Genomic DNA, 286092 nt, shown 5'->3' on the forward strand with positions numbered 1-286092 from the left:
ATATATAAAAGAAAGAACAAGTTACATGTAGATCCAGCAATGATATCTCACTGAATCCAAGGAAACCATTAGAGAATCAAAGACCAGCTATCTCAAGTAGTTTGTCTTTAACCATGAATGTGTGAAGTGTATGTATATATATATATATATATATATAAACTCATTTTTTAGAGAGTTAAGTGCAGAGAGCACGTGAAAACATGTAAGAAATCAGAAAGTTGGTTCTCACAGGCTATATGCATCTTAATCAATTGATTAAATTTGTACATTTCATTAAATATTATCACAGCACTAATTGTATTTTTCACCTTATTATTCAATTAATTAATTTAGTATTTGTTTTTTTTTTTTTTTAAAAAAAATTCATAGTGTCTAATGAATAATAAGACATAATTACCCACCCATTACAAATCAGAAACCAAACAGCTTTCTTGCCTCTTGGTTGGAAAGGAGAAAATCAACTCAAGAACATGTCTTCCATTAAAGTCTCAGAAGCAGCTTTAGCTCCAACCCAAACCACCAAACAAGACATAAAGCGTCCCTTGGGAAATTTCCAACCCAGCATTTGGAGAGACCATTTTCTCTCATATGATTCCACCTTACTTCTGTTAATCTCTAAACTATTATTTCCTCTCATATGAAAGATCTCTATAGTATATACTTGTATAGATGTAATACTTACTACTACACTAATATATATGCACCCACATAGCATGTAATACATAATTTTTAATTAATAGTTACATATTTACTCTTTTATGTATCTAGTTTTCCATATTCTACCATATACATTATGCATGCTTAGTTGTTTATCATATATAAGGGGCAGAGAAAGTGTGTAAAAAATTAAATATGTATATTAGTATTCAATTTATACTAAAAGGTTTACAAAATATACTACAATATATATATAAGGACATTTTTATTCTAATGTGCTAACTAATTATTCCTAGTTATAATTAATGTCTTGTTTTCACTATAATAAGGATGATGATAGAAGAAAGTATGACAATCTGAAGGAAGAAGTAAAGCAAATACTAATTCTCGTGGTTGACAAGCCTTTGCGAGAGAAACTTGTTTTGATTGATACCATTCAACAATTGGGTGTAGCTTACCATTTTGAGAGGGAGATCAATGAAATCTTGAAACAGATCTATGAGACTCAACTTGATCTTGATATTATTAACGATAGCGATGACCTTTATAACATTTCTCTCCTATTTCAATTGCTCAAACAACAAGGTTACAAAGTTTTATCAGGTATGTTCTCGTGATTTTATTTAATTTAGTGGTATAATATATAGATTATAGTCCTCCAACTACGTATATAGTTTATATTCATCTAATTTAATATAAATTATTTTGTAAGTAAAGAGTACAAATACAATATGTATTTATTGGAATATAAATGCTAAATTAGGTAATTTCATATTTGATTAAGTTTTTAAATAATTGATCACAATGGACAAGAATATTCAATAAGTTCAAGAATAAAGATGGAAACTTCAAAGAATCTTTATGTAGCAATGTCATAGATATATTAGAACTTTATGAAGCTTCATATTTGCAAGTACATGGAGAAGCTATACTAGAGGAAGCGTGCACCTTTACAACCACTCACCTTAAGTCCTTCACAACTTCAGACAATCTTCTTGCAACACAAGTAGCCAAGGCATTAAACTGACCGATTCGTAGGGCTTTACCAAGGCTAGAAGCTAAAAGATATATTTCCATATACTAAAAAGATACTTCACATAATAAAACACTCCTAAACTTTGCTAAATCGGATTTCAACTACTTGCAATCTCTATACAAGAAAGAGCTCAATGAGATCTCCAAGTAAGTTAATTATATAACTCATGAATTTTTCATTCACATTCTTTGGAATGAATTCTATTTTTCAGATATTTTTTCTTTTTACATCGATATGCAAGTTTTGGAAGAATATGGATATTACAAATAGACTACCATTTGTGCGAGACTGATTGGTGAAAAGTTATTTTTGGGCATTAGGAGGATTTTCAGAACTTTGATTATCTTCTCTAAGAATCATAATAACTAAATTAATTTATACAACAATAATAATTGATGACATGTACGATGTATATGACACATTTAAAGAGCTTCAACTTTTTATAGATACAATTAAAAGGTTTGTGACAATACTTACTATATGATCTAAAAGTAGATTTTACAATGATTATGAGGCAAAGTGGCATGTCATATTACTTATAATTGTATATTATTTATCTATTAGGTGAGATGTGAAAGCCATAGACAATCTCCCAGACTATATAAAATTATGCTATACAGTAGTTTTCGAATTCTATGAGGAAATTGAAAAGAAATGATCAAAGGAGGAACCACATATCGAATTCAATATGTAAAGCAAAAGGTACGTGATACCACTTTTTATAGTGTATATATGTACATATACTTGGATGTTTATAGCTTATGTACATAAAAATACGTAAGTGAAAATTATCATATATATGTGCTTGGTGGTTAAATATAGATTCAAAAACAAATTGAAGCCTACTTTGCTGAAGCCAAGTGGTTCAACGAGAATTACATATCAACAATCGAAGAGTGTATTCCGGTTACAATTGATTCAACTACCTATCACATGCTTTTGACCATTGCTTTTGTGGTTATGGAAGATAATGTAACAAAAAACATGCTTGACTGGGTGGCAAACAATTCAAAAATTGTGAGAGCATCATCACTTATTTGCATATTCATGGGCAATATTGTTTCTCACAATGTGCCTCTCAAACTTTAACTAACTATCTATTACATTAATTATGTTTGTCAATACTAATTACCATATATATGAAAATGATAGATTAATTATTTGGCCTATGGAGTTAAGCTTTTGGGAAATTTTGTTTAGTCAATTTTTTAACATTATATTGGAAGTAGAGTCATGTACTTAAGTCTTGAAAATCTCATCTTCTCTTCTATTTTAAAATCCGTTATTAAGTTTTAATTGGTACAACGTCCATAAATCTTTATTTAATCTGCATTACTTTTGTGCCTTCTTATTCGCTCAACTTTTAAAAATATTTGTTACATGTGATGGACATATTCGTATATAAACAACAAATTAACTTGATCATTTTCGATTAGCTCAAGAAAAAAAATTATTTCACCTTGATTATTTAATATTTGTGTATTTATTATATAGGTTGAATAAGAGAGAGGACATGTTGCCTCAAACGTCGAGTGCTACATGAACCAATATGGTATGACCGTTGAAGAGGTTTACATTGCACTAAAGAAGCAAATTGAGGACAAATGAAAAGATAGAAATGAAGAGCTCCTCATGCCAACGATCGTACCAATGTCTCTCCTCACATTTGCACTTGATCTTGCGAGAGTGATGGATGAGCTTTATAAAGAAGAAGATGCATTTACAATAAATGGAAAGGCTACAGAAGATGTTGTCATTGAATTATTTGTCAATCCATTGGCCATATAAAGTTTGGATATGATTATGTATGTAATAATAATTAATCGTGATGTATAGAGTCATGACATTTACTTTTGCTAGCTAATTTTTTTCCTTCATGTTGTTATGCTCTTCTCTATGTTAACATAATATGTAACAAATTCCCATCTAGAGGGCTAATTAAATTGGTAGTGTGAAACTCAAAATTAATTCAAATGAGTTTATTAATTCGAGAAAATGTTTGTATTATTTGATGTAATAAAGAATGCTACCATATATGTTCTTTTTTAAAAAATAGATAATTTATTATTTTAAAAAAATAGATATAGTACATCGTCATCCATTTCTCTTCTGCCACGTCATCACAAACTTTTATAATATTCTGTAAATACCCTTGTATTAATTATGTATTAGAATTATAAAAAAAAAAACCTCTTATTAAAATTAAAATGGTGTAACATGTAACAAGGAAATTATCATATAATATTTCTTTATTTTTTTGAAATATACCTCAACACTCTTTTTCTAGTTTCTTAGTATAGTTCACTTAGAGATTTCATGAATCTTGAGAGTAATTTTGCTGCAAACATAACATCAGATTTGGTGGTTGTTAAATGGAGCAAGTAGCCTACCAAGTTTCTATATGCACCAAAATTCTTCCCATGGAAACTTTAAACTCTTCATAGAAACAGACATGAAAGTCCTCTCCCATCTAATTAAACTAAAGTTATCAAGGCGTCTCTTATCATCTTCTTGAAGCGGGAGCTCATTGAAGAATGATAAACAGAGGAAGACAAGACTGTCGTGTCTCCATCAGATTCTCTAAGAAATGTATTCAGGCACTTGATCTGAGGGATTTTTATTTCTATTGAAACCGCCGACTGAATCAGAAGCTTGAAATTGTAATTTTTGAAATTTTTGACTTTAACGAGACTGATTATTCTATATGATGAAAAACGCAAGTGGATCTTCGTGGAAGAAGAAGACGAACCAGACGAACATGGGAGGAGAGGAACGATAGGAGAAAGCGCGATGGTCGGTGCCATTGCAAAAGAATCGCTAAGCTCTCTGTTGAATCTGTACGGGGTTCTGATGAGAGTTTGGATTATGTTGTTATATATGTTGATAATGTGTCGACCCATATTTAGAGAATGTGCCAATGACTAATGTTTTTAACTAAATTGGAAAGTCTGATACTCTAGATTACATTAGAACATCTTCTTTTCTGCTGTTCAAACTTCAACCACTTCGCCTACTATTTTGTAAATACCAAGGGAGGTGGAGGAATTCTCAGGCAGTAAACCATGCGCGAGCTTCGTCAACTCTTGACTACCATAAACTGTAACGACCCCGGAAAATATTAAAATGAAACGAGTGTTTAAATATATCAAATGCGGAAGCGAGATCAAAATTTCAGTTAACATCCCTTACACGAAAAACCAAACAAACGTACTTAAAATATAAAAGGTTAAACTAACTAAGAAAGAAAACTCGAAAATAAACTATGCGTATGACTACAGAGTCTCTAGGCATCCCCTTCGTCGTCCTCCTGCGGAACGGGCTCGGGAACCATGTCTTCCTGATCTGAAATGGTTAATTAAGGAGTGAGCTACACTAGCCCAGTAAGAACATCACGATATCTCACCGTCACGGAGATAAAGGCGGGTAGAAAACCACAAAAAGACCAATTGAGCATAATTTTACAATAAACTCGTTTATTAACAACAAAACCTTTTATCAATAATAAAACTTTTACCATCCCCTTACCTTGGTGGAATTTATGAAAACAATATGAGAAAAACAATAACATTATCATAATCATTGAATAATCTAAGCTGTAAAACATAACACTTATCACGCCTCTTGTAATTCAATCATTGTACAACATATCTTTTTTTCTCATTTACCAGCCTACTAGTATCCGTGGGGGTCCATAGGGGTTCCGCTACCCGTTAACCTTTAACATTCATAATCAGTTTCCAGGGCCGTCCCCATACCCCGTCCGGTATGGGCGCCAAAACCATGAACCTCAATACCCCGTCCGGTATGAGGGTGAAACGGGCCGTCCCCATACCCCGTCCGGTATGGGCGCCAAAACCATAAGATCTCCATACCCCGTCCGGCATGTGAGACCACAATCCCGGTAGGGTTCCCTACGGACCCGGTCCGTCCACCATCTCCCAGGATATCTAGTCAGGCTGACCCCCATAATACAATTATCAGTCTACACAATCTTTCATTTTTCCTTTTCCTCAATCAGCATCATCAATTCACATTTAAACAAGCAAATCGTAATTCATACCAAACAGACAACATACAGTATCAGTTTTTCAATCATTCAACCCATAATTAATAAAAACGTAGTACATGCACACAAATCTGTAAAATGAACACATCAAACCTCATACTGCATTTAAAGCTGTAAACAGGCCAAATAACAGTAAATCATCAATCACACTAGACTCGGGCTCCATTAGCAACCTTAAGCAATTTCACACATGCGTTAATTCAAGAAATACTGTTTTATCATTTTGAACTTTAATACCGTGATAGGAAATAGGGTGAGGGGTCCTTACTTGTTTTCGGGATCCGAATACGATTCACAGTGCGCCTGCAGGCTGTCTCTAATTTTCCCCTGAATTTTTCCCGGGGAACTGAAACACGCTAACAGTACCTGCACGGGTTCCAAAAAAAATCCAAATTAGGCCCAGGGCCTCTTTCGGCCCAAATCGCAACTCGAGCCGCCGTGCTCCGGCGACGGCGCCGCCGCTGGCAGCGGCGAGTCGCCTCGGGTTGACTGTTTTCGGCCGTTTTTGGCCGAATTCGGCCACACTCGCATTGGTCCTTGTCAGAAAACAACCCTAGGGCCCTCGGGGGGCCAAAAAATCACGGAAAAACAGAGCTTACCGGCGGCGGCGCTCTCGGGTACGGCGACTCTCCGGCGAAGTTCGTGTTTTGGTGATTTGGCTTCGGTCAACCTGTAGAGAAAAGAATGGTGATCACGGTGATATAAAAATTGCATCGAACGGAGGCCGGGAAGGGCCTCGTCGGAGGCAAAAACCGAGAGGGGGCGCGGCGGCGCCGCTGGGCTTCGGCCGCGTATTCCGGCCGTTTGGCCGGGATTTCGGCTTCGATTTGGCCATAGGAGGAATCAGTGGGGAAAAACGAGTCGGGGGTATGAAATTTACCTCGATCGGCGGTCGGAAATTTCCCCGGTGCGGCGGCGAGTGGCGGCGGGTGGCGGCGGTCGGCCTCTGGTTCGTCTTCTCCGGCGAGCGGCTGGCGGCTAGGGTTTTTGGTCTGGTGTGGGGGTTCTATTTATAACCCCTTGCCTTTTGATCACAGCCGTTCGTTTCGTTTTAATCTGGGCCGTTCGTTTTTGATTGAATCTGGGCCGTCCGTGCGTTTGAATCTGGGCCGTCCGATCGCGTGATTGATCTGGGCCGTCGGATCGCACCCACGCGGATCGCCAACGTGGCTCCTTTCGGAGTGACGCGATCTTGCCACGTGGCAGGCCCCGGTTGGCCGGGACTGCTGACCGGGCCTGCTGACGTGGCTGCTGACGTGGCCCCCTCTTTTTTTTTTTTTTTTTTTTTTTTTTTTTTTTTTTTTTTTTCCTCCTCCTTTCCGGGTGCTACATAAACAAAAAATAAAAGGTTATCCTAGAATCCACTTAATCCCAAACTTAATAGTGTAAGATCGGAGAGACTTGAGGAAATTGGAAGGTAATACTGAAACTTGGAAGGATTTTCCATTCAAATTGATTGTGATAATTATGCGAAATGAAGAAGCTGATTACTATTATGATGTGAAAAAAATTGAATATCTTTTTCATAAATGATATGGAAGATGTTATTAAATTGAGTCATTCTACTATGATATTTTATTTTAATAAAGACAATTAATTTTAAAGTTAATATTAACTCTTCTTATAAATAAAAATATTTTTTTTAACTAACGGGTAATATTTTGTATGTTATTATTATAAAAATTAAATTATTTAATTAATTTTTAAAATTTGATATATGTTACAATTTGATTCGTAATATTTTTTATTATAATTTAATTTATGATATTTTTATTTATTTTAAATGTTAAGTTCTCATTTATTTAATAATGAAAAAAATTTAAATAATTTGACTACATTAAAAAATATTTCAAAAAATGACTAAATAATTAATTAAATTAATAAATTAATAATAATAATAATAAGATATCTAATATTATCATTAATTTGTTAATTTAATTAATACTTCAAAAATATTTTTTTTAAGTTAATTTTTGGAATATTTCAACAATGACTTAATGATTTTTATTTTTCTTTATTTAAAAAATAAAAAAATTAAATGTTTAAAATAAATACACAAATTATTAACTAAATTATAAAAAAAAATAAAGATTAAGTTATAATAAATATTAAATTTTAGAAATTAATTTAATAATTTATTTTTATTATAATTATTATTTATTTTTTTCTCTTTTTTAAATAAATTAGAATAACCAGGCACCCTTTAAGCTCAACCAAAATATTTTTATTTTATTTTTTCTTCAACAAATTTCCAAAGTCCATTCTGCATCAATTCATTGTTGAATATTATGAAGTCTTTTATATCTATTTTGAATTACTTAAATGTTAAAAAAAAAATTAAATATTTTATAGATCCAAAAATAAAATATCTTATTAATAATTTAATAATAAAATATAATAAATAATAATTAATAATATTAGATTAATTACTTTTTAAATCTTCTTATCATAATTAATAAATAATAATTAAATCATTTTTATTTTAAAAATTGCCATCACCACAAAATGTCTCTTGTCTTTTTCCCTTCATATGTATTTTTTCCTTTATATATATTTAAGAATTAAATGTTTAAATATCTTAAGATATATTTTTTATATAGAGGCCCGGAACTTAAATGAAGTAAATTTATAAATTAGATGCGGAAGCGAATAATAATATTAGAGTTTTCATTCTTTATACAGTAAATTACCATTTTACTCAATTTCACTTGAAACTGTGTAGGAAACTATGTAACGACCCAGGAATTTCAAAGAAAATAAATCATAAATAAAGTGCGGAAGCGAAATAATTAGTTAGAACTCATATTAGAAATTACAACATTTCCAAATGTTTGCTTCTTTTTTTTTGCTAACTACGCAACCAATGAAGCTTCTAACTCTATGAGTTTTTCGGTTCCTCTCTCGAGCTCTTCTTTTCTCGCTTGCCTTTAACTCTACAAGGATGCTAACATTGTCTTGTATATACCAAGCAGGGTTTATGTTAGGCCTGGTCTTGTGTCTATATAGAAAAAGAACTGTGTTTCTATTGAAGATAAATGTAGAAAGTATAATATATTTTATTTATTGGTTTGAATTCAAATAAGATTTATCTTTAATTAGATTTAGAACATGTTTATTTTTAAAAAATTATGATATTAGTAGAAGTTTATCTTTTAGGAGATTTAATTTATATTTATCTCTTAAATAGTGGTAGATTATTTTTAGAAAATTTGTATTGATGTAAACCTATTTAAAGACACTTTAAGTTGTTAATTTTAGAGAAAAAAGTAAGATCAATGAAAATTAACTTTTTTTCATTCTACAAAAAATCCCAACAAGTGGTATCAGAGCCTTAATTGGTTATGAGTATGTAAAAAAATAATATAGAGATAAGACTAATGAGGAAAAGAAGAAAAAAAAAATCATTGAGAGAGTCTTCAATGTCAAGATGTCAAACAAGTATTCATCAACATCAAAAAGAAAACATTTTCACCATGCGGAGTATGCAGAAAAAACAATCATGATGAAAAAGATTGTTAGCACAAAGATAAATTACAATGTTTTTATTGTAAAAAATTTAGGTGTATATATATAAAGAAAAAAAATTACAGTTTGAAGAATAAGCAAGCAAATTTTGCTCAATAAGAAGAATCTTTTTTAAAAAAAATTGGAGAGAAGTACTTCAAGAGATTTTGATGATAAGTGCATCAAATAATTAAAAATTGATAAAAAGTACATCAATAACCGGAGGTTGTTAAGAAGTGCATTAACAATTGAAAAGAAGTGTTTCAAAATATTATAATCAAATAAGAAATATTGGAGAGAAGTGCTCCAACAAAATAAATTTGGTGATTATAATTTCTATTTAAAGGAGAGTATTGAATATAAATGTAAAAATTATAATATATTTTATTTATTGGTTTGAATTCAAATAGTATTTATCTTTAATTAGATTTAAAACATGTATTTTTAAAAAATTACGTTATTAGTATAAGTTTACTTTTTGAGATTTGATTTATATTTATCTTTTAAGTAATGGTAGATTATTTTTTAAAAAAATTTGAATTTGATGCAAACCTTTTTAAAAGCACTTTAAGTTATTAATTTTCGGAGAAAAAAGTAAAGTCAATAAAAATTTAGCTTTCTTTCATCCTAGAAAAAATTCCAATAGTTTGGACCTGATTAAAATTAAAATTTTCCGGCCTTAACTTTAAACTGTTTATGATAGTAAAGAGTTGATGAAGCTGGTGCATTAAATATTGCCTGAGAATTCCTCCAGCTCCTCTGGTATTTAGAAAAATAGTAGGTGGAGTACTTGTAGTTTCAACAACAGAGAAAAAGATATTCTAATCTAATCTACACTACCCAACTTTTCATTGGCAGATCCTCTCAACGTGGGCTGACACCTTATCAACATATGCAATAACATAATCCAAATTCTCATCACAACCCAGTACAGATTCAACAGAAAGGTCACTAATTCTTCTTAATGAATTATATCTATTTTTTCTTAATAAGAAATTTTCTATTTCTTAGAAAAAAGAAAACATATGCTAGCATTCTTTATTACATTAAACTGATATAAAGACGTTCCAAATTAACAAACTTATTCAAATCAACTCTAAGTTTCACACTACTATTTTCAATAGCCCTCTATATGAGAATTTATTACAGATTATGTTAACATAGAGAGGAGCATAATAACATAGAAAAGTTCAGCTAGCAGAAGTAAATGTCACGACTATATATCCAAACTTCATATGGCCAATGGATTGATAAACAATTCAGTGATAGCATTTTCTGTAGCTTTTCCATTTATTGTAAATGCATCTTCTATATCGAATGCGGAAGCGAGATCAAAATTTCAGTTAACATCTCTTACACGAAAAACCAAAAAAACGTACTTAAAATATAAAAGGTTAAACTAACTAAGAAAGAAAACTCGAAAATAAACTATGCGTATGACTACAGAGTCTCTAGGCATCCCCTTCGTCGTCCTCCTGTGGAACGGGCTCGGGAACCATGTCTTCCTGATCTGAAATGGTTAATTAAGGAGTGAGCTACACTAGCCCAGTAAGAACATCACGATATCTCACCGTCACGGAGATAAAGGTGGGTAGAAAACCACAAAAAGACCAATGGAGCATAATTTACAATAAACTCGTTTATTAACATGAAAACCTTTACCATCCACTTACCTCGGTGGAATTTATGAAAACAATATAAGAAAAATAATAACATTATCACAATCATGGAATAATATAAGCTGTAAAACATAGCACTTATCACGCCTTTTGTAATTCAATCATTATACAACATATCCTTTTCTCATTTACCAGCCTACTAGTATCCATGGGGGTCCCTAGGGGTCCCGCTACCCGTTAACCTTTAACATTCATAATCAGTTTCCAGGGCCGTCCCCATACCCCGTCCGGTATGGGCGCCAAAACCATAAACCTCAATACCCCGTCCGGTATGAGGGTGAAACGGGCCGTCCCCATACCCCGTCCGGTATGGGCGCCAAAACCATAAACCTCAATACCCCGTCCGGTATGAGGGTGAAACGGGCCGTCCCCATACCCCGTCCGGTATGGGCGCCAAAACCATAAGATCTCCATGCCCCGTCCGGCATGTGAGACCACAATCCCGGTAGGGTTCCCTACGGACCCGGTCCGTCCACCATCTCCCAGGATATCTAGTCAGGCTGACCCCGTCATACAATTATCAGTCTATACAATGTTTCATTTCCCTTTTTCCTCAATAAGCATCATCAATTCACATACAAACAAGCAAACAGTAGTTCATGCCAAACAGACAACATACAGTATTGGTTTTTCAGTCATTCAACCCCTGATTAATAAAACAGTAATATATGCACTCGAAACTATAAAATGAACACATCAAACCTCATAATGCATTTAAAGCTGTAAAACAAGCCAAATAACAGTAAATCATAAATCACACTAGACTTGGGCTCCATTAGCAACCTTAAGCAATTTCACACATGCGTTAATTCAAGAAATACCGTTTTATCATTTTGAACTTTAATACCGTGATAGGAAATAAGGTGAGGGGTCCTTACTTGTTTTCGGGATCCGAATACGATTCACAGTGCGCCTGCAGGCTGTCCCTAATTTTCCCTGAATTTTTCCCGGGGAACTGAAACACACTAACAGTACCTGCACGTGTTCCAAAAAAAAATCCAAATTAGGCTCAGGGCCTCTTTCGGCCCAAATCGCAACTCCGGCACGGCGGCTCCGCCGTGCTCCGGCGACGGCGCCGCCGCTGGCGGCGGCGAGTCGCCTCGGGTTGACTGTTTTCGGCCGTTTTTGGCCGAATTCGGCCACACTCGCATTGGTCCTTGTCAGAAAACAACCCTAGGGCCCTCGGGGGGCCAAAAAATCACAGAAAAGCGGAGCTTACCGGCGGCGGCGCTCTCGGGTACGGCGACTCTCCGGCGAGGTTCGTGTTTTGGTGATTTGGCTTCGGTCAACCTGTAGAGAAAAGAATGGTGATCACGGTGATATAAAAATTGCATCGAACAGAGGCCGGGAAGGGCCTCGTCGGAGGCAAAAACCGAGAGGGGGCGCGGCGGCACCGCTGGGCTTCGGCCGCGTATTCCGGCCGTTTGGCCGGGATTTCAGCTTCGATTTGGCCATAGGAGGAATCAGTGGGGAAAAACGAGTCGGGGGTATGAAATTTACCTCGATCGGCGGTCGGAAATTTCCCCGGTGCGGCGGCGAGTGGCGGCGGGTGGCGGCGGTCGGCCTCTGGTTCGTCTTCTCCGGCGAGCGGCTGGCGGCTAGGGTTTGTGGTCTGGTGTGGGGGTTCTATTTATAACCCCTTGCCTTTTGATCACAGCCGTTCATTTCGTTTGAATCTGGGCCGTCCGATCGCGCGATTGATCTGGGCCGTTGGATCGCACCCACGCGGATCGCCAACGTGGCTCCTTTTGGAGTGACGCGATCTTGCCACGTGGCAGGCCCCGGTTGGCCGGAACTGCTGACCGGGCCTGCTGACGTGGCTGCTGACGTGGCCCCCCCCTCTTTTTTTTCTTTTTTTTTTTTTTTTTTTTTTTTTCCTCCTCCTTTCCGGGCGCTACAATATATCCAAACTTTATATGGCCAATGGATTGATAAACAATTCAGTGATAGCATTTTCTGTAGCTTTTCCATTTATTGTAAATGCATCTTCTACTTTGTAAAGCTCATCCACCACTCTCGCACAATCAAGTACAAATGTGAGGAGAGACATTGGTACGGCTGTTGGCATGAGGAGCTCTTCATTCATATCTTTCCATTTGTCCTCAATTTGCTTCTTTAATGCAACGTAAGCCTCTTCGACAGTCACACCATATTGGTTCATGTAGCACTCAACATTTGAAGCAACATGTCCCCTCTCTTGTTCAGCCTATATAATAAAAACACAAATGTAAGATAATGAAGGTGAATTATTTTTTTTCTTGAGTTAATAGAAAATGATCGAGTTAATTTGTTGTTTATATACGAACATCTCCATCACATATAACAAATATTTTTAAAAGTTGAGCAAATAAGAAGGCACAAAAGTAACATGGACTAAATAGATGTTGATGGGTGTTGTACGAATTAAAACCTAATAATAGATTTAAAAATTTTTAAGCAAGTAATAGAAGAGAAGATGAGATTTCCAAGACTTAAATACATGATCTCTAACTTGAATATAATGTTAAAAAATTGACTAAACCAATTTTCACAAAAGCTTAACACCATAGGCCAAATAATTCATCTATCATTTTCATATATATAGTAATTAATATTGACAAGCATCCTTAATTAATGTAATAGGTAGTCAATTAAAGATTGAGAGTCACCTTATGAGAAACAATATCTCCCATGAATCGGCAAATAAGTGTTGATGCTATCACAATTTTCGGTTTGCTTGCCACCCAGTCAAGCATGTTTTTTGTTACAGTGTCTTCCATAACCACAAAACCAATTGTCAAAAACATGTGATAGGCAGTTGAATCGATTGTAACTGACATGTACTCTTCAATTGGTGGTATGTAATTGTCGTTGAACCATTTGACTTCAGCAAAGTAGGCTTCAATTTGTTTCTGAATCTATATTTAACCACCAAAAACACACACACACACACACACACACACACACACATATATCAACCTTTATATATGTCTATGTAAATAAGCTAAAAACATCCAATTATATATATACTATAAAAAGTGGTGTCACATACCTTTTCTTTTACATATTGAATTCGATAAATGGTTCCTCTTTCGATCATCTCTTTTTTAATTTCCTCATAAAATTCAAAAATTATTGTATAGCATAGTTTCATATAGTCTGGGAGATTATTTATGGTTTTCATGTCCCACCTAGTAGATAAATAATATACAATTGTAAGTAATCTGACATTGCCAATGATCATTGTAAAATCTACTTTTAGATAATATAATAAGTGCTTTTACAAACCTTTCAATTGCATCCGTAAAAAGTTGAAGCTCTTCAAATGTGCCATATGCATCGTACATATCATCAATTATTACTGTGATAAAAAGTAATTTAGTTATTATTATTCTTAGAGAAGATAATCGAGGTTCCGAAAATCCTCCTAATACCCAAAGGTAACTTTCCACCACTCGATCTCGCACAAATGGTAGTTTACTTGTAATATCCATGTTCTTCCAATACCTGTATATAGATATAGAAAGAAAGAACATTTAAAAAATGGTATTCATTCCTAAGAATTTGGATGAGAAATTCATGAGGTATAATTAGCTTACTTGGAGATCTCACTGAGCTCTTTCTTGTAGAGAGATTGCAAGTAGTTGAAATCCAATTTAGCAAACTCTAGGAGCGTTTTGTTATGTGAAGTATCTTTTTGGTAAATAAAAATGTATCTTTTAGCTTCTAGCCTTGGTAAGGCCCTGCGAATCGGTCGGTCTAAGGCCTTGGCTACTTGTGTTGCAAGAAGACTGTCTGAAGTTGTAAAGGACTTAAGATACGTGGTTGCAAAGGTGCACGCTTCCTCTAGTACATCTTCTCCATGTACTCGCAAATACGAAGCTTCATAAAGCTCTAATATATCTTTAACGTTGTTACTTAAAGATTCTTTGAAGTTTCCGTTGCTATTCTTAAACTTATTGAATATTCCTGTTCATTATGATCAATTATTTAAAAACTTAATCAAATAAAAAATTATCTAATTTAGTATTTATAATCTAATAATTATGTATTGTATTCATACTCTTTATTTACAAAATAAACTTATATTAAATTAGATGAATATAAACTATATATGCAAAAAGAGAATTATGATCTAGATATTATATGATTAAATTAAATAAAATCACGAGAACATACCTGAAGAAACTTTGTAACCTTGTTGCCTGAGTAATCGAAATCGGAGAGAAACAATATAAAGGTCATCACTATCGTTAATGGCATCAAGATCAAGGTGAGTCTCATAGATCTCTTTCAAGATTTCATTAATCTCGCTTTCAAAATGGCAAGCCACGCCCAACTGTTGAATGGTATCAATCAAAACGAGTTTCTCTCGCACAGGCTTGTCAACCACAAGAATTAGCATTTGCTTTACTTCTTCCTTCAGGTTGTCATATCTTCTTCTATCATCATCCTTATTATAGCGAAAACAAGATGTATGATAAACAGTTAAGCATGCATGATTTATATGATAGGATATGAAAAATTAGATACACAAAATAGTAAATACATAATTATTAAATCAAAAACTATCTATTACACGCTATGCGTGCATGTATAATAAGTGTATTAACTATCATATATATAAATATATACTGTAGAGATCTTTCATGTGAGAAAAGATGATACTTTACTGATTACCAGAAGTAAGATGGAATCACATGAGAGAAACCTATCTCCCCAAACACTGGGTTTGAAATTTCCCAAGTGGCGATCTATGTCGTGTTTGGTGGTTTGGGTTGGGGCTAAATCTGCTTCTGAAACTTTAATGGAAGACATTTTATTGAGTTGATTTTCTTTTTTCCAATAAAGCAAGAGAGCTTGTTGATTTCTAAATTGTAATGGATGGGTACTTATAGAGAGTTTAATCATTCTTTGTGATTAAAAAAATTAACTATATAAAATTGTGCAATTTTTTAAGTTAATTGTTCAAGCATGTAAGTTAACATGTGTGTTTAAGGTGAAGACTTTAGGTTGGTGTAATAATATTTAATAAAATGAAATGGACAGACTCAATGTATTGATTAAGATTAATATGACCTAGGAGAATCAACTTTCTGATTCGTTTTGACCCCACCATTGTTGTATTATGCACGTGTTTATGTTCTCTATACACTTACTTTCTTATGAAATAAAATATTATATATATACATTCATGGTTAAAGACAAACTAATTATTGTTGTTGGTAAATGATTCTCTAATGGGTTTCTAGGATTCGGTGAGAAGTCATTGTCGGATTTATAGTACCTTGGTCTTTCTTTATACATTACATGAAAATTATATTTCAATATTTATCTTTGTGGGTTAGAAACAAATAAATTATATTTGTTTTAAAATTGAAGAGACTTGTTAGAAATAATATATTTTGAAAATGACAAAAATTAGTTTCCTACACATTTTCAAATGAAATTGAGTAAAATGGTAGTTTTAATATTTCAAAAAGAATTTTCATAGTTTCATAATAAATTTTTAAATAAAATTTATAAAAATTTAGTTTTACGTGATGTATCTTAAATAAAATTGTAACATATAAAGTTAATATTAAATAATATAGTTAAACCGCATATATAAATATATATCCCACAAAATTATATATATGACAAAGATTTATTATACCTTGTTCTTTCTTTATATATTACATGAAAAATTATATTTTAGTATTTAACTTTGTGGGTTGGAAACAAACAAATTGAATATTTTAACTTGTTTTAAAATTGAAGAGACTTGTAGGAGAGAATTCATCTTTTGTTAAAATGACAAAAATTAGTTTTGGCTCTAACCTTTGAAAACTATTTTTAATTATGCTCAAAATGTATATTTATTCAAAATTGTTAATAAAAATATCTAAATTCATTTCTAATATAATTTTGATTATCCCGAGCCTAATTTTTGGGTTCGGGTGTTACACAAATAAATTGTATTTGTTTAATTTGTTTTAAAATTGAAGAGACTTGTAAGAGAGAATATATCTTGAAAATAACAAAAATTAGTTTGTAATACCCAAATTAATTTTAATGTAATTTTTAAATTTTTTAATTTTAATTTAGTGTAAAAATGAAGGAAATTTGATGGAGGATGAAATTAAAAATAATTTTAGAAAAAATTAGTGAATATTTGAGTTATTGAAATATTTTTGAAAGAAAAATCGAAACTTGAGGGTCAAAATATAATTTATAAAAGTTGTACAACGTAAAATGCTCGGTCAGCAATTCCGAAAAATCAGAACAAGCCACGTGGCAACGGATGCTGATATGGTGCCACGCGGGAGGACTCGTGGGCGATTTGCGTTCCGGGATCGAACGACACTCAATGGATTGATTAAGACTAATATGACCTATGAGAATCAACTTTTTGATTCGTTTTGGCTCCACCATTGTTGACTTATGCACTTGTTTATGTTCTCTATACACTTACTTTCTTAGAAAATAAAATATTATTTATATACACACCTCGTATATTCATGGTTAAAAACAAACTAATTATTGTTGTTGGTAAATGATTCTCTAATGGGTTCTTAGGATTCGGTGAGATGTCATTGTCGGATTTAAAGTACCTTGGTCTTTCTCTGTACATTATATGAAAATTATATTTCAATATTTACCTTTGTGGGTTAGAAACAAATAAATTGTATTTGTTTTAAAATTGAAGAGACTTGTAAGAAAGAATATATTTTGAAAATGACAAAAATTAGTTTACTACACATTTTCAAATGAAATTGAGTAAAATGGTAGTTTTAGTATTTCAAAAAGAATTTTCATAGTTTCATAATAAATTTTTAAATAAAATTTATAAAAATTTAATTTTACGTGATGTATCTTAAATAAAATTGTAACATACAAAGTCAATATTAAATAATATAGTTAAACCGCATATATAAATATATATCCCACAAAATTATATATATGACAAGGATTTATTATACCTTGTTCTTTCTTTATATATTACATGAAAAATTATATTTTAGTATTTAACTTTGTGGGTTAGAAACTGTAACGGCCCCGAAAATTTAAAGAAAATGTATATAAAATTTCTAAATACGGAAGCGAAATAAAATAGATTATGGTTAACATCCCTTACACAATAACCAAAACGTATTAAACGTATGAAAGAATAAACTAACTAAAGTAAATACTATAAAATCTTTAGGCATCTACTCGTCGTCTTCCTGCGGAACGGGCTCGGGAATTAAGTCATCCTGATCTAAAATGATTAAGTAAGGAATGAGCTACACTAGCCCAGTAAAGATGTCACACTATCTCACTGTCATAGAATTAAAGGTTAGTAGAAAACAAAAACGACCAATGGAGCATAATTTATAACAAATTCATTTATCAATAATAAAACCATTTACTGTCCATTTACCTCGGTGAGATTCATGAAAACAACTTATGAAATTAATAACATTATAATATCAGGAAATCATATGCACTCTGTAACATAACACATGTCATACTTTTAATATTTCAATCATCATACAACAAATTTCCTCTTTTACCAGCCTACCAGTATCCATGGGATCCATAGGGATCCCCGCTACACGTGAACCATTCACCTTAATAACTTAATTCCAGGATCGTCCCCATACCCCGTCCGGTATAGGCACCAAAACCATAAATCTCAATACCCCGTCCGGTATGAGCGCCAAAATATTTAAAGTCTCCATACTCCATCCGGTATGAGAGACAACGTTCCCGGTAGGGTTTCTTATGGATTCGGTCTGTTCACAATCTCCCAGTGTAGCACCCGGAAAGGAGGAAAAAAAAAAAGGCCACGTCAGCAGCCACGTCAGCAGGCCCGGTCAGCGTCCCGGCCAACCGGGGCCTGCCACGTGGCAAGATCGCGTCACTCCGAAAGGAGCCACGTCGGCGATCCGCGTGGGTGCGATCCGACGGCCCAGATCAATCGCGCAATCGGACGGCCCAGATTCAATCGCACGGACGGCCCAGATTCAATCAAAAACGAACGGTCCAGATTAAAACGAAATGGACGGCTGAGATCAAAAGGCAAGGGGTTATAAATAGAACCCCCACACCAGACCACAAACCCTAGCCGCCCGCCGCTCGCCGGAGAAGACGAACCAGAGGCCGACCGCCGCCACCCGCCGCCGCACCGGGGAAATTTCCGACCGCCGATCGAGGTAAATTTCATACCCCCGACTCATTTTTCCGCGCTGATTCCTCCTATGGCCAAATCGAGGCCGAAATTCCGGCCAAACGGCCGGAATACGCGGCCGAAGCCCAGCGGCGCCGCCACGCCCCCTCTCGGTTTTTGCCTCCGACGAGGCCCTTCCCGGCCTCCGTTCGATGCAATTTTTATATCACCGTTATCACCATTCTTTTCTCTACAGGTTGACCGGAGCCGAATCACCAAAACACGAACCTCGCCGGAGAGCCGCCGCACCCGAGAGCGCCGCCGCCGGTAAGCTCCGTTTTTCCGTGATTTTTTGGCCCCCCAAGGGCCCTAGGGTTGTCTTCTCACAAGGACCGATGCGAGTGTGGCCGAATTCGGCCGAAAACGGCCGAAAACAGCCAACCTGAGGCGACTCGCCGCCGCCAGCGGCGGCGCCATCGCCGGAGCACGGCGGAGTCGCCGTGCCGGAGTTGCGATTTGGGCCGAAAGAGGCCCTGGGCCTAATTTGGGTTTTTTTTGGAACACGTGCAGGTACTGTTAGTGTGTTTCAGTTCCCCGGGAAAAATTCAGGGAAAATTAGGGACGGCCTGCAGGCGCACTGTGAATCGTATTCGGATCCCGAAAATAAGTAAGGACCCCTCACCCTATTTCCTATCACGGTATTAAAGTTCAAAATGATAAAACAGTATTTCTTGAATTAACGAATGTGTGAAATTGCTTAAGGTGGCTAATGGAGCCCGAGTCTAGTGTGATTGGTGATTTACTGTTATTTGGCCTGTTTACAGCTTTAAATGCAAAATGAGGTTTGATGTGTTCATTTTACAGATTTGTGTGCATATATTACGTTTTTATTAATCATGGGTTGAATGACTGAAAAAACTGATACTGTATGTTGTCTGTTTGGCATGAATTACTGTTTTGCTTGTTTGTATGTGAATTGATGATGCTGACTGAGGAAAAGGAAAATGAAAGATTGTGTAGACTGATAATTGTATTATGGGGGTCAGCCTGACTAGATATCCTGGGAGATGGTGGACGGACCGGGTCCGTAGGGAACCCTACCGGGATTGTGGTCTCACATGCCGGACGGGGTATGGAGATCTTATGGTTTTGGTGCCCATACCGGACGGGGTATGGGGACGGCCCGTTTCACCCTCATACCGGACGGGGTATTGAGGTTTATGGTTTTGGCGCCCATACCGGACGGGGTATGGGGACGGCCCGTTTCACCCTCATACCGGACGGGGTATTGAGGTTCATGGTTTTGGCGCCCATACCGGACGGGGTATGGGGACGGCCCTAGAAACTGATTATGAATGTTAAAGGTTAACGGGTAGCGGAACCCCTATGGACCCCCACGGATACTAGTAGGCTGGTAAATGAGAAAAAGATATGTTGTACAATGATTGAATTACAAGAGGCGTGATAAGTGTTATGTTTTACAGCTTATATTATTCAATGATTATGATAATGTTATTGTTTTTCTTATATTGTTTTCATAAATTCCACCGAGGTAAGTGGATGGTAAAGGTTTTATCATAAATAAAAGGATTTGTTGTAAATTATGCTCCATTGGTCTTTTGTGTTTTTCTACCCACCTTTACCTCCGTGACGGTGAGATATCGTGATGTTCTTACTGGGCTAGTGTAGCTCACTCCTTATTTAACCATTTCAGATCAGGAAGACATGGTTCCCGAGCCCGTTCCGCAGGAGGACGACGAAGGGGATGCCTAGAGACTCTGTAGTCATACTCATAGTTTTATTTTCGAGTTTCTCTCTTAGTTTAATCTTTTATATTTTAAGTACGTTTTTGGTTTTTCGTGTAAGGGATGTTAACTGAAATTTTGATCTCGCTTCCGCATTTGATATATTTAAATACTCATTTCATTTTAATATTTCTGGGGCCGTTACACCCAGGATATCTAGTGAGGCTGTTGACTTATCCATTTATTAACTCACATGCCTTTTCTATTTTTCCTTAGTTTTCTGTTTCTCACATAATCATGAATATTTAAACCAGTAACGAGTATCCAACAAGGCAGATATATCATCGAATTCACAAAATCAAGCCATAATGAAGTAAACAGTGATTCATGCATTCAAAACTATAAAATAAATAGATCAGATACCATAATACATTTAAAACTGTCAAATAAATAAAACAGCAACTGATTGAAAATATATCAGATTCGGGCTCTATTAGCAATCTTAATTAATTATACATATCTATTAATTCATAAAATACCGTTTTATCATTTATTAAGCTTTAATGCCGTAATAGGAAATAGGGTGAGAGATTCTTACTTGATTCGGAGTCTAAGACCGATTTTTTTCATTGCGCCTATAGGTTGTTCTTAGATTCCTTGAATTTTTTTTCGGAAACTGAAACACACTTTCAGTACCTACACGTGTCCCCAAATAACTCAAAATAAGACCCAGGGCCTATTTGGCCAATTTTGAAATTCTGGCATGGCGGCTTCGCCATGCTCTGGCAATGGTGCCGCTGTTTGCGGCGGCGATCGGCCTCGAGTTGGCCATTTTCGGCCAAATTCAGTCAAACTTGCATTGGTTCCTGTGATGAAACACACGTAGGGCCCTCGGTGGGCAAAAAAAAATACAAAAAATCGAGATTTACCGACGGTGGAGCTCTCGGGTGCGACAACTCTTCCGGCTCGAGTCGCGATTTGGTGTTTTGCTCTGGTCAACCTGTAGAGGAAAGGACGGTGGTCACAGTGGTGGAAAAATTACATCGAATAGGAATCAGGAAGGGCCTCATCGAAGGCAAAAATTGAGAAAATCTGCGGCGGTACTGTTGGGCCTTGGCAGCGTTTTCCGGTGGTTTGGCTTTGATTTGGCCACAGGTGGGTTTAGAATCGAAATTCGAGCCAAAGGAAATTTTTTTACCTCGTTTGGCAGCCGGAAAGTGCTCCGGTGCGGCGGCGGTCGGTTCCTCTGATGGCTGGGCTGTCTTCTCTGGCGAGGGCTCGGTGGCTAGGGTTTGGGTTTGGGCGTGGATGAGATTATTTATAACCTTCCGCTTTTAATCTGAGCCATCCATCATGATTTAATCTGAACCATCCGATCGCGATTAAATTAGAAATGAATCTGGACTGTCCATCGCGATGCGATATAGGCCGTCCGTGTGTGATTCAATTTGGGCCGTCCGTACACATGCAATCTGGGCCGTCTGCACGCACTTTTGATCTGGGATGTCCGTGTGCGCGGGAATGGAACTCAGCCGTCCGATCGCGCGCACGCAGATCGCCCACATGGCCCCGTTCCGCGTGGCCTCCCGCGTTAGCGTTTCTGCCATGCGGCGTGTCCTGGTTGGCCAGGGCTGCTGACCGGACTGCTGACGGGGCTGCTGACATGGTGTAATTTTTTTAAATTATATTTTGAACCCCAGTTTTCGATTTTTTTTTCAAAAATACCCACAGAATCCGAATTTTCATCCCTCTTTCCAAAAATTATTTTCAATTAAACCCCAAAAATAATTTTACCCCTTTTTATCATTTTTATTATTTTTATTTAAATTTAATTAAATTAAACTAAATTAAAACTATATATTATTAAATAAATAATCATTTAATTCATATAAATTTACAAAAAAATTAAAACAAAACAAATTAATATTCATAAAAATAATAATAAATTTTTGGGGTGTTACAGAAACAAACAAATTGAATATTTTAACTTGTTTTAAAATTGAAGACTTGTAAGAGAGAATTTCTTTTGAAAATGACAAAAATTAGTTTTGGCTCTAACCTTTGAAAACTATTTTTAATTATGCTCAAAATGTATATTTATTCAAAATTGTTAACAAAAATATCTAAATTCATTTCTAATATAATTTCGATTATCCCGAGCCTAATTTCTGGGCTCGGGTGTTACACAAATAAATTGTATTTGTTTAATTTGTTTTAAAATTGAAGAGACTTGTAAGAGAGAATATCTTTTGAAAATAACAAAAATTAGTTTGTAATACCCAAATTAATTTTAATGTAATTTTTTAATTTTAGTTTAGTGTAAAAATTAAAGAAATTTGATGGAGGATGAAATTAAAAATAATTTTAGAAAAAATGAGTGAAAATTTGGGTTCTTGGAATATTTTTGAAAGAAAAATAAAAAACTGAGAGTCAAATTATAATTTATAAAAGTTGTGTCATATAAAATGCCCGGTCAGCAACCCCGACGAACCAGAACAAGCCACGTGGCAACGGATGCTGATACCGTGCCATGCGGGAGGCCATGTGGGCGATCTGCGTACCCGGGATCGAATGGCCCCGATTCGCTCCCGCATACGAACAGTCCGGATGCGTTCCCTCCCCAAACGCGATTGGACAATCAGATTTAAACGCGATCAATGATCCAAATCCACTTCTTATTTAAACGTGATCGGATAGCCCAGATTAGATCGCGATGAATGGCCCAGATTCACTCCCTATTTAATCGCGATCGGACGGTTCAAATCAAACGTGATGGACGACCCAGATTAAATAGGGATGGATATAAATAACCATCTTCACACCAAACCCTAACCCTAGCTGCCATACCGCCCCCTGCCAGAGAAGAAGACCCAGTCACCAGAAAACCAGCCGAATTCGGCCAAAAATAACCAACTCGAGGTGGACTATCGCTGCGGGCGTCGGTGGCGACATCGTCATGCGAGAATTTCAAAATTGACCAAAAAGGGGTCTTGACACTGTTTTTGGATTTTTTGGGATATTTTTAGGTACTTGTAGCACGTTTTAATCTCTGAAGAAAAATTCAAAGAGCCTGGGGATCGATAGTATGTGCAGTCAATAGGTTTAGCTTTCCGGACATCGAATTGAGTAAGAATCCTTCACCCTATTCTTTGTTATAGAATTGAAGTCAAATTAACAATAATATGGTATTTTGTACAATTTAAAAAATATCCATAATTAATTACGGGTTAGTAATGGAGCCAAAATCGGAAATTATTTACTGTTATTTTTATTGATTATTTTTACGATTTGAATGCATAATAGTATCTGATTGATCAATTTTATAGCCTTGAATGCATGTATTGTTTGTTTTATGTTTTTATGATTGAAATAGAAAAAATGGAGATTAAAGAAAAATAAAAAATTGCGTGATTAAGTGGATAGATGAAACGTAGCCTTACTGAATATCTTAGGAGATGGTGGACAGACTGGGTATATAGAAAATTCTACCGTGAATGTTGCCCCATACCGGACAGGGTATTGAGATTTGGTAATTTGGCGCTCATACCAAACGGGGTATGAGGACGGCCCGTTAATTAGAAATGTTAAAGGAAAAGATTCACGCGTTGTTGGGATATCCCTATGACCCCCCATGGATACTAGTAGGCTGATAAAGGATAAAATTATTGTTCAAATTAATTACATATGGAATCATGATCTGTGTTATATTATTGTCTCTTTGAGTTGTTTTGTAAATCTCATTACGGTAAGTAGATAGTAAAAGATTTTGTTTATGATAAATGAATTTGTTTAATTAAGAGCTCCATTAGTTGTTTTGATTTTTCTACCAACCTTCATTTCTATGTCGGTGAGTAATGTGATATTCTTACTGGGCTAGTGTAGTTCATTCCTTATTTAACTATTTTAGATCAAGAGGACCACGATCTAGAAGAGGGTTGCGAGTAGAATGCCAGTTTTATTTATTTTTCGTTTATTTCCTTAATTTTTTGTATTTCCTTCAAAAGGGTAATTCCCATTTGGCCATGTAAGACAGCCCAATCAGCAGTCTCGACGAATTAGAACACGCCACATGGTAAGGCACGCTGACTCGGTGCCACGTGAGAGGCCATGTTGGCTATCCACATGCCTAGTGATTGGACGATCCAGGAGTAATCTCACGTGCGTGGACGGTCCGGATCCCTTTCTCCCTTAGGCGTGATTGAACGGTCGAAACCAAACGCGATGAATGACCTAGATTTATTTTCTCCTTAGGGGCAATCAGACGAACGAGATCAATTGCGATGGATGGCCTAGATTAACGTATGATCCTTGGTTTATTGGGTCATTTGAGATCTTATATAGAATTGGTACTACTGCCTACAGACTGGCACTACCTTCAGAACTATCCAGGGTCCATAATGTGCTTCATGTATCAGTGCTATACAAGTACAACTAGAACCCCTCTCACATCTTGGCCCACGGGCTTTTTTTTACTCCCGGAAGATCTATCTTTTAAAGGAGGTACTGGTAGGCATTGTAGACCAGAAGAGTAGAGTACTTTGCAATTGATAAATTTCATTCATCAATGTCTTATGGTAAAACCATATGCAGGAAGAGACCACTTGGGAACTGGAATTTAGGGCCCAATACCCCCAACTGTTCGACTTAGTGAGAGAGTGACAAATTTGAGAGACCAAATTTCTTTTAATGTGAGGAGAGTTGTAATACCTGAGCTCGAAAAATTAGTTCAGGATAAATTTTGTTAATTTAGAGAAAAAAAATAAATTTTATAAATTGATTTAATGCAATTTTTGTTATATTTGGGAAAAAAATAAACTAGGGATGACATTGAAAATAATTTTGGTAAAAAAAGGTGGAAATTTGGGTTTTGGGGTGTTTTTGAAAGAAAAATTAGAACAGGAGGGTCAAAGTGCAAATAAAAAAAATCTGGCCACATAGAATTGCCCAGTCAGCTGGCTCGATGAATCAGAGCACACCACGTGGCAAGGCACGCTGACTCGGTGCTATGCGGGAGGCCACGCTAGCAATCTGTATGCCCTGCGATCAGATGACCCAGGAGTGATCCTGCGTGCATTGACGGTCTGGATCCGTTTCTCCCTTAGGCGCAATCAGACGGTTGAGATCAAATACGATGAATAGCCTATATTCGTTTTCTCCATAGGCGCGATCGGACGAACGAGATCAATCGCGATGGACGACTCAGATTAACGCGTGATGTTATAAATATTTTGCATCACATTGAACCCGAACCCTAGCTGCCAGCCTCTTGTCGAGAGGGGAGTCGACCGCCGAGTGCTGCCGCCCCAGAGCCATCTCTGATCGCAAAAAGAGTAAAAAATTCTCTTACTCACTCAGAATTCAATTTTCAGCACCTTTGTGGCCATATTAGAGCAAAACGAACGACAAGTGAGCTGAAAATCATGGGCGAAGCGTGGCGGAGCTGTGGCGAGCAAAACCCACAACCTCCTCCGATGAGCCCCTTTCCATTTCTCGTTTCGTGTGATTTTTTTGCCGTGGTATTCACCGTTCTATTTTTTTATAGTTTAACTGAAGAAGGAATCTTAACCACGTAGGTGGGCCAGCGGAGCCTCCGCACCCAGAAACTCCACCACCGGTAGGTTTCCATTTTCTAATTTTTTCGGCCAACCGAGGCCTCCTAACGTATTGTTTCGCAGGGATACATATAAAGTCAGCTGAAACTGACCAAAATCGACTGAAATTGGCTAGGCTGAGGCAAACTGCCATTGTGGGTGGTGGTGCTGTCATCGGAGCACGACGGCACCGTTGTGCCGGAATTTCAAAATTAGCCAAAAAGAATTTTTAACACTGATTTTGGATTTTTGGGATATTTTTAGGTACGTGAAGCATATGTAATCTCTGTAAGAAAATTCAAGAAACCCGGGGACCACTAGTAGGTACAATAGAAAGTTCGATATTTCAAACACCGAATCGGGTAAGAATCCCTCACCCTATTCTCTGTTACGAAATTAAAACTTAATAATCAATAATATGATATTCTGTGAAATTTAAAAAACTTTAAGAATAATCACAGGTCACTAATGGAATCGGCACCGGTTAGTTATTTATTTTTTCTGTTTAACTGATTATTTAATTTTACAGCTTTATATACATGATAATATATTAGAATCGTTAAATGATTCAATTGTGCTTCCTTGATGCATATATCGCTTGTCTTGCGTGATTTACGGTTGATTTATAAAATATGAAATTAATATGCAAATGGAAAATTACTTGATTATGTGAATTAATAAATAATTGTTTTACCGGATATCATGGGAAATGATGGACAGACCAAGTATATAGGGAACCCTATCATAAACGTTACATCATGCCAAATTGGGTATCGAGGGAGGGTATTTTTGGTGCTTATACCGGACGAGATATTAAGGGATTGTATTTTTTGTACTTATACCAGACGGAATATGGGGACAGTCAGTTAGTTGACAAACTTAGATATTGAGTTTACGCGTAGTGGGACATCCCTATGGACCCCAAGAGATACCATTAAGAAGATAAAAAGGAAAGTTGTTGTTCTTGCTCACTTTAATATGAGATCATAATGTTATTTGAGTTATTGTCTCTATAAGTCGATTTTGAAAATGTCGTAACAGTAAGTATGCAATAAATAGTTTTTCTTATGATAAATAAACTTACTTAAATTAAGAACTCCAGTAGTCGTTTTATATTTTATTATTTTTACCAACCTTCAGTTTTTGTATCGGTGAGTAGTGTGATATTCTTATTGGATTAGTGTAGCTCACCCCCTCCCCTATTAACCATTTCAGATCAAGAGGATCAAGATCCTGATCCCAATCAATAAGAGGGTTGTGAATAGTTTACCACACAGACTTCCTTCAAAAGCTAGCGAAAGTTGTCCTAAGATGCTTAATTATTTGTTTTTCGTTTATTTCTTTAATTTTTGTTTGTTCTTTTAGAAGAGACATTCTCATAGTCCTATTGGATATTCTAAATTATTGTGTAAGAAATGTAAACCCTAAATTTATTATTTCGCTTCAGCATTTAATTTATGACTTTATTTTCATTTAAGTTATGAGTCTTTATAGTAAATAAACAACACCGCTAGAACAATTATACACTGATCGATTCTAGCTCCACTAGTAACCTGTAATTAATTTAGAAATTTTTAATTTTATAAAACACACCAGTATTAGTTATTAAACTTTAATTTACCATAATGAGATAAAAAGGGTGAAGGATTCTTACACCGGGTCGGTATTCGAAACACTGTCTTTTTAATTGCGCCTTCTAGCAGTTCTCGGGTTTTCTGGATTTTTTCTACAAAAATGAAAAACACACGTTACATTTTTTAAAATACCCCAAAAAAAGCCAAAATGAGCATTTTTAAATTTGTTTGGCTAGTTTAAGTTTCGGGCACTGCCCTGCCGCTGTGCTCCAACATCGACTCCGTTGCCCACGGTGGTACTTCGTCTCGACTTGGCTGTTTTCGATTGGTTTTGGCAGATTTTGTATGAAAACCTGAAAAAAATAGGGTTAGGGAGCCTCTGTCGGCAGGAAAAGGGAAAAATCGAGACCCAATTGAAAAATAAGTTTTTTGGTGCAGCGGTTCCGTTATTCCTCTCTCGCGTTCGGGGCTTCTCTTCGGGTAACCTGCGTTATAAGGAACACAAAGGTCAAAGAATCAAAGGAAAGGGAAAAGAGCTCATCGAAGGGATTTTGGGTCGCAGCCGCGACAGCTCGGCTGAGCTCTGCTCACAGTTTCTGGCTTACACCCTGGCCTTTTGGCTCCTATATGGGTGTGGGTAGGTTTAGAATTGAATTCTGAATGAGAAGAGAGAAAAAATACCTTTTCAGCATCGGCAGTAGCTCTGATGCGGTGATGACAGCATCCAGTCTTCTTCTTCGGCGACTGATTCGCTTTCGGCCACCCTTCTTCTTCTTCTCTGATCTCTTCTCTAGCAGCTAGGGTTGGGGTTTCCTATGGAATAAGTGTTTAAATACTCATCTTCATTAAATATGGGTAATCCATTTGAGGACACGTGACCCACTCTCCACTATTGGATTGCTCTTATTTGGAGAATTAATCTCACCCACACGATCTGATCAAATTTAGCAATTCGATCGCATCTAAAAAGGAAACGGATCTGGGCCATCTGTGCGTGGGGGAGGAGATCTAGGCCGTTGGATCGACTGGCATGCAGATCACCTGTGTGGACGCATGCCCACATGTCTACCACGCGACGTACGACGACCGACCGTGCTGCTGATGTGGCAGTCCACGTGGCCCAAGTTTCATTAATTTCATTTTTATCCCAGTCTTCTCGATTTCTTTTCAAATAGATCCTCTTTTATTTCTACTTTGGCCCTGATTTTTAAAAATATTTTCAAACGCATCCAAAATAAATTTTTCTTCCAAAAATTCATAAAAATTTAAAATTAAATTATTTTAATTTATTATTATTAAATTATTCCGAGCCAAATTTTCGAGTTCGGGTGTTACAACTCTTCCCTCCTTAAAAAATATTTAGTCCCTCAAATTTGTCACTCTCTCACTAATCAAACAGCTAAGGGTACTAAACCTTGAATTCTGATTCTAACTCCAAAATGGCCTCGTTTTTCGAGTGATTCTACCATAAGACCTTGACGAATGAAATTTCTCTGTTTTGAAATACTCTGCTCTTCCGGTCGAAAATACCTACCAGCACCTCCTTGTAGGATAGGTCATCTGAGAATGGAAGTAGCTCATAAGACAAGACATGTGAGTAGTTTGGGTTGTACTTGCGTAACATAAACACATGGAATACATTATGAACTCTTGATAGCTCTAGGGGTAGTGCCAGTCTATAGGCGAATGCACAAACCCTATTCAAGATCTCAAACGGTCTGATGAACCAAAGATTTAACTTTTCCCACTTTCCGAACTTGCTGATACTCTTAAAGAAGGTGACCTTAAATAACACTCGATTGCCCTTCTCAAATTCCAAATCTCTCTTTCAGGTGTCTGCATAACTCTTCTGCCTACTCTGGGCTAACTGAATATTCTTTCTGATTTTAACTATCTTCACTGTGGTCTCATCTACAAGATCTGAGGTAATCAATTTCCTATTTTCCACTTCTTCCCAACAGATCAGAGATCTACAAGGTCGACCATACAATGCCTCGTATGGAGCCATACAAATACTTGTTTGATAATTGTTACTGTAGATGAACTCTATTAGGGGTAGGTGATCGTCCTAATGTCTTTCGAAGTCTAGAACACAAGCCCTGAGTATATCCTCTAGTGTACGAATGATTTGTTCTGATTATCCATCTGTTTGAGGGTGAAATGTTGTGCTAAGAGACAATTTCGTTTCCATTACTTGCTGAAAACTTGACCAAAACTGAGAGATGAACCTGGGATCCTTGTCTAGTACCACTGTCACCGAAATTCCATGTAACTTGATTGTCTCTCAGATATAGATTATTGCTATCTTATCGAAGGGGTCGGTGATTCTGATGGCCAAGAAGTGAGAGAACTTGGTGAGTCGGTTAATAATTACCCAGATTGCATCATGCCCCGAGTGTGCCTTAGACAACCCTACTACAAAATCTATAGTGATATATTCTCATTTCCACTCTAGAATTGGTAATGGCTGAAGTAGCCCACCTAGGTGTTGATGTTCTACCTTAACCTATTGACATACAAAGCACTTGGAGACGAAATTGACAATTTTTCTTTTCATCCCGCTCCACCAAAATTGGGGTTGCATGCCTTGATATATCTTATTACTTCTGGAATGCATGGTGAACTTTGAATAGTGAGCCTTTATCATGATATCCCTTTTTAATTCACTATTATCTGGAACACACACCATGTCTTGGAACCTGAACAACCCATCGACAAAGACTTGGAATTCTGGATTTACACCCAGTTCTGTATCCATTAAGAGAGCTGCTAGAGTGGAATCAATCAGTTGGGCTTTCTTTATTCTCTAAATTAGTTCGCGTTGAACAACTAGATATGTCAGACATGTGGCCCTTTTTAAATCTTGAAGCTATATCTATTATGCAGCTTTTATTACCCTACATTCAGAAACTATTATGTGAGCAAACATAACTACACTTTTCTTACTAAACGCATCGACTATCACATTGTTTTTGCTTGGGATCAACAAGATCTTACAATCGTAGTCCTTGAGGAGCTATATCCAACGCATATGACATATGTTGAGATCCTTCTGGGTGAATATATGCTTTAAGCTATTGTGGTCTATATAAATCTCAAAAGTCTCCCCATACAAGTAGTGGCGTTAAGTATTTAAGACGTGGATAATAGCGGCAAGTTCCAAGTCATAGGTGGGGCAATTCTTTTAATGACTTTTCAACTGTCTAGACCCATAGGCTATAACATTTCTGTGCTGCATTAGAACATAACCAACCCTAAGTAGGAAATGTCACTGTACATTGTGTATTCACCTGTCCCACTCAGCAGAGCTAAAACTGGTGTTGTAATCAATCGCTTCTTGAGTTCTATAAAGTTCATTTCACAGTCATGATCCCACTCAAACTTGACCCTTTCATAAACTTGCGGTAATAACCTATCATCCCCAAAAAGCTACGAATTTTCTTAACCGAAGTCAATTTCTCCCAACCTAATACTGCATCAACCTTCTCGAGATTCACTGACACCCCATCCTTTGATATTATGTGCCTTAGAAAGTTAGTCTACTCAAGCCAAAATCTATACTTGCTCAACTTTGCATATAACTTTTTTTCCTTGAGAATCTGTAAACCTGAGTCAGGTGCTGAGCATTTTCCCTCATATTCTTTGAATAGAATAGGATATCATCAATAAATACTATGACAAACTGATCCAAGAACTACTTGAAGATACTGTTCATCAAGTCCATAAAAATGACAGGTGCATTGATTAACCCAAATGGCATGACTAGGAACGCATAGTGTCGTACCGGGTTCTGAAGGGTGTCTTAGGGAGGTCCTCTATCCTAATCTTTACCTAATAGTAATGCAAACGTAAGTCGATCTTGGAGAAAACCTAAAAACTCTATAACTAATCAAAAAGATCATCGATCTTGGGGACGGGGTACTTGTTCTTGATTGTGACCCTGTTCAATCCCCTATAGTCAATACACAACCTCAGGGACCCATCCTCTTTTTTTATAAATGTGACTCTGGTACCCTAAAGAGATATACTATATCAGATGAACCCATTATCCTACAATTCTTTGATCTATTTCTTTAGTTCTTTCGTCTCAACATGACTCATATAGTAAAGGGCAACTGAAATGGGTTGGGTGTCAGACTAAAGATCTATGGTGAATTCAACCTCCCTATCCACCAGCAGTCTTGCTAGTTCATTAGGAAATACATCCGAAAATTTTTGGACCACAAAAATCTCTTGAATGCAAATTTCTTTCTTAGGCTTGCCTAATATAGAAAATAAAACCTTAGTTAAAGCATCATATAAACAATGCAGTTACCATGAGGGAATAATATATAAAACTTTTATTAATCTGTGATGGACTCTTCGTTAAAAAGATTGAATATAAGCTTCTTATGAAAATAATCTATGGTGGTGTGATACGCTGCTAATAGATTCATCTCAAGAATTACATCAAAGTCCCTCGTGTCTAGTGCTATCAGGTATACACTCAGTTTTCTACCTGCTATTTATACAATACAAACTTTGTATATGATATTTTCTAATAGTGTCTCATTCCCAGGTGTAGACACAAACAGTACAGAATCAAGATTTTCAGGTAACACGTTCAAATATTTTACAAAAGCATGTGAAACAAAAGAATGTGAAGCACTAGTATCAATTAAAACATATGCAAGGTGATTACAGATAGTGTACGTACCCTATATCACGTCCGAGTTTGCTTCAGTATCTTGTTGGGTGAAGGTGTAGGCTATGCTCTAGATTAGAGGTCTGACCTAATTCTAATTCCGCAGGCACTCTCTCCCATAGTGTTGGACACTTCTATATATGCGGCAGCTATTGTTGAGACGATATTAGGGTCGGTCCCCATGATTCTTACCACAATGCTGGCAAGTCCTATTGCGTCCTGTTGCTGAAGCCTGAGGAGGAGCTTGAGTCGCAAGCCCAGATCTCTTGTTCTGCAAAATCGGTGCAGTGGGTGCTGGCCTGCGATGTGGAACTGGGGCCCTGGAATTTCCATTGCTAGAGGAAAGATGCGGAGGTTCCTCTCTATCAACTGTGCCTTGCCCAAAATTTCTTAGTAGATGCTGAGCTCGAATATATATAGTTGTTGTCTGATTTCAAGACGGAGATCCCATTCAAACTTACTTACCTTTCTGCCTACATTCATCATGCTATCAGGAGAGTATTGACCCAACTCCAGAAATTTTTGGACATACTCTTAGTGTACGTAACAGATTATCAATTGATTGAATTCATTTTAAAGTGATCAATTATGATTAAAAGGTCATATGTCTTAATATATCAGATTTAAGTATGAGTTTGTAATATGTGCAAATACCATATTTGTAATTTCTCATTTTATAATAGGCAAAATTAGAAATAATAAAAATCGACAATATAAAAAGCGGTAATGGTCCCCAAATCATAGGTGTGCATTTTGTTTATTTCCTATTTTTCTATCAGCAGTGAAATTAGAGTTTTTTACAGTCACGTATTAATTTAGAAAATCTACCATATGACGTAAAGATATCTTTCGTTATAGATTTAGATACGTTTTCGTAATCATACTCTTTGATTCAGTACGAATTTACTAATTGTTTTTCAGATCTAGTTTAATTTAATTTCTAACAATTAAATCTCATTACTTATATTTTTCACCTCATTATTCAATTTATTAATTTAATTTTTTTTTAATAAAAAAAAATTCATAGTGTCTAATGCTGGAACAACAGATGGGACAAGTAACTTACATCTGCTTAAACACACACGTTAACTTACCTGCTGGAACAATTAATTTAAAAGATTTCACATTTTATAAATGTTCAAGAGGTGCAAGAGACAGATGTAATATATATATATATATATATATATATATAATACTAATACTTACTTACCAAGATCTACCAGCGGTATTTGATTGAAAGAGTATGGTACGAATGACTTTCTTTAATTAACCCTATCTTAATAAGAAAAGAAATTACATAGTCACTTTTCACTTTAATCAATCAACTTCCTTGAATGCAATCCTTCCCCCATTTTTAAAACGAACGAAAGAAAGAAAAAGGGGAAGCGCCATGGGTTTAATGCGAGCGGGAAGATCCATCTCAGACAGAGCAGACGGGGAAAGAGATTTTATTAATTTAAAAGAAACCTGTTTAATTAAAAAAAAAAAAACCCACAAAAAAATGATTAAACCCTATAAATACCCATTCATTACAAATGAGAAATCAAGCAGCTCTCTTGTCTTTGGTTGGGAAAAAGAAAATCGACTCAATAAAATGTCTTCCATTAAAGTCTCAGAAGCAGCTTTAGCTCCAACTCAAAGCACCAAACAATGTATAAAGCGTCCCATAGAAAATTTCCAACCCAGCATTTGGGGAGACCATTTTCTCTCATATGATTCCACCTTACTTCTGGTAATCACTAAACTATTATTCATCATAATTATGTAGATACATATATTGTTTATGTTCATCTAATATATAAGTTTATTTTGTAAATAAAGAGTAGCAATACAATATGTATTTATTAGGATATAAATACTAAATTTGGTAAGAAATGATTAAGTTTTTAAATAATTAATCGCAATAGACAAGAATATTCAATAAGTTCAAGAATAACATTTCAAAGAATGTTTAAGTAACAATGTTATAGATATATTAGAGCTTTATGAAGCTTCATATTTACGAGTACATGGAAAAGATACATAAATAAAAGTTTTAATATATATGTTTTTTTAGTGGTTAAATATAGATTAAGAAATAAATTGAAGCCTATTTTGCTGAAGCTAAGTGGTTCAACGAAAATCATATACCACCAATCGAAGAGTACATGCCGGTTACAATGCATTCAACTGCATATTACTTGTTCTTGATCGTTGCTTTTGTAGTTATGGAAGATACTGTAACAAAAGACATGCTTGACTGGGTTGCTAGCAATCCAAAGATTATGATAGCAACAACACTTATTTCCATATTCATGGGCGATATTGTTTCTCATAAGGTGCCTTTAAAATTTTTAACTGACTATTTATTACGTTAATTAAGAAAATGATGGATTAATTTTTTTTTTAATTATGGAGTTAAGCTTTTGGGAAAATTGGTTTAGTCAATTTTTTTAACATTATATTGGAGGTAGAGTCATGTATTTCATAAATCTCTATTTAATATACATTACTTTTGTGCCTACTTATTTGCCCAACTTTTAGAAATATTTATTGCATGTGATGGACATGTTTGTATATAAACAATTCATTAACCTGATCATTTTCTATTAGCTCAAGAAAAAAATTATGTCACCTTGATTATTTAACATTTGTGTATTTATTCTATAGACTGAACAAGAGAGAGGACATGTTGCCTCAAACGATGAGTGACTACATGAACCAATATAGTACGACCGTCGAAGAGGTTTACGTTGCACTAAAGAAGCAAATTGAAGACAAATGGAAAGATATTAATGAAGAGCTCCTTATGCCAACGATTGTACCAATGTCTCTCCTCACATTTGTACTTAAATCTTTCGAGAGTGATGAAAGAGCTTTATAAAGAAGAAAATGCATTTACAACAAATGAAAAGGCTACAGAAGATGCTGTTACTGAATTATTTATAAATCCATTGGTCATATGAATTATTTATGCATGAGATAATAGTTAATCATGACTTACATAGTCATGACATTTACTTTTGCTAGCCAAATTTTTTTAGCATATATATATATATATATATATTTTGTTAAAGAAATAGATAATTTATTAACAAGAAAAAATCAATCTTTGTTACCTCAATGATCACCGTTGGTGCACCAACATCAATCTTGGTTACCTCATCAACATTTCTTAGCTTTTCATTTTGAGCCAGTGAGTTCCAAATGGTATTTGCAATTTTCCGTACCAAATTTCTTTAAGATTTCTTTGGCATACTACTCTTGATTGATGAACATACCATCTTCACCATTGGTGCACCTCCATTCCACTCTCCTAAGTCTGTCATCTCAAAAACCTTCTTCATTTCAGTCTTGAATCTGTGTACCAATTCCTTGTTGCTTCAACTTACCAAAAAGTCATTCACATAGAGTGAGATAACAAAGACATCGTTGCCTATTTGCTGCACATACAAGGTGGCTTCACTTATACTTTTGTTGAACCTCAAGTTAGACAAATGATCTTCAATCCTGCTGTACCATGCTCATGGGGCTTGGTTCAAGCCATACAATGCCTTTTTCAATAATAAAAAAAAAGTTCTTCATCTCCTCTAACCTCAAACCCTGGTGATTGTTCAACAAAAACTTCTTCCTTAAAGTGACAAATAAAAAATGTTGACATAATATCAAGTTGGTAGATCTTTCAACCTTTTTGAACTGCTAAAACGATGATGAGTCTAATAGTACCATACCTTGCCAAAGGAGCAAATTTATCAATATAATCAATTCCAAATTGCTGAGAATATCCTTTTACTACTAACCTCACTTTTAACTCATTGATGGAGCCATCAGGATTTTGCTTGGTTCTGAACACCATCTTAACCAAGTCCCATTCTTGTCAATAGGCCTTACTATTCTTCTCTATCATCTTCAACTCCTCCATAATTGTTTTCTGATCAGGGGATCTCAAGGCTTCCTTAATACTTCTTGGTTCTAATAAGGCAAGACTGCACAACTCAAAATGTCTTGCAAAGTTCTTGTTCCTCTCAAATGACTATTTTCACAATCTTTCTGATAGGTCTCGAGAGAAAAAAAAAAGTCAAAAGAATAAACCGCAAATCTCCCATAACTTCTGTCTCTAATACTTAAGTGTTGTGGTGCCAATTTGTGGATCTTATTATGGAACAAGTAACCCAAAAATCAATAGGTATGAAAGGTTATTTTTGTGGTTTTCTTCCTATACTATTTTGATAGAAATGTATGGACTTGTTTAGAGAGAACTCAATGATCTCCTAGAGTTGAAGTACTCAAGAAAATTTTGATAAATTTTCTGCATAAAAGTTGGACATTTGCAGGACAACAGCAGATCTTTAAATATGCAAAGAGAGTAGTTATGTGGAAATTAATCTCTATCTACTACACATAATTTTGATCAAGATCAAAATTTTCCTCTAGTCGAGACATTATTTGTCTTTGTGTATATCGTAAACCTAACTCCTCTTATTTGGAGGAATCACATGGATTAAGGTCGCTCCGAGAATTTTCTTCCCTAGTTTTTTAGGATAAATGTTGTTTATCTACCTTGATGTAAATATTTTTTTTTCACTAAAATAAATTAGAACACCCTTTATCTCAATTGCCATAAAAGAAATAAAATAGAATGAAATATATGAATTTTTTTTACAAACACTAGATAATCTCCTTATTGCAGAGAGTGAAAGAACCTCTGCCACTTCGATTTTGAAAACTTGGCGAATTAGGAAAAAACAAATATTCAGACTACACTAACTAAGATTATATATATATATATATATATATATATAAACTCAAATGTTTTTGAAAACATACATACAAGAGGGAAACAATAAATTCCAACATTATTAGTATAAGTAGGACCTGCAGAATCTTTCTTAGAAGCAAATATTGCAAAAACTTTGATAATTTATTGTGGCCAATCTTGGAAGAGCAGGGATGCTTGACCTTTATGTTTGATCTCCGTCTTAGTCTCCTGCTCCCTTTACTTCGTTTGTAGCAGAAAATACAAGACTTACATACATCGGGTGCCGAATATATTGTTAAAATCAAGACTTGTTAGGAGCGACACATTTCCAGTGGACTATAAAACTACATTCAGACTGTGACACACATTCAAGTGCCAAATCTGAGCAGGGTTGGCCGCAAGAGTTACAGGAAGGATACTTCTCTGTCTTATTCACGAAAAGGAGGGAGTGTGGGTGAGAATCAATTGTGTAAGTATCTCCAACCTTAATATAAGGATACTTGCCAAATACACACTCAGGATGAATGGTGACACCGCAATCATCACAGTAGTAGAACCAATGTTTTGGATCTCTCTTATCTTCGCATACATCGCAATAAAGCTGATCTGAATCTGAATCATCCTTGAAGGTGAGTTTCAGAGGATGGTCGTCATAGCTATGCATAGCTGTGGGTGGTAGTGCAGCACATTTGAAATCAAGAACATAGACACATTGATGGCAGTACAGTCCGTTCTTCCCGGGCGTACCACAGCCTTGGCAATATAACACATCATCATTCAGGAAGAAGGCAAAGAGGCTATGTTCATGAGCTTGATGGATAAGGGTGTCTGAAATCGAAGAACAGCGAAGATCGAGATCAAAACTGCATCTCTTGCAGTTGTAAGAGAAGCCGTTGGAGTAGGTTGAACAGACATTACATGCGAAGACTCTGTTAGAATGAGGTGATTTTGGTCGAAGAGTAAGTGTATGCGGGTGAAATGGGGAAGGTTTTTTTATGGGTAATTCAACACAAGTTTTATGGAGGAAGAAATCACACCCTTCACAGCTATAAAATGGAGACGAGACGGGTATTCCGCATCCATCACAACCTTTATCATCCTTACCCTCGTTACTGAAAATCAAGGTATGGTCATGGCTGAAATGCTCAATTTCAGCTGCAATCTTGTCTTCACCCAGCTTGATTTCCTTAACAACCCTGATTATAGAATCTAGTCTGGTCTCACTGCTCTCCGTATCATCTTCTTCATCACTTGTTGTGTCATTCCATATATTAGACTCTATTGCACAGTGGACATGGGCGGCATAATCGCATGCTGGACAATGATAACATCCACGATCTGCCCTCAGATCCTGGAGACAAATCGAACAGCGGACCCATTCAGACTCACTTTCACGAAGAAAATAGGTATGTCTGAGAAAATGTTCATGGCGTTTTGTCATGATGGTTCTTGGTAGTGAAATACAGTGGTCGTGAACTATGAGGTTGCAGGAGATACAAACGTAGGGAGACTGAGAACCATCTCGGCCACAAGCATCACAAGAGAATGAGATTTTCCTGCAGAGAAGGTTAAAAGGGTGTTCATGGATTTGTGATAGAGTAACCGCCGGAGGTGAAATTTCAGCACATTTAATGTGAAGGGAGTAGTGACAGAGAGAGCAGTGATAAATCATGCTCTGCCTACCGCTGAAGCACAAAGCACAACGAAGTCCCTGCTGGTGGGGTTGAAGACGAAGACGGTGTTCTGGGTGGAAAGGATGGAAAATTTCACGGGGTAGCTCCGCACATTTTTTGTGGAGAAAATAGTGACATTGAGTGCAACCATAGCTAGATTCCTCGAGTATTGGACCCAGGCAGCCAGAGCACTTGGTATTTTCGGCATCACTGTGTGTGTTTTGCCCATCAAAGAAAGTCAATGGATGTTTGTGACTGAAATGAGGAAGTTCCATTTCTCTCGATCATTGGGTCTCTGTGAGACTGAAACCAGCAGTTACAAGGCGTATTGAATATGCAATTATTGATTCCAGTAAGCAATAAAAAATACAACACGTTTTGAACACTAAACCAAGAAAGACTTGAAGGCGGCATGGACTTGGTTTTCAGATTGCCCCTACAAGCTGCAAAATATACGGGAAAAGAAAAGCTGTATATATTTGTTTTCAGATTATAACTGATTCTGTTTTTAACAATATATGTATATAAAAATCTGATACAAAGTAGTTGACTTTTTTTTTTTCTTAATTTTGACCGCAGAATGCATTAATGTTATTTTGGGAACAAATGTAGTCTAAGAAAGAAGAAAAATAGTAACAAATTCATTAGAAAAATCAAATTTTAATTCACATTCTAAACATAAAAAACCAAAACAACAAATATTATTAGTGACCGAATGATTTTCAGTTTACATTCTAAATATAAAAACGTTCGTCCAACACAAAGTGTACGAGTTCTTAAGAAAATGATTACAATGATCAATGAATTATAATCACTTCCTCTTGAAAAATGTATAAGACAATAATCAGGTCACTAATCAATTTTCATATACATTCATCATTATTAGCCATAGTCTTATAAAGATAATGTTGAATAAAAATAAATTCACATTTAAATAGTATAATTATAAATAATAAAAAGTAACTATAAAATAAAAAAGATAAGATCATTCGTGCTTACGAATCTCTAGCTCTCATTGCATTTTCATATCAAAAACAAAAAAAAAAATGTTATAAATGAATAAAGAGGAAAAAAATTGTTATGTAATAATCTTTCTGGTACGTACTCCTTTTCTATCCTCATAGTTCTCCAAGAAAATTTACATAATAAGATTTCTATTAATGTTTACAGATTTTTCCTATTTTGCCAATTTTTTTTTATTTTTATTAATAAATATAATTATTTATTAATTTATTTTAATTTAATAAAAAAATTGAGTAAAATTTATGAAAGATTAAATTAAAAATAATTTTTTAAAAAAAGATGAAAAATTAGGTTTTATGGGTACTTTTGAAAAAAAAATAAAAAAACAGAGGTTAAAATGCAATTTAAAAAAAATTTGTCACGTCAGACGCCCAGTCAGCAGTCTCGACCAATCAGAACGCGCCAAGTGACAAAGACGCTAACGTGGGAAGCCACGCGGGAGGAGCCACGTGGGCGATCTACGTATGCGTGATCGAACAACTGAGGTCCATTTCCGCGCACATAGACGACCAGAGTGAATCACGATGGACGGTCCAGATTGGATTGCAATGAACGACCCAGATTCACTACTTATTTAATCGCGATCGGAAGGTTCAGATCAAATGCGATGGACGATCCAGATCAAAAGCGGATGAGTATAAATAACCCTCATCCGTACCAAACTCTAACCCTAGCCACTAGAACCCCTCGCCGGAGAAGACAACCTAGTCGCTAGGGAGCCGACTACCGCCACCCGTTGCTACACTGGAACTCTTTTTTACCGCCAAAAAAGGTTAAAAAAATTTATTTTGCACGAAATTCAATTTTAAGCCCACCCATTGCCAAATCGAAGTGAAAGAATTAGTTAATTGAACGGAAAACACTGACGAAGTCGGGCGGCGCTGCCACGAAAAATTTCAAAAATCGCCTCCGATGATACCCTTTTCGATTCCCATTTCTCGTAATTTTTTCACCGTTGTGATCACTATTTTCTTCTCTACAGGTTGACCGAAGCGAAACACCTAACCGCAACGTGAGCCAGAGGAACTGTCGCACTAGAGAGCCTTGCCGCCGGTGAGTTTCAGTTTTTCATACTTTTTCAGTCCACCGAGGCCTTTTAACGTGTGTGTTCATAAGAATCGATGTAAAATCAGCCGAATTTGGGCAAAAACGACCGACCCAAGGTGGACCGCCACTGCGGGTAGCGTCGTTGTCGTCGGAACATGGTGGAGCTGCTGTGTCGAATTTCTGAAATTGACTAAGTGGGCTTTGGGACAGATTTTGGATTTATTTGGAACATTTATAGGTACTATAAGCGCATTTCAGTTTCCGGAGAAAAATTCAGGGAATTTAGGAACCGTCCGCAGGTGCAATAAACTGTTTAATTTTTCGGTGTCAAATCGAGTAAGAATCCATCACTCTATTCTCTATCATATAATTAAAGTTTAAATAAATAATAATACGGTATTTTGTACAAATTATATAGATGTGCATAATTAATTACGGATTGCTAATGGAACCTGAACTGGACATTGTTCTCTATTGATTTATTTTACAGTGTAAAAGTATGATAGTATCTGATTTATCTATTTTATATTTTAAATGCATGTATTACTGCATCACCTAACTTATGTTTGAGTTGGAATTTGGGACATGATTACATTACCAGGTACATATTTATTTGTTCATGTTATTATGCTTGATTTGGTAATGGAGACTAAAGGAAAACAAGAAAGGGGTGTGATTAAATGAACAGATGGAGTGACGGCGTTATTAGATATCCTAAGAGATAGTAGACAGACTAGGTACATAAGAAAGCCCGCCGTGAATATTGTCTCATAGCAGAGGGGGTATGGAGACTTGGTAATTTGGTGCTTATACCGGACATGGTATGAGAATGGCCCGCTTCACCCTAATACCGGACGGGATATTTAAGTTTAATGTCTTGGCGCTCATACTGGATGGGTTATGGGGACAGTTCCGTAATTGAGATTATTAAGGGAAATGATTCACGTATAGCAAAGACACTCTTATGAAACCCCACAGATATTAGCAGGTTGGTGAAATGAGAAACGATTATGATTTAGTTTATTGTTAATGGATATGAATTTATGATATGTTCTATGTTGCTGATTGTTTATGAAGTTATGATCTGTATGGTATTATTATCTCTGTAGGTTATTTTCATAAATTCCACTGTGATAAGTGAATGGTAAATAATTTTATGATTAATAAATGAATTTGCTAAATTGGGTGTTCCATTAGTTATTTTTATTTTATACCAACTTTTACTTCTATACCGGTAATATAGTGTGATATCCTTACTGGAGTAGTGTAGGTCATCTTTTATTTAACAATTTAAGAATTTAAGATCAAGAAAACCTGGTTTCAGAGCCCGATCCGTAAGAAAATTACGAGTAGATGTTATATACTTTTTATTTTTCATTACTTTTCTTGTTTCTCGTGTTTCTTCTAGAATATTCATTTCGTATTATTGTTTAGCACTTTAAGTTATTGTAAAAGAACGTAAACTTTAACCTTTTATTTCGCTTCTATACTTAAATTATTATATATTTTTTTTTGGATTTCCGGGTTTGTTACAATAACAACAAATCGATTGTTGCTTGTTAAAGATATAAGTTATTTTACTTGAAACTTTGATATTATATTTATTATTAAATAATATGACTCTCTATATACAAGTTCTCCACAATAAGAAAGGAAACTACAAATTAATTGCAAAGCATATATTACTATAATGCTCTAACCTAAATCCCATATATTAACTACTTATAAAATACATTTTTCAACATAAACTTTTTCTTTTCTCTATCCTTTCTCTTGCTACCTTCTTGTTTTCCTTCCTCTGTCCCTTGATTTACAACTAAAAAGAATCGTACAACCTAATAATAATATAATTAATATATAACTAAAAACAATCCTAAGACCTACTTATTATATAATTAATTTTATAACTACATGTATGTATATTAATATACTTATAATTAATTATTCTTTTATCATTTAGCTCTTTTCTAAGAAATTTTACTTGGTTTATAACCTTCATCACTCTCTCCTGTGAACTCATTTACAGAATACGCATTATTTATCTTAAGGACTTCAAACTCTCTCCCTAAGTTGAGTATTTGTATTGGTTTTTTCTTCTCACTTCCTTAAAACACCTCATTGATTTTGTAGCCCATTTCACATGACATAATCTCATAAATATTGTTTCGGGTACAGCCGAGTAAATGAAGGAAAGAGCCTTGTACTTCTTTGCCACTTCTTAAGCCTGATGTTTCATTTGATTCATGATTGGGTTTTCTTTTAAATGACGGAGATCTTCTCCAACTTCAATAGCTTTCTGCAGATCCATCTCCTTCAAAAATGTCTTCATTGCCCAAAGTTGATAGCTTTCTTCATCAAAAATTGGTGCAGAAATGCTTCCCAAACAACCCGAGGCCATGTACAGAAACTTTTTTATTTTTGGTGGTTAACTTTTGTGATTTTGCAGTTGAAAATTTTTATGATTTCAGGTACTTCAAGGAATATAAAAGCTCTGATATCACTTAGCTTCATGTCCTTTTTGGTGCTTGCCCTGTGTGCGTTTAGAGAAACATGAAGTGAAAAATTTGGAGAGAAATCCAACAATGAAGATGGATAAGTTGCAAGATTTTTAATATGTTATTTCTAATAAATGGAACCCATAATAACGCATAAATACTCCAACAGAAGAAAATGTACCATTAGAATCTTCAGCAATGAACTAATTGAAAATTTATTTATGAGAAAGGCTAGCAAATTCATCTGGCCCCTCTTGGTTCTCTCTCTTTACTTAACATTTTACAACTTCTCAAAAAGCCAAATCTGTTATATGAGAAGCTAATCAATATCTATTTCTGATGCAAAGATGAAATATACAGTTCAATGCGATTTGAGCATAGTTTTTCTTAATGATGTTAAGTGTAGTACTGTTTCTATGATTACTGTAATCTCTATCAGGAGTATCAACAATCTGATTTGCTCGAAGGGAAGTATTCAACCGTTGCAACTCAGAGTATGTATTGATCAACAAGCAGAACAACTGTTTGTCTCCTTTTGTATATCTTAAACCCAACTTCTCTTATCCCGGAGGAACAACATGGAGTAAGGTCACTCGGAGAATTTTTTATTCTATCTCTCAGTTTTTTAAGGTACATTTTGTTTATGGGACTTCATATAAATGTTCTTCTTTTTCACTGAAATAAATTAGAACACGCTCTATCTCAATTGTCATAAAACAAATAAAGTAGAATAAAATTTTTTATAAACATCATATAAGTTGCAAACATTCTCTAATCTTCTCCTTATTGCAGAAAGTGAAAGAACCTCTTGCCAGTTTGATTTTGAAAAAATGACGAATTAGGAAAAAGCAGTATTTAGACTACACTTACTAAGATCATAAAAGAAAACTCAAATGAATTCGAAAAGAGTCGTACATACAAGAGCGAAACAATAAATTCCAACATTATTATTATAAGTAGGACCTGTGGAATCCCTCTTGGATGCAAATATGGCAAAAGCTTTGATAATTTTCTTGTGGTCCATCTTGGTAAAGCAGTGATGGAGGTAGGCTCTTTGTTTGATCTCCATCTTAGTCTCCTGTTCCCTTTACTGTGTTTGTGGCAGAACTACAAGACATATATATTGGCTGCCGAAAGTATTCTTAGAATCAAGACTTGTTACGAGCAACACATTCCCAGTGGACTATAAAACTACATTCAGACTCTGCACACTCAAGTGCCAAATCTGTGCAGGGTTGGCCGCAAGAGTTGCAGGAAGGATACTTCTCTGTCTTCTTCACGAAATGGAGTGTGTGTGGGTGAGAATCAATTGTGCAAGTATCTCCAAGCTTAATACAAGGATACTTGCCAAATACACATTCGGGATGAATGGTGACACCACAATCATCACAGGAGTAGAACCAGTGATCTGGGTTTCTCTTATCTTCGCATACATCGCAATAAAGCTTATCTGAATCTGAATCATCATGGAAGGTGAGTCTCAGAGGATGGTCGTCATAGCTGTGCATAGCTGTGAGTGGTAGTGTAGCGCATTTGAAATCAAGAAAATACCAACATTCACTGCATCGCAGTCCGTTCTTTTCCAATGCACCACAGCCATTGCAGCGCCGCTTCATAATTTTCTCGAAGATGGCAAAGAGGCTATGTTTATGAGCTTGATGGATAAGGGTGTCTGAAATTGAAGAGCATCGAAGATCGACATCAAAACTGCACATCTCGCAGGTGTAAGAGAAGCCGTTGGAGTAGATTGAACAGACATTACATGCGAAGATATTGTTAGAATGAGGCGATTTTGGTAGAAGAGTAAGTGTATGCGGGTGAAATGGGTAATGCTTATTTCTGGGTAATTCAGCACAAGTTTTATGGAGGAAGAAATCACACCCTTCACAGCAATAAAATGGAGACGAAATGGGTATTACGCACCCATCACAAAATTTATCATCCTTACCCTCATTACTGAAAGTCAAAGTATGTTCATGGCTGAAATGCTCAATCTCAGCTGCAATCATGTCTTCATCCAGCTTGATTTCCTTAAAAATCCTGATTATAGAATCTAGCCTGGCCTCACTGCCCTCCGTACCATCTTCTTCATCTCTTGTTGTGCCATCCCATATGTTAGAGTCTTTTGCGCAGTGGACATGGGCGGCATAATCGCATGCTGCACAATGATAACACCCACTAGATGTCCTCAGATCCTGGTGACAAATCGAACAGCGGCTCCATTCAGACTCACTTTCATGAAGAAAATAAACGTGTCTGAGAAGATGTTCATGGCGAATTATTCTGATGGTTCTTGGTAATGAAGTACAGTGGTAGTGAACTGTGAGGTTGCAGGAGGCGCAAACGTAGGGAGAGTGAGAGCCATCTTCGCCACAAGCATCGCAAGAGAATGAGATTTTCTTGCAGAGGAGGTTAAAAGGGTGTTGATGGATTTGGGATTGAATAACCGAAGGTAAAATTTCAGCACATCTGATGTCAATGGAAAAGTCACACAGAGAGCAGCTATAAACCATGATCCCTTCATAGCGGGTGCACAAAACACATTCAAATCCCGGCTCGTAGAATCGAAGAAGAAGAATGCGTCTTGGGTGGATAGGATGGGAAATTTTACTGGGTAGCTCTGCACATTTTTTGTGGAGAAAATAGTTACATTGAGTGCAACCATAGCTAGATTCCTTGAGTATTGGATCCAGGCAGCCGGAGCAATCGGTATTTTCAGCATCATTGTCTCTGTTTTGGCCTTCAAAGAAAGTCATTGGATGTGTGTGAGTGAAATGATGAAGTTCCATTTTTCTCAATCTCCGGCTCTCTGTGAGACCGAGACTACCAGTTATTTATCACAGGGATTATTGAATATGCAATTATTGATTCTCGTGTAACATTAAAAAATACATCACGCTGTGCACACTGAACTTTAAAGACAGACCTGAAGCCGACTTAAGACTTCGTTGGTTCACTAAATTATTTGCATTTAAAAAAGAGTTATTTGCGTATGACGGAGACGAATACATTTACAGTTGCCCAGACAAGAAGCAAAGTATATGGAAAACGAAAAGCTGTTATATATATATATATATATATATATATATATATATTTGTTTTCACATAAAATTTAATTTCTTTTTAATGGGTTTTTAATTTGAGTGTTAGTATTTATTAAGAACTGTTAAAATTATGATGTTTATATTATTAAGAAACAGGTATACAAAGGCGATCTCTAATATTATAAATAATAGTATATTTAATTCCCTTCTCCTCCCTACACAACAGAGTTTCCTCAGCAGCCACCAATCCCATTGGAATTTACCTTCGTAAAGCACCATTAACTCTTGTTTACCTACACTAAAAGAAATGTAAGTTTAATAAAGTCTATCTACATCAACAAATAGCAAAACCCTTTTTTTGGGAGCAAATGTAAAGTCCTAGAGAGAAAACAAAAAAAAAGAGCGATGAATTCATTAGAAAATTCAAACTTAATTCACATTCTAAACATGAAAAGTAGAAGAGCAAATATTTTTAGTGATCTAATGATTTTCATTGACGTTCTAAATATAGAAACATTAAATAGTAAATTTTTTCGGTGAAATTCAATTGTCCAACACAAAGTGTACAACTACTCAGAGAAAATAACTATAATAATCAACGAATTAGAATCACCTCCTCTTGAAAAATATACAAGACAATAGGCAGATCAACTAATCAATTTTCTCACCGTAGTCTTGGAAAGACAATGTTGGATCAAAATGAACTTACATTTAAATGATGCAACTATAAATAATAAAAAAGTAACCGTAGATATAAAACGATAAGAATCTTCATTGCATTTTCATATGAGAATCAATCACAAAGAAAAATTCATGAATGAACATAGAGGGAAAAGATTGGTGCGTAATAAAACTTTCTAGTACGTGCACCTTTTCTATCCTCACAGTTTTATGATAAAGTTTACATAACAAGATTTCTATTAATGTTTACAGGTTTTACTACAAATTTTACTAGAATTTTGAAACTTTTGACTTTTTGTTTTTGTTTAAAGATAGAGAATAATGTTAGTTTCTTACTTCAATGTACATGATATATATAAATGCAATAGTATTTAATAAACTGCACTCTATGACATCCCGCATGTTTAAAATAAGAAATTAATTAATTTTTCTCATAAATTAAAATGGGAAAAGGGAAGGGAGAAATGCGTGTGCCTTCCTGTCGGGCTGATAGTGCCTAAAACGACATGATTATTATCCACTTTTAGGTTGTTAAACTTGATGGAATATAATCTAATTCGAACTATTTTATATGTTTTGTTGCAGGACATGATGAAAATGGGAAGAATTTGTGAAAAAATGTCATCATCCCAAAAACAAGCCTTTGGTAAGGCTTGTGTTCACCGGATAAATAACTTAGTCTTGGGCAAGGCTAAAAGTCGTACACAACAACAGATTTAAATTAAAACGTGCGTTTTTCAAATCTAAAAAAAAAAATATCATTCCAGCTAAGATCTGAGACCAAAAATCAAGGAAAAAATATTCTGAAAAGTGTGGGATAAAACAAAAATCAAAGAAACAAACAAAAAAATAATTTGTTATTAATGCAATGTTATAACCTAGTAATTATGTAATTAATTTATAGCTATATATATACACACACTATTAAGATATTTATAATTAATTATTTTACAAAATTAAGATATTTATTATCTCATAAAATGCAGTCACTAATTCAGCTAAAGTGATCTTTGGAAAAGTTGAGATTTTGGCCTTATACCTCTGTGGAAGACGTACAAGCACTTTCTCCACCATCCTTTTATCCTGTGGCTCTTTTCTAAGGAACTTCACTTAGTTTACAACCTTCATCACCCTCTCCATGAACTCATTTACAGAATATGAATTATCTATCTTAAGGACTTCAAACTCTCTCCCTAAGTTGAGTATTTGTATCTGTGAACCCATTTCACATGACATAATCTCATAAATATTGTTTCGGATACAGCCGAGTAAATGAAGGAAATGGCCTTGTACTTCTTTGTCACTTCTTATGTGTGATGTTTCTTTTGATTTACAATTGGGTTTGCTCTTAAAGGACAGAGATCTTCCCAACGTCAATAGCTTCCTATAGATCCATCTCCTTCAAGAAGTTCTTCACTCTAACGGCCCAAAGTTGATAGTTTTCTTCATTAAAAACTGGTGGAGAAATGCTTCCCAAACAACTCAAGGCTATGTACAGAGCTTTTTTTTTGTTTTTGGTGGTTAACTTTTGTGATTTTACAATCGAAAAATTCTCCGATTTCAAGTCCTTCAAGGAATATAAAAGCTCTAATATCACTTAACTTCATGTACATTTTGGTGCTTGCTCTGTGTGTGTTTAAAGAAGCATGAAGTAAAAAATCTGGATAGAAAATCCAATAATGAAGATGGATAAGTTGCAAGATTTTTAATAAGTTATTTCTAATAAATGAAACCCATAATAATGCATAAATACTCCTACAGAAGAAAAAATACCATTAAAATCTTCAGCAATGAACTAATTAAAATTTTATTTATGAGAAAGACTAGCAAATTCATCTGGCCCTGTTGGTTTTCTCTCAAAAAGCCATATCTATTATATGAGAAGCTAATCAATATCTATTTCTGATGCAAAGATGAAATATACAGTTTAATGTGATTTGATGGTAGTTTTTTAAAAAAATATTTAAGTGTAGTATTGTTTCTATGATTACTGTAATTTTTATCAGGAATATCAAGAATCTGATTTGCTCGAAACAAAGAAAAATAGTTTACCAAAATGAAGGGAAGTATTCAACCGGTGCAACTCAAAAGATGTATTGATCAACAAGCAACACAACTGTTTGTCTCTTTGTGTATATTATAAGCCTAACTTCTTGTATCCTGAAGGAATCACTTGAAGTAAGTGTAACATCTCGAACTCCAATGTCGGTGGGTACAGACGTTAGCACAATATTTCCAACTAGTAGAACAAATAAATATTAAATATGTAGCAGAACTACACTTTAATACACATCACTTGTGATTGGATAATTATTTGTTTACAAATAATTGAAAAATATAAATTAATTTACAATATTAAAATAAAAACTAATAATTTTTTTTTCGTCATCTTCCATTGATCTTTGACTTCCTCTTACCTGGATGAGGGTGAATTGGGGTGAGTTTTACGAGCTCGGTAAAAAAAAAAAATTTATAATGGAGACTTACATACATACATTCACGAAATATATAAAATATAATAATATTTATAATCAGAAAATGTCAAAGAAAGCATCTTAATTAAATACACAACAAAACAAATCATCACACGAAACATATTATAATCCTCATTCTTTTAACCTAATTTTTGTTCTCATTTCAAATCAAACTTACACTCAAAATATCACAATCTAAGATTTCATCGCGCGATACCATTTATATCATCATCGATGAGAGGCGAAATGGATCCCCTCATCGCATGGATAGCACACACACAAAATCTCACATTGGCCACAGCAGTTACGTTTGCTAAGTGATCCACACTCGCAAATACTTATCAACGTCTTGAATAGGTTTCAAACTCTATCCATGTACAGGTTCACTATACCTACTGAACTTTAGCCACACACACACACTCCCCTCCTCGATTTAGACTAAACGAGTAAGTATCTATGGTCCTTACATTCTATACTCTTTTCAAATCTCCCTTATTTTCAATTCACTTATTTCATATCTCACATCTTAATTTTTATGCGTAATTAAACACAAACACACATATAAAATACACGATATCATCACGCACATCAGAGCTATATATTTTAAACTACTTTCTGAATCATCCTATACCAAATCACACAGCAAGCACAAGATACTCAGATTTCTCGTGCAACTGTACTAGATGACACAGTAAGTACAGCGCGTCGTACATCTGCACCAGATCACACAAGTGTAGTGTACCCAATTTTCACATGTACACATACTGGTTATACATTTCACATGCATAACATATGTACACACATATTAATACGCACATATATTACAATACAGACATATACCATCACTATATATCTCACACCGAATATATATTTATATTTACACACACAATCTCTATCATTACATACACACATTCATACTTAAACACGTACACATAATCACACACAACATACTATATATATATTTATTCATACATTTATTTTTATCAGCTCTGTTCTTATTAATTCATATATCATTTATCGTATATTTATATATATATATACACACACATGCATAACAATGTAGATATATATATATATATATGTACTATCTAAATACACACAAATGCAAATTAGACATACAAATTATATTCTTAATATATTTTACATACATTTAAATATTTACACATAATGCACTATACATATACACATTTACATAAATATATAATTTATGTCTCCATATGGAATACACATAATTCTTACATACTGTGTGATCACGAAAGTTTTGAGAATCCTTTTTAACTCGATCTACGGTTCTCTCGAAAATCCGAATACAGTTTGGATAATTTTCTTCATTTATAATAAAAAAAACATGGATTAAATTATGAATAACTTTAGAAACTATATTACGCGAAATTAGAAAGAAATTTTACCTTCGATACGCAGTCCCAATCGCCAGCGTCACCACACACCATCACACGCATATTACCGAAAATGCCAGGCGCTGATGATTGCGATCAGCGCGCGTTGTCGCATGTGGTGCACCAACATCATATTGGTCGCCACACTTCTATTTTTTTCTTTCTTTTCTTTTTCTTTCTCTTCTTTTTTTTCTTTTTTCTTCTTTTCTTTTTTTCTTCTTCTTCTTCCTCCTTTCCCACAGCTCCTCTTTCTCTTTTTTTTTTCTTCTTCTTCCTCCTTTATTGCATCTCCTCTTCTTCTTTTTTTTTCTTTCTTCCTTCTTTTTCCTATCTTCTTCTTCTTTCTTTTTCTTTTCTTCCTCTTTCTTCTTTTTTCTCTCTTTTTCTCTCTACCCACCGCGTCTCTTCTCTTTCTCCTCTTTTTCTCTCTCTAACCAATGGTGATTCCTCTTCTCTTTCTTTCTCCTTCAATTGAGCATCGTGCAACACCGTGGGACCCTTCTCTCTCTCCCGTTGATGTCGCTCGACCCTCTCTCTTCTCTATCTATTTTTTTCTTCTTTTTTTTTCTTTTTTCTGTTACTTAATTATATATATATACATATATATATATTATATATGGCCACATGTTTTCCTATTCTGCTCCCATAGTACACTCTGAATTCTTCTTTTGTTTCTTTCTTTAATTTTCTTTTTTTTCTTTTGTTTAATTATATATATACATATACATATATATATATTCTATAGATTTTTTTTTGTTTTTTTTTGTACCTAGCTGGGTACCAGCTGGGTATTACAAATCCCCCCTTTAAAATAATTTTGTCATCTAAATTACATGTCAATTAATTGGAATCACTCATCTCCCTCCTTGGGGGAATTTTTATCTCAGGTGGGAATTTCCTCTCCTCCTAAGAAACTTTGGCCCTCTAAATTTTCATTTGCAAGAACCCTAAAACAAACATCTATGTATTCTATTGATAATATTGTCAACTCATTGGAGTGGTTATGATATATTCTTTAACGGAATCATTTTAGCTTTTGATATTTTTTTTTCAATTTCTTACTAGTGAAGGTCTGTAGGTTTAAAGGTGTTTTTTGTATCCAATTATCTTTATTTTCTTCCTTAGTGCAAGGGAGTTTGTTTTCTAAAATTTATCGTTATAATGATTTTGTTATCAGAACACTTCTTTTAGGATTTTGTTTCCTCTCTCTTCGAAATTTAATTTCATAAACACGGTCATTTAGGAACTTAGGTTCCAATCAAGTGGTCAAGTAACAATATTTCTATTGGGTGAAAATATCTTTGGTGAAATTGTACTCATATTTTTCTCAATTTCATTTCATTGGATTAGTTTCTAAAGCGTGTTTCTCTATTTGCGAGTTTAAACGAAATGATATTTTATTTAGATTTTCTTAAAAACAACTAGTATAGTTAGAGAAGTATTATTTTATCTAAAGCCATATCAATCCTTAAGTTTCAGGTGCCTAATTTAATTCATTAGTTTTCTAGCTTTTAACAATTAAAGTGTGACTAGTTGAATTGGGCATATAAAGTTACAGAATTGATGATTATTTTTTAACGTGATTAGAAATTCTTTTAATAGCATATTTAATCATTATTTTTACTAAGAACAGCTACGTTTAGTTCTAATTCTCACAAGTACACTCCAAGTTTCTAAGAATTCCAAGAGACTGCTCTTAACTATGAGCTTAAGATATGAGTCACTAGTTTATCACACCATCAATTTACTCTTTTTGGTTTGAAGAGAAAAATCATCTAGTGTGGTGACGGTAGTTCATCACACTTTCGTTACACTACTTTGGTAGGAAACACATTGAAAATTTGCTAAATAGCTGGATGTGAGCACAACTCCTACAACTATATCCTTCACCTACGGAATTTTCCTAAGAGTATTAGAACTTTAAGAAATGAGAATTCTAGTTAGGCATTGTTTGATTTTAGTTCCTAGGATGACAGTTTAATTTCTAAGAATATGGTTATTTGTTTCCCTAAGATTCGGAACCACTATTTAAGTCTCTAAACATAGTTGGAAAAGAATTTTAAAATAGTGAGGGCATTTGTTTCCCTAGAGGGATGCAACGAGAATTCTTAAAAAAAATTAAATAGCCATTTGGTTCCTATCAGGCCTAGAATTTGTTAGATGGTTCTCTCATTTTGAGAATTTCTTCAGATTGAGAAATTTTCTCACTTGATAGATTTTCTTTCCACCTACTGAATTTCTCTTATTTGAGGAATATTGCTCTAGTTCAGGAAACCCCCCCTTCTAGGATTTTTTTCTTTTTTTTTTTTAACTAAGGAATCTTCCTGCTATGTGAGAAAATTCATCACATTAAGGAATTTTCTTCCTCTAAAGGATTCTGGCCATTCAAGCAAGTCCTATTTAAGAGACTTTTAGTGCCACTTTGGGGACTTTCACCTAGATGAGAAGTTTTCTCCTAGTTGAAGCATTGGTTCCAAATGGGAAAGTGTTTCTCGCTCCTAGAAAATTTTCTCTCAGTTGGGAGATTCTCGCTCCCCTAGGAACTACTTTCTTATCTTAATGGAAATTAAATACTTTTTCCTAAGAACTTTATCGCAGTCACTTGGCTTTACAGGTTCAATAGGTCAATAAAAGGTTAAGATTTTGATGATTTTCCTCATGATTTTCCTCAAGACTTGTGAAGTTCGACGATGGTGGTTGGTTATTATTGTCGTCCGTTAATTTCAGGTTGAACCCCTTATTTGTGGAGTCTTAAGTTTGCCAAAAAATAACTTATGTGGTTCCTATTGCTAGATTTGTTGAATGTTGTTCTCTTATTTTCCATGTTGATAAATATTTTAGAGAATGTCGAAAGCATCTTTTAGGAGTCACTCTCCTAAATTCTCTTGGTCCTACACCTCCTAAAGTTCCTATACCTCATGTCACAAAGGCTAGTTCTGAGGAACGTGTGCTCTGATACCACCTGTAATACCCCAAATTCCAATGTCGGTGGGTACAGACAGTAGTACAATATTTCCAACTTATAGAACAGATAAATATTAAACATACAGCTGAACTATACTTTAATATACATCCTTTGTGACTGGATAATTATTTATTTAAAAATAATTAAAAAATCTAAATTAATTTACAATATTAAAATAAAAACTAATAAAGTTTTCTTCGTCATCTTCTTTTGATCTTTGACTTCCTCTTACCTGGATGGGGGTGAATTGGGGTGAGCTTCACGAGTTCAATAAAAAAAAAGATTCTATAATAGAGATTTATTATGTATATACATTTCATGCAATATGTAAAATATAATAATATTTATAATAAAAAAAATGTCAAACAAAGCATCTCAATCAAATACACAACAAAACAAATCATCACACGAAATATATTCTAATCCTTACTCTTTTAAACTAATTTTTTTTTTCATTTCAAATTACACTTACACTCGAAATATCACAATCTAAGGTTTCATCGTGCGATACTATTTATATCGTCATTGAGGAGATGCGAAATGGATCCCCACAGCGCATGGATAACATACACATAAAATCTCATATTGGCCACAACAATTACGTTTGCTAGGTGACTCACACTCGCAAACAACTATCTACGTCTGGATTAGATTTCAAACTATATCCATGTGCAGACTCACCATATCCGATGAACTTCAGCCACACACACACACTCCCTTCTTCGATTCAGACTAAACGAGTAGGTATTAAGAGTTCTTACACTGTATACTCTTTTTAAATCTCTATCATTTTCAATTTATTTATTTCATATCTAATATCTTAATTTTTATGCATAATTAAACACAAACACACATAAAATACACGATATCATCACACACATCAAAGCTGTACATTTCAAACTACTTTCTAAATTATCTTGTACGAGATCACACAGCAAGCACAGGATACTCAAATTTCTCGCGCAACTGTACTAGATCACACAGCAAGTACAGGACGTCGTATATCTGCACCAAATCACACAGCAGGTGCAGTGTATCCAATTTTTCTATGTAAAATTCTTTTCTAACTCGATCTACGATTCTTTCGAAAATTCGAATACCGTTTGAATAATTTTTCTCATTTATAATAAAAAAATATATATATTAAGTTATAAATAATTTTAAAAACTATATTATACGAAATTATGAAGAGGTTTTACTTTCGGATACGCGATCTAAGTCGCCAGCGTCACCACATGTCATCACACCCGTGTTACTGAAAATGTCCGGCGCTGATGATCGAATCAGCGCGCATTGTCGAATGCGGCTCACCAATATCATATTGGTCGCCACACTTCCAATTTTTTCTTCCTTTATTTTTTTTTCTTTTTTTCTTTTTTTCTCCTTTTTTTCCTTTCTTTTCTTTCATTTTTTTTCATTTTTTTCTTTTTTTTTTACTTTTCTTTTCTTTCATTTTTTTTTCTTTCTTTTCTTTTTTTTTTCTTTTCTTTTCTTTTTCTTTTTTTTTCTTTCTTTTTTTTTCCTCTTTCTCCTTTCCCGCAACTCTTCTTTTTTTTTTATTTCTTCTTTCTTCTCTCTTTCTCGCTCTACCCACCACGTCTCTTCTCTCTCCTATTTTTCTCTTTCTAACGGATGGCGATTCCTTTCCTCTTTCTTTCTCCTTCGATTGCACAACACCGTGCGACCCTTCTCCGGTCAATGCCGCTTGGCCCTCTCTCTTCTCTATCTATTTTTTTTTTTTTCTAGTACTTAATTATGTATATCCATATATATATATATATATATTATATGGCCACGTGTTTTTTTCTTCTGTGGATTTTTCTTTTCTTTTTTTTTTATAGGGTTTTTTCTTTTGTTTAATTATATATATATATATACATATACATATATATATATTCCACAGGTTTTGTTTTTGTTTTTTTTTTTTCTTTTTTTTTTTTGAGCTGGGTATTACAGTAAGGCCACTCAGAGAATTTTCTCTTTTATTCCCTAGTTTATGTGCTTGATGTGAATGTTCTTTTTTCAATGAAATAAAATAGAATACCCTTTATCTCAATTGTCATAAAACAAATAAAATAGAATAAAATATATTAATTTTTTACGAACACTAAATAAATTGCAAACATTCTCCAATTTTCTCCTTATTGCAGAAAGTGAAAGAACCTCTTTTCGGTTTGATTTTGGAAAATGGACAATTAGGCAAAAAGCCAAGTTCAGACTAAACTTGCTAAGATCATTAAAAAAAAAAACCTCAAATGAATTTGAAAACAGAGATGCATACAAGAGGGCAACAATAAATTCCAACATTATTATTACAAGTAGGACCTGCAGAATCTTTCTTAGAAGCAAATATGGCAAAAGCTTTGATAATTTCTTGCGGTCAATCTTGGAAAAGCAGTGATGGGGGCGACCTTTAGTTTGATCTCCATCTTAGTCTCCTGTTCCGTTTACTGCGTTTGTAGCAGAAACTACAAGACTTAAATAGATTTGGCTGCCAAATATATTCTAAAAATCAAGACTTGTTAAGAGCAACACATTCCCAGTGAACTATAAAACTACATTCAGACTCTGCACATTCAAGTGCCAAATCTGTGCAGGGTTGGCCGCAAGAGTTGCAGGAAGGATACTTCTCTGTCTTCTTCACGAAACGGAGGGAATGTGGGTGAGAATCAATTGTGTAAGTATCTCCAACCTTAATATAAGGATACTTGCCAAAAACACATTCGGGATGAATGGTGACACCGCAATCATCACAGGAGTAGAACCAATGATTTGGGTTTCTCTTATCTTCGCATACATCGCATTCAAGCTGATCCGAATCATCCTGGAAGGTGAGTTTCAGAGGATGGTCGTCATAGCTATGCATAGCTGTGAGTGGTAGTGTAGCACATTTGAAATCAAGAACATAGCCACATTCGTGGCATCCCAGTCCGTTCTTTTCCAATGCACCACAGCCTTTGCATTCCCGCAATGCAGCTCTGTTGAAGAAGGCAAAGAGACTATGTTCGTGAGCTTGATGGGTAAGAGTGTCCGAAATTGAAGAGCAGCGAAGATCGAGATTAAAACTGCATCTCTCGCAGTTGTAAGAGAAACCATTGGAGTAGATTGAACAGACATTACATGCTAAGACTCTGTTAGAATGAGGTGATTTTGGTTGAAGAGTGAGTGTATGCTGGTGAAATGGGTAAAGCTTATTTCTGAGTAATTCAGCACAAGTTTTATGGAGGAAGAAATCACACCCTTCACAGCTATAAAATGGAGACGAGATGGGTATTCCGCATCCATCACAACCTTTATCATCCTTAACCTCGTTACTGAAAATCAAGGTATGTTCATGGCTGAAATGCTCAATCTCAGCTGCAATCATGTCTTCACCCAGCTTGATTTCCTTAACAACCCTGATTATAGAATCTAGCCTTGCCTCACTGCTCTCCGTATCATCTTGTTCATCTCTTGTTGTGCCATCCCATATATTAGAGCGTGTTGCGCAGTGAACATGGGCAGCATAATCGCATGCTGGACAGTGATAACACCCACGATCTGCCCTCAGACCCTCGTGACAAATCGAACAGCGGCGCCAATCAGACTCACTTTCATGAAGAAAAAAAGTATGTTTGAGAAGATGTTCATGGCGAATTATTCTGATGGTTCTCGGTAATGAAATACAGTGGTTGTGAACTGTGAGGTTGCAGGAGGTGCAAACGTAGGGAGAGTGAGAGCCATCTCGGCCACAAGCATCACAAGAGAATGAGATTTTCTTGCAGAGGAGGGTAAAAGGGTGTTCATGGGTTTTAGATTGAATAACCGGAGGTAAAATTTCAGCACATTTAATGTCAAGGGAAAAGTAACAGAGAGAGCAGTAATAAACCAGGCTCTGCCCACTGCGGCGGCACAAAACACAATCAAGTCCCTGCTGGTAGGGTTGAAGAAGAAGAGGGTGTCTTCGGTGGACAGGATGGGAAATTTCACGGGGTAGCTCTGCACATCTTCTGTGGAGAAAATAGTCACATTGGCTGCAACCATAGCTAGATTCCTTGACTATTGACTCTAGGCAGCCGGAGCAATAGGTATTTTCAGGCCCTTCATAGAAAGTCAACGGATGTGTGTGACTGAAATGATGAAGTTCCATTTCTCTCTCTCGCTCTCTCTCTCTCTCTGGCTCTCTGTGAGATTCAGATTACCAGTTCTTAGAAGGGTCATTGAATATACAATTATTGATTCTAATAAATAAATTAAAAAAAATACATCACGACGACTTAGACTTCGTTGGATCACTAAATTATTTGGATATAGAAAAAGAGCTATTTGCATTAAATTAAAACCTGTTGATTAACCAACATCAGGATAAGTAAAGCATAAAGATTCTCTTCTCCTCAGGTAAAAAGTTTACTGAAACTGATATCCCTGTCATTATTTTTCTACTCTCCTTATATAAAAATAAATTAAGTTATTATTTTAGTATTTAAATGGCATTTTATATTAGCACTAAAGTTATAATTTTTTATTATAGTTAATTTATAAATTTATAAAATCATTTTCATTTATAATTTTTATAACATTATAAAAATTTTACAAAAAAAAAAAATAGTTTTGATAGCAATAAAATTAATTATCTTACTATTATGACTATTTACAGACTAGAAGAATGGTAAAAGAAAACTAGCAATAACAACAAAATTTCGTTTTGACAACAAATTCAAAGATTAAATTATAACCCAAAAAAAAAACTCAATTATGATATAATTCATAATTTAAGAACTATATTAGTAATTTAGTCCAAAAAACATTACGAAGACATTCTTGGTAATCCAATAACTAAAATGATGACATTCAAAAAGGTTTGAAAGGGAGCAAAAAGGACTGAGCCAGACCTTAATTTTAAATGGGTAGGCAATAATACAAACACTGGAGCTACTTTATATATAACAAATCCAATCCCACGTTTTAGATATAATACCAAATTCACTCAAGCAGAGACCATTTACCCAACAGGACAATTAAACTACAGTTTATCATCATCAATCACTAACTTATTGTAACTGTCGTTAGTAAAACAAACACTTTTCAACTGTTTTATTTTTCTGATAGACCTTGTGCCTCTTTTCTTGCTGGGTAGTTGCTGACCAGTTGGCCTTCATGACAGTATTTCCTCGGCATATGACCAAAACTGAGACTAGAAGATTGCCCTAATAGGCACCAATCCCGTCGAAATTTATCTTCTTAAAGCACCATAACTCTTGGTTACCTACATTAGAAGAGATGTAAGTTTAATCAAGTCTATCTACCTCAACAAGCAGCAAAAAATGCATTAAGACTTAATCTTTGGAACAAATTAAGTCTCAAAAAGACAAAACAAAGTAAAGAATTCATTAATAAGTCCAAATTTAAATTCACATTCCAAACTTAAAAAGTAGAAGAGCAAATTTTTTTTGGTGACCGAACAATTTTCATTTTCATTTGCGTTCTAAATATAAAAAGGTCGAAAAGCAAAAAAAATTTGTGAAATTCATTTTTCTATTACAAAATTTACAATTTCTTAAGAAAATGATTTTTTTTTTGGGAAATAAAAATCTGAAAATCATAAGAACATAAAAAAATGATTATAATAATCCATGAATTAAAATCACTTCCTCTTGGCAAACGTACAAGATGATAGGCAGATCAACTAACCAATTTTTTCATACATTCATCATTATTAATCGTAGTTCTAGAAAGATTATATTAGATAAACATAAACTCACGTTTAAATGATGCAACTATAAAGAATAAAAAGTACCCATAGATATAAAAGGTAAGACTCTTCCTACTTAAGACTCATTGCATTTCTTCTTTTTTTTTTGAGTTAAAAAGTAAGGCTTATTGCAGTTTCATATCAGAATCAAACACAAAGAAAATTTACGTAACAAGATTTCCATCGATGTTTACAGGTTTTACTAAAAATTACTAGAATTCAAAAATTTGTAAGTTTTTCTTTCCATTTGAAGATAGGGAATTATACTGATATCTTACTTCAACGTGGTGAATATATGCACTATAACATTCATTCAGAGACCGTAGATGATTCCTTTTTCTAACATTAATTAACTCATACTGGGAAGAACGATTGATGGTATATTTCACTTAACATTACAGTAATATATATACAGGTTTCTAGAATTAAGAAAAAATAATTAATTAATTATATAAATGTATGTTACCCGTATACTCTTTAATCCAATTTACATTAAATACTTTTTTTTTTTTGATAAAAGTGTAAGGTATGTATTAACAACGTATCAAAAAAGAGGGTACCGCCCATGTACAACCTTATAATGTGGTTAGAATTTCAATGACATTTCCAAAATCCTTATCACTAATAATATCATGACCTAACATACTAGTTCCGAGATAATAATCTACATATCTCCTAATTTATACAAGTATAATGTTTTGCCTTCAAAGGCTCTAAAATTCTTCTCTTTTCAAATAACCCAAAAAATAGTCAAATGAATCAAATTAGCAACTTTTCCATTGACACATGTCCCTTTCCAAGCTCATAATTCCCCACAAATAGTCCCGGAGATCACCCAATTAACGTATGTCCATAGATCATATTCCAAAGCCCGTATGTCCCAGGACACCAAAGAAGTGATTACAAGACTCTTCCGCACTCAAAACAGAGATAACAACAATTAACAATGATCTTACCCTTTTTCCTAAGCTTATCAATAGTGAATATACTTTCTCTACAGGCTTCCCAAGCAAAAAAACAATTCTCGGAGTCACGCTTGCTCTCCAAATCTGTTTAGCCAGGAAATTATGTAAAGCCCTCTCATTTTCACCAGCTGGCTACCTGTAATACGACCCCACGGAAAAATTGCCGTTCTTTTCCAGCTTCCACACCACCTTGTCCTCACATGCTTTTATTTCTTGAGTCTCCAAAAGTGCTAAGAATTCAGCATACTCATTTACTTCCCAATCATTAAATACATTATTTTTAAATACTCCTCCTCAAGCTGGAAATTAGACATTATCCATCACCTTACCAATGATAATCTAGAATGTTGGACTGCTCAATCATTTATTCAATACATCTACTAGCTTTGAACTGGTAAGCATGCATGAAGTACATAATAAGTTATTATCAAGTTTCTTTTTGATAAAGCGTCTATCAACATCAATATGTTTTGTCTGGTTATCATATATTGAATTGCGTGCAACACTTATAACTTACTTATTACCACAGTATAGGTGCATAGAACTCTCCCATTTGATTCTCAGATCTTTCAAAATCTTTTTTCCATAGTAATCCACATACTATTAGGTCATTACTCGGAATTCTAATTCTGTCTTTTATCTACTTCAGGTACTTATTTTATCCCCAAGGAAAGTACAATAACTTTTGTCTACCACTAATCCTGCATAATTTTCATCCTTTATAGGTTGTTAGAAGTAAGTTATCATTTTTTCTTAATAAGATTCATTTTCCAAGTAATCCCTTTAGGTAATGCAGCAACTCTGTAGGCTACCTATGAGTGCACTTCTTTAAGGATGTGGATGAACCGACCCATAATATTTACTGCATAACTGATGTCTAGTTCTATGTGATACATGTATATCGGCCACAGAACTAATCTATAATTTATTGGTATGTCTTCTTTTGTCACTCTTAATTTATGATTGGGATCAATAAGAGTACGAATTGATTTACACACTAATTTGTCAATATCTTTTAACAGGTCATAAATATATTTTTTAAAAAAGATGAAGATCTCATATTTTGAATGGGCAACTTCAATTACAAGGAAATACTTTAATTTACTTAACTTTTTCATTTCGAATTCCTTTGTCTGAACCGACTTATAATACTTCTTTAAGGATGTGTGTGAACCAACTTATAATACTTATTACATAAGTGATCTCTAATCTTGTGTAATATATGTATATTAGTCTTCTAACTAATCTCTAATACATCTTATTTATTGGTGTATCTTCTTCTGTCACTCCTAATTTATGATTGGGATACATGTCAGTTTGTCGATATCTTTTAACAGGTCATAAATATATTTCTACTAAAAAATGAAGATCCTAAATTTTGAACGTGCGACTTCAAGTCTAAGAAAATATTTCAATTTACGTAGTTCATTGATTTCGAATTCTCTTGTCATGTATTTTTTTAAAATAAAAATATGTACATTACGTATATGACACCAAAGGAGTGTCACCCCTATACAAAATTATTTACAAATTATTTAGAATATTTAAAATCGTCCCAAAATCATCCCACTCATACACATCATGACCCAGAATTAAAGACCCAAAAGAGTGAAATCATTTATCTCTAATTCTTCCAATATCTCTCACACATCCATCGAATACTCTATTATTCCTCTCTAATTCTTGTCATGTATCATTTTAGCATCCATTGTTCTTTCTCATCATCTCCTATTATAATAATGTCATTAACATATGCTAAGAGATTTGTAACTCCCCTGTGTATCAAATCATACTCTTGGGGGTTGCTTAAGTCCCTAGAGTGTTTTCTTTAGTTTACACACGATATTTAGTCTTGTAGGATCTCTAGGTAGATTTTTTCCTCAAACTTTTCGTGCATAAAGGCATTTTTGACATCAAAATGTTACAATTTCCAACGAAAAAGAGTAGCTATGTGTGAATGTTTATCTTGACACTGAAGTGTTACAATATCCACATTGCGTTTATCTCGACTACTTGTGCGAACGTTTCCTAATAGTCTATCCGACAAGTCTGTGTATAACCATTTGCTACCGGTGTTACTTTATATCTCTCAATTGTCTCATCTGCCTTATATTTGATTGTAAACACCCACTTGCATCCCACAGACTTTTACCTTTTGGTAGGTCCACTACTTCCCTTATCTAGTCTTTTTTTAGTGTTTGCATTTCCATATTCATGATGTTTTTCATTTTTCACAAGATAAGTCCACCACCAATCTTACTTCATATCTTTCAGTTGTTCTATTTGCCTTATATTTAATTGTGAACACCCACTTGCACTCAATAGGATTTTTTTTCTAGGCAGTTCCACCACTTCTCATGTCTAGTCCTTCTCCAACGTCTGTATTTTCGTACTTATAATATTTTTTCATTTTTCACAGAATAAAGTCTTACATACAATGTTAGGAACATACTCAAATTTCAAATTTGTAAGGAAATTTTTATAAGAGTGTATACACTTAGTAAGTGACAAAAATTGTGATATAGGACAAAGAAAGCTTTACGAAGTGCAGTAGGAATATCATTATCAAAATGCATAGATTTTCGGAGCTTACCTCATTTTCAAAATCAAGGTTAGATAATTAAACCAGTTTAGGCTTAGAACTTAGATTCTTCTTCGTTGTATACATCTCAGTGAACCTAAGGTCATTTATGATCTCTTAAGTAGATGAATTTTCTAATAAGATCTCTTAAGTTGGAAATTTTTCTTGTGGGTTCTGGGGTTGGAGTATGTGGCAAAGGTGGTAAGGTAAAATCAATCAAGAAATCTATATCTTTATCTTTCAATATAAACTTCCTCAGAATATAAGGTTGGCAAAATATGACTCTTATTCAACAAATGTGAAATCTACGAATAAATAAAATTTTTGTTTGAGTGGATGGTAACACTTGTACTTCTTTTTAAACGTGAAGTACCTCACAAACGCATATTTCAGAACTCAAGGATCAAGTTTTTCTCTTTCATGAAAATGAATATACAAACGAACATGATACACCCAAACATCCGACAGACTAGATCGTTTGCGATACTTCTAAGTAAAACTTGAAGAATGCTTATAGAGGGCTTTTGAAATCTAGAACATTTAAGGATAAGCAATTAGTGATATAGGTGGTTGTAAGGACTACTTCACCCCAATACTATTTTAGAACGTAGTTTTGGAAGATGAAGGCTCTAGCAGTGGCTAAAAGGCGATTATTCTTGCGTTCTGCTATTCCGTTTTTTTGTGAAGCGTGAACGCAAGATAATTTATGGAGAATCCTTTCTTGATGGAAGAATGATAAAAATGTATTATTAAAAAAAAATTTTGGCGTTGTTAGTATGAAATCGTTTTATGAAGATTCCAAATAAAGCTTTTAACATGTTGCGAATTGGATATTGTATTACTAACATCGGATTTGGCTTTGAGCAAGAAAAGTTAAGTTACTCTAATGCAATTATCAATAAATGATACAAACTAACGAGTCTTAGAAATATTATGTATGTGAGTTGATTCCCAAATATAAGTACGAACTAACATTACATTAAACTTCTTTTATTGCTAATAGAAAATGTAATACGCTTATGTTTGACAAATTCACTTATATCGCAATGTAAATTTTCATAATTCAATTAAATAACAAGGGCAACATAACTTTTAAAATGGAAAAAGATATGTGGTCAAGTAATGGAAAAGGACGGGCAACCAAGTCTTATGTTGTAGAACTAAAGCTTGTGTATAAAGTCAGTAGTAACAACAAAAAAAGATCTCCCATGTGCATCCAAGTAGTAGAGCCCATTTTTGTCGTCGGCATGTCCAATCACATTCTCAGGTTTTGGTTAGGAAAGTCATAATGAGAAGGTCACTTACAGTTCAAATCATGTGATAACTTAGTGACTAACACAAAATTAGTACAAAGTTCACGAACATATATAACATTTTTTAGAACTATGTAAGAACTAAACTTAATATTGCCTTTACCCAGGATGGTATAAGAGAATCATTTATAGTGACAATTTTTTCATTACTTGTAGATGGATCAAATGTATTAAAATATTCAAAAGTATTAGTCATACGATCCGTGGCTCTTGAGCCTACAATCCATGAATTTCAAATGGTTTATCTAGAGCATTCAACTATTATGAAAAAAAAAATACACCAAACTATTTTATTACACTTGTACCTGTGGGTTTCTCACAATCCTCCAATCAACTTTATAGTCGTTCAATTTTAACTTGGAATGTAGTGAGATCAATAGATTTGTCTTCCTTGTGCTCGTTGACCATATGAATCTATTTGGGATTCTTCTATGGGATAGTTCTGTATCCTCATTCCTTACTAGAGGTATTTGTTTGCCATACAAATTCTAACTTTTTTCTTTGATGTGTCTGAGCTTCTTGCAAAAGGTATACCAAATATTGTCCTTATTATCCACTTCTAGCTCTGAATTCTCAAAGTGACCCAGTTCCTTGGTCCATTGGCTAGGTTTGCAGTCTCATAAGACCGGGACTAAGCTATCAATAGAGCGGGGTTCTAGCATGACTCATCTCCTGCTCTCTTCTGCAGTTATAATGGAAATTACCTTATTCAACAAAAACATTTCCTCTTTTTCAAAGATTTGAATCCTATCTTGATTGTATTTAGGATCTAGTCCTGCCAAAAACTAATAAATATGGTCTTTTTCCATAAATTTCTTAAGGCAGGTTGCATTTTCATTGCAATCCATAGTAAGATTGCAGTACTGGTCCAGTTCCTGATACCAGTTCTTTAACATATTAGAATTTTCATTTATTGGTCTGTTATCTTACTTGGGGGACCACACCTTGACAATCAAGCCATAAATCTGTGTTGCACTCTTGAATTTAGTGTAAGTCTCGCCAATTGCATCCTGCACTTTTTTTGTTGTAGGCAAAAACATCACAATCTTGCTGATTTCTATAGTCATGGAATTCCAAAGCCATGTCAATATTTTGGGAATGTTACCCCCAATATTCTTTAAGAGTTGTATGGCAATTAAGACCAAATATAAAAGTCACAAGAAAGCTGTTACCAACTGGACAGAAAGAAATCACGGTTTCCGCAGGCCGGCTAATGTGAAAGACAGAAGTGGCGCATTGACCATTTGGGCAGAGTCACGCAGTACGAGGGAGTGGCGGCAGGCTGTGTGCGTAACTGTCTGTGTGCATCAGAGGACTCGAGCAAAAGCATGCAAACAGTTAGGCAGAGGCGCCCAACGCAAGGGAGCCATGGCTGGCCATACGCGCAACTGTCTGTGCTTTTCAGAGGAGGCTGGGCACGCAGCTGAGCGGAACAAAGGCTGTGCAGGTACGATTCTAGCAGGTGGCAACTGAGCAGCGCCTTTTGGCTGCTTTTGATCGTGCAGGTGGGGGTTAGGGCCTATTACAAAGGCCGGCTTGTGCTAGAGATGGTCGGATTTGTGGTGGCCGAAAGCTGGAGTGGGGTGGCCGACAATGAAGGTTAGCCTCTTCTATAGTTTTCTTGATTCGGCAATGAAAGTCTAATAGACTTTGTAAAAATGTCCAGTTTTTTAATCTAAATGTCTAATACCATGTTAAGAACAGCTAATTATGTATTTAATTTAATATCAAAACCCTATATATACAAGGTTTCTAGAATATTAAAGAAAATAAACAATTAATTACATAAAATATTTTTTATCCTCATACCCTTTAACCTAATTTATATAATATGCACTCTCTTTAACACCATAGAACCATAACAGCAAGACTAGCGCTTTTGATCAAACATATGCTCACAAGAACAAGAACTCCTAAAGTCACTCTGCCTTAGAGCCAAAAGAAAATGTTATTTACTTTTGAAGAACACTGGAGAAGAATCCAGTAAAGTGACCTAGTACCCTATTGAAACTTTTTGGAAACAAAATGCTTCTTTTTAGAAAATAACATAAGGGAATGTCACTAACCCGAGGTTGAGATTTCTTCAGTTTCCTCGCTCTTTCTTCTTCTTCTTCTTCTTCTTCATCATCTTTATTCATCAGCTTTCTATGAATTGAAGAGTTATCTGATTTTCTTCCACGCTTAGAGGATGTAGAACCCCTCCCTCTACCCCTAGGAGCAGCTCTTTTGCGTCCTCTACTTTGCAGGTTTTCATCTCCTTCCTTCAAAGATGCACAAGCTCAACTTAGTACAAGTAAGCATCAGAAGATATCAGAAAAAGGTCTGTTAAAACAAATTTTGTGAGAATATTAGCAGAAAGCAAAACTATTTAGCTTGCAGAAAGAATTGCAGATATCCAGCCATCAGCTTAAATGTTTTAACATGATAATTGTATTCAGCACTGATGTTTCAAAAAGCTTTAACAAACCCATGGTCTAATCTACCAGAAAATTTCCGTCGGAGTTTGGCAGGACAAAAGCCAAAGAATGCACATGATTGTAGTTGCCAAAAATTGAATCTAATAATAATTTTTCTTGTCTGGAAAGGTAGCAGCATGAGCATCTTTTTTTTTTTTGCAAGCTGCACTGCTCCACTGCCTAAAATCTATATAGTTAACAGACTCAACAATGAGAAAGTCCATACCGAACTGTTTTCAACATCGTTGGTTCCATATTGCTCTGCTTCTTCACTTGAAGCAGATTCTACCATATCCTCCTCATCTGCAATACTTCGGACAGCAGTTGTTGCTGCAGCTGATGCAGATCTACAATACCAAATTACCAACTCATCAAATGACACAAAAGTCTAAGTTTTTCTATGCAACTTTGGTGAAGCTCAAGCCAGTATGGAGGTCGTGCAATTAGTGGGTGGAATTTCAGTTTAGTTTATCAATGATCAAAATAAAATCATAAAACTAGTTCTTTTTTGTTTGGAGGGGGAAGGGAAAAATTTACACCCTTTAACTATCGCAATGACCTGGAATAATAAGACACATTAGAAGTGCAAATGCATTTATAGTTCTAATAAATTATTATCCATCTTCACTTGCCCCACCTTACATTTATATTTAGAGTTGTGTTATTTCACATATGACGGCAACTTCGCAGATACTTAAATATGTTGCAAAGACTCAAAAAGCTGTTTACTTCTGATAGAACATTCAAAATATCAGTAATCAGGTCCAGGAATGACCTCTGGGATTGATGAAAACCTAGTGTTGCATGAAGAGTTGTCTGCTTCAAGTTCATAGATCCTCTCCCCCGACCCCTTCCTCTAGTAGAAGTCTTAGTTTTAACAACATTTGAGGCATCATGAGATGACTGAGAAGCTGCTGATCCTTTCCGACGTCTAGCAGGAAACTTCAAACCAGATATTTGTGTTGTGTCTTCATCATCACTGAAGGAAACTGTATTTCCAATTCCTGCCGCATCTCTCCTCCTGTCATTCTTCGTAAAAAGTTTTGACTGAAGCTTAGAGAGCAGGAATTCCCTCCCCAACTCACCTTAGGAAAAAGAAACAAAAAACAAGAACTAGAATGTCTACCAGCTACCCAAACAATAAACAAGGGAAACTAGAATTACCCCCAAAGACTGCCCAGGCGAGGTGAATTCTGTAGTGTCCTTAGGGTGCAAGGACCTTTCTTTGACACGTTCCTGGAACAAGCAAACATATTTGCATCACATTGTTAGGGATGCAAGTAAACTTTAAATGGCCATTTATTGAATAGAACCTTATTCAACCCCCATCCGAACTAAGGCAATAATTTTTCAGATATGAAAAGCATCTGAAATGCACACGTAGACAGCAGGGCTGGAGGAAGCTCCTCAAACCTACTGGAATTCCTTGAAGTATCTAACTATTACTTTTTTAGCTTACGATGAAAACTTAGTTCCTTGGAGACTGCAAGCTGACTGCCTAAGCTACATCTTATAAAGATTGACTTAAGTTTGTGTAATTAATACTAAACAACAATTGTATTGGATTTTAGCTTCTTGCCTCCAAGCACTCTCCAACTTTAAGTATAAAATCTTCCTCCTCTAATTTCAGAGGATCTGAATCCTTAGCGATTTTGTTCTGCACGAACAGGAGAAAAAGCAAGGCAATGATTAAGTATGCGCAAGAAGACAAACAACTAAAATTATGTTAACTATCCTTAAAACTAGATAACTCTACTTATTAGATAACTCATATAAATACATTGATACAGTTTATACAAGTCGAACCTATGGTTCTTAGAAATATCAATACTGAAATTCATTAAGAAAAAAAAAATACTCACTCGAGTTTCTTCAATGTTGTACTGCACACAAGAATAAAAAGCCAGTTTATCATCCTTGTTGACAAAATTGTGCAATGCGACATCCAAATCATTGACCGGAAGGATTTCCATTTTCTACAGAAAAGACATGAGAATCAGTTGCCAATATTAGAACCATAGAAGAACTTGCTCAATTAGTAGTTTTACCAAAGTAACTCAAAAGTCTATGTAGGCTTCTATAATTGTGGTAGTTCCACGTCACACATCCAATAGCTTTACAGGGCAAAGTTCAGACAGTTATGACCATTTAGAATGTAGCAACATACATTAGATTCAGCTCTGTATGGAACTTGAGTGCTACACAAAAAGTAAAAAAGAAAAGATCTGGAATGGTAGGGCCAAGTACCAGGTTATTTTCAGCAACCAAAGCTTCTATATTTTGTTGATTAAGTTCTTCCGGGCGCAGGCGTTCTGAATCATCTATTTTAGCTGCAATAGAACAGGAAGCCACAAGAACATAAAATGAGAAGACAAAAAATGAACTTCAAAAGTTAAGTAACAGAAAACAAATTTGTTGTAATAAGCAAATGCCCATAGTAGAAAAGAAGGATACAGATAATATTTATAATAACCCAGAGAAGGAACGATGTTTGATCACCATAATAAACAAAGAAAAAGTCCTTTACCATTTATAATGTTGAAGTAATGTTTATCTCATAACAGCTATAGCTAACTACACAATTATACAAGGCAAGATTGTGGCTAAAAGGTATATCCAGACTTATGGAATTGACTAACAAGAGACATTTGCACTCGTTGCAAAGATGAATATGGTAGGTGTCCTATTATCATTAGTTGCTAACTTCAATTGGTAATTGTAGCAATTCGATGTGAAGAATTTCCTTCTTTCATGGATAATTGGAAGAATAAATTTACATGTAGATTTCCCCATATTTACTAAGGGAATGAAGAGAGTGTGTAAACTGAAAAAAAAACATTATATGGGCTTAAACAATCCTCTCAGGTATTGTTTGGAAAATCTGCAAAGGTAATACTATCTATGAGGTACAAGTAGAGTCTCTATTTATTAAGCACTTGGAGTCAAGGAGAGTCAGAGCCTTCCTGGTATATATAGATGACATAATTGTTAGAAGGAAAAATAAACGTGAAAAAATAGGTCTCAAGCAATATGTAGCAAAAGCGTTCGAGATTAAGGAATTTGGGAAGTTAAAATATTTCCTTAGCATAGAAGTGGCTTACTCAAAATTAGGAATATTCATCTCCCGGCAATGTCATAGATCTTTTATAGAAAACTGGTAAAATAGCATACAAACCTACTAGCACACTAATTGATCTCAATCATAAACTGGACTAGCAAAAGAAGATTTAAATGTGGACATGGAAATGTAGTAGAAACTAGTGGAAAATTTTATATACGTATCACATACAACATCATATATTACATATGCAGTTAGTATGGTGAGTCAGTTTATGCACAAACTCCAAAAAATGCATCTACAAGCAGCCTACAGAATACTCCATTACTTGAGGAGTACTCTAGTGAAGGGAATTTTGTTTAAAAGAAATAATAGATTGATTCTTGAAGCATACGTTGATATGGACTATGCAGGATCACTAATTGATAAGAAATCCACTTCTGGTTGTACCCTTCTCGAAGAAAATCTAATAATTTGGAGAATAAAAAAAAAGAATGTAGTGGCTCAATCTAGTGTAGAATCAGAGTCTAGGTCTATGACCCAAAGGGTGCGTGAGCTCCTACTATTGAATATGATTTTAGGGTACCTAAAAACTCGATAGATGAACCTATGAGACTCTACTACAACAATAAGTCAATAATAGTACCTCACAATCCAATATAATATTTTATAACTAAGCACATTGAAGCAGGCAACACTTTATCAGTAGACAACACTTCACCAAGAAAAGTTACATAGTGGATTAATATGTATTTCGTACATGTCAGCCACCTCACAACTTGCTGATATTTTAACTAAAGGATTAGTAATCTTGTAGTTCGAATGATAATTGTCAAGCTAAGAATAGATAATATCTATTAACCAGTTAATGGGGAGTGTTAAGAAGCGTACATCATAGTTTAATTTGGGTAAAAAGTACATTGGTAATATGTCTCGCTCTTCATAATCTTCGTAACTAATATTGTTTTCTTTTTGTTGTTACTGCTCAATTATATAAAGTTCTAGTATTCAATAAAATACACAACAGTTTATTTTTCCACAACTTCTACAATGCTCCAAGACCATAAAACTACATGGAAAAGCAATTTTGATTTGACGGTGGTTAAATCCTACTGTCTTGGACAACGAATTAAAAGATCCAGGTCATTCACCATTCTCTTTCCCAATATTGTAAGTAAAGAAAACGGATGGAAAATGAGGTCTTTGTGTCGATTATGTCGAGTCTCAAACCAAAGAAAAACTAAGAATAAATTTTCTATTTCGTTGGATTAATGACTTACTTGAGGAACAATATGGAGCCATCTCCTCTAAATTAGACTTTCTTTCCAGCTATCATAAAATCCAAATGCATCCAAACAACATTGTAAGACAATCTTCCGCACACATCAATGGTCATTAAGAATTTTTGGCAATACTACTCGAACTTACTAATGCACCTTCGACCATCTAGGTATTGATGAATGCAGTATTTCAACCATATTTGTGTGTCATATCCTAGTATTTCTAGACTACATAGTAATCTATAGTAGGACGGACGTGCGTGGAACTCTCAAGGCACCTAAGGGCAATCTTTTAAGTTATTAGAATGGCACCCACTACTCCTCAAGTAAACTGAGGGTTTTTTGGGCCAGACACAATTCTCTTACCTCGAGCACACAATTTTAGTGGAAAAGATGGCGACCAACACTTCAAAAATTGGAACTATGTTAGTATGGCCAAATGATTATTAAAGACTTACAGGAATTCCAAGAGTTAACTGGCTATTACTGAAAATTTGCAAATTATGGGGTCCCTTAACTACCAGGCTTCACAAGAATGCATTGATATGGACCCTGAAAGCATCCACAACCTTTGAACAACTAAAAAAAGCCATGATCTCAACCTCAATGGTTGCCTTACCCAACTTCTCAAAATTTTTCATTGCAAAATGTGATACCTGAAATTATGGCATTGAAACAGTCTTGCAACAAGGGGGGAACCTATAGCCTTTTTCCAGCTAAGTACTAGCATTATGGCACCACAAGCTCCCAACAATCTTGCTCAGGCAGTGAGGCATTTGCGGCCGTATTCGTAGTGTTGGCGTTTTATGGCAAGAATGGAGCGTTAATTTTTTTTATTTTTGAAATAAAAAGTGTAAAGATATTAACAAAGCATTGAGAGGGTGCAACTCATGTACAAAAGTGCAAGAACGGAGCGTTATAACTTGAAATTCCTATTAGAACAAAGAATTGTCATCTCACAACAGCAACATTGATTAACTTGATGGACTTCAATTTCCCATAAGAATACCATGCAGGCAAAACAATCATTTAGCATATGCCCTTTATCAGTACTTGAAGAGAGGGGAATCCTTGCTGCAATAACTATGCCTCAACTACATTTCTGAGGCTATTAGAAACGATCCCTCCTTAGGAACTTTACAGCAGAAAAAGAGACAAAGCCTAATCAGGAGAAGCAGGGAGTTTGTGTTTAGTGTAAAATATGTTGATTTTTATTAGACGTTGGTTCTCCTCCTACCTACTTGACCAAAAATACCGATATCTGCATCTATATTTGTTTGTTGGTTTTTGAATGTCGTTTATATTTGTTTGGTTACTATACTTTGAGACGCTAAGGACAATTGCTTATTCTCCATTCTTGTATTTTTTTACCCTATATGCTCCATAAAGCTTCTTTTTCTATCAAACAAAAAAATTAGATCCACATTAAACTGAATGGTCAAATTTTAGTAGGTTCATGGCAGCAGGCAAAATTTACAAACCTTCATTCCTTCCCTTTCTAGAAGACTTCGAGAATATAAGAATATCCTGGGGATTTGCAACCTAGAAAACTAAAAGTGATCATCTCTTTACAAGAATGGGATCATTTGTATTCCAGAATGAGCAATTAACAGAAGGCACCTTTCCCACATATTTCTGCCCAAATCTTTGAGGATTTATTGTCATGAATCCAGAGTAGTCTACCTGCAAATTTTAACATAGAACAAAAAATGAGAAGTTATCAAGATAGTCCAGCAATCTGTGATGTAAAAAGAATAGTTGTATGGAAAAGTAATTTAGTTCAAGACATAAAATATATCAAGGAGCCAAACAGATGTAGCTTGGGCATTGAACAATAGACTTAAAATTTATATCAGAATGTAGCTCTACATAAAGCTGAGTGTATTAAAATAACAACACATGCATCTTACCAAAAGCAATAGAAATTAATTCTTAAACAATTTCATTAAATCTGGACAATCTAAAACAAGGTCTCCACATCTTCCAATAGCACGCCATGAAACACTGCAGGTTGAACTGGCTTCTAAAGTTAGATAGTCGATGCAGCTAAGCAGATACACAAAGAACATTCAATTTTATCCCTTTCCCATGTAGGATCACTTGTGACAGATGCAGAAATTATGTCCCGAAAAACAATAAAGGCCTGAAATTACCTTAATGCGCACTAATGGGAGCTTGAGCTCTGACCTGTTAGTATTCTTCTTGGTGGATCTCTCTATAAGATTTCTGACCTAAAGAAATAAATGGTTAGAACATTGTATAAAGAATTGCCCTACTGCCCCCAAGAATTCCATAGCAAAAGAACTGAAAGGACATTAAGAACTTCAACAGTCCAAAAATTCTTTGCACATGTTCAAAGGGATAATGCTTACCATTTTATCCAAATGTTCAAGAATTGAGTTTTGATCATGGGGATCAATGTCAGCTTCATCCTTTAAAATAACCTACATCACGGATGCTTAGTAATCATAGAAAATTCCTTGATGAATAAACAAATAAATGAGAGTAGTTTACCTCTGCATATTCAAAAGGCCTCACAGAAGTCAAAGGTATCTTTGTTGGACGATATTGATTTCCCTGAGCAATAATGCATTCATGTTAAACACCTGAAAATAAAATACTATCATACAAGATCACTTTTTTCCTAGAAACAACCTTAATCTCTAGAAGAAGCACATGCTTTGGCTTTGATTCTCCATCAATCAATGATGTTGCTACTGAAGAACCTGGCTGTGTAATGTGAAATCCCATTCCCGATACTTCCTTTTAAATCAAAATCATCTTCAATTCAATAAGGAACTAAGAATATGTGCAAGATGCATATGTCGAAACATGTATTCACATATATTTATCTTCCTATGTGTATACTCGTGTATTTGCTGTGTATGTATGTTTCTAAGCATGTTTTGTGCAAGTACTTATATCAGAAACTTTTGAAGAATATTAGGTTTATGCTGCACCTGAGGGTCAATAAGGCATTCATGTTCATGGCCCCATACTACAAAATCCAGGAACCGCGGCAAAAAGTGCTCATTTATTGCATTTTTTGGGTTTGTCTTCACCCTGCAGACCACATAATAAAATAAATTGTATGTTATAACTGAGATATAAATTGTATATACAAGGCAAAAGTAGAATGGTCCAGCAATTTTTAACACAACTCCAGGTTTCCCTTTTTTTTCGGTTAGGTCGTAAAGGCAAAGTAGCATATAGCTTATACGCTACTTCAAAGCAATTGCTGATTTTCAGGATCATGAAGCAAGCATTTTATACTACTTTATAACCCAACATCATTTTGATGTGGAATAAGGGACTTTAATGGCTTAGCTTCTTTGTTCTGTTATATCATAAAGGCAATGTGGTATACAACTCACACATCAGTAACTCAAAAGTAATTGCTGATTTTAAGGACCATGAAGCAAGCATATATACTAATTTGCAACTAAACATTTATAAAAATGCGGGGTAAGAAGACCTTAATGACTTAATAAAATCACTTATTTAAGCACATGAACTTTCACATGTGCACGCACTGAACCTGTTCTGGTGAAGTACCAGAATGTTGAACCAGTCTGAAACTTCACACCCATCTTGAGCTTCGGGCCGCATCCACTGTACTGCATGTGGTGTCTGAGACATCAGTCATAAATTGAACGTCATTCGAGCAACCAAAAAGCAACAGAAAGATGGAAAACATATGCTTCATATAGGCTGCAGCTAAGGGGGAAAAAGTACTTGAAACATTCTATTGAGTCGTTCATCCCTGATATTCCCTAGACCATAGAGCGCTACAGCTGTTGAACCCTGCAAATATTAAGTAATTCCAATCATACAACGGAGACATGGCCATTCCAAGATCTTTGGTTAGTAAAATCTACCAACAGACCTTCCTGATAAGAATAGGATAGAGAGTAATCTGTCCAACACCAGAACCACCAAGAACCATTTTCCCGAAGTAATTCACAAGATTGCACGCTGAGAGGATATCCACAGCAGAAAGGTTGTCCTGTCAAGTTACAAGATAAGAATGAAATTGTACAGTAGTTACAAGATCCTAGAAGTAATATGGAGATTAAGCTGTGTATCACTGCATCGAAAAAATAAGCCGAGGAAAATTGATGTAGAATGGGCTAGTACTAGATTTCCTAAAATAATTTTAAAATTGTAATTATTTTAAATGTATAACTACTATACTATTTAGGAGTATATTATTGAGTATCACTATAGCTTTAGTAACTTTGGATTCTATTTTTATTAATATATTTCTTATTTATATTAGGTTTAACATTTCTAATTCCACTAGTTTATTATTTCTTATTTTAATTCTATTTAGGAAAGAGTACTTAGAAATTGTTATAAATAACTTTATAATTTCACTTATTACATTATTCCATTATTTAATAATATCTTGAGAATTTCTCAATTTTTTGGTTGTGTGATGCAATCAAACCCTTAAGTGTAATACTTAAGATTTCCTAAATGTAATGTCTAAGAAACCTTAGATGTAATCTTTAGGTTTTTTATCCCCAAATCACTAATTGAAAAAATCAACCCTATTTGTTCTACAAAATTCTATTGCTTCAGTTCCATAGCTATTAATTTGCCAGCTTAACACCAAAACAAAGTGCAAAATTCTATAAAAATTCAATTGTATATCCAGTTCAAAACTGGAAAAGGAAGTATAATTTTCATCTAGGATAGTGTTTGCTAAGCCATTGAATTTCACTGTTAAAATGATGGAAAGGAACTTGTCAATATAAAAATGGAGGAAGAAAATTGTCTAAGTTGGAAAGAAAAGATAATTAGTACCCTTTAACAATTCATAATGCTTAAGAAAATTTTAAGAAAAATGTTGTTTCAAATAAGACAATAATAATAATCCTATATCTTTCTTTTTTATCAATAATATTTCATTTTAACGGACGTCTTATTCTGGGTGTGTAGGGGACATGGACAGAATTCAAGATAGGTGGATGCATACTTTTTGGTCTCTTATTCTGGGTCATGATTTATATGGATGGGATGATTTTGGGAAGGTTTTCAATGCTTTAACTATTTTGTAAGTATTTTGTACAGGGGTGACAACCTTGGTGTCTTATACTTAATACATTTTACACTTTTTATTTCAAAAAATTTTAACGGACATCTTGAATGTATGACATCCCACCACCTAATCCAAGCCTAAAAGTCTCCCTTTTCCTAGGAGTAAATTAGGGCTCTTAGAATGCTCAAAAAGGTCTATGTAGTGATTAAGACCACATGATGGTACCAACACCAGAGGTTTGAACAATAAGTAGGCTTTGTTTAGAGCTAAAGTTGAAGCAAAAACGTGGACAATAAATATCATTTATTCATAAGGAAGAAACAATCACTGAACAATCAAATTGCATGTTCGAAATACAGAAAAGAGACTGAATATATATATATATAAAGCACAGTACTCTAAGTTAGATACCACTCCAGCAGGATCATCATGGTTTCCATGAATACTGAACACAGGCAAACCAACATTGAAATGAGGATCTTCATAATTTACGTGGCCAAATCTGTTACAAGAGACAAATAGTTAAGGATACAAGATTTTTTTTTAACTTTCTTTGTAGGGGATGGATGGAGATGGTCAAAACACAAGATGTATATGTGCACATTTCCTGTATGCCCAGATGTACAAATGCAACACAGTCAGAAGGAGGGAAGGACTTGGTGAAAATGCTTTTTTCTGCAAATTAACATAAAAATAAAGAAAAGGGGACAAAACATGAATTTAAATGTCTAAACATCTTTCTGAAAATAAGTAGTTGAAATGCAAAGCAAAAATGTATTACATATTTGCAAAATTTACTGTCTGGTCACTGACAACTTGGAACTGCACTGGTCTGTCATTAAGACAGTGGCGACGGAAAATCTCAATGGTCTTCACTAATGTTGACCTGGAGGGCTTATTCTCATGGAAAAGATCACCACCAAGAAGCAAGAAGTCCACCTAATACAAGGCATTAATCAGCCTACAGTAAATTAGAGTGCAAGTATTCAGTGAGTTCCTTGAATCAAAATAGGTTCCTTGACTATCACGTGATAAGCATGCTTATTTTTTTTTCAAAATATCAGACGATAAATGTTATTCACAAAGGCACCAAGGGGTACCGCCCATGTACAAAGTATATATTACAATTCTATTAAGTGGTTCATGACCCACCCAAAATGTGATAGCATGCTTATTTAAAGTTTTTCTTTTTTTTCTTTTCTTTACCACATGTAAAAGGCACATAATTCTGTGGTCAAACCCTGAACAGAGAGCTGTGTTACAGAGCACTCTACCATTGAGCTAAGAGGAATGAGCTTAAATTTAAAGTTAAAGAAAGAAATTTTTGTTAATAAAAAACTTAAAGAATTCATTTTTTCCAAATGGACAAAGAAGTGATACCAGATAGAAATTTAAAAAAAAATAAAAAAGAGTACATGATAGGGGGCTAGTTGTCACCAAAACATAAGAAAGGAAACAAGAAAGAGAGAGAAAGGGGAGGCAACTAGGCCCAAGAAAGAACAGCCAGCCAGTTTCTACATAGGACAGAAAACAACAAATCCTTAAAAAATGCCATCCGTATTAACCAAAGAGAGATAAAAAAGTCATTCTGTTCCACAGAATTGAAGGCGGCGAAAGATGATCCTTAAAGATCCTATAGTGTCTCTCTAGGCAAAATACCCATAGCCCCGCAAAGAGAACCCGCCCTCCACAAGAACCTATTCCCTTTTTCTCTATTCAATTCCATGAAGAGAATAGACAATAAAGGTCAAATATTCAAGAAGAAAAAAAAACCAACAAACACCAGAAGTATCACATTACCTAGTCCACAGCCTCCAAGCCCCACTAATGCAAAAGGAGGCGCCATGGGATTTTGAAACATGAAAACACATAAAACAAACACTTGCCAAAAATGCACGGTTCAGCCTGCAAAGTTCATTTGCAAGAACTCAACCTAAGTAAAGCCATATTTCAATTTTCCCCAGACATAATATGAAGTTTAGATCAGGGTGAAGCATGTGACAAGCACAATTCTCTCAAGGTCAGTATAACAATTCTTATAAGTAATTTCAAAGGCAATGCACATGATAAAACATGTAAAGCAAAAGAAACAATGGATTATGCTTACATGCAAAGAGGTAATCATATGAAATCAGAGAATTTTAAAATCACCTGCTTTTGCTCTGCTATAGAACATATTTCATCAAATGCTTGAAATGAATCGTGTCGACGAACTTCATCCTTCTCCATGTAGCCCAAATGGCAATCAGTAGCAACAAGTATCCGGAGTGTATCGCTAATATCCTCACTGAAGTATTCTTTACTTAGGAAATTGCTTTCAATATAATCAGTTACAAATGATCAACAAAAATAATATCTCCTAGGCCTTGTTATATGAATGACAAGTATAAAGTGCTCACATCAGACATAAAAAAGTATTTGTATGAAGAAATGCAGCATGAGCCAAAGAAACTTAGGTCTCAACATCAGCTAATTGTGAAAACCTTGTCTAAAATGTTAATGGAAGGCTTCCTCTACTAATGAGTACTAAAAACAGTTCAAAGTGATAAAATGTATGAAATTCTTTTGAAGATTCAGATTTCATCTTAAAATTTCTAGGTCATGCAAAAGAGAGAGTCCACTAAATCTAATAACACAGAAAAAATGCGACGGTTCTATCATACTTCTCTTCCATTGAAAGTCACAAATCTACAAGACTACTACAATCATCCAATACAAACCGAAAATCATACTACAACTACTGGAACATTGAAATTGACAAGTTAACTGGTGATTCAAACAAGAACAAGGATCATATATTTTCCGTCACCAAAAAGCCAGAGTCTCATCTGAAATAAATGAGTCAACCACAAAGCAAAGTCGTAATAATTCCTTAACCAAAGACTGGTAACCTCACTTTTTGCATTTTTATGCTTTCAGTTTCTGATGTGAAGTATAAGCACTCGAACTTATACTAAAGGAAAACCAAACACACTTTCAGTTTGATAACCTAAGCTTTTCCACAAAGCAATAACAAGAGCTAAGAGAACTTACCTAGGCAAGTCTTCCATCCTGACAAACTTGCCCCTATTTAGACCTGAAATATGAGTCACTATAAAACACCATTTAAGGCTGTCAAAGATAATTTACAAGACAGTTCTTATATGGCAAGTGATCTTATAACCATGTCCGTTAACCAATAAAACTCTAGAAAATGTTCCATATATTTACGAAGACATGTATATATGTGAAACATACAAAAAGGAAAGCCTAGAACTTCCAGTAGCTATCTACACTTTAAAATTCACAAAAAGAAAATAATAAGAACGAAATATACTTAATGCACAACAGCGCTTAGAAGCGCAATAACCAAAGGCGTCATATCCATTTTTATAAATAACTTCGAAGTATTAAAACTGTTAGTCAACTCACTTGATTTTCCGTTGAGATAGCTTCCAAATTTTTCAGTATCAATCAAATACTAAAGGCCGCACCATTTCAAAATGTTTTGTTGTCTTCCCATAATTTTCTCGGCAGCCGAACAGGCAGATATAGTAAACGAAAGAAAATCGTAAAAATAGAAAGCATTACCTGGTTTTCTGAAGTAAAGAAAATGATGGCCTTCACAACCAGGAGGAGGAGCTGGGTGGAAAAGCAACCATGCAGGAAAAGGCCGACAGAGAGACGGACTTACTTTCAAAGAGCGAGAAAGATGAAATTGGGGGAAATTAACATTTAAAATTGCTATTGTGCCCCTCATCTTTCTTATATTGATGAATTTGCCAAGGCGGTTCTTTATTTCTCCATATTTTTATTTTAGACAAATACTTAGTTAATTTACAAAGTATATGCAATTTTATATTTTATAACTAAATATTTTTTATTAAAAATTAATTCCAGAATTTTTTAAATTGTTTCAAAAATTATAATAACGTTAAAATTTGGATAAAATCTGGATTAGACAAATAATTAAAATACAAATTGTAATTTAATATGTTCGATTTTAATTTTAATCAAAAATTTAATGTTGATTAAAAAGTATTATGGAACGCAAAAATAATTAAATAACATTTTTTTTGTCCAAATAAGTGACAAAGCCTGTCTAAATCTAATTTTTCTATTCAAAGTTTTGAAATAACTTTAAAAATTCAAATACTAATTTATGGTGAAAAAAAAATATGACTAAAATGTAACATTGCATATAATTCAGAAATTAAATTGGATATTTATTACAATATTTATATTCAGTTGCTAATTTACTTCATAAATTATAATTGAGTTTTTATTTTATTTTATTTTTTAAATTTAAATATTATTTGAAAATAAAATTATTTTACAAGAACAACAATAACTATTTTCTTTTATAATGATCGTATTTTTTTCCATACCTTAACATTAATAATAAATAAGTGTGTTTAAGAAAATCTTTTTAATATGTTAACGAATTTGTGTTGTGCAAAAATCTCAACTTATATTTTGTAAGGTGAGATTTATTTTATTATATAGACAACAATTATCAATATGTGTATTACACATGTATGCAAATATAGTTAATACATAATTAAATTAATTATAAATTAATTACAACTGTTTGCTAATTATTAGTTGTGTATATTCTTTGCATTCTACTACAGTGATGAATTGTCCTCCTTCTGAGAATATTTTGCTAACTATTCCCTTGAGTAATTATCTGATTCCTAATATACCCTTTCAGATTTGGCATAGAGAGAATTTTGATCATGTTAGTGTCTTTGTCAATCTATCTGCAACTTGATCCTGGGAATGGACATATCGAACGTCCAACTTTTTCTCAAGAACTTTATCCCTTATGAAGTGAATATCAACCTCAATATATTTTCTTCTCGCATGATATACAGAATTGCTAGCTAATTGACTAGCATTCACATTATCGCACCATGTGATAGGAATTTTAGAGATAGGAAATGAAAGTTCCTTAAACAGCGATTCCAAACAAGAAATTTTGCATGAAACATGAGCTAGTGAACAATACTCAGACTTAGCACTTGACCTTGCAACCACCGGTTGTTTCTCCGAGCTCCAAGAAGCTAATGTTGAGTCATAATAAACACTATGTCTTGCAATTAACTTTCTATCATCTCTACTACAAGCCTAATCAGTGTCAGAATAATCAGTGAGTATGTACTAATCACACAGTTTAATATGAAGGCCAAAATTCTTTCTTCCATTAAGATACTTCAGCACTTTTTTGGCTGCCTGCATATGTTTTGTAATAAGCTGTTGCAAAAATTGACTCAGCCTATTGATGACAAAGGCAAGATCTGATCTTGTATGGGTAATATATTGAAAAGTGCCTATAATCTTCTTACATAATGTTGCATTTTTGAGAGGATCATCTTCATTGATTGACAATGTGTCAAGAGCTGCTGGTGTTGAACAGGCTTTACAATTCTCCATTTTCGTCCTTTTGATTAGTTCTTCAGCATATTTTGTTTGAGTTATAAAGATGCTTGCATCGTTTTTCATGACCTCAATTCCCAAGAATAAATGTAAATAACCTAAATTCTTTAAAGCAAACAACTTATCAAGCTCCTTTATGAATCTTGTGAGGGATGTCAAATTGCTACCTGTAACAATCATATCATCTACGTAGATTGGAACAAACATTATCTCATTTTTATTCTTTAAAATAAAAGGAGAAGAATCACATTTCGAGCTTGGAAAACCCCATTTTAGCAAAGTGTTTCTCAATTTTTCAAACCAAGCCCTAGGAGTTGTTTTAACCCATATAACGCCTTATTTAGCTTGCAAACATAACTTTCTTAGCTTCTTTCTTCAAATCCTACAGGCTGTTGCATAAAAAATGTTTCTTACAAATCACCATTTAGGAAAGCGTTGTTTATATCCAATTGTCGAATGCGCCAATTATCCATTACAACAATTGTAAGAATCACTCTCACTATTGAGGCTTTAACTACTGGACTAAATGTCTCGTCATAGTCTACACCAGCATTCTGATGAAAACTCTTAGCTACCAATCTAGTTTTGCATCTCTAAAAACTTCCATCAACATTTCTTTTCACCTTAAAGACCCACTTGTTGCCAACTGCATTCATTGTTATTGTTTTGGGTACTAAGGTCCAAGTGTTGTTCCTTTTTAAGGCATCAAGCTCCTCTCTCATAACTTTCCTCTATATTTTTTATTTTAAGGCTTTATCTACTGAATTTGATTCAAAAATTTGACTACATTATATAAAGTATAAATGAAAATCAGATGAATTAATTCAAATTTATGTTTTAGAGAAAAAATCCAAATTAATCGGCTGTAATCATTAAGGACCAATGCATAATACTTATATCCAACCATAGAAGTGACTGGTGCAGGTCCCCACAAATCAAAGTGTACCAGTTATAAAGGGTTTGATGGAATAATAGTGGATAGAGTGAAAGGAAATGGATGGGATTTTCCTAATTGACAGGCTTCGCAGAAAGAACATTGAGGAAATTGATATTTTTCATTAACAACAAATTTTTCATTACATATTTCAAGAACTCTATCAACAATTTTAGGGATTGGATGGCCTAAACGCCTGTGTCATAATTCAAACTTTTCAAAGTCTATAAAATCAATACTCAAATGAGAAACAAAAGCTTAGTATAGAGATTGGTTGGTGTTTACTTTAGGTTGGTGAATTGGCTCAACTTGATAAAGTCCTTCCTTGTGCTTCTTTTGCAATAACACTTTCCCCATAGATTTATCCTTCAGAGTACAACCAAAAGAACAAAAAATAACATCAATATTATTTGCAGCTATCAGTTTAGAAATATTGATCAAGTTCTTTCGAATTGCAGGAACATGTAAAGCATTTTCCAACAAGTATTTATTATCATTAGTGGGTAACTTAATTGAACCAACATGAGATATAGTTAATGTCTCACCATTCCCCACTATCAAAGTTTCTTTACCAATGAATGTGCTCATTTTTCTGCTGCAGATTTCCAACATCATGGGTGATATGATTACTTGCTCCATTATCGATATACCAAGCATTGTCCGGAAAATTGTCTGTCAAAGCCAAGTATACTGAGTGTGGTTGTTGTTTCCTATTTGAATCTGGTAAAGAGCCCATATAACTCTTGTCAAACCTGTAATATCATACTGTTGCAGTATGCCCAATCCTTTCACATACTTGACACAGTGGTCTATTTCCTCCAGTTATGCCACGTCCTCTATGGATTTTTCATCCTCTGTTGAAGTTTCCTGATCTGTCACCATTGTAATGATAATTTTGATTCATATTTGCAGGGTTTGTGTTTCTTGCATAGTTGGCCACTGGCTAACCAAAGTTGATGGTTGCAATCCCAATGTTTAGTTGTTCTAACATTCTTTCATAATTTAATAGTTTGGACTGAAGTTCAATCCAGCTGATTGTTTCTTTCTCAACTATTTAACACACCAATGGATTAGAGTCTTGTGAATCTAATCCTGCTAAAATTTGAGTGATCAAGACTTCTAAGAAAATAGGGTGACCTGCTAGTGCCAAGTTGTCAGTTAGAGCTTTCATTGCTTTAAGGTACTCCTCCATCTTCATTCCACCTTTCTGCATCTTAACAAACTCTTTTTTATAGAAAACTATATTTCATCTAAATTTGAAGCTAAATAACTCTTTGATTTCATTTCAAAGGTTTCTTGATGTCTCATGCCCCATTAATTTAAGAAGCCACCGTCGGTTCAATAGTACTGTAGATCCATCCTAGCAACATCTGATCTTGAGCAAACCATTCTTCGAACTCTGGATTTGAGAGGATTTAAACTTGCTCATTCATCATCTCTTCAGTGAACTTTGGTGGACAGATCTTTACTTCGGTTATGAATTCTTCTATTTTGTTTTTCCTGATAATGGGTAATACCATATTCTTCCGCAATAAAGAATTCTCATGGTTCAGCTTAACCATTGAGTATGAACTTATTTGATTTCCTGTTAAATTCAAAGTTTTAATCGTTATTGTTGTGTTGCTTGCTTGAGTCTTTTCTTCATTTGTTTTACTACCAGAAGTTGTTGAATTACTACTCCCTCCAGCCACGATGTTTGGCTCTGATACTAAGAAATTTTTTTTTAATATTTTAACGAATTTATATTGTGTAAAACTCTCAACTCATATTTTATGAGGTGAGATTTATTTTATTATATAAACAACAATTATCAATAGGTATGTTACACTTTGTATGCAAATACAACTAATACATAATGGAATTGGTTTCGGTTGTATGCTAACCGTCGAATGTATATACTCCTTGCATTCTGTACCACAATGATGAGTTTTTGGGAATATTATGCTGATTATTCCACTGAGTGACTCTCTGATTCCTAACAATTTACACGATAAAACATTATAATTATTTGGTACTTGATGATATTTAACTACCACAATGGAAAATTAAGTTCAAATAGCAATATATATTTAAATAAGAAAAACAATCTTCAAATTACGGTAATTGGTCTCTGGTTATTACCAGTAATTAACAGATTTGTTTCATTGATAAATGATAATTACCTTCTAATTTTCTCATTTTTGCAGGAAGTTAACGGGGCAGGTTTGATTGTGAAAAAATGGAGAAATAGCAAAAAAACAATTATTCAGACGACACTTACTGAAATCATTAAAAAACTCGAATGAATTCGAAAACAGTCATACAGACGAGGACAACAATGAATTCCAACATTATCATTATAAGTGATGGAGGTAAGCTTTGACAATTTTCTTTCTGGTCAATCTTGGAAAAGCAGTGATGGAGGTAAGCTTCATATTTGATCTCCATCTTAGTCTCCCGTTCACTTTTCTGCGTTTGTAGCAGAAACTACAAGACTTGTATATATTGGCTGCCGAATGTATTCTTAGAATCAAGACTTGCTAAGAGCAACACATTCCCAGTGGACTATAAAACTACATTCAGACTCCCCGCACTCAAGTGCCAAATCTGTGCAGGGTTGGCCGCAAGAGTTGCAGGAAGGATACTTCTCTGTCTTCTTCACGAAACGGAGGGAGTGCGGGTGAGAATCAATTGTGTGACTATCTCCAACCTTAATATAAGGATACTTGCCAAGTAAACATTCGGGATGAATGGTGACACCGCAATCATCGCAGGAGTAGAACCAATTATATGGCTCTCTCTTATCTTCGCATACATCGCAATAAAGCTTATCTGAATCTGAATCATCCCGGCAGGTGAGTTTCAAAGGATGGTCGTCATAGCTATGCTTAGCTGTGAGTGGTAGCGTAGCGCATTTGAAATCAAGAGAATACCAACATTCTGGGCATCTCACTCCGTTCTTTTCCAACGCACCACAGCCGTAGCATTCAGTCTTTCTATCATCCTGGAAGAAGACGAAGAGGCTATGTTCATGAGCTTGATGTGTAAGGGTGTCTGAAATTGAAGAGCAGCGAAGATCGAGATCAAAACTGCAGCTCTCACAGTTGTAAGAGAAGCCATTGGAGTAGATTGAACAGACATTACATGAGAAGACTCTGTTAGAATGAGGTGATTTTGGTAGAAGAGTAAGTGTATGCTGGTGAAATGGGTAAAGCTTATTTCTGGGTAATTCAGCACAAGTTTTATGGAGGAAGAAATCACACCCTTCACAGCTATAAAATGGAGACGAGATAGGTAGTCCGCATCCATCACAACCTTTATAATCCTTACCGTCATTACTGAAAATCAAGGTATGTTCATGGCTGAAATGCTCAATCTCAGCTGCAATCGTGTCTTCACCGAGCTTGATTTCCTTAACAATCCTGATTATAGAATCTAGCCTGGCCTCACTGCTCTTCATATCATCATCTTCATCTCTTGTTCTGCCATCCAATAGTTCAGAACGTGTTGCACAGCGGACATGGGCGGCATAATCGCATGCTAGACAATGATAACACCCACGAGATGCCCTCATATCCCGGTGACAAATCGAACAGTTGCGCCATTCAGATCGACTTTCATGAAGAAAATAAGCGTGTCTGAGAAGATGTTCATGGCGAAGTATTTTGATGGTTCTTAGTAATGAAGTACAGCGGTAGTGAACTGTGAGGTTGCAGGAGATGCAAACGTAGGGAGAGTGAGAGCCAATTCGGCCACAAGCATCACAACAAAATGAGATTTGCTTGCAGAGGAGGGTAAAAGGGTGTTCATGGATTTGAGATTGAATAACCGGAGGTAAAACTTGAGCACATTTGACGTGAAGGGAAAAGTCACAGAGAGAGCAGTCATAAACCATGCTCTGCCCACTGCGGTTGCACAAAGCACAATCAAGTTCCTCCTGGTAGGGTTGAAGAAGAAGAGGGTGTCTTGGGTGGAGAGGATGGGAAATTTCACCAGGTAGTTCTGCACATTTTTTGTGGAGCAAATAGCGACATTGAGTGCAACCATAGCTAGATTCCTCGAGTATCGGATCCAGGCATCCGGAGCATTTGGTATTTTTAGCATCACTGTTTGTGTTTTGGCCTTCAAAGAAAGTCAATGGATGTGTGTGACTGAAATGGTGAAGCTCCATTTCTCTCGATCTCTGGTTCTTTGTGAGACTGAGACTACCCAGTTATTATAAAGATTATTGGATATGCAATTACTCATTCTTGTAATTACTAAAAAATACATCAAGTTGCAGAGCCTAAACTTTAAAGAAAGACTTGGAGGCCGCATAGACTTGGTTGGATCACTAAATTATTTGCATTTAAAAAAAGTTATTTGAATATATTGACAATTGCCCAGACAAGCAGCAAAATATAAGGGAAAAGAAAAAGCTGTTATATATATAGATATATATATGTTTTCATATTATAACTATAGACATGTAAAAGTGACATAATGCAATATAGTATATAAATATGTAACACATAATAAGAATTGAAACTATAACTATTCAATATAGAAGATAGTAGAAGTAACCATTAAACTTTATATAATTAGTTAACCACTACAAAAATTAGTGAAGCAAAAGGATTCTTTCCTCCTTGTGTAAAAAATTTATTTACAGTAATATTTATGTTATTATTTTTCTTCGTCGTTATATGAAAATAAATTACCACTAAGTTAAAATATTTTAATTATAGTTAATTCTTAAATCATTTTCATTCATTATTTTATATCATCACGAAAATTTTATTAATTTTAATAGTAATAAATTTCATAAAAGAAACTAATTTATCTTATCCGAGAAAGGGAATAACAAACTAAATAATATAAAACTTTAAATGAAAATATATTTTTCACACCCACTCTTTATCGCATGGAGGAGACTATTTGTCTTTTAAGAAGTTAAAAAATAATAATTTACAAGTCTGAAATAATAATTTGAGAATTTGTGTACTGTTTATCTTATGTAGAATTAAAATTTTAAAATTTTAGATTTTAATATAAGTTTTTTGAATTTTTTTAATTAGTTATGGTCATAATTATTAATAAAGTATTTAAAATTTTAATAGTTGTACTAATATCTATATATGCACATGTACTTCAAGATTTTTAACAACAAACTCAAATGAAATTTTCAATTTTTCTATTAGACTCTCTTATTTTTTTCTTTTGATTTTCAATAAAGTAGAACAAAATATATGATATTTTTTATAAACACTAAATAATTGCATGTATTTTCTAATTTTCTCCTTATTGCAGGAAGTGAAAGAACTCTTGCCAGGTTGATTTTGAAAAAGTTAGGAATTAGGAAAAGAAAAAAAAAAAACGAGTATTCGGGTTACAGTTATTAAGAACATAAGAAAAACTCAAAAGGAATTTGAAGACAGTCATACACGGCAACAATGAATCCCAACATTATTATTATGAGTAGGACCTGTAGAATCTCTTTTAGAAGCAAATATGGCAAAAGCTTTGATAATTTTCTTGTGGTCAATCTTTGAAAAGCAGTGATGGGGGGCGAGCTTTATGTTTGATCTCCATCTTAGTCCCTTTACAGGCAGAAACTACAAGACTTATATAGATTGGCTGCCGAATACATTCCTAAAATCAAGACTTGTTAAGAGCAACACATTCCCAGTGGACTATGAGACCACATTCAGACTCTGCACACTCAAGTGCCAAATCCGCGCAGGGTTGGCCGCAAGAGTTGCAGGAAGGATACTTCTCTGTCTTCTTCACGAAACGGAGGGAGTGTGGGTGAGAATCAATTGTATAAGTATCTCCAACCTTAATATAAGGATACTTGCCAAATACACATTCAGGATGAATGGTAACACCGCAATCATCACAGGAGTAGAACCAATGTTTTGGATCTCTCGTATCCTCGCATACATCGCAATAAAGCTGATCTGAATCATCCTGGAAGGTGAGTTTCAGAGGATGGTCGTCATAGCTATGCATAGCTGTGAGTGGTAGTGTAGCGCATTTGAAATCAAGAAAGTGAAAACACTCAGGGCATCCCAGTCCGCGCTTTTCCAACGCACCACAGCCGCAGCATTTCCACTCTGCATCATCCTGGACGATGACGAAGAGGCTATGTTTATGAGCTTGATGGATAAGGGTGTCTGGAATTGAAGAGCAGCGAAGATCGAGATCAAAACTGCATTTCTCACAGTTGTAAGAGAAGCCGTTGGAGTATATTGAACAGATATTACATGCGAAGACTCTGTTAGAATGAGATGATTTTGGTAGAAGAGTAAGTGCATGCGGGTGAAATGGGTAAAGCTTATTTCTGGGTAAATCAGCACAAGTTTTATGGAGGAAGAAATCACACCCTTCACAGCTATAAAACGGAGACGAAATGGGTATCCCACACCCATCACAGCATTTATTATCCTTACCCTCATTACTGAAAATCAAGGGGTGTTCATGGCTGAAATGCTCAATTTCAGCTGCAATCATGTCTTCACCCAGCTTGATTTCCTTGACAATCCTGATTATAGAATCTAGCCTGGCCTCACTGCCCTCCGTATCATCATCTTCTTCATCTCTTGTTGTGACATCCCATAGTTCAGAGCGTGTTGCGCAGTGGACATGGGCGGAATAATCGCATGCTGGACAATGATAACACCCACGATCTGCGCTCAGAAAATTCTTACAAATCGAACAGCGGCTACAATCAGACTCACTTTCATGAAGAACATAAGTGTGTCTGAGAAGATGTTCATGGCGAATTGTTTTGATGGTTCTTGGTAATGAAGTACAGTGGTGGTGAACTGTAAGGTTGCAGGAGAAGCAAACGTAGGGAGAGTGAGAGCCACGTTTGTCACAAGCATCACAAACGAATGAGACTTGCTTGCAGAGGAGGGAAAAAGGGTGTTCATGGGTTTGAGATTGAATAACTGGAGGTAAAACTTCAGTACATTTAATGTCAACGGAAAACACACAAGGAGAGCAGTAATAAATCAGGCTCTGCCCACTGCGGCGGCACAAAACACAATCAGCTTCAAACCCGTTGGGTCGAAGAAAAAGAGGGTGTCTTGGGTGGATAGGATGGGAAATTTTACCGGGTAGCTCTGCACATCTTTCATGGAGAAAATAGTGACATTGAGTGCAACCATAGCTAGATTCCTTGAGTAGTGGATCCAGGCAGCCGGAGCACTTGGTATTTTTAGCATCGCTGTTTGTGTTTTGGCCTTCAAAGAAAGTCAATGGATGTTCATGACTGAAATGATGATGTTCCATTTCTCTCTGTCTCTGGATCTCTGTGAGGGTGAGACTACCAGTTTTAAGGGTTACTGATTCTGGTAAACTTTTAAAGAAAGACTTGAAGCCGGCATTGACTAAATTATTGATTCTAGTAAGCAATAAAAAATACATCACGTTTTGGATCACTAAATTATTTGCATTTTAAGACACTAAAATCATAGATATAAAATGATAAGACTCTTCCTGCTTAAGAACATCTAGCTCTCCTTGCATTTTTATATCAAAATCAAACAGAAAGAAAAAAAAATCATGAACGAACATAAAAGGGAAGAAATTGTCGCGTAACAAAGTTTTTGGTATGTGCTCATGTTTCTATCCTCACAGTTCTTATAATAATATTTCTATTAATATTTACACGTTTTATTAAAAATTACTAAAATTTTAAATTTTGTAATTTTCTTTTTTTTTTTCATTTAAAAATAGGAATAATGTTGGTTTCTTACTTCAATATACATAATGCATATATGCAATAACATCTAAAAAAAAGTACACTCTAATATTCATTCAGAAATCCTGGATCTGTCTTAGGAGCAAAAATGGCAAAACTCAATTGATGGGGGTGAGCTTTATGTTTGATCTCCATCTTAGTCTCTTGTTCCCTTTCCTGCGTTTGTAGCAGAAACTTATATTTATTGGCTGCCGAGTACGTTCTAAAATCATGACTTGTTAGGAGCAACACATTCCCAGTGGACTATAAAACTACATTCAGATTCTGTACACTCGAGTGCCAAATCTGTGCAGGGTTGGTCGCAAGAGTTGCAGGAAGGATACTTCTCCGTCTTCTTCACGAAACGGAGGGAGTGCGGGTGAGAATCAACTGTGTAAGTATCTCCAACCTTAATATAAGGATACTTGCCAAATACACATTCAGGATGAATGGTGACACCGCAATCATCACAGGAGTAGAACCAGTGATATGGGTCTCTCTTATCTTCGCATACATCGCAATAAAGTTTATCTGAATCTGAATCATCCTGGAAGGTGAGTTTCAGAGGATGGTCGTCATAGCTATGCATAGCTGTGAGTGGTAGTGTCGCACATTTGAAATCAAGAGCATAGCCACATGTACGGCATACCAGTCTGTTCTTTCCCATCTCACCACAGCCGTTGCATTCCCACAGTCCAGCATTCTGGAAGAAGACAATGAGGCTATGTTCGTGAGCTTCATGGATAAGGGTGTCTGAAATTGAGGAGCAGCTAAGATCTAGATCAAAACTGCATCTCTCGCAGTTGTAAGAGAAGCCGTTGGAGTAGGTTGAACAGACATTACATGCGAAGACTCTGTTAGAATGAGGCGATTTTGGTCGTAGAGTAAGTGTATGCTGGTGAAATGGGTAACGCTTATTTCTGGGTAATTCAGCACAAGTTTTATGGAGGAAGAAATCACACCCTTCACAGCTATAAAATGGAGACAAAATGGGTATACCACACCCATCACAACATTTATTATCCTTAACCTCATTGCTGAAAATCAAGGTATGTTCATGGCTGAAATGCTCAATCTCGGCTGCAATCATCTCTTCACCCAGCTTGATTTCCTTGACAATCCTGATTATAGAATCTATCCTGGCCTCACTGCCCTGCGTATCTTCATCTCTTGTTGTGCCATCCCATATTTCAGGGCGTGTTGCGCAGTGGACATGGGCGGCATAATCGCATGCTGGACAATGATAACACCCACGATCTGCCCTCATATCCTTGTGACAAATCGAACAGAGGCGCCAATCAGTCTCACTTTGATGAAGAAAATAAGTGTGTCGGAGAAGATGTTCATGGCGAATTATTCTGATGGTTCTTGGTAATGAAGTACAGTGACCGTGAACTGTGACGTTGCAGGAGAAGCAAACGTAGGGAGAGTGAGAGCCATCTTTGCCACAAGCATCACAACAGAATGAGATTTCCTTGCAGAGGAGGCTAAAAGGGTGTTCATGGGCTTGAGATTGAAAAACCGGAGGTAAAACTTCAGCACATTCGATATCAAGGGAAAACTGACAGAGAGAGCAGCAATAAACTAGGTTCTGCCCACTGCTGAAGCACATAGCACAATCAAGTCCCTGCTGGTTGGGTTGAAGAAGAAGAGGGTGTCTTTGGTGGATAGGATGGGAAATTTCACTGGGTCGGTCTGCACATTTTTTGTGGAGAAAATAGTCACATTTATCGCAACCATAGCTAGATTCATCGAGTATTGGATCCAGGCAGGCGGAGCAATAGGTATTTTCAGCATTACTGTTTGTGTTTTGCCCTTCGAAGAAAGTCATTAAATGTTGGTGACTGAAAAGATAACGCCTCATTTCTCTCTATCTCTGGGTCTCTGTGAGACTGAGACTAGCAGTTATAAGGAGTATTGAATATGCAATTATTGATTCCAGTAAGCAATAAAAAATACAACACGTTGTGGACAATAATCTTTAAAGAAAGACTTTAAGGCGGCATGGACTTAGTTTTCAGATTGCCCATACAAGCAGCAAAATATACGCGAAAAGAAAAGCTGTATATATTTGTTTTAAAAAATATATGTATATAAAAATCTGATCCAAAGTAGTTGACTTTTTTTTTTCAGTAAATTAACGTACTTTGCCATGGCTCTACTTTCTTACTTGCCAGACCAAGTTTTGATTGATAGGTCACAGATCTCAGTTACATCTTTGACCCAGGAGTAGGTCTCTAACAACTTCCCAAACTTCTTCAGTGCTGGGCAAGAGCATGGAAGCATTGCCTACCTTCCTTATCCCAGCATCAGATTGTGGGTTTCCAGATTTAAGTCTTGTGCCCCCTGAATATGGCTTATTTTTCCTTTTCTCCTAAGGATGATTACAATCAGTTGTCACCAATTCAAGTAATTCTTACCACCCTGAATTGATTAAAATTTTTCGTTAATTTCTTTTGAATTTACCATATTGGGATTTAAACCAGTAATTTTTGAGACATAACCTCCACCATGGTTTAAAGTTTTTTAAGGAAATTTAAGGTCAATTTAATAGGGTATAGTTAGGGATTACCGGGCTGGGCAGATGCAAATACATAGCTGGAACAGAACTCCTGAACGTCTAGATAGGCTGCTTGCATTTGGATACCGCTCCTCACGATTGAGGTGGCTCCATAGTTGTGGCTATGGTGATTGAACAGAGCCACAGTTGGAACAGATACAACAGAAGTGCGAGCACAGCTGAAGGCTACGCAGCTAAAGGTTATGAAGTTAGTGGTTGTTCATTAGTTATACCGACTGGTGGCTGCGCCATGGACAGGTGAGCTATGCGGCTATGCAGACAGGTGTTTTGCATGGCTGCGTGGAGAAAATCAGACTGGTGGTCGACTATGAAACATGGATAATGTAGTTGGACCTCAAACATTTTTTAATCGAAAACCTTCACTGGTAACCGATCTTCCAATTCAAGTTAGAAATAGTAGTCACGCTCGAATTTCTCATAATAATTGAAATACAAATCTAAGCACGTTTTCTCTCCAATTCTAAAGCAGAAAGTCATTTTATTATGGAAGGTCAGAATAGAGAAAGATGACAAGAACTGCGCTATTCAATGGATAGAAAAGCTTGACTGGTGGCGGTTTGGCCTGGTTAGAAAAGAAATCACCACAGAGGTGTTTTTTGTGTGCTATCACTGCATTATTATATACTTCTTACACTCCTGAAAAAAATATTGACTTCTTCCTCCAACGTGAGCGAACTTGCTTAGGCCGACAATAGTTAAAATTGTCTTTGTTATTTAACCATTAAATGAATTCGATTATTCAACTCTCCTAGTTTGTTGCAGGACTAAAACGCAATGACAGAAATTTTTGAATTATGTTCAGGATAACAACTGTCTATCTCTTTTTAATTTCAAAAACCAAAGTTTCACTTCTCCCTGTGAATGAATCCTTCTCTTCCTGATACATTCGTTTATGGCAAAAAAAAAGAATGCTCGCATCTGTCAATCCAAGAAAGAGGATCTATCAATCCGTTGAATCATGAAAAATCCAATTTTGTATACCGTGAAATGAAGTTTCTGCGGATAGTATAATGGGATGAATGGAAATGATTGATATGGGAGCTCCTTTAAATGTTCCAGTCGGTAGAGATACATTTCCTTAAGCTTTTGAAAAGGACATTATACAAACTGGATTACTGTTCTCATACTTACATTTTAAAAAACTTGGGTTGCTGTATTACTGCCTCTAGGATCCACTGGTTCTACCTGTACCTTCCTTTCCCCTCGGTCAAGTCCGACTTGGTCGGCTAGAAGACGATTCTTCCAATCAACGAACCGTATATTCCTACTTCAAATGATCATTTTGACAATCTTTCTGGTAAATTTGGAGTTGAAAAATCAAATATAAACTGCAAATCTCTCATAATTTCTGGTTCTAATACGAAATTGTTATGGTCCCACCACCCTTTTATCTGCAGCTCTTCTTTAAGAAACTTCACTCGATTTACAACCTTCATCACCCTATCCTTGAACTCATTGACAGACTCAGAATCATTTATCTTAAGGACTCCAAATTCTCTTCTTAAGCTGAGTATCTGCATTGGTTTTGTCTTTTCACTACCTTAGAAGAAACACCTCATTGATTCTGTCCCAAACTTCTTTGCCCATTTCACACGACATAATCTCAGAAATGCTGCTTCTGATACAACCGAGTGAATGAAAGAAAGGGCCTTGCACTTCTTTGCCACTTCTTGTGCACTATGTTTCATTTGATTCACGATTGGGTTTTCTCTTAAAGAATGAAGATCTTCTCTAACATCAATAGCTTCCCATGGATCCATCTCCTTCAAAAGAATCTTCATTCTAACAGCCCAAAATTGATAATTTTCTTCGTTAAAAACTGGTGGAGAGATGCTTCCCGAGCAACCTGAGGCCATCTACAGAAAGTTTTTTGTTTTTGGAGTAAGGCCACTCAGAGAATTTTCTCTTTTATTCCCCTGTTTTTTAGGGTAAATTTTGTCTATGCGTTTGGTGTGAATGTTCTTTTACTGAAATGAAGTAGAACACTATGTATCTCAATTGTTATGAGACAGATAAGTAAAATAGAATACATTAAATTTTTTACAAACACTAAATAAATTGCAAACATTCTCTAATTTTCTCCTTATTGCAAAAAGTGAAAGAACCTCTTGCCAGCTTGAGTTTGAAAAAATCAACAATTAGGAAAGAAACGAAGTATTCAGACTACACTTACTAAGATCATTAAAATAAAAAAAAACTCAAATGAATTTGACAACAGTCATACATACAAGAGGGCAACAATGAATCTATCTTAGAAGCAAATATGGCAAAAGCTTTGACAATTTTCTTGTGGTCAATCTTGGAAAAGCAGTGATGGAGGTAAGCTTTATATTTGATCTTCATCTTAGTCTCCTGTTCCCTTTACTGCGTTTGTAGTAGAAAGTACAAGACTTATATATATTCCCTGCCGACTGATTTTCTTAAAATCAAGACTTGTTAGGAGCAACACATTCCCAGTGGACAATAAAACTACATTCAGGCTCGGCACACTCAAGTGCCAAATCTGTGCAGGGTTGGCTGCAAGAGTTGCAGGCAGGATACTTCTCTGTCTTCTTCACGAAACGGAGGGAGTGGGGGTGAGAATCAGTTGCGTAAGCATCTCCAACCTTAATATAAGGATACTTGCCAAGTAAACATTCGGGATGAATGGTGACACCGCAATCATCACAGGAGTAGAACCAATTATCTGGATTTCTCTCATCTTCGCATACATCGCAATAAAGCATATCTGAATCTGAATCATCCTGGAAGGTGAGTTTCAGAGGATGGTCGTCATAGCTATGCATAGCTGTGAGTGGTAGTGTAGCACATTTGAAATGAATACCATAGTCACATTGAGAGCATTCCAGTACGTTCTTTCCGGACGCACCACAGCCATTGCAATCCCGCACTCCATCAATCCCGAATAAGACAAAGAGGCTATGTTCATGAGCTTGATGGATAAGAGTGTCTGAAATTGAAGAGCAGCGGAGATCGATATCAAAACTGCATCTCTCGCAGTTGTAAGAGAAGCCGTTGGAGTAGATTGAACAGACCTTACATGCAAAGACTCTACTCGAATGAGGTGATTTTGGTCGAAGAGTAAGTGTATGCTGGTGAAGCGGGTAAAGCTTATTTCTGGGTAATTCAGTACAAGTTTTATGGAGGAAGAAATCACACCCTTCACAGCAATAAAATGGAGACAAAATGCGTATACCGCACCCATCACAACATTTATTATCCTTACCCACATTACTGAAACTCAAGGTATGTTCATGGCTGAAATGCTCAATCTCAGCTGCAATCATGTCTTCACCCAACTTGATTTCCTTAACAATCCTGATTATAGAATCTACCCTGGCCTCACTGCTCTCCGTATCATCTTCCTCATCTCTTGTTGTGTCATCCCGTATATCAGAGTGCGTTGCGCAGTGGACATGGACAGCATAATCGCACGCTGGACAATGATAACACCCATGGTTTTCACTCAGATTAATGTGACAAATCGAACAGGGGCGCCATTCATGAAGAAAATAAGTGTGTCTGAGAAGATGTTCATGGCGAGTTATTCTGATGGCTCTTGGTAATGAAATACAATGGTAGTGAACTGTGAGGTTGCAGGAGATGCAAACGTAGGGAGAGTGAGAGCCATCTTCGCCGCAAGCATCACAATCGAATGAGACTTCCTTGCAAAGGAGGGTAAAAGGGTGTTCATGGGTTTGAGATCGAATAACTGGAGGTAAAACTTCAGCGCATTCAATGTCAAGGGAAAACTCACAGATAGAGCAGTGATAAACTAAGCTCCCACTGCAGAAGCACAAAGCACAAATAAGTTCCTCGTGGTTGGATTGAAGAAGAAGAGGGTGTCTTCGGTGGAGAGGATGGGAAATTTCAGCGGGTAGCTCTGCACATTTTTTGTGGAGAAAGTAGTCACATTGAGTGCAACCATAGCTAGATTCCTTGGATATTGAACCCAGGCAGCCGGAGCAATAGGTCTTCCAAGCATCACTGTTTGTGTTTTGGCTTTCCAAGGAAGTCAATGAATGTTTGTGACTGAAATGATCAAGTTCCATTTCTCTCTATCTCCGGCCCTCTGTGAGACCGAGAATACCAGTTATTTATCACAGGGATTATTGAATATGCAATTATTGATTCTCGTGTAACATTAAAAAATACATCACGTTGTGCACACTGAACTTCAAAGAAAGACTTGAAGGCGACTTAAAGACTTCGTTGGATCACTACATTATATTCACTTAAAAAAAGTTACATCCATATGATGGAGAGACCGACTATACTCTTATAGACATGAATAAATTGACATTTTGATAATAAATTCAAAAACTAAAATATAACAGAAAATTTCAATTATAACGTAACTAGTAATTCAATGATTAAAATTAATAATTTATCTTAAAAAAAAACATAAATTCAATAAATTGAATGATGACATTCAAAAACGTAAGAGAGCGAAACGATTACGCCAAACCCTAATTACAAACAGGGAGGCAATGAAATAAACATTAGAACTACTTCGTATATGTCAAATCTAACGAGGGGCTATTTACTTAACAAACTTTTAAACTACAATTTATCATGATTCATCACCAACCCGTTGTAATTAAGAAACACTTAATTCGACTGTCTTATTTTTTTGATATCCCTTGTGCCTCTTTTCTTGTTGGGTAGTTTCTCATTAAACAGCCTAACTGACAGTATTTTCTCTATACTTGACCAAAAGTGAGACTAGAAGATCGCCATAATAATCACCAATCCCATTGGAATTTACCTTCGTAAAGCACCATAACTCTAGGTTACCTACATTAGAAAAGATGCAACTTAATCAAGTCTATCTACGCAAAAAATGTGTTAAGAGTATCATTGGAACAAATGAAGTCTCAAAAAGAAGAAAAAAAGTAAAGAATTCATTAGAAAATTCAAATTTAATTGACATTCTAATTCTAAACATAAAAAATAAAAGACCAAATATTTTTGGTCACACGTTCTAAATATAGAAATGTCGAATAGCAATTTTTTTTTTTTTGATGAAATTCATTTGTCTAATACAAAGTTTACAACTTCTTAAGAAAATTATTATAATGATCCATGAATTAAAATAACTTCCTTTTGAAAAAATGTATAAAATGATAGGCGAGTCAACTAATCAGTTTTCTCATACATTCATCATTATTAACCGTAGCCTTGGAAAGACAATGTTGGATAAAAATAAACTCATATTTAAATGTTGAAACTACAAATAATAAAAATAATCATAGATATAAAAAGATAAAACTCTTCGTGCTTAAGAACCTCAAGCTCTCATGGCATTTTTACATCAAAATCAAATATATAAAAAAATTCATAAATGAACATAGAAGGAAAAAAAAAACTGTTAGTAATAAAATTTTTGGTAGATGTTCTTTTTATATCCTCACAGTTCTCTTACAAAGTTTACATAAGAAGATTTCTATTAATGTTTATAAGTTTTAGTAAAATTCTAAAATTTGTAACCATTTTTCCATTTGAAGATAGGGAATAATATTGGTTTCTTACTTCAATGTGAATGATGCGTATATGCAATAGTATCAAAAGAACAGTACACTCTAACATTCATTCAAAAACCCAGGATGTTTCATTTTTCTAACATTAATTAAACTATATCGGGAAGAATAGTTGATTGTGCATTTCATTGAATACCCCAGTCCTATATATATACATATTTTTGTTGGATTGTAATATGTGCATAATACATAACAGAAAATAAAAAACAATTCAATCTAATTTATTTATACTTAAAAATTATATTGCATATTAAATACCAAATCTAAAACATACATAATAGCGGATTCTCAAGTTAAAATTATCCAAAAGTACGAATACTCTACGCATATCCACACCGAAACTAACTTTTTATGTTCAACTCTTTAATTAACGGAACGTACAAACAAATTAATAATTAATGTGTTAAAATTTTTTCACAAAACTTAAAAAGAAAAATTCTCCAATTTTTCTTTTTGGTGTACGGCTACCTTTTCTAGTTCTCTTCTCCACACTTTTTTCAAAACCTCCACATCTATATTTATATATCATATACATATTTATAGGTGACATCGGTGGAGGAGTTCCTTTTGAACTCTCCGACGTCCAAATTTATTTGGATTCATCCACTTTTTTTTCTTTTTAACACCTAAATATTTACATATACATCTCATATATATATATATATATATGTTTATCCTTTTTAATTATTATTATTTAATAAAATAATTTTATAAATCAATTTAATTTCAAATTAAATTTTACAATAATCTCAATTATTATAATAGTCACACATATTATATTATTATACTAATAATATAATAATCAAAAAATATAAATATTAATTTTCTATTTCAAAAATAAAAAATTTTAATTTATCTCAAATATTAATTATATTCTTGATACTAGCAAAGAATATAATAATATTCTATTTAGACCAAAAATTTTATTTATTTGATTAAATTAAATTCTCTAATTTAATTTTCAGATAATTAAAATAATTAATTTATTCAGCAAAAATCAGACCACTTGTTAGCACGCGACCCATAGGTTCAATACTAAACTAGTAACAAATTAGTCAAACTAATTTACTAATTAAGATTGACATCTAACAACACTCCTCAACGACCAGATAGTATAAAATATACAATTACTCTCAAGAACCTATTAAAGAAATATGTAATACTTTTTTTTGTCATTATTGCTCTAGGTTAACTCTAAGATATGGTTTAACCGTCAAATTCCAATAGGTAACCAACTATATTTCATGTCAATTATAATTGACTAATGAATGACATAAAAAAAAAAATTCATTCATTCAATTGTCATGACCAATATTTTAATTTAGTCATTATAATAAATGACAACATAGACCTTAAACTTATTATCAAATTTGACAGGTTACATCTTGATCAATCATTAATTCTATAAGTATTTAATCACACCTAATATCATTTCAACTATAATTTTATAACTATAGGTGTTCATAATCAAAGTATAATAAATGACTTATCAATTATTATGATGATCTTAACTCTAAGCAAATTCTTACATCTTATCAAAATAAGAAAATACTCTAAAGACAGTTTAAGGTAATATTAACTATTAAAAATTTTCAATTGGGTCGGTTCAATTATCATATCTCCATGTGTATCATTTATATATGTGATTTACTTAATCAAATCAAGTAATCTTTATCTTATAGAGACTATTATATATATATATATATATATTAGTTTTACCGGATCAGTAATGTCTTATTTCAATGATCCAACGACTAATAATATTTTAAATTAAACCACAAAATATTTTACTCTCATTATCAAAATCCTCATCTTGATGTAAATCTTATAAATTTAATCAAGAACTTTATCATATAAATTAAAAGATAAGATAATAAATATAATAATAAAATATTATTATCATATATTAAAATAAATTATCAAATAATAATGTATTCAATATATTACAAAAATAATTATATCGTGAACATAACACTTATATCCCCAACAATCTCCCACTTGCACTAGATCCAATTTGTCATTTACTTCATTCCTAACTTCCACTTATGCTTATCAAACTCATTTGCACCAAGAACTTTAGTAAACGGGTCAGCTGCATTATTCTTTCTATCAACTTTTTGAATTTTAACGTTCCCATATTCAATGATTTCTCTAATCAAGTAGTACCTACACAGAATGTGTTTAGATTTTTTATGCAATCTTGGCTCTTTTACTTGAGTAATTGCTCCAGTATTGTCACACAATAGTAGAACTGGACCTTCTATTGAAGGAACCATACCAAGTTCAGTTAAGAACTTCTTCATCCAAATAGTTTTCTTAGCAGCTTCACTTGTCGTTATATATTCTATTTCGGTCACTGAATCAGCTATCGTAGCTTATTTGAAATTTTTCCAACTCCCTGCACCACCATTTAAGGTAAACACATAACCAGATATAGATTTGTTATCTTCTTTATATGAAGCAAACTTGCATCGGTATAACCTTCTAATTTTAACTCAGATTTTTCATAGATGAGTAATTGGTCTTTAGTTCTTTTCAAATACTTAAAAATAGTTTTTACCACTTTTCAATGTTACTCACCAAAATTTACCTAATATCGACTAGTCACTCCTAGTGCATAAGCCACATCAAGACATGTACATATCATGGTATATATGATAGCTTCCACTACGTTAGCATATGGGACTCCACCCATTCTTTCTTTCTCTTCAAAGGTATTAGGGCAATTCTCTCTACTTAGAGTGATTCTAGTACCTATCAGTAGATAGCCCCTTTTTAGAATTTTTCATATTAAACATCTTCAAAATTGTATCAATGTACATAAACTGGCAAAGTCTAAACAACTTCTTAGATCTATCTCTATAGATCTTTATTCCTAATATATAAGTTGTTTCTCTAAAGTCTTTCATGGAGAACTGTTCAGATAGCCAAATCTTAGTATTTTGTAATGTTGGTATGTCATTTCTAATGAGTAATATATCATTTACATACAACACTAAGAAAATAATTGTACTCCCACTAGTCCATTTGTATACACAAGGTTTTTCTTCGCATCTAACAAAATTAAACTTTTTAATTATTTTGTTAAAATGAATATTATAACTCCGAGATGTTTGCTTTAATCCATAAATTAATCTTTATAACTTACAGACTTTATCATGATCAAATGAGGATATGAAACTTTCAAGTTGTGTAATATATGCATCCTCCTGCAACTCACAATTTAGGAAAGCTGTTTTTACATCCATTTGTAATATCTCACAATCATAGTATGCAGCTACAGCAAGTAGAATTCGAATTGATTTGAGCATTGCTACAGGGGAAAATGTTTCGTCATAATCGATTTTTTCCTTTTGACAATACCCTTTAACAATAAGACAAGCTTTATAGGTCTCCACCTTTTCATCTGCTCTAATCTTTTTCTTAAAAATCTGTTTACAACCAATAGACTTTATATCCTTTGAAATTTCAACCAAATGTCAAACATTGTTGACCTTCATGGATTCCATTTCAGATTCCACGGTCTTTATCCATTTCTCAGAATCAGAACCTTGCATAGCCTCTTCATAGGTCTTGGGGTCATCATCATCATGATTAACCTCATTTGTTACACTATCTTGCACTAAAAGACTTAACTTGTCTTGTGCACGAAGTTGTCTACCAAATCTTATAAGAGGTTCATATACAACTTGCTTATTTTGTACTAGATTAGTTTGTTGTTTAATCTGATTTTGAACAGGTTCATTAACTAGTCCTTGAATAACACTTGTTTCTTGAACCTCAACCATTGGAGATGACAACTTTCTTGTCATCTTTAAAATATCTAATAAAGGTTATTTAACTTGCTTCTCATTATCTTCTTCTTATACTGATTCATTAGTTTTTTGAACTTCATCAAGTTCAATTCTTTCATCATAATTTTCTTCAAAAATAAATTCTTCTTCCAAAAAGGTTGCTCCGTTGGCCACAAAAACTTTATGGTCAGATGGGTGAAAGAAATAATATCTCATTATTTTTTTAAGATACCCAATGAATCTACACTTATCAAATCTTGAGTAAAGCTTATCAGTTTGTAATCTCTTAACATAAGCTGGACAACCCCAAACTTTAACGTACTTAAGGCTTGATTTAAGTCATTTTCATATCTCATATGGTGTTGTAGAGACCGACTTAATGGGTAATTTATTTAACAAATATACTACAGTTTTTAAAGCATGTTCTCATAAATTAATTGAAAGATCTGTAAACCCCATCATTGATCTCACCATATCTAATAAGGTTCGAATTCTTCTTTCGGACACATTATTGTGTTGTGGTGTTCTATGAGGGGTCCATTGTGCGAGAATCTCATTCTCTTTGAGATATTTAGTAAAATCATCACTAAGATATTCTTCTCCTCTATCAGACCTTAACACTTTAATACTTTTGTAAGTCTATTTTTCAACTTCACTAAGGAATCTTTTAAACATTTCAAACGACTCTGATTTATGTTTCATAAGATACACAAATCTATATCTTGACATATCATCAGTGAAAGTGATAAAGTAAGAATATCTTTCTCTGACTTGAGTTTTCATGGGGCTATAAACATCAGTATGAATTAGTCTCAATAATTCAAAAGTTCTTTCTCCACTTCCAACAAATAAAAATTTGGTCAATTTTTCTTTGAGACAAGATTCACAAGTTGGATATGATTTATAATCATATTTGTTAAGTTAACTTTTTTTGTACAACTTGCTTATTCTTTTCTCTCCAATATGATCAAGCCTACAATGTCAAAAATATGAATAATTTACTTGATCATCTCTTTTTCTCTTAAAGCAAGAAATATACAAAACTGACTTTTCATTCATATCAAGTAAGACATAAATACTATGTTAGAGATAACTATTTGCATATAAGTCATCCCCATGATAAATAGAACAAACTTCATCATTCAAAATAATACGAAAACTATGTTGGTCCAAAAAAGATATTGAAATTATGTTCGAAACAAATTTTAGAATGTAATAACAATCGTTCAACAAAAGTACTTTGCCCGTAGGCAACCTAAGACAAATTGATCCTACGGCTAGAGCTGTAACTTTTGCAACATTCCCAACTTAAAGATTAACTTCTCATTTTTTCAATCTTTTATTAATCTGTAGTCTCTGTAATGTATTGCAAATGTTAAAATGATTACGGGTATCTAATACCCATATAGACGGATTAATAGAAGTTAAAGAAATCATGAAAATACTTTTTATTAAGGTCTTACCTTGTTTTGTATCTTTCAAAGATACAAGATACTCCTTGTAGTTTCTCTTCTAATGCTCTTTCTTCTTGCAGAACAAACATTCAGCATCAGATTGATCAGTTTTTGCCTTACCTTTGGGTTTGGTCACACCACCCTTAGGTGCAACAGACTTCTTAGGTTTCTTTTTACCCTTACTCTTCCTTTTAGAAGAGTTGCCAACCAACATTACAGTTCCTTTCTTCTTCTCAGATGCAATTTGATTCTCATAATCAATCAACATATTGAACACCTCATGAAGATCACAATTCATTTTATTTACGTTGAAATTAATAATAAATTGGGTAAATAACTCAGGTAGTGACTACAAGATCAAATCTTGAGAAAGTTCTTTACCCAATGCGCATCCTAATTTTTGAAGTTTTTCAATAAGATCAATCATGTCCAAAATATGGGACCCAACTTGAGAGTTAGCAGTCAGCTTGGATCTAAATAAAGACTTAGATAACCAGTATCTCGTTGTCCTACTTTGTGCACCATACATCTTCTTAAGATGATCGATGATTGCACAAGGATCCATATCCTCATGTTTCCTCTAGAGTTCAGAACTCATAGAAGTAAGAATAATGCATTTGGTAGTAAAACAATCTGTCAAGTATTTCTGAAAATTCTTGACTGCCATAGCATCATCCTCAGATGGATTCTCTCTGGCAAGCTTATCGATTATATCAATAAGTTTTTCATGCATGAGAACAATTCTCATATTTTAGTACTAGTCAACAAAATTTGGTCCAACCAACTTGTTAATATCAAGAATGTAATGCAATGATATAACAGACATATTGAAAAATTTGAAATTAAGAAAATACAATATATAAGAACACATTTACATATATCACAAACAAATAAACTTTTATCTAAATGATATTTTCACTAAATAAATCATATAATTTTAAGAAATCTATATTTTAATTTAGTGAAATATAGGAATCATCTAACAATATGAACGACCCCTTTGGTAGTCAAGTCGATTCTCACACCCATTTTAAAGGTAGGTACTTTTACCAATTGTGTCTCTGTACAACTTCTATGAATTGTTCTATACCAAATAGTTTTCTGGTTGTCAGGTCATTCCTATTAGTATAGTTGAGTTCAACCATCATAATGACAAATAATTAATGAAATTTCATATTTTTCAAGTAATCCAGACAATTGATATAAAATTGAAATAATTATTTTTATATATGCATCTTATGCAATAAATAACTTGATTTTATTCTTGGACTACAAATCTCCTGATTTTCAGGTCATTCTTTGTAAACAAGAAAAAAATAAATTTATTTGTTTTGATGGCAAACTATATAATAAAATATCTTATATTTTATTATTATGAACTCAATTTTAAATTAGAAAATATAATTATTAAAATAATTATAAAAAATATAATGATCAAATAACTAATATAAAATTAATTTTGTTTAAATTATCTACATGCAATTAGTCCTAATAAACTTACATCATATGTAACACTTAATTCAGAATTATATAAAAAACAAACATACATGTAATAATTAAAAATTAAATATGATATTTATTTACGATTAAAAATTTTAAAAATTATTGTAAATATATTAACAAAATATTCAAAAGAAATAAATTTTTTTTCACCCACATATTATATACACATATACATCTCAAATATATATATTTTTTAAGATGAGAGCAATGCGTATAATTTTAAAATAATAACTATTATTACTATCACTATTATTATTATTTCTGAATACATTACATATATATATATTTGTGCAGTGGGTTTAGCCCCAGCCTAATTTTCCTTTTCCCTTTTCCTTTTTTTTTCATTACTGGAAGGGGTTGGAAATTGTTTTGATTACACTCATACCGAACGGGGTATTAAGGTGGTTGTATGTTTGGTTTTCATTACCGGACGAGGTATGGGGACAGTCAGTTGATTAATAGATAGGATATTCAGTCCATGTGTAGTGGAAATCTCTATAAACCCCCAGCGACACCAATAAGTAAGTAAAAATATAAAGTTTGATTACTATTGATCTTTTAAAATGTATGATGTGTATTGATATTCTGGTTCTTTCTTTCACAAATGGTATTTGGAAACTTAAATGTGAGTAAGGAATAAATATTTTCAAGTAAAATGAATTTACTTAAATCAAAAAATAAGCTCCACTGATTATTTTACAATTTCTACAAACCTTTGATTTCTCCATATCGGTAGTAAAGTGTTGATATTCTTACTGAGATAGTGTAGCTCACTCCTTCATCATTAACCATTTCAGATAAAGATGATCAAGATCCGGATTCTGAACAGTAAAAAAATTAATAAAAAGTTGTCTTCATGTTTTCCTAGTTACGCAGCAGAGGTTGATTACATAGGTTTTTAATTTACATTTTTTTTCTTTTATATATTTCAAGGGATATTTCAATTTAACTGTACAAAAAATGTAACCCCAAATTCTAAATTATTTCTACAAATTAATAAATTTTAGTATTATTTTATTACCTGCATTTTAGGCATTTACAAGCTAAGGCATTCCAGATCTCATGGGTTGAGGTCATGTCAATGACATAGGAGAAACTTTCTTCGAAGAGAGATGAGAGCAACCAATAGAGTGACATTTGGTATTTTTGAAAACATGTTTTGTAATTTGGATTGGGAATGATTTCTTCAAGTTTGCCAATGGTTGGTTTTTTTTTTGGTAAAGCAGGTGAAGCCATAAATATATTCCATTAATTTTTGGTGGTTTATAGGGGTAAGAATTGCATTTCCAAGCAAGATAGTTCTTGCTTGTGAGTTTAATGGAGAAAGAGTGATGAGAGGTAGTAATGGTGTTTTAGGTAGAAGCTGATTCCTTTGTTTATGCCTCTGATACCATGTAAGTTTTGGAGAAAATAATAATTTAGTTATAATTGATGTGAGGACAATTGGCTCATACTTATATAATGAGGAATTGTAGAGATAAGAATGAGAGAATGATTTGCTACAATCTTAGAGTATGATATATATATCATGTGCTAAAAATAAGAAAAGAATAGTTATCTTTTAATATGTGCATCAACGGATAACAAATATGCTGACAATTAACTACAAGTTAAATAATTATTAAAGATATCATAAAACTATACTATTGTTAGTTATAATTCTTATAATTATTATATCAATTTTTTAGTGGTTATATGATAGTAAATATGACTTTTACATAATATTAAAAAAATTTATATCACTTTTATAAACACATTAAAAAATTTTAAAAAAAAATCAAAAGAGAATCCTCTAATCTTTATATCATTATTTTCTTTTTATTAAATTTAAATTTAAACTTTCTCAAATAATCACCCTAAAATGTGATTCAAGATCATAGTTTCTCTAGATTACAAGAATACTAAAATAACTTAGCAAAGTTTTCAACATAATATATATAACTCATGCAATACCATAATATATATATATATACCTAAGTATCTAATAGGTACTATTAATTAGCAATTTTTTAGTACAACATAATATATATTATTTTACACAAAATAAAAGTCGAAGCAGAAATATTAAATTTAAATGAAGCAATTATGAATATTCCTCAATTTTATAATATGTTATCCGGTGAAGGCCTATAGCTAATGGGCTTCATGTAGTCCACAACTAATCTACGGATCCAAAAAAATATTATATGTTCAATTTTTGGAAATTACATGAATTTTCTTAAATTATAATAACTTTTATTTACTTATTTTTTATTATAAAATTTCGTTCTTATTTATATCTTAAGTCAATAAAAAAGAATCGATTGAATATTCGAATTTAAAGAAAAAATATTATATAAAATAGTAAAATAAATAATATTAGTATTAATATTTAAAATACATTAAACAACAATTGAATATTACAAATAGATATAAATAAAAATAACATTTTTGATATTCAAACGTTATTATTAAAAAAAACAAAAAAAGTAAAATATTTTCATTATTCTAATAAATTACCGTGAAAAACTTAATTCTTTAATTATAAAAACTGGTTCTTCATTATATATATATATATATATATGTGTGTGTGTGTTTCATTACATATTTATGTGTATATATATATATATAAATGTGTACATACATATATTAGCCATTCATATCGACTTTCGTACCATCTCAAAAAGTCTATTTATACATAGAAGAAATGATAGAATTGACAATTGAATTATAAATTTAAGCATCGGATGCTTAGAGAAAGTACAGTGAAATTGATATCTCCTTGGAGCAGATTTGGATAGGTCACAGACTTGGGAATCACGGAAAAGACCACTGAAAGAAAATTCAGACCATGAATTTTCCGAGAAATTAAAATTAGCCAAACACGTTTACATATATATATATACATATGTATATATTTTACAAAGCAAACTTCAACCCAGATGCAGTCCTTTTCGGTGGTTCATCAAACTATTTTCATTATATATACATATATATATGCATCGGTATATGTGTGTGTGTACATATATAACTCGTGATCTTCTTCAAAGATCAATTATATAGGTATGATCCTCCAAATTGCTAGCCAGTCACTTTCGATGATGTCTTCTATAAATACTTTTGGGTATTAATAGATGGAAGTGAACAAAGAAAAGGTTACAAGCTATACAATAAGAGATATAAATGAGAAAGGTCTACATAGTTTGATTGAGTGAAATTAATTGTTGAAAATGCCAAAATCATTAATGAACTAAGTTACAATCATTTGCAAACTTTTATTGAATCAAAGATTGAAATAGATTAAGGACAAAAAAAAAAAAAAACATGTTGGATGACGGAATTATAAATTTATAATCTATAACTATCAATCCGAATTGAAAAAAAAATGACACAACAAAAAGATGACCTCGAGAAATTGCTTGACTCATTATGTGAATTTGGTAAGACCAAGCAAAATTGTAGCATTAAGTTTGCTTCAATCTAGTTCTGAGTTAAGGATTAGAGCTTGAAAATTTTTAAACAATTAAGTAAATAATAAATTTAAAATAACAAATTAATTTATATATTTTAATAAAATAAAAAATAGACAACCACACACTCGTTTGAGCCTCATCCATTTAGTTTAATGGAAAATTTTGAGAACAATCAATATAATAGATCGGACAAATCCTAAAAAGTTTTGTTTTATTTGATCCGATTTGTTTACAATAATGAATGAGTTAACTCATTTTGATATCTTTTTCGAATTTTTAATTTGTTAATTTTATTTTAATTAAAAAAATTTAACAGTTAAAGAATGATTAAATTTAATCAGTTTATAATATTAAATAAATTAACTCGATCTCTAATATAATTTTTGATATAGTTCTAATTATTTACTTTAAATTTAAGTTCCAAAATAATTCTATTAGTGTTTTATTACGCGAAATATGCTTCACTTGTTAAAAAAACATATGAGTATCATTTTACAAGTGGAAATTTTCTCTTATTGAAATGAGATATATATATATATATATACTAGTTATTAACAGATATATAAATATATAACTGCTGTTAGTTTGTGTTCTAGTAGAAGTAAAAATCACAAGAAGTTTAATTTTCACCAATAGAGATAGGGAAAATGGTACGTTGTAAGACATGAAAAGTTCACATGGGATTGTGAAAAGGTACCTGCAAGTGTGGTGGCATAGAGGCCACGCAGTTGGGTTACTTGCAGAAAGCTATGACTTATATTGTCCTTGTCTACGTATGTGCCATGCCATGGTCTACTAATCAAAGGTCATCTTCTATTATATATCTATACATACACACACACACATATATATATATATATATTTTATGTGAAGATACATACAAATTGTTCGAAATAATTCATTAGACGATTATGATCCAGAAGGGAACATCTTACACTGATACCAAAGCTTCTGCACATTCTTTCATGATGTATATGTTGAAGAATCATTATCTGATAAATGGATATATACGTCTCTTGCAATATAACATATATAACCAATAGTTACTTAAATTACACATATTATATTGCAAAACGAACGATGAGTTAAATGAACTACTGGCAGTGGCTTATACTTTTCTGAGAATCGTCATATACATGTCTCTTCCAATCATTTGACGTCCATACATACGTACATACATACATACATACACCCTACATACATACGTACATACATATATGTATGTAGCTGGTTTCGGGAAACACTCTTATATGTAGCTAAACGGGGAGTGATTTATTGGGAAAACGGCCCTTCGAGAGGGCACGTATGAGACCAATTAGTTAATGAACAAAATGACAAAGGCGAGGAAGCTGCATGGAACCTGTGTTGTTCAAACTTATGTGATAATAAGACCACCTCCCCTTTGATCTTCTTCCGTCTTTTTCCCTACCTTCTTTTGCCCTAATTCAATTACTTTTTTCTCCACTGAATTTACCAAATTACCCCCCATATATTTCACACACAATCATTACCTCTCCTCTATCATTCATGAGATCTCAAGATTTATATTAATTATTTCAGATTTTATATGTGTGATTTTGTACTTTAATTATATTATTTTCTAAGTTGATTATTTAACTTATTAATTATATTTCAATTGGGTGGAGTAAAATTTTACAATTATATAAATTATCTTTATAAAATTATTCATATTGAAATACGAATAATATATATATATGTATGTGTACGTAGATAATTTTTTAAAAAATAAATAATATTAGCTAAATTATTGAACATTATATCTTATATATTATGTTATTTTATATAATTTAAAATCTAAAATTTAAATTTATGTCATTTTATATATCAATATTAGAAGTTAGATTATAGATAAACTAAGTATAGAAAGTTTATACTTAATTCACGCATTTAACTTATTAAAACTTTGCATGCCCTGTTAATTAATATCACGGGAATTTAATTGTTCTCGCACAATATTAATTATATTTTTATTTATATTTATTGTATTATTATTAAAAAAGTGTTATGTAATTATTAAAATATATTATTTTTATTAGAGAATACCGAATTTTTAAGTAATTGCATGCATATTTTTTTTAATCTTAAGATTTTTTTTTTTTTGAAATTAGTATTATATTATTACAATGACTTTTATGAATAAAGAAGCATGTTATGTTATATGATATATATACACACACACACATATTTACAAATATTATAATTTAAAATAAATTATAGGAAGATATTTGTACTTCTACTCTAATCAAAATCGAGAAAAATATAATCATTAGAAAAACACTAAAACATAAAAATCGTGAAAAAATGAAATAACGAAATAATTACATTATAAACTCTCAGTTCGGAAGTCCATTATATATATATATATATCTTAACTTAATTAATTTGCTAATTATAATTAGTGGATAATTAAATATTGTGTGGCCAATATTTTCCTTCTTGAATAATCAACTTAACGATTCGGATCTGACCCGACCCAATTATCTGAAAATAATAGTACTGCCCCCGTCAGCTCCTTTAGAACTGATTTCATACAGACATATATATATATATATATATATACACACACATTATAGGATTAAATATTTTAATATTCTCATACAGAAAGCTTGACAAGCAAAACAATTTTAATGGGTGGAAATTAAATTGATTATAATATACATTATTATTAACTCCCTAAACATGGTAATTATGTAATTTTTTAGTGGCTAACATGGTAAATATCATTAAACATATCTATATATATATAAATATATATTGAAGTGAACAAATTAAATGTATAGTTGGGTATTCTCTCTTTTTTTAACAATAATAATAATTTCAAATTAATTTTTTACATACTAATATTAATTATTTATTTTACATGCTAAAATTAATTAACCCAAATGTATACGGTAGCGAATAGTGTATAAATGTTTAGTTATGCCAAACACAATCTACCGTATGTATATATATGCTCTAGGTGTATACAGAAATTAATCTTATTAATGAGTATTGGGTAATTAATTTATTAAAATATATAAATTATTTATATAATTGGGTCGAGATATATTCGTTAATTAACTAATTAATTAATATCAATAATAATAATAATAATAATAATAATAATAATATTGTGGCATCAAAATTTAAAAATTTTACTGCCTTCGAAAATTGTTTTTAATCAAATAAGAGAAATTAATTAGAGGGCAGAAAAATGGACTGATAACCGAAGAAGGGTATTTTAGTAAATTACAAATCTTTGTCACTACCCGCTCCTTAGTTCCTGTCTCCAATAATTATGTCCTTTCTGAACATTTACGTTTCCATCCAAACCTCTGAAAAATCTCTGCTTTAATATTCCCTTCGAATAACAATCCCTAGTTTCTCTTCACCAACCTGCTCCGAGCTTAACTCTTTCTCTCTTCAATGGCGACCGACCGAGATTTCTCGCGTTCGACCCACATGCAATACTTCACAGACGACGACGATAGCGAATCAGACGACGATCGAGAAGACGAAGACGATCAGCAAGACGACATTAACGGAGAAGAACCCAGGGAGGAAGAAGACAGTTCACGCGGTTTAAAAGGCGCGTATTTAATGTGCGGCCCGGGTCGGCGGCGAGGAAGCGGAGGTTGGTCTCTTGGGCAAGTTCTCGACCCACGAGCCAAATGGGTTCAGGAATGGAATAGGGTTTTTCTCCTGGTATGCGCCACGGGTCTTTTCGTCGACCCGCTATTCTTCTACGCGCTCTCTATAAGCGACACGTGCATGTGCCTCTTCGTCGACGGCTGGTTCGCCATCACCGTGACGGCGCTCCGATGCATGACCGACGCTTTGCATCTCTGGAACATGTGGTTGCATCTGAAAATGACCAAGGGGTCCTCTTTCGTCCCCCCCACAAACGGGCCCCGCGAAGATAGTGATGAAACGGCGGATAAAACCGCCGGGAAACCTCGCTCAGATGCCATCCGGTACTTGAAAGCAAAGAAAGGATTCTTCTTTGATCTCTTCGTCATCCTCCCATTACCTCAGGTACTGCTCAGAATTCCACCTTTAATTCAATAATTTTAAATTCGTCACATAATTACATATCGACAGTAGCCAGCTGCTGCTGCTGTTATCATTACCGAGAAGTTCATCACTAAGATTAATTACTTAAACAGGTTTAATCAATTAATGTGAGATAATTACAAGTAAGGTGATGGTCTATGATTTTTATATGACGAAGGATTTTTTATTTTTATTTTTTCAAAAAAAAAAAAAAGAAGAAAAAGGATTGGAAGGTAGTGTTATTTGGGGGAAGGTGACAAGTGCATGTCATGAGTTGTTTTTTGCATGCAGAGATAAAACCGGGCTATAGCTTTTGTAAGCGCAGCAACCATGTGATGAAACCGTGTCGTTTTTGTATTGGGAGGGGTAAAATGGTAAATTTAATGGTATATGTACAAATTTTTGGTCATAAGATGGTTTTCGAGATATTCCATTTATATTGATCTTCTTCTTTTTTGAATCGTATATATAAATATATATATATATTTGTGAATTTATTTAAAGTTATTATAAATTAATTCCTTCAAAAATTTTCCGTAAGTATAATCTTGATGATAATTGAAGTTTTATTTTTATTTTACTAAAATTAAATTCATAAATTAGTAAAAAATTAAAGCATTATTCACTTTGTATATGATAAAAGTTTCTCATACATCAAATAATTTAGCAAAATTACATGTATATATGTATGTGAGTGTATGTTTATTAGGATCATAATTATTAGGATCTTTTGGTACGCTTGTACCATCTACATTAACCACTCAATATATATGTAATGTATTTTATATAATTTATACACAGTTCAATTAAAATTGACGAGAGGCATGCTATAAAATAATTAAAAAAAATTGAATTTATACAAAAAAATTTAGATGGAGGTAATTTTTATAAGAATAAAGTATTTAATTAATAGATTAATCTTTTTACTCAATTTTTTGAATAATTAATTATTTACTATTTAATATTGTATCAGAGTAAGAGTTATATTTTAATTATAATTTTTTAATTATTTGAAGTTTAGAATTTTTATAATCTTATAAGAAGTAAATTCTAAATTCCGTAAAAATTACATTTTCGTTTCAAACACAAATGTATCGTTAATCAATTAACTCATTAATTAGAACCATCATTTTTATTTGCTAGTATATCTCAATAATTATATATATATATAGTTATTGATAGATTAATTATATCGAATATTAATTAAAAAGTTGATTATAGTGTTATTAGTGTGTAATTCATCATTAAAAAATATATATTTTTATTAAAAGTTTATAATTTATTGCAAATTATTCAATCTAGTAGTAAGTATATCTATCTCTCAACCTCATTTATAAAGCAAACTTGGAGTCCCATCTATGCATTATCATGTCAACTATGTGGAAACCACGAATTGGACATGCATGCAGGTATATTATATCATGGAATGTGCTATTATATATATATATATATATATATATATATATATATATACATATAGATATGATGCTACATTTCAAGAGTTTAGCATCTTCAAATCTTTATTTACTTACATACACAAAGCAGATAATCACAAATTAGGAGACTATCAATTATGAAAATGATGATTTTCAGGTTGTATTGTGGGTGATAATTCCTTCATTGCTCGAAAAAGGATCGGTAACCCTTGTGATGACAGTACTCTTAATTATGTTTCTGTTTCAATATCTTCCGAAAATTTATCACTCCGTTTGTCTTCTCCGACGCATGCAAAATCTCTCCGGCTACATCTTTGGAACTGTTTGGTGGGGAATTGCCCTTAACATGATTGCTTATTTCGTCGCATCACATGTAAGTTAATTGCTCTTACACTACATTTGCTTTAAAAATAGCATAAATTTTAATTTCGACTCGATAATACCAATTTTGTTTTGGAAACATCCAGCGCTAAAGTCACTGAATGGATAAGTCGCTAATTCCTACTGTGTGATGTACTTTATCTGCTGGGTTTATGAGGGACATTTTAACAGAGATTGAATTCTATAAATTTTTTTATAATACATTATCTTGTGGTTTAAATATTGATTAAATTTAATATTTCTTAAAATTATCTTGAATTATTCATTTCCAAACATTAAGAACCACGTGTTTCAGGTTTCTTAATGTATGGAAAAAAGTTTTCTAGAAAATGGCCGGCAAAAGTATTATTATCATCAGTAATTAAGGGAAAATTGTTGAAGGAGAAAGAGTACTGAAATCTGTAGGATCTCAAATACTATTTATTCTTGGCTCAAGATTCTGTTGAAAATAGTAATTTACGTATACATGTATGTGGGTGTGCAGGCAGCAGGAGCATGTTGGTACCTGCTGGGGATTCAAAGGGCTGCAAAGTGCTTAAGAGAGCAATGCAGAATGGACATTAGAGGCGGGTGTGAGCTGAGATTATTGTCTTGTAAAGAACCCATTTACTATGGAACTACAAGTATGCTGATGAGGGATAGAGCAAGACTGGCCTGGGCAGAGAACAAACAAGCCAGAACTACTTGCATTCAGTCCTCTGATAATTATGATTATGGAGCTTATAAATGGACTGTTCAACTTGTCACTAATGATAGCCGCTTGGAGAAAATCCTCTTTCCCATCTTCTGGGGACTAATGACTCTCAGGTACCCCCCCTTCTCTGTCTCCCTCTCTCTCTCTCTCTCTCTATGATATATATATATATAGATCCCTTTCTCTTCATATATATATATATATATATATAGACTCACACAAACACATATATCTATAAGACGAATCTTTCTCTTCATATACAAGACGAATCTTTTCATAAAACCATGTATAAATATGTTTTTGAGATTTAGTGTTTGTTTTCTTCACCGTATAATGGAAAAGGTTTAGTCATTTCGTAAAAGCTACCGATGCATATAAACATATGTATAGGCGGTTTCCTGATATGTATATATAGGCCTGGCCTACGTGCATGGCTTCTTATATCTGCACTGAAATCATCTTTCTTTTAAATCATTGTACTGATATATATTATTTGCTATAGTATTCTTACCACGCTTTCTCTCCATAATTATTACAAACTAGACTGGTTTAGATTTACCAAAATAATTGCTATTTTTATTCGTACTCATGGAATTATTGCCTCAAATTTTACTGGTCATTTAATATTTCATCATTAGGAACTTAATTATATAAATTTCTTTATTAATAGAATTGATCATATTATTATTATTATATGACATTTAGATATATAAATTTTTATTTTAAAAATTTTGAATTTAATTATTATTATTATAGTTGATTTTTGTCTTTATTTATTTTTATTGCAGTACTTTTGGGAACTTGGAGAGCACAACAGAATGGCTAGAAGTAGTTTTTAATATTATTGTTCTAACCAGCGGACTCCTTCTGGTCACCATGTTGATAGGAAATATTAAGGTACATGTATATGTATATATACACCACACTAAGATTTTGTTTGGTAACAGATTTAAAAATAAAAAACTTTTAAAAAGTAAAAAGGGTGTTGTAAGATCCCTGGCTAGCTACAATAAATGTTGGGTTTGACTAAGGCCCATTACCCCACACTATCATTAACAATCAGTGTTTTTATTATTACTGGGAAAATGAATTAGAATAATTAGTAGTAATCCATAGTTTCTGCTCTTATATATCTCTAATCATGAACGTTCATATATATATATATATATAGTGTGTGTGTGTGTGTGTGTGTGTGTGTGAAAATGATGAGTGAGGACTGATCTGATGAGACCCTTTTAACTTGTAAATGTGAAGGTGTTTTTGCACGCAACAACATCAAAAAAGCAAGCAATGCAGCTGAAAATGAGAAACATAGAGTGGTGGATGAGAAAGAGACACTTACCTCAGGGATTCAGGCAGCGAGTCCGCAACTATGAGCGGCAGAGGTGGGCGGCCATGCGCGGCGTCGACGAGTGTGAGATGATCAGAAACCTCCCCGAGGGTCTCCGCAGGGACATCAAGTACCATCTCTGCCTTGATCTTGTCAGACAGGTAAGATTTTAACTTAACATTTTCTTTCTCTTCATTTTTTGGTGGAGGAGAATAATGAGAGAGGAGAGGAGAGGTGTTCTTGGAGAAAGATGGTACGAGAAAAAAGAAAGAAAGAAAGAAATTGACATTCTTGTCTTATTCTAATAATTTTGAAAAACTGGCCTATTTAGTCATGTGCAGAGTTTGAAGAAATTAGTCTATCTTTTATCTTTTAGGTCCATGTAAGAACAGTTTAGCTATGGAATAAGGGTCTTGTGACTCCAGCAAATTTGTGTTTCATTTATTTTCCTCTTTTATTTGTTTGAAAAATCGCTCCCTAAAAGTGTCTAAATTCATGGTATGCTGTATCCTTTCATATATGTTTAGGTTCCATTGTTTCAACACATGGATGATTTGGTCTTGGAGAACATATGTGATCGAGTGAAATCCCTCATATTCACCAAAGGAGAAACGGTGAGTTATAAATTTTTACTCACAACTTCAATTTTATATAGAAAATACTGATTTTTATACTTACAAGTTACTCAAATATTCAGATTACTCGAGAGGGTGATCCTGTACAAAGAATGTTATTTGTTGTAAGAGGACATTTACAAAGCAGTCAAGTTCTTAGAGATGGTGTCAAAAGTTGCTGCATGTTAGGTCCGGGAAATTTCAGTGGAGACGAGCTGCTATCATGGTGTCTAAGAAGACCCTTCATTGAAAGATTGCCACCATCTTCATCAACCCTAGTCACTCTTGAAACCACCGAGGCTTTCGGCTTAGAAGCTGAGGATGTAAAATATGTTACACAACATTTTCGATACACATTTGTGAACGAAAAAGTCAAGAGGAGCGCACGATATTACTCGCCTGGATGGAGAACTTGGGCAGCTGTGGCAATTCAATTAGCCTGGAGGAGATACAGACACAGGCTAACACTTACTTCGTTGTCGTTTATTAGGCCTAGGAGACCCTTGTCAAGATGTTCTTCCTTGGGAGAGGATAGACTCAGACTTTATACAGCTATGTTAACTTCTCCAAAGCCAAATCAAGATGATTTTGATTTTTGAAACTGTTTGAGAGTGTATTCTTTGATATATATTTATAACATGTTTGTGAAAATAAGAATATGTTTGTGTTTGTCAATAAACGATTTGACGAAGAAAACTATAAATTGTTACCATTACTAGTTATTAGTAGTTATCTAATGTACGTTGTCTTCTGATATGAAAATGAAATTATAATACTTATCGATAAAGATTTGCTTATCGAGAAGAGAATTTATTCTCAAAGTAGGATACTTATTCTTTGCCTAATCTCAAGAAGAATATTATCTCATCTAATTCGTATTCTCAACTCTAGATTTGTGTAGTTTCTGGTGTTGATTTCACTTATCCGAAATGAACCACAACATCACGAACTCATTTTCGTAAGATAAATTTCTTGGGGAGGATAGATTAATTCACCAATTTCTGTGGACAAGCTTTCTTCACATTGAGAATTAGATACTAAATGTGTTCAAATATCATTTCTGTTCGATTCATATTAAACAGGAAGATTCCTAAAGAATCTGATGCTCTTCTTTTCAATATACGTTTTTCTTTAAGAAGCTTCCCAAATGACTCCAATGGCTGACATAAAAAGTTTCCTGCAAGCAATGTTTCTCTTTTTCTTTTTTTCTTTTAAGATCTTTTGTAGTTTTGAGCAAAGTAGAACTGCACATCTCTGCCATTTCAGCCTGGTAAATACAGGACATCGGACCCATCCAAGGATTTACAAAATGATCAAGGTAAGAAAAAATAAGAGAATTGTAAGAAGAAAGAGTGAAAAAAGAAACATCAATTATGCTTTCACAATAGTTTCTAAGGTATCGAACTCATCGTCTTCCTCGGGCTCTGAGGTCGAGCCTGCAGAGCCCTTGAAGAGCAAAATTGCAAGGCTACCAACGCAAAAATAGATGAAGCAGCCACTGCAATGTGTCACAAATGAACCGAAATCAGTCCCCACAATACACTGCCATCCTGCTCCCCACGTCCTGTCAAATTCCTGAATAAAACAATTACATCACGATAAGAAAGCAGTAAATCTGCAAGAAAAACTTGCGTGTCCCAAGAAATAGTTGTTAAATTTACAAACTGATGTTGAGTTATTTACTCTGTTGAATTCCTGGACAAAACACAATTATATTATTATAAGAAAACAGAAAATCCTCAACAGAAATTTGCTGAGTGTTACAAACAATGGGTAAATTTTGAAAACTGTCGCTATAATTATTTAATCATTTCGAATTCCTGAACAGAATATCGCTATATCAATGAAAAAGCAAATCTGTGACAACGCTGGCAACAGTCTGAAACTGTTGGGTAAAACGTCGCTGAATTATTTAATTGGCTGCATAAATAATTTTCATACCTTTTTTATGAAGCGAGCAATTTCAGTTGCCTCCGTGATGTCGAAATAATCAAGAGCTTTTGCTGCTAAATCAAGCGCATCTTGCTGCATAGTTTGCAGCATATCGGTCTCGCCAATCACAGCCTTCCCTTCTAACATTGCTACTAAGTTTTAATTGATTTACAGAAGCTGTTCTAAGAGACAGTTTAAGAGCTTGTAGCAGTAGTAATCAGCTGCTGCTCTACACACACACACATATATATATATGTCATATATCATATGTATGGATATGTTTATATGAGGAAAATGAAGTGAGGTAATGGGATATTGTATAAGGTGATGGTGGAGGTTATACAAGGTTTGGTGGAATAAAGGGGGTGGTGCTAGTGTGTCAATCACGTATAGATCCTGTTCTTGTGGCTGCCAGACATTACAAAGGAATTATGGTCAGCCTCTAGTGAACCCTTTTGTCCACCAAGAGTAATTATACAATAACCACTGGAATTTGTAACATGAAAAGTTAATATTCCATTTTTTAGGGTTCTTGAATTCATGTCCCTAGTACTACTAGTTTGCAACTTCAATTGTTGTAACGATTCCGGAAATTTAAAAATAAATATATAATAATTTAAGTGCGGACGCGAAATAAAAAGTTAAGATTTACATTCTTTACACAATAACTTAAAAATACTAAACAAACATAACGTAATGAATTCTCAGAAAGAAACACGAGAAATAAGAAAAGTAAAGAAAAATATAAAGTATCTACCATCTATTCGCAGTCTTCTTGCGGATCGGGCTCGAAAACCAGGTCCTCTTGATCTGAAATGGTTAAATAAGGAATGAGTTACACTACCCCAATAAGAACATCACACTATATCACCGTCACAAAAGTAAAAGTTGGTAAAAAATTAAAACAACCAATGGATCAGTAGATTTAAACCGATACAGTTATTTAAAATAAAATCATTTACTTTTTTACTTAACATTGGAGAATTTATGAAAACAAATTATATAAGTAATAATATCATACAGATCATAACTTCATGCACGACCAGCAACATAGAACATATCATAAATTCATATTCATTCACAATAAACTAAATCATAACTGTTTCTCGTTTTACCAGCCTACTAGTATCCATAGAGATCCATAGGAGTGTCCCCGCTACACGTGAACTCTTTCCCTTAACAGTCTTAATTGCATAGCCGACCCCATACCCTGTCCAGTATGAGCGCCAAGATATTAAACCTCAATACCCCGTCCAGTATGATGGTGAAGTGGGTCGTCCCTATACTCCGTCTGGTATGAGCGCCAAATGACTAAGTCTCCATACTTCGTCCAGTATGAGACGACGTTCATGGTAGGGTTCCTTATTAATCCAGTCCGTCCACCATCTCTTACGATATCTAGTGAGGCTGTCATTTTATCTATTTATCATATCACACCCCTTTCCTGTTTTTTCTTAGTCTCCGTTACCAAATCAAATATAAATACATAAACAAGTAAACATGCATCCGACAATGCAATCATATCTTAGATCCCAAAATCAAACAGTGGTCAAGTAATCCAGTAATACATGCATTTAAACCATACAATATATAAACCAGAAACTATCATGCTTTTAGACAATAAGATCAATCAACAGAAATCAGCAGAGAATAATGTCCGGTTCGGACACCATTAGCAATCCGTAATTAATTATACACATCTATTTAATTTGTACAAAATATAATATCATGATTTATTTAAACTTCAATTTCATAATAGGAAATAGGGTGAGGGGTCCTTAGTTGATTTAACACCGAAAAGCTAAATGGCTTATTGCACCTACAGGCGGTCCCTAAGTTTCTTGAATTATTTTTTCAAAAACTGAAACGTGCTTACAGTACCTACAAATGTCTTAAATAACCCAAAAATCAAACTCATGACCTACTCGACCAATTTCAAAAATCTGGCATGGCAGCTCTGCCGTGCTCTAGTGACAAACAGCAGTGATCCACCTCGGGTTGACTGTTTTCGACCGAATTTAGCCAAACTTGCATCATTTCTTGTGAGAAAATACACTTAGGGCCCTCGGTTGGCCGAAAAAACGTAAAAAATCGAAACTTACCGGCGGCAGGACTCTCTAGTGTGGCGGCTCCTCCGGGTCATATTGCGGTTGGGCGTTTTACTCCGGTCAACCTGTAGAGAAGGAAACGGTGATCACAACGATGGAAAAATCACATCGAACGGGAATCGAGAAGAGCCTCATTGGAGGCATTTTCTGAAATACTCTACGCCGCTGCCGCCGCCGCCGCCAGGCTTCAACCGCGTTTTTTGGCTAATTGACCGGTTCTTTCACTACGATTTGGCCATGGGTAGGTTTAAAATTAAATTTCGTGCAATATGGGAAATTTTTACCTTTTTTGGTGGTCGGAAAAGGTTCCAGTACAGCGGCGGGTGGCGGCGGTCAGCTCCCTGATGGGTGGGCTGTCTTCTCCGGCGCGGTGCTCTGGCGGCTAGGGTTTGGGTTTGGGTGTGGATGAGGTTATTTATACTCATCCACTTTTGATCTGGGTCGTCCATCGCTTTTGATCTGAACCTTCTAATCGCTATTAAATAGGGAGTGAATCTGGGCCGTTCATCGCGATTCAATCTGGACCGTCCGTGCGCGATTCAATCTGGGTCGTCCATGCACGCGAAAATAGATCTCAGCCGTTCAATCGCGCGCACGCGGATCGCCCACGTGGCCTCCCGTGTCAATGCCTCTGCCACCTGGCACGTCCTGATTGGTCGGGACTGCTGACCGGGCATCCCCATAACCCAAATTACGTTTTAACATCTGATTTCCGATTTTTCTTTTAAAAATATCCTCATAACTCAAATTTTATTCATTTTTTTTTTAAATTATTTTCAATTAAATCTTCAACTAATATTTTATTTTTTTTATTATTATTTCTATTAAATTAAATTAAATTAAATTAAACTAAATTAAATTCAATTAATAAATAATTATATATATATATAAATAAATAAATAATTAATGTTGGGTGTTACAGTTGTTTTGGGATAATAAAGTAGACCCATCATCTCCCCTTCATTTCTAAAAGGACACTATTGCAACTTTGCCTCTGCATGACTGGATCCACTCACAAGCATGTATGGATGAAGAGGTACCTCCAGGTAGAGAATTGGGAAACAAGGATGTGTGGTCCTATCCAATCGGCGAACGACACTTGTTTCGTGCTTTGTGGCAAATGTGTAGGATTTCGCCAAGTGTCATATGGGAAGATATAAAATTAAGAACAAGATTATATTTTGGCTTGTTTCTGCAGAATTTTTGGTAGGATGAGATTGACGGTGCTACCTCCTCCACCAGAATACTCTGTGATACTTGAAAGTTTTGATTTGATTCAAATCAAATATTTTGTGATTATTTATGATAATTAAATATACTATAATGGAGTAAAACTATAGGAATTTTGTAGTCTGCTACAGCCCAAGTTTTGCATATGCAATCAGATGATAAACCCTAAGGATACCCCAGAAGTTTCTTTCAGGATTGAATTGGGCATGTCATGTTTGTTCAAGTTCCTAAAGTTGTATTCATATTTATATATAACTAATAAAATTAAATTTTTTATTAAAGAAAATTTGATATTAGTAAGCAGCCCATTCTGGGTTGGGCTTAATAGGTTTGGACCTAGCCCAATCAAACAATGAGATTTCCAAAAATGTTACTTACAATACACATATATATATATATATATATTATATAAATTTTATTTAATTTATAATTTTTAATAAAAATACATAAGTTGTATATACCCATTTATTTATTTAATCCTCTCTCTCACTCTCTCTCTCTATATATATATAAATATATGGCACGATATATATATATATATATATATGTATAGGTATAATAGTGTGCTGTAAATCAGTAGGTTGTGCCACCCTTTTCTCTATGTTAAGATTCCTTGTCAACCTAAAATGTTTTGAGGATGGGTTTAGTTTTTCTTGGTGACCTTCCTGACATCCAACCAAACCTCTACCGTCACCACCTGTCACCCACATCGTGTCGGCAAAGCAACAATCTCCAATCACATATCGCCACCTGTCCTTCTCTTTCATTATTTTTTAAAACGTCAAAAATTAAATAAATCAACCTGCATCTTCCCCGCCTCGTTTCTCTCTTCACCGTCAAAATCAACACCTCTTCTTCCCCTCGCTTCTCTGACTCTGAATCTGTCGCCTTTCACCCTTCGCGTATTTACATACACTACACCACAGATATTTTGGGTTCTCTCTCTTTCGTTTCATCACCGCCAGCGTCATCATCGCCGACGTCCGGCAACCATTTAGGCGACGAGGTCGACCAGGCAGCTCAAATGGCCCGCCGTCTCTTCGCCTGTTTTGGAAAAGGAAGCTCGTTCATGTTATCGCCGGCGAGGACCGAGAAAGGAAGTACGGCGGCGGTGGAGACCGGTGCCGGCGAGGGACCCGTGCTGGTGGAGCTTTTCTCATCTCAAGGATGCGTGACGTCGCCGGAAGCGGAGATGTTGTTGTCGAGAGTTGGCCGGGGTGACTTCCAGCTGGAAGTTCCGGTGGTGGTGCTGGCTTTCCATGTCGATTACTGGGACTACATGGGTTGGAAAGATCCGTACGGGTCGAGCCAGTGGACTGTCCGGCAAAAAGCGTACGTCGAAGCGTTGAAGCTCGACACCATGTTCACGCCGCAGGTGGTGGTTCAGGGTAGAGCTCAGTGCGTCGGGAACGAAGAGGAGCCGCTTCTTCAGACCATAAAAGATGCGCCAAGATTCCCTCCTCCAACTTTCCAGGTACATTTGTTTAAACAATCCCAAAACAGGGGATCTCCCTTTTTCTCATCTTCATCCTCAGAACCCTAACGCAAAACCGGCATTGACGATGAGCAGGCGACCTTCCACAGACCCACATCGGAGGCGCTACAAATTTCGTTAACCGGAGCGCTGAGGATAAAAATCGATAGCGCCGGAGCCAATGTGATGGTAGCATTGTACGAGAGTGGACTGGTGAATGACTGTCCGAAAGGAGAGAACAAAGGTCGTGTTCTCTCCAATGACTTCGTCGTCAGAAAGGTCGAAAAGCTCTGCGCCGTCAAAGACATTTCGCCGAAGAAGACGGTTACCGGCACCGTTCATTTCACACTCTGGGATGGTTTCAACACCACCAAGTGCGGTGTTGTTGTGTTCGTCCAAAACTCGTCACATCAAATCTTCGGTTCCCAGAACTTCAAAATACCAGATGATATATGAGTTTATGATTGTACGATATATGGTGACAATCGTGGTTTTCTTTGGTTAGGAATTTATGTATGTATAGGCTGTTTTTCTTTTTATATATCTTCTAAAATTTTTTAAAAAACAATTTTTTTTTTTTTTATTAATGTTGATGGATTTATTTTTAATTAGGTATATGGAGAGACAGATTGGATTGATGGAATGAGTTTTCGTTCTCTTTTGTTTTTTTGGTGGGGAGTTCATATTTGGAAATCTGGGTATTGAAATTGTGTGATGCGTCTGGTTTTTATGTTGTGAGAAGAAGAATTGAAAATGGCGATAATAATTGCAGTTCATGCACTTCCTTAGTTTCACTTCTGCACGTTCTCATACTCTATATATATATATATATATATAATATTATTATATAAATATATATCAAACAGAGAGAGTAGAAGAAAGGAGTTCAATTGGGTCCCCAGCAATTCAAGTAGAAGACCCTGTTCATGGACTCTTCTGTGTTCGGGATCTGGTGAAATGGATTTTGAGTCCTCCAAGTGCAGCCCCTAACGAAGTAATAATAACGCAGGCCTTATTCTCAGCAATTGCCACATACAAATATATATATATATATATATATAGTATAAGAGATACACATGAATGTGTATACATATATACGTATAAACATGAAGGGATAGTTGACAAACAGGGCGAGCAAATTACATAAACCACCGGCCAAAACTGCGGGTATGTTCTTTTTCCAGTGGATGAAATTCTTCTGTTCAAGGTTATATAGATGTCTTTGTTTGTGTGTGTGTGTATATATATATGTATGTATGTATGTATATGTATGTATATCGTAATCAATCAATTTAAGTGAAGAATATGTTGGAATGCAATGTAAGTGAATCATGAGTACTTTTTTGAGTTAGTAGGCTGATGGTTTTGCGCGACACAACTGGCTAAATGAATCAAGTACTAATGCTTTGCCCTCTCTCTATATTTTTTTATTTTATTCTTATTTTTTAATTCTTTAATATAAATAATTAACAAATTTAAATAAATGTCGCGTTTACGAAATTTTCTTTTTTTTTTTTTCCTCTCATAAAGCAATTAATAACAATATTTTATTTTTGTGTCATTTTTATGCCACTATTTTATAAGTGTATATTTGTAACAAGAATAAAAAATATTAAAATTAATTTATAAAAATAAAATTTTATTTTAAAACACATGCATTGTCATATTAATTTTATTTTTTAAAAAAAAATTAAGAAATGTGATGATGGCAACTATGGATCCTCTTTTTATATATAATAAATACTTCAAATTATATTTTTTATCTCTAATTTATTTAGAATTAAATGAAATTAATCAAGAGATGGTATTGATTACAAACCCTAGTGGTTAGAATGTATAAATATATATATATATATATATATATATATATATATATTCAAGCATCCATCATTCTAGAGACTGGATTCAAATTGAGGATTTGGGGATTTAAATTAAAATCAGAGCAGAAAAAAGAAGAAATTCAAAATACCAAACGGACAGAATGAATACACACAGATTTATACAAGAATCGTTTCAGTCCTGTGCATTTAAGGTTAAACTCATGACACCAAAAAACACACAGATTTACACTACGGGGGGATTTCATGAGGGGTACGTTCTCGGCCAAATGTTATACGTCAAGAAAATAAGAGCTGCAAACCTGAACACCAAAACCCATGAATTCTAACCACTAGGGTTTGCAAATAAGCTCGTTGCCCATAAAATCTTTGGCTTATTTTTCAAAATGAAGTAAAATCCATCCTCTACAGGTATACACTCAGCCCAAACTCTGGTTCACCTTGACTTTCACATTCGTATGTTGGGAAATAATTGCTTCAAGATACGATCCTTCTTTTTAAATAACATCCCGGGCTGCCAATTTATCTTTCTACTTTCCCTCACTACAAAACCCGGACTGAGGTACTCATACTAGAAAGTTTCTGTTTGGGCAGAGAAAAAGCACTGAGAACAGGAGCTAGCAGCATTTTTTTACACAGAATCTACGGCTTCAACTTGTTGACGAGCCAGGTACTTCTCCCTCCGTTCTTTCTGAAAAATACAACATGAATAGGCAAAGATGCGTTAAAAGACTGGGGAAAGTTCTAAAAGCTTAGTATTCGTGCAATAGCAGAGACAATGAGATGAAGAAATACCCATTCATCTATCACAAGACCCTCCCCAACAACACGGGGACCTGTGTCTGGTGGAGGCTTCTTGCGTGCTTCAACGGCAGCCTCAGCTTCTGCTAACTGACGTTTCAGTTTCTCCAGGGCCTAGAAAATGGAAAAGAAACCACAATGATGCACATCCAGAACATGTGAAGAAAACCATCCAAACTTCCACCATAATTTGAAGCTTACAGGACTTGGGCGTGCCACATCTAGAAATACCACACGCAAAATCCTCTCAACTGTTACTTGATCCTTTTGCTCATCGAACTGCAAAGAAAAATAATCAAACTTATGTTAGACTATGCTCTTACACCAATATGATATAACTAAGTAGGACGAGGAGAGAAACATGCAGCAGATGTGCGCAAAGAGATACTTACAGCTATCTGAACAATCTAGTTAAAGAATTCAAGCTGGTTAGGAGTTAGTTACTTCTCTTGGCTCTAGCTATTTCACCACAAGTTTTATTTATAACAACTAACAAATGACGATTTAACACTTTCTCAGTCTAAAATCATGAGTACTAAGCATTTTAATATTTTTTTTATGCTCTTTGCTTCTCACAAAATCATCTTAGAGATGGAAACAGAAACTTAAATGTTGAAATGTTTAAAATCTTGTTTTCATCCTTGCCATGCTAGGAAATTGGTTCGAAGAAAAAGAAAGCTTCTGCCAGAATGTAAATAATAGATTAATGGACCAGTTCTTATAGACTTTAGATATTGAATAATTTGGCTACTAGTAATTATTTCACAACTTCAATTTTTTTAATTACACAAACAGTTTGACCACCCATTATTCACTCAAACCCAAAAGAATAGCCAACCACATTCATGTTTCCAAGATTCCCAAAAGGAATTAGAATGGGGGAAAAAAAAAAGCATTGGGAATGAGTCAGGGCTAAATGGACAAAACTCCAGCCTCCTTCCTGATTATTTATCCACATGGACAACCTAATTGCTTTCTGCAGGCTAAGGGAATGACTCAGAAACCACATGCTACAGAAAGCCTCCTAAACCCAAACCTAACTAAAATAACTGCTCCCCATACATTATGCTCACAAACACAAACACCTGATAAGTCCCTGTAACTAAAGAGTGCAAAATCTCTCAATTATGATCTTGACAGTTCCAATGAACTAAATGTCAGTTCTACAAATAGGTGCTCTACTTAGGAATGGCCAAAACTAGCAAACTCCCTCCAATTCTTACTATTAAAAGGAAATTCTCATTACAGGATTTTCCAGACTGGAAAGAATTACGAAAACGTCAATATAGCAAGAATAAATAGTTTACTTTACCAGCTCAGGGACATAATCTATTCCAGCTTTCACCTTAAGACTCATTATCTTAAACTTAACCTTGCTCTTCTGGTCTAATTGCTGCTTTTCATTGTTCTCTGGATGTTCCACGAACTTGAACACTGTCCATATGAAAAAATTATTTTTATATATATATATATATATATATATATATCTTATTAGAAATTTCAACAAGTTTGAAGTAAAAGGTTAATATGTGTATCAACAGAAATCCATTACCAGTCGCAATAATGCTCTCTCCAGGAGCCAGGATACCCCCAGGAGGACGCATGTAACAACTTTTTGGTGCTGTAGTTTGAAACTGAACCAGAGAAACCAAAGTAAACAGTGAGATGAAAGAATGAAATTAACTTCAACTCTGTAATTTGTCAAAGTAAAATCTTTTGATACGTGGAAAATATTAAAATCACAAACAGAACCACCTTTTTTTAAGTGTCAAATACATCCACGCTATCTATCAAAGTAAAATATTTTGATACGTGGAAAACATCAAAATCACAAACAAGACCACCTTTTTAATAAGTGCCAAAACAAATTCACGCTCCATAACAGGAATCTTCTTTACTAAAACAAATAAGTTGACATCTAAAATAAACATTGCTGCAGAATGGCTTAAGCTTAAATTGCTCAAGAATTATAATTTCTAACACATTAGGCAATTCGAACTTAAATCGTTCTGCATCAAATATTACTGCTTAAAAATTGTGCATTGTCATGGGGCATATCAATAACTCAAGCAAAAATTCATAATTACCTTAAATGCAACATGAGACTTGCTAGTATTTTTCAACCCGATGGCGCTCCTCACCTGCTTACCAGGTTCATCTGCAAAATGTGCATAAAGCACACATAAAGTGAAAAACCAAAGCTTATAAGAAAAAAAGATACAGCTTCAATTGCATTTTCTTTCGTAAAAATCACGCATACAACAACACTTGAATTAGCATTGCAAATGAAATGTTTAGCATCTTCTAACCCGTATCTTTGCCTCCAAGAACAGAAAAACCACAAAAATTTCGTTTTCATGAACAATCAAAACGGCCGGTAATTACTAAACCAAATAATGCCAAATAACGGAATAAGTAAAAGTAAACTCAAATTACAAAGAAATACTCTAATGTCAACAAAAGGATATCAGCCAAGAAATTCTCGAAATTGAACAAAATAACTCAAAGGTCAACGCAAGCCAATAAACGACGACGTACAGGGGAAATAGAGATTGCTAGAAGGATCGAGCCGGAGCCTACGGCGAGGAGGAAAGAGCGATCTGGCCACAGACGACATCGTTAAAGAAGAAGACGGCCTGGAGCTGCCAGGAACTTCCCCGTGGCGCCTGCTATTACCAGGGTGACTATGATGCAGGTTCTGCGTAGAAGACGAAGACCAGGAATTATTTCCTGTTTGCCAAAACGAACACAACCTAAACAGCTTCATATCTCTATGCGACTTGTGGCGGTCGGCTGCAATTGCCATCGGCCACCGGAATATCAGTTCACCGGCGATTCAATCTCCGTCCCTCTCTCTAGTCTTCTTTTTCTCTACCTTGAGAATTGAAATGAAGTGTCGCTTTTTATTTTTAATTAATTTTTTTTTTTTTCAATTTCCGTGTGCTTACTCTCTCTTCGATGGAGTGTAGTGGCAACAGCTTGCAAGGATGTTGTAGGGGGGGGGGGTTCTCGTCACGAGTTTAAACACGTACCGGAATTCACAAGTCAATTTACACGCGACTCGTTACTGTTTTTAAAGCCGCGCTGCTATACTGTTGTACGTTGACGTAACTTGAATCCTCAAGGAGGGTAGTTTTGTCTAAAAGGTACAACATCTCAAAGAGATAAATTTTGATATGGATATCTGAAAATGCGCGTGTTGGTGACGGTCGAATAGGAGACTGCCCGGGTCAGGAAGGTAACACGTTGGGACGATTCTGATTGGTTGAACCAAATATTTATTATAATTTTATTACGTTTAAAATAATTTAATATTTAATTAGTTACTGACTTGTGGGGTCAACCGGTTGAATGGGAGTCGTTGGATTAGATGGAGAGAAAATCGACGGCGAGGAAGGAGTTCGCGTGGGGGGGGAGACGTAGTGGGAAGCGCGTAATTGGTTTGTTTACGTGAGTAAGGGAATTAATGATGTTCAGGGGAATTAGGTAAGGTTATTCGTACGGCATTTACAATTGTCGGCTGGGTTTGTTGGCGTGGGTTAGTTGGGATGTTAGAAATTTAATTAGGTGAATGATGACAATCCTGTGAGCTAAATTAGACAATTATCTTCTTCTTAATTATCTCTTAAACCAGATTTTAAGAATAAATGGGTTGTCACTAATTAATCTTTTCCTTACATAATCTTTGAAAACATATGATATGTCAGATTATTATAACCATAAATTTAATTGAATTATAGATTATATTTTATTAATTTTAGTAATTATAATGAATTAAATTTTTAATTTTTACATTTTTTATTAAAAAAATTAAAACTAAAATTAACGAGAATGTTATGATGAATGTAAACCATATTAATGTAATAATTAAAGTATTAATGCCCATAATTAGTAATCATACATTTTTTATTTACAGTAAGGGTTGGCAAAAAGTTGTAGAAAAACAATAAAAGCCTTAGATTAGCCGGCTTTTTAGTAAATAAATAAATAATATAAAAGTAGAGATTTATTAATTTCATGGCTTTAAATCAATATGTAAATAAGTTTCGGTAACTTTTTATTTTGTGCTTACAATAAATTTTTTACCGATAAATTATTTTAGTTTAAATAAACATTCCAGTTGAGTTAGCAAATTAATTTATAAAAAAAAATGCATCAAATTAAACACTCTTTTTCTTTAATTAGAAAATTATATGAATTATATAAGAAATAAAACGGACAAAATAATTAATTTAGTTTATGTACTATTTTAAAATGTTTAAATTGAGCTCTGTATTATTTTTTTATTAATTTTTATATTTAAAAAAATTTTATTTCAGTATCTAACTGTTAATGATATAATAGAGGTGTCACATTGATCAAAATTAAATACGTGACATAATTTGATTGAACTGTTTTTAACGTTAGATATTATATGTCTCGTTACGTGGCAACTAACATGAATAAGTTTGATTTTTACAAAAAAAAATTGATTCAAAAAATAAAACCAAATTAGGTCCACCAAGTTTAATCATAAACCCCCCAAAAAAAGTCCACCTTCTCTCAAACCATCATGAACTCTCTCGTTTGCACTCTTTTACGGTGATTTTCTTTATTGTACTCCTTATAGTATTCTTTTAATGAACGGTAACAGTTGACTTGAAATCATCCCGAAATTTGTGTATCCACTCACCAACAGGTAAATTAATATGTATATCCATTAAAGGAAAAAAATATGACAAATAAGAGACGATGATGCTAGCATTGAAAAAAATATTAAAGAAAAAAAATGAGGTAGGAAATGATAGGGAGTTCTTCAACAAAATCTAACAATAATGTACATAAAAAGAATATTAAAATCTCATTGCATAAATCTAAATTTAGCATAGATTGTTTAGTGAAAAATATTAAAGAAAACAAAAATTTACAAGAAAAAAAAAATGAGTTATAAGCACAAAAAATTCAATGTTGATTTTGAATAAGAATGGAAAACATAGGGACGTTACGAGGGTAATGAATGATGATGATGAGTGGCAGAGGAAATAACGAGCTTAATTTTTATAAGTCATAGTGTTCTAATGTTATTATCACTATTGTCTTATTTATTTGATTACCTCTTTAATAAAACCTCATATATTATACACATATCATAAATTGGTTTACCTGTTAATGAGATGGAGACGCAAGTTTCGGAATGACTTCAATACAGTTGTTGTCGTTCACTAGATAAAGAACCACCAGAAAGAACTTGTGGATGAGATAGCAAGGGTCGTTTTAAATGAGAAGAACTTGATTATTTGAAAAATTATTTATACACTCGATTAAAGATAAATAATTGATACTCAAAAAGAAAGAAAAATTTTAACTCGAATATGCAAGTTTCGAACCTTATTTATAAATCTATACTATACCACTTAAAATATAGAAAATTGTAAATTTTCATTGCTTTATTTAAGAAATTTCAAAAATAATTTTACAGTGAAAAAAGTCATTTCAAATTAATTTTCCCTTTGGACAAGTTATTTTCTAATAACAATAAGCCAAACGAGGTCAAAAAATTATTGATATACACATATTGTTGCTGCCCAGGATCGAACTGGGGACCTTTAGTGTGTAAGACTAACGTGATAACCACTACACCACAGCAACCGATTTGCTGATTCGAACGTTAGATATGAACTTAAAGTGTTTTCTATTCTAATACATAAAACTTTTTTTTAAAAATATTATTTTAATTGTTGAATAAAAAACTTCATAAGCTACTCTTAAGTTCAATTTATTGAACTTAATTATTTTATAGATAACTATATTTACATTCATGCATTTATAATATATAAATTTAATATATAAGTTAAAAAAGTTAGTACGAATTTTTATTTGTTAGTTTATTTAATATCATTTAGAATAAACAAATTTAAACATGTTTAAACAAATCGAATATGAGTTTATAGCTTATACTAATAATTCATATTATATATTGACAAGATTTTTTGATACTACTTGCTCATTTTATCTTCTATAGTTATTATTATTATTATTATTTGACTATGCTTGATCCTATCAACTCAAGTATATAATCTACCTGAAAAATAAATATTAAGATAAATACATATTAAAATTAAATAATAATTTAAGTTTATCATTTTAATTTCAATTAATACACATCTATTTTATTTGAATTAAGCAAATTTTAAAAAATAAATTACTTGTTTAAGAAAGTATTGTTAATTATGTATGTATAATTTTTTTTGTGGGATGCTACAAAAACTTTTAAAAGAGACAAGTTGAGCGGTGGATGTAATGAAGAGAGAAAAAGCTATCAATATATTGGTAGGCCATTTTCAAAATTGATTTGGCATAGCATAGATTTGGTGAGGGCATTCATTGCTCCAATTTTATAGTTATAATAATGTAATGTATATATAGGGCATTAATTAATTTTAAGTTATATGGTAGTTGAATTCTTTATTGTGAGTATGTCTCTCTCTATATATATATATATATATATGTATACACCTTTTTATATTCCCTATTATAACTAGATAATTAATAATTTTTATTTTAAAATATATAAATTAATTAACAAATTTTATAAACACTATAACAAATTTAAAAATAAAAGGACGATACAACACAATAATATAAATAATAATAATCATTAAAAATTAAAAAATATAGTTAAAACAAGTTATTTATATTTTAAAATTTTAGTTATATTTAATTTTATATCTTTATATTAAAATAATTAAAATTAAAATATTTTATTCGACAAGAAATAATATCAATAACATTTAGCGACAAAATTGGTATTAAAGAAAAAAAAAATAATTATTTAAATAAAGAAATTATTTGGGTCCCCAGAAAACCAGGTGCATGAGAATCTCATCCTTCTCTTCCCTCCTCCGCCTCCTCCTCTTGCTTTCCTCATCACTGTTCATCTTCGACCCTTGATCATTAACACCGCCACTAGATACTCGCCACACGCCATTGTTACTTGCTGGTTCTGTCACAAGCTTCGTCTTCATTCTCTGCTGTATCGAGTTTAGTGCCACCTCAAACTTGGAAACCCTATTACCGTTGTTACCCATCCGTCACTTTGATCTCTCTCGCTTATTTCTCCGAGAAACTGAAGAGGGTGTCGGAGAACAATTTCGAAACTGGTTATGGGAAATTGAGAATGGTGGTTCTGGATGGAAGGTTGCTTTGTTTTCACTTGAGTGAAACTTGTTAGTTCTGTGTGTTGCATGGATTTATATAGATGAAAATCAGAGGACGAAGGGGGCGTAGAGGATTTATTTTTATTTTCTTTTAAAGGGAGAGAAAAAGTTGCGTTGGTTGTTTCTCGAGAAAGTGAAACAAGGTGGTTTTGGCTCCCAGATTCATGGGTAGTGGTTTTTCGTGTTGGGTTTCAGTTTTAGCTCCCAGGTTCTGGGTAGTGGTTTTTTCAAAATTCAATGGGTGAGTCAGAGCAGGAAAGGAAAAAGAAGAATGCTACCGACCGTTAACATGGCTGTTCTGGTTTTCACTGTGCAATTTCGTGCTGGTACGGATGATTTAGGCATTCGTGATGGTTTTTCACTGCGCAATTAATGTTAATCCGGTCATTAATTGAGATTTTAATTTATTAACATTAATTTATGCCATTCCCAACTTAATCTGATCATTAATTGAGATTTAATCCTATTCTGGGTTCACGAAAAACAGTATTTAATTTTGTTCTTTGTGGGTTTTGTGTTAATTGACATGTTATTTTTATATTTTTAATTAAGATTAATTAAAAATATATAGTATTATATATATAACCAAGATGTATTCTCACAAATCTTTGCCTTCTAAATCAAATCCGATCCAATTCAGTATAACAAGCAAGAAAAATTGATACATACCTACTTGTACTAATTCATTTTCTTTAATTTTTTAAAATCAAAAGTCGAGATGAATTTAAAAATGATGATTCGGATTTACCATATTATTAGTACCCGATTATCCTTGTGTCAATTTATGCTATATAATTTTATTTTATAAATCGATCTAATAAAACTTATATCATTATATGTCAATTTTATAAATTTATTTAACATGTCATTCATTTATTTTAATTAATAATGTTAAATTCTTATTAAAAAAATAATATTATTTATTACAGATATATTTCCGATATTATAAAGTAAGACAAAGAGGAGAAAATTCTCATTTTCTTACCCTATTCGGTATTTAAAGGATTGTTATTGCAAGCAAGTTAGACGCTATTACTACCTAATGCTATTTATTTCATTATAGTCGTATACTTAGTAGTAAAATATTATTTTTTATTTATATTATTAATTATAAAAATAATATTTTTGATATTAATTACTACTACTGATATTGTATGTCATTTTTATTAATATTGTCATTCTTACGTATATCATATTTTTATTATTATTATCATCACTATTGTTATAATTATTATTAACTTAATTGTTATTGTCATTATTACGATTATTATGATTATTTTGAATATAAATAAATAAAAAAGATAGTATAATCTTTTGAGGTGTCCTCCTTATTTATTTTACACATTAATAACTTACTTTATCTTGATTAATTACTTTATTTTAACCTACTTTGTTGTTAACAATAACTATCGTAACTACGAAAAAATAAAATAAATTAAAAAAAATGTATAAAAATAACATAATTATTATTTATATTATATTTCAAAAATTAATTTAATGATGATTTGTTATGATTAAAAGTCTTTTGTTTTTATTAATATTTGAGTCTATATTATTTAAAAGTTATACTTAAAACAATTGTATTAATTTTATAGTTATTATAATATATATTATTATATATATCATTTAACTCCTTTAAACTTGATGAATATCCACATTATTATTTTTTTTCTTTAGTTAATTTAGTTCTTAAACCCCATTAAATTCTATTTTTAATAACCAAAGCCTCCCTTAAATTTCTCAATATGGGCCAGGTCAACGAAGCCCATAAGTCAATGGGCCTGGCCTCACATATCAAATTCAACTGAAAGCTGTAAACTTCATATCCTTTCCGGTCTCAATCAAAATAACAGTAAGAGAAGGAACAGGCGATCTTCTTCAATACCGACCCCTGCTTATCGAGAAGCCTTTCGTCCGCCTCATCTCTTCCTCTGCGTGTTTGTGTCGTGGGAAGCGGGCCTGGTGGATTGTACACTGCCGAGAAGACTATCTATATACTTGCATTTAGTAAGCTTATTTAGGATTAAGCATGTTTGATTTCAATTTATTAGTGCAACAGACGTTGAGGACGCATTAAGGAGCGCAAGTTTATATAATCGATGGACAGCCGACACCGTTTGGATTGGTATGGCTCCGACGTCGAACCTGATCATCCTCAAACCAAGATGTGGATTTTGCTGGTACTCTTTCTGGAGATAGTTCAATCTTCCTTCTCTAGTTTTCGATAAAACGAGAAAAAAAAATGTTCTTAATTAGGTTTAATTTTACTAGAAGACTTACGACAGACTGTGTTTAATCATTCTCTGGGATGGCGCAACATAAGCGCTGCTCTTTCTTTGGGAACGTAACTCTTGGTTCAGATGTATCCCTTCCTTAAGAGCTTTACCATGTGGTAAGATAGTGCACACCTGCTCGTTTTCTGGGTTATTGACATTTTCCTTGGGTTATATGGTAATGGAACTTAATCTTTTTGGCCCATTTCTTGAAATATGGAGCAGGTTTTCCGTTGCTTATGGAGCTGAGAGTGACAGAATTGTTGGTATTCCAGGAGAGGTATGTTTAGATATCTTCATTAAGTCTTTCGTTAATTTGGTAATTAATGTTGAAATTCATTTGTATGCGTGTATTTAGGAAAATCTTGTGAACTAGAATCTATCGGGATACACTTGGCTAGGAGGATCTTTTTTGGTGGTACAATGGGCACCCAGACTGCAGAAACATGAGTCCTGATTTGAAGAGCCTGACCCAGCCATTATTCTGGGAAGGTACTCTTTTGTCGTATAAGATTGATGATGGGGTTATTATTCTGAGGATTGTTTCTTATTTCAAGTTTGATCATTTTCAAAATTAAGTTGCACAGATTAGATTAGTTTTTCGGAAATGTTCATGGCAAATTGGTAAAGTTTGTCAAGTCCCAGTACTTATTACTAGGCAACTACCGTATCACTAGGCAACTATGGCTGGTTCAAAAATAAGTGGTCCATTTTGAGATTGTCTATTACAATATCTGAATGCAAGTTTTCACTTTGTCTTTTATAACTTAAATTTGGAGATATTGGCTCGGGGAAAAATGCAGTTGATACAGCAAAATATGAGGATCACTGCCTAGGGTAATTTTTTCTGGATATGAAACTTAAAACGTGCATGAGTTTCTGTCAAAACAAAACTCCTTGGACTGGTTTTGCAAAGGCCCAGATGTAAATATTTGTTTAATCTCTTGTATGCAGTTTCTTGATATAACATAGCATAATATTAAAAGACAGAAACCTAATTTACGTCTTTGATGAACTGGTGTAAGTTCAGAATTTCGGGATGCAGAACTGAGTAACTGACTACTGGATTGCAATGTGTTCCTTCTATTTGCAGGATTGTGTTGAAAAGGATTGATTACAACTGACAAGTTAGTCCTAGTTGATGGTTTACCCTTTGATCACTTGCAAGGTACAAAAAACCTACTCTGTGCATTTATGCACAAAAATAATGATTTGGTCCATTTACTATTCAAATTAATCCAGTCTATATACTTCTAAAAATTTTTCAATTTAGTCCATCCTGTTACCAGTTATTACCACCGTTAAGTTAGGTGTCACGTGTTAAATTTTATAACACGGACACCTTTTGATTGACCCGTTTACAAGTTAAATGTCATGTCAAATGCCACATTAAGGAAAATAATAATGAGCATCTTGCATTTTGTTCATTTAACTGCTAAAAGTTTCTATCAATTCATTTGATCAATTATTCAGTTTATTTTAAGGAAAAGGCAGTGATGCGGCCAGTGTTCGGCAGCTCCCTGGGTTTAAGTCACTTCCATTTCTGCCCCATTTAAAATTATTTTCATTTTAAGTTACAAAATTATTAAAATTTATCTTTTTTACCTATATTTCTAAAGAATTTTTAGGAAACATTAAATCACATTTAGTCATAGATAGAAGTATTTACATATCTATATTAACTCAAAGAAATATGTTATGTGTGTGTGTGGGGTATAAGCTGGCAGGGGAGAAGAGCCATAGACCACTTTCATTCCATTATCTGTCGGGACGGAAATTTCCTGGCAGGGTTAGGGTGGGAAGGATAAAAACATATTTGATTATGATGAATTACCATTCCAGGTATTAAAGAAATCCAACCAGGTGCCTCTCATGGAATCCTGTTGGCTGGAACAATGATTTTCAGGACTTCATATTAATAATTTAATGGAAAAATGACTCTGTTTGATGGATGTCTATTGCATCTTTTCCAGGTGGTGGTCCCTGACATGAGGGGTCCAGTTCTCACTGATACTTCAGGAATCTGGTTGAAGATGGTGTATATATATGTGGGTAGTTGAATAGAGGGCCAACTGGAATTGTTGCTACAAATCTTTATTGTGCTGATGAAACTTTAAACCATCTCCTGCATCCTTTAGGTAGACAAATGCCCCTAGATTGCTGTCATAGTAGGATAGTTAAGAAAAACTATTAGGTGTTTTGGAGTACAAATGAATTGGAAGACTATATAAATGTGATTGATTTACTTTAAAATTTTTTGTTATATAATTTTCTAAGAATATTTGAAATGAACTAATTGCATTATGAAATTCTCAAACTTATTTGTATTTTTGAAAGTACCTAATAATCCCTCTATATCTGAATTATCTTGGTTATAGAAACTTCTAAAATTAAAAGACAGATGTTGAACTCTTGATGATTACCTCCTTGCCAATCTTGAATGGTAACTTGGTAGGTTGCTAGCATATCAGAGAACATCGGTGGCAGGGAATGTTAGCATATCAGGGGAGTGCCAGCAACTTCTTTTAGCTTGCGAAACCCTGGGAGAGAGAGACGACTCCACTTACTGGATAACAGGAATGTTAAAGTTGTCCCGTATATTACCTGGAAAAGTATTGACTCTCAAGAGAATATGCTGGGAGGTTTTCAAAACAAACCCCGAGAAAAATGAGCAACATAGGAACTGTCTGAAAGTTGCCAAAAAAAAAAATTCCTTTTTCTAGATTTCTTGGTGTGCAGAAGCAGAAAATGAGTATTTCTGCTTTCACTCAGATTGACAAGGATGAAGGAGAAATTGTCTCACATAACCTGATGGTCTTGTGTAAAATGAAAAAAAAAAATTCAAACTACAAGAACTGAATTATTACAAAATTGACTAGCTGATTTGAATTGTGATAATATCAAACTACATGGCGCAAACTTGTAATTTCTCTTTAAATTATTTTGTGCACTTAATTAGCAGCCATCAATTAGGTGATTTTTGGTTTATAAATGATTGCATGAGCTTATTTTACCCCATACCTTTAAACAGCTTGTAATTTCTCTTTAAACAGCTCGTTTTGGACATGTCCGGGCCTTTAACGTGACCATGTCAGTCCTACTTACATACCCTCATGCAGCATGCTTGTTTTGGACATACAAAGCTGCATGTTCATTTTGCTTCTGAAAAGTCAGCATGGGTAAATTGGAGGTCCAATATATTCCAAGTGATGACCAACTCGCATGTATTTTCACCAAAGGTATTCTTACTTCCTAGTGTTTTCAGGTATTGAGGTTCAATGTATGTGCATTCCCATGCTCAACTTGAGAGGAGAGGTGAGATATATGTTTGGGATTTTGCATTTCAAATTGTTGTTGTATCATCTTGTTAAGAGTACGATATATTTATGTACAGACACACACATATGTATTTTTCATATTGAAGACATCAAACACATTGAATCTATAATAAATTTATGCTCCAACAGTAATGTTCATAGGGAGTGGTATACAGTAGTCTTCTGCCTCTTCTTTGTTTTGCCTAGTTTTTTGTTCATGAGGAAAAAGTTCTGATAGTAAAATTGGCTTGTATGCCCTAAAAAGAAAATGTTCTTCTGGTATTGCAATAATATTCTTTCCTTAATTGGTCTAGTTTTCTTCCAAAAAATAATTTTGTGCGACTGCCTTCTTTATCAACTGTCTTAATTTGACAATTGGTTTCTGTAAAATTTGTTTGTAAAGTCAAATCCCACCATTTTTTTCAATGTCAAGCACTCAGAAAGTTAAAGCTGCCATCTTCAAAGCAATTCGCTGCTTAAAGTCTCCCATTATCTACTGAGTCTAGATTCTTATGCATCTTATTATTAAAGGATTGAATTTTTTGAATTCTTGGTGTCAAATCAACATGTCTCTTATTGCTCCTCAAGGATTCCAACAATAACTTCCACTTAAGAAGATTAGCATTATATATACATATATGTGTTTGTGTGTGTGTCTACTGGTATTTATAATGCCGGAAGAGGCATCCTGTTTTTGGAAATTAGAATATGATATCCACTTATTTGAATGTTTTCTTAGAACTCCTTGAAATGTTAGTATGACATGATATTTTCATGCATATATATGTGATGCGATGTGATGAAATTAGTAAGTAAATCAAACAAAAGTTAAAGGTATAAAGAATTTGGTGGTTTTATCAAGTTGATCTTCTCTGTACGAAGCAAATCTAGATTTACTTTGAAAAAATTCGGAAAATTACAACATGTTCTTTTTCAAATCCTGAATCTCAATACACTTGAATGCAACGAAATAACTTAAAGATAAGCTTTGAGATATATATTTTTTTGAATATTAAAGATAAGCTTTGAGATACATGTATACATATATATACACACGCACATATAGATGACCGTATGGATCATATATCATATGATGACAGCATATTCCATTTTTTGAGCTTGTGTGACATACATTTTCACAATCTTTTTCCAATTAATAAGGGAATCTTGAACAGGGAAAACTGGTTTTGGCTACTGACTCCTCCGCTACAAGTTATATCTGAAGCCGCAGCAGCCTTTTAAAAATGACTTTTTGCCGAGCAATTTGATGTCCACCATGAAAGTCATATCAGATGAGATCGATACTCTCGATACCTTCTTTCCTTGTTAAAACATATAAGGTATATATGATTATGAGCATAGTGGATGAGTCAATTTGAATTAAGATTGGATTAGTCTGGACTGAACCGAGGTGTAGCAGATGTCAACTTCCGACAGTTTGAACCAAGTGGAGCCAGAGCAAGTTAGAATGCGTTTGAGGATGGAACCATTTGGCATGTTTACAGGCCTGACTCATTCAATAATTCACACTAAGCAGCCTTTTAAAAATGACTTTTTGCCTAGTAATTTGATGTCCACCATGAAAGTTATTTATCAAACCAGACTATTACTCTTAGTACATTCTTTGCTTGTTAAAAACATATAGGGTGTTTTTAATAATTCCTGTTAGGCATGGGAGATTTTGGGTGTAAGTAAGTGGGAATACCATCAGGCTTTATGTGTATAGATATGTAAATGTATTGAGTATATATGTCGGTAGATGTGATAAATCTAAAAAGGGTTTGAACTAAGGGTTTGTTGTGTTGTTGATGATGATAGGTTTGGACAGCCACGGTTAAAGAGTAAATGTGCAGTAGAGAGGTTAGCCATTATTTATATATATATATATATATAAATGTGTGTGTGTGTGTGTGTGTATATATTGAGCATGTGACAAATCTTAAATCAGGAAGGCAAGTGTCAGTGATCATCTACTTTTTTTCATTTGGATTCATTGATTCACATTTTTGAGTTGCTATCCACTAGTGAAGTGTCATTTGATGGGAACAAACCCTTTGCCAGCCGCCCCTTTTAGTTATAGTGGAGAGGGAGTCCCACCCAGGCCTGAAACCTGAATATTTAGATTAAGTGGAAAATAAAAATCACTTAATATTAAAATATATGAATTGTTGTAAGTAAAAAATTATAAAAACAGAGTGGGATTATATATATATATATATATATATATATATTATATTATATGACAATGGTGGGATCCACATGTAGGGCCCACTTGATCTCAAGCTTGTGTCTGTTATGCAGGCTGTGGTATTATCATTTGGACGTGGAAAAGAAAGAAAGAAAGAAAGAAAGAAAGGTGAATGAAATTTGATTCCTAATTTATAATAATCAAATCAAATCAAACAATCCTAACAATTTAGTGATTAGACCACAAGTTTTAATCTAACAAAAAACAATAAATTTTCGTAATTTTTACCTAACCTATTACGAGTTTATAATTCATTAATGCACTAGTAGAAGTAGAGTTATCAAATTATGTCAAGGTCTAACGAATCTATTATAAAATTTAATGTAGTAAAAATGATAACTTAATTCGCTAATGCACTGGTAGAGTTGCGGTAATCAAATTAGGTTAAATTCTAACGAATAAAATTTTTTTTGTTAAGATAAACATAACATTTATATTCTCTCGTTTTAGAACGGTAATAAACGAATTTCAATCTAATTTTTTTTAAAAAAATAAAAGAATCGAATCGAATCAAATCACATAATGTTTGGAATTGATGGGGCCATGGAGCTGCTGTTTTGAAGATTCATGCTGTCTCCTCCTATCCTATCCTTTACCAGAAAGTCCAATTATTTCCACTAGCCAATTTTTTTAGTTTAACTCTTGTTTGCATTATGAGGGAGGGAGGTTTTCTTTTTTGGTGCTCAAATTTCTTTAAGAATCAGAATTTTGTTTTGTCACTCTTCTGGGATCTGATAGATTAAAGAAGAAGAAGAAGAAGAAGAAGATCAAAGCATTATAAAATTACGCAGAGGATTTTGCTTGTTTTGGTCAGATGATCTAATTCTATAAAACAGAATAAATTCGAAAAATAACAACACATGTCGTTCTCTCTACGATTTATACCATGAACTCATCAAATTATTCTTTATATTTTGTATCTTTCTTTAATTGGACTTACAGTTGAGCTCAGGCCAATTTCACTTTCAAAAGTGAAATCTCTTCTTTTTCATCTACCAATCCTCTCTCTCTCTCTCTCTCTCTCTCTCTGTCTATACATATATATATACACATATGTATGTATATGTATATAATTACAGTTTCCTCTTTTGGCTGCAACTGCATAAATTAGTTGAGCACCAAACATACTGTATAATTGGGAGGTAAGTTTGACAAAACTTTTTGGTAAATGACTTTTTAGTTCCTTTTTACGTGAATATAAAATAAGTAAATAGTTTATGAATGAAAAAACAAAAGTACAGACAGATTCTAATTTATATATATTTTTTTATTTATAAGAGTGTAGTTTCCCATTTTATTATAATTTTAGGTGTATACAAATATATTATTGTTTGCGTCATCATTAATACATACGGTGTCAATTAATTATTAAAATATATAAATTTTATTTAAATAAAAAAATAAAATCTACCCTCAAAACCATAATCGCTATTTATCATATTTTTATGCATACTTCTTCCGATTAATTTATGTCGTATTCTATTCTTATAAGATGGTATATGTTGGTTAAGAGTTCCTCTGCTGCCACATCATACACGTATTGAGAACATAAATAATTATAACCATATACATATAAAACTATAGTAATAAAATGCCAATTCTCGAACTTTATTTATAAATTATCTACAGCTCGTGTTTGACTAGCCAAACAGTGCTAATAGAGAGATCATATGTTCATCGAAAAACTAATAAAAATATCAAATTACATTACCACTTAAGAAGAGCTTTATGTAATTTAGTTTGTAAGAACAGCAGAATACATGATGTTGGTATCGTCGAGTAAATTATTATAATAATGATATAAATTCACTATAAAAAGATGGTGCCTGCCTTGGTGGCACCATTGTAGGACCCTGTAAGTACAACAAGAAGGCACTGAGGGAAGGAGGGGTCCGATGAGTGCGACCGGCATTAGTGAAAAGTGGATGCACCGCTAGCTCAAGTATTGAACAAAAAAATTAGAATCTTCTGGCCTTAGTGGAGATTAAAAGAGAAGCTTATCCCATTTTTCCTGTTTAATTTTCACGTGGGATCTCTCTTGCATTACACATACATACATACATACACATGTATATATAAAGTCTAGGGCAAAACAGATGACCCACATAAAAATTTGTAAAGGGAATGGGACGTAGTTGAGCTTGGCCAAACACAAAAAGCAAAGAGAGATGTTTTATTCCTTTTCAAAATTTCTTCATTTTCATGATAATTAACTCATATGATTGATTATTGGAGTTTCTGAAAGTACACAACAACAACAATTGAGGCGCTCATATTTTCTCCATTGGACTTATTATTTCACATTCCTCATGCTTTACTATAAATGAATTCATTAAATTTAACTAAAATTATATACTCATATCAAACTTTACGTTATTAATTTGATTGTTAATTTAAAAGGTAAATATTTACGATCAATTTTTTTATTTATTAAAACCCATATTTTTTTTTACCTGTTTTTGTATTCTTACCGTATACAAATTATTCACGTAAAATAAAAAATATTTATGATATATTTTCAAAATTTTTACTCAAATGAATCCAATCATAAATAAAAGATTCAATCAAATATAAAAAAAAATTAAAAATAATAAATTATATTCTAATCGTGAGATTGAGTTAAGAAGAATCGTTCGTTCTCAAATTAAGTGTTTAAAAAAATTAGTCAATGGCAAAAAATTGAGTCTTAAATTTTTTTTTTTAATCATAATGTAATTCACACAATTTTTTTTATAGTTAAAATAGATGTAAATTTACAAATAAATTTTGCTTTATTTTTAAATTTATTCCCAAAATAGTCTTATAGATTAGAAAAGGATAAAATCTATATGTATTTACATGGATTCTGACTCTGCCATGAACACATGCATGACCTCATAGATTTGAAGATGTGACTGCAGATGCTTACCCATTAAAGTCCTTAGCTTCAAGCTTAAAAGCTTATGACTTTTTTTTTTAGTTTTACTGTTGTTGCATGAAGCAGCTTTTCTCAAACGCAGAAGCTGTGAGCATAAGCTATAGTAATATCACAAACCTGAGACACAGATTTTCATGATCATAATTAATTTAGATATTATATTAAATAATTGATTATATTGGTGCAAAATGATTTGAAATTTATCGTTTGTATGTTTATCAATTTTAAAATAAAATCTACATATAAAGTTTATGTAAGAAAATTTGATTCGGAAGTTATTTTCTATTAATTTTAACACATTTTAAGAAAATAAAAAATATCAGAAAATTAGAACTATATATTATTCGAAAATGATGTAGTCATAACATGGTTAAAAAACCTATTGATAAAAATTTTAATTTTCTGACACACTTTTTCTTTTTATGTAAATAACTTTAATTGATAGAAAACACTTTGAAAGGAGAATTTGTGTTCTTTTTATAAATTAAATAAGAGATCAAAACACATTCAAAGTAATTGAATGTGTCGATAACTGTTTCTATTATTATAGTTTAATAACTATAAAATACAATAATTATATAATTTATTTTAATATTACCCACTTCATCAAAGTACTTTTTTTCTTCATATTCATTATCTATTATTTTAAATTTTCTTTAAGTTGGCTTCAACCGTTATAAGTAGATGAGAAAAATAAAATATTATATTAGTAGTTCATCGACTTAATTGGTGAAATTAACAATTTATTCTTTTAAAATATAACCTTACTAAATAGTTTATATCATTTTGGTAATTGTAAATCCAATGTTATACTTCTAAGTAAATCTTAAAAAGTTACTGGAACTTATTAATTAGAATTCTTAATTACTAAGACAAAAAAAAATGATATTAAATAAAATTTTGTGTAAAATTAAAACATTGAATTTCAAAAAATCTTTAATATAATTTGCATAATAATAATTTTAAAATTATTTATAGTTTTTTAGTAAAACTTTAAATGAATTAATTATAATTTTAGTTAATAAATAAAAAATTAAAGATATGATTAAATGGTTTTTGCAACGCCGTTCGTTCCCAAACATAACCCCGTTATGTCCCCCAACAACCACCCCTAGCGTGGACTTTCTTTATGGATCGTGCCCCACTTTATATGTAATGCCATTATTGTTGTTGTATAAGACTTTCTACTCGCAATAAAATAATATTTCCTTTCTTATATTTATATACATTACGCAACATTTGATTTATACTATAAAGTATATTAAATGTATAATTAAATATTTTATTGAATGAATTGACATTAATAATAAATAATAAAATGTGAGTAATTATGCTTTAGAATAAAATATGATTCATACTAGATGACTTTTTTTTTTTTTTTATGTTAGAAAATAATATAAACTTATATTATCGTGTTATATATATATATATATATATATTATAGAAAAGATGTCACTCTACTTTTTTATTATGATATTCTAATTTAAGGGAAAAAAAATTATGACAACTTTAATTTTTTCAAAAATAAAATTTGTCGTAAATACATTAAGCAACACGTTATTTTAAGATTTTTTTTTAAATTTAGAAACGTATTAATATTTGTTATTTAAAAAAATATGTACACACATCAAAATACTAATATGATCTATATACTATTTTAAAATATTTAAATTAGTTTATGTATTTTTCTTTTTACTCTATTGATTCTTATACTCTTTAAAAAAAATTATTTAGTATTTAATTATTAATAATATTAGTAGATGTGATACGTGAATTTAAACCAAACATTTTGCATAGGCTTACTGTGCACTTATATAGTATGAGGAGGCTTACTTGTCTTATAGTTTGGTTGTTTTACTTATTTTTAATTTTATTACTTTTTGCTTTGTCTAGTTCAATGATACTAGTTATTCTAGTGAGTTTTATAGTTATTATAGTGAATATAATTTTTCTAGTTAGATAGTTACGTTTTGATATTAATGTGAGTTTTGCTCAATAACCTACGAATTTAGGTAAATATTTAATGCGTTTGGCCACATGGGGCATCATAAGTAGATTGTTGTCTACATCAGATGTCATGTGTCTCTTAGTATAATATCTGATATAGACTTTTTGATTCATATAATATAAATCAGTTTAGTTAAAAAAATAAATTAATTCACCAATTTTAATCCTAAAACTCAAATTTCTAAATTCACCGTTTCTTTCTCCTTACATTCTCTAATTTGATTCTTCCTCATCACACTCACACTGGAGTAGTATTCGCGATCTCTTTTTGGGGGCTTTCCTTATTGCACTCCTTATAGTGACTCATTCTTTAACGAACAACAACACCTATCTTGAAGTTATCCTCAAGCTTTTTTTCTCCATCCACGCACATGTAAGCCTTGATTTAAACCATGAACGATTTTGAGGTTTTGAACATGTGAATATGAGGATTTAAGTATGAGCTGTTGGTTTGAGTATTTTCACCAATATATAATATGTGTATAATAGTTAGAGTTTTATTGTAACTTGCAACTAGGATATTTTCATCATATGTATATAATAAAGTTATAGGTAAAATAATAAAATTAGAGAAATAGTTAAAAATAACTGATACTCATTAACAATTAGTTAGTTAGTTACGAGCAAATACTATGCAAGTACGTACAAATCTAACAGAGGAAGACATGCAATGAAAAATAATGAATTGATTCTCTCTCTCTCTCTCTCTCTCTTTCTGTTGTTCTCTTTTTTATATTAATTATCTTTTTATATATTTCTCACTCTCTGGGCATCTCTCATTTTTTCTATCATATGCTAAACCTGAAAAGTTATCTTCCTAAAATTTACACATAATAATGGTATCAGAGTATCATTCCCAAATTTAATATTGTATGTCCTATATTAATGACAATTCACCTAGTGCAGACACATAACTTGATGGATTACCTTAGTGTAGTAGGATATGCAATATAAAATATATATTAACTTAAAGTTTTTAATGTATTATTTTAGTCAACCATGTATTTGGGTAATTAAATTTAACGAACAACTTTTTTGAAGATCGTACAAAAATATACACGTCGAAATATTAGTTGCTCTAAATCTATTGATATTATCATAAAGGATGACTCTTATTAATTTAGAAGTTACCAAGAATTTTGTCCCATAGAGAGAGAATCTATATCGAAGAGAATTTCTCATTCGCATAGAAATTATGAAGAAAAATTCTCATTTGCTTAGTAGAAAATCTATAGGATAATCAATAATAAGATAATTATCAGCAATAACAAGAGAATCATTAATGATAACATGTTAATTAATAATAGTAATAAAATAATTAATAATAACAAAAAATAGTGTGTAGTAATAACCAAATCATCGATTATTGGTGATAAACTCATAAATATTATAAAAAAATATATGAAATTACTGGCAATATCTACTCTATGATGGTTATATATAAGACAATATTGATGTTCATCGACATTGGGAAAAAAAATATTTTTATTTAATAATATTGACAATAGAGCACTATGTGAAATGATAATTGTTACCCTTAAATGAAAATGGTTATTTATCTAATATATATGTATATGATGTAAAATTGGCACATATATATATATATTTTTTTGTATGAAACTATATAATACTAGTCTAATAAACCTTAATGTTTCAAATAAGATATAGGGTACATAATATTTTATGATAATGGCTTTGGATTTATTCAAGTGAGAACATGAAATTTAAATTGCTAGTACGTAAAGAATTACTTCATGTACATTTTCTAATGGGGAAATTTCCAAGTTGAGTTTCTACAATTTTATATTCCGGGTTTAAAAATTTTCTGGGAAAGTGCCAAACATGTCTGAGCAAACCCAAACAAGAACACGAAACGGGAAGCAGAAGAATCCAAAAACGACAGTCGCACTTCTCTTTCATACCCCCACGCACAACCATCTCTTTTCACTTCGTCAAAACTGCCGTTTTCCCTTTCCTCTCTCCCTTGATTCATTTTCCCCCTGTCAGCTTTCCCGCACACTCCCTCCTCCTCTCCTTTTCCTTTCTCTACTCTCTTAACTTTTTCTCGGAATCCAAACACCATATCTGCCAAAAATAAAATCTCTCTCTTTTCGCAGCGTTTTCCCTGTCTTACCTACTTGAAAGTTCGAGAAAGTTTGGCGTTTCAGATACCATTCTTCGTCCTCTCTCTTTCTACTCTTAGACCCTCGAGAAAATATTTCTTTCTGCAATAGGTGCATTCTAGCATTTCGCGCGCACGTCGATGTGTGTTTGCTGCGCATTTTAGCATGGCCGGCGCGTGAAAAATGTAAAAAGGGAAGTGTCGGGGAGGTCGGCCGGAACTGTTCTGTGGCTTGTCGGGGTAGTTGCGCACATAAAGTTGTATGCGATACAAGAAGGGGAGTATAATAATACCCCAATTATATCGTAAAACCCAAAAAGAAAAAACATGAAAAGATGCAACTTTTTTTTTCTTTTTCAAAAAAATGTAACTGAAAACAGGAGGAGAAATCAGAAAAGTTAAACTAAAAATTATTCATTTTAAAAAAAAATCTTAACGAGTACTTTCTTTTTTTATTGGATTTAAAAGCATGTTTAGTGGGTTTCCTTTTACCCGTACTTTCCATCTTCCTTCTTACAGATTTACTCACTCACACAGTAGGGGAGAGAGAGAGAGAGGGAACGATTGTGATATTATATATACACACACATAGTAGTAAAACAGAGAGTATATGCCCAAAAGCTCAAAAGGGTTTCTTTTGCTTATTTCTCTGAAAACTCAGGCTTCTCAGCTCATAATCCAAGATAGGCTTCCTTCTCATTCTTCTTGTTCTTGTTTTTTCTTTTTCTTATCCTCCTCTTTAAATGCCCGGTTCATGGTTTTTTGAGCACTGCATGTGAGTTTTGATGTCTATGCCAGTTGTGGAACATGATTACATAGGCTTGTCAGAGGTTCCTCCGATGGAAAACTCTGATAAACATTACAACAGAAAGAATGGTCTCAACTTCAAGGCCACCGAGTTGAGACTTGGGTTACCCGGGTCCGAGTCACCATCCAGGAATGGTGATAATGATGATGATGATAGAAATGGGGACCTGGTAGTGCTGTCCCTGAAGAGCTATGCAGTGTCAGGGGCTAAAAGGGGTTTCTCTGACACCATTTTTGATGGTGCTGGAGGGTCTGCCAAGTGGGTCATCTCCTCTGGATCTGAAGCTGCTGCTGTTGATTTGGCCGGTAAAGGTTCTTCTGTCGGCGGTTGTGGTGGCGTATTGTTCTCTCCTAGAGTTGCAGGTAAGGCTGTTGCTGGGTCGGACTCGGGTCCTGTTGTGAAGGATGATGCGGTACCTCAGTCACCTAAGCCACTTGGATTGGGGCAGGAGAAGAAGAAGGCTCAGGTTGCTGGTACTGGTGGCCCTGCTGTTGCTCCTGCTTCAAAGTAACTTGATTAGACTCTCCTGTCCCTCTGCTTAACTTTATTTTTTAAAAAAACTTTTCTTTCTACGTAAATTTCAGCTTGTTATTGACTGTTTTAGTTTATTCTTCTTCTAAATACTGGAGGAAATTTTGGAAACAATTTACCAAGTGTATTGTTTTTGTGACTTCCTAACAAGTGGAAATGGATAGAGAAGAACTCAATTAACAACTTGGGTATTTGGATGAGTTGGAAAAGAATGCATATAGAAATCTTAGTGAATAATTTCTTGAGCACCATTTCCCCGCTCATCAGTTACAGTTTGACTTCTTTTTCATGTTTGTTTTCTGACTTACCATATATACATGTATATATATTCCATTTTGAGGAACTTTTCCTCTCATGATTGGTTTTCCAGATTAAACTTGTAAGCATATATTTAATAATCATGTGATTTCAAGATCTTTTTTCAGAAAAAGGACTATTTAACGATCTTGTGTGGATCTTCTGCTGAAATCCAAATGCATAATAGCCTTGATGTGTAAAAAGTCTTTAGTCTTTGATCAATTTTATAGGAGGGTTTTTTTTTTTGCTCCTTTGCAGCATCTAACTGAAGTGTTGAACTAGTTACTGCGTAAGTGTTAATTAATGTTTCTTGCAAATGTTAGTCTCAGCCCTCTGCAAACTCTAATTGCTTGCGTGTTGTGGTTTGACAGAGCACAAGTCGTAGGATGGCCACCAATTCGTTCTTTCCGGAAGAATACTATGGCTTCCCACCCTCCCAAGACTAACGAGGATGCGGAGGCAAAATTGGGATTTGGGTGTCTGTATGTCAAGGTCAGCATGGATGGCGCCCCCTACTTGAGGAAAGTTGATCTAAAAACCTACTGTAGCTACATGGATCTTTCGTCTGCATTGGAGAAGATGTTCAGCTGTTTTACAATTGGTAATTTTTTCTTTCTAATATATCCCATGCCATATTTTTTGTCACGAACCTGATACATGATTCGGGTCTGAAAGAAAGAGGAAAAAAGAGAGAGAAAACCAAGAGATAGGAAAAGAAAGAAGGCCGAGAGTTGTTGAGATTTGAGAGAAAATTATATTCTGATTTCAATAATTTTCGATGCTTCATCCATAGAATTCATGTCTATTTATAAGCTACAATGGCGCATATTTCATCTTAGTCGTGCTAGGAGGTTGCTTGAATGGCCGGTAGGCTGGTAGTCGCACCGCGTTTTCTGTTACGAAACCCTAATCCTAGTTGCAGCTGTTACAATTAAAAAGAATAATCTACCTTTGTATATTTTTCCCTATTTTACCCCTTGTGGATTCCTGGTATTTTTATCTTGACATCCAAGAGTTCCTTGTGCTGCTAGTAGCTTTTTGTTACTGGAAATGCCTCAATGATGCTTCAATTTCAATAAAGGTGTATGGGAACTTGGTAAAAGTCTGCTTAACTACCCTCTGTAGATTTCCTTTTATCCTTCTCTCTTTCTCTCTCTCTCTCTCTCCCTCTCTCTCTCTCCCTTGGTCGTCTGTCTTTTTCCTTTCTGAGGTTGAGAGAGTTTTGTCATTACAGGAATAGTTTGTTCATAGAGAAAGGACGACAAAGTAAGGTTTCCTTCTACTTCTGGCATTGTGTCACTTGTGAGCTATTTTTGTTTGTAATAACATGGCAGGCATGCATTAAAAAAAGTTGCCTGCGCCTGAATTTGCTGCAACATTTCCACCAGGGTAAGAATTGATGACATGTTTAGTTAGGAGCTAATTCATGTCTGTGTGATTGCTTTTCCAGGCCAGTGTGGTTCTCATGGAGTACCAGGTCGAGATGGATTGAGTGAGAATCGATTAATGGATCTCCTGCATGGTTCTGAATATGTACTTACCTATGAAGATAAAGATGGTGACTGGATGCTGGTCGGTGATGTTCCATTTGAGTAAGTGCTTTATAAACTCAATTTTGATCATTTTAAATGTGATTTTCACCTCCACAACTCAAATTGTGGATTTCTGAACCAAATCCGCAAGAATTCTTTATTTGTTCCGAACATAGCCTTAAAAATGTTTGGTTTGCAAGCTTGCAATCTGAAAACTATTACACTATTCGATTTAAACTTGTTATAATTTGACTATCCAGTATTTAGCAGAATCTTTAGCAAAATAGAAGCGAAATATAAGTAAACAATGTTATCCAATTTCATCTGGTTTTGCTTTTGGCAGAATGTTCATGGAGACTTGTAAGAGGATGAGGATCATGAAGAGCTCAGAGGCTGTTGGCCTAGGTATGATCTATCAAACATAATATTAATATGTTCTGATTTATGAGTCCATATCCGACCATGTAATGTTAAAAGTTACCACGAAGACTTTCCCATGACTCGTTATCGAATTAGAAAATCCTGTTACGCTACTCCATTTGCATTCAGTATATGTTCGTATCTGACTAACCTATATTTCTGTGTGTTTATTGCAGCCCCAAGGACGATGGAGAAGTGCAAAAATCGCAATTAAATTGATGCAGAAGGATGGAATACTCGAAATATGTAAAGAGTGAGGTAGTTTTCTTGTATTGTGAGGTTATAAAAGCCTCAAATAAGTCTCAAATTTGGATCCTGTAATTCCAGTTGATGTATGCTTTTTGTTTTAAACATGAAAGACTTATGTAGTACCATGACATTCTATTCGCTAGAAGGCAAGATAAATATTGTAGACGAATGGTTGCAGATTTTATATGTTTGTGTTCTTCCCCGCTTTATTATTCCTTGATATAATATGAAACTAATGTCTTCTTTGGTTGTTTCTTCTACCGACCCTCGTTCTTTATTTCTTGGTTACTAGAATAAAAGAACTCGTAAAAGTATACGAATAAATGAAAGCTTCGTCCTTGATTAAGCTATTTGAGTGTAGTTAAGTAATTATACATTGACAAATCCAGTCTGAAATCTTATTCTGGTTTGCATTGATTTTTTCTTTTTTTTTTTTCGTCTTGTCTGTGTGCTGGAAGAACCAGCATTGCAGTTGTACTTGTTCATGAAGGAGAAAAGAAGGGAATAGGAGATTTATTCTCTGGAAGATGGTTTTCAACGGTCAATGAAGTGCATAATATGATGCAGTAGGCAAAAGAATAAAAGATTGACAAATTCCAAAACACTTACAAGTAGAAGATACAAACATTGTAGTTATGGGCATATTATTCAACGGTCAATGGAAGATCCTTACAACAGCTTAAACCCTATAATTTCTAATAAAATTTAACTTTAGCATGCAGAAAATCATCACATGGTCCATGCCCGGTTATAAATGATTTCATTAACCTAAATCTATCATTTCAAGTTCATCCATGATTCTAGTTGTGTGTGCTTGATTAACCTACATCTCCATTTGAAATCCATACACCAACAATTGTTGGTTGCAGGGTCCAGTTATTCGCTTTTGTTTGTCACACAGCTGAGTATATTCACTCATCCCGTTTAAGAACATTCTTCTTGAATTTCCAGGTCACATGTTTACAGTACTAGGGCATATGATAGCAAAAATCAGTTGAAAACACTGCCATACATTTTACCCAAATCATCAAAATAAATGGCTCTTAAAATATCACCATTTTTCATTTTGATCCAAATACAATATCAAATATGTATAGACTTCTGAGGGATCAGAAGAATACAAGCAGGCACCTGAAAGAGACCGCTTCAAACCACTCCAATACTCCAACATAGAAGAATGCAAGCAGGCACCTGAAAGAGACTGCTCTAAACTACGCCCATATTCCAACATAGTGTGGAAAAACTAGATTACCAGGGTGTTTTAAGCTTTGAGGTGATGTTTAATGTAAGCTTTGGCACAAATGCTAATTCATTTTATGTCTCATTGATCTGGAAAACTGATTTTGCCCTCATACAACATATCGGTAGGTAACATAACGGCCAGCAGTCTCACTAGGTCGGATTATCTTCACAACTTGTCCACGCTTCAATCCATAGTATCTTGCAATTGGATCAGTCACCTGAATACGAGGAAGCTGAACTCCAAAACCACCCATAAGAAAGAGAAAAGATTAAACATTTGAGGCCCATGGAATTTACAAAAAGAATGAACAGAAGATGCACAACAGTGAGAAACAAACTTTGAACAAGCTAATTTATCAAACTTTTTCAGAAATAATACCAGACCCAGTCATCTATTAGCATCAGTGTCTCCCTAAATTCTATATTAGTGAAACATAAACAGTATAATCCTATAAATGAAACCTAACAACGATCAAGGCTAACAGAGATCATTCAACATAACTTTTCAAGGTAGTCCGGGACTGACCTGTGTTTCCTTCACAGTATACCTTTCCAGCAAAGTCTTCTTCTCCTCATTTGTAAGCACCTGATGCTCAGGAACAAGAACATGTTCTTTGATGTTGACAAGCAGTTCAGCCTCCTGTACCAAAAGACTTTCATATTAACCACAAAAGAAGACCATGATAATGTCTTCCCCCCCCCCAAAAAAAAGAAATAGCAAACATCGCATAGTCTCGACAATTGTAAGACTCAGTGTATCAGAAAATTGTTACTCGTCAAGTTGGAATTTTACAGAGAAAGTAAAGAAAATAAATGCTGCCATCCACTATCCCTCAACAGTTTATTAAAAACTGAACTCTGAAAGACAGGCAGGATCTAATCAAGTCCTCTAGAAAATCAATCGGGCCCCTGCCCAGTTTTGTGTCCAGTTTTCTCAACCACCCACGTAACCTTCAATCCCCACTAGTTAAAGCGTCAGTCGCAAGAATAAACCTCATACATTAAAAAGGCCTATGCAGTTCTAGCATACAAGTACCACAAGGTATAAGCAGGAGTCTCAAATAAAATAAAATAAAATAAGAAAAAACAAAAAAAAAAGCTTTCTCCTTGGAAATATATTGTAGTGTCATTGCAGGCTGGAATATTACCATTAGATCACAGCTATCAAGCAATCCAACTTCCAAAAGTTATTGGTAATGATAGAGAAAGCGCATGCGATCAGACTAACAGACTAGAAGGTAAGAACAAGCTTCTGTACTTTTGATATCCTAAAAAAAATCTATTTCACCTGAAAAACCTCCAAGTGGAATTTTGATGATATCTCATTGATACAAGTCCTAGCAAAGGGAGTCAAGTTTTGCTGAACCACTAATATTGCTCTGAAAACATTCTCGGACTTCATGAGATTGGTATAGGTCTTCATTGTCTTAACACCAACCTTTTGTTCATCAGGGAAGAAAACATAAATCTGGAACGCAAGAGATAAAGAAGAATATGAAGAAAAAAATAGAAACATTCTGTGAAAATATACATACCCTAGAATAAATAAGAAACACCTGATCTAGCCCCAATATTTGACCTACATATGCTATTTCAAGGACAATTTGCAATTATATCAAAATGCTTAACATAAACACTTCAATGAAAATGATGCATGTATTTGTTGTAATTAATCCACATGCACAACCATTCTGAAAGAAAAGAAAAAAGACAAAGGGGGAAGACAAGCAAGAAGAGCTATTGAACTATAATGCCATCAACGTTGAGGTTGAATAAAATTCTAATTCCATCGAATATGAACGAGTACAAATGACAAAAATGATATAAACTTGAACAAAAATAGTAGTTTAATTCAAAGTAATTTCACATCCAAGTAAAATTGAATGTTTTTGTTATTTATTCCTTAATTGCTATGAAATTGGAGATAGAAGTGAAGTTGATTTAATATAAATTATAACTTTTAACTATCAAATAACTAACTTCTACGAATTAATGAGAATACAGTAAGTTTGAACAAAGGACAACCTAAGGTTATTACAAATTCTGTAATTCCATATGCAGAGTGATCCCCTCCATAAAAATCTTAATTGCATTCTTGTGTACTCCAATAACTGTTAAGCCATTCTAAGATAAAAGAATCAATGTATCTTTTCAGCATGGTATAATAATCCATGGCATCTAAAGTATGCGTGTGGTATAGTCTTGCTTATTCACCATAAATTTACTGCACTCACTACCCCATTTCACTATCTGGGACACACTTCCAACCCCAACATGATTCCCTACTTCTTTAAAGAAACACAAAACATAACTAAGGAATTTCTCTAAACCATGACCTACTAATGCTACTAAACTTCAAGGATGACCAAATCCTTTGGCTTTGTTACAAAGAGTTTGACCAGTACCTGATCAGAGCTATCACTTCTCTTTGCTTTATTAATCACAAGGTCCTCTCTCTTCATGTTTTCACCATACTTAGAGAGGAATTGTTGTTTGGACATATTCAGCTCTGTGTCCGTAACAAAATAACCCCGATCCTTCAACATTTGCATCACCGTCCTCCGGATTCTGTGAAGCCTTCTCACCTCCTCATCCGACAGAGTCATTTTGTTTACTGACAAAATTTCAAAAAGGCAGACGAATTCACAAACGCATACAAAAGAAAAGTAAGTTTAAGCCCCTCACAATGAACAACAAAAGTTCAATATTTCACTTAAAAGTTCAATATTTCACTTATGCAGATAATAAATAAAAGAGGAGACCTTTAAGAATCGACAAAAAGATTAGTGAAGAACAAAATTATTCACAGATGCTATAAAGTCGAGAAAGAATTGTGAGAATCAAACAGGCAGAAACACCAAGCAGAGAAACATAACAGCTGCGGTGGGATAATGCAACTAGGGTGGTTCAACGGTACAAAACCGCTCTCAAATTATTAGGTTATTTCTGAACGTAAGGCCGAAACAAACAAAGTAATGACACAACCGGAATGGTCTTTCCGGCCCTGTTCCTGGCCTTTTCCATCCCTAATTTTTTTTTTTTACTGTAATTTGTCGACCAAACATAAATTTTACGGAAAAAAACCCTACAAATATCATTATACAAACATGGCTTAACAACAGAAAGATTCTTTTAAAAAATCTAAAATATTCAACTAAAAAAATTCACTTTACAATATAGAGAAGAAGAGAGGCCCTGTTCTCGTGCGCGAGATTCAGCAAAATCACACAGAGAGAGCTGCCGGAGTTAGGAGAAGAAGAAGAGTAGTAGGTGCTGCCGGGTCGAAGCGTAGTTCGAGAGGGAGAGAAGCGCAGAAGCGTAGTTCGAGAGAAAGTTGAAGAATCAAGAGAGACGAACTGGGGCGGCGGGGGTGTCTGCTGAATTTTTCAACTGTGTAAAATAGCCGACGTGAGCAAATTTATTCTAATTCGATTCTAATAATCATCTCTTCGTAATTTTGTTTTATGGGTTATTTAATAATTTATTTTTATAATATATATATATACATAAATTTACTTAATAATTAATAAATAAAATTATTTAGTATTTATATACTTACATTATTTTTTCCTTTTTAAGATGCAAAAATTAGTCTATGCCAACACAACAACTACCTTATACCTTATCTTACTGTATATTCTGAATTTATTTTTTCCCTATTTCATTATTGTTAATTTTGCCTCCAAAAATGCACAAAACGCACCGTATTTGTTATTGTGAGAGCGTTCTAACAAGTAAACCCTCTTCCTTTCGCTCCACCTGATCCTCCCCTTACCTGTCCCCCACCTCTGTCTGAGAATTCTGGTTTGTCTCGCTGTAAAGAGATGAAGCTGAAGCAATTAGAAAGCCTTTTGGGTGATCTTCAACAGTTCACCAACCCTAAGGTCTCTTCTCTCTTTCTGTCGGGGTTTATTTATTTATTTTAGTTGTTGGATAATCAGTCTGGTTATGGTTTATTGTATGGTTGTAGGTGGAATTGGAGCAGTACCCAACTGGACCTCACATTGCTTCTCGCATGCTTTACATGGTATATATGCAGATCATTATATGTAATACCTTATATTTAGGTCTTTAATCTCCCAAATCAAATAATAAGACATTACAGGTTTATCCCCATCTTCGTCTTTGTTTGCTTCGATGTTCTTTTACTGATTTTGGTCTCCGTCCCACGAGAAAAATTTTAATTCCCTGTTGTTAGCGTTTTTCAGAAATGTGACTCAGGGGGTGTCATGTTGTTGAACAGGTGAAGGGTGGAGAATAAGGGTTGATTGTGACATTGTTAGTAGAAGTTCTTGCGACTTCACATATTTAGAAAACTAAGAGTTAGGAACTGATATGAAAATGGTAACGAGCACTTTTTTGGTATTTTACTCTTTTATGGTTATTTTGATGTTGAAATTTGATGATTTGATTTTCATGGGAATGCTGGCAATTGGCGCAGGAGCAGCACTTGCAGAGAATGAAATAAATTTTTCTTCATTTTAGTTATGTAGTTTTTCTTTTCCTGTTTCCCTTTAAGTTTCAGAAATTGTGCTACACGTTATTGAACTTGCAACCTGATATTCGCCAATCGTTTTGTTGGAGCACTAGGCCAAATTTATGATTTTTTTTTTTTGCTTTGAATAATTTCAAATCTTCTCCTGATTGACTAGGCAGAGAATTCGTTTGGGGATATTAGCAGCAAGGTAGTGGCTGATTTTGGTTGTGGATGTGGTTCATTAGGTGCTGCTGCTGCTCTTTTGGGAGCTGAGTAAGTAATATCTTTTCATTTTCTTTTGTTTTGACTCTTTTACATTCTTTTAGAATGTTAATTTATTTTGGGTTTCAAAGTGTTCTAAAGACAGTTTAGCAAATCTTCTTGTTTTCTTTGGTCTTAATTTTCAACTTGACCAAATTTGCAAATTCAACAGACTGCATATTCAACAAAGAATGGAGTTATCAATCTGTTTTCTTACTGCTTGTCAAGATCTGACCATATTTGCTTCAGTGGTTTCATCTTAACCTTTTAGTGTTTTGATAGGCAGGTTATTGGGTTTGACATTGATAGTGAATCTCTTGAGTTAGCATCATTAAATGCAGATGAACTTGAGGTACTGGCTTTTTCTTATATTGAGTGCTAATAATGTTGCAAATGTCTTGACTAGGATAAGTCTGTAATTTTTTTCCAATGAATGGAAGTCTAAGCCGCGGAAGGGGGAGAAGGGGGTGGGAATTCCGTTGGAAGGAAGCATATGATGTGAAATGCTTGTTGAATGTATTTTTTGATTAAATAATTACTAATTTGTGTGCATTAATGATGATCAACTAATGAATTTTTTCTTTGAAATCAACCAAATCTGCAGTTGGATATGAGCTTTGTTCAGTGTGACATCAAACACTTAGCTTTGAGAGGTAAAATCACGTCGCTCCTTTTCTGTGTATATATTATGCATACATGACTATGTCTCTCTTGGATAGCAGACCCTTCATTACAACAAACAGTTCTAGGAAAAAAAGAAAATGTGGACTTAGTTAGATGGTTGGCTTGTGTACTATTCTGACTTTCCTGAGATTATCCAATCATATTCAGCTGTCTTGGCAGTATCCAGTTAATAGTTACCACAAAAAGTCTTGGTTAGGTTAGAAACTTTAGAGTTAATTCTGGTCTGCACATTGTTTATTTAATTAACATCCTTAATCCAACAAATTTTTCCTCTCTGTGCTGCATGTCACTGTCTCACCGTCCTTAATGTCCTGGGACAACTTATCGCCTGTCTTTAATGTCCTGGGACAACTTATTTACAAAGGGACTTTTGTATTCTGTATATTTCTTCTTCTTAACGTGAAACAAATTACTGCTAGTACTTTTAGCTGTCAAACATTGTAGGTTTTTTTCTTGGAGATGTATCTGCATGGAAGCATTTGGCTAGAGGGTCAGAGATTTTGATAGAGGGATTCTTTCATTATGTTAGAACATCATTGATATGTGCTGCCCTGGACTACATGTGATTGTTAAAGTAAATTATGCTTTTAAGTTAATTTTTAACATTAAGAAATTTACGGAAATTTTTTACGGCTGTTTTCTTGCTGCAAGGCTCCTGAAATATATTATTTGACTCTCTTGATCTGTATCTTAGGTCAGATTGTTGATACTGTTATAATGAATCCTCCCTTTGGAACCCGAAAAAAGGGTGCTGACATGGAGTTTCTCTTTGTTGCATTGAAGGTAAAGTATCATAATTGATTTCTTTTGTGAAAGGGCATCTGAAAATTTTTTTTTGGATCTGATGTCTATTTATTGCTGTCTCAGGTTGCATCTGGAGCAGTTTACTCATTGCACAAGTCCTCAACAAGAGAAGTGAGTATCTCACTGAATGTTCCAGAATTGATGTAGGGACTTTTCACATCACTGTAATAGGTTCCTGTCTTTTGGTTTTAGTCTCATGTGGTACTCATGTTCCTCATCATGCTACCGTGCGCATTTAAAACGTTTTTCCATTATATAAGTTTTAACAACACTTGTTCTGCCCAGCATTTTGTAAACAATGTGCTTAAATTCTTTGTGCATTAGAAGCATACAGGAAAAACAGACATCTATGCCACATTCAAAGAAAGGGTGGAAGTCTGGAAGATGAGCCATCAAAATGATTAGATCATGCTTAGGTACATGGGTTTATTTCCCTAGCAGAATAGATAAATATTAGCAGTCAAGTTTTGCTACATGTAGTGCCTGTTGGGTTATTTGGAAGGAATGGAACATGAGAGTTTTTAAGGGCATAGAATTTAATTTTGATATGTTTTAAGACTTAAGGTTCTAGATCCTGGGCTTTTTGGTTAAGGCTTTATTTTCATATTTACGAAGATTTCAGGGATCTTATCTATGATTTCGGTACACTTGTGAACCTCTTGTATCAAGTTGCATCCTCTTGGTGTCTTTTAATACTAATCAATCTTTTACGTAAAGAAAACATTTTATGTTTATTTTTCTTCCCTTTTCGGATTAAATAACTCCATAGAGCAGATTTGAGAGTTTTAGCTCTTGTTGAATCACAGATTCTTACATGACTAAGTTTTGGGAAAACTAGGTTCACTTACATCTAAATCTCATTTAAGAATACATTATCCAGGAAAGTATATTGAATTTTGCACCATTAGCCTATGAAGGCCAACATTATGTTATAGAGTTCCGTCTGTATCATTCATTAAATCCAATGTAGGTGACCTGATTTTGTAACTTTATTTTAAATCCCTCGGCTGGATTTGTTTGTAGTTGAAGGTGAGTTTTGGTTTCTGAGAGTAAAAACAAAGAGGTGCTCAATATAACCAAGCTCATGTTCCGTTCCCATGCATTCGAAATCATATTGGTTTCCTGATTGATTGACATTTCATCTTTATGACCTTAATCATTTTCAAGTATGCGACTTAGCACTTTACCAAGTAAATTCACACTGTAATTGCTGTGCAGTGCTTTCAACTGATTATGATGTGTTCATCATTTTTTTAACCTTTCAGCATGTGAAAAGAACAGCCTTGAGGGAGTTCAATGCTAGCAGTGCTGAAGTTTTGTGCGAGGTAAATCCCAAATTAAGTTAAAAAAAAAAAAAGAGGTTTTCAGAGGTGGGTGATGACCAAAATGATTAGCTTAAGAGTTGATTTCACTAATATGAATGTGCAAATTATCTGTGACAGTTGATTTTACAAAAAAGAGTATATTAAGACTAATGCAATCATTAACGAAAAATGATTTTGAGATTGATCAAAGGATTGAACCAAACTTTAACTTGAGAAGTATTTTTATGTCCTTAAATGCCATTTCTCACCTAGGTTCTTTTTATTCCTTCTCCAGCTCCGGTTTGACATTCCACAGCTATACAAGTTTCACAAGAAAAGAGAGATGGATGTTGCTGTTGATCTCTGGCGATTTGTGCCCAAAAGGAATTAGGCCAAGGGTCATTTAGAGTTTACTTACTATGTTCTGGAACAAATTTTGAAAGTTGTATAAAGTTCATTTGTATATTTGTGCTTATTTCAATTGGAAAACTAAGATAAAATTCTACCTTAAAATGATAACATTTAAGTTTATATAGAATTTCATCACTATAGTTCTTTTTAAAATCCACGTATTCTCAAAGCATCTATGATATGATATTAAAGAAACGTTATAAATTTAAAACTTTTTAAAAATAAACTATAAATAATGAATAATAGCTCATGAGCAAACCCAGCTACATGAGCAATCTCGCTTGAGCGAAATAAATTTATGAATTTTCTGTCTGAGAATCTGCTTAGCCTTTTTTTCCAGCCTATCAATTTTCTATGTGAGAAAATAAATGATTCGTCATATAACCAACCAACCAACTAAATTAATGTTACATATCAGGAGAACACCCAGATGTAATCCCTAAGTTGATCCGCACGAAACTTTGTGAAGAAGAGATGAACAACCTGCTGAATATTGTCGGTCCATTTTCAGATTCACTGCAACCAGTCCAAAGGTCCCTGAGGTTTTGACGTAGGGGAACCATTATTCGCTTCCTGTAAATTATCCGAAGGTTCTGAAGGAGATGGTTCAAGCTCTAGATCATCAGCAACAACCTCTGGAATCTCATCCAACAGACGCGATTGTTCAGCTGGAGTCTCAAGTAACTGCTTTTTCTCCAGGTACTCATACAGCGTAAATAAGCTAAGGAAGTTAAGAATCAAATGATATCTAATCAGGTGGTTTAATTCTCACTATCTACAAGAAATTGAATTCCTCCACCACAAAAACTACACCAATTAGATACTAATTCCAGAAATATAAGCAGCTTTACCCTATCAGAAAAGTAATATAAAAAGTGCAGGACATGCTACAGAGTAGCAAATCATAAGCAGTCAAGTTACAGAACCAATGAAGGATATTCTTTGCGCCACCCCTTCTCGTTGGCTTGATCAATACGCCTTTGTAACAATGCACTTTCCGCTTCAAGCCACTGAAAAATCCCCCAAATGGGAAATAAACAGAAAGAAAGCAGAACAACTCAATGCACAATTATATCCAGCAAATGATAAGCGTCCAGCCAAACAGGAGACATGAGAACCAATATCTTGAATTTAGACTGATAATTTACAGCTCCCACATAACTTAAAATGTATTGCAAACAGCATAGAGTCATGGAAGAGCATTTAGCATGTGGTATTTTCATATCCTGAAATCCCCTTGATAATCTCTAACTTAAAACAACAGATAAATAATGGGCTTGATAAAAGAAATGCTTGCCACACGAAAAAAATTTCAATGTTAAAAATAGAAGAGGATTATTGGCCTCAACAGACAAACACATCAACTTACTGCATGTACAAAGATAGAAGAAGTAAAAGAAAATCACTTAATCTCTTCTGTGAACAAGCCAGTGTCGAAATACATACATGCTTCGTTACATCCTCATGCAAAATTCGAGCCTTTTCTTCCAGTTCCACCTACCAAAATGTTACACAAACACATCAATTCCTGGGAAAAAATGATAGAAAGAAACCAAATTAAAAACCATATATAGGAAAGTTTAGGAGGTGGGAGTGGAGAATGAGAGAACCATATAGAAAAAATAAATCCCCAGAAAACAGATGGTGGTACAATCAGATAATAAGATTTTAATTTAAGCCAACAACACAGATCTACTATTCATGTTCAGGTAAGATTTTAGAAGAAAAGAAAGATTGCTTCTAATCTGAAACACTGAAAACAGAGAAGTGAGTTCTTCCTAAAATACCAGCATTACACTATAGATTTTACTAAATACAAGATTATTAGCTATTTGGAAATTTATCAAACCAAAACTTGCATAGCACCCAAGGCATGTAAAGAATACAGTCTTTCTTCCATTTTGAGGCACTAGCAAAATAGCAATATTGTTTATATATATCAAGGATAACCTCAAAATTACTGTCTCAGCTGTGGATAGATGACACTATCTTCTGCAGACACTTACATTTCCAGGTTCCAGCTCAACTTAGCTATGCCTTATATAAATAAGATGACATTGCGACAAGAATCCCTCTCGTCCAATGTTCCTCCTCTTCAGGAATAAACTTCAAGATAGTTCCTTAATAACTTTAATAGTAAGTTTTTCCTAATTTTATTTTACTACATAAACCCTATCATCTTAGTTTGACCCTTCTCATATTTACTCTCGCATATAAGCCTCACATATTCACATCATTGCATCCTTACATCACAGTACCAGGATTTTAGAAACGAAATTACCAAACAGAGCCGACCAAGAAGCCACTTGGCTTTTTAATGCAAAGATGTTAACTAAGGATACAACAAACTGTTGTAAGTTGTCTCCTTAGTGCAACTGAGCTGTCTCTTCTTATCAATGAACCATGTCATTACCCATAAAACTACAAGGTTTGCCAACAAATAAAGAAGAAGGCCTTTAGTCAGCAGAAGGATTGGAACTAGTTTTTTTCTCTTTTTTTTCCCCCAAAGGAATAAGGGTCCTCATCCATTTAATTAATGAAAAGTTTGAACTTACAACAGTTGGCCTCTTGAGCAACTCATCCTTTACCCTTTGGTGCAGGTCCTTACATTCTTCCTGCAAACAAGAGAACGCATATATGCCATATGAAATGCACCACAATTTTCCATGCAACTGAGGTGATATGCATTTCTTGTATGCTTGTGAGATCCATATGATCTTTATAAATCTTTTGAACACATCACCAAAGATCGAAAGAAGACATCTCAATGAAATTTGATTGTCAAGTGATGGACAATCCTAAAAACTAATCAGGATGCAGAGATTGATGATTTAAAAAACAACCTCAGAGAAGTCATCATCTGAAAGCATAGAAATCCGAACGTCTCTTATAAAGTTTGAAACTTGAAGAAGAATATCATCAGTTCCGGAGGTTTTCTTAAGACCTGGAAAACACAAAATACTATCATCACAAGTATTTGAGAGAATGAGACATATGAGCAGCAAATGAGTATTAAAAAAACTCATGTAGGCAGAAAATCTTATATACTCTTGATCATGAAACATATAACTGTCATTATAAATAAAAACTAAAATTCTAAAAGTAGTGATTAATATTGAAATAATGGAAGTAACCGGATCAATCAGGTCATCAAACTTGTAAGAAAACTCATTACTTATGGTCCAAGACCATATATATTGACGGGTGAAACTTCAAGTTATTTGTTGAATAGAAAGACTGACCGAAAAGATCCCAGACATTTCCAAGCTTTACCCCACCAGAACTCATACTAAATCAAAATTTTGGACTGAAAGTGGCAGCAAATTGGACACCAAATAGAACCTTTCATAAAGGAAAACAAAACAAAAGCAATGAACATATTCATAAAAGACCTTACTTCTCATCAAAAGTATTACAACTACAGTCCAAGAGAAATATTCATAACATATTCATCTCCACAACATATAATTCTATATATTCATAAAACAAATCCATGTTAATCAGGCTGTGATGCACTATTATCAATGAAAATGGACAGACCATATTGAAAATCCTCAAGGAATAAATTTCAGAACTGAAATCTACAAAGACGTAAAAACTACATGGGATGCATGCTTACAGGGGCCAGTTTACCTTGGACTTGAACAAGCATGTGGCTGTTCTTCTGATAGTGGTCAAGTGGGTCAGACTTGATCCTCACAAAGCTTCCTACTAGCTTAGCTTCAAAGGTATCAGGTTCCTTGAGAAGTTTCTGAACTAAAGTCTTCTTCAGATAAACAAGCTTAATGTTCTCCGGAATTACAGAAGCAAAACAGCTCTTGGGAGAACCTTCTTCAATCTTCCTCTTTTGATAGCTCTTCTTCTCCGGTACCAAACTTTTCCGCTGCTGCTCCTCATCAGAACTGGAAAAAAAATCCGTATCCCATTCTTCTCTGTTCTCCGCATAGTGAGCCTCCAGCATGTCATATATTTGGATTCTGCTCAACGTTTTCTTCCCGAAAAGGGAATGCAGGCGCTCGTCGCAGACAACTCTCTTCTTCTTCTTCTTCGGATGCTGAAGGTTGTTCACCTGAATGTACTGTTCCAAAATCTCCGCGACGTCGTAGCGGGAGATCTGGGTGCTGGTATCTCGCCCAATTGATTCAAGAAATTCGATGAGCTGCTTTGAACCCCAGCCCTGAAACTCCAGCACCCTCTTCGTTCTAGCCCTTCGTTTCGACCCCACAGCAGGAGCGTATGAGAGATCACTGTAATCCTCCGCCCACAGCCATTCACGAGCTTCTTCTTCCTCTTCCTTGTCCTCCGCCCATAACCAATTTTGAGCTTCTTCTTTATTCCCCATCTTATCACAGAGCAATTGAATTCAACTCCGCAATTTCAAGCAGAAACAGACAATTACTGATAGCAAGTCTCTCCCATCCTGCTCGATTAAACCCATTAATTGAAGATTTTATCAGTTTTAGCTATAAAACGCAGAGTACGTACCAGGAGCAGCTTCAGTCACAATTTGAAAGTTCCACCAGCAAGACAGACCAAATGATTTTCTGTTAAATCTAATTAAACATAACGATTAAATAACGCAAATTTATGATCTGAAATTTATGTAAAAATGTTTTAAAGTGGGGCCCTTGAGTTTAGGTGTCTATCATACTTGCTCGAGTACAAAATAAACATCGTACTCTCTCTCTGGTACTTTTATTCTTTGCAATTACAAATTTATATAAAAAAACAATGCTTCAAACATTTTAGTAATTTTTTTATTTAAATAATTTTAAATTTTTGTATCAATTTGTTAAAAAAATAATTTCTTTATCTTTGTTGTCTTTTTTCATTTCAGATTTTTTTTTTTTTACGATAACAGTCTAACTTTCTTTAACCCCTTATTTAAATAATGATAAATAATAATTAATTAATATAGTATATATTTTACAGTCGTAGTAAAATTTTATTTATTTTAATTTTTTATATGATTAAATAGTATATAATTATTATATTTTTAATAAATTTTATAAATTACCTAATTAGTAGTATACGAAGAATAAATAATTATATTTTTCGTTATATAATTATAAAATAATTTTAATTTTCATTATACTTTCTTCAGATTTTTTCAAATATATTTTAATTTCTTATTTTTCAAAATAATTTTAAATTTAATATAATTATAGTTATTTATTTTTAATATATAAATAATAATTATTTATTTAAATATAAATTTAATTATATTTTTATATAATTTTATTTTTTATTATATATTTTTTATATATTTTTTAATATTATAAAATAGAATTAAATTAATAATTTAATTAAAAAATACAATTATATCATCTTCTCGACATATAATTGCTATACATTAAGGGAAGAGTTTGATTCCAGAATGAATAGACTATATATATATATATAAACTTATTATAGTTCAGTTTGATTCCATTATATCAATTACATGTGGTCTTCTAGTATCCTTAAATACAAGCCCCAGGTTAGCCCATAAGCTGAGCTACTTTGATCTTCAACTTGAGTAATTTATACTTCAATAAAATTGCAGACTCGGGAAAACATGATCCAGACATGAAAGAAGAACTCAAGACATGGTTGTCTTGATTTACAGAGAATGGTTACAAACACACCAGAGCATTAACCATGGATGCCAAGTTGACCTTCCTCAGCACTACCAGAAAGAAGAGCTCCAGAACTTGGTAGAGTTTGAAGATATCCCAATATTTTTTTTTTTTTATCTAAAGTACTGATTTTTTTCTTAGTTTTTGTGTATTTCTTTTATGATCTTGTTATATTGTTTGTGGGTTTCTGCATTTTGGGTTGAAGACGGGGTAAAACGATGTATTTATATTTGGGTCACTGATTTTCTATTCAAATATAATTACTTTCAAACGTAGAAAGAGGAATGTAATAAAAATAACGTGATTGATACTCAAAAATTAAGCTGCGTTTACATCAAAATCTAACAGTACTGGGACCCCAGCAACTCAAATGCATAACTTTCTCCATCGACGCCTCCGATCTGTTCTTCGCAGTCTGATTGCTGATCACATCAGACAAATTCTCCGACGAAGAAGAAGAAGAAGAAAACGTGGTTACCTGAGTAAACGACCTAACAACATTGTTCTTGGCGTGTTGATGCAGAGACCTAATCGTATAATTCCATCTACAAATCCCTTGATCCTTCAGCGCCTCCACCGCGCCGATGGTAGCGGCCACAGCCCAGGCTCTCATCGCACCGCTCATGATCTGATTTTTCGGTGAGTATTTTCTGTATCTTTTGGAATTTTTAAGCAGGAATTGAGGAGAATAAAAGAGAGATTTGAAGGGTTTTTGTGCTTTAATTTGGACTGTAGTTTGACGATGGTGGAGAAATCGGGAGTCTGGTTGTATATATATATATATATATAAGGAGGTGGGGAGGTGACAAGAAAAATGAAAAACCAGAGGCGGAATCGAAGCTTTTAAAACACCTACCACCTGTTTTGAGAAGGAGACAACCCCTGGTTTTTGGATTCTTTTGAGAAATAAATTAAATTAAATGTTTATTTTTATATTTATTTTACTTTTATTAATATGTTATTTTATTTCGATGCTTTTTTATCGTAAACCAGGTGCGCTATGCGCATTAGCGTGGGTGTTTTCGCATACACCGCGTCACGTGGTTAATTAGGACACCGAGGTGGTCTTTGGAAGCTGCTTTTTTTTTTAAAAAAATTATATTTTTAATTTTAAGTATAAAAAGATTAAATTTATAATCAGAAATGTAATTAAATTCATAATAAAAAAAATAATTTAAGATCATAATTATTTTTTTATATGGATAAATTTTATTATTTTATTAATTTAAAATAAATTTTACACATAAAATATGTGTATATTTTAATAAATGTATTAAGTTTCAGTATCCATTACCGATTTTTTTTAAACGAGTCTCGATAATTTTTTATGCACAATAAAATTTATATTAAATTTAAAAAATTAATTTATTTATTATCTTTATTATTTTTAGTCAGTAGCTTATAAATTTCTATCTTTTTTCTTAATTCTAATTATTTTACTTGCCAATTTACTTAATAAAAATCTTATTATTTCTTCCAAGGAAATGATTGTGAGGTTTTTTAAATAAAAAATGTAACTAATTAACTTGTATTTCTTAATTAAAAGTAATTAATTTACTTAAACTTGAGTCTAAAGCAAGTATTTCATTTCATCCAACCATTTGATTTAGAGGGAGACGTGCATAAACCTCATTAATCTTGGACTTCGAATCTATACGAATCATTATATGTACACATTTTTTTCAACTCTAAATTTAAACTGAAATTTTGAATCGTTCATCTTTGGACTTTCTTCATCTCAGCTCAACAAAAATTAGCTTTAGTAAGTATACTGTTTCAAGAAGAAAAGAGAGAGAGGATTCTGCGTAACCCATGTATGTATTTATATATTTAATCTATGTACAAAACTATGAAGGGAGAAGTTTAGTTGTTGGGTCCCCAGCAACTCAAATACATAACAGTTCTTAATGATTCCTCAGACTGTTTAGCCTTTTCATCTCTCAGCTTCTTACACACAGCAGAAGAAGATGGTGCAGAAAGCTTCTTGGCCTGAGAATAAGACGACCTCATATTACTCTTGGCGTGTTGTTGAACACATCTCATGGCGTAATTCCATCTGCAGAAGCCTTGATCTTTGAGTGCCTCCACTGCTCCGATGCTTGCAGCCGCAATCCAAGCTCCACTCGCAGAACTCATATTTTCTTGGAAAGTGATCGAGAAAGAAATGGAAAATTTGGAAATTGGAAGATGGGTAATCTGAAATTATGTTCTGGTTTTGGCTGAGTGAGGATTGATGTGTAAAATTTGTTTATATATAGAAAACCGGTGAAATGAAAGAGGAAGAGGACAGAGGGAGAAAACCAGAGGTGGATGATGATGGAAGCCTATTGTTTTTAGCTACTTGTAATATAAAACCAGCAAAAGTTGTACATACATATATATATATATATATATATTTAATGCGTATATATCTCGAGAAAGAGACAGTTCGGAGTCTAGTAGTGATTACAAAACCAGCAAAAGTTGTATATATTTATAATATAATATTTTATGCGTATATATTTGGAGAAAGAGACATTTTGGAATCTTGGTAGTGGTAGATTGGCATTGTTGTGCTAAAAATTGCAAGTTACTACATATATATTATTACATCCACTTGCCAATGTGTGAGCACAAGGTTTCAAATATATATATATATATATAATATTATTTTTTATGTATATACATAAATTTTTTCTTACTCTTGGAAGCTATAATATGGGAGTATTAAGCTTGACAATTAAGTTTCTAGAATACAATTTGTGTTCTAATAATAGTTGAAGTCTATAATTATACACTATAACCATCCAAAAGAATTTCATACAAATATTTACAACACCCACAAAAAAGAAGATGAAATTTCATTTGTTTTCTCTCAAATAGTAATTTTATATGTTCAAATTAAAATATATTCAAATATAACTTTAAAAGAAAATTAAAATTTTTTTGCTTGATTTTACAAATTAGTCTCTTCAAAAATAATTATAGTAAATGAAGTATAGGGAGGTATTTTAAAGATTTGTAGTAAGATTAAGTATTTTAATATAATGAAAATGAATTCAATTATATCAACAAATATAATTTTTAGGACTGACAAAATTTATAAGAAGTTACTACAAAGTCACTTTCTAATAAGTTTAACTTTTGTCTCTATTTTTTATTAGGGGCACGTTAGTGTTGACAAAAATATTTGTAGCCTCAAACTCGAACTTACTCGCTTAAATTGAAAAAAATGTAATTCATAATGGATCAGAATGAGTTAATTATATCTTTCTTTTGAAATAAAAGTATAAGGTATATGTTACTCACAAGTACTAAATGAATCGTAATGAGTCCAAATAATTTATATTTATATTTTTTTATAAAAAAAAAAAGTATAACGAATATATTACTAACAAGTAACAAAGAGATCGTAACGGGTCAAGGTGGTTTAAATTTATATTTTTTATTTTTAAAAATTGTAACGAAGCATAAAAAAATTCATAATACCTTAAGACGATTTAAATTTATATATATATATATATTTTTTTTGAAAAAAATGTAACTAAAAAGCATCAATGGAATGCAAAACCCATTTACAAAAAAAAAACTTATAATTCAATTAGCATATAAATTAGATCACTGAAATTCTCAATGAAAAATAAATGTTATTTCATTATCAACATACTAATGAACTACAAAACCATCTGTCTCTAATTCAGTCTGTACCTCTTCCACTCTTAAAAACTTTTCTATTCCTCTCGTTCCATACAACCCAAGAAATATTCAAAGGAATGAGCCCCAAGAACTTCTTCCAACCCGCAGTACCCTTCCATGCCCAAATTTCATTCTTAACAGTGACCGCCAACACCCAATTGTACCATAGGATCCTAAAGGCTAGAGACCATAAGCCATATGCAATATGACAGGAATGTGATCACAAGTCTCCGCCGCATCCTTTCATAGACAACACCAGTTCACCACAGTTTTTCCACGTCTTATTAGCTTATCTATAGTCAAAATACTTCTACGAGCAGCTTTCCAAGCGAAAAAGCAATTCTTGGCGGTGAATTTAGTCTCCACGTCTGTCTAGAAGAGAAATTTTCTTCACTACCCTCTTTGTTGTTTAGATGTTAGTAAAATGAACCTACAGTGAATTGACCGGGGGGCTTAGAGTCCGCAAAGGTTGATCTTGATGCTCATTGAGTGAAATTGCTATATCAAAAATATGTGGGAACCTCAGTCTCAATGTTTCATCATCAATCAAAATGCCTTTGGACTAAAAACACTAAACTGAGTATAACTTTGTTCATCTGGGTCCGGACCAAATTAGCTTTGCTGTGTCTGAAGCCGTCTATCTTTTTTCATCTCAGCTAAAAACAATTAGCTTTAGTAAGTAATCTACTTCAAGATCAGCAGGAGGTTACATGTTCCGTCGACCAAAACAAGAAAGAGGGAGAGAATACTGTATAACCCATGTAATTAATCATTGAAAAAATAGAATTTATATATATTTAATCTATGTACAAAACTATGAAGGGGAAGTTTAGTTGTTGGGTCCCCAGCAACTCAAATACATAACAGTTCTCAATGATTCCTCAGACTGTTTAGCCTTTTCATCTCTCAGCTTCTTACACAGAGCAGAAGAAGATGGTGCAGAAAGCTTCTTGGCCTGAGAATAAGACGACCTCATATTACTCTTGGCGTGTTGTTGAACACATCTCATGGCGTAATTCCATCTGCAGAAGCCTTGATCTTTGAGTCCCTCCACTGCTCCGATGCTTGCAGCCACAATCCAAGCTCTACTCGCAGAACTCATATTTTCTCAGAAAGTAATTGAGAATGAAATGGAAATTTGGAAATTGGAAGATGGGTACTCTGAAATTATGTTGGTTTTTGGATGAGTGAGAATTGATGTGTTGAAGTTGTTTATATATAGAAAACCGGTGAAATGAAAGACGGAAGAGGACGACAAAGGGAGAAAACCCAGAGGAGGTGGATGATGATGGAAGCCTATTGTTTTTAGCTACTTGTATTACAAAACCAGCAAAAGTTGTACATACATTTATATTTAATGCGTATATATCTCGAGAAAGAGACATTTCGGAGTCCGGTGGTGATTACAAAACCAGCAGAAGCTGTATATACATATATATATATATATATATTTAATGCGCATATATTTTGAGGAGGAGACATTTCGGAGTGTGGTTATGATGGAGTGGCATTATTATGCTAAAAAGTGAAGTTACTGTATATATTATTATGCTAATATGCGAGCACACGGTTTCAAATATATTAATAAACATATAGTTTTATGTATATGTATATGTATATGTATATGGGAGTTCTAAGCTTGACAACTTAGTTTCTAGAGTGTGTAAGTCTATAATTATACACTATAACCACCCAAAAGAATTTCATACAAATATTTACAACACCCACAAAAAAGAAGATGAAATTTCATTTGTTTTCTCCTAAAAATAGTAATTTTATATGTTCAAATTAAAATATATTCAGATATAACTCAAAAAGAAAATTAAAATTTTTTTTGCTTGATTTTACAAATTAGTCTCTTCAAAAAAAATTATAGTAAATGAAGTATAGAAAAAATATTTCAAAGACTTACAATAAGATTAAGTATTTTAATATAATGAAAATAAATTTAATTATATCAACAAATATAATTTTTAGAAGTAATAAAATTTATAAGAAGTTACCATAAGGCTATTTTCTAGTAAGTTTAAGTTTTGTCTCTATTCTTTATCAGGGGCACATTAGTGTTGGACAAAAAAATTTGTAACCTGTAAGTTCTTCTAAATTTATATTAGATTTTAATTAATTAATTAAAGTTGAAACGATACGGATCATAATAAGTCAGGATGACTTAAATTTATATTTTTTTAAAAAAAATAAAAAGTATAACGTTATGTATTATTTCCAAGTATTAAAGATGTCATAATAAGTTAAAGCGACTTAAATCTATATTTTTTTTAATTAATAAAACGGGTAACATATGTATTACTAACAAATACTGGGGAGATGCAAAATTTATTTACAAGATAATTTATGATTTAGTTAGAGTATCAATTAGATTACTGAAATTGTAATACCTAGGCTCGAAAATTAGTCCGGAATAATTTTTCTATTAGATTAGTTATCCAATAATTATATAAAAATAATTATTTAATTTATTTTATTTTTATTTAATTACATTTTTTAGAAAAAATAAATTTTGGACGATATTGAAAATAATTTTGAGAAAAATGATCGAAAATTTAAAATTTGAAGAGTATTTTTGAAAGAAAAATTAGAAACAGGAAGTCAAAGTATAAAAATAAAAAATTCAGCCACATGGCACAATCCAGTCAGCAGTCCCGACAAACCAAAGCATATCGCATGTCAAAACACGCTGACATCGACCCCGTATGGGAGGCAACGCGTGCAATCCACATGCCCAGCGATCCGATGTTCCAGGTTTGATCCCACGCACATGAACGACTCAGATGTGTTCCCTTCTTAGGTGTAATTAGGCGAATGAGATCAACCACGATAAACGACCCAGATTCGCCCATACAATCGGTCTAAACAGGCGAAGATCGGACGACTCTGCTTGCTCCACATCGACGCGAATGGACAGTCCAGATTAATGCAAGATTGGTATAAATACCTCGCGTTGCAGGAGAACCCAAACCCTAGCCACCAAGCCCCTGTCGGAGAAGAAGAATCAGTCGCTGGAGAGGAAAGTTGACCGTCAACCACCGCCGCACTAGAGCTACCGATGACCGCCAAAAAAGATAAAATTTCTCTCTACCCACTCATAATTCAATTTCGAGCCTCCCTATGGCCATATCACAGCAAGAGGGGCAACAGGTGGGCCAGAAACCGTGGGCAAAGCCCAATGGAGTTGCCGCGATCAAAATCCAAAAATTCCTCCGATGAGCCTTTTTCTGCTTTCCGTTTCACGCAATTTTTGGATGATTATATTCACCTTTTTTTTTATACATATTAGCTAAAGACGGAACCCCAGCCGCAAAGGAGAATCGGCGGAGTTGCCACAACCAGAGACCTCCCATTCTCCCGCCGGTAGGTTCGGTATTTCATAATTTTTCAGCCAACCGAGGATCCTTAACGTATTTTTTCGTAGGAATACGTGAAAAATCGGCCAAAACCAGCCAGCTCGAGGCGAACCGCCACTATGGGCGGCGACACTGTGCTGGAACTCTAAAATTAGCTGGAGAGAGTTTTGAACACCGATTTTAGATTTTTGGAGTATTTTTAGGTATGTGACGAGTGTTTTGGATTTTATAGAAAAAATTTAAGAAATTCAGGACCCGTTAGGAGGTGTAATAGACAACGCAGCATCTCAAAACACCGATCCGGGTTAGGATCCTTCATCCTATTCTCTGTTACAGTAAATTGAGGCTTAACGATGTATAATTTTGTGTTTTGTGAAAAAATTAAAAAATCCTAAAAATAATTATATGTCACTAGTGTAGCCGAAACTGGTTAGTTCACGATTGTCCTGATTTCTTATTTATTTTTCTGTACTACTCCACTTGCTTTGTAATACCCTAAATTAAAATTTTAGTAATTTAAGATTTATTTTTAAATATAATTTCTTAATTTTTTAATTTTTAATTTTAATTTAGAATAAAAAAAGGAAGTAAAATTGATGGAGGATGAAATTGAAATTTTTTTGGAAAAAATGGATACAAATTTGAGTTCTATGAGTATTTTTGAAAGAAAAATCAAAAACCAGAGGTCAAAACGTAATTTAAGAAAAAATTACCACATAGGATGCCCGGTCAACAATCCCGACGAACCAGGATGCGCCACGTGGCAACGGGCGCTGATGCGATGCCACTCGAAGAGCCACACGAGCGATCCACGTACCCACGATCGAACGGCCAGGTCTGTTCCCACGAGCACGGACGGCCTGGATGCGCTCCCTCCCAAACGCGATCGAACAACCAGATACAAATACGATCGGACAGTACATATTAGATCGCGATGGACGGTCCAGATTCACTCCCTATTTAATCGCGATCGGACGATCCAGATCAAACGCGATGAATGACCCAAATCAAAAGCGGACGGATATAAATAACTTCCATTCGCACCAAATCCTAACTCTAGCCCCAAGAACCCCTTGCCAGAGAAGAAGACCTGGCCACCGGGAAGGAGACCGCTGCCACCCGCCGCCACACTAGAACCTTTTTCGACCGCCAAAAAACTTCCTACTTTGTTCGGAATTCAATTTTAAGCTCACTCATGGCTAAATCAGAGCAAAAAGGTCGACCAATTGGCTGAAAAATGCTGACAAAACCCAGCAGCGCCGTTGCGGGAAATTTCACAAAACACCTCCGATGAGGCCCTTCTCGATTCCCATTATGTATAATTTTTCCACTATTGTGATCACCATGTCCTTCTCTACAGGTTGACCAGAGCAAAACACTCAACCGCAACGTGAGCCGGAGGAGCCACCGACCGGAGGGCCCTGCCACCGGTGAGTTTCAATTTTTTGTATTTTTTCGGTCAACCGATGCCCTTGAATGTGTTTTCTCGTAGGAATCAATGCAAAATCGGCTGAATTCAACCGAAAACAGCCAACCCGAGACAGACCACAGCCGCAAGCAACAGCACCGTCACTTGAGCACGGCGGAGCTGCCGTGCCAGAATTCTAAAATTGGGCAGGTGTTCCCCGGGACTGATTTTGGGTTTGTTTGGGACATTTGTAAGTACTATTAGTGCGTTTTAATTTTCGAAGAAAAATTCAGGAAACCTGATAATCGTCCGTAGGCGCAATTGAATAGCTTAGCTTTTCAGACATCAAATCGAGTAAGGATCCCTCACCCTATTCCCTATCATAGAATTGAAGTTTAAATAAATAATAATATAGTATTTTGTGCGAATTTAATAAATATGTAATTAATTACGAATTGTTAATGGAGTCAAAACTAAAAATTATTTTCTATTGATTTTTGTTGATTTATTTTACAGATTAAAGGCATGGTAGTATCTGATTTATCAATTTTATAGTTTGAATGCACGTATTACTGCCTTACATGTTTGGTTGAAAAATTGATATATGATTGTATTCTCTAATGCATGTTTGTTTGCTTATGTGATTATGGTTGATTTAGCAAATGGAGGTTAATGGAAAACAGAAAAGTTGTGTGGGAAAATAAATAGATGAAGACAGCAGTCTTACTGGATATCCTGGGAGATGGTGGACGGACCGGGTACATAAAAAACTCTACCGTGAACGTTGTCTCATACCATACAGGATATGAAGACATGATAATTTGGCGCTCATACCGGACGGGGTATCGACGTTTAATAATTTGGTGCTCATACCGAACGGAGTATGGGGACAGCCTGTAATTGAGATTGTTAAAGAAAATAGTTCGCGTGTAGCGGAGGCATCCCTATTAACCCCTATGGATACTAGTAGGCTGATGAAAAAAGTTATAGTTATTGTTTGATTTATTGACGATGTATATAAACTTGTTATATGTGTTATATTGTTGATTTTACATGAAACCATGATCAGTATGATATTAATTGTCTGCATAGGTTGTTTTTATGAATCCCACTATGGTAAGTGAACGGTAAATGATTTTATTTATGATAAACGAATTTATTTAAATTAAGTGCTCTATTAGTGTTTTGATTTTATACCAACTTTTACTTTTGTGACAGTGATATAGTGTGATATCCTTACTAGGGTAGTATAGCTCATCCCTTATTTAACCATTTCAGATCAAGATGACCAGGTTCAAGAGCCTGATCTGCAGGAGGATTGCGAGTAGATGCTAGATTTCTTTATTTTCCGTTTATTTCCTTATTCTTGTGTTTCTTTCAAAAGAGTGAATTATGTAACGTTGTTTGTTACTTTAAGTTATTTGTGTAAGAAACGTAAATCTTGAATATTTATTACGCTTCCGCACTTTAATTATCCTTTATTTCCTTTAGATATTTCTGGGGTCGTTACATGTTTGTTCTTATATGGTGCATGTTCTTAATTTATAGTTTCTATGGTCTTATCGATTTATCTAATTTATTCAGTTATCTGGTTACTCGATCCGTTGTTATGATAAACTATATCGTTTGAATAAATGTTATCTAATTGATCTGTAAATATAATATGAAATATTAGTATGCATTTATTGGTTATTTTTCTGATATAATCTTTATATGAAAGACTTACTGATTATTTAAGGAAATGGCGAACGAACCCGGTACATAGAGAACCCTACCGTAAATATTATCTCAATCGAATGGGGCTGGGAAGTCCCTTACTGAAATGTTGAGGAGATATGGTTCACCCTCATATCAGACAGAGTATCGAGGCAATGAAATGTTTGGCGCCCACTATCGGACGGGGTATGAGGACGGATGATTAATTGTTAAAATTGGATATTGAGTTCACGAATAGGGATACATCTTTATGGACCCCTAAAGGTACCAAGTAAGCAAGTAAGAAATGAAAGTTGTCATTTCTTGTTTACTTGTACGTGAAAATGAAAAGTGGTATAGATATGGATCTTCATAAGTTATTTTTTTGGAAAATACGTAACGGTAAATATCAAACAAACGTTTTAAAGCTAAATATACTTAATTAAAACATGAGCTCCATTAGCTGGTTTTTTTATTTTTACCAATTTTTAGTTTTTCGTATCAGGATGAGTAGTGTGATATTCTTGTTGGGTTAGTGTATCTCATCTTTTTATTAACTATTTCAGATCAAGATGACCAAAATCTAGACCCCGATCAATAAGAAGGCTGTGAATAGTTTACCTTTCGGACATCTTCAAGAGCTAATGGAGGTTAACCCTAAGATATTTATCTATTTGTTTTAAATCATTTATTTGCTTCTTTTTTTACGAGCCACTGTAGTAAAAACATTCCGGTAGACCTATTGGGCATTCTAATTTACTGTGTAAGAAATGTAAACCCTAATATATTAGTTGCTTCCGCATTTAAATTATAAATTTATTTTCCTTAAGGTTCTGGATCTCTACTGAAATTTTCAATGAAAAACAATTGTTGTTTCATTATGAACACACTAATAAGCTAGAACCACCTCTTTTTAATTCTGTCTATACCATATTCTATTCTCTCAAAAATTATTCTATTCCTCTCATTCTATACAACCCAAGAAATAGCTAAATGAATGAGCCCCAATAACTTCTTTTGATCCGCAGTACGCTTCCATGCCCAAATTTAATCCTTGATAATGCCCGTCAACATCCAATTTAACCCTAAAATCTCAAAGACCATAAACCATAAATTATATGCAATACGACATTGAAGATATAAGATGGTGGTATTTCGTGGTTAATTAATATAGGGTATGGTGTTAGGATAATAAAGTTTTATTTATTTCCTGATGGTATGGTTATTTGAGGGTGTTTCATGATATCTGAAATATAAATTTTGAACGAATTTTTAAAACCACCAATTTAATAATTTTTTATAGACTCATATTTTTATTCTAATTATTCCCTCATTAAATTTTATTAATTCTTATTTTATCCTTAAAAAATCCTAATTTCCTTTAATTATTTGAAACACTTTATTTTTTTTTAATTGTTTGAGTAATAAATAAATAAATAAATTTTACAAATTAACTCATAATAAATTATTATTTACATTACTTTTCAATTTTTTATTTTTTAAAATAATTTTAAATTTAATATAATAATATATAATTACTGTCATCTATTTTCAGTATATAAATAATTTTAATTTTATTAAAATTAAATTAATATGATAATATAAATAATAATTATATATTATTAAATATAAAATTTTAATATAATAATATATAATTATTATTATTTAAATATTAATTTAATTATATTTTTATATTTTATTTAATATTATATAAAATAATATATAAATAAATTAATAATTTAACTCCATATACAATCATATCATCCCATCAATCTAAATATATTAATATACAAGTTTTTTAAACATAATTAATTTTATTATTAAAATCCTGTATTATTACTACCCTTTCATAGGAAGATATCAATTAACTTGTCTATAGTCAAAATGCTTACACAAGCAACTTCCAGAAGAGAAAAAAGTAATTCTTGGCGGTGTATTTAGTCTCCATATCCGTCTAAAAGAGAAATTTTCTTCACCACCTTCTCTCTCGGTTAGATGTTTGTAGAACGAACCCACAGTGAATTGACCGGAGCGCTTAAGAGTCCACAAAGATTGCTCATTGAGTGAAATTGAAAATAAAATATTTAGTAATGATTCATGTTCTTCGATCTGCAAATCATTAAGATTATGCATCGCATTGAGATGATGTCATTCCATCCTCCCTTCCCCTTCATCGAACACCTCCCTAACGTATCTGTCTCTGTCTGTCACTTGTTCTACCAAAAATATGTGAGAACCTCACTCTCAATCCAAATGTCTTTGGACTAAAAAGCTAAACTGGGTATAACTTTGTTCGTCCCGGTCCAGACCAAATTAGCTTTGTTGTGTCTGAAGCCGCCACGCCTGTTTTCTCCGCGTCGTTCTCCTTTTATCTTACTTCATCTCAACTCAACAAGAATTAGCTTTAGTAAGTAATCTATTTCAAGATCACCGGGAGGTTACGTGTTCCATCGACCAAGAGAAGAAAGAGGGAGAGAATTCTGTATAACCCATGTAACTAATCACTGAAAAAATAGAATTTATATATTTAATCTATGTACAAAACTTTGAAAAGGGAAGCGAAGCTTAGTTATTGGGTCCCCAGCAACCCAAATACATAACAGTTCTCAATGATTCCTCAGACTGTTTAGCCTTTTCATCTCTCAGCTTCTTACACAAAGCAGAAGAAGATGGAGCAGAAAGCTTCTTGGCCTGAGAGTAAGACCTCATATTATTCTTGGCATGTTGTTGAACACACCTCGTGGCGTAATTCCATCTGCAGAAACCTTGATCTTTGAGTGCCTCCACTGCTCCGATGCTTGCAGCCACAATCCATGCTCTGCTTGCAGAACTCATATTTTTCTAGAAAGTAATTGAAAATGAAATGGAAATTTGGAAATTGGAAGATGAGTAATCTGAAATTATGTTTGGCCTTGGCTGAGTGAGGATTGATGTGAAGAAGTTGTTTATATAAAGAGAAGCGGCGAAACGAAAGACGGAAGAGGACGACAAAGGGAGAAAACCAGAGGTGGATGATGATGGAAGCCTGTTGTTTTTTAGCTACTTGTATTACAAAACCAGCAAAAGTTGTTTATATATATATATTTTTTGAGAAAGAGACATTTGGGAAAGTGGTTGTGATTATAAAACCAGCAAAAGTTGTATACGTATGGTGATATATATTTTATGCGCATATATAACTACTACCCACATGCTAGTGTTTGAGCACACGGTTTCAAATATATATTTTATGTATATCTATAATTTTTTTTCTTACTCTTGCTAGCTATAATATTGGAGTATTAATCTTGACAATTAAGTTTCTGGAATATAATTTTTCTAAAAGAAGTCTATAATTATACACCAATCAACCAAAAGAATTTCATACAGATATTTTATAATACCCACAAAAAAGGAAGATGAAACTTCATATTTTTCTCTCAAATAGTAACTTTATAAATTAAAATTAGAAATTATTCAAATATTGTCTTATACATGTCAAAATGTGATGAAGTGTATCACATTACTTTATATGTGTTCTTACTTTTAACAATTTTTATTGTCTGATACATAGTTTCATACTTGTCTGAACGTCTTTCAAAACATTAAGGTATAATGTTACTATGATATTCTGCTCTTTTCTAAAGAGATTACAATTGTCAAACACTAAATATACAGTAAAAATATAATTAACAAAATATTTACTAAACAGAGTGTTAACTACATTATAACTTTACAATACATGATATAACATTATAACATTATTTACAATAAATAAAATTTATATAATAAAATAAATACTTATTTGATTAAAAAATATAATTTTTATCACATATACTCATACAATTATTTTTAATGATAACAAACGGTATCTAAAAAATAAATTTAGAATAATTTTAAAACTATCGAATCGGTAGTATATGAATGACAGATTACTTTTTTTTTTTTTATATTCCCATATAATATATTTAATTCTATCTTTATTCACACAATTTATTATTTATTTTATTAAATATAAAAATTTAATTTATAATAATTATTTATTTAAATATAAATATAATTATACTGATAAATAATTTAATTTTTTTTATTATATATTTTTTATATATCACTTACTATTACATAAAAATAAATTAATAATTTAATTAAAAATAGAATCATATCATTTTATCATACAAATAAAAATATATCATTAATATACAATCATCGAAATATAAAAAAAATTTATCATCTCCATCTTATATCATTATCATACATTAATTAATCATCACTAAAATTTATCTAAAAAGATGTTAACTACATTATATGTAACGGCCCCGAAAATTCAAAATGAAATATGTGTATTAAAAATGTTAAATGCGGAAACGAAGTCAAAATTTCGATTACATCCCTTACACTAAAACCAAAAACGTGCTCAAAATATAAAAGATCAAACTAACTAAAAGAGAAACTCGAAAGTAAAAGCTATGAATATGACTATGGAGTCTTTAGGCGTCTCATTCGTTGTCTTCCTGCGGAACGGGCTCGGGAACAATGTCTTCCTGATCTGAAATGATTAAATAAGGAATGAGCTACACTAACCCAGTAAAGACATCACGATATTTCACCGTCACGGAGGTAAAGGTGGGTAGAAAACACAAAAAGACCAATGGAGCATAATTTATAACAAATTCTTTTATCAATAATAAAATTTTTATCATCCACTTACCTCGGTGAAATTCATAAAAACAATATACGAAAACAGTAACATTATCATTATCATGAAATCATATGAGCTGTATAACATAATACTTATCACACCTTTGCAATTCAATCATTACACAATATATTTTTCTCATTTACCAGCCTACTAGTATCCATAGGGATCCATAGGGGTCCCGCTACCCGTTAACCCTTAACACTTGTAATCAGATTCCAGGGCCTTCCCCATACCCCGTCCGGTATGGGCGCCAAAACTATAAACCTCAATACCCCGTCCGGTATGAGGGTGAAACGGGTCGTCCCCATACCCCGTCCGGTATGAGAGACCACAATCCCGGTAGGGTTTTCTACGGACCCGGTCCGTCCACCATCTCCCAGGATATCTAGTCAGGCTGACCACATTATACAATTATCAATTTACATAACCTTTCATTCTCCTTTTCCTCAGTCAGCATCATCAAATCACACACAAACAAACAACCAGTAATTCATGACAAACAAGCCAAAATACAACATCGGGTTCTCAGTCATTCAACTCATAATCAATAAAACAGTGATATATGCACACGAAACTATGAAATAAAAACATCAAGCTTCATACTGCATTTAAAACTGTAAAATATGACAAACAACAGCTGACCGACAAACACGCCAGACTCGGGCTCCATTAGCGACCTTAAATAATTTCACACATCTATTGATTCATGAAATACCGTTTTATCATTTATTGAACTTTAATGCCATGATAGGAAATAGGGTGAGGGGTCCTTACTCTTTTCGGGGTCCGAACACGGCTCCACGGTGCGCCTACAGGCTGTCCCTAATTTTCCCTGAATTTTTTCCGGGGAACTGAAACGCACTACTGGTACTTGCACGTGTTCCAAAAAAATCCCAAATTAGACCCAGGGCCCCTTTCGGCCAATATCGCAATTCCGGCACGGCGGCTCTCGGGTGATATAAAAATTTATCGAAAAAAATATTAACTGCATTATAATTTTAGAATACATGATATAACATTACTTACATCGGTCCCTGTGATAAAACAACCCTAGGGCCCTCGGGGGCCAAAAAAAATTACGAAAAACCGAAGCTTACCGGCGGCGGTGCTCTCGGGTGCGGCGGCTCTCCGGCGAGGTTCGTGTTTTGGTGATTCGGCTCCGATCAACATGTAGAAAAAAAAATGGTGATCACGGTGATATAAAAATTGCATCAAACGGAGACCGGGAAGGGCCTCATCGGAGGCAAAAACCGAGGAGGGGCGCGGTGGCGCTGCTGGGTTTTCGGCCGTGTTTTCTGGCCGTTTGGCCGGGATTTTGGCTCCGATTTGGCCACATGGGAACTCAGCGTGGAAAAACGAGTCAGGAGTATGAAATTTACCTCGATCGGCGGTCGAAAAACTCCCCGGTGCGGCTGCGGGTGGCGGCGGCCGGCTCCTCAGGCGTCTGGTTCGTCTTCTCCGGCGAGGGCAGGCGGCTAGGGTATTTGTGGTCAGGTGTGGGGGTTCTATTTATACCCTTTTGCCTTTTGATCTCAGCCGTTCATTTTGATTAAATCTGGGCCGTCCGTGCGCACGCTTTATCTGGGTCGTCCTTGCGCGCGAAGACGCATCTGGGCCGTCCGATCGTGCGCACGTGGATCGCCCACGTGGCCCGTTCCCTGGTCGACGTGATCTTATCACGCGGCAGGTCCTGGTTGGCCAGGGCTACTGACTGAGCCGCTGACGTGACTGCTGACGTGTCACTTTTTTTTTTAATTAAACTAAATAAAATTAATAAAATACTAACAAAAAATGCACAAATTATTTGGGCGTTACATTATAACTTTAGAATACATGATATAACATTATTTACAATAAATAAAATTTTTATAATAAAATAAATACTTATTTGGTTAAAAAGATATGATTTTTATCGCAGTACTCGTACACTTATTTCTTAATCCGATTCAGGGGAGAACAGGGTGGTATCACTCATTTTCGTTATCTTAAATCGGCTAAACACTTTATTTAATGGTACGAGTTCACTTTGTTATATTAAATCATTTAAACACTTTGCTATTCAAGCTCATCCACCAACTCCCATTGCTCATCTTCCCCAGTGATCTCTCCCCTCTCACGCCAAATGTCACTCTTGATTTTGCTAGCTTCTATATATTCAATATGAGAAAAATAAGACACCAACAGCATGAACAAGTAAAAAATAGCAACTTCTATTAAAAGAAGCCGTGCAACTGATTATGGAGAATGTGGAAATTCTATTTACAAAACTGGGAAGGAGATTAATTGGGTCCCCAGCAACTCAAATACATAATCGTTCTCAATGATTCCTCAGACTGTTTAGCCTTGTCATCTCTCAGCTTCTTACACAAAGCAGAAGAAGATGGTGCAGAGAGTTTCTTGGCCTGAGAATAAGACCTCATGTTACTCTTGGCATGCTGTTGAACACATCTCATGGCGTAATTCCATCTGCAAAAGCCTTGATCCTTGAGTGCCTCCACCGCCCCGATGCTTGCAGCCACAATCCAAGCTCTACTTGCAGAACTCATATTTCGAAGCTTTTATCACTTTGGGAGATAATCGAGAAATCAAGGAGGAAAATTTGATGGGTGTTGTAGAAATTAGTGGGTCGTGTTGATTGATGTTTTGCTCGATGAGTAGTGGGTGGGAGGAGTGACTTATAATATATAGAGAGGTATACGATTTAGGGAAGGAAGATCGGTGGGCTGTGAAAGAAAGCCAATTGTTTTCGGGCACCGGTTTTACAAAACCAGTGCAGCTTTCAATAGAGACTTATTTGTGAAGAGAGAGGAATTGGGGTTTAGAGGCCCCACAAAAAGAGAGTGACTTTGTTGTTTGTAAAAAGAAATTTAAATAATAATTACCCAAGTGCCAAGTGCTCTGTACGTGAAGGTGGTGGGCATATGTTTCCAAGACGCGTGTACATATAGATATCTACATGTACATATGTGAGTATTTATTTATGTACGTTTGTCCTCTCTGTGCTCTAAAATATTGTAGTGGTATGGCCTCTCCTCTTATTGTTTGAGGTCATATAATGTTATCAAGGAGGAAGAATCATGAAATGGCTGATCCATCAAATCGACTCCAACCTTCTATATTCTGAGAGGATTAGTTCCCAGTCCAGTTTGAAATGTTAATGATTAATAAATCCAGCGGAAAATATCACACGGTTTGATTTGAAAGTTAAAGCCAATTAACCATCAATCACTACAGTTACAGATCTATGTATATGATAATCAAGAACAGAAACAACTGGAATTCTAATCAAAGAGAAATAACTAATCTGTTTGCAACCTGTACACACTGAATAACAAGATGCTAAACAAAACAAAACAAAACAAAAAAAGGCAATGAAAACCTAATGTGCAATCAACCAGGGAGAGAAGCAAAAAACTATGTGCACAATGATGTCTGTTAATTCTTCTAACTGAGGTGAGCGATATCAATCCCGTCTGGAAATTTGAAGGTAGCAGCTGCTCCAAACTTTTTTCTCTCTTCTGAATCTTCTATTGAGTCTTCTTCGTTACTGTCATCGTCTTCCTCACGGTTACCCATTGGTGAAGATGGGTCATATACACTTTTGGCTTGACAGAGTGGAGTAGCAAGCATGTTTACTTGGCCAAGGTTAGAAAGTTCGATAACAACTGTGTCATCATCTACTGGAAGGGGTTGTTTCCATGGTTCCCCATCGATTCTCATGAAAGTATGATCAGCTGCACCCTTATGAAACTCGAACTTCACTCTGGTTGCCTACAGAGAAAAATAGAAAGAAAAAAAAAAATCAGGAGAGTGAGAGTGCAACAAACTTGCAGATAATAATTTGTGGATGAATTCCAACTTTTGTAGAATTTAATTGTTCCACCCGAATGAAAAACTTATATCCAAGAAATGCATTCACTATACAGCCAGTTGCCAAGTATCAAACACATGTCAAGAATTAACCAAGAAACTTTTGTACATGCATCTCATTCCAATCATACATAAAAACAGCAATTACTGTGGGAGATGCAGGTGTTACTACATCATCTCAAGACTCAACTAAACTGTTTTACCATTCAATGAAAATTATGCTTTATTATCAGCACTTAGATAAGCTTAAACACGCATAAACATACATAAATGGTGCTGCCATATTTGTGTTTTCTTCTTCTAAAGATATGTTAACATTTCTAGACATCCGATAACCAATGCCCATGCTCATGGTTCTAGTCCCTCAATATCGAAAATCAGATGGAATCTTATCCACCCAAACACGTGAATCTTAGATATACACAAAGAATAATTTCAGAAGGATAACAAGTTCAAACAATGTTACACCAAAAGATCCTTCCGAGTTAATTGTAGTTAACTCTTACCTGTGCAAGACGAGTCCCATGTCCTTTTGGGGCAAGTAAAACAAGTCCATGCCAACCATCTCTAAAACCAACAATCTCAATAAGGCCATCATCTACATATGGAGGAGTTAGACCCTTCTGCAAATAAAAAGTTATTCCGAAATTAGATATATAATATCAGGGAGAAAATCTCTTGCAACTTTAATACAAGTACCAGACAATTTCTTAGTTCTCAGTTACCAACTTAAAAGGAGAAAGATAGAAATATAAACTAACATCAAGCAGTTTCTTCCTAAATGGCTTTCCCCAAGGATTGAGTCCACCAGAAAAACTTGGCAGATTGAGGCAAACAATAGATCTAATGCTGCACATAAAGGACAAAGTATTAGTCAATTTGAAAAGAGATAAATGAGTGTCATAGGGAAGGTAATGTTTTGAATCAAATGTAATGCAATATTTTCCAGATTTGCTACCATAACAAAGTAATAGGAAATACTCCAATCAGTGTCTTGTGAGTGGAGTTTACCTTTAAATTTCAGAATAATTCTTTGCCAGATATGATACCTTCCATCTTACTAGAAAAAATCCCTCTAAAAAACATTATCAAGGACTTACAATACTTTGATCACAAGAATGCTGCTCTAGTAATTTTAATTGGTCAAGCAGAATACCACTAAGAATTGGACGTGGGATGCGTTGGCAAGGATAAATTATTAGGAGGGTCTTTGATTTGACTAATTTTTTTGTTAAGTCAGGGCATTTGTTTTGAGATGGTTGGCTTACAAGCCCATGGCTTATTAATAAATAATACCAATAAGATCCCACAATCTACTTTTTTTCTCATGGTTTATAAACCAAGTCAAACGAATAAATCTCATCTTTTATTATTTGGACCGAAATATATTATAAATTATCAACTTCTATTTGTATCTTTTTAAGTCAATTCATTAAATTTCCACCTAATAAGAATTTTTTTCACCCAACACTATTGACATAGAACTTATAAGCAAAACAAAAATACAAAATATGTTTTTCGATTATTTACAGTAAAATTTTTCCAAATCAAATTATTATCCAATTAATATGGCTCTTTTAAAGCTATTCAGAAACAAAAATAAATTTGTTGGATTTTGAGGAGAGGAAGAATATCCTATTCACCTGCGGGGTATGTTGAGGTCCTCCCATTGACCTTGCTTTCTCATAATCTTAACCTTTGTGAGCTGTGCAATGTTCCTGTATCGGAAATCTGCCAGTTTAACAAACATTGACAAAAAAAAAATGCAATGACACTATATTGAAAAATCATTTTGCTTGATCAGTACTATGCTACATAAAATCTCATGGCATATCTATATTCAGTATTATCTAGATGCATGATGGACCAGTGGAAAGCCAGCATATAGGTGCATGCATATACGAATCATTAAATCTGGTGCATGCATACACAAATCATTAAATCTAGTCAGTATGCATTCACGTGTATTTGATTCACATCCACATGAAATTGCATACAAAATTGATTAGCATCATGTATATTGATATTAAATCTAGTCAATACGCATTCACAGGAAAAGCACCTTCGATTGTAGTCTTTGGAAGAGCATTTGGAATTCAAGAAATCTTGTGCTTAATAATTCCAAATCGGTGATTGGCAAAGGTGAAATATTCGGTTCTGGCAGGACACTTGGTATGGCCAAACGAGCTTTCATTTCCAGTTTCCCAATATTTTTGCCATCGCCAGAGAGAAATCTATGCTCATTGAAAGAGCCTATGAGGCCTCTACTTCTCTGTCATGGGATGTGGCTGTCGTTAGGAATTTAAATGACTAGGAAGTGGTGGAATACGAAAATCTGCTTTGTCTCTTGGCTACTGCAAAAATTGGGTCTGGACATGATAAATTAAGCTCGAAATCTTTCCAAGAATGGCTCTTTTTCTGTTAAGTCCCTATATAGTTTTTTGGCGGACAGCAATGTTACTCCTACTGTCTTCCCTCATAAAATTATTTGGAATTCTGTCGCTCCACCCAGGATTTCTGTTTTTGCTTGGGAAGCTCCAATGGGTGTCATTCTTACACTTGATAACCTCATGAAAAGGGGCTTTGTTCTGGCTAACTGGTGTGTTATGTGCAAGCAGAATGCTGAATCTTGTAACCATCTCCTCCTCTGGTGCCCTGTCTCCTATAATCTGTGGTCTATGATTTAAAAGCTGATCAGTTTTTCCTGGGTTATCTCTGGCTATGTAAAAGAGGAATTACTTGTCTGGGAAGGCATCAATTTCATCAACAGATGGCACAAAAGTATTCCTCTTACTACTCTGGATCATTTGGAAGGAAAGAAACTACAAAACTTTTGAAAGCAGAGAAACTAACATTACTTCTATCAAGGACAAGTGGTTGCACTTGTTTGCTTCCATTGTTCTTGGTCATAACCTTGTTTCTTTTGATGATTTTAGTTATATTGTAGATATTCTTACCGACCTGTAAATTTCTTTTGTACATGGGTTCACCCCCTTGGCGTCTCTTTAATATATCTTCTTACTTTCATCTCAAAAAAAAAAATACGCATTCACGTGTTCACACACATATATTGTCGTTACCTTTTTTTTCAAGTATTGGGCACCCCGGACCTCCCCCACCCCACGCCTCCCCCAAAAAGAAAAAGTTAACTATGTACCCCTCTCTGCAGATGCCCCCAAATTTGTCCTTAATATTATACACTGAATATAGTTCCTTTCAAAATCCTTTTGCATTTATAAATATATATATAATTAATAAAAGTACACTGCTTTAAATGTGGTTACTACAATTTTCTTCTTATAACAATAATAATTCACGTATATAAATTTTATAATTTTATGTATAAATGAAGCAAATAAAAAAAAAATAGATAACATGATCAAAATGTATAATAACATATATAATAATAACTAAAAATAATAATTAAGATTTTACCCTATCATGCACCTTCACATCCCCCCCCCCCCCCAAACAAATAAAAAAAGAAAAATGAAAAGAACTAATTGCCATTTCCACCACTGTACGTGGGTGTGCATGCAAGGCTGATTTAAAACAGTGGCAATAATTCTCCTATAAATACAAGGCTGATTAAAAACAGAAACGAGACATCTATCCAAGTAATCTGAAACACCTCTCTATATTGAACATCTCATTTTGCTAAGGAGCCCTTAGTTTCAATTTGGTAACACAAAATCGAAGGGAATAGGACCAAGCTAAGTTGAATCGAAGAGATAGAGTTGCTTGATCCCTTGTAATGTGGGAGGGTCCAGCTATCTCCAGGATGTGTCATAAAGATTTGGCCAAATTTCATAGTATTCTATATACTGCTTTTCTAACACAATAATGATAACAGAAACCATAGGTCTAAACAAGTGTAGGAATAAAAGAAAGCAGAATTCCATATGATAACAAAATTCATCATATTATTCATTTAAGGTGGTCACCTTGATGCGAACTGAACTAGTAGACTCAGAAAAAGAAACACTATATGGTTTGTAGGAGATGCTCTCAAACATTAATAAAAGACTCACCGAGAAGAAGGATGAAGGAGAGAAGCACAAAACCAACCCTGAGTACATCCAAGCTTCAGATAAGTACTCTGCCTCACAAAAAGATAGGATAACAATGTTACTTAGCAGAACTTTTTTTTGGGTGAATATTAAGTAGCAGAATTATCACAATAGGTTTTAACAATGGAAGCCACAATTGATATAAACCTCGGAACAACTTGAAATCATATATCTATTAAAAAAACAAGAGTCAGAAATTAAGTAATGCTTCTTAGGAAAACAAACAAAGTAAATCCCACATCAAACAAATCTCATAGGCAGATACATATTATGAGATTAGTCTTCAAGCAATATCAATGAAGTCAATAGATTTACTGCTTTTTTTGGGAGGAAGCGCAAAACCCAATAGTTTAACCTAATCTCTGCTGTTTTACTACTGCAGAGTACTATTTATTATAATTAACCTTCTTGTTTGATCTGTGAAGGGGAAAGCAGACTGGGTGACTTATGTTTGACATTGTTTCTGAACAGAATAGAAGAAATATAGATACCTGATTGACTAACTGGTTTTTGAATTTTTCTGGGTGTAGCTTCCTCTCAGAGTGAAAAGCATATGACACTTGAGCATCCATTCCTGCAAAAGAAAAAAAAAGTTCCAAGATTAAACAACTATACTTGGAATAGTTGTTGCACCAACCAACAAAAAGTTTTCACTTTTAGGTATAGTTCTTAAAACAGCAAGAACCTTATCTTCTTCTAAGGACTTCTAGGAACCTTTGGTTACCCATAAGGCTTAAGCACTAAACTTGGTTTCCAATAGGACCTTAGGAACTTCTAAGGTTAAATAATACTTCAATTAATAAAGAATAGATCCTATTGCATTAAGATTGGAATGGATAATTTCCATTTACAAATCTAAACAAGGACAATCATATAGACTTACATTGTGAGGCTTATGCCACACATAAAGTCTCAGAGAACATTTCCAAGATAAAAATTATAAAGGAACCCTTCAAGGTGTTGATCTTAACTTCAGTGCACCTAATTCTTCCCTCTACATAGCTCTTTATCCCTTGTAATTGGCCCTGGTGACGAAAAGAAAAAAACAAAAAAAAAACAATTTGTGACACGAACCATCTCAAATCCCAGGTTTCTAACACCCATGCCAGCACTGCTAATCCAAAACGTAAAGTCAACTGTGCTTTCTAAGTGAAAATTAAGTAGTTTCTCCACCATTATGTCAGAAATTCTCACGTACATACATGTTTACATTATTCTTTTGTACAGTTTTACATGTTCTACAGAGGAAGACATTAGATTTCTTACCCATGCTGAAGTAGTTCCAAAACCCACCACGATATGTGTGGTAGCCCTCCTGAGAACATTCAAAGAGGATTCTCCAATGATCATTCATGGCAATCACACATTCAGGTGATAGACAAATAAAAATATGCAAAAGAGAAACCAAGAAACATAAAAGAAAACTGCTATAAATCTTAATATTGACAATGGTTTTAATTGTTTCCAGTTTTTTCATTTTATTCATGGTGCTATTTGTCAAGGCCATCCAAAAGATATTGTATGTTGTAGCATTTTCTTATAGTTGAAGTTGAAAAAACAATTTGTACTGAAGTTGAAAAACAATGATGGATATTAACTGAGAGAAGTTGAAAAACAATTTGTAGTGAAAGGGAAGCCAATATGAAGTTCATCAAAAAGGATTTTAGGTGTATCAGCTTCCAAAAAATCTACAGCTTACAAAGCAAGAAATAAATCTATATTCCAATAAAACAGAGAACAGGAGCATGAGCAGACATAAACATAAAGGACAGAACAAGAGCTCACCATATTCAATGTGTCCGTTTGAGAGACACGATGAAATGCATGCAAAGAATGGGGTAGTTCAAGAGGAGCAATGGGATCACAAGAACCTTCTTTAGGAGCCTTCATCCTCATAATAATATGCCAACTGAATTTGTACAAAAACATCATCTATTTTTAATAAAAACCAAAATAAAAATACTGCCAGAGAAGCGACAAAATTTCACATAGTACTTATAAGAAAACATAATTGAGCTACAGACACAGTTCATGTCAAGTTCTTCCAAGACTCATCTAACCTGAGATGGTAACATTAATGCATTTGAAACTTCTGTAAAAGTTGTCTTTCCAGGGAAAATAGAAACAATTAGAACCATGCGTAATCTATATCAAGAAATCCTATAGAAAAGATGAAAGAGGAGACGAGAAAGGAATGAATATAGGCAAGGATGAAGGTGAAAAGGCACTCAAAACTACTATTTATGTTGATAATTATTCTAGAAAGAAACTCAAACGATAGAATTCTGACATCTTTAGACAAAATCATCATAACTTTTGACATTTAGTTCGTTAGGCATGCATAATTTTTTTTCGCTTTTTTTGTAAAGAAAAAAGCAAGTTTCTTCACATTTTCCTTTGCCATACAACATATTGGATTCTAAGTATAATACCCTACTCCAGATTCAAATAGTTTCAGAACCTCATATTTAGGGCTCAAGAAAGAGAAACGAAAGTCGAAAAGGTGGGAGCTGATATTTGCCTTATGATCTTAGGTAGCAGAAAATACTTGGATTATCAAGCCAACAAAGTTAGAATGTATGCAACAACAAAGTGATACATACAGGAAGATCCTAAAGTGGACATTTTTTTAAAACGAGATCCTAAAGTGGACATATGTGCATAATTAGATACATTTATGAAATTGTAATGTTTATGTATCATTAAGAGATTTAGTTTATTTAGGAATAGTATCTATATGGAATAATTTTGTTATTTTATATTTAGTTAGGATCTTTTGTAGTTATTTTCTCCTGTAGGTTATTTCAATTAGCTAGTTTATTTTCTTATTTTGTAGAATTCCTATGTTGATTGTATTTTAGTGCCTAGAAATAAGACTTATTTAAAAACTGCCTATTCATGATTATTATACAAATATTGAATTATTGATTTGATCACTGAGATCCGAGATCTCTCTGTCTCTTTTGTTCTTCATACCTGTCTAAAATTCTTTTATTCTTTCTCTAAAGCCTTCACCTTTATTTCCGATTTTCCTCATCTATCTGGTCTTCTATGCCCTTCCTCATATTCTCTCTCTATTTCTCTATATTGTAGGATACTATGGTTCTAAGTTACTTGTCCTACATCACAAAGATAATAAGAAGTGTTGCAATCCATGTGACTCTGCATGAAAGCTCCTGAATCAGAACTTCTGGTAATCAGGTATGTGTCTACTTCCTCAGAGATATTCTTTGACTTCATTTAATATAAGTTTGGCATTTTTCCCAACCTTTAAATTTGGAAACTGCTAGTTTCCTCAGTAGCCTGTAAGGAACTAAAATATCTGTCTGTCTGTGGGTGTGAGTGAGTGAAAGAAGGAGAGCGAGCTTGACCAAAACTTTGAAACACAGAATATATGTAAGCTGTCATGGATTTATACCTATCGATTTTCATTTCCTTTGCAGTCTTTACTTGCTGAAGGAACGCCTTTACTGATATCTGATCTGTGCCAGGATTTTTTTTGCCCTGTGAATCAATTGAACACAAATAGCTCTCATTTCAACAATCCTTCCAGCACTAACCATATTTAAATAACAAAAGAGCATATATAAAAACAAGAACAAGAAATAAAGGAACATGCAGCAGAGCTCCCATTTGACAAAAAGTAATTCATGTGAGTGGCATGTCTCCTTATGCCATTAAATGTAACTACAACCATAAAATACTAAGAAAAAGCAAAAACCAATCTTTTCAGCAAAGCAACTAATTAAAACTATAATAGATTTTTGGGCAAAGAACTATGACAAAATCAAGCCAAAAAATCATCAAAAGATGGTATCAATAAGTTTCACAAAAGACCAATTAAAAGTGATTCCTACCCAGCCAAATGAAAATGGAAGGTTGTTTCCAGTTCCGAGTGGTACTGTGGCTATAGGAGGAGGATGCGGTAGTTTAAGATCACAAACTACTCCAAGGAGCCAGCTGGCTGTACCATCTCCACCTGCAACCTAATAACCATATGTATATGAGACCCACAAAAAAATACCAAGAATACCTGAAAAATAAATACTATGCAGACATTATGCTTCTGCTTGGCTGATCAAGTTGAAAGAAGACAAAGTTATTGACAACTGGCATGCTAGTTTACAATAATTCTCAATCTCTTTTCAATTTCAGCTGCTAAATTATCTCCATTGTACTTAAGCTTAGACAAAGTGACATAAAGCTGGTGCAGCACAGTATCAGGGGCCTTCTCCCCCAAATCGAAAACCTGAAAGTTTGACAATACAATATCAGTCCAATTTAAAAAAAAAATGAATACCAAGTCACAACTCAGAACCCTCTCCTTAGATGTGTCTGTTTTAGAAGATCCAACCAGTAATAACTCAGAATATTACCTGGTTCTCATTAAGAAGAGTACGGTATGAGACAATAAGCTCTCCACCTAGCTGACCACCACTTTTGGAGTTGATGAACACTATCACCGGACAGGGTGGTATATATGAATGTATATCAACGGCTGAACCAGGTACAAGTATATAATTTGGAATGTAATAATCCTCCAAAATATGTTTAGAATTAGGATCACCCATTACTGTTTCTGATCTGCATGTTTTCAAAAAAAAAAAACATCAAATTAATGAGCTGGTAATAATAGTAAGTTCTAGACTGCTGATGATATTGGTAATCATGAGTCAATGATACACTATTTTTTAACTATCCACATAATCTCTGTGTAAGAAACTAAAAGTACGACAGGGGTAAAAAGAATCTTTAATCAAAGAGGATACTATCACACTCATCTTTAGGGGGAAAAGATAATGGTAAAAAAAAAGTAGTAGTAATGTGCAGTGTCTTTTCAAGAAACAAAATAGAATTTTCAACAGAAACAAACCAAGGCGAGAATTTCATCAACAGGATATCACCTTATTGATTCCGATCCCCTAGTAAATTACCACATAAAAGTCAGATGGAGAACATCTTACTGATTTTAAGAAAATCAAACAAATAAAAAAATCATTTCAAAACAACATCCATAAGAAACCCAAGCACAGCCTTAACCAAACCACAAGCACTCCATTTCAGTTAAGTTGATAACTATTACACATACTGCATCATGGTACAAACAAAAATAATCGACATGTTCGCATACTTCAAAGTGTACACACGAAGAGACAGACACATATACACATGTCTATACGCATTTTGCTGCTACTAAAAACTCCCAACTCCTAGAAAGTAAACCATAACCAGAATCCCTAGGATCCGGCGCTCGTAATCAGAGACCTTAGCGACGATCCATGCGACCATCTCCTCGAACGAAGCGAAAATTTGCTGAGAAATTCCATTTTCTCACTCGTTTCGTTTCATCAATCAAAAAATGCAGCCAAAAAGAATAAAAATACTTAGATATAACATAAAATTTCAAAAATAAAAACGCAATAATCAATTGCCACCAAGTCACGCAAGAATCTTCCTTCTCTTCCTCTCCTATTTTATCAGCAACCAAACAGCAAAAAAGGTTATCACAAATACACACACGAACTCGCACGGCAAAATACATACATATACACACACACACACACACACAAAAGATAGATAAATTGATACTTTACCTAATACGAAGCACAATTCAAAAGGAGAATATTCAAATTCGAGCTCTCTGAAAAGACCGGAAAAACGAAAGAAAAAAGTAGGATAATGCGTCAAGCGATTCTCGGTTTCCTTTTCCGTGAAGTCGTCGTTCGAGTTCACTGACGCGTTTGGATTTAAATTAAGTAGAGGTGTGAAAGAGAAAAAAGGGAATGAAAAGAAATAAATATTCCAGTTTACTTTCTCTGTCCTCCTTTCTTCTTTTCTGTAGTCTCGTCGTGGTACGTTGTTTACCATTTCAACGTCTGTAAACAAAAGCCAACGGAGGAAAGTGGGGGAAGTCAGCTGCGAGCTCGAATGAGAAATCCGATCGCGATCAAGTTGTGTGGGGTAAGAAATTGATGGCAAAGATGGAATGTTCACGTGCGGGAGAGTCCACTGTTGCATTTTCTAACGTCCAATGAGAACACGACACGTAGGATAAAAGATGATGTCTCAGAGGATGATTGGCAAATATAATTTTGAACGAAAGAAGTTGTCGTAGCGGATACGGGCCAGCGTCCTATTCTATAATCGGCACAAGGAACCTTCGCTCTTTTGTCACGGTGGTATTGAGAATTCTCTCTCTTAACTATTTTATAAATGATGATATGATGTTGCTTTGTGGCGGAATAAACAAAGATAAAAATTAATTTACTATTAAATCATTTGAATAGTTTTTAAGAAAAAAATAAATAAAGACCGAGAAAAAATAAAGTCAAAAACGACATAAATAGAGTGGTTAACTTTACATATAAAATATAAATGAGGTTCTTTCTTCTATAATAATTTAATTTATTAAAACTATTGTAATTCAGTGATTCGTTTCTTCTGTTATCAACTAGTGACACTAGTTCTATATATTATTTATGTGAACCAATAAAAAATGAAGTTCATTAAGAAGAGAATTGTACCATAGAAAGATGCCAATAATAATAATTTATTTCTTGCATGATTAACTGTCGACACTAGTTTTATTTTTTATCTATATGAACCGATAAGAAATAAAGCTTAGCAAGAAGAAATTTGTACGAGGTCAAACTATTTCAAATATATTATACTATAGATTATGGCAATGCAATGTAGTTGGCCTTTCATGTTGATTCGAATGAGTCATTTCTTTCGCAATTAATTGTTTGGCACTAGTTTTACATTTTATCTTTATGAATCGAGAAGAAACGAGACTCAACGGAAAGAATATTATATCATAGAAGCAAAGAGTTTAACTTTTTTCAAATATATAACGTGGATTCTAGCAGTGCAATGTAATTGGACTATGTATTGATTCGAATGAATTATTTTTTATGGAGAGAATAATAAATTTTATTTTAGCAAAACATGTATTTTTATTATTATGAAATTCATAAATGAAATAATCAATCGTGAGATTCCCATTATTCTTTTTGTCACGACGAAGATTTAATCTCAACGAGTATTATATTTTTAATCAATAGTAAAATTATGAAGAGACTAAATTCTTTTAATTTAGATATTGTAATAAATTAAACAAAATCAATACAATTTTTTGTTAAAAAATAATAATTACTTCTAAATGATGACAATAATTAATTAAAATATGCAATTATTATTATCTATATTATTTTCTTTTTTTAATATACTTTAGTCTATTTTATTATAATTTATTATTTCAGATATTCATATTTGAATAATAAATTTTTTTTTTTATTTTGTGTAAGCTTTCAAATTGAATACTTATGTTCGTAGAGTATATATATTTTTAAACTCTAACAAATAATTAACTCAAAATATATTCTTCTTATTATAATTTTATAATTTATATTTTATCTAATATATTATTTTATTTTTAAATTAATTTATTCGACAGCGTAACAAAGTAATTAATATAAATTGCTTACTGCTCCAATTATTTTTCTCCAGCCCATTTGTAGAATCCAAAAGGATCACACAAGGCCTGAACACTCAAGAGCCCAAAAGCCAGTGAGAAACCCATCTAGATCTCCATTAGATTTCTTAATCATAATACACATTTATGCACTAGTCTCGATATTACATTATTTATTAACCTTACGATAATGTTTGATTCACCATATTTTATAAGAATTTATAAGATAATCGAGTTTATAAGTTCTCTAACAACATATAAGTTAATATATATTTTCATAAAATGTTGATTCTATTATGAATCTAACGATTTTCTCATAAACCCGCAATCTATATATGCTATTTTAGACCGATAATTTATTGGTTGGATTATATATATTTATTAATACGTGTCTAATGCATGATAAATAAAATATACAAATTTATATTTAAAAATAATATGTTTAAATTTATAAAAGAGTAATTATAAATACTTCATGTAAAAATTTAACTAAAATATTCCACAAACCCACACTCCTACAACGTATACCGAGACAAATCTAGTCATGACAATTTACTTATAAACTCACACTATGCATGGAGTAATTTGATGTACAAACAATCACATAATATTTGGTCCACGTACTCATTAGTCTAAATAATTATATTATATTATATTATATTATATATGAAAAGATTAATGTCTCCTATTAGATTGATTAGATATCTACAATCTTTGGTGACTACTTTATTATACACAAAGAAATTTCAATCTTGTATAAATAATTAGACACTAATTAAATCAAACAAAAAACTAAAACAAAAATCATAATAAAATGATATGATTAGACATTAATTAATAAAGTAAAATACTTTGTTTTTTTAATATCTAAATTTTTTTTTACGATTTCTTTTGACCCTGGGGTCAACGAAGAACATAAATTTTAATTAAAAATATAATGTCACATTCATTTTGAACGCATTTATTTTATCTGTTGAGTTTTTTCAACGTACGGGCTTAATATAAATTTTATTATACGTAACATGATAACGATTTATTGGTACGTTTAAAAATGATTAAATATACGTATACAGAATTAGACTTTAATGCATCGAATTTAAGTATGAATTTAATATGTGTGGATACTATTTTTATAATTTTTTATTTTATGATAGATAAAATAAAAAGTACAAAAGTATGACAATATAAATAGGTAGTTATAATTTTCGAATCAATTTTTAATATTGAATTTGAATTAAAAATTAATTAGAATAATCGTTTTGAGAGAGTGTCTAATCAATTTCCACTTTTTAATCATCTGTATCTTCATAAGATCTGCCGTTCTTCTTTACATAATTTACGTGTCAATTTGATTCTTATCTGAACTAACAAATTATCTAATGCCAGATGTTCCCATTAAACTGCATGTTCATATATATACATATATATATACACATATATATCTCATACGTCCTTGTAAGTTGGTTAGAATGGACCAACCTATAATATGATCGTTGCGTGGCATGCATTATACATAGATGTCACATATATATATGTACATATATATATATATATATCGTTATGGATATATGTATGTCACCATGTGATATTACCTTCTTTACCCACAAATGTATTTCTGAAATATTTTTTATATACTGAAAATAAATTTTATTTTACCATATTCAAAATTTTATTTAATTAAACATAAATAAAAAGAAATAAGAAAAGCACGTAGTTAAAATATTATATAATGATTTTCACATATTTAAAACTATGGTGACTACTTGTAATGGTGCGGATGTAGCCATGTGGCCCTGTATATGTATATAACATTTTTTAAGACTATAATAAATGTAACACGTGTACGTATATGTGTTTATACTGTCTGTCTCTATATTGTTGGCCACCAAAGATTAAATTGGAGAAACTTCCTGTTTGCAATAATGCGACATATATATATATATATATATCATGATATGTACACACACGCACACAACTAAATTAATTAATGGTTAATTCATTACAGACATATATATACACGTTTCAATCAAAGCAAACCATATAAGACACATACATCATGTAAGTATTGTTAGCTAGATAATATACATATAAGACATATACATTAGATCTTATAATAGATAAGTATAATCATATAAGACGTATACACTATAAGTATCATTCACTTCTCAAGAGTTGCTAAATATTCAATTTTGGTTACCATCTATACTTGAGTCTTCTCCGTAATGTATATGAAAAGAATAACAGGATATTCATTACGTTCTTAATTAAGGATTACACCTATATAAAAGAAAATATCATTTTTCATGAGGAGAACATCTTTTGCTCTAATTTATCTAACGCTAGCTATTTTATTAATATAATTTTTGAATTTATACGTATATGGAATCCAAATTCACAATCAAAGATTTAATTCTTTTTACCACCGACGCTATTAAAGATTGATCAACTCTCAATCCAATCAAATTATTTTCAAATAGTTAGTCGTCAACTCTAAAATTAGCTTAAAATGTCTCGAGATTATTTAAAAATTTATGATTTTTTTTTACTCAAATCATCTAACTCGACTAGAAATGTATTGCTCTAAACATAAAATTTATACGAACTCATATTTTATCATTTATGAATAGAATTTTTACTGTTAACAAATAGTTAAAAATAAATATAGTCTACAAACGAGATCTAGATAAATTTGAAAATGATTCCAAACATGTCTTAAAGTCTATATTTGAAATCAATTCAAAAAGTTGTATTACTTTTAAATGTACACTTAATTCAATTGAGAGAAAACATATTATAAAGTATTAATAAAGTATTGAATATTGTGTAATAATTCACGCTAAATTACATATAGGGTATCTTTATTTTTTTTTTGAATTTTTTTATTACCATATTCTAGTTCAAATATAAATTTACACATGAAATTTCACAAAATTTATAAATTTATTTAAAATACCGCGTAATAATTCACATTAAATTACATATAGGGTATCTTTATTTTTTTTAAATTTTTTTTATTATCATATTCTAGTTCAAATATAAATTTACACATGGAATTTTAAAAAATTTATAAATTTATTTAAAATACGGCCATTTTTTTTTTTTTTTTTTTTTACTTCTTACAATTTTATTGAATTTACAAAAGAATGTCTCTAAACCTTAATTAGTAAGTATAGTAAATCTCAAATTGTGCATCATAATAAATCTCACACGTGCATCATCAAAATAAAATGTTCTAGAAATCGCCACATACACATATACATACATACATACATACATATATATATATATATTCACACATATATGTATTAGTTGGTGATACCAAATTAGTTTTGTACTACAAGTGAGACGGGCAAGCAAGCAAATGACGACGGAGAGTAATAAAGAAGGTTGTCTTCTTTGAAAATTTTTATTTAAAATTTAAAATATCATGTGTGAGTCAAAAGTCATAATACCAATGGACGTATATTGAAAAGTGGGGAAAATTTTGTCCTTAATTGCAATTTCTTCGTAATTGGATACTTCCTTTTCGCTAGACTTATTCGGTATTAATTATTAAAAATAGGGTTGTTCAGTGTAAATCAATAAAAAATTGGGGTGGTTAAGATAATTATTTTTTATTGTACGGAAAATATAATTAAGATTAAAAAATTAAAAAAATTATCGTAATCCACTCGGTGCGTATCTTAGTTTTGATTTTTTAATTTTTTAGGAAATCTGGGTTTTTTTATGAATTAAAATACTATTTGACCGTTTTTATCTGGTCACAAAAAATTGTGTGTGTGTCGGACGAAACTCTTGTCGTTTTGTTAAGGAGAAGTTTGAGTTTTGATTTTTAAGATTGACACGTGTCAGTTTTCTTCAGGTAACCCCCGTCCGGCTCAAGTCCCAGCCGTAGCTTGAAGCCGCAGAAGATAAATGGCTCGGCTTGATTTCAGCATTTTTCGTGCCGTTATATAAAATTTACCAAATTTGTTTTTTATATACAAATTTGTTTTTATTTTAATAATTTATTTTTTTATATATAATATTTTATATGTTTATAACTATTGTTAATAATTTTTTTCGGCGTTAAAATTAAAATTTATTTGAATTAATAACCAGTATAAAAATTATTGTGGTTTTCATACATGAAATTATTTGGTTTGATGTGAGCTCTGATGACTTAGAAGATCAAAAATAATATATAATAAGTAACTAGTGTTTTTTTTTTCTAATATAAATTATTAGTTCAGACCTTGAATTATGAATTTTATATATATATATATATGTATATATGTGTAAACTTATGTACAAAATTCAACAATATTGAAGAACAAATTTCTATGTGAAAGGACCACATGCATGTTCTGGGTTTGAAACCAATTGGTGTCAAGAGTCAAAAGATAGCTGTAGGTAATATATATATATATATATATATATGATAATATTACTCTTATATTATATATATATATATATTATGGTTTTCATCCTCATATGGAATCTTTCAAACTATTATCCCAAACTTTTGTTGACAAACAAATCAGCAATCCATTAGAATTCTATGCGGCAGCATTCAATCAATGGAGACAAGAGTTCTAAAATTAGAACTGCACAGGTTCTTCAGTCCACTCACCAGCCTACAGCATATATTCTACTATATATGAAACTTTTGCTTTTCTGCCCATCATTGCAATTATGAATAAATCCAAAAATTCATGTCTAATTTTCTCTTCCATTACATGTACATATATATATATATATATATACATACACATATGTATATATACATATAAGGATCTGCCTAGCTAAGATACAGATTTGGTCAAACTAATTCAGTCAAAACAATCATCAATGCTTCACAAAAGCCACCAAAGTTACCTCATGTTGTCTTGTATGGTCCATACTTTGCTACTGTTCGTACAAGATTTTACATGCATTTATCAAACATGCATGCATACTTCAATATACACACACACGCGATGTCATTAGAATTTGGGTTAAGTTTAAATAATTAGACATGTATAGGATTTATGCATGTGCATATATATAAACATATCAAACATAAATTATGAAGCGAATATGAACTGATATATATATATATATATATATATATTTATTATTATCTTTATAAGTAATTTTAGGGATTTAACCGACAGCTTATAGAATTATAGTCAATAATCACATGATTGCATATGAAATATGTAGTACTTTCAACTTTCATTCCAGTCTTCATTGTTGATCATTCTGTTCTTCAACAATGCTAAACAGTGTGTAAAAATCCTGTATATATCAAACAGTAGATTGATCATGAATCAGTGCTTACGTACATGTATTTATATCTGTATATATAGCTGTCACTGTTAGTTTTGGTGGTGGTCATTGCCATAAAAAGAAGCTTGAAAATTAGATTTGAGTCAAATTAATGAGATCATGGGTCTGGGATTTATTCTTAGGGGTTCCTATCCTACAACGTATACATGCATATATGTATATATATATATATATATAGGAATTTGAACGTAGAATTAATGAACAGAAACACATCATCAGAACGAAAAGGACTAAGCATTATTAAGCATGACAAATTTTAGGATCATTCAAAGCACTATACTGGCATTAATACACTTCTGGGGAAATGTCAATTTGGTCGATTTCGAATAATAAATTCCTCTGTGCTAAATGAATTATTTTTGGATCTTGCCGGATTCCAACAAGTGTTTCTTTAATTTCTACCTTACAGTTCATATAATATATATATATATATGTACATATACTGTATTTTTATTCACTTACTTGGCTAATAACTCTACAAACACACACACACACACACACACATATATATATATATATATACTCCGTAAGTGGGAGAGACGAATAAGCACTGGAAACAGCATTGAATTGCATCTGCCAAATTAGTCATACATCTTGTAGGTTTATTGGCTATCATACCATTTCATGTACATTTTTCAAGGGTAAAATTAATATATTATAAAATTAGAGGGAAAATGGAAGAAAATGAAAGATATCCCACCTAACTTTGAAAATTAAATTAAATTTTAATAAATAAATAACACATAACTTGAACTTACATTTAACTTTAGACATACGACTACCATGACTTTAGTATTATGATAAGTTCTTGGTCAATAATAAATTAATTTTTAACTAATGATATACATATACATATATATATATATTAATTTCTTCGTCAAGAAATATGTGCATTTGGAATTACGTATATATATATATATATATAATTAATGAGGATTGGACAGAAACCTTACACAACCTGTCTTCACAAAGCTGTAGTTCCGATACTTAATCAAAATTATTAATTAATTAATTAATAGTTTCACTTATGATTTGGAATTTTAATTTTAAAATTTTCCATTTTTAGCAATAAAACATTGCCTCCCTTTTTCTTTAAGATGTATATATGCAAGAAGATTAAGAAAAATATGTTGTAAAAAAAATTAGAAAAAAATATATTTTTATTGTTCGTTCAAATAGTAAAATATTCAGTGAATCATATAAAAATATTCAACAATTTTTTTAATTATTTTTTTGCTTTGACCTAATTTTTTTAATATGTGACAAATTTTTTTTTCTTTGTTAATTTTCTTTAACGGTATCTGACTTACTAGCGTAGTAAATAATATATTTTTTCTACGTTACGTATGTTTCATGGTATTTATGTTGGTGTCCATGTCTATAAATCTTTTAACTCCCTTTTTACCCTACCTAAGTGAATTCTTTTTTTTTTTACCTCTTCTTTTTCCATCTCGTTCATGCCCTCCTTCTTTGTCTGCCATACTCATTATTCGTCTTGTTCGCCCGCTTCTTTCACATCTTTGTTTATCATATCTCCAAACTCATTATTTGTCTCTTATTCTCTCTCTATTATATGTTGTATTTCATTATCTCCCATTAACACCTTCATATCACCAAGATTTATAATTAAGTCAGACCAAGAACAACGTTGCAAAATATGCCCCATCTCTCTTAGGTTGGAATCCATATTCTTTTTGTCCTTCTATTAATAAACCTAATAATCTCTTTTTTAATATTGATTACCATAAAACCACTAAGCTCTGAAGGTAAACTAACTGATTTGTCCATCTGTATATAGTTTTTGAAACTTCTGAGAGCATCACTAGCATAAATCCCAACAAACAACAAGTTTTTTTTTATTTATATTTTCTAACTAACACTTCGGTGATGTTCTTGTACTTATCATCAAAAATTTTAAAGTTGAAGTAAGGAAGCCCAAAACCTCTCTAACCCATGAATTTTATTTTAGCGGATCTCAATATCGGTATTTTTTTATAGATTGTCATCTCCAGTATTGCTCCTATTGAACTTCTTATGTCAAGATATGGATCAAATATTCTAAAATCTATTAAGTTATAAAAGGAAAAAAGTGGACCCCAGCTCTGGGAGAACCAATGAGAAAATTAGGTCACTGGTGAATGAAATATAACTATTTTTATCTCACAACTCCTAAATCTAACTCATAATTGGACCAATGAGAACCGAAAGAATAAAATATTTGAGAAGTGACGACAATTATACAACTCCATTAGCTTTACTAAACAGCAATAGTTATAAAAGTTCCAACATGAACAACTATACAGCTCCAGGTTGACTAGAAAGATGTGTCAACTTCTTTATAATGATTGATATGTGATTCTTTTAATCGGATGAGTTTTTAATTGAGTTGAAATAAAGTGTTTGAAGATTTAGAATTAGTAAAATTAGTGAATTAAGTAGGATATTAAGGTGCAATTGATTATCTTGTAATAGCTCGAGCGCAATAAATAGCGTGAACTTTGTTGGAGAAGGTGAGAACCTCAACGATAATGAAGACATCCACACAGGTGTTTAACTTTGAAGTTGTCGTAATGTGGCTTCTCTACTTCATGTGCTTCATCAACGAGGTAAGACATTGTTATAAAAATCAATAGAAATGTAGAATTCTATCATTCTTTTTAAAATTCAAATAAAACTTCGAAAAAAAAAAAATATATATAATATTTTAAAGAGAAGTTTAAATTTTTAATAGTTCACAGAATATTTAATATTTTAACATATGACATTTAAAGTTTTTAAATATTATAAATTTTTTATTTACACTTTAATTCTTATAGTTTATTTTTTATATCATCTTATATAATTCAGTTTCATAGTTGGTTTTACTTTTTATTTTATATAAAATTTTTATTTTTTTAAAAAATACCTACTTATCTAATACTTAAAATATTTAAAGTTATAAAAATGGAATTATCATAGCAAAAGTATAATATTGATTTTTTATTCTAAAAAATAAAAAACACATAAATTACGATCATAACCGGCTTGATAACGTGGCGGCTGGAGCTGATCCGAGTTGATGGCCTGAGTCGTGACTCAGGCGGATGCGGCTGTTAAGTTGGCGACAGCTAATACGTGATTGAGAAGTAACTGAAAAAACAGTCAATTGGCAGGGAGAATTATTTTGTGGATTGCATATGTCAAATTGTTTTTGAATTTGAGACAATCAGACCCCAACTCAAGGTCCCAGCAGTGTAAATTTTAACAATTCGGATTAAGTTATACTTAATTATAATTATAGTTAATTAACTCATCTTAATCTGCTTTATATTAATTACATATATATATATATATGTATATACACACACACACATAGATATGATCTTAGTTAATCATATTTGGTTCTCTCCCTTAATTTTTAATAAAGTTAATTATTTGAGTGTTGAATATAATTAAATTTATTACCTTCATTATTAATTAATTTTTTAAAAATGTTTTGTGAGTAAAATATGTAATTAATTTAAAAATAAAAACTATAAACAAATTTCATTTACCCGAGAAAACCCTTTTGGTTTTTTTTTTTTTATTTAAAAAAAAAAAGCAGAAATCTTTATAGTAAAATCTAAAATAAAAATAGTTGTTTTAATTTTTTAACCAACCACACTTTTCCGATTCCGTCTGGGTTGCATCTCCTTAGTCGATTTTGTCCGGCTCATTAGTATGACTTTATTGGTATTTCTTGATCTAAAATGTGTAATATTTAAACATATGTTTGTTTTATATTTTATAAAAAAATAATTTAAAATAAAAATCAGTAAATATTTAAATTCTAAATTTGTAATTCTGAATTCTAGAAACTCAATATTTAAATTCTATATTAAGTGATTTATTTTGACTAATTATTTTTAAAAGTTAAAATAAATATGTTTATTATTTAACGTAATAATATAAATTTAAATATTTATATTTACGTAGTGCTTACATTTGTTGAGTTAATTAATTAAAAATAAAATTATAATTTAATTTAAACAGTGATTAGTAAGGTAATTATACCTTTATTATGGTTTGCAATTTTTTCTTATTTTTTGCAAAATTCAAGAGAGAGAAAAAAGAGTGCGTGTGTTCAAAAAGAGAAAAAAAAAAAAAAATAATAATAATAATTAAATTAAAAGAAAAAAAAATCAAAATTCAAGAAATTGGGGAGGGAGGGGGGGGTACATCATGCATGCGTGCGTACGTTATCGCTCTCTTAGCTCCATAAAACGACACGTATATACAGCTGAACAAAGGGCGGCACCAAATCTCATTGACTTACAACCCCTTTTATCTCTGTTTGGCCTTTCTTTCTCCTCCTATTTATATCTTAACCAAACCCTCTTCTTTCTTGTTCCACTTCATCTCTCTCCATCGATCGTCAAAAACAAGCAGCTGGCTTTGGTGTTTAACTTGATCGGATAAAAATGGGGAAGCCTCAGTCCGGGGACAAAAGCGGTAATAACGGAGTATTGAAGAAAGGTCCATGGACTGCTGAAGAAGACCAGAAGCTCGTAGATTATATTCAGAAGAATGGCCATGGAAAATGGCGACTCCTCCCCAAGAATGCAGGTAATTTTATATTCATTCAAACTCACTTCATATATAAATGTGAGTATACATTATATTAAAAGATGGGTTTTGTTTATCTTGGAAAAATATGTAATGGGTTCTCTCGATTGATTTATTTATAGGACTAAAGAGGTGTGGAAAGAGCTGCCGACTCCGGTGGACAAATTACCTGAGACCTGATATCAAGAGAGGGAAGTTCTCACTTGAAGAAGAAGAGACCATAACTCATTTACACAGTGTCCTGGGAAACAAGTATCTAAATTAAACTTCTTGACTTTGTTTTATATGCATTAAAAATTTATTTTTAGAGTGTATTAAAAAACCAAACTTTCTAATTGAAGTAATTCTTCATATGTGAATCCAATTGTTTATGGATTTAACGTACCTACTTGGAAGACTTTGGCTAAAATCACTTTTGGAAATTGTATTATCTTTATATTATAAATTAATATGACTAACGTGAGTCAATGATATAACACTAACAGGGACAAATTTGGAATTCGAGTCATCATAATTTGGAATTTGTATTATCATTGATATCGTCTCTTGTTTTCATCTTCCTGATGATGATGATGATGATGAGCTTTGTTTTCTCAGATGGTCTGCAATTGCTGCTCGTTTACCAGGAAGAACTGATAATGAAATCAAGAACTACTGGAACACGCACATCAAGAAGAAGCTACTCAGAATGGGAATCGACCCAGTCACTCACGCTCCTCGTCTTGATCTTCTCGACCTCTCTTCCATTCTTACCTCGTCTCTGCTTAACTCAACTCAGTTTCATCCGAGTCTTCTCGGCATCGCTTCTCTTGATCCTGCCATCCTAAGCTTAGCCACAACTTTCTTATCAACTCAGCGGCTACAAGGTCTTCAAGATCAAAACCACCTCTGCAACAACACTACCACCACCCACATCCAAAACCACTACGGGTTTTTCTTCCATGAAAACCAGCTTCAAACCCAGAATAGTATTCAACCATGCACGGCATCAAGTGACCATGACTCCAGTACAACTCAGCTATTTCTGGACGAAAATCAAATCATTAATAATCATCATCAGCCCAGTCTGAACCAGTTTTCCACAAGACAAGTCACTGATTTAACTTGCCAAAACTCGTTATCATGGCAAGGCAACAATGGAGAAATACCCTCTAATTATATTCATGATCCTGTAACAAGCTATGGAGGCAACAGCTACCATGAAAATTATAACTCTAAGCTGCCCGGTAGCTGCGGAAACTTGAGCTTTGCTTCTCTCCTGTCATCAACACCTTCTTCTAGCTCAACTCCTCTGCATTCATCTTGCACTGCGGCGTATGTTAATGGCGGCAGTGAGGACGATAAGGATAGCTACTGCAGCAACTTGTTGATGTTCGATATTCCAAGTACTGGCTTAAATGTCGACGGCTGTCTGTAACAAGTTAACTTATCATTGAGTCAAAAAGTCAATCGCAGTTTTTAACTTTTGGGATCAAATGATGTGGTTGAAAATGGAGTTTGTCTTATCTAATTATTACATATTTATTCCATTATCTTATTAAATATTCTTTAATTAATTAATTATCAAGTTAAATTACATTTTTAATTCTTAATATTTAACGAATTATATAAAATTTCACTTTTACTTTTCAAATACATAATAAGTTTTTTTCTATCAAAATTTTATAAATTAAACTGTACACTAATACATAAAATATGCTATTTTAAAATTTTAAAAATTAAATCATTTTTGTACAAGAAGATAAAAAAAAATTTTAATTTATTATTATTATTAATTACTTTTCAAAGTTTTCATATAATATTATATTCATTTGAAAAAGGAAGTAAAAAACAAAAGGGTTGTAGTAACGTCTACGTTTTTTGTATGTATATACGTTTGAATTCTAACCCTGTTGCATGGAGCCCGACAATAGTCTCCCCCGCGGGTCCTTTTTTCGCCCTGTAACCATCCAACACGTGTTATCACAGTTCCACATGCTATTTCCCACGTTTTTTAAATCTTGTTAATTATTGGACGGTGAAATTGGATTGTAGTGAGGGTCGGGCCATTGTCAATTTTGACCCGAAAGCAGAAGTGACATCAGCAAGGTTAGAGGTTTCTTAAGCCTGGCCCATCTTCTAGAATGTATCGTATAAAAGCTTTCTAACATGTATTAGGTAGCGTATTTTTTATTATGATAATTTTTTCGTTATTATTATTATTATTATCTCTTGAGAAATAACAAATGTTCTCTACCAGATGAATCTTAAAAATTTTTTAAAAAAATTTACTCGGGAATTAATTTTTTTATATATTTTTTAAAGAATTTTATGACATTTTAGTATTAAAATAATTTTTTTTTTACAGAAAATAATCTTAATTTAAAATGTAATAAATTGATAAGTAGAGGGTAATAAATTTATTATATTTTTAACGAGGCAAATTTCGGGTTGTGCATGCCCGACCCATATCATTCCGGGGCCATAGCTAGGTCCCAGAATAGTGGCAAAGAAGGGCCTATCAATAAAAGGAATAAGCCCAAGCATTCAATACCAAAAGTTGAATCAAACCGAAGTCTGATTTCCGCTTTCTGGCTCGCTCTTTCGCTTTCTCTATCTAGCGGCGGGAATTAGATACGCATGACCCCACAGCCACCGCCATGCGCCTCACAACCGCCTCCCTTCACCGAGGCTGAGGTCCGATAGAATGAGCCACATCATATTCCGGCGATGATGTTACAAGCACCGGCGGCATTTTGACTTTCTAAGAAATGCCACCACTCGCCACTTTGGTGCTCGCCGATCGTAATAGGAATCAGTCTCCATGTCGAGGTTGCTTTTACAACTTTCTTTCAGTTGCTCGAATTATCTTTATCTTTAACTAAGGGCTCATGTTTTGCAGTTCTCTGTTTGTGTAATTTTTAGGCTCTGTTCAGTCTCTACTTTCCATTTTATGCTAGTAATCTTCATTTTCAAATTTCTTTCTCGGTTAGAAACGTAGAATTCTTGTTTGTTAAATGTTGTTACTCTGTAGTCTGTATCTAGAACCATATGTTATGATGATGAAAGATAAGGAAGACAGATGAGCTTCGTTTTCACCTCACTGGCAAGAAATTATCGGAATCACTAGTATTCGCTGAAGTGTAGTTATGCATATTATTAGTGGAACTTGCAGTTTTAACCGTGTAGTTTGTTCTTATTGCGGTTGGATCATGTATGTCAATTTGTGATTGTTCGTTTACCTTTGAATTTTTGTCATTATACTAAAAGTAAATGTTTGAAGACTATATTGCAATTGTGATTCTTCTTCCTAATTCATATTTTCTTATCATTGAATTTTCCTCCTTGTTTAGAAGTCCCAGAGAAGTGCAGAGATAATCTATAATAACTTATGATTTTATGTAACATTAGGAAAAAAAGATCAAACCACTTGCCGAGCTGTTACCAAATAATATACAAGATTCAACTGTACTTTTCCTCTATAATGTCATCTCACTAATTAGATTTCGTTCGTGGTGCTGACTTTTTAACCCAATGAGATCTCGGAAAGGAAAATGTTATTGACTAAATAATGTCCGGATCATTCAATATCATTCTATTTCTACCTGATTGTAGAGTTAATTTTTCGGTTAGTTATGTAGGCTAATATTATCGCTTCCTGTTGAAACACCATTACTCATATTTGAATTCCATGAGTGGGATTTTAGTTCTTACAACTATTACTTCTATTAATAAAGGTCATAAATCTCTCACCAAAGAAGGTTTGAGTATAGGTGAGTGACTCATGTTGTAATCCGTACACCTAATTTTACTTATGAAATCTTTTGAGAAGTTACTATGAAATTATTAAATGTATGAATTAGCTAAAAATGGAATAGGGATTAAACCCAACACATCTACTAGTCTTTCTGCTCAAATATTATTTTTCTTCTGTGCCTGTAATCTAGCTTCAGATATTGAAATACAAGGAATTCCACAAAACAAGAAAAGTGTACTAGTACTTACCCATTCTTTTTTGTTGTTAGCATGTCCTTTTTCTCATGGATTATTGGAGTAGGACAGTGTTTTGAAGTGGGAATTCTATTTTGATTGATGCAGGTCTTTAGCTTTTGGAAGTGTTAGGAAGGTTGCCAATTCTTGTTACTCTAAACAGAAGCATAGCTTCCCAGGAGTAAGCAATAATGGGGAATGTTATCCAATTGGACTTCCTTGCATCTTATATAGGTTATATTCAAAGTACAAAAATCCTTTAAGAGGGCATAGTTCTTTTACATTGTACAAAGTCAAAGAAAACATATTTGCAAGTAGTGGCTCAAGGAACTTCTATGCCCTCTCAGGTAGCCATGTCATATCACATAATGCCCAAGCAACTTGGAAGCAGCTTTCTTGGATATGTAGTCACAACGGGCCAGTATTATCCCCAATTAGTAAGATTGCTCGTGCTGTGAGTTTTGCTCTAACACGGTCTAATCTAGCAGCTCCTGGTGTTATTGCCTTTTTAGTTGGAGAGCTTGCTTGCAAGCAGCGGAGATGGACAGAAGCCGAATATTTTCCAACCAAAGATGCTCTGTATATGCAAGCACAAGATGGAAAAATTTATCTGACATCATTTGTGGCTTTACTTCTGGAGTGTGTGATTTTGTTACTCAGAGCTATACATTTAGCAATCTTATTCTTGCCATCCATCGCCATGGCACCACTTGCTGATTCTCTCGGTGCTGAGTTTAGGAAAGCATGGGTTCATGTTGTTCATCTAACATTGGAAAAAGCAGGTCCGGCATTTATCAAATGGGGGCAGTGGGCTGCAACAAGACCCGATCTCTTCCCAAGAGATTTATGTGCTGAACTAACAAAACTTCATGCTAAAGCACCAGCACATAGCTTTTACTATACAAGGAAAACTGTTGAAAATGCATTTGGACGCAAGCTACCAGAAATTTTCACAAAATTTGAAGAAGAACCTGTGGCATCTGGAAGCATCGCTCAAGTTCATCGGGCAATACTGAAATATAGGTACCCTGGTCGGCAAATGAAGCAGCCCATTGTTGTTGCTGTCAAGGTTCGACATCCTGGAGTTGGTGAAGCCATTAGAAGGGACTTCACCATAATCAATTTTGTGAGCAAAATTGCAAACTTCATACCTCCATTAAAGTGGTTGAGATTGGATGAAAGTGTACAGCAATTTGCTGTCTTCATGATGTCTCAAGTCGATCTTGCAAGAGAGGCTGCTCAATTGAGTCGTTTTATATATAATTTTCGTAGATGGAAGGATGTGTCATTTCCAAGGCCTCTTTATCCTCTGGTGCACCCAGCTGTCTTAGTGGAAACTTATGAACATGGTGAAAGTGTCATGCATTATGTTGATGAGCTTGAAGGGCATGAACGACTTAAAAGTGCCCTTGCTCACATTGGAACGCATGCTCTTTTAAAGATGCTCTTGGTAGGATATCAAATTGTTTGATGTTGGGGTTTCTCCTTTTTTTTTTTTTTTTTTAATTATGCTCAATATTTCTTTTGGTGATACTGACGATTAATTAACCCTGGTCTAGTCTACTTTTTAGGATTCAGGTCCTAGAATCTTCAATACACTGGGCATTGTTAATTGTATGAGCAATAAATAAAATAGACTGCCGCAATAAGATTCACATCCTTGTGAATTCTAAAAGATGAGGCTTGATAACTCCACCTCCCACGCTTTTTGACATCTAAATTAGATGAAAGGTTTAAAATCTACTTCCCCATGTTTTTCCTAGTGGTTCCTCTGAAAATCTCTCCATTCTATCAACTGATGTCTATTGCCTCCAGGGGTTTTTGACTAGATTAGAGTTCATTCTTATTAATATTTTTGACATGGTTCTTTTTTTTTTAATTCTCAGGCTGTTGAAGTTGCTAATTGATATTTTACTTTGTGCAGAACGTGCTCACATGCTTCTCTACATGAAGAATTAATTAACTTCTGAAATCTTTTGTTTATGGGTTTCTTCAGGTAGACAATTTTATTCACGCAGATATGCATCCTGGAAACATTCTAGTCCGAGTACCTGAAAGGAAACCATCAAATAATCAGCTCTTTAGTTCAAGACCCCATGTCATATTTCTTGATGTGGGCATGACTGCTGAACTTTCTAAAAGAGATCGAACCAACATACTGGACTTCTTTAAGGCTGTTGCTCTTAGAGATGGTCGGACTGCCTCTGAATGCATGCTGAGATTGTCCAAACAGCAAAACTGCCCAAACCCAAAGGCTTTCATTGAGGTAAAACTCTCTGCCTACCTTTTACAAATGAAGAAACTAACTCTCCCTCCCCCCAACCGCACCAACCCAATTACAGATCTTTCCATTATATTTCCATTATACTTCTCTCTCCCTTTGTTTTTTTTTTTTTAATTTCTTGAGTCAGTTCCTGCGAAGTTTACCATCATTTAGCATTTCGAACATGCAATTTCTTCCCTCACTTTTTTTTTTTTTTTACGAAAATTCCTTATTTACTGTTTCCTTCTCTTAAAAGTTACATTTGATAGTGTCTCTGGAACTCAGATGTATCGCAACACATAACTTTGTTGAAACAGGATGTAGAAAAAGCTTTCACTTCCTGGGACTCACCAGATGGTGACTCAATCCAGCCGGCTGAATGCATGCAGCAATTACTTGAGCAAGTTAGACATCATAAAGTCAACATTGATGGCAATGTTTGTACTGTGATTGTAACTACTTTGGTTCTTGAGGTATTGTCCAACTTCTTCTACGTTGTCTCTCTGTATTTTTATCATATTCATAAATATTTGCTTATAATTCTTGCCTATAAAGATGAAATATCCACTGTGTCAATGAAGGATAATCATTGAATGATAAAATATCTTGTAGCTTTCTCTAACTTGGTGCACAGAAAAAATTCGGTTTAATTATTCATCTGATTGCAGTCACATTCACCCAATGTATGTTTGAGATCTGCACTTAACAGAATGTGGATAAACAATACTTATCAACAATGTGCAATCTTTCTTTGAGAACAAAAGACATGGTATTTAACAAGGGACTAAGGGGATGCCACCCAATTACAAAGAACTAGTTACATGTTAGTCAAAATATCAACATGGATTCCAAAATCTAACATTCTAATCCTGCCAAAAAGAACACTGTCCATCAAAAGTTCTCCTATTTTCTCCTTCCAAATAACCGATAGAATTGATAGATGAATTAATTGAATCTTATTCTTCCAATCTTTTTAACATTAATTCCCTGCCAAGCTCACACTTCTTAGCCAAAGATCACTAATCAACCACTAGTTATACCCCCGTAATCCAATTAACCAATATTTTATCTGCTATGTTCATTTATCTATCTCATTGATGGTGATATGCATTCATGGATTTCTGCCGCTTCGTTAATCTGTTCCTTTTATTCATTATTTGGATGTCTATAGAAGCTCTCCAGTGAAGAGGGTCTAAAGAAGGTAAATAGGGAAGAAATGGGACACTATGTATTTAAAAGTTTATTATAAACATATTTTCACGTGCCAAACTCTTTATTCTCTTATTTTGAAGCAGGAGAAGTATTGCTAATACAAACGTGAAATCTCACATGGATATTCCTCCTTGAACATTGGCTATTGCAATGAATTTCATGTAATATATACGGAACGGTAGGAAGTCATATGTTTTAAATTTTTATTTGACTGTTTTCCTCAGGGGTGGCAGCATAAGCTTGATCCAGAATATGATGTGATGCATACCCTGCGAACATTGCTGTTTAAAGTTGATTGGCTGGAGTCGCTCTCTTACACCATGGAAGGACTCATGGCCCCTTAAAAGTCTCCTATCTGGATCTTATTTCTCAAAAATTTTGAATAACAATACTGAGAGAGCAACAAAAGAAATAAATAAGGTTGTGTTTTGATCTTTCTATCTGGATGTTCTGGTTTTGTGGAGCCAGTTTCATTTTTTGCAGGTGCGATTAGAGAGTTTTGGAATAAAATTTTTAGAACTATACTTCACTGATAAGAGAAAACTAACCACGAGTGTATAATTCGAATTACTGCTACAAGTTTACTTCCAAAGATCGGAAACATACTGCAATGTTTGCTGTTTATTTCCTTACGTTGTTTGGATGAGTATGTAACCTTTTAATTGCATAAAAGCCGAAGATGATAAGAAAACATGAAAAAAAAAAAAAAGAAAACAGCCTTACAGTTAGATAGTGGGAACATAAATATTTCATTTTGCATCCCAGTTGGGTGAACCAGGTACGACATTCTTCTTATTATGCTTTAAGGTCGTCCGGTAGATTCATGCTTTTTGAGAGTATCTTTTCTACCCTTTGTTAAAAGGAAATGGCTAGAAGTCAGTTGTTCAACGTGGCTAATCGTTGAGTCAAATATTTGTATTTGGTTTAAATTTATTTTATTTTTATTCATTGGTTGAATTTTAATTTATTTAGTTCAGTCTGGTTTATTTTCATTCAATTATCAAATTTTAATGAATTGGTATTAAAAAATTTTGACCTAAAATTGAAGATAAAATTGTTAAAATTATAATACTGTTTTCATTTGAACTCTTAATTATTTTAGCTTTTAAATTTGATTTTTATCACTGCTAAAATGTATTTCCTACCGCTAAGAGAAGCATTCCCAATGCAATTTCAAACCCGAGTCTCATTTCGCAAGAATGAAACATTTACAAAGGGGCTAGAGGACGATGACTTGATTGAAGGGGCCTAAGAATGGGAGGGACACTAGCCGCTCCTGAATTTTGTTGGTTGTGAAATTGTAGTGACCAAAAGATACTGAACTTGCCAGACCTTGTCTAGGTGGCATACTGGCACGTCCCCACTAACATGAATTTTGCACTCCCGATGGAAGACTGGCAAACAAATGATACATGCATAGAGTAAGAGGGGTTTCGAGCTGCAAATAGAATTTCATTACTAGAGTACTCCAGTGCGACAATAACCCCAACTTTGACGGAAAAAAAATTATTATAACCCAGATAATCCTGAGCAATTGTTTTGTTTACATTTTGAACTAAAATGACTTGAGGTAAAAATTCATGAAACTACAAGTTTTGTATCAGCCAAACACAGTTGCCTAGCATATACAACACATTTTAGACTAAATCCAATAAATTCTGACTGTGCCTGACACTACCAGATAATGCAACAATAACCCCAGCTCTGACCAAGAAGAAAATATTATGACCCAGATAATCCCAAGCAATTGTTTTGTTTACCTTTTGATCTAAAATGACTTGAGGTAAAAATTCTTGGAACTACAAGTTTTGTATACTGCAAAGCATTCCCCTAAAAATCAGTATATAACGATAAAATGCTGTCACGACAACTGAGAGCATGTAGAAGAGCAGATTATGGCACAAAAGAAAAAAACACCAAAGACGAATTCCTCTGCTGACCTTTCTTTTCAAATTTTTTTTTTCAGAAAAAAAGGAAAGTTATTTGAAAAATACATGGCGAAGGAACCTCCAATTCTTGCTTTCCAGAGAACAACAGTTCTTACAATATTTTGAGAAATTTCTACATGCCGCTGGACATGGTCAGCAGTTCAAAGCCACTCAACAAAAGCGCCCCAGGAATATACTGCTGACTACCAGGATTCTAACAAAAATTTGAAAATATTTCCTACCTTTTCCCAATTCTCAGCTCTTAAGCCTCTCAAAGAAATAAAGGTACCCCATGTCCTTGGGGGGGTTGATAGAAGCTCCAACCTTGTTGTCGTTGAAAATTACCCATCTCCCATCTTTAAGGATGTGAGCCACATAGTGACCACATTGAGTAGATGTTCCCATGTGGCTCACTATGCCGAAAAGCCTGTATCCTGCATGAAAGTTGATTTTACATTTATAAGAAAAAAGGCCTATAAATAAAACAGATATCATCATTGTTTTCATTGGACACAATCTAATTCCATATAATCAGTTATCTGGGATTGAAATTCTAAAACTAATCTCATACCATCTGTCTGAAGATTTTTTGTCAACTTAAACTTTCAATAGCATAGAAATATTATGAGAAAATCCATGAGAAGAAATATGCAGAAATATTAGAAGAAAATGTAGGAGGAAAAAATAGGGTCTAGATTTTATACTATAATCCTAAATAGTGAAAAGAATATACTATCTATCCTATTTTTGGAGAATACTAATTTAGTATCCAACGAGTCCCTTCTTGGGAAATGGATTTTGGAGATTCTGGAATGAAGGTAGCAGTTTTTGGAAATCAATCATCTTATGGAAATGGTTCAATGGGGACTATCACAATCACTCCAAAATCAAAAACAGCACCTACGTTACTAGCCTATGAAAGAATATTTGGAATCTTAACAACTTCGTTCTTCACATTCTAAATGGATCATTGGGAATGGCAACAAAATCAAATTTTGATCAGACATTTGGCACGGCACAGTTACTTTCCAAACAAGATTCCCCCTTATTCATGATATCACCAGAGAGAAAAACATTTTGGTTAAGGATGCTGTAGTTCATGACAGCCTAGGTCTTTGACAAGTGTCAGTATCCAGAAATTTACAAGACTGGGAATTAGAAGAATATCTAACTTTGTTACAGACTCTGTCTGCTATTCAGGTTTATGACGGGGAGGACAAACTAAAATGGCTACCCTCCAAACACGGCACGTCCTCTGCCAGATCACTCTACAACTCCATGGTGGGTAATCTCACTCAGAATAACATAATTTTCCCTCACAAGCTAATCTGGAAATCTGGTGCAACCCCAAAAATTTCATTTTTTGCCTGAGAAGCAGCAAAAGGTCGCATTCTAACCATTGACAACCTAATGAAAAGAGGTATCACGATTGTTAACAGATGTTTCTTGTGCAAAAACAACTTCGAGACCTGCAATCACTTGCTCCTTGGCTGTGAAATCTCACAACACCTTTGGAACTCTATTCTTGGCCTATTGGGACTGCCTTGGGTCAGAAACAACATAATTTCAGCTGAACTTCTTGAATGGGAAGGCTTCTGCTGCAACAGGAAAAACTTAAGACTTATCCCTCACACCATAATGGGGTTCTTTGGAAAGATAGAAACAATCGCGCTTTTGAATGAATAGAAGTAGATGTTAACAAAAACATAGACAGTTGGTTTCATTATTTTGGTTCCACTATATTGGGACATAACATCGAATGTTTAAATGACCTTGATTTTGTCGTTGATAGTTTAATCGACTTGTAAATACATTGTAAATGGGTTGTACCCCCTTGGCATCCTTATTTCAATACATATCACACTTTTATTTTTAAAAAATTGATTTGGTATCCAACTGTATAAATAATGTAGTAGAATAGAAGAAAACCATGAAATAGAATTTACAGCTTTCTTCAAGGTTAATATGGTTCTCTGTTCCATCTAACCTAGAATACCCAAAATGCCTAAGTACGGCATGGCAGACCATCTTCAAACTTCAAAGCCAAAAGTCGTACATTCATAGAAACTATTCTAATGGGGAACAATGGGATGGATAATCCGATGATATTCATCACCATACACAAGTTAAATTGCCAAAACTACCTACTTTGGTTGCAATCTGTCATGATATTCGTGCGCGGAAAAGGGAAAGATGACCATCATACAGGAACCACTAATCTACCAGCCATAAATGACCCAAAGTACTAAACTTAGAAAGACAAAGACTGTATGATAATGTCTTGGCTTGTCAATTTAATGACAAATGAAATATGGTAGAATTTCCTCCTATTCAAGACGACCAAGGAAATCTGGGACACAACTCGTGAAATGTATTCCAAGACAGATAACTCCTTAAGAACTCTTCATGATAGAAAGCATACTTCATGACTTGCGACAAGGTGCCTTGACAGTGACCCAATATTTCAATGCCTTGACAAGAAACTAGCAACAAATTGATGTGTATGAAGAGTAAAGGTGACATTGCCCAAAAGAAAATCTTTAGTATCACAAAATCATCGAAAAGAAAAGGCTGTACAAATTTCTTCTTGGCCTTAACAAGAACTAGATAACGTCCAAGAAAGAATCTTGGGAGTAAAACTAAGTCTCATTCTCCACAAAGTATTTGTAGAAGTGTGTATGGAAAAAAGCACAAAAAATCATGCTCGGGAATCCAACAGACTCAGATTCTCGAAAGTTCAACACTTTTTGCTCAAAACACTCGATCATTTCAATGAAAGACGAAACAAAAAAAAAAGGAAAAGTTATAGTGCGATCATTGTAGAAAGTTGGGTCACTCAAAGAAGATTTGCTAGAAGCTTCACAGAAAATCACCGGATTGGAAACAAAATTGAAATCAAGGAGGAAAAGAAACAAAAGAAAATATGGAAAGAGAGTTGCATGGAAACCTAGTATTGGATTCCACATGAGCTGAGAGGAAACATAGTCATGGAAGCTGAAGTATCGGGTGATCAATGGAAAGATAAATTGATTTTTAATAAAGAGCTGATGGAGTACTCGATAAATTTACTAACCATCCAGTACTAGGCACTAGATCTGCTTCCCACTCAGGTAAATTTACTAATACCTCATCTAATCTCCAAATTCAACTAATGCATAGATTATAGACTCTGGAGCTTCAAATCACATGATCCGTAATTTGAAATTGCTCAGAACATATAACCCATATCATAAACAAATCTATATCAAAATTGCAAATGAGTTTCTACCAAAGGTGGTTGGAATAGGCACTGTATGTTTATTGAAAAACATAAATTTAAACAATGTACTCGATGTTCCTGAATTAAGTTGCAATTTATTTATTTTTAGTTAATAAACTGACTCAAGAACTGAGAATTATTGCAAAATTTTATTTAAATGTTAAATTTCAATAACTACATTCGGGAAGGCAATTGATAATGCTAAGTACACTCAGGACTCTATATTCTCTCCAGTAATCACACTAGTGCCTATCCTCTGATTTTTCCTGTTTTAATTCTTATAGTAATACTGCAATCATGTTGTGACACTATAAATTAGGACATCCAAAGTTTAGTTACTTGCAATGGCTTGTTCCTTCATTATTCAATAAAAATTTTAAGAACTTTAGTTTGACATATGTCAATTTGCAAAACATATCGGAGCACTTGCCAGATTCAGCCTTATAAAGAGTCCGGTCTATTCTTCTTGATCCATAGTGATGTATGGAAACCATCAAGAATAAAAAAATATTATCAGGGTAGGTGGTTGTTCTATTTGTAGATTAACATACCAGAGTTACCTGGGTTTACCTAATGAGAAAAAAGTCAAAAGTTGGGGAAATATTTTAAAAATTCAAACTCGTCATTCGAAGCTATTTAGAAGAACAGAGCATTATATATCAGGATTTATGCGTTGATACACCTCAACGAAAATGAGATAGCTAAAAGGAAGAATCGTCGTATTCTTGGGGTAGTTAGATCACTTATTTTTTCATCCAATGTGCCAAATCACTTCCAGGGGGAAGCCATACCCACTGCTACTTACCATTAATGGAATGCTTTCTCGAGTACTAAAATTTATAACACCAATCCAGAAATTACTCAAAACCTACCCACATAACAAAACCATTTCATCTATCCCACTAAACTTTTTTGGGTAGATTGTATTTGTTCACATTCAAGCACAACACTGTGGCAAATTAGATCCAAGATCAGTAAAGTATATATTTCTAGGGTGTACTTCAAACCAAAAGGGATACAATGTTATTCACCTGCAACTTGATGATTTTATACTTCTATGGATGTTACTGTCTTTGAGCAACAACTTTATCCCAAATCTGAAATTCAGATGAAGAATCCCAAATTTGGGATTGGACAAGGGAAGATTACCAGATTAACCAAACTATTAAATTATTGCCCACCCAAGAAAGCTCTATTTGATTACATGTAACCAATACTCGAGCATGAATCACAAATTCTAGAATCTGAGTCTACTCAGGAGGATTTTGAAGAGAACTACCTATTCACACCCATAACAAGCCAAGAATGGGAAGATTATTTACTCCAGAACAAAGAAACTGAAAGAGGATATAGAGCAGCAACTTCCAACACCTGAGCATAGCCAAATATCAACCCTGAACGAAGGTTCTGACACACAACCTGATCACACTGGAAGTTACTAAAGCTAATCGTCTAATCGCACTAAGAGATGGAGTAAGATTGTGTAAAAACAATTCTTTATGCAATTTTGTATCACATACAAGGTTATCACCTCAATTTTATGCATTTGTAACAAGTCTAGATAACACTCATGTTACCAAGACAATTGAGGAAGCCATGAGTACTCCAGGTTGAAAGATAGCTGTGTTGAAAGAAACAAAGGCCCTAAAGAAAAATGGTAAATGGGAACTCACAAAGATTACCAGAAGGAAAGTAGATAGTAGGTTGCAAGTGGGTCTTCACTGTGAAGTAAAAAGTCGACAGGTTAAAAGTTTGGGTAGTTGTTAAAGGATTCAAATAATCATAAGGTATTGACTACCACGAAATATTTGTCCATGTTGCAAAATTAAACACAACTCGGGTGCTGTTATCACTGAGAGAATTTTTTTTTTATGAAATAATCATCGACAGCAAATTTTGATTGGCCATTTTAACAACTTGACGTCAAAAATGCTTTCTTAAACAAGAAACTCACAGAGGAAGTCTACATGGATATCCCTCTAGATTTGAGACATACGATAATATGAATATGGTCTGTAAATTGAAGAAACCCCTTTATGAATTGAAACAATCTCCTAAATTGTTGTTTAATCGATTTAATAGGGTTGTGAAATCGTATGGATACACATAATGCCAAACATATTATACATTGTTCATGAAGCACTCCCATACAAGGAAATTGTTGTATTTATTGTTTATGTGGATGACATGGTGTTAGCCAAAAATGACGAAGAAGAAATCTTCAAACTCAAGAGAATACTTGTCTCATAATTCGAGACCAAAGACTCAAGGAATTTGAAGTACTTCCTTAGGATAGAAGTAGCACGTTCCAGGAAAAGAATCACCTTATCACAAAGAAAGTATGTAATTAACTCGTTGACGGAAACAAGAATTAGTGGGTGTAAACCAGTAAACACTCCAGTGGAACCAAATTATCATGTTCGGAGCACAAGAGGAAAGTCCTCCAGTAAACAAGGGACAATAGCAGAGATTAGTTGGAAACCTGATATATCTCTCACACGCTAGGCTAAATATCGAATTGTAAGTCAATTCATGAATAACTCAACTGAAGAATATTTATGAGTAGTGAATCGAATTTTAATATACTTAAAAGTGAAACCAAGGAAGGGATTGTTCTTCGGAAAAACCACAAAAAGAGATGTAGAGATATTCATTGATGCCGACTAATTAGGATCTATTATGAGTAGAAGGTCAACTTCTGGATATTGCTCGTATGCATAGGGAAATTTAGCAACATGGCGAAGCAAGAAACAACCTGCTGTAGCTTGAAGTAGCACTGAGGTAGAATTCAATGCTATGGCACCAGGAATATGTGAAGGAATGCGGTTCTCACGTGTAAAAAGGATTGAGTATTCTAATCCCACAAACATGTTGCATCACAATCTATCTGCAATCAGTATAGTAAAGAATCCGCTTCACTATGATCGAACTAAACATGTTGAGATAGATCAACATTTGATAAAGGAGAAGGTAGAACAAGTGATAACCAATGTGATATACATTTCGCCTAACCAACAAACAGTGGACATACTGATTAAGGCCGTGCAAAGAAAGAACTTAGAGGACTTGAGCTCCAAGCTTGATATGATCAACATCTATGCCTAACTTGAGGAAGAGTGCAGAATTATTAGGAGAACATCCAAGAGAAGAAATATGCAGAAGTATTAGGAGAAAATTAAGAGGAAAAAAAAGATCTAGATTTGATACTAGAATCCTAAATAGAAGAAAGTTTCCTAAACCTTTTATAAGTATATTTTTTGTGCTACTTTCGGGAGGGATATTGATTTGGTATCCAACCTCATAAATAATGTAATAGTATAGAAAAAAACCATGAAATAACTTTACAGCTTTCTTCAAATACTAAAGTAAAACAAGCATATGTAAAGAAAACAAACTAATAATAGAAAAAGGATAAGAAACTAACTCCCTCCTCCATCAGGTAGTTCACTATCAGCTGGGACAGATGTCGTGTTGCTTGTAGCAGTATCCATATCTGCTGAAGCAGAAGCACCAGGATTGTTGAATATCCAGTCTGTTGCTTTCTCAATATCACCCCCCTGGTAAAATTCAAACACATTCCAGAAATAGTTAAAAAGATTTGCCAGGATATTAGTCAAATATCAAACCCCCACCCACCCACCTAAAAAAGAAAGAGCAGTAACATATTTACCGATGCCCTCAGTGCCTTTCGAGCAACCTCTTCATGAAAACCAAATGAGATCAGAATATCCACTTTTGATTGGTCAACAGTTGAGGCCTCCTGGGAAATTGGTGCATCTATATCTACAGAAGGAAATACGATATATCAATTATAATAGATCAACATAACCCAGAGTCTGTTGCAACTCTCAAGGAGGTAGGTCTTGCGATGAAGTGACAGTTGTCCAACTACCAGGATCATCCATGTGAGAAAGTAACCAGTTCATTGCTTCTTCAACCCCAGCATTTGAGGTGCTTATAGCAGCTTTCTGACAATGAAGATTGTTAAATCCCATTGAGACAAGCTGGTAAACAATATCCTCATTGGCAACAGGCCTATTTGATTCCATTTCGTCTCCAGGAGCTACCCATGCACATAATGGACAGACAAATATAAAGTATCAATTGTCAGTATCTTCATCCTTCTTTTTCTCTTTGTAAAGAGCATGGACAAAAATAATGAACAAGAGGTAGCAAGATCTAGAATAAAATGTGTGCCATAAAATGACCAACTCCAGTGTGTTTGGAACAAATAAACTACTTTTGTATAATTTATTTGCAAATATATACCTAAGTTGAAACACAAAATGATGAAAATTTCAAATTTATTTCAGTGGGAATTCAACAGTACATTTTATTTCCTATCAAAATTAGTAGAATTTGAAACTGTAATTTTCAATTCAACTAGGAACTCGTTTGGAGTTGAATTTCATCCTCTCCCATAATTGAACTAAGTTTAAGTTTCCGAATAAATTCGACAAGCTAGTTCCTTCTTTACATACTGCGTGTCCTCGACTAGAACAGTAAAATGTAAAGAGTCAAAAACCAAAACAAAATCTCAAGTCCTAAGCCCCACGGGCTGAGCCTTTGGAGGAAGATTCGGGATGACAGCCACAGCATCAAGGGCTGTGTGGGCTGAAAGGTTGGCAGGGATGATGGAGCTAGGTTTTGACAAGATGAATGGATGGGGAACTTCAGCTTAAAAGACAGATTCAAAATAATTTTTGACATTGCTGCAATATGGATGCAGAGGCGGAGGAGATGTATGAGGATGTGGGGGAGGGTAGGGTGTGGGATGTGAAGGTGAAGAGAAGACTGCAAGACTGGGAAATTGATGAGTATAGCAGTCTGCTACTGTCCCTGAATGACATGAATTTGAATAAAGAAAAAAATAAAAGAATCTGGAAGCTATATGAGAAGAAAGGGTTCTCAGTGAAATCTTTGTATAGCTGTCTAACTAAGAAGGATAACAGCCGCAGAATGTCAGCTCCTTATATGCAAATATGGAAGTCTAAAGCCCCTCATAGAATGGCTTTTTTGCGTGGGAAGCGGTCAATGAATGTATTTTGACTTCGGACATTCTAAAAAGGAAGGGGAATGTGCTTGTTAATAGATGTTACTTATGTCATGCTGTTGAGGAATCATGCAACTATTTATTATTGTTCTTCTGCCCAGTGACATACAGCATATGGACCTCTATTTTTGGGCTGTTAGGGTTAAATTGAGTTATGACTGGTAGTGTGAGTAATGAGTTGTGGACATGGGTGGACTTTTGTAAAATAAAAAACATTATTTGTTTCTTATTCCACTTCCTATATTTTGGATGGTGTGGAAGGAAAGGAATGGGAGAGCTTTTGAGGGTATAGAGACTAACTTTACAAAAATTAGAAATAAATGGATTCATACTTTTGAATTTATTTTGTCGGGTCATGGCATCAAAAATTTGTTTAACTTTGATGTTATCATAAACCATTTGATTGACATATAATTACCTTATATTCGGGTGGTACCCCCTTGGTACCTTGTGCATAATAATATTTTCCTTTTATTTAAAAAAAAATTCTCAAGTTCAAAGAAGAAACACAATTTGTATTGGGCAACTCCCTCAACTAAAGTGGTGGCTCCATTGCCAGATTATTCAGGCTATTCCAAAAGGACAGATATTTTTCCATACTTGAGGAATCCTCCTACTAGTAAAAGCAAAAATGCCAAGCAGTAAGAAAAAACTTGGTCGGTCTCAGGGTAATGCCTATAATCCAAAGCAACAAGATGAGCAAACACCACACGACCAGAGTAGAATTGCCATTTGCGGTGCAGATAAGGCACCCGTGGTGGTTTGTCATCACTTTCATAGTACGAAGACTTGCCCTCCAGAAACAATGATGAAAATCAAATAGAATGCCTCAAAATATATTGGACTTATCTAAACACAGCTGATACATCTTTGACCTGTATAATTTAGTCAACGTTTGACATCTTAGAAAAGTAATAAGAAGTATCCCCAGCATCAGTGGCAAAGAATGAAACTGAAGCAGCTAATGAAAAAAAAAAATCTAGGTTTTTAACCATAAATACATCCATTAAGGCTTTTGCCAATTCCAAAGAAGTTACATACCACCCTCTGGTAACAGCTCCTCTCCATGTTGAAGGCCCTTGCTTCGCATGTGACTAATATCTATAATATCAGGCACATCTATGTAGACATCTGGATTAACAAACATGATGAGCACAGGTAAGCAGAATTAAGTCAACACAATAACAATCCATCAGAGAAGCAACCTAACCACAGAAAACATACCCAGCTTCTTTGGTACCCAGCCCTCCTCCATAACAAACTTCCGCATGTGCAGCACCAAATAATCAGGGAATGACGTTAACCCGGTAGTCCTATGTGAAAATCAAAACCATGAAAGGGCAATGACTTGTATTAACAATGTGATTCACCACCCACAGTTGATAATTCTGGCTTTAACCATTCAATAAAAAGATATAAGGACCAAGAATTTCCTAAAAAGCACAACCATACAGAATTCGTTAAATATATAACAACGGGCCTCAGGGTCTGCGAGAAAACCTCAGTTCAATTGTTATTATTATTACATACTGTACATCTTTAATAGAATACATACATATAAATGATGCATGGTAAATCTCATAAAAGAAAAACCTAATGTAGAATTTTTATTTGTTTTGTTTTATGTGACTTTTCTTCTCTTGTTTTTCCTTGATTTTGGCAAGTTCCAGAAGATAAAAAATAAGCTTACTTGATTGCTGTCGTCTTTGCCTTCAAGGCAGTGCTGTAAAAATCATGTATCTCCTCTGGTGCTGTGAAGTTTTCCAGGCATGCATGCAGAGGCACCCTTGGACGTACAATTTCATCACTGGATCTGCAAGAACTAGATATCTTTAAACACAATTCCATAAAATTCATGGGGAAAAACATGAATTTTAAAGCGACTGAACTTACAAATCCTTCCCTTCTGATGTTTTTTCTGCTTTCAGCTTATGAAAAGCTTCTAGTTCTTCTGGATCCTCAAAATAAGACAAAAATTGATGTAGATTTAAGAAACTGGGCCAGAAAAAGCAAGTTTGAAAAAAGACAAGAAGTTATGGCTTCAGAAAATACCTTTATTAGTAGCTTCCTGCAGTGGAATATTCAAGGAGAGAATGTAATCAAGCCTTCTATTGTAAGCAACCTTCCCAGAGGAACACAAAATGCGATCTTCCACACCAAACTTGAAACTCCTCGAGGGATCCAACTCAGGTTTTCCAGCATTAATACGTTCAACTTGGTCGACGAAATGTAGGAAGAACTCCAAGGCATCCTACAAAAGAGCAAAAATCAGGGATGATTATTATGTTTAAACAGAAGATCTCAAAATGTCCGATTGTAAGTTTCATTAATTGGTCTTCCCCATTAAACAACCACCATAAGGGCATAAAATCATAAAGTTTTAGTTTCGTAGAGCTTACAATTTTGAGCCATAGTCTATAGGAAAACAATCATTCATTTTTATTCAAAGGACAGAAACACAGACCTTTCTACCAGAGATTGCATCCTGAATCATTCTCCAAAAAAAAAAAAAAAGAGAGAGAGTGCCTCCTAAATATGTGAATTATAAGATGCTGAACATACCTGCTGTCTCATGGTAGAAAATTCAGGATGACTGGCAGCTATAACAGTCTTGAACATACGAGGAGGTATACCTTCCTGTTTCTACTTATCCAAATGCGGAAGAAAACAGAAACAAAAACAAAAGAAAAAAAAATAGCCCCAAAGAAAAATTAACAAAATTAGCAAGTTGGATATATAGGAAGAATCAATAAGACAACATCTAGATGTTGCGCAGCATATAAATAAATATGACAATATGTAACTTATGGGTAATGTTAAGAACTAGAATAGAGATTATTAGACAACATGCGACTAGCAGATAATTTTATAACTTGCACTTGAGAATACAAGACAATTCGGCATAGTATAAGAAAAGCAAAACATAGCACAAATCTAATGCTAAAATAAAAAATTAGATGGGGTTTTCTGAGTTTTAGGCATAATTATAACAGAGTCCATGCTTTCCAAAGTATGCAACTCGATCCTCATTTAAAAAAATGTTTATACCAACTTTGTTCAACTCACTAAATGGACAATAAAATGGTTATCAAGGTAGAAGTATCTAAAAATAACTTAAACAAGAATTCCGAGATTCGTAAAAGAAGTGGGATGTTTGTCTATGTGTGTGTACATGTGCATGTGTGTACATATATATATATATATATACATATATATATATCAAAGCAAAGTCTTCAAATTGCACGGCTAGAAGAACATCAAAGCATATGTAAAAGCTGACAAACTAGTGCATTTTTAGTTTACAAAAACTTTCTAATATTTTAACTGAAGGACCAGTTGCCTATTCTAGAAACTCCTTGCCTTTAGTTGTTTTTTTTTCCTGAAAGAAAAAATATATATATACACTGAGAAGGCACGAAGGTCACTCAAGAACAAAAAGCTTTTTGGAATTGGTTGTGATTATGCCCAAATCCAAGAATCCCAATGTAGTTTACCCAGCCAAAATATATACTCAACATGTAAAGTTTAAAATTATTCATTTAAAATTCCAAAAAGTACAATCTTGTCAAAAGAACAAACTCAACATAAAAGATTAATTGTTTTCTAGAAAGCTTACAGCATCCTTTGGTGACGTTGCAGCATTTGAAGTATCATCTTTCTGGATTATCCCAAAAAAAAAAAAAGATAAATGAAGAACACAAATGAATCAACCAAGAAAGGAAACAAATAATAATTATTGTTCTTGTTATACCTCCAGTGCTGGAACTGAGTACTTGCCGGACAGCAGACCATGTGCCAGCTTAGTTCTGCCATAAAACAACAAGCATTAGAAAGTAATAATTGCCAAACCATGCAAACCCTTTCTTCATACCTACTACCTAAGCAAATAAATTGTTCCATAAGAAAATCAGTTGGACGATGTTTCTAACAAGGATAAGAAATTAAAGAAAAGAGAAGTCGGGAAATAGAATGAAGAACTACTCGAGGAATTAAGCAAATAATTCTGAACTTCAATGTCTTATTAAAGAATCATATCAACTATGTGTATCAACAATTAATCTGGGTAAACAAGGATGAATCTTTTCACATGAATAGATGATCAGTTCATTTGGGAACCGGGAAACAATGATGAATAGTGATTGTACTTTATAAAGATGATAGAGCAGATACTTAATAGAGTCAGAACCACAGAAAGGAAGAAGCACTGGACAAGCTGGTAACTCACAATTGCATGTTAAGGTCCACAGTTGGATCAGCAGGAGCCGTATCAAATGCCACTTTTAAGCTTTGACTAGTGTAGTACCTGACAAGATTTCCAAAAGTTAGCAAACAATCACAAACAAATATATATATATATGTATAGAGAGAGAGAGAGAGAGAGATAATAGATAGATAAATATATAGATGGAAAGATAGAGATCTAGATAGATAAAAGGCAACTAACCTTGAACAGAAAGATTGTGTTGAGAACACAACTTGCATGGTTGCAGCCAAGTAGCAACTGAAATTTTTTTTTGAAAAAAAAGCTAAAGAAACAGAGAACATAAGCAAATAGATTTTTCTCTGGCACCATTGTATGAAGCACTAGCTAACCTGTTCCCAAGATTTACAAGTCCAGTATAACCTGGACCAAAAATTGGTTCCACTTCCTGTCCACTTTCTTGAATACGGTTCCAATCGAAGTTGGTATTCTGGTCAAGTTCCCTTTCAGCAGTAGTCATTTCAGTCTGAAAACGGGAAAAAAACCTTACGACAGTTTCAAACACTCATCAAAAACTTCCACTAACCAAAATTGAGGTCAAAATGCACAAAATACATAAATTGAAGATAAAGGAAGAAAATGTGACTGAAATGCTTAAAGAAAGGTTAGTAACTTCAGCAAACACAGCAAACCAGCAACACATAAAGCCATGAAAAAGAAGAAAATAACAATTAAAGCCTTAGCAAAGTATGGAAAGTAAGTAATGGTCCAAAAAAGTCACATGTGAATGAGTCCTAGTAGAGACAAGGGACCAGAAAGAGATCCATTTCGGATAATAAACATAACCCATTTATCAAGTAAGCTAAAAAGAATATACCATCAGTTATTACAAAGTCCATATCAGATTATTTAAATAACACCGTCTAGGTCAATAATCATTATCATGCTTAGTCGACCGATCTATGCTTATCCAGGACCATCATAATGAAGTGCATTGATGGTGCATATATGTTGCAGGTTCACTAAACCTTATGAATTATCCATATTAACAATCAGAAATAAAAGAAGTAGTAAAATCAAAGATTGGAAATCCAAAGGACTAATTAATCCAATACCCTCAAAAATCAATTATGAAAGCTGATTCCACTAGGACTATCATCCTTAGTTTTAAAGATATATGGATGAGAAGGGCTTGTGAATCCAAAGAGGTTGGAATTGATGACTAATACCAAATTAATGGGCACAGGGAGCTGTAAAGTCAATCATGATTCATAAGACAGAATGCTGCATAATCATAAACTGAGTACACAATAACATATCTTAATAATCCTGAAGAGAAGCAGTGCCGAAAGATTTATCATCCACAAATGACATCAAGAAAAGAAAAGTCTAAAACGTATTGTATTCATGAAGAAACATTCAGATATTACTAACCTTCTGCAAAGATGAAAAATCAATGCCAAAAAATGCCAGATGCTCCCCTAAGAGAGGGTCCAAAACACTGTCATCCTCCGGATAAGAAAAAACATCTGAGCAGCCACAATACATTAGCTATGGTAAGTTCTAAAGACATTTCAGATGCTCAAGGAAAAAGAGTCAAAAAATCAACTGCTCAAGCATATTGGTTGAATTCCCATCAGCTATTTCACCTAGACTGCAACATTTCAATAACAAGCAAAGACGCTTCTAGACCTAACAATAATAGAGCTAACAATATTTGAAAGCATCCATATTAGTTAAAAACATATTCTTGCAACAATATTAAATCTAGTATCTTAAGTTTCAGAGTTTCAGTACCTCAATGACCTATCAGTTTGGAAACAATGAAACAATATGAAACAGGTACCATCAGTACAAAACCATAGAATGGATAACAGGGTATTGATTGTAGCAATAACTTTTTCAACTAATTTTCAGACTAGAAAATTGAAGAATATAGTGTATGAAAACCAAGAAATGTATATGGGACTCAAGAAGCTTTTTTCTTTAGCAAGAAAACAAAACAAATGATTCTTTCAACTCCTAGCATAATAGATCACTTTTATCTAGAGCTCAAATCTCCATAGAAATTTTCTTGTGTTGCTCAATCAATTCATCCTAGCTTGTGATCATGTCACCATAGTTAACCGCATGAGGTTATTTGACAAATTTGCAAAACTGCGAAGCATTACCTGCTGCTTCCAAATCACCAGTAATTGTCCCAAGCTTTACAGCAAGAGGGTAGCCAGTCTCTTTGTAGCGTTCAATGGCATGGTTGTTACCGCCACTGCCATCCCAATTTTTCCTCCCACAGAGTATCATTCCATCTGTTAGATTTAGCCAGAGATTATCTCTCTTGTCACACTTGCAACATTTCCAACCAGTTGGAGGAATTGTAACACCAGTATCAATCTGTTGCAACGTCAGTGCATATGCACTTGTTTGCTTCTTATCAGCAGTCCAGGCAGCAACTTGCTCTTTCCTCTCAGCACCCTCAGCCATTAAGATAGTATCAACTGCCAATCTTACCTACAGTAATTTATGGAAAATATGATCAATCAATATCGCTTGGGATTGAGGAAATATTTTCAGATAAAAACAAGAAAACTACAAGACAACCAGCACCTTCTCTGGTAACTCCACAGAAGGAAATGGAAGAGTTATGTAATCAGGAAATAAGACAATATTGTAAGTTTCTTCATATTCAGCTTCACTGTTGTCAAATCCACCCTCAATGCCTAAAAACAAAGATTAATTATTAAAAAAGATCTTGACAACACAAATGACAATAATAGATAGCAAATTCAATTAATCAACCTTCCAGGAAACAAATCAAATTGCAAAGATTAATTACTTCAAAAATCTGGTGGCAATCTAATTACTCAAAGAATTTTCTCATTTTTTTACAGCAACAATGACCAACAAGAACGGGTTTAACAGCCTAGATTTCTTTTTCAAGCAGAGTGGAAATCTTTTCTTTTTTGTCCACAACAAAATTATCAGGCTTAAATTAAGGGATTGGTTAAAGGCTTTCACAGCATTAATAAGTAGTCCTGAACCAAAGTAGACTCAGATCATTGGAATCTTGGCCATTTTGTTTTCTGAGGGACACCTTTGTTTAGTTCTTGATTTCTTATTTTCACCGATAGCTATGTATATCCTCTCTAAAAAGATGCTAGGTATTGCTAACTATTTACCGCTGATCTTGAAATAAATATAGCCAAGTAAAAGAGAATTTTACCAAACACATGTATCTGCTTTACTAAAAACTAATTTTCCCCGTAGAATTCGCTACAAAGTGCAAAAAACTGCCTTGTAATTATTATATGTTTAGGGCAAAAAACTGCAAAAAAAATATGATAATTCAGAAGGAAAATGGAATCTATTAAAATTATTTTCCCCTTCCATCTGACAAGGAAAAAACTACATGCAAAGCACAGAATTCACCATGCACATAACAATCAGATTTTTTAAACCACAAGAATAGAAAACCACTGCGAACATAATTTTTGTAGTTTATGATACATTACATGACACTCTTCCTTTTTTCCTTTTTTTTCTCCTTGTCTCCAGTCCATTTTTTTCCGTAATTTTTAAGGAGAATGGATTTCTTTAACTTAGCAAAACATACTTGAAAAAGAAATGCATGTTTATATTGGTGACAATATAAGATTTCACAAGCATTCACAAATGCTCCGGTATCAAAGTAACAATTTATAGTCAACAAAAAATGCATTCTTTAAAAACTTCTAGTGCAGTCCAAATAGCAGCAGAAGCTAGAAGCAAAATGAAAAATCATGAAAGAAAGAAACAGACAGCACCTTAGGGCATGATATCAAGCACCCCAAAATAACATGCACGAGAAATTAAGTTTATGTACCTATAGCCAACAGAGTTGGTTTCTTCAAAGGTCTGTCTTCAGGACTCAACTTTCTTGTTTGCTTTATATGCAAGTAAACTGGGTTACCAGTCTTCTCATAGTTCCAAGCCACGTAATCCTTTCCAAAAGCAAGAAACGTGCTCATGTCTACATACAGCCCACCTTCAGATCGCTGACATTCATCAAAACAACGACAACAAAACATATAAGCCTTAGCAGTTACAATATCAATAAAACTGAGGAAGGAAAAGTTCAGTGTGTTAGAGTGACAATTAGTGCTATTCTTTATGCAGTTCTTAGGTTACTGGAATGATTGTCTTTCCTAAGTTAAAACTGCACAAGCTGCCTTTCTTTTCGTATAGCATCAAAACAAGGACAGCATAGGATAAAAAGATATATTTATGACCGCATCAAAAAGAAAAAACATGATATCAACAATAAGGAAGAAAAGAAAGCTGTTAATCTTTTTGCACGGGAAATGACTGGAAATGTTATGTTTGACGCAAAAGAAATGAAGAAAAAGAAAAACCTCCAATAAAGTTATTCAAATTTGTACACTATTGTGAAGGAAACCCGATAAACACTAGCCATGACTGAGCTAGCCGAAGCTATAGAACTGTCTTGCCATTCAACTAACTTTCTTGGAATCCAGATATTAACAGTCGAATACGAATTTCAAGAAAGTCCGACATTCATTAGAATGTCATGACACCGACATTGATTAGAATGCCGACATTCATTAGAATGTCATGACACTGCAATCGCCGGCACTTGTCAGAAGCACGCAGCATTCAAACATTCATCGAACTAAGTTTTTGAGTGAACCTAACTGGTAATGGTGGCAATTTCGGGTTAGATTTCACTGCAAAATTCTTGTCACGAATATTCTCAATAACCAAACGGAAGAGAACAGTAGCGAAAGGAAAAGGAAGCTAAGAGTCTACCGGAGTATCAAAGGAGACACAGCATTCATGCTTGTAGACGCGATTCGTAGGTTCGGGAATCCGAACCCGAGAGAGATTTGATCGGAGTAGCTCCATGGGGTTTAGCATCTCCATCTCCACCTCGCTAAGCAAAAATCAGCAGAGAGTAACCTGTTAAAGAGACTGTACCTTTCAGGGATGGAGATTGAGCAGGGAATAAGTCCTTTGCCCTAGGCTAATGCAAAGCTTTTGCAAAAAAGGATTTGAGAGAGAAATGGTTAAAGAAACACGCCTCTGTTGCTCCTGAGACAGTCTTTTCGTTCTCCAGGAGGTTTTTTTTTCTTTCCTTGTTCTCTTCTTAAAATTTAATGTTTGATTTACTCGTCGATACTCATACGGTGTAGATTTTTAATTTAAATTAATATGTTTTTCTTTTTAATAAAATCCCGTAATTATAAGGTTGTAAATTTTATTTTTTAAAAATATTTTATTAAACAAAAGAATAATGCAATTTATTATGAGACTAAATTTAAATTAATAAATATAATTTAATACAATAATCTGACCTCGTAATTTAATCATTTATTATATTTTAATATTTTATTTGAAAATCTAAAAAGTTAATTTATTTATTTTTTTTATCCATAACTATAGGCAGTGTGAAGAAATATTTTAAGTTTTTGAATAATAGGATTGAAATTTAAAAATTAATCTTAAATAAGAATTAATATTAAAAAAATGCGAAACAATAAATAATTCTTATTTTATTTTTTTAATGTGTTCCAATTTAAATTTATTTTTTTATAAAAATTAATTTTTGATGTCACGATAACTATTTAATTTTAATATAATAAAATAAAATTATAAATATATCAAATAATAAATAACGTAAAAATTAGTATAAAATATTAAAAATCAAGATTACTATAGTATAATATTTTATCATACTCTGTTTAACTATTTATCTTTTTGCCATTATAATTTTTAATTTTTATATTAGTTTCATATATTAGATTTTTAATATCATCTAAATTATGTAGTATTTTTTTTATCTTTTTACTTTGTATTCTTTAGTATCTCTGAATTTCTTTTTTTTTTTTCCTATTTCTTATTTTTATTATCTCTAAACTTTTTATTATTCCAAAATTGGCCAATAATCCCTTACAATATTTAATTTCGATCCAAAAATTTATCTTTTGTATTCATATATATCTTAAATTTTTAATTTTCATTAATATAACCTCTCTTTGATTAATATATTCTTTAAGCTTTGTTAATTGACTTATTGTAACTTCTTGAGCTTGAAATTTAGGGTCGTAATGATGTAATTTAATTTTTTTTATAATAATAAAAGTGTAATTTTAATTTTTTTTAGAAATATAAATTTTGAATGAAATTGAAAATAATTTTAAAAAATATGATAAAACTGTAAATAAAATAGAGATGTATCTAAAATAGAAATTTGAAAATAGGGTTCAAAACGTAAAGATGAGAAATGTGGGCATCGTAGGACAATCACGTTAGCAGCATGACGAGTCAGAACGTGCTACATGGAGCACAAGCTCTATGCAAGAGCCACATAGGAGACACGCGGGCGATTTGTGTGTCTAGGCGATCCAACGGCTCGTGTTCACTCTCACGTGCACGAACGGTTTGAATTTTTTATCAAATGACCTAGATCTATTTTTCTAATAAGTGCAATCAAACGACTGAGGTTGAGCCATGCGAGCCTAGATAAATCGAGGGGAGAGGGGTATTTAAGCATCTTTTCCAGACCGAAACCCTAACCTTAGCCGACACCCACTCACCGGAAAAGAAGAAGAAGGGTGGCTGGAGGAGAAACCTAGCCATCGCCGCACCGGAGACCCAAAACGCACCGGTGAGTGCAATTTTTCTTCCCATTTTCTCCATTTTTTTGCCCTTAGCTGTCTAATGTGTTTTCAATACAAGATAACCGAGAAAAGCCTCAAAATGCGAGGGAAGAACGATGGAGCTCGGCCAAGTCGCCGCACCAGAAATTAAAAAATGCTCTAGTAAACCGTATCCTCTTCCCGTTCATTCTATTTTCCCACCCTTTAGTCATCCAACCTGTTTCCGATGCAGGATGACCAAAAAAGCCGTAAACCGCGAGGGAGTGATAGTAGAACCCGGCTGAGCCATCGCACCAAAAAGCTGAAACCACCGATAAGCTTCGATTTTTTTTTCCTTTTCCGCCAATAAACACCTCTAATCATAAATTAAATAGGTTTTTACCGAGAATTTGCCGAAAACGACCTGATCGATAGGAGGAGCCACCAGAGAAGGAAGACCCAGCGACAGAGCACGACCCCCCGGTAAGATTTTTTATTTTTTTGGCCGTTTCTCGCATATTTTCACGCTATTTTGATGTACATTTCGATCTTAGCAGAAAAGCTTAAGAAATCCAATAATCGAAAACTGTCGAAAAGCATAGTAAAAAAGGTGGTGTTATGGACACCGACCCAATGTAAGAATCTCTCACCATTTTTTCCTGTTACAGTAAAATTAAAACTAAATTGATAATAAATGAAAATTTTAGTTAATATGTAGTCGTCTAATTGCTTAAAATACAGGTTGCCAATGGAGTAAGTAACCGATTAGTTTGTGCCTATTTGAGTTTTAATTGCAGTAATTATTTATTCAGTTGTTTATTATGCTATTCTATTCACTATACTACTTACTTCAATATATTTGTTTTAAATTCTACGGCAAACGTGGTAAGGTCTCTCTATATATATTGTTCTGTCATTCTATTATGCGTATAATACGTTTCTGTTGGTATAATGCATGCTTATTTTATGTACATACCCTAGAATATGAATTCATTATTCATGTGTTATTGAGATACAGATATACGTGTTTCTTAAGGCTAAATAGTAAATAAAAGAAAAAATATGCATGAATTAATGGTGTTGAATGATATGGACTTACCGGATGTCTTAAAAAAAAGTGTATGAACTTGATGTATAGGGTGAATCCTACCGTGGACGTTACTCTCAGTCATATAGGGCTGAGAAGTCCCATAATGAAAGGGGTTAGAAATCGTTTAAATTACACTCATACCAGATGGGGTATTGAGACGGTTATGTGTTTTAGCGTCCATTACCAGACGAGATATGGGGACAACTATTTCATTAATAGAATGAATGTTCGTGTCCACGTGTAGTGGGGATCCCTATGGACCCCTAATAATACTGGTAGGTAAGTTAAAATAATAAATATGAGTATGGTAGGAATCCAGTTTTGGAAATAACGTAAGGTTAATTGTTATCTATCTTTTAGAATGCGCATTGTAGTTTGTTGTTTTGATTCTTACTGTAATAAATGACATTTAAGAATTTATAGGTGAGATGAAAAGATATTAATGTTTTTAGTTAAACTAATAATAAATGTACTAGCATTCGAATTTTATTTAAAAAGAGATACATTGGTTGTTTTATATTTTCTACAACCTTTTGATTTTCTGTATATGTGGTAAAACGTTGATATTCTTACTGAGTTAGTGTAACTCATCACTTATTATTAACCATTTCAGATCAAGACTTAGATTATAAACAATAAGAAAACTAGTTAGGAGATTGTCTCTCTGTTTTTTTAGTTTTAAACGGAGATTGATTATATTTTGTAAAGGCTCAGAACCTTAAAGAAAATAAATTTATAATTTAAATGCGGAAAAGAATAATATGTTAGAGTTTACATTTCTTACACAGTAAATTATAATGTCCAATAGGATTACGAGAATGTCTCTACTACAGTGGCACGTAAAAAAGAGCAAATAAATGATTTAAAACAAATAGATAAATGTCATAGGGTTAACCTCCACTAGCTTTCGAATGCCCAAAACTCTTTTCGGCCAATTTTAGGGTTCTGGCACGGCACTAACTCCATTGCCCACGGTGGTGGTTCACTTCAGCCTGATCGGTTTTAGTCAATTTTAGCCAATTTTGGCCGGGTTTACACGTTTTCTTGCGAAACCCTAACGTAGGACGGCTACATTAGCAGCATGACGAGTCAGAATGCGCTGCATGGAAGACACACTAACACGAGCTCTACGCGGGAGCCATATAGGAGTCATGCGGGCGATTTACGTGCCTAGGCGATCCAACGGCTCGTGTTCACTCTCACGTACACGAACAGTTTGAATTTTTTATCGAACGACCCACACATTTTTTATCAAATGGTTCAGATTTATTTTCCTAATAAGCGCAATCCAACGACTGAGGTTGATCCACGCGAGCTTGGATAAACGGCCTAAATCAAGGGGAGGGGGTATTTAAACATCTCTTCCAAACCGAAACTCTAACCTTAGCCGACACCCACTCGCCAAAAAAGAAGAATAAAGGTGGTTGGAGGAGAAACCCAGTCACCAGTGTCGCCGCACCGAAGACCCAAAACGCACCAGTGTTTGCAATTTTTCTTTCAATTTTCTCCATTTTTCTGCCCTTAGTCGTCTAACGTGTTTTCAATACAAGATAACTGAGAAAAGCCACAAACCACGATGGAGGAACGGTGGAGCTCGGCTAAGTCACCGCACCAGAGATCGAAAAACGCTCTAGTAAGCCGTATCCTCTTTTCGTTCATTCTATTTTCCTCGCCCTTTAGTCATCTAACATGTTTCTAATGCAGGATGACCAAAAAAATCGTAAACCGTGAGGTTGGGATGGCAAAACCCGGCTGAGCCACCGCACCAGAAAGCTGAAACCACCGATAAGCTTCGATTTTTTTCCTTTTTTCGCCGATAGACACCTCATAATCATAAATTAAACAGGTTTTTATTGAGAACCGGCTGAAAACGACCTGACTGAGATGAACAGCCGCCGGATAAGGAGGACCCGGTGACAGAGCACGACCCTTCGGTAAGATTTTTTGTCTTTTTGACTGTTTCTTGCATATTTTCACGCTATTTTGACGTACGTTTCAATCTTAGCAGGAAAATCCAAGAAATTCAAGAATCGAGAACCGTCGGGAAGCATAATAAAAAAGGTGATGTTATGAAAACTGACCAAGTGTAAGAATCTCTCACTTTTTTTCTTGTTACGGTAAAATTAAAAATAAAATGATAATAAATGAAAAATTTAGTTAATATGTGGTCCTCTAATTGATTAAAATACAGGCTACCAATGAAGCAAGTAACCGGTCAGTTTGTGCCTATTTGAGTTTTAATTGCAGTAATTATTTATTCAGTTGTTTATTATACTATTTTATTCACCATACTACTTACTTTAATATATTTGTTTTAAATTCTATGGCGAACATGGTAAGGTCTCTCTATATATATTGTTATGTCACTCTATTGTGTGTATAATACGTTTATGTCGGTATAATGTATGCTTATTTTATGTATGTACCCTATAATATGAATTCATTACTCATGTATTATTGGGATACAGATATACGTGTCTCTTAAAGATAAATAGTAAATAAAAGAAAAGATATGCATGAATTAATGGTGTTGAATGAAATGGGCTTACGAGATGTCTTGGGAAAGAGTGTATGAACTTGGTGCATAGGGTGAATCCTACCATGGACGTTACTCTCAGTCGTACGGGGCTGAGAAGTCCTTTACTAGAAGCGGTTGGGAATCGTTTTAATTATGTTCATACCATATGAGGTATTAAAGCGATTGTGTGTTTTGGCGCCCATTATCATACGAAGTATTGGGACGATCGTTTCATTAATAGAATGAATGTTCGTGTCCACGCATAGTGGGGATCCCTATGGACCCTAATGATACTGGTAAGTAAGGTGAAATAATAAATATGAGTATGGTAGGAATCTGGTTTTAGAAATATCGTAAGGTTAATTGTTATATATCTTTTAGAATGCGCATTGTAGTTTATTGTTCTGATTTTTACCATAATAAATGACATTTAAGAATTTACAGGTGAGTTAATAAGATATTAATGTTTTTAGTTAAATGAATAATGAATGCACTAGCATTCAAATTTTATTAAAAAAGATATACATTAGTTATTTTATGTTTTCTACAATCTTTTGATTTTCTGTATATGTGGTAAGATGTTTATATTCTTACTGAGCTAGTGTAGTTCACCATTTATTATTAACCATTTTAGATCAGGACGACCAAAATCTGTATCCTAAACAGTAAGCAACTAGTTAAGAGATTGTCTTTCCGTTTTTTCAGTTTTTAGCAGAGATTAATCACATTTTGTAAAAGTTTGGAACCTTAAAGAAAATAAATTTATAATTTAAATGCAGAAAAGAATAATATCATAGGGTTTACATTCTTTACACAATAAATTATAATGTTCAATAAGGTTACGAGAATGTCCCTACTACAATGACATGTAAAAAAAAAAAGCAAATAAATGATTTAAAACAAATATATAAATGTCATAGGGTTAATCTCCACTAGCTCTCGAAGGGATCGGGGAGGTAAACTACTTGTAGCTTTCTTGCTAATCGAGTCTAATCCCGGTACTCTTTATCTAAAATGATTAATAAAAATATCATATACACTAACCCAATAAGACAAGAATATCACACTACTCACTGATAAGAAAAATTGAACATTGGTAAAATCAGAAAAATAACTAATGAAACTCTTACTTTAATTAAATACTTTTAACTTTAAAATGTTTATTTGATACTTACCGTTATGAATTTTCCAAAAAACAACCTATGAAGACAATTAACTAAATGACATTTTAATTTCATGCATAAGATCAGCAATCCTTTTCTTTTTACCTACTTACTAGAACCCCCAGGGGTACATAGAGATATCCCCCAACTTGTGAACCCAATATCCAGATTGTCAATTAACCTGACCGTCCTCATACCCCGTCCGGTAATAGATGCTGAAAATACCATCGCATCGATACTCCGTCCGGTATGAGGGTGAATCGACCGTTCTCATACCATGTCCGACAATGAGCATTGAAAATACACCGTCTCAATACTCTGTTCGATATAAGGATGAACCGGTCGTTCTTATACCCTGTCCGGTAATAGACGTCAAAAATACCACCGCTTCGATACCCCGTCCGGTATGAGGGTAAACTATATCTCCCAAAATTCTTTCGGTATGGGACTTCTCAGCCCGTCTGACTGAGGTAATGTCCACGGTGTGGGGCCAAGTGAGTGAGTATATAATAAAATGTATGAATACTTAATACTTATGCGTTTTTACCACCTTTGTCTTACGCCCACTATTGATTATGAGTTTTTACATGTCTTATCACAAACGAGTTGGGGTAGGTTAACAACCAACATGTCGATATGCCTACCTATAGTCATTCTGGTATATCATGACAAATTTGGAGAATGTATGTCTAGTTTGCATTATTTGGGCGTTGACGATTAACAAAGAGATAAAGATTGAAATGATAATACACGTTTTAACAACAATAACTGAAGCTAGATTAACATTGTATAACATTTATTATTTCAACTTAAACCAATTGGGAGATAATGATGAACTAATTAAGTAATTAGGATTATTTGTTCGACTTTGATAAATATACTATTATTAAATTATAAATACTATATAAAAAGAGAGAAGATAGGGGTCTTTGTTTAGCACAACTTTTGTGTTTTTAAAGTCACTTTTATAACTAAACAAGTAAAATGTAAACGAGTAAAATATAAAATATTTTTTGTAAGAGTTGAAGTCAAAATATATTTGTAGTATATTTCAAGTTAAAAACTATAATGTGTAGCTTTGAGAACATGACTTTAAGTTTTATTATTGGAATTTTGTCTATTATATATTAAGGAAGATTACAACATCCTTTGCAGTTATGGTTAATGGGAGTTTGTTTTTTTTTTTTCAGAGGTCGTGGACACGGTGATCTATTATCTCTTATACTTTTCATTGTTTTGATGCAAGATGTTGAATAAAGTATTATTAAAACAAGCGAGATAGAGTTATTTAAAAGATTGAAAGTGGGCGAGAATGATCGCACAGAGAAAGTAATGTATCTATTTTTTGCGAGCAACATTTAGTGTTATGTGAACTAGAAAAGAGGAAAATGTTCAATCTCATATGCATTTTGTTGAGTTTCCAAACAATCATAGGTCTTAATATCAATTTAACTGAGTTTAAGCTGGTGAGACTAGAGATGAGAGATATAACATAAAATTGGAAAGAGTGTTGAGATTTAAAGTGATGAAATTACCGATTAAGTATTTGGGATTACCTTTGGAGGTTAATTACAAAGATATAAGGACGTGAGATCCAGTAGAGGAGATGTTTGAAATAAGGTTGACGAGTTAAAAGATAAACCTTTTATTAAAATGAGAGAGATTGACACTTATTAAAAGTATATTAAATAATCTATCCATTCATTGTATGTTACTTCTGACAATCTCAGTAAAAGTGGCCAAGAAACTGAAATCAGTTAAGGTGGGTTCATTTAGGGTGATTCGGATGGTAGGAGGAAGTACCATTTGATGAATTGGGATGAGATCAAAATAATTGATATATCATGGTGGCTTGGAATTGAGATCTTTTGTGATATAAATATGGCATGCAAGGGAAATGATTGTGGAGGGTTTGCAAAGAGAATGATACTTCTAGGTGTAGAGTGATTTAGGCAAAACTCGATACTGGTGATAGGGGCTAGCTTTTTGGAGGTACAACAAAATCAATCAGAAAAGGGATACGGAGGAAAATTAACATACATTGACATAAATTTCATGAATGCATTATGTGGAATATAGGCTGGCGAGACAAATAATTTTTTGCAAGACTTTTGACTTAAAAAGGAAGTACTTATAAACCAATTCCCTTAAATTTATGTTATATCACGGTATATTGACATCATAATTTGTCAATCGTGCAGATATAATTGAATGAATATGGAGTAGATTGTGAATGTAGTGAGGAATCTCAATGATTTGGAAGTTAATGAATGTGAATCTTTATTACATATACTTTCATTCATCAATCTGAAGGAATAATGGTACACCATTATAAAACCTTAAGAGCAATAGTTTCTTCACAGTCAAGTTATACTTTAATCACTTGGTTAAGAATGAAGTAGCAGAACTCAAGTTTCATTTCATAAAATATGGAAGGTGATGTTCGTCACATAATTGTTTTTTTTTTTAATGTAAGATAGCAATAAGATAAAAGATATATTTAAGATCGCATAAAAAAACATAAAATCAACAGTAAAGAAAAAAAAAACATGTTTTGTTATTAGTGTTTTGATGATTGTCAGCCATTTAAATGTAGGTCGTATGTAGACATAGTACATTTCTTGCTTTTATAAAGTATTACGTGACTTGAAATTATGAGAAGACTGGCAATCCAATTTACTTGCATATAAAGCAAACAATAAAGCTAATTCATGAAGACAGGTCTTTGAAGAAACTGACTCTGTTGGCTATAAGTACATAGATTTTTATTTATTGTGCATGTTATTTTGTGGTGTTTGATATCATGTCCTAAGGTGTTGTCTAGTTTTTTCTTTCACAACTTTTTATTTTGCTTTTAGTTTCTGCTGTTATTTGAACTGCACAAATTTTTTTAAAGAATGCATGTTGTGTTAATTATAGATTACTACTTTGATACTGAAAGAATTTGTGAATGCTTTAGATTTATATGAACTAAAAGATAGGACAATGTTTAATCTTCTACGAGTTTTGTTGAGTTTATAGACGATTATGAGTCTTAATATCAACTTAACTGAGTTTAAGTTAGTGAGACTGGAGATGGGAGATTTGACGTAAGATTTGAAGAGTGTTGGCATTTAAAGTGATAAAATTACCGATTAAGTATCCAGGATTACTTTTGGAGGTTAACTATAAAGATGTAAGGATGTAAGATCCTGTGGTGGGAGGTTTAAAATAAGACTAGTGGGCACTTTTTTATCAAAATGAGAGAGATTGACACTTATTAAAAGTACATTAAATAGCTTATTAAAAGTACATTGAATAACTTATCCATTCATTATATGTCTCTTATGATAATCTCAGTAAAAATGGCCAATAAACTAGAATCGATTTATATAGGTTCATTTAGAGTGATTCGAAGGTTATGAGGAAGCATCATTTGGTGAATTCGGATGAGGTCAAAAAAACTGATGTATCACGTTGGCATGGGATTGACATATTTTGTTTACATAAATATGGCAATACAAGGGGAACAACTATAGAGGTTTCTAAAGGGAATGATACTTTTTGTTGGAGAGTGATTGAGGCAGAATTCGGTACTGTCGATAGGACCTAGTTTTTTAGAGGTACAATAAGACCATGGAGAAAATGGATATGGAGGAAAATTAACATGTGTTGACATAAATTTCAAGAATGTACTATGTGGAATGTAGGTAGGGAGGACAAATAATTTTTGGCCATTAACAATTTGATGAAAAAAGAGAAGATGATAGTAAAAGGTTGTTATCTATGCAAAAGGGAGGCAAAATCTTGTAATCATACTTAGTTTTAGTGTTTATTTGCATGAAAGTTATAGGCAATATCTTATGAATTATTAGGATTTTGTTGCAATAACTAGTTTGTTAAAAGGTAAGGTATGAGCCTAGAGGGTCATTAGTAATGGGAGGCAACAAGTGAATCGGAGGACATGAGGACAAGGATTTATGGCAATCCTAATAAAAGTGGTTAAGAAGCTATAGTCGATTCAGTGAAGGTTCATATAAGGTGATTCGGAGACAAGTTACAATATCATTTTGTAAATTAGGATGAGGTAAAAAAACCAATATCCCATGATAGCTTGGTGTTAACATCTTCTATAGATATGAATATGCCCATACAAAGGAAATAGTTATAGAGGTTCATGAAATAAAGTTATACTATTTGGTGGAGAGTGATTGAGTCAAAGTTTTGTGCTAGAGATAGGGGTTCATTTTCTAAAGTTGCGAAAAGACTGCATGAGAAGGGGATACAAAGGAAAATTAGCACGAGTTTACATAAATTTGAAGAATTTATTAGATAGAGTGTGGACAGGGGGTCAAAATTAATTTATAGGAGGATTCCTGGCTTCGAGGGAAGTATTATGCATAGAGTAAAATGAAATTTACCTTGTATCTTCTAATAACGAATAAGAAAACTATTATTTTTTATCATTGAATGACGAGGTTCAATAGGCTGCAGTTAATCCAAATAAGATATGACTCTTAATTTGTTGTTCAATCTTTCACTTGAATTCTCCATACTAACATATTAAGAAGATGGTGCTGGATACTAAAGTTTTGAGAGCTCAATTTATAGCATATAACATGGATTGATCTCATGGGCTAAAGACCAACGAGTTGATAAGCTAACTAAATGGGCTAGTTTTTTCGGTCACTAGGGTCTAATCCCCGTAGATGTAATCACTTTTTATATTTTTAATCTTATTAAACTTTTTCACAAAGAAATATTATTTTAAATAGTATTAATATTTTAAATAATTATGTTAGAAATAATTAATTTTTAACAAATTAAACAAATTTTCTCAATATAAACTTTTTAAAAAAAGAGGGAGAGAGAGAGAGAGAGAGAGAGAGAGTTAATTTATGCTAATTTTGTTGATAGAATTAGATCAATGATTTATTTTTCCCTTTACTCTAGAAAGTTTTGCTCACTTTTCTTATAATTATTATATTCATGTACATTATAATTTATGTGAGACTATAAAATAATAATAATATTAATAATGAGACAAAATAGTGCATTTGGTGCGCATAATATTTGTCAAAAAAAAGCTACATAGACTAATCTCATATATATCCTTTACTTTAACAATAAGATATTTATATTATGTTAAATGATTCACGAATATCATATGCAATCTATGCATTTCATTTTTTAAAAGTTTTATTTTTTAGAGAGAAATAAATTTTTATTGTTTGAAGCAATATTCGTAGTTTATCTATTCAAGTTCATTAATTAATTTGAATAAATAAATTTTTACGTTAAAAATTGAATTATAAGAACTAAAATAATTTATAAATATGTATATTTTATTGTAGAGTTTTTTAAATATTATTTTTAAAAATATATTTTACTCTTAAATTTTTTTTTTTATATTTTACATAAACTACTTGGCATTTAAAGATAAACAAAATTATATATAGCAAATTATTGTACTTTTGCCTTATATATATATTATTAATTTTATTAAAAATATATTAAATATACGTAAAATAAAAAATTACGTAATTAGTAACACGAAACATGGTTAAAAATCAATAAAATATTATTTATTTTATTAATGATCTATTTTTAAAAAATAATTCAGGGTTAATATTTAAAAAATAACACGTTTTAAAAAAGTGATAATGTAAGAATTAGTATTATAAGCTTCCTAAAATAGCAATATCCACCGAGTTTTTGGAAAAGATATTGTAACATATTTTAGAGGATGAAGAGGGTAAAAACAGGGAGTTATATAATTAACTGTTCGGTAAATAAATTATTTATGTAATAAAAACCAGTAAAAATAGTTTTGACAGCAGTAAAAACACGAGGAAAATAAACTAATCCTAAATACGCACTATGCTGTTAATTACATTTAAATCCTTTAATTAGGATTTAATTTAATTAATAAATCCACTTTCCAGTTGTGTTTAATCCTGTTAATTTTTTGAACGGAGTATACAAAGTAGCGGGATCGTCGTGAAGACGAAACCACCCTCCATAAATACTCAACACAAGAAAGTAGGAAAAAAGAAGAGGAAGCGAAAGGACACAACAAGCCCACAAATTTTCTTATTTCACTTCCTCTGATGCTCCCACAATTTTCTCCGGTCCCAAACACTCCCTATATCTTCGCAGAAGCTCCCAGCCGGACAAAAAAGGGAAAGGAAATAGGCCGGCGATGGCTACAAAAGCCCCGCATTTCGTCGTCGATCCCGCATTGACGACAGCGTTAGCAACGGTAACGAAAGACGTTGACGGCAACGGGTTGAAGAGGAGTCGGAGTAGTGGTTCTTTCAGTGGGAGAAGATTTTTCTTGTGTTTTAGATCGGAAGATATGGATGAAAACGATGCGGTTGGACCGGACCGGTGTTTGAAGGGTGACGAACCGGTGTTCTCGTACGTTGTCCCGTCGGGACGCAAGGAAGGTGCGGTGTGTCGGAGGATCCCATCTAGTTTGAGTTTATCTGATGAGAAAGGCGGTGAGGTTCGCAGGAAAAAGAAAAGTGGTCACCGGAGATTTTCGCGGGTTTTCAGAGCAGTTTTTTTTGAGACTTCGCTGGTTAGAATCATGATATACATACATATATTTATCTATATATATTTTCGTCTTTCTTTCCATTATTTTTGTCTGAAAATGACAACATGCACTAATGCCGCTCTTGTTCTATTTCTCTCTGTTTGCTTTGTAACAGAGGCGTCACGTTCATCGTCGTACTCCAATGTTCTTGATTCTCCATTTCCATTTCTGATCCTTTGAATTTCAATTTTAATCTTTCAGGAAACTCTTTTTTCTTTAAAAAAATCGTGGGCAGTTTTGTTTGGGATCCTTCTTTTTTTCTGGTTCTATCTTCTCTATTTTTCCGTTGACCAATTCAAGAAGCCTCTCGGCCGTACCTTTTTTTTTTTTGTTCTCGATAATCGTATTTCAACTTTCAACCCATTCTGTTGCGATCTTCGTCAACTTTTCTTTTTTCTCTTTCACTTTCTAATTCTCTGTGTCAAATTTCTGACGTTCGGTTCTGATTCCTCACTGATGTTGTTAACAGGCGAAGAAGATCAGAAGAAAAGTTGGGCAAAAGGACAAGCGGCAAAAGTCAAAATCCGAAAACCCCTCGAGCGAAAACTCAACGCGGGACGGATTTTCCGGCAACGAAAGTAGAATAACCAACACTGAAGTTTCTTCATCGTTAGAAGATTCTTCTGCAAACACCTCATCCTCGTCTGGGTCGTCTTCATTTTCATCAACCTCGAGATTACCGGACCAAAACAGGGCTCTGCAGAGGCAAGAAACATCGCAGAAGAAGAGAACTAGCGGGGAATTTGATCACAGTAATCGCTTCTGTCTGGTTCTCGTCAGCCTCCTGGTTCTTATCCTCTGGGGAAAAGTATTTGCCATTCTGTGCACTTCAACGTTGCTTTTTTTGGTGCCGCAGTTGAGTAAATGCAGTGGAACTGAGTCGAAAGGAAATCCGGCTGGATTGTCGCCTCCGCCTCCGCCTCTGATGGGCGTGGAGGAGCAGAAGAAGAAACAACGATAACTTCAGAAGAAACCGCAATTCTCCCAATCTGCAATAATTTCAATCCATTGAAATAGGTAGCTAAAAATAATAAAAATGTTGAAGGAAATCAATGATCACGAAGAAGCCATTGTTGTAGTGTCAAGGATTTCGTAAGATGGTTTAGGGTCTTTCGGGTGCTCTGTTTTTCACCATGTTTTTTTTTTTTCTTCCTGAAGTATACGATGGCGGGTATGTTGATTGAGATTGATAACAGTTTCCATTGAATAGTAAAAATTGAAAATGGTAAGGTTAAAAATAGAGAAAAATTTGACAGGGATGATCATTTATCATCATCTTCTTTGCTTTGGTCTGAGTTTTCGAAGTTTCTCAGGCTTTCTAACCCCATGCATTTCTGTCATTCACGGGCTTCTGATGCCCATTGAAAAAGGAATTTTACAGAGCGGAGAGTAATAAGTCTGTATACATTTTCCTACAATTTATAAGTTTGTAAATATTTCACATTCAAACTATGAATATAGAAACGAAATTCATAATTTGATAGTAAAAATTTGTTCTTGTTGAATAGTGAGTTTCAATTTTTGTGTTATTCAATTTTTTTAATGTATTTTGTTGTAATAAAATAATTTGTTATTTGGTGGAATTACAGTTTCATTTTTCTATTATCTCTATTACATACAAAATATATATATTTTCAATTCTTTGTTAATTTATTTTCTGAACCAACGAAAATAAATTGTTATATATAATTTTAAATTCAAATTAGAATTGAAATAACCATTCAAATGATGATGTGTATTTCTTAAATTATTATTATTAATGTTATGTAATAATTAAATACAAAATACTATTACATATTTAATTTATATTATAATTAAATAAAATAAAATTGAGATAAAAAATAAATTTTGTTTGGAAAATTAAAATAAAGCGGGAACCGAATTTTGGTAATAAAAATAATGGGCCGTAAAACCCTCTTGAACCCCTTCATCCATTTACCAACTCTCCACCGCCTGCAATTTCAATGGTAACCAGATCCTGCTTACGACCCTCCTACCTTCCTTTCTCTATATTCTCCTCTCCAATTCGCTTCTTCCTCAAACCCTCTTCGCTACCAAAATCTGCCATTCTATTTCTCTCCTCCGCAAACAACGCCGCCAATTGCATCCCTTACGGCCCTTCTCTCCACAAAGGCAAAGTCCCATTTCATGGTGGCTCACAAAACCATTCCCAACAGATCGCCATGGCCGATTTCCAACGAATCCAGCAACAAGAAGAGGAACGGGAAGGTGAAGAGGAGGACGAGGAAGACGTTCTTGCGGAGGAGCAATTCACTAGAATCTTCGATGTAGACGCCCTTCGTGTACCGGCAAAAGACTGTTTCGCCCTTGAGAGCCGCCTTCGCGGGCATCTACTCAATTGGCCGAGAATTCGGAATATAGCCAGAGTTCCTGGCGATGAAATTGACGATGATATAATTAATTTCCTGGGCCGCAAAAGTGAAGTGGTGGACAATGTTGATTCGTTGAACCGGCGAATATACGGGAGAGCAGAGGGAGATGGGGAGAAACTGAGTCCGGTTTTGTACCGGGAGAAGCTGGCGAAGACGTTTAACTCGAGGGGATATATGAGGTTTAGAAATTTGGCTAAGATTTCAAGGCCGAGGAGGAGGAGGAGGAGGAGGAAGGAAGGGAAAGGCGGAGGAGAGGAGGAGGTGAAGGAGGAGAAGGGGAAAGGGAAGAATAATTTTGCAGTGGTAGAGGTTGTGGAGGAGGAAGGAGATGAACTGAGGGGATTGTTGGGGGAAGGTTTTAGGGGGAGGAGAAAATGGAAGGGTTCCACAAGGTTGTTGCTTTTGGATGAGAGATTTGCCAACAAGGGTTTGGAGGAGCTGCCTGAGGCTATCAAGGTGGTGGATATTTGCAGCTATTTTCTGTTCTTGTGAGTTAAATTTTGAATTTAGCAACCATAAATGGAACAAAACCAGTGTTTTTCTGTTGCTGTTGTGAGTTGAATTGGATTTTGATTTCTGTTATCTTTACAGTAGGTGAGGATGCACTATTTGAATGCAGGCTTTTATATTATTATTAAAGGGTAAGTATAGGATTGAATAGGTATTTTTTGAAGTTAGAAAGTTAGTAGTTAATTTAATGAAATGATTTGCGTATTCAATTTTGTATCGAAGAATCAAATGTTTATTTACATCTTAGAACGATCTATTATTGCAATTTGGATAGGTTGAAAGCGTAGATCAAAGAGAAATCATCGATAGCTTGTGCTGAAATTAATCAATAAAAATGAGATAATAATATCTTCTTAAAAGAACAGAACAATAGTTAATATCCAAACACTAGACTCCTGTTTCTATTACCGTGTAGAATAATTGACTATAGTCAACTGTTCTATAAACTTAAGTTAATAGAAAATAAACCAATCGATTATTCATATATTAAAAGATGTTCTTGAAGGCCCTTCTTCATTTTTGCAATGGATCACAAACAAAGGATTGGGCTGATTGTTCTCCTAGATGAAGGTTGCCATTTTGTTTCCATTAGTATTGGCATGTGTTTTCCATTATTTACAATAAGCCTTTTTTTTTTTTTTTGCTTCTCTTCAAATTTAGCAATTCAATTAATAATACAAAGTATTTAAAAATCTCAAGATTTATTTCAAACGTATAAATGAATTATGTATGCTTTTGTGGTTCAGTTTAGTTCAGTTGAAATGAAATTTTATCGTTAGTTTTTCCAGATGAAGCCTACATATGATATTCTGGTCCTATTTTCAGGCTGTATTCAGGGAAGAGACCAATGAAAGTACAACCTCAAATATTGAGCTAGTGAGATGCAAGCTGACTTTGTTTTATGAGTATTGGCAGATGAATGAGGTATTTGATTTCAGAGAAATAATGTTTTTCAGTTTTCTTCATCAAATGGTTTGTAGATTCCTTTGCTTTTTTTTTTCCATGGCCTTGGTCAAAATGCGGTTTTATTTATTTTATTTCTTCAATACTCTAGGAGATTATCCAAGGTTCTCTGGTTCTCTAACAGTTCATAGATGGTACCAGCACTCAAAAATTTGGTTTTTTTCTTCCCCATTTTCTCATACTCGATATTTTTTCTTACTACAATGGATAATTTATTTGCTCGCAGATCTTGGAGGCTTTGCTGCCAAAGGGTATGATCATCCCTTCAGCCTTTGAAATGGTTGGGCATATTGCACATCTTAACCTGAGAGATGAACATCTACCATACAAGAAACTTATAGCAAAGGTACTTATTCCCAGAAGTTAATTTGATTTGTTATCACCAGAATCTGTTGCAAAATTTCTAATTCGGGTGATAAGCTGCTATTTAACAGAAAAAGCTATTTTTCTTTACAGGTTGTTCTTGATAAAAATAGGCCAAAGATAAAAACAGTTGTCAATAAGATTGATGCCATTCACAATGACTACAGAACCATGCAACTTGAGGTTTTGGCAGGAAATCATTCCCTTGTGACTACAGTTGTCGAGAATGGACTGAGGTTTCATGTGGATCTAGCTACAGTGTGTGTTTCTCTTATCTTTTCAAGCTAAATAAACATTTAGCTTGATTTTTTTTTGTTACCTATAGTTAGCAAAATAGTTTTAGTTACTCAGAGGTCTTAGTGCATGTACATAGTTGAACAAATTCATGTTCTATGTTCTCTTTGTTTCTGATAACATTTACATATACTACCAAGCATGCTTGTTAGATCATAGTGAAGAAAGCATAGTTTTGCTGTTTTATCACCCAACAGTCAGCAGCGATTTTGTATCTGATTCCATCAGGAACCAATCAACTTGAAAATATAATTCATATGTATCCATCTCTTGCATACAGGTATTGGAATTCAAGGCTAGCAACTGAAAGACAAAGACTTCTGAATTGCTTCAATCGCACTGATGTTGTCTGTATGTTTGCAAAATTATCTCACTTCGGGTTATATCATGCATATACCATGCTGCTTACTCCTTTTGGGCTTTTATAAAGCTTCATATTTCTAGTTTTGAATTGCTGTTATGGTCCTGACTTCTAGGATCTCGTTATGGGTCAACTTACATCGAAACCTGCAGAATCTTTAGAGTTTTTTCTGTCTTTTCTTCCTTTACCTATCTTTGTAAATTATTAAGGGCTTGTTACGAGAAAATCCTGTGATTTCTTGATTACGAAAGTACTCACACTTGCCAAAATTTTCATGCATATCCATTTCAGAGACAACAAGTGGATTTACACTAGAAGGATGAGGATTAGTTGTTCTGGTGGTTATTTCCAGAACAGTTACTGCTGCACTTTCTCCCTATCTTTTTCCTACTCTACTACCAAGGATTACATAAATATCCACTTCCATATCCTTCCTAGCCCACATAAAGTCCACATCTAAAATACAGCATACACCATAAAATACAACAGACATGCTAGAAATTATATAATTACATGTCTGATGATTTTTGCTTCCTTCTTTGATGCACCTTATAAAAAATGTGTGATTTTCCCACTTGGGTCCCTCAATTGTCTGTTGAATTCTGGCGCTCTCATCATGATATAAACATCTAGAGCTATTAAATTTAGGTTGGAAGATAAACTTTTTAAGTTCACAGTAAGGCAGTCTTCCACACAAGAGAAGATATTTTTATTCTGACTTATAGGAGATACTATTGGATTTAACACCATTTTCAGGCCTATGTTTACAGATTTGTTTCTGTTGTACTGGTTGCGGTAAACCTTGGTAAGGGTCATATAGGTGACTTATTTCTTTTCCCTGCAGATCTTGTTTGGCTGATATTTTCTTGTCGTGTAACTTGTTAAAGCTCGTCAAAATGTTATGCAAAATACCAAAGGCTAATGCATTAATTTCTCTGATTTGCTCTTTTTGTAATTGACAGGTGATGTTTTCTCTGGGGTTGGTCCAATTGCTATATCTGCAGCTAAGGTAGTCAAACGTGTATATGCTAATGATTTGAACCCCTATGCAGTGGAATATCTGGAAAGGAACAGTGTACTCAACAAACTTGAGAGGAAGATTGAGGTATTTCTCCAGTTTGATTCCCAATTTTCTTTAACCTATCTCTGTTCTTCTTTTTCTTGTCTTCTTCTATTTCTAAGCTATACACAGGAAAAATTAGTTTAACACTAGTCCTGCATCATCCTCATGTTCTATTTCATGGTACTTGCTTTATCAAGCAAGTATTAGAAATCTTCAAGGTTTGTGGAATTTCTTAGTTCTACTGTTGTAATGATCAAATATTCTCTATAAGTTTAGAGGTTTTTTGCTACCTGACTAATTAAAATTGCATAAGTTTAAAGTCGTCATTTCTCTCTGTGCCAATAAGTGGCAGTATTTCTGTCAATTGGAGTTTTTAAAATGTATCTTCCCGCATGGCAAGAGTGAAAAATCAACTTGAGATCAATCATTGGATTGTTATTTATTAATTTTGAATTTTTAAAATTTTGACCAGTTGCTGCTCATGCTAAGGGTAGTATACTTCTCTATTTGTTGTGGTAAATCTGAATTGAATTTGTTGTAATGCCTAAGTGGAGAGTGTGTCAAGTACATTGTTAGCGATATTGGATCTCTGTGCATTGTGCTAAGGATTTGTACATCTGTTTGTAGGTGTTTAACATGGATGGGAGGAGGTTTATCCGCTCTATGTTTGCAAGCGAAAAAGCTCAGTCTATTACACAAGTGGTTATGAATTTGCCAAATGATGCTGCAGAGCATCTAGGTCTCTTTTTTATTTCAAGATGTGTTTATCTCCCTTCAACTTATTTCTTTCTGTTTTTATTCTTAGAGAAAAATCTTCTAGATCCCTAGTTTAGGACCTTAACCTTGGGAATCTAGTCAGGACTTATAACCAAGGTTATATTATAAATTTATATTGACAAACATTGTATTAACATTCCCCATCAATCTTTGTTTGCCTGTACAATCAGATGCATTCAGGGGAGTATACAGAGATAGACCTAAAGATGGAGAATTCTCTTTCCCAGTTATCCACGTCTATGGCTTTTCAAAAGCTCGAGATCCAGAGTTTGACTTTCATGAGGTCTGGTGCTAAGATCCCATGACTGAATGTTGATTGTTTGTGTTTGAGTGTCTCTGCAGAGGCGGGTGGAGTGCATCTGGCTGTCCTTAATAAAATCTGTGGCTGTACTGATGTTTATATCTTTTTTTTTTTCGCCTCTCAATGCAGCGGATAAGAATTGGCCTATCAGAGGTGGCTGTCGATGTAGAAATGCGTAAGGTACGCCTTGTTGCACCTGGAAAATGGATGTTGTGTGCGTCTTTCATCTTACCTACGAGTGTAGCTTTTGCAAACCAAATGTGGGACATGTAGATAGATAAGTTAAAAGCTGAGGTAGGCCATGCCCTCATGTTTTGTATATCACATATATCAATTCATTCAATCATCCCATATATTTCTAACTCAATAACTTGGAATCCGTTTCTTATTCTTTTTTTTGCTAATTCAACTCTTCTGGAAATAAATAGGCCATAGAAAGCTCATCATTTTGTTTGTTACAAGGTTGTTGTATCCACTTCCTCCCCCTCCTCCTTCCCAAGAAAAAAAATCTTTGGACTTATTGTAGCTTATAAATAAGACTTATTTGTTCATAAACTTACCGGCTCCGTTAGTTCATAAAACTTACAAGCTCTTGACTAGTTCACCTTAAATAATTTGGTTATGTCTGCCTCTCTTTTCCAAGAGGGTTGTGCAAATCTTTTGAACTCTCTTTGGGTTATGGGTTAAAAAAAAAAGGAAAACTTACTCTTAAAATTAAGTAGAGAATGTTTGTAATTTCTAACAAAGACATTTTAATAAAAATATAAACTACAAAATGGGTTTTGTTGCATGGCTTATAAGGTAAAGAAGAGAGTTTGTTTTCTTGTTTCTTTTTTAATATATTAAAAAATGTAACCTATAAGCTATTGGCATGTAAGCCAAATTTACTAAATATAAACCGTTTTAACTATTTTCAAGTATAAATTTTTATTAAAAAGTTAAAAGTTATTTTTTAAAGTTACAAATTATAGTTTGTGTTTTAACTTTTTCAAAAAGAAATTTGTTTTTGCTAGAAATATTTTTACTTCACCCGTTTAGTTATAAAAGTGTTTTTAAAATGTACAAGTCAAAATCTAAAGTTGTTCTAAGAGAAACCAAGTTAAACCAAATACCATTGTAGAAACTTATTTTTTTTCCTTGGCTTATACATAAGTTAAGCAAAAGAGTAAGTTGTCTTTTTCAGTTCTTTTGCCAAAATATGAGTAGAGATGATGAACTTTTTATTTAAGTTACTTTTTTAGTTTGAGTTTTGTTTACCTTTCAACTTATAAATTTTTTTATTTATTAAAATCTCACTATTAAAGGAAAACTTGTAAATTAGAATTACTATACTATTTCTTTTACTCTCTTTTTGTCTTATTCACTTCTAGGTTAGAAATGTAATTTGCACCAGCAGCTCTCATGTGTATATATATATATGTGTGTGTGTGTGTGTGTATTTCCCCTTATTTGTTAAGTAGGTCTGGTCTTTAGAGCATGTCCTAGAATACAGTATATATTTTTTTTTTACACGATTGAAATCATAAAATACAATATTTGATATATATTTAGTAAGTATTTGTAGATAATGAAAAAATAAGTTTGAGTTAGGAACTGTTATTATACGTAATTGGCTTCTTGCTTTGCTCCCAAGAGTACCAAGAAAAGGTGAGGGAAATAAAACAGGATGGGGCGTGAGTTGCACGCCCCAAAGCATCCAGCAGACATATCTAGCTTTTGTGTCTGGGAGTGATGTCTTTGGTACTATTAGGTTTTTTTTTTTTTTTTTTTTGTTGCAGTACAAAAACACAACTAACAGATGATAGCGACTTGCTGCATTCATCACTTACACCAAACTGTACATAAATGCTAGACCACCCACATATTTGATGCACCCAGATTTGTCCTGTTTGGACGGCCCTGATTCATTCACCCAACATTTGCATGTCTTCTCCCTCCCTCTCTCTCTCTCTCTCTCTCTCTCTCTCTGCCCTACTGTAGGACACCCGTACTTTATGCCCGTTACAGAGCATGTACTGCCCCTACACAGCCGGAGCTGTGGGACAGAATGGCCTCTCCAGAGCACTCCTGGGGCAAAATAGTAATTTCAGTCTGAGAAGCAGAGGGAAAGAGAAGCAAATCTCAGTTCAGATTGAGATCTAAAATAATGATATACATCTCTGTGCCCTCCCGTAGGGCAGTGGTCCTTATGGGAGGATCTTTTAGGGTATGGCTGTCCTAAAATGGTTAGATCTTTTCACAAGTTGTATAAAGAGACAACTAACAGTTACTCTCAAGTCTTGGTTTCATTATAGAAACTCTCTAGGTAACCACAACCAAACAAACACAAATTCTTACCTGCTAAGTTTTTCATTTTTGTACTACGCATGTAGTTAATTAGGGTTTATATCCTCCTGTCTGTTGGGTGATCAATATAATACGGTGAGAATTGGGTGGTTCATAAAATGGTTTTTTGAAGAAAAATAATTGATAAAGACTGGAAATTGTTGACTTGGAAACCCTAATCACCATAAAGTTCGGTTGTATGGTGTTCTGGGTCTGAAACCATGGGATGAACCCTAATTACCAAATTACTGATGATTAAACTACTACTGAAAATTTAGTTATAAGTACCTTGTGGTTTAGAAGTTTTAGTTTGAGATATGGATTGGAGTACTGGTTCTACAGAATAACACGTGTGAATTGGTCCCCCGGTCGTATGAACAAGAGAGGACCCCTACACTGATCTAAACTGGAATATAAATATATCCCACGTAGCATAGTGCCATCTCTATAACTTTCCATCCTCTGTAGCAATAATAGTTGTTATAATAGTAAAAGGGTTTAAAAATTTATAATTCCACCTCTGTACTTTATAATTCTGTTCAGAGAATACAAATTATAAATATATGTTATATAAAATGGTGGACATTAAATTAAATATTCAAATAATGCGACGGCCAAAAACCAAGCTTCAAAAAAAAAAAAAAGAAAGAAGGAAATCCACAATCATTCCATGCAGGGCAGAATCTGCTTCCCAGAACCCAAGAATCCTTCCATGTTTGCCTAAACCCAGTAATGTTCTTCTCTCTCCCCCCACCACCACTCCTCACACGTGCCAACTCCCCCTTCACCAGCCGCCCGCCCGCCCCGGGGCCAATCCCAACGTATATGGTCCCCACATTCCACGTGCCTCGGGTGGGACCACACGGCCCACGTGGGGCCCACCGTTAAACCACCCATCTTCCTCCTAATTTTCCTTCTGCATATATGGTCCTGTATGCTTCGCCGCCTGCATGCAGTCGGTCGCTCCCTCCTCTCGATTTCCATTCCATTTTCGCCGTTGGCTGTTGTTTTTTATTTTTATTCATACGAAATTGACAAGTTTAATTATTCGATCTGCAAATTTTAATCGTTATAAAATAATTATAAATAAGAAACTAACTCGAAATAATTAAAATTTTATTTCTATACAATTTAATCAAACCTTATTGTTTTATATTTTATTTAAGATTTGATACAAATCGCAAAATTATTTATCTGTAAACTGCACGTACATACACATTTCACCTCTCCAAACAATTCATACGAATCTCTGATCCAACCATATCGATACGTACGTACATATATGTGTATAGACGAAATATCCTTTAGATGGTTTTTTTGGTTGGTCACGAGGTTTGAGTTTCTTATTTCTCTAATCTTCTGCCACGGCATTTTGATGTTTTGTAAGACGAACGTTTATGCGTTTTTGCAGCATGCCGATGTGGCGTCTTGTGATTGGTTCGATGTTTTCTTAGGCAATATGTGGGATGTATTGTTTCAAACTTCATGATTGTTGAGGAGGTGTGAAATGGGGTTGACGGTTGGAATATATGACTTTGACCGAGTACTCAGTTTGATAAAGATGGGTGTGTAAGTGTGTGTATAGTTTATATACACACACGTTACATATATACGTGTATATATATATGTATGACTAATTAGTGTAATAACAGGTTTAATATGCTTTTTTTTTATAATAATAAAAGTCAATAAATAATAATAATAATAATACAATTAACAATAATATAACATATTAGTAGACACAGAATGTACAGTCTAATTTAATCTCATAACATTATATAAAAATATTAAAATAGCCACCTTTTGAATATTTAAATGATCATAAATGAAAATAAAAACATACTCGTATTGTTTAAATATTGCAGTATTCCCTTGTAAGATACATGTATGTACCGCACGTATATGTGGACATGTATATTATGCGATGATATATTGACGATGTGATCACTAGCATATAAATTATGTGAAATCATAATTCGGTTTCTATCATCAATTTTCTTATAATAATCTTAAATTAATTATAACAAATGAACCCTTCATTTTATTTTTAAAAAAATAATAATAATTTAAATGAATACCATATTTTGGGTTATTAGATAAGTCTATCATTATTAAATTATTTTAATAAGAAAATTTAAATATAGCAAAAAATTAAATTATTTTCTTCACCCAAATTAATTATTATTTAACTTAACAATAAATTTTGGGTTCGATTTATTTTGTATTTTTATTTAAATGTTATTTTCTCCAATGCTAGTTACGTAATTAATATTGATAAATGCATAAAATTTTTACTAAAAAATATTGATTGTGAGAAAATTAAACTTTCCTTATTAATGATGGGTTAGAATTAATACTATTAATTAAAGAAAGTAAAGTAATTAAACATTAATTACGCATCATATCAATCTATACATATATATATATATATATATATTATCTCTTGTTGACAATAGGGTTTGCTAACAGCTAGTTAAATTCTAAAAATAAGAAGGAACCACATGGGGTCAGCTTTTTGATATTACCTTAATTGAAAAAAGGCATCATTACAAGCCTACACAATAGGCAGATTCATATATTCATTACCAAATCTTACTCTCGGTCACTACCCCAAGACTCTTAGTTATTTCTCCTTTCATTTTTTTTATTTTTATTTTTATAAAATCCTTATAAAGAACTAATATGATGTATACATTCACTTAATTTGAGTATTATACATATATATATATATATATGTATATGTTACCCACTTTGGCACGATTTGATAATATAGTTTTCCATCTAAGTATATATAAAGATTATTGGGAAAATGTTAGTTGCACCTTCTAAAATTTCGTTCCATACAATAATAAAAAGGGCAAATTATTAAGGTTTTTGATTTTAAGACATTCTTAAAATTGGATCTATTAATATAAAATTTTATTATATAGTCTTTGTATTTTAAACAAATATGGAAACATGGTTGGATTAACTTATAGAGAAAGTTTGATAAATTTTTCTAAAATAACAACACTTTGAAATCAAAAATTTATTAATAATTTTTATAGTTCGTGGGATTTAGATGATATATTCATTTAAAATATAAGAATTTAATTATGATTTTTTTTAATCTAAGGAGTTTAGTTATAATCGGATAAAATATTTGAATTTTACATTTAAAGATTTTTTAAAGCATATTTTTGTTATTGTATTAGGTAAAAATCGAATATCTAATTTTCTAAAGATGAGAAGTACTATTTAATTTTTAGATTAAGAGTATCTAAAGTCATTTAAAATCAAATCAAATATTGTAAATAAAACAAGTTTAAAATATCTAAATATAATTGTAAAGAAATTAAATTTAAAATCTCTCAATATTATATGTAATCAACCCATTATAAAGGTGGATATTTATTTATAGATAAACTTCTTAAACTATCTAAATCTTTATTACATTGTCAAATCTATTAATCTAAAATTTATTGTCTAATCTTTGTATTTTAAACAATTATGGAAACTTGGTTCAATTAATTCGATAGAGAAAGTTTGATAAATTTTTGTAAAAAAATAATTTTTATAGTTCATGGGATTTAAGTTATATATTCATTTAAAACATAAGAATTTAATTATAATTTTAATGTAACGAGAAACCGTAATTTAATTTAATTTATTTTTTTTTAAAAGTATAATGTAATATGTATTTAATGTTATATTAGGTAAAAAAATCGAATCTCGAATTTCTATTTTTGTAGAGATGAAGAAGTACCAATTAATTTTTAGATTAGGTGCATCTAAAGTCATTTAAAATAAAATCAAATATTATACTTAAAATCAAATTTAAAATATCTAAATGTAATTGTTAAGAAATTAAATTTAAAATCTCTTAATACAATGTGTAATCAACCCATTAAAGTGGTGGATATTTATTTACAGATAAACTACTTAAACTATCTAAATCTTTACTATATTGTTATATCTATTAATTTAAAATTTATTACACAATCTTTATATTTTAAACAAATATGGAAATTTGGTTCAATTAACTTATAGATAAAATTTGATAAATTTTTTGTAATAGGGTTCATGGGATTTAAGTGATATAATTCGTTTAAAACGTAAGAATTTAATTATAAACTATAGTTTAAAGTAATTTAAATTATTTAAGTATAACATAATGTATGTTTATTATTATTTTAGGTAAAATTTTAATTTTAAATATCCACTATTCTATAATCTAATTTTTGGATTAGGTGTATCTAAGGTCATTTAAGATAAAATCAAATGTTATTAGTGAATCAAATTTAAAATATCTAGATATAATTGTAAATTAATTAAATTTGAAATCTCTCATTATGATATGTAATCAACCATTATGGAGGTGGGTATTATTTCTAGATAAACTGCCTAATATTTAGTATATTGTTAGATAAGTTAACTATTCAAATGCTTTTATTAATTCAATATTTAACATCTTTGGTTTTATAGATATCATTTAAAAATATTACTTCGCATAAAATTTCAAGTCAGCATTCTACAAAATTTCAAAAAGAAAAATATTAAAAAAAAAATTTTTTTTTATTGAAATCTAATATGTGTTTAATTAAAAATATAAATTAATTAACAATAAGAAATAATATTTACTAATGTGTGCGATCAGAAGATCACGACCGTCGAATTCATCGGCATGCATAAACCTAATCCTTTTACTGTAATTTTCCGACGAAAATAAGAAACCCTAATGACCGTTCTAACCCCTCCGGCTCAGACCAAGCCCGAGATATTCGGCGTATGGTCTCAGGTGTTGACGCGTGTCCCAGTGTACCAACCCTCGGGCCTTTTTTGCACGCTTCTACGCTCCCTTCCCGCGTCGGCCCCTACACTTTCAGTTCTGTTGATTCTTATTGGTGCGTGTGATACACGTGATAAATAGTGGATTGGTTTTGGTTTTTCGTTTAGTGGGATAAGCATGTTTCCTCCTAGTCGCGAACAGCTAGGGCCAGCTCATAGGTTACTATATCCAGGGAGCCATTTTGCTGCGTAAGGCGTTTCTCTATATATAGTGCAGTCTGGTGATAGCAGAGACCTGGTGGGTGGAGATAGCAAAATTCACAAAAACAAGCATACAGGTTTTGTTTTCAGCATTTCGTACACAGGATTACTGTTTGGTTTTTCGGTATACAGAACTCTCTCTTTCTCTCCTCTCTCTCTCTCTCTCTCATCTGATCTTCTCTAACATTATAAAAAACTCTCTCTGTGTAGGTCTTTTGATTTTTTCAATGGCGACAAGTAACAGTTCACTCTTGTTCAAGGCGGCAGAACAGAGTAACGCCGCCAATCAAGAAGAACCCAAAGTTGATTCCCCGCCGGAGGACCAAATCGAATCGCCCAGGAGTCGAGGGAGAAAACCCAGTAAGGTTCCGGCTCAGAAAAAGCAGCCGCAGAGAGGAATGGGGGTGGCGCAACTCGAGCGGTTAAGGCTGCAAGAGAGGTGGAAGAAGATGACGGATATTACACAGGTGAATGCTCTTCATGTTCCCAATCAGTTTCACTCTGTGCCGCATTTACCTTTCACCACTGACTCGATCGGTGGTGTTCCGGTGCTTCACGGCGGAGCTTATTACGCGGGACCCACAATTGGTGGTGACGGGTTACTGTGTTTGGACCCGCGTATGGTGGCTCACAGGATCGGAAATGGCGGATTTGGTGGGTTTTATGGTGGTGGGTCCGGGTGTTTGATGATGGATCAGGGTAGGGTTGGAACTCCTGGTTCGGACATGAGGGTTCAGATTGAGACGGCGAAAGAGCTCCCTTCAATACAAACTATGCTTCAGCAATCTGGACCCGACTGCTTTGACGCTTGCTCGAAGGTCTTGTGTTTTAATTTCTTGTTTGTTTTTTATATGCTTTATCGTTTGTTTCCTGGGAAAATGCAGGAAGAGCAAAGAAGAACGTTATCAAAACACCCCAGGTTCTCGTTAATTTTTCTCTTTTGAAATGCGATGTCTTAAGTTTATTGGCTTTTGATGCAGAAGAAGCGCTCTGATGGACTGGATACAGGCTTTAATGGATCGGGAAAAGATCAATATGGTCTGAGTTTTTTCTCGTCAAGCAAAAGCTGTGATTTTGTGGGAGTTGATCGAGAAAAAAACGCAGGCACCTTCAATGGAGATCATTTCAATGGATTTGGCGCTGTGAAATCAACTAAGAGTCCCCTTTTTGCTTCCCGTGATTCCAATGAGGTGAGCACCTAATATATAATATATATGTATACCCTTGAATAGATATGATTCTATGTCATGATATACATATGATTAACCTTTTCCCATCTTCATTACTTGATTTCAATTCATTAACTTTGAATTAAATTGTAAGAGATTTTGACGGGTTAGATCATGTGGGACTTTATTTTTTTGCAGCAAGTGGAGGTGATGGCTATACACAGGAAAGGAAACTGTGATGAAAATGGTGGGAGTTTAGTTATGGAGTATGAATTTTTTCCGGGAAAAACAAGTGAGAAAATCATCAAGGAGAAAAGGGGATGGCCTGCAGAAGCTTCAGTTAATGCAATGAGTAATGGTGAAGCTTCTAATCATCTCACTACTAGCACTGCTTCTTATGCTAATAGCAGTAGTGATCCAGCTACTTCCATTGATTTGTCTCTAAAGCTCTGAAGTCGTCGATACTTACATATATATGTGTGTGAGAGAATGTGTCTTTTCTTGGGTATCTTTTTTAGTGTTTCTGGGTCTTTTACTTTAATGGTGTAATTTATATGCGAGACAAAAACCAGATACAGTTCTTTTGGATTTCCCGTTTATTGTTATAGAACTTATATATCTGATCTCATCTTCATCCAAAAAGAACTGCAGTATACATACAGACATATGTATGTCTGTATATCTTGATTTTCGCTATAAATCCTCTATTTAATCTTCCTCTCTCTCTCTCTCTCTCTCTCTCTCTCTGATCTGTTGTTGTGTCAGGCGGTCAGTTCTTGTTAATTCTCCCACCTTTAATGATCTTGCTATTATTTGTTCCGTGATTTTTAATCATCAATCTTTAGAAGATTTATATATATATATATATATATATTTATATATGCTTGAATTTAAGCCAGGAATTGTTGATGGTTTGATAAATTTTTGGATTAACAGTGTGTGTGTGTGTGTGTGTGTGTGTGTATGCATACATATTCTATTCTACCTTAATTTGGAGAAAGTAAAGGAAGTCATAGTTTGACCCTAGTTCTATATATTTCATTTGTTACAATTTTTGGATTAATGTTTGAGATAACTTGCATCATATTATTAATCAAGAATACAAGATATATATGTATATATATATATATATCTCTTATCCTACCTTAGGAAAATAAAGGAAATCATAGTTTGCCATGTCAACATGATGTGTACATTATTTTAAAAAATTCTCTTTTGTGTAAGTGTGTGTATATATATATATATATTTATTGTATATCAATAATATTAACAGTGTGAGATAGAAATTTAGTAAAAAAAAATAATTTAATTTAAAAATAAAGAATCATCATTTATTCTATTTGAAGTATGATCAGACGTTAAATATTTTACTGCATTGATCAGTTTATAAAAAAAAAAAGGATTCAAGATAATATAAAATAAGAAGAGGACACCTGCTTCGTGATGCATGTAAATTATTTTGTAGTTTTTTTACTTTATTTTCTTTTTCGTGTTTACTATTTTTTTTTTATTACAACTATAGTAGTGTGTGTACGGAGAATTTATTGTTATTCCGTTATTGGCCTATTTTGAAATCTAAGGAAGGAGAGGATTTGAAATGCATAAAAGTAAAGAAGGAAATACCAATTAAACCAAAAAAAAGGAAAATTATCGACGATGAATATATATTTATAATGGTAAGAAATATAAAAGGTGAAAAAATGACGAAAACGAATCTAAGACGTCGTTTCCTTCCAGGCAACATGATGTATTTAAACAAAAAGACTATCAAGTCTCATACAAAAAAGTTATTCGTGACAAAATGAATGATCGTGATTCTCATCCTACGTCCCTCCACAACATTTTTTTAGGTAAATTGATATACAAATTCTTAATGTGGTAACACCAAAATCATACCCATACAACCCCGAACTCCATCCTATTTTAAGTTATTGAGCAACTTCAAAATTTAAATTAAGACGTGATGCAAGCTTGAAACTGAGAACTACAAGATACAATCCCGTGGTATATTAGCAAAGTCATAATCCCATGGTATATTAGCAAAGTCATAATCTAATAAATAAAATTGGGGCTAAAAAAAATCTATCAAGCAAACTCTCAAATAATATTATTTCAATTAGATTTTAACGTTAAAACTATCTAATAAGCAAAATTTTAAATAATATCATTAGAGCTATTTATCAAGTAAGGTCTCAAACAAAATCTCATATAATATCATTAGAACCATTTATCAATCAGGGTCTTAAACGAAATTTTATTAAGCATTAAATGTTCATCTTCTCTTATTAATTCCATGAAATAGAAAACCAAAATATCAAATAACATACATTAAACAAATAAAAAATTTAATGAATCTAAATAATCCCTAAAACAGCTTCCAAACGCTAGTAGTAAGTACGTTCTCTGAAAGATTTACATTGAATTCTATTTTGGGGAACAACAAAAAAAGAAATGATAAAAATCAAGGAAAGCACTCAAATTATTTATTTTTTCTTTTTTTTAAAAAAAAAAAACTCGTATCATAACTTAACTTGGAGAAAGTAAAGCAAATTATAGATTGATCCAACGTAGATACTTAATTCTATATATTTTATTTGTTACAATTTTTGGACTAATGTTTGAGATAAGTTTGATCATATTATTAATAAAAAATAAGAAGATATAACTACTTATCTCTAATCCTACCTTAATTTGGAAAAAGTAAAGGAAATCGTAGCGTGCCATCTTAGCATGATGTATGCATTATTCAAAATCTTTTTATTGTGTATGTTTATATATTTATGTGTCAATGTATATCTTTAGTACTGGTGATGTAAGATCGAAACTTAATAAAAAATAATTTAATCTAAAAATAAGAATTGCCAAATTAATTAGAAATGAGATCATAGGCGAAGTTTGATAGAGCCTATCAATCCGTTACACCATATAGCCTAAAAGAGATGGAGGGTGGTTTCTATATAGGCCAGCGATACCACTATAAGATGGTGAAAAACCCCTTCTTGAGTCTCGTCCTTACACTAGACCAAAGGGAATCACAACTGCTTCCTTGCCAAAATGATGAGGAGCTGCAAAGCCGGATAGATTGGGTAAGGGAGTACGAGTTGATGTCGGTAAACATCGGCACTCGAGCCAACTTAAAGAGTGTCGATGAATACTGGTCAGATAACGACTAGCCCTTTCGACTCGGATAGAAGAAAATTATCTTTCGTGTTCTAAGTCACACAGCGCATCTGCGACAGCAGATATGCGACAAGGATGATAACAGTGGATTTGTGACACTCCCTTGAACACTTATTTTAAGCATATCGTGACTGTTATTAAAAATTTTAGTGCGCTGGTCTTTCGCATAAAATATGGATTCAAGATAATGTGAGGTAGGAAGTTGTAAGGTAGCACGATTATTTAATTATTACTATTTTTTGTTATTTATTTTATTTTCTTTTATTTTTTTTTATTATCTTTCTTTTACTAATCAACTAGAGTGGTGTGTGTAATGAGAATTTATTGTTACTCCATTATTGCCTCTTTTGAGTTTGGTGAAGGAAATAATTTGAAATACATAAAAAGAAAATACCGAAAAACTAAAAAAAAAAATTACCGACTTGATGAATATACATTCTTACACAAAAACGTTAATAAATATAAATGTTAAAAAAATGTAAGTAAAGACATTATTTCCTTCCATGCGGCTTGGTGTGTTTCAACGAAATTTATTCACAAATGCGATAGAGCGAATTACTATAATTCTCATACCATATCAATGCATAATGCTCCTTAAAGTAAACTAATATACGAAATCTTAATGTGGTAATACTAAGTTTGTACTCGTGTAACTACAAATTCAAGAATCTTTAAAGTTATTTTACAACTTCACAATCTAAAATTTATACAATAATTTAAATTAAAATACGATGCAAGTTGGAAACCAGAGACTAATGAATCAATAATATATTAACAAAGTTAGAATTCGAGAAACAAAATTGGAGTTGGAAAGCTATCTATCAAACAACATATATTAAACATGGACACAACTTAATCATCCCTAGAAAAACTTTCAAACACTAGTAATGAGAACACCTTCTGAAGGATTATAAATGGAAGTCTATTTCTGAGGTCTAGGGAAGCACCCAAATTAACTCTCCTTTCTGCTTCAAACTCTCAACCTCCACAATCTCACTCTCTCTCTCTCTCTCTATTCAGGCTTTCTCTCATCTCTGGGTCTCAGCTTCACTTTCTTTTTTTTCCTCTCACCCTTCTCTCGGCCAGCTTTTTTTCCCCCTCTAATTCTCACGGGGTCTCCTTTTTATAGGCGAAAGAGGACATGCTTCACCACTGGAAATCCTCCGAGGATCACAAACTGCTTCACGTGTGTGCCTCTACTTCTCTCTCTAGCTGCCATGGCTCCTTCTTCTTCTTCCTGCGCCTATCATGGACAGATCTCTTCTCGAACTCGACTCCTTGCACGCCTTTTTATGTTTGTCGTCCTCTTCTTCCTCGGCGTGCGCGGACGCATCTTTATCTTCTTTTCTTCCCTTTTCTCTTCTTCTTCTCCTTCTTCATCTCTTCTTCTCCTCCTCGTTGCATGTACGGCTACCGCTCTTCCCCTCCTCCTCTTCTTCGAAACAACGACAGTTAATGAGCGAAAGGACGTGCAGGACTAAGCTTGTCAAAAACGGTATCGTTTTTGGGCTCGCCTGATGTTGGGCTCGCGTGTATGACTAAGCTTATTGGGCCTGGTATCTCTAAAAAGAAAAATAAATGAAATCCAAAACAGTGGTTTGGTAAAGCCGTGAACGGCAGGATTCGAACCTGCGCGGGCAGAGCCCACATGATTTCTAGTCATGCCCGATAACCACTCCGGCACGTCCACACGTGGGAGTGGACGCATTTTCAGTCAATATATAAACGTAGGTGCGGATGAGTCAAATATTTTGAACATTTATTTAATTAATTTTAATGAGCTTAAATTGTTAGTTAAAATACGTATTTGTTAATTGGATTTTTATGAATTATAATAAAAATTTATAAACAATAATCACAATAATTTTTATATTAAAAAATTTACTCGCCCTTTGGCTTTATCTAGTATTAATTATATTATCTTGTTTATAAATTTTATAATTAACCAACATATATCATACTTGCATTTTAAATTAGAAATTTCATTTTTAGTAATTCCCAATGTAAGATATTTATATATATATATTATATTATATTTTACTTAAAAAAATAATTATAAACACTATTTACTCAGTCTTTTTAATTTTTCACAGGAGATATATTTTTATCTAAGTTTAAATGGTAAAAAATCTATTATAATTTTTTTATTTAAGTCCTTAATCTCGTTTTTAAATATAAAATTTCTTAGAAAAATTAGTTCATAAAAGTTAATTATAAATATTTAAATAAAAGAATTACAATGCTACTAAATTTTGTTACTATTTAAACCTATTTTATATATAAAAATGTAATAATGAATATTATATTTTTTGGAAAACGACAAACTTTGACGCAGGAGATATATATATATATTTAATGTTGCAAATTGCCGCGTGGCAACTCTTTTTTCCGTATTCTCCCAACCCCATTACCATTTCATTCCTTCTTCCTCGAGGTCGACGAATCTGTTTTCCAATCCCCGATTCACTCCCTCTCTGCAACTCAATTAACGCAGATAATCAAAGAAAAGGGTAAAAACCAGACAGTCTTGGTTTTCGAGATTATCCCTAGATCGCGTAGCGTAGTTATTCCTCTTCCTCCTCGCAGACCGGAAATGAATCCTCCAGGCCAAGACGCTGACCACCCTCAACTCCCCACCATCAAGATCCACCACCCACCCTCCCCTCGCCACCCCCATCACACCTCCACACCTTCCACCGCTGCTACTCCGACTCCCACCGCCGGCGCCCGCCGCAAGATCGGCGTCGCCGTCGACCTTTCTGACGAGAGTGCCTTTGCCGTCCGCTGGGCCGTTCACGATTACCTTCGCCCTGGTGATGCTGTTATCATCATCCATGTCTCCCCTACCTCCGTCCTGTTCGGGGCCGACTGGGGTCCTCTTCCTCTCCATCACAACCAGCCCCCTGAGTCCTCGCCGGGAAAGCAGCAGCAGCCAAGCCAGCAGCAGATGGAAGAGGACTTTGACACTTTCACAGCGGCTAAGGTGGCTGATCTCGCGAAGCCGTTGAGGGACGCTCAGATTCCCTACAAGGTCCACATAGTGAAGGACCACGACATGAGGGAGAGGCTCTGTCTCGAGATCGAGCGCCTCGGTCTCAGCGCCGTCATCATGGGCAGCAGAGGGTACGGCGCCGAGCGTAGGGGTAGCGATGGCAGGCTTGGAAGCGTCAGTGATTACTGCGTTCATCATTGCGTCTGCCCAGTTGTTGTTGTTAGATACCCTGACGAGAAAGATGTTCCTGCTGGTAATGGCGGTCCCACGGAGCCCATTGTCACCGTCAAGAAGGCGAATGTGGAAGACGACGATGAGGCTAAAGGTAAGTGATCTCTATGTTTGGTGCTGCAATTTTATCTATCGAATTGATTAAAAACACGACCTGCCGACTGATTTGCTGTTGGGTTTGTTTTTTTGTTTTTTCTCAGCTAACATCTTTTAGGTTGCTCATTGCTTTGATTAGAATGGATTTCTTGAGACTATAATTTGGGACTGTATCTTCGCTCTCGTTTCTGATTACAAGTTGGTTGATAGTTTTGGGTTTGTTTTCATGTGATTGACTGGAGTCTTGGTTTGTTTCATTATATTAATAAAAAATTACATTGTGAGTAGTCCATGAATGATTGCAAAAGAAGTCATTGGCTGCTTAAAAAATGGGTAATGCCTAGTCACATCCAACTCCTATAGGAACGAAATAGCTGTTGAAACTATATGGAGGTCTAGTTTTGTTAAATTCATGTGGTTGTGAATATGCAGGTTGGTTTTAGTTGTTGGTATTCTTTATAATTTCTGCATAGTGGAGCCGGTGCTATCTCTAAAATAAGGAGTAATGGAAGAAGACTTTTCATCTTGTAACCAAGTGGAAATAAAAATGCAATATTCTTTCATATCCAACTTGGATTTATTGATTACCATAAAGATCGATATATCCAGAAGCAATTTGGATGTATTTTATTAGCCTCTTAGGAACTGTGACTTTCATTTATTAGCATAAAGATGGATTAATTCTTGAAAATATGGGAACTTGGGATGGTTTTAATCTGTACCATAAAGATATTATTCGCTGTTGTGGCACGATGGCATGTCATTATTGGTTAACTGGCATCCAACACTTGAGTTTTTTCAATTCAAATGAGCAGGGAAAAAGGAATTTTCTCATTCAGGTCCTCCTAGACTGGGTGTTTTGATAATTTCATAGGCATGTCTTCTGTTCAAATTCTTTTCACGAGGGAATGCTTTTAGCATTCATGTTTTCAGATATTTGATCTAAGGTAACTTGCTGTAGAAGAAATGCTGGGTTTTTTTTGGAACTTTATGTTACATTTTGGTTATTTTACAAGAGATTTGAATGCCTGCTAATAAACATCCTTACCGAGAATAATCAATGTCTCCCATAACTTCTGGTCTCCGTGGCATATCACAATTTTATGCATATCGCATACAAAGTCTGTAACATGTAGAGCAGGAAAAAATGGGCACTGGCTTTAGCAGGCGATATCTCTAATTTTGGAGGACTCTCAAATGTGTGTTTTTTTTTTTTTTAAAATGAAGCCTTTAAGTTGATAGAGTGACAAAGCACTTTAAGTCTTTCTAATGGGAATAATCTAATGGGAATAAACTGTCAGCAATCTCTTCCTGCTTAGAAGGAAGTATTTTTGTGGGATTGGGTGGTAATATTAACTTGGTGTTGAATTTGGCGCATAGGTAATGTTAACCCTATACTGTTCTATTTGACCAAAGATGAACTTATGAAGAAAATGATGGGTAAGATGCAGTTGGTTGTTGAAAAAGAATATTTTCAGAAAATGAAAATGAAAGCAATTGAAAACTTGAAAACAAAAATCAAGTTGTTCTTATTTTTTAAATTTAGGAATAGTTTTTATTTATTATTTTTTAAGAATTAATTAAGAATCCAACATATAGGTTCTCTGAAATCTGAAAATAGAAAATGAAAACATCCAATTGTCATCTTTTTCTTCACTGCCAACATGGCTTGGAAGCTTTTACAGGCTCTTTAAAATTTCTGTGAGATGGGTTTGCACTCCTTTCCTTGAAGTTTTCATGATCTTTTCTGGGCTAGGATTTGGTAGGAATAAGGTAAAGATGTTATGGAGAGGGGCTATTACTAGTTTATGGTTTTTGTATATGGAAGAAAGAAAGCTAGAGTCTTTGAACATTGCTATCCATCCCTCTTCTTGTTGTGGGATAGATTCATATTTTTGGCTTTGCTTTGAGTTAAGGCTCATGGTTTCTTCCAGGGTGGTCTCATTAGTTACTTTCTGAGGGGATTAGGCTGGTTTATTTATTTATTGAGGGAAGATATCTCCTGCTATAGTCTGCTGTTTCTCTCTTCTAATAATGTTTCTTCTTTTATGAGAAAAAGATAGTGAACACTTGAATACATTTTCATGTACACAATGTACATTTCTCTCGTTTTTGCACCTGCGCTTTTCTGAAGGATAAGAGATTTTTAATTTTAGTTATGGTTCTCATTATGGAATAAACAATATTTAGACTTTAGATGTTACCATGACTTGGATGTTACTGTGACATGGGCAGTGCCCCCTTGGCACCTCATTAATACATATCCTCACACTTTTATTTCAAAAAGAATGATTTGGATGTTTGATTTCATTATTAATTGTATGTGCTACAATTCTGCCCCGGCCAAGCACAGGGCTGCAATAACATTTGGTGGTATTTTTTTATATATTATTTATTTGTTGGATGCAATTGAATTTACTATCTAGATAATTAATATTATTTTGCTTGAAAATAACTACTAGGTTATTAATATTATTTTGCTTCTTAATTTCACTTCTGAGTCAACATTTTTAACTTTATCTGGTGGTTTTTACTGCTGCTAATTTGTTGTGCTATATTTGAGTTTCCTAGAGCCTTGACACTAATCACTGGGACTTTGGAGTACTTATCACTTTATTGTGTGTACAAAATTATAGTATTTGGTTATGCAGATGTAAATTTTTTTGGCACACGGACAGTGTACGGTTGCTTAATAGTCTTAGAGTCCTTACAAAAATCTGACAATAGAGTAGGGAGTTAAGGATAGGGATAATTTAGATAGGATTTAGGTTGATCTAAGACAATATCTACTGGAAAGGAGAATGAGATGACATAGGGAAAACATGATTTAAGAATGAACGAAAACTCAGAAAGGGCCAGGAAGAATGAAAAATTATTATGGCCTTGTTTAGTTGTAGAAAATTGTGTGCAACTTTCCTTTCATTTCATGTATCTTTTATCCATAAAAATCTCTATGATTGTTGAAAATGAAAACAATATTTGAAAATGATAGTGAAAATGTTGTGAGCTTGAAAATTTTGTTATATTCTTTATCAAATCTTGGTATCATTTTCAACAACTGTACGTATTTTCATGTGCAAATATGTAAGAACTTAGAAAATGAAAAGGCAAAACAATCCTCCACAACTAAAAATGGTCCATGCTTTTAAACAACACACTGAGTTGTAAATTCTGTGCAATATGCCTAATTTCTGTTTATAGAAAACTTTACTTCTTTCATAGACTTTGAAGCCTAATGATATCAAATTTCATCCATAGGACAAATTGGATCCTAATTGTTTGACGAGAAACAAACTAGAATTTTTGAGAAGGCTAACGTAACCAAAACCGTCATTGTTATATTAGCATAAGTAATTCCTATGTTCATAATGGGGGAAGCAGTAATCCTACTGTAGTTTTGCTCATGCTTATCCATCTTAATTAAAATGCCATAGACAAAACCTCAAGAAAGTAGAAAATAAAAGGCTCCAGTTTAGCCATTTTCAACTGCAACCATGTGCCCATGTTTTAGACCAAAACTAATTTTTAGCTTTGCTTCCAAACAGGATAAGTGTTGCCACCCATTCAATTGCTGTTACACATGCCTCCCATATATTCCCCTTATATAGGGTCACAGACAGGATAGAGTTGTTCTCTTTACTTTCCCATTGTTTTGCTTTGTCATTGGCACTTATATCAATGGCCTGGATCTGATTCAAAGTTAGGATTTATAGTAAAAATTACGTAGTAATTCTTTAACAAAAAAAAAAATCTCTAACGATATGTTTGGTTAGGTTTAATTGATTTGTAATATGATGATTCTATTGAAAAAAATACTATTCAATGTAATTGACTACGGCGTTGAGAGGCTGTAATCATGATTACAGCTTTAGCTGTAATTATCATTGCATTCAAGTTTGATTACATGGTTATATAGTGGTAGCTAACAATTTAATCCATCAAAATTTTTAAAATTTTTAAATTACGTAGGTTATTAAAGAGAACCGAACATGATGTAAGTTTCTTGCTACTGTTGAATATAATGAATGAATCTCTTTTTTTTTTTTTTTTTTTTTTACTTTTTCTGTCTTTTTTTGTCCCTTGCCCCTCTTTCCTAACTTCTCTCTCTTTTTTTCTGGGTTTAGATCATTGGGGAAACCATATCAAACTTGAGTATCTAGTTCTGATGTAGTCCATGTGAACCACATATTTATTATTAAGAGGATTACCTAGCATTGAGCCAAAATGGACATGAAGAAATATCTTTTTTTTTTTGTTATTATTGCACTCGGAGCTGATAATGATGGTTAAGGCTACTTAAACGCAGAAGTGTCGTGGAAATTTTTTTCCTATACTTGTTAGTTAGATATATTTTACCATGACATACCACAATAAAAGATACCATGCATATAAATCTTTTTCACAACTTTTTATTATTTGAGATGATCAAATGATCTATATAGTTGTTTGATTATCCAGTACTGGATATACTTAGTTTCAGTAATATTGAACTAGATTCTTTGTTTTGTGAAATTACTTACGGTGTCAAATGGGTAGGGCAGGCTTGCTAGATTGCTACTGTGAGTAGGTGTGGCAGAAATAGGCCAGGGTTAACGAGCCTGAGCTGGCAGGAGGGTTGAGATGATCAAATGATCTATATAGTTGTTTGATTATCCAGTACTGGATATACTTAGTTTCAGTAATATTGAAATAGATTCTTTGTTTTGTGAAATTACTTACGGTGTCAAATGGGTAGGGCAGGCTTGCTAGATTGCTACTGTGAGTAGGTGTGGCAGAAATAGGCCAGGGTTAACGAGCCTGAGCTGGCAGGAGGGTTGAGGGATGGCTTGGCATGGCTAGTTTGGGTTGGGTCTTCTGACTTCTGGGTCATGATTGCATCAGTCATAGCCTTTGAATGAGTTTTAAATTATTTTTAATTAGACATAAATTAGAGAAATAATAATGAAAATTTCGAAACATGCCTGATAACATGGTTTGTAAAATTAACTGATTTATCTCTTCCATTTGCTAAGAAGAGTAAAAAGATTTACTATTTAGAGAAACAAAATACAATCAGGAAAAATGAAAAGTAAAAAATTAACATTTATTGACTTCAGCTTCCTTTCTCATCATTCATACTGCTGCTATCATCTTGTTGTTTTTTTGCTGTCAATCTTCACTTCTGTGCAAATGTTCATCGAAAACCTTGTCCCCTATGATTTGCATGCATATCGATTTGATCCTTCAAAACAATGCATGATGTTAGCATTCGTGCCATCATCTTGTTTCTCCAATTGCAATCACTTTGTCATTCTGATAAAATATTTCTTTGCTGAAACTACAATTCAGAAGATTAATGCATGAAAATAATTAATAAAAGAAATACATAATTACATCTTATAAAACTAAGAGTTTTGTCTAGATATCAAATAAAGAAAAAACTACTACTCTGATTAACCTCAGACCAGACAACTATTGTGTTGATTGAATTGTAATAAGGTGTAATATATTAGAAGTATAATTTAAAAACCGAAATAGTTATAAGCCTAGTGAAAGATGGAACTCGGGAGACTTATTGATGTTGGGTGAACTAGGACTGATTTCCAATTTAGGAGTTGAATATAAGATTCTTAGATACCACAATAGTATGGAGTTTTGACTTAATAATAAAGGAGAAGTAGCTAGGATTCACACTTGGAATCCTATACGCATTAGACATAAGACTAGGGTTTCAATTGTATCACATAATCATGATTGCATCTCACAATCATATAGAGCATGTTGAGAAATTATTTTTTGTATTTGCTAGCACGGGGTGGTGGCGAATTGGCTTGTTTTTAGATCTTATAGCATTAGAGTTTGTTGAGAAAATTAATCGAATATGAATAATGTATTGTCTCATTAGAAATATTACAGAGTTAATCATAGGGTTTTCATTTAATTCTAATCTAACTATAGTTAGAAATCCTTGCAGACAACACGTAAATCATATAAACGAAATCCCAATACTACTAAATTCCAATCTTAACTATGTACTAGAAGAAATCTGGAGTTAAAAAGAATACATTTCAGAATAATACTTGTACGGGTAAGGGGACTTCTACAAAATTAACAAGTTTGTGTATCATGTTCATTCTAATTGTTTAGCTAGGGTGTTAGGCAGTAAGGTGGTTAAGCTACCTATGAAATATTTGGGAATGCCATTGGGTGCCAAATATAAAGCTGAGAAGTTTTGAGATCCCATTGTTACAAAGTATGAGCTGAGATTATTTGGGTCGAAGAGAAGTTTGCATTGATACTCATCAAAAGTATTCTATCTAACCTCCTAGTTTACTACATGTCACTCATTACAATGCTAGCAAGCGTCGCCAAGAAAATTGAAGCTATCCAATGCAAGTTGCTTTGGGGTGATTCGGAAGAGAATAGACGGTACCGTTTGGTGGCATGGGATGTGCTAAAAAGACTATTAAACAAGGGGGGATTGGGATTGAAGTCTATGGTAGAGATGAATAAAGCGGTTCAAGGGAAGTGGGTTTGGCATTTCATGAAGGACAGAGATGCTTTGTGGAGTAAGGGTCATAGGGACAAAGTATGACATAATGAATAGAGGGTGGTATTCCAGAATGGAGGAGAGACCACATGGTAGAGGGCTGTGGAAGAGTTTGCAGAGGGGTAAGGATAAGTTCCAGGTGTGTTTGATATGGAAAATTGGTGATGGGAGTATAATTGGTTTTTGGTCGGTTTGTTGGCTGGAAGGTGGTTCTTTGCGTACCAGGTTTTCATAGATTTACACTATATCTCATTACAAAGATATATTTATTAAAGAAGATTTCCATGAGGGTCAATGCTGGCATGTGGAGGTCTCAAGGAATCTTAATGATTGAGAAATATATGAATACTAAAAGCTGTTGAGTAGGCTGTAGGTGGTTTCTTTAAGTGAGGATTGTGATCAACCGATTTGGATACTCAACAAGTTAAGGCAATTCACTGTTTGATCCTCCTATAGATATTTGACAAGGAAAGAGCCAGTGGAAACCAGTTTCCCATATAGACAGATTTGGAAGGCAAATGCACCTCCGGGGGTTGCTTTTCTTGCATGGGAGGCAAGTAAGGAGTGCATACTGACTATTGACAAGTTAAAAAGGAGGGGAAAGCTTCTGGTGAATTGGTGATGCATGTGTAAAAATGTGGAGAAGCCTAGCAATTACTTACTTCTTGGTGACTATTGCGCACACCTTGTGGCCTTTGGCTTATGGTTTGTTAGGTGTTAAGTGGGTCAAGGCCAGCACTCTTAAGGATGAATTATGGGCTTGGATAGGTTTGACAAAGCAGAAAAAGTGTTTGGGCCTTATTCTAGTAGCAATCTTTTGGGTATTGTGGAAGGAAAGTAAGAGGAGGGTTTTTTGAAGGGGTGGATGATGGAATTGACAAAATTCAAGAGAGATGGTTTCAGACCTTTGGTTTTTTGTTACTGGGTCAACCATTGTATTACATAGAAGATTTAGGAGAGAGAGTTGATATCCTTACAGGATTGTAAATAATTTTGTAGATGGGTTTTGGATCCCCTTGATGCTTATACTTAATGATACCTTTATGCATTGTTATTTTTTTTAAAAAAATAATGTTGATTCTTGAGCTGAAGCTCCATATGCTCAATCAGTGCGGTAGGTACCTTCTTGCACTAAACATGTGTGGATCTTTCCTTGGGTGAAAGACCTTAAGGAATCTCAAAATCTTTGTTATTACGAGCTACTTTTGGTGATTTTTCTTCATCCTCCTCCATTTGTGCTTCAAAGTTTTGAGTTTTCACCCTTATGATAAGATCACAATGTCCAAGAGATAGTTACTTCTGGAACCTGAAGGTCCTGTGCAACCTCAGCTACATGTCCGTTACATTAGGAAGCATTTCTAAATGCCCATATGACTTCTGGAGACTGCAAAGCATGATAAAATTCCCCTTATTATGCTTTAACCGATTTTCAAGTGCATTAGTTGTATCTTCAACTGTATTAACTGAGTTTCCAAATGTTTCATATTATGGTACTCAAAGCATGCTGCTTTCTTCAAAGATTGTCAACTCTTTGATTTAATTAGATTTAGTAACTATTTGTTGGAGCTTGAACCCAATTAAAAGATAAAAGAGCAAAACAAAATACTTGTAAACAATCTGGACTGGTGAAGAGATGAAAATAGAGCAACGCTTGACAAAATTTAGTTGCAGATACATATGCATGCAGTACATGCACCAGTTTGTGGTCAATAGAGTGTCGGAGTTTGTGTTAGCAAGTTTCCTGAGGGTGAAGGACTAAATTTAGGAACAGCCATCAGTGTGTTGGGCAAGGCAATATTTTGCAGCTCTTGGCTGCAAATCCATTTTTTTGGGAAAGGGGTAGTTCGCACTGTCGGACAATAATGGTGATTTCTATAAGCTTGGACGATGTCAGGGTTGTTTGGGTTTAGGAAATAAGAGATTTGGCTGTGGAAATTTGGGGTTTTGGTATAGATCAATGTGGTAATCTAGAATAAAGTTGCTAATTTATTTAGAGGATGTAAGTAAAACTTCTGCGTAAATATTTACAGGTTGTGGTATTTTTTACTTTTAAATTTCTATTAAAATTGTTATGTTGTTGTCGGAAGAGGTAAAATATCTAAAAAATTCTTAATGTCCTCATATGTAATCGGTTGTCAAGGATATAAAGATAGAATATAAAGTAGGGTAAAAAGTGGGTACTGTTGATGGCTGGGAAGGCAGACCAGACTCATAAACATGTTTATGGAAATGTTTACTGAACTGAGGCCGTGCCTGGGCCAGTGTGGGCATAGCTCAGTCCAGCTCACCCTTGTTTAGGGCTTTTTGGGCCGGTAACCCTTGGGACTGAGCCTCCTACCAATCTCTCCTTTGGTGAGTGGAATTACTTTGGTGCTTTTGCTGTGCTTATATGTCAAGACTGTTAAAATGAAACAGCACGTTTTTATGGAGGAAGTAACAGTATTGAGCAGGGATCCTGAATATCGCGAGCAAAGTTGTAGATGGCGTTGCTTATCGTTGTGGTTGTTAGCTTATCATGAATTGTTCCGCTATTCCTTTCTTCCAAGTGAATATTTTCAATGAAGTACGTTGTGTTCTGGATGATAGATTTGTTGGAATACTGAGATGCTTAGTGTGTTTTCTCATCTTTTCTCTGCCTCCTGTAAGACGATGCCTTTGGTTGTTCAATTGCAGATGCATAGAGCTCGAGCACGTCTGAGGTTGATTCTCTCAAGAAAAAGGTATGAGATTTAACATTATAAACTGGTATGTGTCGCATTTATTTTTCATTTATTTCTCAAGAAAAAGGTATGAGATTCAGCTGCTGACTCTAAAATGTCTTTCCCTGTTTTCAAATTCCAGCCTAAGAAGGAACTAATCGTAAACAGGATCGACCGGCGTGGTTGCAGAGTAGTGGCATCTTGATCTTGTTGAGATGGAAAGTTAGGATTTTGTTTTCCCATATATATCTCTCTCTCTCTCTCTCTCTTTGTGTCTCAGCTGTATGCTTAAATGATGTTTGTATTATTGATGAGGTATTTGGGTTTCTTTTACGCTTTTGGGAGAGATGATGCTCTACTGGGTTGTGACATATAAAGTCACCATTTCAATCTGAAAACTATTTGGTTTTTTGCTAAAGGATAAACCTTTATATATAGGTATGAGTTTCAATTGATAAGGCTTCCATCACCCAACCATTCTGCCCCATTTAAAAATTTGGGTTGATGTCAGCCTGTCTATGTAATTCTCGTTTTCATTTAAAATAAGAAAGAGAGAGAGAGAGAGAGAGAGAAAGATCCACCACATTGGCAACTCATTCATTTAGACTGATTTGGCTTGTCAAGAAATGTTAGATGATTCGTTTGGATAAGCAGGACCAGTTGACATATACATATAAAGAGACTGTCAATTCTGAGTTTCAAATTTGTTAATTGGTCTTGTACTTTTAAGATAAGCAAATCAATATATATATATATATATAGAGAGAGAGAGAGAGAGAGAGAGAGAGAGAGATCGTGTGTAGATTAATAAATTATAACATGTTTATTAAGTAGATTATATATGTTATATATGAACAGATTCTGTTTTTAAACATAATCCTTGCCATTTTACTCCTCTAACATGTTCAAACTTGATTCATCTGTTTTTTTTTTTTTTTTCTTTTTGGACCTCTGCTAACAAAGTTCTCTTTTATTATATACTTATAAAAGGAGACACGGGTGAGAAGCTACGAGCAGAATTGGTTTTTTCTCCTTTTTCTATTTTGGTTAAAGAGGAATAATAATATATACATATATACACCCATACACACACACACACACACACACGTATAAAGGATAAAAGATGAGTTGAATCTGTCGTGCTTATCCAGAAGGTGTATCTATCTCCTTGCTTGCTTCTGTTTTTAGGTGTGTGTGTGTGTGTGTGTTTGATGAGTGACCCTTTTTAGGTAAGCAACACCCACGACTCATTCTACAATTCTTTTACCCTCTTACTTCTTTCTATGCATTTAATACACACTTCAAAACTTACCAACTTACAAAAAAACTGTTCAAACAATATTTTCTGAAAACTAACAACACCTAACCTAATTTTACTACTCCCCCTCTCTTGTGTATTTGAAAGATGTCTTTTATTTTTAAAATTAAAAAAAAAAACCCATTTAACTATACGAACTGAACTTCACTAATCAAATTACAGAGCTTATTTTTTAAAATATTTAATTCCAAAGACTGAGACTTTTTTCCTTGCAGGTTTCTGAGAATCCAATCAAACCAACCCCACAGTACCCAGAAAAATGAAGGAAATTCTCTGCATCTGGAGAAAAAGGATGATTGGGATTTGACTTCCGAGCTCCATCAATGTCAAGAACAAAACTTTTATGTTAAACGCGTTTAAGACTAAATATTCAACCACAGTCGTACTTACTGCTGACAATTGAGAAGGTTGTCGCGAAATAACTACACTTTTTTATTTTATTTTTTTCTTTAAATTTTAAACGCCATATTTGATTTTTGAATTTTAAATTTTAAATTTAAATTAATGAATTAATTTTTACATATTTGAAAAATTCAATATGATGTGATGATGACAAAACATACATAATTAATTAAAGCTAAAGATACGGCACGCCTAACTCTTAGATATTTTCCTCCATAACCCTTTTTTTTTTTATAAAAAATAATAATAATAATAATCAACAAACCCATTTGTAAAAATAAAATATCTTTTAAAAAGAGAATCATTTAAAAAAAAAAATTAATTTTATTATTAAATCTCGTGTGGTCATAGCAAAAAATGTATATTCTCTTTTGAGAAATCAAAACAAAATCCCGGTTTACTTGAATTGTACCAAAAAGGAAACTACTTTAACCACTAATTTATTTCTGAGATATTTTTATTTTAATAATTTATTCGTTAGGTCAGTATAAGTTATGAAAGTTAATCGCAGAAGAAAGAATTCGCTGAACCGAGATTAATAACTAATACTAATAGAATAGAAAATACTAATATAATAAAAAAAAAGAATTGTACTTTCTTTTTACTTTTTTTCGATTTTGTTGTTACTGCAAGCTTCGAATCGAAAGAATCTCGGAGATCCAAAAATTAAGATCTTTCAGGAAAAAAAAAAAAAGATTTCTATTTGAAGAGTGTATAACTGCATGGATAAGCTCGTATTAATCCGTCAATTTAGGATTTAATTCGGGATTTTCTTTTGAGGAGTATTGGTGATCTAAGACCCTCTTTGTAATTTTCCCAAATTTTGTTTTTTGTTTTTTTTTTTTTTTGTTGTCAATAATTGATACTAGACGATAAAATAAGAAAGATCTGTAATAAATGAGATTAAACATTTATGGTTAATAATTAATTGAAATTTGAAATGCAAACCAACCAACCCATCTTTACCAGATTCTGTATTTTGTGGGGTTTTCTTCTTTATCTACCATTCATTTCATTTCTCTTTTCGTTCATAACATTATGTCAAAGGCCTGCAACTACGAGCAGCCACAAGATTTTTTAAATACACCAACAAATTTCTCTTCTTCTTTAATTGAACCTCTGACTCTCATCTCACCGTCAATTGCCATCATCAGTAACTTATTGTTCAAAAATAATAAATAAATAACTCAGAGCTTCCGGGCTAGACACCTACCATCCGACTGCTGTGTCATAATTTTATCCCACAATATATACAAAAATACATAAATAGATATGTATCTAAATATATATAAACATGGCGAGCTACAGAGTACAGTGCCCACCCCCACCAAGTTTTGACTTGTACCAGTTTTAGAACCAAGACGGGTACGTTGTTTTTTCGGCAAGTTGCTGCTAAAGAATAAGACCGTCCCACGCTAGAGGCCCCCCCCCCCCTCCACCGCACCCCAACCACCTGTGCCCTGCCTCATGAATTTATGATTTTATGTCCACTTGCTTATATATTTTATATTAAATTCAAGGATATATAGGGTTTAATTTATTATTTAAAAGGAAATTAAATTAACCGGTTAAATTAATATAAAAAAATTGTGCATGCCATGTTCAGATGTTCTAATCTAATCAATTACTACTAATCCAGGGATTTATTTGTTCATTGATTAATTGTATTTTCAGTACTGTTTAGTTCTAATATAATTAGTTTATTATGTAACCACATATTTATAATGTGTCAACAAAACCCGATGAGTTTTCAAAGTCTTCAACGATTCACAGCCACACCATTAGATTAGTTGTGTGGAAGAAGATAAAAACTGCGTTATTCGTATTGCTTTAAATATATTATTATTATTTATACGACAGATTCAACAAAAATGACAAACAGGCAAAAGTTTTAATACTTTAATCATATTAATATCCAGATTAACTATTAAAAATCTATGCTAATAATAATCAACACACGCAATTGCAGCACGGAAGCAAATTCGTTGATTTACACGTAGCTTTGACTAAAATATTAGTTAGAAACAGATAATTACTAGTAGAAGTAATAGATTGATATTTAATCGTATTAGAAAAATTACCGGGGGGGGAGGAGGAAAAACTACCGCGGATTTGTATTGTTAGAAGCAGTGAAAGAGGAGATGTTAGTGAAGAATGAAATCAACGGCTTTGATCTCTGCTCGGGTTGCAGATCCCAAGAATCACTGTTGATGCGCCCTCACCGTCTGCGATAATCTGTTTTTGTAGCCTCTTGAGTGAGGTAATGGCAGCCGTTGATGTCGATTCTGTTTCGGCGTGATCTTGGCCTCCTGCTGATCGGTTCGGCTCCGTTGTCCTCTTCTGCTTCAGCGGTCTGAAATACGTAACATCGTCACCGGCAACTTGTGACGAGGAGCATCCCATCTCATCCTGAATCATATAATATATCATCCTGTTAAGCCTTTTTTTGCTTGCGAGAAAATGCGAGGAATAAGAAGACATAGAAAACGAGAGGAAAATCATTTGAAGGAGTTGAAGAGAAAGCCGATCGGTTGAAAAAAAAAAAAAACAATTTCAAGTTTCAAAAGAGTTAATCAGGATCGTTGTAACATGATTATGTTTCTACAGGACTTAATTTTAAGTACGGAAAACAGAACGACTAAAGGAACAAATTCAAATCAAAAGAGGAAATGCAAAAATCCTTACATCAGAGTACAGGAGATCGGGATTATTTCTAATTCTCTTGTTCAGCACAACACCACGCGAAAACAATTCCTCGCTGCTGCTCATCGAAGAAGACGAGCTCAACACAGGAGGCGGCGGGGACGATGTTGAGTTACCAGACCAAGGAACCACCTGATTCTCCGCATCATCCTCATCATCAACATAGTCCTCTTCCTCCTCATCCTCCTCGTCCTCATCGCCGTCCTTAAAACTTTCGGAAGATTCTGCATCATCGTCCTGATCGTAGTCGTGACTGTTCGCTTCTTGGCTTTGATTGTCCACTTGTTGTTGTTGTTGTTGTTGGTGTTGCTGGGTGTTATTAGAGTGAAGAGAGACGCAGGCATCGCAAACAGAGACTGTATGTCCGAGCTTAGGTCCGGAGGCTTTCCAAGGCGTGAGAGATTGGCAGGCGTGGCAGAGGAGACACCTAGTGTGTTTCGCCACCAGGAAGTTGGCGCAGTGAACCTTTTCGTCGCAGTCCCAGCACAAGCTCGCCTGGTCCGACTCGCAGTACATTCTGGCTCCCTCTCCACATAGCTCGCACTTCTTCATTTCTTCTCTTCTTCTTCTTCTTCTTCCACTCTCTTCTTTTTCTTCTCTAATTCTCTTTTCTTTGTAAATAATCAGAGATAGGAATGGAATACAAGAAACTGCAAATTGCACTCGCACCAGCAATAATGCCCTAATTTTTCGCTTTTTATGGAGCAGTTTTTTTTACAGGGGTACTTTTGTCATTTCAAATATTAGTGGGAATTTTACTTTTTTCTTTTGTGTTTCTTTCATGGTACGGTAAAAAATATTTTTCACAAAAAAAAAAAAAAAAAAAAAAAGAAAATCTTGCAATTTCCTAAATTATTGTGGTGATGGAGCTCCGGGTCCCCAGGATTTCGCTCAGTGCGCCAAGATCAAGGTTCGAATAATATTTTGCCACGTGGAAGGTCCCAGCGTAAATGTAGACTGAATCAATTAATGGGGCGACGTGCGATCTTGCGTGACCATAAACCAGTGGTGGACGTTCTTTTACCGCGCTACAACCGTCCATCTCTTCCACGTGTCAAACGTAAGTGGCTTACCCTATTTCAAAGATATTTTCAAGAGAGATTGAGGAATGACGTGTCACCAGGGACTATTGAGAAGCCAGATTCTGATCCGTCCTACGTGGAGGAATCCGATCCACAGCGGGACCTGAAACCACGTGAACCCACCTGGAACAATCATCCCACGTGGCAAAGTGGACCCCACTCCTCACGTCTATCCATACCTCTCCCCCAATAATTCGCTTCTTCTTTTCCCACCTTTTTGTCTCAAATAAATAAAAGTTAAAACAATATTTAAAATATTTTTACCATTTAATAAAATATATAAAAACGCGATAAATGGATGGGCGGAGGGAGAGATTCGGTGGGCGCTGGCCCAGCAGGCATCACCAAGTTTTAGATAATTAGAAGATATTCTTTTTTTTTTTGTTGCCCCTTTTGGGTGGGTTCTTAATGTAAATATTAATTTTCTGAGGGGTTGATGATGTGGCAATTTCACGTGATGAAATGGAAGCAGAATATGTGGATGGGAGAGAAAGGAGGAGGGAATGGAGGGTTTGTGTAGAGGAGATGAGGTGTTCAGAGATTCTTTGCATTCAGACCCTGCAATATATATATTTATATTTTTTATAAAAAAATTAAATAATTTAAAAAGAAAAGATGCAAAGTGGGTCCAGCTGCCAGAGCACGGTGGAGGTGACGGTCAGAAATGGTGTGGTGTAGTGACGTGTGAGCCCCACGGCCTCGGCGTGGCTCAGATGTAGAACATCATCGTCTCGGCTTTGCAGTCCGGGTCAAATAATCAATTAAAAACATTTAAAATTAATTAAAATATATTTTAAATTTTAAAATAAAATATAATTAATAATTTTCTTTGTTAGGAACAACAAGTATTTTATTTTACTTAAATATACAGTAATTTGTGCTTTTTATTTATTTAAAAATTATGAATTTAAATTTTATAAATATATTATAAATTAATATTAAATCGCTGTAAAATCTTATTTGCTTTTGATAATTTACATTACGTCATCATCATCCCGTTTTAAATGTGTGTCGTCATCATTATCCCTCCCGCCTCCCCCCACGAGTTTTTTTGTCGTTTTGTAATTATTATAAAATAAATAATAAATCGGTTTAAGTTTGATTTAAATTTTATTGTTTATAAAACATACATACATACATACATACATATATATATATATATATCTCGAATATAATACGATAAAATTTTAAATAAAATAATGTTATAATTCGAAATAAAGTTTGTGTCGATAGTTTTATAATTAATTATTACACAAGTAAAATTAAAAGTACGAAGATAGTTAAATTAATTATGATCCAAATATGTGAATTAAATTAAATTAAAATGTACCTACACTTAATGCAATTTTTTTTAAGTATATATATTTTTTATATAAAAATATTCTGAATGAACATTCTGATCATACTACAAGGCCGACTTTTAAAACTTAATTATATATAGTTTATTCATAGATTCAAAATTTTTTTAAAAAATTATATCAATTAAATATATTTTATTTAATTAAACCATATTAACTACATTGTTAACTCGTAATAATACAAAATCATATTAACATTCTTAACATTTGTATGTAATATAACATGTTTATTATTTTTAAAGAATAACAACTTTATTCTCAATGTAAAATATATTTATCAATTTATATCTTAATTATTAACAAACGTCAAACGATAGTAACGATTTTAAAATTTATATTATGCGTCAATGATTTAATTAT

General features: G+C 33.7%; 32 protein-coding genes, 3 long non-coding RNA genes, 2 other non-coding genes and 1 pseudogene across 57 annotated transcripts; 13 read left to right on the forward strand and 25 right to left on the reverse strand.

Moving 5' to 3' along the window:
• Positions 1-962: 962 nt before the first annotated feature.
• LOC110823684 ((-)-germacrene D synthase-like) lies at positions 963-3481 on the forward strand (annotated as a pseudogene).
• Positions 3482-10275: 6794 nt separating this feature from the next.
• Positions 10276-15805, reverse strand: LOC110819947 ((-)-germacrene D synthase-like). 5 transcript variants are annotated; one of them, XR_015818703.1, is made up of 10 exons: positions 15602-15805; positions 15101-15374; positions 14521-14890; positions 14210-14428; positions 13974-14112; positions 13591-13839; positions 12443-13148; positions 12162-12232; positions 11821-11917; positions 10276-10773 (listed from the first exon to the last, which is right to left on the reverse strand). XR_015818703.1 is itself a non-coding variant. In XM_022049303.2 (7 exons), the coding sequence occupies exons 1-7, from the start codon at positions 15737-15739 to the stop codon at positions 12855-12857; spliced, it is 1683 nt and encodes a 560-aa protein (XP_021904995.1). In that variant the 5' UTR covers positions 15740-15805; the 3' UTR covers positions 10276-12854. The 5 variants fall into 5 exon arrangements, 1 of the variants encoding a protein (XP_021904995.1); XR_015818702.1 differs by having other exon boundaries at positions 10276-11917; XR_015818701.1 differs by having other exon boundaries at positions 11821-12232.
• Positions 15806-34240: 18435 nt separating this feature from the next.
• Positions 34241-35661, forward strand: LOC148266535 (valencene synthase-like). Its single transcript, XM_088219124.1, has 4 exons — positions 34241-34298; positions 34735-34964; positions 35296-35333; positions 35390-35661. The coding sequence occupies exons 1-4, from the start codon at positions 34241-34243 to the stop codon at positions 35589-35591; spliced, it is 528 nt and encodes a 175-aa protein (XP_088075250.1). The 3' UTR covers positions 35592-35661.
• Positions 35662-37527: 1866 nt separating this feature from the next.
• LOC110819936 (uncharacterized) lies at positions 37528-39518 on the reverse strand. Of its 2 annotated transcripts, XM_088218855.1 has the most exons (2): positions 39068-39199; positions 37528-38940 (listed from the first exon to the last, which is right to left on the reverse strand). In XM_088218855.1, the coding sequence occupies exon 2, from the start codon at positions 38823-38825 to the stop codon at positions 37686-37688; it is 1140 nt and encodes a 379-aa protein (XP_088074981.1). In that variant the 5' UTR covers positions 38826-38940; positions 39068-39199; the 3' UTR covers positions 37528-37685. The 2 variants fall into 2 exon arrangements, with proteins under 2 accessions (XP_088074981.1, XP_088074980.1); XM_088218854.1 differs by having other exon boundaries at positions 37528-39518.
• A 4982-nt stretch (positions 39519-44500) lies between these two features.
• Positions 44501-46602, reverse strand: LOC110818334 (uncharacterized). Its single transcript, XM_022047173.2, has one exon. It carries the CDS (start codon positions 46409-46411, stop codon positions 44771-44773), a length of 1641 nt encoding a protein of 546 aa, XP_021902865.2. The 5' UTR covers positions 46412-46602; the 3' UTR covers positions 44501-44770.
• A 2814-nt stretch (positions 46603-49416) lies between these two features.
• Positions 49417-51868, reverse strand: LOC110818351 (uncharacterized). Its single transcript, XR_002540405.2, has 2 exons — positions 51231-51868; positions 49417-49764 (listed from the first exon to the last, which is right to left on the reverse strand). It is a non-coding gene; the product is annotated as an uncharacterized LOC110818351 (long non-coding RNA).
• Positions 51869-56395: 4527 nt separating this feature from the next.
• Positions 56396-58376, reverse strand: LOC110818328 (uncharacterized). Its single transcript, XM_022047160.2, has one exon. The coding sequence runs from the start codon at positions 58310-58312 to the stop codon at positions 56696-56698; it is 1617 nt and encodes a 538-aa protein (XP_021902852.2). The 5' UTR covers positions 58313-58376; the 3' UTR covers positions 56396-56695.
• Positions 58377-59030: 654 nt separating this feature from the next.
• On the reverse strand, positions 59031-80319 carry MRE11 (DNA repair and meiosis protein (Mre11)). Of its 3 annotated transcripts, none has more exons than XM_088218852.1 (22): positions 80182-80319; positions 78763-79687; positions 77393-77550; positions 77023-77113; positions 75454-75573; positions 75303-75371; positions 75106-75197; positions 74528-74630; positions 74223-74330; positions 74082-74144; positions 73940-74011; positions 73721-73798; positions 73188-73250; positions 73049-73109; positions 69477-69559; positions 69092-69205; positions 68809-68886; positions 68394-68465; positions 68005-68258; positions 67456-67576; positions 66840-67034; positions 59031-59428 (listed from the first exon to the last, which is right to left on the reverse strand). In XM_088218852.1, exons 2-22 carry the CDS (start codon positions 78838-78840, stop codon positions 59396-59398), a joined length of 2106 nt encoding a protein of 701 aa, XP_088074978.1. In that variant the 5' UTR covers positions 78841-79687; positions 80182-80319; the 3' UTR covers positions 59031-59395. The 3 variants fall into 3 exon arrangements, with proteins under 3 accessions (XP_088074978.1, XP_088074979.1, XP_088074977.1); XM_088218853.1 differs by having other exon boundaries at positions 80023-80288; XM_088218851.1 differs by lacking the exon at positions 80182-80319 and having other exon boundaries at positions 78763-78898; positions 79645-79702.
• A 4909-nt stretch (positions 80320-85228) lies between these two features.
• LOC110820696 (uncharacterized) lies at positions 85229-87171 on the reverse strand. Its single transcript, XM_022050271.2, has one exon. The coding sequence runs from the start codon at positions 87111-87113 to the stop codon at positions 85473-85475; it is 1641 nt and encodes a 546-aa protein (XP_021905963.2). The 5' UTR covers positions 87114-87171; the 3' UTR covers positions 85229-85472.
• A 1085-nt stretch (positions 87172-88256) lies between these two features.
• LOC110820695 (uncharacterized) lies at positions 88257-90352 on the reverse strand. The gene has a single exon (XM_022050270.2). The coding sequence runs from the start codon at positions 90350-90352 to the stop codon at positions 88580-88582; it is 1773 nt and encodes a 590-aa protein (XP_021905962.2). The 3' UTR covers positions 88257-88579.
• A 76-nt stretch (positions 90353-90428) lies between these two features.
• On the reverse strand, positions 90429-92758 carry LOC110820767 (uncharacterized). The gene has a single exon (XM_022050349.2). It carries the CDS (start codon positions 92530-92532, stop codon positions 90898-90900), a length of 1635 nt encoding a protein of 544 aa, XP_021906041.2. The 5' UTR covers positions 92533-92758; the 3' UTR covers positions 90429-90897.
• A 2477-nt stretch (positions 92759-95235) lies between these two features.
• On the reverse strand, positions 95236-97344 carry LOC110820692 (uncharacterized). The gene has a single exon (XM_022050268.2). The coding sequence runs from the start codon at positions 97299-97301 to the stop codon at positions 95676-95678; it is 1626 nt and encodes a 541-aa protein (XP_021905960.2). The 5' UTR covers positions 97302-97344; the 3' UTR covers positions 95236-95675.
• A 14962-nt stretch (positions 97345-112306) lies between these two features.
• CNGC4 (cyclic nucleotide-gated cation channel 4) lies at positions 112307-118287 on the forward strand. Its single transcript, XM_022050212.2, has 7 exons — positions 112307-113027; positions 114639-114854; positions 115347-115669; positions 116345-116453; positions 116811-117047; positions 117414-117500; positions 117584-118287. The coding sequence occupies exons 1-7, from the start codon at positions 112419-112421 to the stop codon at positions 118097-118099; spliced, it is 2097 nt and encodes a 698-aa protein (XP_021905904.2). The 5' UTR covers positions 112307-112418; the 3' UTR covers positions 118100-118287.
• Positions 118288-118735: 448 nt separating this feature from the next.
• LOC110820804 (uncharacterized) lies at positions 118736-119820 on the reverse strand. The gene is made up of 2 exons (XM_022050397.2): positions 119442-119820; positions 118736-119075 (listed from the first exon to the last, which is right to left on the reverse strand). The coding sequence occupies exons 1-2, from the start codon at positions 119577-119579 to the stop codon at positions 118872-118874; spliced, it is 342 nt and encodes a 113-aa protein (XP_021906089.1). The 5' UTR covers positions 119580-119820; the 3' UTR covers positions 118736-118871.
• Positions 119821-123575: 3755 nt separating this feature from the next.
• On the forward strand, positions 123576-124901 carry LOC110820653 (membrane lipoprotein lipid attachment site-like protein, putative (DUF1223)). The gene is made up of 2 exons (XM_022050198.2): positions 123576-124244; positions 124341-124901. The coding sequence occupies exons 1-2, from the start codon at positions 123795-123797 to the stop codon at positions 124698-124700; spliced, it is 810 nt and encodes a 269-aa protein (XP_021905890.1). The 5' UTR covers positions 123576-123794; the 3' UTR covers positions 124701-124901.
• Positions 124902-126210: 1309 nt separating this feature from the next.
• MAMI (membrane-associated mannitol-induced) lies at positions 126211-129856 on the reverse strand. Its single transcript, XM_022050199.2, has 7 exons — positions 129422-129856; positions 128971-129041; positions 128436-128517; positions 128196-128317; positions 127085-127162; positions 126878-126997; positions 126211-126773 (listed from the first exon to the last, which is right to left on the reverse strand). Exons 1-7 carry the CDS (start codon positions 129687-129689, stop codon positions 126714-126716), a joined length of 801 nt encoding a protein of 266 aa, XP_021905891.1. The 5' UTR covers positions 129690-129856; the 3' UTR covers positions 126211-126713.
• A 2582-nt stretch (positions 129857-132438) lies between these two features.
• On the reverse strand, positions 132439-132511 carry TRNAV-UAC (transfer RNA valine (anticodon UAC)). The gene has a single exon. It is a non-coding gene; the product is annotated as a tRNA-Val (tRNA).
• Positions 132512-135900: 3389 nt separating this feature from the next.
• Positions 135901-141459, forward strand: LOC110820770 (uncharacterized). 7 transcript variants are annotated; one of them, XR_015818710.1, is made up of 7 exons: positions 135906-136471; positions 136578-136632; positions 136711-136844; positions 137446-137520; positions 138326-138490; positions 139406-139591; positions 140845-141459. It is a non-coding gene; the product is annotated as an uncharacterized LOC110820770 (long non-coding RNA). The 7 variants fall into 7 exon arrangements; XR_002540953.2 differs by lacking the exon at positions 138326-138490 and having other exon boundaries at positions 135909-136471; positions 140845-141009; positions 141090-141459; XR_015818712.1 differs by lacking the exon at positions 138326-138490 and having other exon boundaries at positions 135909-136259; positions 136336-136471.
• Positions 141460-148866: 7407 nt separating this feature from the next.
• PAP2 (phytochrome-associated protein 2) lies at positions 148867-152984 on the forward strand. Its single transcript, XM_088218856.1, has 5 exons — positions 148867-150278; positions 150971-151200; positions 152050-152191; positions 152475-152536; positions 152728-152984. Exons 1-5 carry the CDS (start codon positions 149749-149751, stop codon positions 152763-152765), a joined length of 1002 nt encoding a protein of 333 aa, XP_088074982.1. The 5' UTR covers positions 148867-149748; the 3' UTR covers positions 152766-152984.
• Positions 152985-153790: 806 nt separating this feature from the next.
• Positions 153791-157469, reverse strand: LOC110820595 (DNA-directed RNA polymerases II and IV subunit 5A). Its single transcript, XM_088218857.1, has 5 exons — positions 157216-157469; positions 156448-156656; positions 155331-155510; positions 154569-154682; positions 153791-154275 (listed from the first exon to the last, which is right to left on the reverse strand). Exons 2-5 carry the CDS (start codon positions 156646-156648, stop codon positions 154150-154152), a joined length of 621 nt encoding a protein of 206 aa, XP_088074983.1. The 5' UTR covers positions 156649-156656; positions 157216-157469; the 3' UTR covers positions 153791-154149.
• Positions 157470-157729: 260 nt separating this feature from the next.
• Positions 157730-162110, forward strand: LOC110820875 (S-adenosyl-L-methionine-dependent methyltransferases superfamily protein). Of its 2 annotated transcripts, XM_022050494.2 has the most exons (10): positions 157749-157926; positions 158013-158069; positions 158286-158386; positions 158695-158792; positions 159063-159132; positions 159385-159433; positions 160159-160247; positions 160332-160379; positions 161534-161593; positions 161868-162110. In XM_022050494.2, exons 3-10 carry the CDS (start codon positions 158378-158380, stop codon positions 161961-161963), a joined length of 519 nt encoding a protein of 172 aa, XP_021906186.1. In that variant the 5' UTR covers positions 157749-157926; positions 158013-158069; positions 158286-158377; the 3' UTR covers positions 161964-162110. The 2 variants fall into 2 exon arrangements, with proteins under 2 accessions (XP_021906185.1, XP_021906186.1); XM_022050493.2 differs by lacking the exon at positions 158286-158386 and having other exon boundaries at positions 157730-157926.
• Positions 162111-162216: 106 nt separating this feature from the next.
• LOC110820789 (uncharacterized protein At5g08430-like) lies at positions 162217-166552 on the reverse strand. 3 transcript variants are annotated; one of them, XM_022050378.2, is made up of 7 exons: positions 166469-166552; positions 165617-166403; positions 164827-164927; positions 164539-164598; positions 163430-163480; positions 162923-162993; positions 162217-162695 (listed from the first exon to the last, which is right to left on the reverse strand). In XM_022050378.2, exons 2-7 carry the CDS (start codon positions 166323-166325, stop codon positions 162497-162499), a joined length of 1191 nt encoding a protein of 396 aa, XP_021906070.2. In that variant the 5' UTR covers positions 166326-166403; positions 166469-166552; the 3' UTR covers positions 162217-162496. The 3 variants fall into 3 exon arrangements, with proteins under 3 accessions (XP_021906070.2, XP_021906069.2, XP_021906071.2); XM_022050377.2 differs by having other exon boundaries at positions 165617-166541; XM_022050379.2 differs by lacking the exon at positions 164539-164598 and having other exon boundaries at positions 165617-166542.
• A 1336-nt stretch (positions 166553-167888) lies between these two features.
• LOC110820782 (uncharacterized) lies at positions 167889-168462 on the reverse strand. Its single transcript, XM_022050369.2, has one exon. It carries the CDS (start codon positions 168224-168226, stop codon positions 167936-167938), a length of 291 nt encoding a protein of 96 aa, XP_021906061.1. The 5' UTR covers positions 168227-168462; the 3' UTR covers positions 167889-167935.
• Positions 168463-169400: 938 nt separating this feature from the next.
• Positions 169401-169949, reverse strand: LOC110820818 (uncharacterized). The gene has a single exon (XM_022050415.2). The coding sequence runs from the start codon at positions 169735-169737 to the stop codon at positions 169465-169467; it is 273 nt and encodes a 90-aa protein (XP_021906107.1). The 5' UTR covers positions 169738-169949; the 3' UTR covers positions 169401-169464.
• Positions 169950-171207: 1258 nt separating this feature from the next.
• LOC110820834 (uncharacterized) lies at positions 171208-172608 on the reverse strand. The gene has a single exon (XM_088218858.1). The coding sequence runs from the start codon at positions 172376-172378 to the stop codon at positions 172106-172108; it is 273 nt and encodes a 90-aa protein (XP_088074984.1). The 5' UTR covers positions 172379-172608; the 3' UTR covers positions 171208-172105.
• Positions 172609-180239: 7631 nt separating this feature from the next.
• Positions 180240-180790, reverse strand: LOC110820793 (uncharacterized). The gene has a single exon (XM_022050382.2). It carries the CDS (start codon positions 180574-180576, stop codon positions 180307-180309), a length of 270 nt encoding a protein of 89 aa, XP_021906074.1. The 5' UTR covers positions 180577-180790; the 3' UTR covers positions 180240-180306.
• Positions 180791-184613: 3823 nt separating this feature from the next.
• Positions 184614-184965, reverse strand: LOC110820780 (uncharacterized). The gene has a single exon (XM_022050367.2). It carries the CDS (start codon positions 184963-184965, stop codon positions 184699-184701), a length of 267 nt encoding a protein of 88 aa, XP_021906059.1. The 3' UTR covers positions 184614-184698.
• Positions 184614-196475, reverse strand: LOC110824633 (diacylglycerol kinase 1-like). 2 transcript variants are annotated; one of them, XM_088218860.1, is made up of 13 exons: positions 195954-196475; positions 194736-194943; positions 194486-194608; positions 194217-194345; positions 193778-193863; positions 192145-192268; positions 191626-191674; positions 190851-190933; positions 190321-190388; positions 187933-188007; positions 187051-187138; positions 186796-186912; positions 184614-186190 (listed from the first exon to the last, which is right to left on the reverse strand). In XM_088218860.1, the coding sequence occupies exons 2-13, from the start codon at positions 194928-194930 to the stop codon at positions 185864-185866; spliced, it is 1464 nt and encodes a 487-aa protein (XP_088074986.1). In that variant the 5' UTR covers positions 194931-194943; positions 195954-196475; the 3' UTR covers positions 184614-185863. The 2 variants fall into 2 exon arrangements, with proteins under 2 accessions (XP_088074986.1, XP_088074985.1); XM_088218859.1 differs by lacking the exon at positions 195954-196475 and adding an exon at positions 195625-195914.
• A 10995-nt stretch (positions 196476-207470) lies between these two features.
• LOC110820787 (transcription factor MYB102-like) lies at positions 207471-209287 on the forward strand. The gene is made up of 3 exons (XM_022050374.2): positions 207471-207727; positions 207850-207979; positions 208325-209287. The coding sequence occupies exons 1-3, from the start codon at positions 207583-207585 to the stop codon at positions 209142-209144; spliced, it is 1095 nt and encodes a 364-aa protein (XP_021906066.1). The 5' UTR covers positions 207471-207582; the 3' UTR covers positions 209145-209287.
• Positions 209288-210245: 958 nt separating this feature from the next.
• LOC110820833 (uncharacterized) lies at positions 210246-215795 on the forward strand. Of its 3 annotated transcripts, XM_022050435.2 has the most exons (6): positions 210246-210538; positions 211805-211930; positions 212044-213146; positions 213693-213962; positions 214277-214432; positions 215396-215795. In XM_022050435.2, the coding sequence occupies exons 2-6, from the start codon at positions 211888-211890 to the stop codon at positions 215513-215515; spliced, it is 1692 nt and encodes a 563-aa protein (XP_021906127.2). In that variant the 5' UTR covers positions 210246-210538; positions 211805-211887; the 3' UTR covers positions 215516-215795. The 3 variants fall into 3 exon arrangements, with proteins under 3 accessions (XP_021906127.2, XP_021906125.2, XP_021906126.2); XM_022050433.2 differs by having other exon boundaries at positions 211805-213146; XM_022050434.2 differs by lacking the exon at positions 211805-211930.
• A 1301-nt stretch (positions 215796-217096) lies between these two features.
• On the reverse strand, positions 217097-234771 carry UBP14 (ubiquitin-specific protease 14). 2 transcript variants are annotated; one of them, XM_088218862.1, is made up of 21 exons: positions 234687-234771; positions 234416-234565; positions 233472-233643; positions 232217-232329; positions 231784-232120; positions 231047-231141; positions 230005-230138; positions 229856-229912; positions 229637-229714; positions 229163-229217; positions 229028-229069; positions 227974-228054; positions 227464-227662; positions 227305-227362; positions 227102-227224; positions 226636-226724; positions 226453-226542; positions 224251-224421; positions 224029-224141; positions 223783-223915; positions 217097-217533 (listed from the first exon to the last, which is right to left on the reverse strand). In XM_088218862.1, exons 2-21 carry the CDS (start codon positions 234527-234529, stop codon positions 217355-217357), a joined length of 2433 nt encoding a protein of 810 aa, XP_088074988.1. In that variant the 5' UTR covers positions 234530-234565; positions 234687-234771; the 3' UTR covers positions 217097-217354. The 2 variants fall into 2 exon arrangements, with proteins under 2 accessions (XP_088074988.1, XP_088074987.1); XM_088218861.1 differs by having other exon boundaries at positions 234416-234767.
• On the reverse strand, positions 218409-223776 carry LOC148266536 (uncharacterized). Its single transcript, XR_015818715.1, has 2 exons — positions 223390-223776; positions 218409-223245 (listed from the first exon to the last, which is right to left on the reverse strand). It is a non-coding gene; the product is annotated as an uncharacterized LOC148266536 (long non-coding RNA).
• A 12242-nt stretch (positions 234772-247013) lies between the features above and the next one.
• LOC110820812 (uncharacterized) lies at positions 247014-248743 on the forward strand. Its single transcript, XM_022050408.2, has 2 exons — positions 247014-247577; positions 248065-248743. Exons 1-2 carry the CDS (start codon positions 247197-247199, stop codon positions 248554-248556), a joined length of 873 nt encoding a protein of 290 aa, XP_021906100.1. The 5' UTR covers positions 247014-247196; the 3' UTR covers positions 248557-248743.
• Positions 248744-249503: 760 nt separating this feature from the next.
• On the forward strand, positions 249504-255081 carry LOC110820831 (Met-10+ like family protein). Its single transcript, XM_088218864.1, has 9 exons — positions 249504-250444; positions 251324-251422; positions 251688-251807; positions 251918-252084; positions 252399-252469; positions 253442-253584; positions 254170-254281; positions 254490-254602; positions 254750-255081. Exons 1-9 carry the CDS (start codon positions 249560-249562, stop codon positions 254891-254893), a joined length of 1854 nt encoding a protein of 617 aa, XP_088074990.1. The 5' UTR covers positions 249504-249559; the 3' UTR covers positions 254894-255081.
• A 6932-nt stretch (positions 255082-262013) lies between these two features.
• SPL (sporocyteless (SPL)) lies at positions 262014-263867 on the forward strand. The gene is made up of 4 exons (XM_022050266.2): positions 262014-262097; positions 262184-262791; positions 262954-263163; positions 263341-263867. The coding sequence occupies exons 2-4, from the start codon at positions 262201-262203 to the stop codon at positions 263593-263595; spliced, it is 1056 nt and encodes a 351-aa protein (XP_021905958.1). The 5' UTR covers positions 262014-262097; positions 262184-262200; the 3' UTR covers positions 263596-263867.
• Positions 263868-267930: 4063 nt separating this feature from the next.
• On the reverse strand, positions 267931-268012 carry TRNAS-AGA (transfer RNA serine (anticodon AGA)). The gene has a single exon. It is a non-coding gene; the product is annotated as a tRNA-Ser (tRNA).
• Positions 268013-268686: 674 nt separating this feature from the next.
• Positions 268687-279287, forward strand: PHOS34 (Adenine nucleotide alpha hydrolases-like superfamily protein). The gene is made up of 3 exons (XM_088218865.1): positions 268687-269639; positions 278844-278890; positions 279012-279287. Exons 1-2 carry the CDS (start codon positions 268916-268918, stop codon positions 278849-278851), a joined length of 732 nt encoding a protein of 243 aa, XP_088074991.1. The 5' UTR covers positions 268687-268915; the 3' UTR covers positions 278852-278890; positions 279012-279287.
• A 3265-nt stretch (positions 279288-282552) lies between these two features.
• Positions 282553-283978, reverse strand: BBX28 (B-box type zinc finger family protein). The gene is made up of 2 exons (XM_022055906.2): positions 283275-283978; positions 282553-282998 (listed from the first exon to the last, which is right to left on the reverse strand). Exons 1-2 carry the CDS (start codon positions 283842-283844, stop codon positions 282750-282752), a joined length of 819 nt encoding a protein of 272 aa, XP_021911598.1. The 5' UTR covers positions 283845-283978; the 3' UTR covers positions 282553-282749.
• Between the last annotated feature and the right edge of the window lie 2114 nt (positions 283979-286092).

Source organism: Carica papaya, chromosome 4 (assembly GCF_054855325.1).
Source record: "Carica papaya isolate Zhongbai chromosome 4, ASM5485532v1, whole genome shotgun sequence".
Classification (NCBI taxonomy): Eukaryota; Viridiplantae; Streptophyta; class Magnoliopsida; order Brassicales; family Caricaceae; genus Carica; species Carica papaya.

What these genes read in the sequence shown, in the direction of transcription:
- LOC110819947 (XM_022049303.2), bottom strand. Translation starts at nt 15,739, where the DNA reads ATGTCTTCCATTAAAGTTTCAGAAGCAGATTTAGCCCCAACCCAAACC. An exon ending in AGGTTACAAAGTTTCTTCAG is followed by an intron (nt 14,891 to 15,100) that starts GTATGTTCTCGT and finishes CATAATGAACAG; the next exon opens with GAATATTCAATAAGTTTAAG. An exon ending in GAGATATTGTTTCTCATAAG is followed by an intron (nt 13,149 to 13,590) that starts GTGACTCTCAAT and finishes TTTATTATATAG; the next exon opens with GCTGAACAAGAGAGGGGACA.
- LOC148266535 (XM_088219124.1), top strand. Translation starts at nt 34,241, where the DNA reads ATGTCTTCCATTAAAGTCTCAGAAGCAGCTTTAGCTCCAACTCAAAGC. An exon ending in GCGATATTGTTTCTCATAAG is followed by an intron (nt 34,965 to 35,295) that starts GTGCCTTTAAAA and finishes TTTATTCTATAG; the next exon opens with ACTGAACAAGAGAGAGGACA. An exon ending in CATGTTGCCTCAAACGATGA is followed by an intron (nt 35,334 to 35,389) that starts GTGACTACATGA and finishes GTTGCACTAAAG; the next exon opens with AAGCAAATTGAAGACAAATG.
- LOC110819936 (XM_088218854.1), bottom strand. Translation starts at nt 39,332, where the DNA reads ATGGAACTTCCTCATTTCAGTCACAAACATCCATTGACTTTCTTTGAT.
- LOC110818334 (XM_022047173.2), bottom strand. Translation starts at nt 46,411, where the DNA reads ATGGAACTTCATCATTTCACTCACACACATCCAATGACTTTCTTTGAA.
- LOC110818328 (XM_022047160.2), bottom strand. Translation starts at nt 58,312, where the DNA reads ATGGAACTTCATCATTTCAGTCACACACATCCGTTGACTTTCTATGAA.
- MRE11 (XM_088218851.1), bottom strand. An exon ending in GGCCTTTTGAATATGCAGAG is followed by an intron (nt 74,012 to 74,081) that starts GTAAACTACTCT and finishes TCCGTGATGTAG; the next exon opens with GTTATTTTAAAGGATGAAGC. An exon ending in TGAAGAAATCTCAACCTCGG is followed by an intron (nt 59,429 to 66,839) that starts GTTAGTGACATT and finishes CTTCTAATGTAG; the next exon opens with GTAACCAAGAGTTATGGTGC.
- LOC110820696 (XM_022050271.2), bottom strand. Translation starts at nt 87,113, where the DNA reads ATGGAGCTTCACCATTTCAGTCACACACATCCATTGACTTTCTTTGAA.
- LOC110820695 (XM_022050270.2), bottom strand. Translation starts at nt 90,352, where the DNA reads ATGTATTTTTTATTGCTTACTAGAATCAATAATTTAGTCAATGCCGGC.
- LOC110820767 (XM_022050349.2), bottom strand. Translation starts at nt 92,532, where the DNA reads ATGAGGCGTTATCTTTTCAGTCACCAACATTTAATGACTTTCTTCGAA.
- LOC110820692 (XM_022050268.2), bottom strand. Translation starts at nt 97,301, where the DNA reads ATGGAACTTGATCATTTCAGTCACAAACATTCATTGACTTCCTTGGAA.
- CNGC4 (XM_022050212.2), top strand. Translation starts at nt 112,419, where the DNA reads ATGGCGACCGACCGAGATTTCTCGCGTTCGACCCACATGCAATACTTC. An exon ending in TCATCCTCCCATTACCTCAG is followed by an intron (nt 113,028 to 114,638) that starts GTACTGCTCAGA and finishes GATGATTTTCAG; the next exon opens with GTTGTATTGTGGGTGATAAT. An exon ending in CTTATTTCGTCGCATCACAT is followed by an intron (nt 114,855 to 115,346) that starts GTAAGTTAATTG and finishes GTGGGTGTGCAG; the next exon opens with GCAGCAGGAGCATGTTGGTA.
- LOC110820804 (XM_022050397.2), bottom strand. Translation starts at nt 119,579, where the DNA reads ATGTTAGAAGGGAAGGCTGTGATTGGCGAGACCGATATGCTGCAAACT. An exon ending in TTGCTCGCTTCATAAAAAAG is followed by an intron (nt 119,076 to 119,441) that starts GTATGAAAATTA and finishes TGTTTTATTCAG; the next exon opens with GAATTTGACAGGACGTGGGG.
- LOC110820653 (XM_022050198.2), top strand. Translation starts at nt 123,795, where the DNA reads ATGGCCCGCCGTCTCTTCGCCTGTTTTGGAAAAGGAAGCTCGTTCATG. An exon ending in TCCCTCCTCCAACTTTCCAG is followed by an intron (nt 124,245 to 124,340) that starts GTACATTTGTTT and finishes GACGATGAGCAG; the next exon opens with GCGACCTTCCACAGACCCAC.
- MAMI (XM_022050199.2), bottom strand. Translation starts at nt 129,689, where the DNA reads ATGGCAATTGCAGCCGACCGCCACAAGTCGCATAGAGATATGAAGCTG. An exon ending in TAGATTATGTCCCTGAGCTG is followed by an intron (nt 127,163 to 128,195) that starts GTAAAGTAAACT and finishes TTTTCTTTGCAG; the next exon opens with TTCGATGAGCAAAAGGATCA. An exon ending in ATGTGGCACGCCCAAGTCCT is followed by an intron (nt 126,998 to 127,084) that starts GTAAGCTTCAAA and finishes TCCATTTTCTAG; the next exon opens with GCCCTGGAGAAACTGAAACG.
- PAP2 (XM_088218856.1), top strand. Translation starts at nt 149,749, where the DNA reads ATGTCTATGCCAGTTGTGGAACATGATTACATAGGCTTGTCAGAGGTT. An exon ending in GTCGGTGATGTTCCATTTGA is followed by an intron (nt 152,192 to 152,474) that starts GTAAGTGCTTTA and finishes TGCTTTTGGCAG; the next exon opens with AATGTTCATGGAGACTTGTA. An exon ending in CTCAGAGGCTGTTGGCCTAG is followed by an intron (nt 152,537 to 152,727) that starts GTATGATCTATC and finishes TGTTTATTGCAG; the next exon opens with CCCCAAGGACGATGGAGAAG.
- LOC110820595 (XM_088218857.1), bottom strand. Translation starts at nt 156,648, where the DNA reads ATGACTCTGTCGGATGAGGAGGTGAGAAGGCTTCACAGAATCCGGAGG. An exon ending in GAAGTGATAGCTCTGATCAG is followed by an intron (nt 155,511 to 156,447) that starts GTACTGGTCAAA and finishes CTTGCGTTCCAG; the next exon opens with ATTTATGTTTTCTTCCCTGA. An exon ending in ATACTGTGAAGGAAACACAG is followed by an intron (nt 154,276 to 154,568) that starts GTCAGTCCCGGA and finishes TTTGGAGTTCAG; the next exon opens with CTTCCTCGTATTCAGGTGAC.
- LOC110820875 (XM_022050493.2), top strand. Translation starts at nt 157,867, where the DNA reads ATGAAGCTGAAGCAATTAGAAAGCCTTTTGGGTGATCTTCAACAGTTC. An exon ending in CTTCTCGCATGCTTTACATG is followed by an intron (nt 158,070 to 158,694) that starts GTATATATGCAG and finishes CTGATTGACTAG; the next exon opens with GCAGAGAATTCGTTTGGGGA. An exon ending in GCTGCTCTTTTGGGAGCTGA is followed by an intron (nt 158,793 to 159,062) that starts GTAAGTAATATC and finishes GTGTTTTGATAG; the next exon opens with GCAGGTTATTGGGTTTGACA.
- LOC110820789 (XM_022050378.2), bottom strand. Translation starts at nt 166,325, where the DNA reads ATGGGGAATAAAGAAGAAGCTCAAAATTGGTTATGGGCGGAGGACAAG. An exon ending in ATGAGGATGTAACGAAGCAT is followed by an intron (nt 162,994 to 163,429) that starts GTATGTATTTCG and finishes GGGATTTTTCAG; the next exon opens with TGGCTTGAAGCGGAAAGTGC. An exon ending in GAGAAGGGGTGGCGCAAAGA is followed by an intron (nt 162,696 to 162,922) that starts ATATCCTTCATT and finishes TAGCTTATTTAC; the next exon opens with GCTGTATGAGTACCTGGAGA.
- LOC110820782 (XM_022050369.2), bottom strand. Translation starts at nt 168,226, where the DNA reads ATGAGCGGTGCGATGAGAGCCTGGGCTGTGGCCGCTACCATCGGCGCG.
- LOC110820818 (XM_022050415.2), bottom strand. Translation starts at nt 169,737, where the DNA reads ATGAGTTCTGCGAGTGGAGCTTGGATTGCGGCTGCAAGCATCGGAGCA.
- LOC110820834 (XM_088218858.1), bottom strand. Translation starts at nt 172,378, where the DNA reads ATGAGTTCTGCGAGTAGAGCTTGGATTGTGGCTGCAAGCATCGGAGCA.
- LOC110820793 (XM_022050382.2), bottom strand. Translation starts at nt 180,576, where the DNA reads ATGAGTTCTGCAAGCAGAGCATGGATTGTGGCTGCAAGCATCGGAGCA.
- LOC110820780 (XM_022050367.2), bottom strand. Translation starts at nt 184,965, where the DNA reads ATGAGTTCTGCAAGTAGAGCTTGGATTGTGGCTGCAAGCATCGGGGCG.
- LOC110824633 (XM_088218859.1), bottom strand. Translation starts at nt 195,686, where the DNA reads ATGGAATTTCTCAGCAAATTTTCGCTTCGTTCGAGGAGATGGTCGCAT. An exon ending in AAAACCAGTTAGTCAATCAG is followed by an intron (nt 190,389 to 190,850) that starts GTATCTATATTT and finishes TTTGTGAGGCAG; the next exon opens with AGTACTTATCTGAAGCTTGG. An exon ending in GACCTCAACATACCCCGCAG is followed by an intron (nt 187,139 to 187,932) that starts GTGAATAGGATA and finishes CTTTATGTGCAG; the next exon opens with CATTAGATCTATTGTTTGCC.
- LOC110820787 (XM_022050374.2), top strand. Translation starts at nt 207,583, where the DNA reads ATGGGGAAGCCTCAGTCCGGGGACAAAAGCGGTAATAACGGAGTATTG. An exon ending in ACTCCTCCCCAAGAATGCAG is followed by an intron (nt 207,728 to 207,849) that starts GTAATTTTATAT and finishes ATTTATTTATAG; the next exon opens with GACTAAAGAGGTGTGGAAAG. An exon ending in CACAGTGTCCTGGGAAACAA is followed by an intron (nt 207,980 to 208,324) that starts GTATCTAAATTA and finishes TTGTTTTCTCAG; the next exon opens with ATGGTCTGCAATTGCTGCTC.
- LOC110820833 (XM_022050433.2), top strand. An exon ending in ACCCAAAGGCTTTCATTGAG is followed by an intron (nt 213,963 to 214,276) that starts GTAAAACTCTCT and finishes TTGTTGAAACAG; the next exon opens with GATGTAGAAAAAGCTTTCAC. An exon ending in TAACTACTTTGGTTCTTGAG is followed by an intron (nt 214,433 to 215,395) that starts GTATTGTCCAAC and finishes TGTTTTCCTCAG; the next exon opens with GGGTGGCAGCATAAGCTTGA.
- UBP14 (XM_088218862.1), bottom strand. Translation starts at nt 234,529, where the DNA reads ATGGAGATGCTAAACCCCATGGAGCTACTCCGATCAAATCTCTCTCGG. An exon ending in CTTGTAAATCTTGGGAACAG is followed by an intron (nt 229,913 to 230,004) that starts GTTAGCTAGTGC and finishes AAAAAATTTCAG; the next exon opens with TTGCTACTTGGCTGCAACCA. An exon ending in ACACAATCTTTCTGTTCAAG is followed by an intron (nt 229,715 to 229,855) that starts GTTAGTTGCCTT and finishes AAATCTTGTCAG; the next exon opens with GTACTACACTAGTCAAAGCT.
- LOC110820812 (XM_022050408.2), top strand. Translation starts at nt 247,197, where the DNA reads ATGGCTACAAAAGCCCCGCATTTCGTCGTCGATCCCGCATTGACGACA. An exon ending in TTTTTTTTGAGACTTCGCTG is followed by an intron (nt 247,578 to 248,064) that starts GTTAGAATCATG and finishes TGTTGTTAACAG; the next exon opens with GCGAAGAAGATCAGAAGAAA.
- LOC110820831 (XM_088218864.1), top strand. Translation starts at nt 249,560, where the DNA reads ATGGTAACCAGATCCTGCTTACGACCCTCCTACCTTCCTTTCTCTATA. An exon ending in AGCTGCCTGAGGCTATCAAG is followed by an intron (nt 250,445 to 251,323) that starts GTGGTGGATATT and finishes TCCTATTTTCAG; the next exon opens with GCTGTATTCAGGGAAGAGAC. An exon ending in CAATCGCACTGATGTTGTCT is followed by an intron (nt 252,470 to 253,441) that starts GTATGTTTGCAA and finishes TGTAATTGACAG; the next exon opens with GTGATGTTTTCTCTGGGGTT.
- SPL (XM_022050266.2), top strand. Translation starts at nt 262,201, where the DNA reads ATGGCGACAAGTAACAGTTCACTCTTGTTCAAGGCGGCAGAACAGAGT. An exon ending in GCTTTGACGCTTGCTCGAAG is followed by an intron (nt 262,792 to 262,953) that starts GTCTTGTGTTTT and finishes CTTTTGATGCAG; the next exon opens with AAGAAGCGCTCTGATGGACT. An exon ending in CTTCCCGTGATTCCAATGAG is followed by an intron (nt 263,164 to 263,340) that starts GTGAGCACCTAA and finishes ATTTTTTTGCAG; the next exon opens with CAAGTGGAGGTGATGGCTAT.
- PHOS34 (XM_088218865.1), top strand. Translation starts at nt 268,916, where the DNA reads ATGAATCCTCCAGGCCAAGACGCTGACCACCCTCAACTCCCCACCATC.
- BBX28 (XM_022055906.2), bottom strand. Translation starts at nt 283,844, where the DNA reads ATGAAGAAGTGCGAGCTATGTGGAGAGGGAGCCAGAATGTACTGCGAG. An exon ending in CCGATCTCCTGTACTCTGAT is followed by an intron (nt 282,999 to 283,274) that starts GTAAGGATTTTT and finishes TATATGATTCAG; the next exon opens with GATGAGATGGGATGCTCCTC.